Consider the following 235,008-nt stretch of genomic DNA (forward strand, 5'->3'; position numbering starts at 1 on the left):
TGGAATGGGTGAATTTAACTCAGATGACCATTATATCTATTACTGCGGGCAAGAATCCCTTAGAAGAAATGGAGTAGCCATCATAGTCAACAAAAGAGTCAGAAATGCAGTACTTGGATGCAATCTAAAAAATGACAGAATGATCTCTGTTCGTCTCCAAGGCAAACCATTCAATATGCAGAGTACATCATGCAAAATGGTGGGCTGGATGAAGCACAAGCTGGAATCATTGCCAGGAGAAATATCAATAACCTCAGATATGCAGATGACACCACCCTTATGGCAGAAAGTGAACAAGAACTAAAGAGCCTCTTGATGAAAGTGAAAGAGGAGCATGAAAAAGCTGGGTTAAAACTCAACATTCAGAAAAACAAAGATCATGGCATCTGGTCCCATCACTTCATGGCAAATAGATGGGGAAACAGTGGGAGTAGTGACAGACTTTATTTTCTTGGGCTCCAAAATCATTGCAGATGGTGACTGTAGCCATGAAATCAAAAGATGCTTGCTCCTTGGAAGAAAAGCTATAACAAACCTAGAAACCATATTAAAAAGCACAGACATTATTTTGCTGACAAAGGTCTGTCTAGTCAAAGCTATGGTTTTTCTAGTAGTCCTATATGGATATGAGAGTTGTACTATAAAGAAAGCTGAGTGCTGAAGAATTGACGCTTTTGAACTGTGGTTTTGGAGAACACTCTTGAGAGTCCCTTGGACTGCAAGGAGATCCAACCAGTCCATCCTAAAGGAAATCAGTCCTGAATATTCACTGGAAGGACGGATGTTGAAGCTGAAACTCCAATACTTTGGCCACTTGATACGAACAACTGACTCATTTGAAAAGACCCTGATGCTGGGAAAGATTGAAGGTGGGAGGAGAAGGGGACGACAGAGGATGAGATGGTTGGATGGCATCACCGACTCGATGCACATGAGTTTGGGTGAACTCCGGGAGTTGGTGATGGACAGGGAAGCCTGGCATGCTACAGTCCGTGGAGTCGCAAAGAGTCAGACAGAACTGAGCTACTGAACTCAAGTGATATATATATGTGTGTATATATATATATGCACACACACACACACACACACACACACACACGACTAAGTTGATTCAGTCATGTCTGACTCTTTGCAACCCTATGGAGCCCTCCCGCAAGCCTCCTCTGTCCATGCAATTCTCCAGGCAAGAATACTGGAGTAGATTGCCATGTCCTTCTCCAGAGAATCTTCCTGACTCAGGGATCAAACCTTTGTCTCCTACCTGTGTCACTGACAGGCAGGCTCTTTACCAGTAGCGCCACCTGGGAAAGTGAAAGTAAAGTCGCTCAGTCATGTCTGACTCTGCAACCCCATGGACTGCAGCCCACCAGGCTCCTCCGTTCCTGGGATTTTTCCAGGCAAGAGTACTGAAGTGGGTTGCCATTTCCTTCTCCACCTGGGAAGTGCTATATATATATACTTACACACTTTTTCAGATTCTTTTCCCATATCAGTTCAGTTCAGTCGCTCAGTCATGTCCGACTCTTTGCGACCCCATGAATTGCAGCACGCTAGGCCTCCCTATCCATCACCAACTCTCGGAGTTCACCCAAACTCATGTGCCTCAAGTCGGTGATGCCATCCAGCCATCTCATCCTCTGTCGTCCCCTTCTCCTCCTGCCCTCAATCTTTCCCAGCATCAGAGTCTTTTCCAATGAGTCAACTCTTTGCATGAGGTGGCCAAAGTATTGGAGTTTCAGCTTTAGCATCATTCCTTCCAATGAACACCCAGGACTGATCTCCTTTAGAATGGACTTCTTGGATCTCCTTGCAGTCCAAGGGACTCTCAAGAGTCTTCTCCAACATCACAGTTCAAAAGCACCAATTCTTCAGTGCTCAGCTTTCTACAGAGTCCAACTTTCACATCCATACATGACCACTGGAAAAACCATAGCCTTGACTAGATGGACCTTTGTTGGCAAAGTAATGTCTCTGCTTTTGAATATGCTATCTAGGTCAGTCATAACTTCCCTTCCAAGGAGTAAGCATCTTTTAATTTCATGGCTGCAGTCACCATCTGCAGTGATTTTGGAGGCCAATACAGCGGGTGTTCTTATAGAAAAGGGGAGTTTGCACAGTGAAGATACATACTTGCAGGAGGTGATGACTGACGTAGAGACACGGGTGCACATGACACTGTTTCCCCATCTATTTCCCATGAAGTGATGGGACCGGATGCCATGATCTTCGTTTTCTGAATGTTGAGCTTTAAACCAACTTTTTCACTCTCCTCTTTCACTTTCATCAAGAGGCTTTTTAGTTCCTCTTCACTTTCTGCCATAAGGGTGGTGTCATCTGCACCACTTTTCCCATATAGATTATTACAAAACATTGAGTATAGTTCCCTGTGCTATGCAGTAGGTCCTTGCTCATAATCTGTTTTTTATATAGTATTGTGTATATGCTAATCCAAACGTCCTAATTTATCCTCCCCCTCCTTTCCCCTTTGGTGACCATTAGCTTGCTTTCTATGTTTGTGGGTCTGTTTCTCTTTTGTTCATAATCCCACTTGTTTCATAGTTTAGATTTCATGTATAAGTGATATCATATGGTATTTGTCTTTCTTTTTCTCTCACTTCACTGACTATGATGGTCCCTCAGGATGGTCCTGATCTGGGAGAGAGCTGGCTCCATGCGCCTTCCGAAACGCGCAGTATCCGTGGCTCCTGGCGGAACGTCGAGCCCAGGTAGGGGGGAAGAGGCACCACATGGTCCACACAAAGGATAGAGGGGAGACAGTGCCTGGAGGGACCCTGCCAGGAGAAACAGGTGACGAGAACATCACGCCTGTGTGACTGGCTGTGGGTTTAGGCCAGATGAATTTCCCTCCCCAGCTTGAGGCCATCTGGACGGACCTGACACAGTGGTCCTAAAACTGCACCTGAAGGTCCCAGCACCCAGCCACCTTCCCAGCGAGTGAAGCCCTAGCCTCAAGAACCTCAGGATGTGACCTTGTTGGAGACAGGGTCACTGCACCCAAGATGTAGTGTAATGCAGAAGTAATTAGTTCAGCTGAGGTCACGGGGGTGGGCCCTGGGCCCTGGGGCCAATACAGCAGGTGTTCTTATAGAAAAGGGGAGTTTGGACAGTGAAGATACATACTCTCAGGAGGTGATGACCGACGTAGAGACACGGGTGCACATGGCATCTACACGCCAAGGAGAGAGGCCTCGGAGGGAACCAGCCTTGCAGACACGTTGATCTCAGATTTCCAACCTCTAGAACGGGAGAAAATACATGTCTTGTTTTAGTCACTTGGTCTGCAGTACTTTGTTATGGCAGCCTTGGCAAACTCAGATAGTCATCCTCAGAAGAAAAAAGAAAATGCTCCTTTTCCTCTGTCTCCTCTTTTCCTCAGATTCGCAAATGTTGGGTCAGAGACAGCACGTCGATTTTAAACAAATATGTATTTTTCATGGAGGCTTGAAGACTGTGTGTCCTATACAATCACATTTGTTCAGGGTTAAAATAATCGCCTAAATTAGGAGTTCAATGCCTTTTACAAAAGACAGGATTGAAGACTGTCATGTGCATCGCTTTCACACTTTAACAGTAATTTTACTGGATTTCAGTTTCCCTGGTGAGGAGCTTTTGCTAATCCTCAGCATCACTGCTGTGCGGAGGGGGCAGAAGGAGATGGTCGTGGTGTGGACTGAGGATTCTGTGCATGGGTCGACTTGTCGCCTGGAGGCAAGGGTATTAGTTGAGACAAAAGTTTGCCAATCTAGCAGAATCTGAAAGACCTGAGGATAGGGAGCTTCCTTTTAGACACATCTTTGATGTCCTGAGAACAATGTGGTCACTTTCCTGAACGGGCTGGAGAAGCTTGGTCACCCTCACACAGCCGAGCCTCAGAAGCTGTGCAGAGGGCATTAAGCGTGGCCCGGCTGGGCTGTGGGAGAGAGCTTTTCCTAAGCAGATTATTAACAGGAAATTTTTTGTCTGAGGTCCTGAATGGTCTTCACTGCCAGACCACAAAAATTCCATGTTTTTAAATAAACAATTATGGGCAGAAATGACTGGGAAACTCAGAAAGTGTGGTCCACAAGGTCTGATTCTAGAACCTCCGTGACAAATGGCTGTGCTCTGGGGACAAGAGTGTCCACCCGTGGTTGACCATGGGGTCTGGACAGGGAGCCCTAGCGTTAGGTCAGCACTCGGAGGGCTCACAGGGTATATCAGTTTGAGAGCTACCCAGTGGATTTGGGTGCAGCGAATCCACACACTTGTGAGAGGTGTGGCTGTGTGGCTGAGACAGGTCTGCACACTTTGTAACGGCCCTGTAAACTTGGCAAAGCTCCCACGTCCTCCGGTTTCAGCTTTTAAGGGTCCTCCAACTTTGAGAAGATCAATGCTGAAGGCTTCCTAGCATCACGGTGACAAAAATGAGCATGGGCTCTGGTCCTGTGTTTCCAGCACTTCACCCAGGGGCCCACATCCAGCTTCCTGGTGTCTCTGAGCCTTGGGCTCCTCTTTGATAAAACTAGGAACACAGAACTGGGCTTAGGATTTCTGTGAGAAATTCATTCTCTAACAGGGAAAATGTCTTACTGGGAAGAGTTATAGAATGTGGTGAGTAATAACGATCTGGAAATAAGACCTCTTTTAAATCCAGTTTAAGTATTATTATGGCTCAGATGGTAAAGAATCTGCCTGCACTGCAGAAGACTTGGGTTCAATCCTTGGGTCGGGAAGATCCCCAGGAGAAAGAAATGGCAACTCACTCTGGTATTCTTGCCTGGAGAATTCCTTGTACAGAGGAGCCTCGCAGGCTATAGTCCATGGGGTAGCAAAGAGTCAGACACAACTGAGTGACTAACATTTAAGTATTATTATCGAGGAGGAATGATAAATGATCATAATACCATCAAGAAATAAAATTAAGTTTTATCAAGAAGTGTGTGTACTCTCAGACCAGAGCTTAGAATTTCGTGCGCCTTGTCAGTGCAGGTCTAAGAAACCAGCAACTAAATGCCACTTTTTTTTTTTAAACCAATGTGAAAATCATTTTATTTTATTTTTGGTGCCATTATGTTTGTTTAAAAATTTTTACTCTTTTGTTATTTATTTATTTAAAATATAGTTGATGTACAATATTTTATACATTTCAGATATGCAACATAATGACTCACAGTTTTTAAAGTTGCTATTCCATTTATAGTTATCGTACAGTATTGGGTATATTCCCTGTGTTGTGTGATATATCCTCGTAGTTTATTTTATTACCTAGTAGTCTGTGTCTCTTAATCCCCTGCCCCTCTTTTGCCCTCCCCTCTCCCCTCTCCCCACTGTAAAGGCCATATTTTATACAGTCTGACACCCTGCGTAGAATCTGCCTGCCTGTGACTGTGCGCTGTTGAAATTTTACTTTGTTCCCCTTGAACCTGATCAGGGTCCAGAGGTGATCAGGAAGGTATTCCTATATAGTATTGACAAAATAAAAGCATATAAACCAGCTTTTAAGATTTCGGGACACTGGCTTCTAACCACCAGAACTATAAAAATAAACTCCAGCCCTCTGTAAAGGTAAACCATTCTACCAAGAGTTGACTGCTCTGAATTTTCCGGGTTCTAGCACTGCTTAGCTATGTCACTTAGAGCAATTTGCTTTATTCATGTATCTCTACTTGCTCCAAAATCTGTAACCACAAGGTATAGACCACCTTTAAGGCCCTTTCCGATTCTAATAACCTATGGCTGCAAATGCCATAAGGTAAATCCATTTGCTTCTGTTTTCACATGTATATTTGTAGGGGTAAATGGTCCTTCAATTCTGTGTTTGGTAAACACGAGCCTAGTAGTATAGATTAGAGTTAGTTTATATTCAAACCATTGTTACCTTGCTGGATTCAGGGAAGATCAAGAGCTCTGATAGACATGGAGATGCTCAGATGATCAATCCATACTTTGTTTTCTCTGCAGGAAGAGAGGATATTTTCAAATTATAAAAGGCTCATTGATGTCGGAAAGTGAAACTAGCGATTCAAATATAGGGTTTTCATCTTCAAAGGCCTTTATAAGCAGGAGATTTGGTGGGACCTGGGGTGAGAGGTTCTGGAATCCAAACAAATAGGGTCAGATGTCAAAGCAGGACTCCTTGGATCCAGAGCCACCGTCTCTCTGCCGAGGTCAAATGTGCTTGTTCAGAAGTCTGGTTTCATGTGTGTTTCTGTCTGTGCGTAGGTCCTTCTGAAATAGCTTTCCATAGTTTATTAGGCATTCAGGATCAAAGTCAAGCCAGGGATTGTTCATGCTTCACCTAAGTTAAAGAGCCCAGAATTAATATGGTGAGGGGAGTGGGCTCATGAAATCTGGGCTGCTTTTCTAACTTCTTTTCTCATGAGTACGTGGCTTCTCTGAGGGCTCTCTGCCACATTTTAAACATTACAATCACTGAAGTGTCTCTCTTTGGCATGATCTTGACGAGGACTAGTAAGAATTAGCATTTTAAAAGTTAACTTATTAAGTGTTCTGAGGCACTCTAATGAAGGTCACTTTTTAATATTAGGCCAATGCTTTTGAATCTCCCAACCACTTCCTGCTTCCCTGTACATTCTAGTCACCCTCTCCTCCTGAACAGGTCACAGGATTGCACAAGCCCACACTCCCTTCTATACCTGTCAAATCGTACTCATTTTTCAAATCCTTACTTGACTTCTCCAGCTGGACTAATTCTTCTCTCCTTTGTGGTCCACAAATACTTTGCCTGTTCCTCTGCTATAGAGCTTCTCAATATAACGTGACTGAGGCGGACAGTGTCTGCAGGAATATGAAGTCTGCGTGAGGGGGTGTCTGCATCCTGTTTGTCCTTGCAGCCCCAGTGCCCTGTACCCAGAAGGAATTTAATGGGTCTTTGTTACATAGTAAGAAATAGGACAACTGATAACCATCGTTGCCTTTTATATCAGTAACCGTGAAGCCTCAGATGAGTAAGAACAACAGACCCAGGTGTACCATGAAGTGATTGTTTTTTTTTCCCGAATTCATCACTTCGAGGCCGATAATGTGCTGTTTCAGGGCACACTAACCACCACTTTGGGCAAGTCTGGTGTTTTCCTTTTTTTCAAAACTGCTACTTAACTTGGGCTGACCTATGGGGTGTTGAGTCTTCATGGAGCTGTTTATCCCTAGGCTCAGACATCTCGGAGGAACCTTGTAGAAGCAACAGTCTAGAAACAACAGTCTCGAAACAGTGCGTCCAGGAATGAGCTCAACATGACGTAGAAACAGATGCCCCAGCTTGTGTGATTATAAAAAATATACCAGGCAGCTTTCTTCCTCATCTCTTCATTATTCACTAAAACAACCCAGCAAGTTTTGTTTTGTTGCTAATTACGCTTTGCAGTCCTAGTGTTAGTGCGACTTTGGACAGTGTTAATCATTTGTAGGGAACATAGTTTTGGTTGGTTGGTTGGTTTTTTAGCCTTTACAGTAAATAATTTTAGGCTTACAAAAGTGTTATAAAAGTAGGAGAGAGCCTCTATATCTCGTTCACCAGCTTCCCCTGATGTTGTCATCTGACACGACCACAGTGCTGTGATCCGAAGAGGTTGTTAACTCTGACACAATTCCTATCTCTTTACTCACTGTTTCTCCCACAAATGCCCTTGTCTGGTTCAGGATCCAACCTGGGAGAGCCCCACTACATTCTGTTGGCCAACCGAACTGCTTCCTCGCACTGTTGTGGTTCTTGGGTCCCCTTGCCTTTCGTGATTTTGACCGTTTCACAACATCCCCCCCAGTTACTCCTTCCCTTTGAAGTTGCCTGATGTTTTCTTGTTTTAGACGGAGGCTATGCATTTGGGGGAGAAATACCATGGAAGAGATATTGCACCATTCTCAGTATATGGAAAACATTTCGAACTTGCCCCTTGAAAGATAGTTGCTCTTTTTATTATTATTATTTTATAATCTCTGGATTCTTAGGAATTTTGTAGATCACTCAGTGACTTAGAATTTGGAATTATGATTCACAGACCAAGATTCCTTTAGGAGACCATTTTGTTCCCTGCCTCTGGGGAACCTGAGACAAGTCGGGGCTGGGGTTCCTGCTCTGTGTCCTGTGAGCAGAGACTCATCACCAGCCAGCAGCCTCTCCTCCTGCCCAAGCAGTTCTCAGTCCACGACACCCAGCCCCCTAGCCCTCCTGTACTGAGGCCACATTGCTCTGGGCTTGGGTACATCTGGAAGACACTACCTCCCCCACCAGGGGACCATGATGTGGGTCTAGGTCCTGCGAGGGGAGCTGGGGCAGCACCAGCAAGAGGGCAGGCAGGGGGGCAGGAGGGACGGAGACTGGGTGCTCAGTCTGCAGCCCCTCATCCACCCACTGCCATGTGGCCAGGGCTACTCCAGGACCCTTGCTGGCTTCCTTATCTGTGAGATGGGAATAATTACGCCCACCTCACATGGGTGCCCTAAATGAAATAAGGTCGCATCACGTCAGGGAGAAGTGCCTCATCCAGGACCAGGCCCCTAGCACATGGGGTGGGGGGTGACCACTCACTGAACCTCAGAACTTGTGTTTCCACAGACCGTGCATGCCCTATCCCAGGCCACCCAAATGCTGGCCTGCTGAGATCTTGTTATTCTTACTTGGCCGAGTAGAAACTCAGTTCCCAAAGAAGCCAAGCCCCTGCCTCTAGTCACACGACTGTAAGTGGTTGAGTTAGGATTTGAACCCAGGTCTGTCTGGTTCCTGTGAAGAAAACTGAGCGCCGAAGAATTGATGCTTTTGAACTGTGGTGTTGGAGAAGACTCTTGAGAGTCCCTTGGACTGCAAGGAGATCCAACCAGTCCATTCTGAAGGAGATCAGCCCTGGGATTTCTTTGGAAGGAATGATGCTAAAGCTGAAACTCCAGTACTTTGGCCACCTCATGCAAAGAGTTGACTCATTGGAAAAGACTCTGATGCTGGGAGAGATTGGGGGCAGGAGGAGAAGGGGACAACAGAAGATGAGATGGCTGGATGGCATCACAGACTCGATGGACGTGAGTTTGAGTGAACTCCGGGAGTTGTGATGGACAGGGAGGCCTGGTGTGCTGCGATTCATGTAGTCACAAAGAGTCGGACACGACTGAGCGACTGAACTGAACTGAACTGTCTGGTTCCATGATCTACTGTACCCCACACTTCACGGAAACATCACAAGCATCACACCTTGGTCAATCTGTGGACACAGAGGACTTCAAATGAAATGTTCGCAGATGTAATGAAAATAATCGAAAGCCTTGTAGGAAGAGTCAGAGGGTGGAGGCCAGCATTTATGTAGCTAGATTTGAGCTAGGAGAGCAAGGAAAGACAAGTAAATGCTTCTTCCAATTCCCAGCTTACAGATGGGAGAATGAAGGTATTTGTCTGAAATCAGCTTTGTTAGGCTTTGGGGCAGGGGGCACTTGGCGAAAGTGCCAGTGCACGCTATGGAGAAACAGTTCTGACACACGAACTTTTAATGACCGACAAGGTGTGGCTTTGCATGTTGTGTGACACATACACAAGAAGCAAAAGGGAACAAACTTAACAGGATGAGAGGTGATGCAGACGACTCAATCCATGTTTGAGAAGCTCTCTGTCCAATGCAGGAAGTTCATTTCCGTTCAGTCGCTCAGTCGTGCCTGACTCTTTGCAATTACATGGACTGTGGCACGCCAGGCTTCCCTGTCCATCACCAACTCCTGGAGCTTGCTCAAACTCATGTCCATCAAGTCGGTGATGCTATCCAACCATCTCCTCCGTCATCCCCTTCTCCTCCTGCCTTCAATCTTTCCCAGCATCAGGGTCTTTTCCAAGCAGTCAGTTCTTCCCATCAGGTGGCCAAACTATTGGAGCTTCAGCTTCAGCATCAGTCCTCCCAGTGAATATTCAGTGTTGATTTCCTTTAGGATAGACTGGTTGGATCTCCTTGCTGTCCAGGGGACTCTCAAGAGTGTTCTCCAACACCAGAGTTCAAAATCATCAGTTCTTCACCTCTCAGCTTTCTTTATGGTCCAGCTCTCACATCCATACATGACTGCTGGAAAAACCCATAGCTTTGACTACAGACCTTTGTCGACAAAGGAATGCAGGAAGGCTCCACTGTAATCCAGGAAGAGAGAAAGGTGCATGAACTAAAAACAGGGTTGGTGGTGCTGGCTAGGTGTGTGAGCAAGACAGAGGAGAGAATTCAACTTGGTGGATGAGAGAACCTCAGCTGGCTGTTGAGGGAAAAAAAAGCTGAGGGGATGGGGAAAGAGGAAGGAGATGGCCAAGCACCTGTGCCCACCAAATTGCATGGGTGCAATGTGAGGCCTGGTCTGCCTGTAGCTGAGTAGAGGCAGTGGAGACACTTGGGGTGAGAGGTGGTGTGGGGTTCCTTTCTGAAGAGCACTGGAAGCAGAGGAGGAGAAAACAGCTTTGGGCATCTTGGCTGACTGGAGGAGGGTGTGCCTGGGGACACGGCAACTGTCCACACTCTGCACACGATGTAGGGACCCTCAGGCAATGGGCCTCGGGCATCCTGGTCCCACTGACAAAGCCCGTCCCAATTCAGAAATGATCATGAGGGACGATGGCCAATTCAGCGGGCGTCTTCCAGCCCCAGCAGAAAGGCGGTTCCTGCCTTGGAAGGGAGCATTAGTCTCTCCAAACCTGACATGACAGTCCTCCAGTTCAGCCAGCCCCCTGCCCCCATGCACAGAGCATCCTTGAGACTCTGAGTGGCTTCCATGAGGGTGGGTCAACAGAAAAAAATTGATGGTTTTAATTTAAAGATAAGTAAGTAAGTGAAGTCGATCAGTTGTGTCTGGCTCTTTGCGACCCCGTGGACTGTAGCCTACCAGGCCTCTCCATCCATGGAATTCTCCAGGCAAGAATACTGGAGTGGGTTACCATTTCCTTCTCCAGGGGATCTTCCTGACCCAGGGATTGGACCCGGGTCTCCTGCATTGGAGGCAGACGCTTTAACCTCTGAGCCACCAGGGAAGATAGGAATGGATAAATAAAATTGCTGCTAAGGAGACACATACCTAAGTAGGCTACAGTCTTATCTTGTTTGTTGTTTTTTTGTTGTTTAGGTACTGAGTTGTGTCTGACTCTTTCCACCCTATCAACTGGAGCCCGGCAGGCTCCTCTGTCCATGGGATTCTCCAGGCAAGAATACTGGAGTGGGTTGCCATTTCCTCCTCCAGGGGATCTTCCCAACTTGGGGATCAAAATCCTGCATTACAGGCAGATTCTTTACTGCTGAGCCATTGGGGAAGCCCACTGGATAGTCACAGTGGCAGTAATAACAGGAATATTGATCATTTGCAACCAGTTTCTTTAACTGACTTGGTAAGAGTATGACTTCATCACTACTTTCTTACACCTCTAAGAATATGATCCTGTTATAATCCATTTTTCTGCCACGTTCGTTTATTCCTCCTACCTCACTACCCAGGTCTAGAGGCTTACGTGAATATTCCTTAGTGAATATGGATCTGTAATACAACCCAGTTTTTCAGATATACTACACTGTCTCCCTAATGTGTTCATTACTTAAAGGTTACTTATAAGTAAACAATGAATCATTCTGTTTTCTCCCATCTGTTCTCCAGTACTTTTGAAGTTGATGGGGAAAAAAAGGATTAACTTGGATTTTAAAATAAAAGAGATTGGTCAGAGTTGAAATTCAAGACTGGTCATACGATTCCTTTCAAATTAGAGTTGTGGGCTGCGATGGTTATTAGGAGTTTGCTTAGAATTTTGGAGTTGAAAAGAATGATTGTTTTAATAGGACTTACAAAAATCAGCCAAAAGGGCTGGCAGCAGGCCTAGACAGTGAGAGCCCTGATTTTAGGAACTGTTTTTGTTTTTTTTTAAATAATTCCATCTCATATTTGTAATAGACTTTAAAGCACATGATAATAACTAATGCTGTATTATTATTATTGTCACTTACTGCTTTATTGAATACCTGGTGCCTACTCTGTACCTAGGCTTCCCTGGTAAAGATCCCACCTGCAATGTGGGAGACCTGGGTTTGATCCCTAGATTGGGAAGATCCCCTGGAGGAGGACATGGCAACCCACTCCAGTATTCTTGCCTGGAGAATTCCCATGAACAGAGGAGCCTGGCAGGCTGCAGTCCATGCGGCCACAAAGAATAAGACATGACTGAGCAACTAAGCACAGCACAGCACTCTGTACCTAGTATTGTGGGAGATCTCAAAGTAAATAAAGGAGAAGGAAAAAAATTGGTGCCCTTACAGAGGTCTCTTTGATCTGTGCTAACACAAATGCACATCTGAGGTCTTAGAGTGCCATCAAATGTAAAGTCATTCATGCTCCCTAAGGTTATACAGTGTACGACTCCAACTGTAAAACATTCTGAAAAAGCAAAACTATGGAGATGCTGGAAAGACCAGTAGGTGCCAGGGATTAGAGGGGAAGGAGGGATAAACCGGTAGAGCACAGGGGATTGTGCTTAAAATATTTATTTTTTTATTTGGCTGCACCAGGGCTTAGTTACAGCATGAAGGATTTTTAGTTGTGGCATGTGGGATCTAGTTCCATGAACAGGGGTCAAACCTGGGGCCTCTGCATTGGGAGCATGGAGTCGTAGCCACTGGACCACCAAGGGATTCCTGAGCATGGGGGGGCGGGCGGCCGGGAGTGGGGGGTGGAGGGGTGGGGGCATGGGGGGGGATCTTTAGGGCAATGAAGCTCTCCTGTGATGGATACATGGTATCTGCATCCATCAAAATCCACAGAACTGAATAACATCAAGAGCGAGCCTAGGTATGAGCTGTGGGCTTGTGTTAGCAGGGGTCTGTTAATATTGGCTCAGCAGTTGTAGCACATGTGCTACACTGATGGAGATGTTAATAATAGCGGAAGCTGTTGGGAGGGGTGAGGCGAGTTATGTGGGGACTCTTTAGTTTTTTTTTTTACTTGAAATATGGTTGATTTACAATGTTGTGTTAGTTACAGGTATTTAGCAAAGTGGTTCAGAGAAGGCAATGGCACCCCACTCCAGTACTCTTGCCTGGAAAATCCCATGGACAGAGGAGCCTGGTGGGCTGCAGTCCATGGGGTCACTAAGAGTTGGACACGATTGAGCGACTTCACTTTCACTTTTCCCTTTCATGCATTGGAGAAGGAAATGGCAACCCACTCCAGTGTTCTTGCCTGGAGAATCCCAGGGACGGGGGAGCCTGGTGGGCTGCCCGTCTCTGGGGTCGCACAGAGTCGGACACGACTGAAATGACTTAGCAGCAGCAGCAGCAAAGTGGTTCAGTTATGCATGTGTGCTAAGTCACTTCAGTTGTGTCTGACTCTTTGCAACTCTATGGACTGTATGTAGCTGGCCAGGTTCCTCTGTCCACGGAGTTCTCCCGGCAAGAATACTGGAGTGGGTTGCCATGCCCTCCTCTGGGGGATCTTCCCTACCTCAGGTCTCGAACCTGCATCTCTTATGTCTCCTGCATTGATAGGCAGGTTCTTTACCACTAGCACCACCAGGAAGGCCCGATTCTGAGCAACAGGAAAGAGCTGAGAAAGCTATTTCCGTTCCTTCTCCTCTTCCCTTTCTCCTCATCTCAGGGTGGCCCTACCCATCAGATTCCCTCCAGACCCAGGTGTGAGAGCAGTCCTTTAGCTGAGCACCGGAGGAGGGCACTGCAATAGATACTGGACTGGAGTCCCAGTGTGTCTACCTCCCACCCCTGCCAAGTGCCCTCCAGCCCTGTGGGCTCCATACCCCATTCTCGAGCAAAGAGCAAGGTAAACTCTCCCTCTTTCCCACCTAATAGATACTTATGTGCCAACATAATTTGATGAATACCAAACAGTATTTTTTCATTCTAGGATACTTAGATATCTGGTCTAATACACTGTAGAACAGAAGACAGTGAATCCTGCTTGTCCATTCTAATTGATAAAAAAAGTCTCCATTTACTGAGATTTTACCAGTTTACTCAGGTTTTACCATTTTACTCAGGCTTTGACCTGGGACATTTTCACAGTTGATTTCCACCCCAGTGTTCACAGATAAGGAAGACTCCTGGGAATGTTAAGTTATCTTCCTGAAGCCCCAGGGCTGGAGTGGAGACCTGGATCTTACCTCTTGATCTTACCCACCCTCCTTGATCCCCTTCCGCCTCTACAAGCAATGAAGAAACAGGGCACTGGAGACTGACAGATGAAGATAAAAATGTAGTGATATCGTCAATCAAATCAATTGTAGATTGTGACTTTAGGTCTGAGAAAAGTTCTCATTAATATCCTCTTAGTGCCCCCTGCCCCCCAGCCAGGCATAGAACATAGTCACCCCCACCACCACCCTGCAGGTGGCAGTCCCTGACTCCAGATTGCTCTCTGATGACATCTGGGTAGAGAGGTTAGATAAGAGTGACTCCTCTGTGTTTCTAAAGAATTACTGTCAAACTACTAATAAATTAGGTCTATCCTATCAAGGTAGCAGCTTCCCAGGTAGCTCAAATGTTAAAGAATCCATCTGCAACTCAGGAGACCTGGGTTGGGAAGATCCCCTGGAGAAGGGCATGGCAACCCCCTCCAGTATTCTGGCCTGGAGAATCCCGATGGATGGAGGCTACAAGTCTATGGGGTCACAAAGAGTCAGTCACAATTGAGCAATTTTCACTTTCACTTTATCAAGGTAGGTGGACCAATGGGTTCCTCCCACCTGTCACCAATTCCTTCTTTGGTACAGAGGGTGGGGCCTGAGGCCAGAAGGGTTACTTTGTGGAAGTTCCTCAAAAAGAAAAATCTGAAATGAGAAGGGAGTTTCCTTACAGTATTAGTCAGCTCAGGCTGCAATGAAAAGTACCACAGCCTGGGGGCTTAAACAGTAGGAATTTATTTCTCATTACTCTGGTGTCCGAGATGAAGGCACCAGCGGATTTGGTGAATGGGGGGAACCCATTTCTTGGTGTATAGTCTCTTCCTGGTGGGGAAAGAAAGAGACAGAGAGGGGGGCTGTGGTCTCTCTTCCTCTTCTTATAAGGGCACTAATCTCATCCAAGGGCCCCATCCTCATGACTTCATATAAACCTACTTATCTGAACATCTTCACCTCCTAAAACCATCTCATTGGGTGTTAGCCTTCAACATAAGGATTTAGGGGCACAAACATTCAGGGTATAACTCTTCCCTCCCCTGTCCTGTCTCCTGAGAAACCAGACGAACAGGAACTTTGAGCAGACTGAATGCAGCAATGCTCCTTCAGAACTCTGGGCACTCACAGCCCTGCTTTCTACATAGTGTTTAAAAGCAGGTACGTGAAATTCAGTCACAACTCCATCATTCACTAGCTGTGTGACTGTAGGTGACTCTTTCAACTTTACTGAGCTTTGTTTTCTCCATCATAAACAACAAAAGATAATGGTATACCAAGCACTGCTTTGAATCTTTCAGTGGAGTGAGTGTGAAGGACATAGCATGGGAAGTGCTCAGGAAATATTAACAGAGGGATACATAATTTCAGGGAGGTTATCATGTGAAAAAAAAAGTGCACTGTTGACTTGGTAAGAGCTGGTGGTTTGTATCAGTGCCAGTGGTGGTTCCTTCTCTCTTTGGTGGAAACTTTGAACTGACTTCCTAATAGAATTAGAGTTTAAGCTGCTGGTCAGAGCTGGGCAGCAGCATATTACTAGGATGGGAAAAAGACCAAAGAAACCTTTGGAAGTTCCCATTGGTGGGGAAGGTGGAATGCAGATGTCAGCTTTGTTTGCAGGGCTGTGAGTGATGGCGGTTCCTGTGGGCAGAGAATGGTCACTATGGGAGATTTAGGGCATTTGTCCTCAGAAGTCACAGTGAGACTCCCAGTGGAATGATGGGAGCTGAAGGAAACTTCGAGATGACTGGTCCATGTCACTCCTTTAACAGATTAGGGAAGTGAGAGCTGGAGAAGTCTGGTGATTCATACCCTCGAAGCCTGTTAACTAGTGCTGGCCCTGGTGTACAACACCCAGCCTCTCCATGTCAATCAGTGGTTTCTCTCTTTAACCATCCTGTTTTGTCAAATAAGTTAATAATCTAAAACCAGATGTATCTTTTATCTCAGGAGCTCAATAATCCCACTAAAATTTTTTTAAAGTATGTTTTAAAGGGCAGGAACTATTAACTATTAAGCACCCACATGTACTAAGATATCAGGAGTCCTACATGGGCTAAAGTTTGGTATTTTTGCTCGAAAATCACTGCAGACAGTGACTGCAGCCATGAAATTAGTATCTGTGCTGCCTAAGCGAGCACTGCAGCCATTAAATTAAAAGACTTGCTCTTTGGAAGAAAAGCTATGACAAACCTAGACAGCATATTAAAAAGCAGAGACATCACTTTGTTGACAAAGGTCCATATAGTCAAAACTGTGGTTTTTCTAGTAGTCATGTATGGATGTGAGAGTTGGACCATAAAGAAGGCTGAACATGGAAGAATTGATGCCTTTGAACTGTGGTGCTGGAGAAGATTCTTGAGAGTCCCTTGATCAGCCATGAGATCAAACCAGTCAATCCTAAAGGAAATCAGTCCTGAATATTAATTGTAAGGACTGATGCTGAAGCTCCAATCCATTGGCCACCTGATGCAAAGAGTCGACTTATTGGAAAAAGCCTGATGCTGGGAGATTGAAGACAGGAGGAGAAGGGGACAGCAGAGTATGGGATGATTGGATAGCATCACTGACTCAATGTACATGAGTTTGAGCAAACTCTGGGAGATGGTAAAGGACAGGGAAGCCTGGCTTGCTACAGTCCATGGGGTCCTAAAGAGTCAGATAGGACTGAGCAACTGAACAACAAGAGAGGGTGTTTCCCTTTTCACTGAAGAAACTGAAACCCAGAAAGGTCAAGGGCTAGATCACAGGGACAAGATGCCTTGAGGCCAAGTCTTTACAGCTCTAGAGAAATCTGTTTATCTGAGGGCCAGTGTTCATGTGTTCATGTAAATATTTGTGACAATTTCCAAGCAGGCAGAGATGATCCTTTGAGATATTGATTTTTTCAAAATTTTTTCCTCTGATTTTTGCTAATTCTAAAGAGCTAATTTAAAAACTCAATTCAGTCCTTGATATGCTTTTTTTAAACAATATTGAAATTGATGTCATTTTTAACAATTTTGAGAGCTTCTTGCAGGTTTTGTTAAAGTTATATAAAGTAGAAATAAAATATGGAAAAGGAAATGGCAACCCACTCTAGTATTCTTGCCAGGAAAACCCCATGGACAGAGGAGCCGAGTGGACTACAGTCCATGGTGTCGCAAAGGGTCAGACATGACGTAGAGACTAAACAAAACAACTGTATAGCACATGAAACTATATTTAATATTCTGTGATAAACCATAACGGAAAGGAATATTAAAAAGAGGATAATATATATGCATGTATTGGAATCACTTTTCTGTATAGCAGAAATTAACACATTATAAATCAACTATATTTCAATAAAATCTAAAAAGGAAATAAAATGAAATATTTGATATTAGCCTTTCATGAGAGCTCTCTAAAATTTTCTATTGCCTGTTTATATGTTTCTGCTTTAAAAAATGTGTTCATTGTTGGAAATTTGGAGAATTTCAATAAATTTCCAACCAATAGCAAAGATTTGCTCATATTCCCACCACCCAGAGAAAATGACCATTAATATTTTGGTGTGTGTGCTTTAATTGACAAGCTGTGTCGCTCAATTGTGTCCGACTCTTTGTGACCCCATGGACTGCAGCCCGCCATGCTCCTCTGTCCATGGGGATTCTCCAGGCAAGAAGGAGAGGGTTGCCATGCTCTTCTCCAGGGGCCCAGGGATTGAACCTAGGTCTCCCGCATTGCAAGCAGATTCTTTACCATCTGAGCCACCAGGGAAGCTCATGAATACTGGAGTGGGTAGTGTATCCCTTCTCCAGGGGATTTTCCTGACCGAGAAGTTGAACTGCAGTCTCCTGCATTGTAGTCCGATGCTTTACCAGCTGAGCTACCAGGGAAGCCTGTGCTTTAATTAATGGGCTATTTTTTTTAGTTTACAGAAAGAATGAGAGGAAAGGAGAGTTGGCATGGATTCCCTCAGCTCCTCCCCTCGAGTTTCTCCTGTTACCCACATTTTGCCTCAGTGTGGCACATTGGTTGTGATTGATAAGCCAATATTGATAGATTATGATGAAAGAGTTTACATAAGGGTTCACTCTTTGTGTTGTATATTCTCTGGGTTTTGACTAATGCATAAGGACATGTAGCCACCATTTGAGTATCACACAGAATAGTTTTTCACTCTTCAAGAAAGCATACATAGAATTAATTTTGACAGTAAAGAATCCACCTGCAATGTGGGAAACCTGGGTTGCATCCCTGGGTCCGGAAGATCCCCTGGAGGAGGGCATGGCAACCCACTCCAGTATTCTTGACTGGAGAATCCTCATGGATAAAAGAGCCTGGCAGGCTACAGTCCATGGGGTTGCAAAGAGTCAGACACCACCGAGTGACGAAGAACAACACACACATTCGAAATTTAATATTTTTATATATTCTTTAGTTTTTTAATAGAGGTGGTTGTTCTTTGATTATAAAAGTAACACATGTTTATAATAATAGTGCTGGCACACAGAACCACTGAAATGAATCATCTAAAAGATGGCAGTTTTTAAAAGAACATGTTTATTTTATGAATTCTATTAGGTGCACATCAGGAAACAATCATGGAAGTTTTAAGGCCCAGATCTTAGCGCTGGAGGGCTGCCTTTGCTTCTGTGGTTTTCGCGTGAATTAGTGATTAAGCCTTGAGCCATCAGGGAGGTGAAACCTGAATGGTTCACCCACAGAGCCCACGGAAGACCTGCTGTGCGTCCTGGAGGGTGGGTAGGTTTAAAAGTCTTCATTCTGGGTTTTCTCCCCAACACCCGCCCCTCGAAAAGGGCATCCAGGGCGCCTTGGCCTACAGAGATGGGGCCAGGGGGCTGCGGGGCGCAGTGGTCCTGGTGGGGAGGAGCAAATTCTCCTAGCTCCTCCGGCCCCAGGCGAGGCTGGGGAGTTCTTGGGGTGGGGGTGGGGCCGAGCTTAGGGGGGCCGGGCTGGGGGTGCTGGTATGGGGGGAGTCGTTGGCTGCGGATGGAAGGGAGCCGGGCTGAGGCATGTAGCTGAGGAGAAGAGGAGCTAGGGTCTGGGGGCAGTGTAGCAGGGCCGCCGACGCGGTGGGGGGATATCCTCGTGGTAGATGGGGGTTGGGTTGGGAATGGTTGGGAGAATGGTGGGGGTAGCGGGGCTGCTGCCAAGGTGGCCTGGGATAGGGGTGGGGCTGGGGTGGGTGTCTAGGGGCCAAACTGGAGGTGTGGCCTGAAGCAAGAAGCAGAGCCGAGCCTAGGCAGTGGCCAGGGGACAGGCGTGGCGTGGCTTGGGAGAGGTGGAAGGAGAGCCGGACTAGGGGCGGGGCGTGGGCATGGGCGTGGCCAGTGAAGGGCGTGGCGTGGCCCAGGGGCGGAAGGAGAGCCCTGCCGGGGGGGCGTGGCCGTTAGGGGGCGTGGCCAGAGAACGGGCGTGGCCTGGCCTGGGGGCGGAAGAAGAGTCCTGCCGGGGGCGTGGCCCGGGCGGGGGCGTGGCCTGGGCAGGGAGGTGGAGGCTGGTGTGCTCCGCGCAGCGCTCCTCGCGCCGCATCCGAGCCCGCCAGCCCAAAGTCGGTTCGCCAGAGCTGAGGCTTCTCCGCGACTCCGGCGTGCTCAGAGCTTCGCGGGGCCAGGCAGGGCCGATCCTAAGTCGCCGGGACCTCTAGGATCGGCCGACTTCGGAGGCTCCTGCAGCGGGGCCGCTGTAGGTGAGGCTGCACCGGGGCACGGGGCGCTGGGCCGGCGGTCTGCAGCGTCGGTGCCCGGGTGTCCACAGGGAGCCCGAGTCCGGGAGCGGAGGTACCCCAAAGCCGGCCCTGCAGCCTGGGCGTGAGGTTCGCTCAGTGCGTTTGCTGCGCGGCCGGGCGGCCCCGGACCGTGGGACTCCAGCCCCACGCGCCCGGGGACCCTCAGGACTTGACCCGCCGCGGGCTGGGGAAGGGACAAAGGCGCGGGGCGCCCGCGCCGCCCAGGGGATGCGCTGGAGAACTTCGCTCCCTGCTGCCCCGGGCCTCATCTCCAGAGAGAGACGGCGGGATCCAGAGCTGGAGGGTGGGCTCCAGGGCCGTTTTCCTTCCACTTGCGGTCGGCGTGGTGGGGGTTGTCGGCACCCCAGGCCCCGGGGTTACAGACCAGTGCTGCGCCCACGTTTGGGGAACTCGGGTGACCTGAGCGGACGGCCACCATCTGGCTGTACTGTCTCAGAGCCCGAGCAATGCCCTCCCCCAACCCCTCCAGGTGCGGAAAAAGAGCCAAACCAGCCAAGCAGACAAACAAAACTCTCAAAACTCTTTCGGTCAGTTGCTTCCCAGCACTGGACAGTCTTGTCGATGAGTAGAGTAACTTGAGTTTATTTAGCACTTGTTACCAAGGCCGTCTAAATTCGTGTATCCCGCCGTGCTCCCGCGTCTCACCTCGTTTTCCGTGCTTGGTGTTTTCTACCCTGTTATCCCTGCCAAGTCCCCAGGTTCTGTGCGCGCCTTCTCTAGCAGGCACAGAAACGTTACCTGTTTTATCCCCACCCCGCCCCCCCCAACCTCCTAACGAACGTTACTTTTCTGTGTCCGCCTTGTACCAGGCTTCCTCAATGCAGTGTCCCGGGGACCTGTTGTCTGTGCCTCCCTGTTCTGAACCTTGCCCTCTGCCCCGCCCCCACCCTTTAGAGTTTTATGTGACTGTTTCTTACCCAGCATTCTCATCTTCACCCACCTGCCTTGGTCCCTAGATCAGCCATTCACCTCCCACCAGGCTGCCGGTCTGTCTTTCTGCTTAAGCTCCTGTGTCTTTTACCTACCTTTTACCTGTTTCTCCCTGTGGTTTTCCCGCCTCCAGTGCACACCTTGTTTCTGTTCTTCTGGTTGCTGAGTTTTCTCCTGCATTGCCATCCCTCTGTCCATTTCTTCTCTTCCAGTTGGTCCCCCATCACCTGGCAGACGTCTTTATTTTAGAATGTCGGAAAGTGTCAGGAGGAGGCGGCAGCTTCCCCAGGACTGCTGTGGATTCAAGAATCTCCTTGTCTCTCCTGGTTGTGTGTGTATTCTTGCTGAAGTAGTACCATCCATAGACAAGTTCTCTGGCTGTGTTGATACTCATATTGATATGAATGTTAGGTAGCAGTTATCGAGCACTTACAAGGAGCCAGGCATCCTTCTGAGGAACGTACATGCAGTAATAACTCACGAATCCTCCTCGCATCCCTGTAACATCGATGCATTCCTAGCCCCATTTTACAGATGGATAAAGGGAGGCTTGGAGAAGTGAAATACCAGGCCCAGAGCCCCTCTTCTTGCCACACCAACTTTTGAACTCAGAAATGGGTTGAGATTTGGCTTTGGGAATGAGGTCATTATTTGTGTGTTTTATTTAGTCTGCATTTTATAGCAGTGGAGGGCATAATAGCTGTACCTGTAGAGCTGCGTGTGGGTAAAAGCTGTTGTCTCCCGTCCTTCAGAAAGACGGGGACACTGCCTGGACTGGCCTCCAGCTGGCTTTCCTGCAGGGAGTGCTGGCCCCCTTGGCTACAGGAGAGCTTGGGAAAGCTTCATGCCAAGACCATTGCCAGCTGCTCCGCCCCTACAGTGAGAGGTCAGTTTCACTTTAGCTGGCCAGAGCTTCAGGGTCCTTGAGCGCCCTGTGATGCTGTGAGTCAGTTTGTTTCCGTTTCATTGTACAATTTAAAGCCTTGTTCGGATATCTCCTTCACCTTCCTGTGAGTTGTAGGAAAGTATTTGTTCTTTTGCAGATGCTGAAGCAGAGTCTTGGGAAAGTTTTCTGCTTCGATGGCTAGAAGGGACCTTATATTCCACAGATGAGGAAACCGTGGCCCAGAGAAATAAAATGACATGTCCAAGGGAGGCAGCTGGACGGTAGGGCTGGCCCTAGATGCCCAACCTGCTGGCTGCTGGGCCAGGACTCTCCATGCCTGGCTCTACAGCCTGGCGGGGCGGCCCCTCAGAGACTGCTGTGCAGAGCAGTGAGCGCTGCCCCCCCACCCCCTCTTTCCTGAGCTCAGAGGCAGCAGGAGGATTCATTGAGGATGGAATTGTCCGTGGGCTCTTTTTTTTTGGTCTGAAAGCTAAATATTCTAAGAATATTTGCTTCTGAGATACGTAATGGTATACATGGGATCATAAAAACACAGAAGTATAAATTCAAGTGTTTTAGAAAGAAGTACTTTTTGTTTTCCAGAACATCAGGCAGGAACACCAGGCAGGAACCTCTGCTTTCTAGACGCATGTTGTACAATCCATGGCAGTTTCAGAATCAGTAACTGGAATGTTGGATTGCGTTTTCCACTCGCAGAGAGAGAGGCATTAGTACTCACGTGGTTCCCTTCATCTCTGCGTCTCAGATGAAACAGGGGTGACGGGAAGCCTGTCTCTGTTGCCCTTGCCCTGCCTACCGGTCTCTCCTACTGACCTGGGACTCCCATCCGTGCCCCCCAGTTCGCAGCTTCGCTCCCTGCTGTCTGGTTCACCTCTTTCTCCAGGAGGCCTCGGGGAACCTGGAGGGTGCTGCCTCCCGACAGTTGCTCAACCATTCCATACCTGCCGTTCTTGACAGAATCCAGGCCCGATGCCCTCAGGTGTATGTTGCATGTAATTAACTTCTCTCTGATGTTCCCGAATGAGATGGGTGGGTCTGTGCGTCCCTGGGAGAACTGATGAGACGTGTCTGTGTCCTGTGGTTTGGATGAGGACTGTGTAACTGAAGAGCAGGTTAGGTTCACAGCTCCCTTGCATAGGTGAAGGCGTCAAGGTTCATGGCTGTAGCCCCATAGGACGAGTCAAAGCTGAGGTTTGAACATGGGGCTGCCTGGATCAAGAGATCCACACGCATGCATTTCCAGCCTGTCTCTTCTGAAGCTTGTAACTCCCTCCACAGCAGTGTCCTCAGGGCTTTTTACGAGCTAGAAGTTTCCTGGTGCTGAGCCGAGGTGAGGATATGAAGGGGTGCGTGGGGCCTTAGGGGGTTTCCGGTCACCCTCGTTCATCTCCCTCCTGGACCAGGGGTACGCTTGCTGACTGGGGGAAGCCAGGAGCTGCGGCAAGCCCCAGATGGACAGGTGTAGTCCAAACGTGGTTGTGGCCATGTGCTGTGGTCGGCATGTCAACGCTTGTGGTCATGGGTAATGCCCCGTGCCTCAGCCTGTGCTCGTGATCTTCAGGTGTCCTAGACAGAGGACTGTTCCATCCCCTCTCTAGGACCTTCGAGGACCTGATTACTTGGCCAGAAATAGCCTCCGCCTGTTTCCATGTCACCATGGAAGCGTTGCAAGCTCAGCGCTGTTATTTCAGGGACCGGGTGCCTGACTTGGGACATTTTCTCTGGCCAGATCTGAGTGGGCCCCCATTCTGTCTTGGGGTTTAGCCATGGAGTTGAGGAGCTCTAAGAGGACCTCTGTCCATCTGGGGCTTGCCGCAGATGGCTAATCTGGGAGAGGGAGGGACCAGCTTTTTCCCTCCCCGATTAGCTCCGTTACAGAGATTGGCAGGCTGTCCTTGGAGAAAATAGCACACAGGTCTGAAATGACTAGCCTGGAAGGTGGCCATGGCGGGAGGCAGCCCACAGGAAGCCAGGGTCTTTGCTTGGCAGCCCGGGCAGGTGCAGGGGACGGAACCCTGATTTTACTCTCAGAGCAGAGGGGTCGGGAGACCAGGGAGGAGGTATGCTCCTGGTAGCAGAACCGGGATCACAGGCTTTCAGGGAAATTGCTGTTCATATAACAGGAGCAGTAAGCAGTCTTGTCATGGAGTATCAAAGTTATACCTCAGTTACATTAAACAGGGTCAGGCCCTGGTCAGTCACCACCACGTACAAGGTATAAAGAGAGAGAGTAGGTCGGAGTACTAAAACCACTGACCTGTGGGTGTAGAAACCTGTCCACTTGGGGTGTTGGGACTCTGTGGCTTCAAGAGTTTCTATGCTGGATGCTAGGAACATCCCTACCCTCAGGGAGGCTCACACACCTTCCTGGGGGAGAGGCTGCTGTGTGAAAGTCTGGGGACCCATAGCAGGTGAGGGGTCAATTTGCAGGGAGTGGTTAGGGGAGTCCATGAGAGGACGGATCCAGGAAGCCTTCCTGGAGGAGGCACTGACCACAGCCTGGGCTGAACAGGAGTGCTCAGGTTGGAGAAGGGGCTGACAGAGGGAGACATTCCAGCCTCTGGGGACAGAATAAGAGGTGGGGAGACAGATCCCAGTTTGGTGATGAGGGACCGTTAGACAATTCTGAGTGGCCCCCATAATTGAGGGGCCCTTCGTTCATTACTGTCACCGTGTGCCCAGAGCAGTGGTTCTGAGTCACTATTTCCCGGGTATTTGTTAGAAAAGCAAATTCTAGGACTTTCCCCCTGGAAGCCCCCAGACTTAGAGACTCGGGGGTGTGGTCTGTATTTTAACACCTTCCAGGTGAGTTTCTTGCATGCTAGCTTGAGAACCAGCGCTCTAGAATGTATGAAAAACAGCAGCTCTTCATTGCTCCGTCAAAGATCCGGGACCACATTCCTGCCTGGTCAGACCTGCCTCTGGGATCCGCCGCCCACCGCCCTTGTGTTTCTGTACTGTGTACACTCGCACAACTGCCTCGCCCACCCTGCTTCATTTCATCCCCACTAGTGATGTAGACTATTTCTACAACACTGCTCCCTGGCATGATTTCTTAGTGTTTCAAGGTCATCAGATAAATGGATCAGGTCCCAACTCTGCTGCTTGCCCGCTGTGTGACTTTGGGGTGGCCCTGACCTGTCTTCCTCAGTTGCCTTTCTGACAATGTAGATGGTGGTACTCATCTCTTCACTGAGTGGTTCAAACTTTCTCGGGTGTTGGAATTACCTGGGGGTCTTTCGGAAAGATTGATGCCTTCTCCCACCCCCAAATAGAGTTAGATTGTTCAGGGGCAGTGAAGTTGGGAACCACAGTCACAGGTTGCCGTGAGGGTGGGAGAGTCCATTCTTACAGGGTGCTCATAAGACGTCCTGGCACTTGTCAGCTGGGGGAGGGGAGGCTCTGATGGTTTTGTGATGGGATGGGGAGAAAGTGGAGCCATTGTCGTTTGCTCCATGAATACTTGCTAGGTGTTGAGGGCCTGTTGGTTTGGGGCTCTCCTGGTGGTTCCATCTTATTCTGAGTGCATCTCCAGGTCTGACTCTGAGCATCCTCCTGGCAGGACTGCACAGGTCTTGCATGAGCAGAGCACACAGGCCCCCACCCCCGGCCTGCCTTCCCAGCACCGACACCGTCTTCCATCCTCTATACAGAAGAACTTGACTTCTTGGAATATAACTAGATTCTAAACTCATGAAGGAGCAGTGCTTTCCAGTAAGAATGCTCCCCCCCGACCCCGGGGTTCTGACCCTGCCCTAATCTGTCATTTGTACCTAGACACCTGTTTTCAGACACACCAAACACCTCCAGACTTGGTCTTTACACCTGAACACACCAAACATCTCCATCTCTGTCTTTACACATGAACTGTCTTCTCTGATCTAAATGTCATATTATAAATTGTGTATTTCTGGCAGTTACTTAAATAACATATGACTGTTCTGCATACTGTGCCCCATCACACATATTCTTTCAACCTTCATTCATTGTTAATTCAATAACTGTTGATGGGCGTCTGCTTTGCATCGAGCCTGAGCTGCTGGTTTTATCCCCTCTTTCCTGTGGAAGAACAAGCATACCTATCACCATGTAGAAGGCGTTTCTTTAGGTTTTGGTTTATAGCTGCAGCCTGCTCTATACCTTTTGGTGATGTAATCACCCCACTTGTAATAATAGAACATCTGAAGGACATTTTTCATGTTGACTCCACGGGCCTTCTTTGAACCCTGCTGAGATTAATTAAATCAAACCCCATGCAGCAATTATCCTAAAATATCCCCACCAGTTATTAAAATCCAGTTTGCCTGGGGCTGGAGACCATAGTTAGTACTCTCAGGATGAAATCCACCATCCAGTGTAAGGTCTGGGGTTTCTCGTTTCTTTTAGTCTAAAGTCCGTCCTGGTGGTTTGGTCAAATCAATGAAAGAAACAAGAAATAGGAGAATTCATATCTCAGGTTTATGATTTGTTCTGTCTCTGTGGAAAAGTTAGATTCTGTTTTTGGTTTTGTTTTTTGCTGTGCAGGATATATAGGGAGCTGATGTTTACTCTTTCGATTGGCCGGAGTACATTTAAATCTGTGTTGAAAATAGAGATAATTGATTCACTCTATTTGTTCCGCTGCCGGAGGACTAAGTGAAAATCTACCACTAGGGAAACTTTTGTGTGGCCGGCACACAAGTGGCTCAGTATTATGGTAAAGACTAGCCTCCATTGTGTGGCCTTAACATTATCACTGGTGTTACCCATGGGCTGAATAGCCTTTAGAAATACAGGCCTTCACAGGAATTGCCCTGGCTTAAATGCTCCATGGATCCTTCTGAAATAACATCCCCCAACCCCTCATTTGAAACAATAAAGGAGGAGGGAATATATGAATATCTACAGCTTCAGTTATATTCAAAATGATTAGATTTTTTAAATGAGAAAAGTTAAAACTGTGTTTTAATTTTAAAAATGTGAGGTTAAGAAATAACCCAGAATACACCGGGAAAAGTCAACAGTGTTCCTTAAAATGGTCTGTTCTAAGATCTCCCAGGCCTGTTTTCTCTCCCTTTGACTTTTCTGAAACAAACCTAAACTCCCCAGAGTGGATTGAGTGGCCCCGTCTTACTGAAGAGCCTGCTTGTTTTATAGAGTCGAGTCCAGCTCTGGCGTTAGATCTCCCCTCTGCGTCCTCAGGCCTCTCTGCCAGGACCATGGTGTCCCGAACTTCCCAGAAAAGCATGGGGGACTTCACCGTTATGGCCCAGCTCCAGTTCTTGGCGGTGACCTCTGGGGTGTGTGTGTGTGTGTGTGTGTGTGTGTGTGTCTAGGGTGGGGCCCACACATGTCCTGTGCTGAGTCAGTGTATCCCTGAACCAAAGTCAGATTGAGACGCCTGGCATCCCTGAGAAATGAAGCTGTGGAATTCTGAATAAGGAAAGTGGCAGCTTCTTCTGAAGATTCACTTTTTGATGAAAAGCCATGGCAAGGTGTGAGGAAGAAGACTGACTCGTAAACTTGCAGCTTGTGGAATCTGGATGACTGGTGGGATTCTGTTCGTATTTTTTCTTCATTTTTTAACCTCAAGGCATGTGCAATCCTAGCTCCCTGACCAGGGCTTAAACCTATGCCCCCCTGCAGTGGAAGTGCAGAGCCTTAACCACTGGGCCACCAGGGAAGTCAGTTTGTATTTTCAGTAGTTGTCCTCACCCACCAGCATCGGGATCAACCATTCTGCTCAGGATTGAGCCGCCTGTGTCCAGATGCAGCTCTTGAAAGGCCATGTGCCCAGCAGAGTGTCTTGTGCTCATGGATGATGATGGTGCTCATTGAGATGGAAGGACGGGCCATTCCTAAACGCAGCCATGGTTCCAGCCAAGGGGAGGCCCTTCTCAGTCTCCACTAATCCTTCCCTGCAGCCTCACCGTCCCTCCTAGATCTCTGTGCTGGGTGGGAGGGCAGCGATGTAGGGTGACCTTCTCCGGGCTCTCTTTCAGGCTAGGCTCTTCTGCCACCGGGGATGGGGAGCCCTGGAGAAGGGTACAGATGCTCTATCTGTCTATGCTGTCCTCCCCTGCTGTGGGTCGGGGCTTCCTGTGGCTCGACTGAAAATTAGGAGAAAATATTCAGGCTTAGAGAACACGGTAGACCTTCTTTCCTATCACCTTGTAGGAGGAAGCAGGGTTTCTCTCTGCTTTTCCTGGTCTGTTCCTACTCTGACCCTCATCCAAGGTGCTCACCCTGAGTGGGTGCTCACCCGAAGCCTTCACACAAGACAGGGATGCCCGCATGTCCTGGCATTTCAAGGCTGGCAGTGGGTGGGTTAGAGCGCACAGCACCCCTGCCGCCGCCTGAAGATGTCAGTCTGTGGCACCCTGACATACACCAGCACGGGGTTTATCTCACTGACTTCCTGGGGGCTGTTTCCAAACTTGCTGTGATTAATTAAATCAAACCCCATGCAACAATTATTCTGAAGCAAAATGGCTTATTAAATTCTGGTGCATGCTGGATTACTGAATTTGTATTGTCCCAGTAGACAATTACAGTTTTGCTTGTTTTCTCCTCTAGGACTTTAATACCCTGTTTTTATTTTTGTGGGTGAATATAGCCAATCTCTCCTGGCTTTTCTTTCCTGCTGGGATGAGTTGTCTCTAAGGAAGGAGGAAATGCCATTGTCAGCAGACAGCACTGTTTCTAGGCTTTCCTGGAAAGTCGATTCCGTAGAAGCAGGTCTTACTCTCCACACAGTGCATCCGTTTTTCTCTGGCTGGGAATTTTTTAAGAAGTCTTTGTGTCAGTTGGAACACTCATCTTCTGAGATGAAGATAGTGGCTATCTGTGCAGATCAGTCCAGGAGAAACAGAAGGTTGGCTCAGCAGCAGGGTTTCTGGTCCCTTGTCACCTGGACCCGGGGCAGCCAATTCTCTGTGTGTGCTTACAGGTCAGCTGAAGAGACCTGGGAAGCACTTGGGTTTGCATTATTGAGAGAGGTTTGAAAAAACAACAAAAAAAACACTGGTTTCACGAGTGTTATGGTTCTTTATGTATGTCGCTTCCCTAGTGGCTCAGTGGTAGAGAATCCAACTAACGATGCAGAGGATGCGGGTTTGATCCCTGGGTTGGGAAGATCCCCTGGAGAAGGAAATGGGAACCCACTCCTGTATTCTTGCCTGGAGATTCCCATGGACAGAGGAGCCTCACGGTCTACAGTCCATGGGGTGACAAAGAGTCAGACACGACTGAGCACCTGAGCACGCAGGCATGCACACACGTTTCTTTCAAACAGCAGAGTTTCTTTTATGTGATTGTTTCTAGAGATGACTAGCCATGCATATTCCACATGCCTGGTCAGTGAATCTTTCTTTTCCTTGTACAGACTCACGGCTGCAGTTAGCTTGGACCACATTTCTCATGGTCTTTTAGATGGAAAGGTGTTTTCCCCATTGGGAGGAGCCTATAGCTTTCACCTCAGAAGAGAGGGAACTTCAGACCCACATCAGGATCCGTTTGCTAAGGGCTCAGGAGGTGATCTGCATGGTTGCTGGTCTCAGGACAGAGGTTCTGTTGCTTTCGGAGTGCAGAGACCCTTGTGTACTCAGTGCTGCCTCGGCCAGAGGCGGAGGGAGATGGGGAAGTGGTGGTCTTGGTCTCAGAACCTCTGCTTCCCTGTGGAGGTGGCCACACCCATCTGCTGGTGTCTACACAGGAACTCAGACACGTCTGGCACCTGTCCTGGGCTGTACCTGCCTCCATCAGTCACAAGATTTGCACAGTCAGGAAGGTCTCTGTAAAATACCCAGATCCTGGTGCCTGATTGTATGGAAGACTCAGCTGTGGTGTGTAGATGGTTTTCTTTAGCTGGAGTGACTTTGGTAAGAGTCAACATCTGACACACAAAAGGCAAGAGTTGGCAGAAAAGAGTGGGGATTTGAGAGTTCAGTCAATATGGAATTGTATTCATTGGGAGTTTTACATTCTTGTTAATCTTTAAGATTTTTTTAAAAAGCTGAAACTATTGTAGATTCACATGCATGGTATAATGCAGTGATATTTATGTGATGTGTACAACATCATGGCTGGGATATTGACATTGATGTGCGTGCGTGCATGCTCAGTTGCTTCAGTCGTGTTTCATTCTTTGTGACCCTATGGACTCTACCCTGTCAGGCTGCTCTGTCTGTGGAATTCTCCAGACAAGAATATTGGAGTGGGTTGCCATGCCCTTCTCCAAGGGATCTTCCCAACCCAAGGATCGAATCCATGTCTCTTACGTCTTCTGCATTGGCAGGCAGATTCTTTACCCACTGAGCCACGTGGCAAGCCCGTTGACCTTGCTACGTGAAGATAAATAGCTTTTCCATCACCAAGAAGGTTCTTTGTGTTGTCCTTCTATATCCACACCCACTTCCTCCTGCCCCTACTCCTTCTTTCGCCTCTAGCTACCACTAATTTTTCCTACATATAATTTTATTTCAAAAATATTATAAAATTGGAATCATACGGTATGTTAGGCTTGGCTTTTCTTACTCAACACACTTCTCTGAAGATGATACTACTCCTTCATTAGATATGTGTGGCTTGCAAATATGTTCTAAGTTTGATGAAGTCTAACTTATTGATTGTTTTTCCTATTTTATGGATTATGCTTTTGGTGTCAAGTCTAAGAACTCTTTGCCTAGCCCTAAATCTTGAAGGTTTTCTTCTACTGTTTTTTAAGTTTTATAGTTTTACATTTAAGTCAATGACTCATTTGAGTTGGCTTTCGTATAAGGTGTGAGATGTAGGTTGTGTTTTTTTGTGAGATTTTTGTTTGTTTGTGGTTTTTGCCTAATTGTTCTAGCCCCCTTTTTTGTTAGAAAGGCTATGCCTTTTCTATTCAGTGACTTTTGCATTTTTATCAAAAATTAGTTGGGCATATTTGTGTTGGTCTGTTTCTAAGGTCTCCTTTCGTTGCATTGAGCTATGTGTCTCAGCCAACATCACAGTCTTGATTACTGTAGCTTTGAGTCTTGAAATTGGGTGGACCAATTCATCCCAGCTTATTCTTTTTCAACATTGTTTTAGCTATTATAGTTCCTTTTGCTTTCATATAAATTTTTGAATAATCTTCTCATATATGCTAGAATTTGGGGAGAACTGGCATCTTTACTATTTTGAATCTTCCAGTCTTCCATTTTTTTCATCAGTATTGTGCAGTTTTAAGCATATAATTTCTGTTCATGTTTGCATAGATTTCACTTTTGAACACTCATAAATGGTATTGTATTTTTGATTTCAATGCCCATGTGTTCATTGCTATGTAGAAATACAGTAAAAAAAATTTGTGTGTGTGTTTGACTTGTATTCTATAACCTTGTAGAGCTCATTGATTAGTTCTAGGGTTTTTTGTGGATTCCTTAGGACTTTCTATGTGGATAATTGTGTCATCTGGAAATAGGGATGGTTTAATTTCTTTCTTTCTAAACTGTACGCCTTTCATTTATTTTTCTTGCCTTACTGAACTGGTTAGAACTTCTTGCACTACGTTGAATAAGAGTGTGAGAGCAAATGTCCTTGCCTCTTTCTGATCTTAGAGGGCATCCTGTCTTTTCACAATTAAGTATAATGTTAGCTGTAGGTTGCTGACAGATGTGCCTTATCAAGTTATCTTTTTTTTTTAAATGATGACTGAATTTTATCAAGTGTTTTCTCCATCAATTGAGATGATTATGATTTTTTAGCCTGTTAATATAATGAATTATATTGATTAATTTTTCAAATATTGAACCAGTGGATTCCTGGAATAAACCCAAATGGAACCCACTTGATTATGTGCGTAATTGTTTTTATATATTGCTATCCCTGGAGAAGGAAATGGCAACCCACTCCAGTATTTCTGCCTGGAAAATCCCATGGATGGAGGAGCCTGGTGGGCTACCATCCATGGGGCTGCAAAGAGTCAGACACAACTGAGCAACTTCACTCACTCCACTCACTCGTATTCTCTTAGGTTTTATTAAGCGTTCTTATGTCTATATTCATGAGAGATCTTGGTCTGTAGTTGGGTTTTTGTTTGTTTGGCTTTGTTAGTGTTGTAGGGTACTATCTTTATCTGATTTTGGTATCAGGGTAATACTAGCTTCATACAATGAACAGAAAATGCCTCTCATTTCCTGGGTGACAAAGGATGGAATTAGTGTTAATTCTTTTTTAAACATTTGGTAAAATTCTTCAGTGAGATTTCTTCTTAGTTTTGAAATGACAAATTCAGTTTCCATAATGGTTAATGTCTGTTGAAGTTATCTATTTCGTACTGTATTAGATGTGGTAGTTTTTGTTTTTTGAGCATGTGATCCATTTTCTCTAAGTTGTCCAATTTTTGTGTGTGTAGAGTTGTTCATAGTACTCTCTTACTATCTTTTTGATGTCTGCAGGGAGGGTAGTGTTATCTCATCTCATTCCTAATATTGGTATATTGTTTCTTTTGTCTTTTTTTTTCCCTTGGTCAATCTTGTTAGGAACTTTGTTGACTTTATTAATCTTTTAAAAGAACTAGCTCTTAGTTTTACTGATTTTTGCTATTTATCTGCTTTCTTTTATATCTGCTCTTACCTTTGTTACTGATATTTCTTTCCTTTTGCTTGCTTTGGGTTTATTTTGTTTTTTTCCTAGATTCTTGAAGTGGGAATTTAGACTACTGATTTGAGTTCTTTCTTATTTTCTTATGTATTTATTTAATGCTATAATTTTTCCTCAGAGCACTGCTTTTGCTCTGTCCTGTAAATTTTGATATGTCACATTTAATTTTTATTTTCATTCAGTTAAATGTCTTTCTAAAATTCCTCTCTAGACTTCCTCTTTGACCTGTGGGTTATTTTTAATTAATTAATTTATTTATTTTACTTTACAATATTGTATTGGTTTTGCCATACATTGACTTGAATCTGCCATGAGTGTACATGTGTTCCCCATCCTGAACCCCCCTCCCACCTCCCTCCCCATCCCATCCCTCTGGGTCATCCCAGTGCACCAGCCCTGAGCACCCTGTATCATACATCAAACCTGGACTGGTGATTCATTTCACATATGATATTTTACATGTTTCAATGCCATTCTCCCAAATCATCCCACCCTCACCCTCTCCTACAGAGTCCAAAAGACTGTTCATTATATCTGTGTCTCTTTTGCTGTCTCGCATACAGGATTATCGTTACCTTCTTTCTAAATTCCATATATATGTGTTTGTATACTGTATTGATGTTTTTCTTTCTGGCTTACTTCACTCTGTATAATAGGCTCCAGTTTCATCCACCTCATTAGAACGGATTCAAATGTATTCTTTTTAATGGCTGAGTAATATTCCATTGTGTATATGTATGACCTGTGGGTTATTTAAAAGTATGTTTAGTTTCCAGATGTTTGGAAAATTTCCTCACATCTGTTATTGATTTTTAGTTTATTCCCTTATGGTTGGAGAATGCATTCTGTATGATTTCAGTTAAGCGTTTTTGAAGTTGGTTTTATAGCCTGGGATATTGTCTGTCTTGATCTATGTTCCGTGTGTGTATGAGAAGAATATATTCTGCTGTTGTAGGGTGGACTGTACTATGCCTTTCTAATCCTGTTGGTTAATGCTTTTAAACCTGAAATGGAGTATTTTGTTTTAAATCATATTTTTTGGTAAAAATAAGGAGACTGAAAATCTATAACAATCCATATTGTTAATTTAGGGCAACTTTGACAACCATCCAAGGGGAGGATAGAGTTTATATTCTCTATTGGAAATGTGGGTACCAGAGGGCCATTTCATTACACTGTTGTGTTAGGATTAGAAAGTCTGACAAGAACCATCCTAGATCTCAATCAAAATTAGAGGTCAGATAGCTGGAGTTGCTGACCAGGACTGGAGGTATTTCAAGATTGGTTAGGTTTCTTCTTGTTGATTAGTATTTATTAGTTAACTAACTCACTGCTTACTAAGTATTCAGTCTTTAATTAGATCTAGAGCAGAGTGGTGGGTTATTGATATAAAGCTGTATTTTTAATCTATTCTGAAAAGCATGTTGAGTAATTCCTGTTCCAGACATGGTGCTAGTTCTTGAGAATATAAAAATTAACTAGAGAGACATGGACTCAAGTATTTTTTATTCTCCCACAGAAGAAAACCTAGAAATCTCAATGGCTTCCATAAAGACTGATTACTGGGAAACCGAAGAGTAAATTTTGAAGATTGTTTTAGTTTCAGATGACACGACTTAAATTTGAGAAACAATATTAAGTATACCATGCAGAGAAACTATTTTTATTACATGGTTGTAGAGTCACATTCAGTTAAAAACCTGGCATTTCTTGCAGGTCTCCCGAGTGCCACGCACTGAAGTAGGTGCAGGGAGTCTGGATTTGCTCAGCCCCGGCTGTACTTTTTCTTTCTTCAGTCTGATTGTTAAAAAATAGAGGCCAAGTATAAATTTCATACTTTATATCCATTTTTATGTGTTGCTTCTTAAGAAATAGAAGCTTCCATGTATAGTAAAAAAATAGAAGCTCCCATGTATAGTTATAGTAACATAACTATATAAAGAATATCTACATAAGTGCTGTTGGATTTAAGTAGAAACAGATCTGGTATCAGTGTCAATACTGACGTTACCTCACGTCATTGTGTAAACACACCGTTAGTTTAACCTGTTTAACCAGGTACGGTTACAGAAGGGCAGCAAAGACCTTACTCTATTACATGTAACACAACAAGAAGTGAGAAAATGCAGTTAAATATATCACAATGTTTGCTCTCCTTTTCCCTGTGACATCATAGTTTCCCTCTAGCATCTCTTTTTCAGATCACAAAAGCACATTATTTCCCAGAAAACCCCTTGCTTTGATTAATGGGGCCAGGCTAGTCCAAGGACAGAGTAAGCACACGGGAACCTGGCTTGATCCCTGGAGAAGGTCCTGTCTTCTTTCTCTCTCCTTGTAGCTCTTTAATTTCATTACCATGTTTCCTGGTAAGTCTCTAAGGAAGCTCCATGTATCTAAATAAATGGTAGGTGATTCATTGATGAGCTATTAATGGTTGAAAATAATAGGCTCAAACTTCATTTTTTATCATTTCATTAAGGAACATCCTCTTTCTTCCTAGTATAAAAAGAAGTGGGAAATGCTCTATTCGACTGCTTTTATTCTTCCTCTGTTAATCACAGCCTTGCGGGATGGACTCTGCTTTGCTTTCCTGGTTCACTGTTACTTTTAACTGTGACATCAAGTTCTTAGAGATATTTGGAAGAAAGACATCAAATGCCCTTACGACAGCTTGGGCATGCATCCATTGGCCTGGCTGACATGGTGAGCCTTAGACAAATCAGCTGACTTCTTGGAGCCTCGTTGTCCTCCTGTCTGTGCAGTGAATCTGGGCGGTGATAAGGGACTCCCTCCTCCCTACTTAGTTACAGATGTTTCCGTTGTCATCTGTGGTCTGCGAGCTCCAGGGGAGCAAGAGCTGTTGAGCTGTTGGGCAGAAATAGAGACACAGACGCAGAAAATGGACTTGTGGACCCAGCAGGGGAAGGAGAGGGAGGGATGAATGGACAGAGTAGCACTGACGTACATACACTCCCACATGTAAAACAGATAGGCAGTGGGAAGCTGCTGTGTAGCATAGGAAGCCCAGCTTGGTGCTCCGTGATAACCTAGAGGGGTGGGATGGGGAGGAGGTGGGGGGAGGAGGTTCAAGAGGGAGGGGACATGTGTATACTTATGACTGACTCATGTTGTTGTATGGCAGATACCAACACAATATTGTAAAGCAATTATCCTCTGATTAAAAATAAAAAGAAAAAAAAAAACAAAAAAAAAAAAATAAAAAGAGAATGAATCGACCGTACACCTGAAACTAACACAACACTGTTAATCCATCATAATCCACATAAAATAAAAATTAAACAAAGGAATGAGTTAACACCACAGCAAAGCCAGCAGCTCACTTGCTTCTTTTGAAAACGGCTTTGTGAAGTATACTTGGCACATATACAGTTGTCATCATCCAGGGTCACTGTACAGACGGGACCGTGAGGCTCCGGGAAGTCACCTGCTTTATCTAAGACATACCGTGTATACACACACCATACACACACCACTATGTATAAAATCGATAACCAACAAGGACCTCCTGTGTAGCACACAGAACAATACTCAATATTTTGTAATAACCTATAAGGGAAAAGACTCTGAAAAAGAGTAGGTATATGTGTGTATCATGGAATCACTTTGCTCTGCACTTGAAATGAACACAACTGTTGCTGTTCAGTTGCTCCGTCATGTCCGACTCTTTGCTGTGACCTCATGGACTGCAGCATGCCAGGCTTCCCTGTCCTTCACTGTCTCCCACATTTTGCTCCATTGAGTCGATGATGCCATCCAACCATCTCATCCGCTGTTGTCCCCTTCTCCTCCTGCCTTCAGTCTTTCCCAACATCAGGGTCTTTTCCAGTGAGTCGGCTCATCGCATCAGGTGGCCCAAGTATTGGAGCTTCAGTCCAGCATCAGTCCTTCCAATGAATGTTCAGGGTTGATTTCCCTTAGGATTGACTGGTTTGATCAACATGATTATACGTCAATTAAAAAATATATATATATATAATTGACATACCTTACCTCTCATCCATTTAAAGTGAGGAATTGTTTTTAGTATATTTAGAATCATGCCAGTCATCACTGCGGTCAATTTTAGAACACAAGAAAAAATCCTCATGTCCACTAACAGTCACTCCTCTTTTCCCCCCAAACCCCCAATAGTTTGTGCTATTAGCACCACTAAATAATGACTTCTATCTGATGGCTTAAGCTCCTAAGAGGAGAGTGAAAAAGTTGGCTTAAAGCTCAACATTCAGAAAACTATGATCATGGCATCTGGTCCCATCACTTCATGGCAAATAGATGGGGAAACAGTGGAAACAATGGCTGACTTTATTTTTCTGGGCTCCAAAATCACTGCAGATGGTGATTGCAGCCATGAAATTAAAAGACACTTACTCCTTGGAAGGAATGTTATGACCAACCTAGAAAGCATATTAAAATGCACAGATATTACTTTGCTAACAAAGGTCCATCTAGTCAAGGCTATGGTTTTTCCAGTGGTCATGTATGGATGTGAGAGTTGGACTATAAAGAAAGCCAAGCACTGAAGAATTGATGCTTTTGAACTGTGGTGTTAGAGAAGACTCTTAAGAGTCCCTTGGACTGCAAGGAGATCCAGCCAGTCCATCCTAAAGGAGATCAGTCCTGGGTGTTCATTGGAAGGACTGATGTTGAAGCTGAAACTCCAATACTTTGGCCACCTGATGCGAAGAGCTGACTCATTGGAAAAGACCCTGATGCTGGGAAAGATTGAGGGCAGGAGGAGAAGGGGATGACAGAGGATAAGATGACTGGATGGCATCACTGACTCGATGGACATGGGTTTGGGTAGACTCTGGAAGTTGGTGATGGACAGGGAGGCCTGGCGTGCTGCAATTCATGGGGTCACAAAGAGTCGGACACGACTGAGCGACTGAACTGGGCTAAGCTCCCTTTAGAGAATGAAGCTGATATTAGTCATATTTAATATACACATTTAATATTTCTCTAATACATTAACCATGTTCTAATAAGTATTTGAAATAATAGATGATTTCGTTCATTATCTTAATTTTAATGGCTGATTAGCTGAAATTTTTCCTTATTAAATTCTCTGACAAAGGAGCATTCTTTTTTTTTTTCCCCTAATAATTCCTTGAAATATCTCTGGAAGGTCTTATAGAAGACTTTCAATTTCCCTTGAGGAAATGCCAGAGGTCGTGGGCTGCAGAATCAGCCAGTCTGGGCCCGAGTCCCCCTGCTTCCTCACCTGCTGCCCAGGATGGGGACCTGCTTCCTTGGACTCTTCTGAGAATTCGGAGAGGTTCTGCAGAAGAGTGCGTAGCACAGCTGCTGGCGTTTAGGAGGAGCTGAAGGCTCCGGGATGGTGCGCTCATATTCCTCATGAGTACCTTGTGTAGCCTGGCAGCCAGTAAATGCCTGAGTGAAAGGCTGTGTTGAAATTATTCACCTACTTGTGGAAAACTCCTCTGTGGGTTTTTCTTCCCTGTAGGAGGAGTCCTGCCTTGTGAAGGAGTCCAGGCTGGGTGACGTGCCATGTGTCTCTAGGATCCTGCCTGAAGCTCTTAGAGGCAGGCAGTTTCCTCCCCTGCCCTCAATGGGAATATGAGTTTAGTGCGGCTTCAGTGCTGTGATTTGATGGACCTGTCTGTATCCTGTCTGTATCCCTTACTTTGTCAAAACCTTCATTTCTAGTTATCTGGGGTGCTACTAATGGGGTTAAATCTAGTTTGCTGTGCAGGTTTGATCTGTATTAGAAAACTCACTGTGCTGTTGTGCTTTGCTACACAGGCCCATTACATAAGGCCTAGTCCATCCAAACGAGGCTGATGAGCCCTCCGGGGGTGGGCGGGTGCCTTGGTGCCTGTCCAGGCACTGTTCTCTGTGCTGGCAGGGTGGTGGAGGTGGTCAGGGGTTTTGGAGTGGAGCAGGGAGGAGGGTGGGGGCTCACAGAGCAGGTGTTACTGTATTGCTACATTTGAGATTAGGGTGTGTGGAGCTTCTCAAGAAAGACATCTACCCACATAGGTTTCCTACTCATGGTAACTGCCAGCAAAGGTAGAGAAGGAGTTCTACGTGCACGCACGACTTCCTAGCGATAAGGTTAAAGCCTTTTTCTGAGTTTCTATTTCCGGTATCCTGTAAGGCTCTCTCTGTCTTACTAGATCTAAATCTCTTCATCTCAGTTTCTGTTATGTGCACATTGAGGTTGTTTTAGCAGAGGGCTGAGTGTTTCAAAAACCAGATAAACTGAACATACATTTTCAACTATAAATCAACTATAATGAATATGGATTTTCTTCAGGGCAGACATGATTCTTCTCTGTGGAAAATGCCACCAAAGCAAATTGGGATGAAGGCAGAACTAGGAAAAACGGACCGAGAGTCCTCGCTCTGTAAACGTAGTGCTCAGAACTCTTTCTACATGGAAAGTTTTCAGAGATCAAATCAAGGCTTTTATTACTTTGTCATGTTCTCCACTGGCTGGTGGTGGCCTTACCTTTGGTGCACCTGGACTGAGGAAGGAAGAGAGGGGACCCACATTTCCTCTCCACACTGGGGCTGGGAATTTGGGGCATTTGTTCAAATCCTGGTTTTGCCCTGAGTTTGTGTAATTTTTAAAATGATCATGTGTGTGTCCTCTGAAATGGGGCTACCTGGGTTTTGCATGTCTTGGTTCACTCCCTACATAAAGCAGTGAGCAGACATTAGCACTCCCACTCTGTGAAGGAGACTAACTTGGGGAGGTTAGGTAACTTGTTAAAAGTCACCCAGAAAAGCTAATTTCCTTCACAGGACTATCATGAGAAGTTACACAGAGTGCTAAGTGAAGAGTCACTGGCAACTTTTTTTTTTTAAATATTACAAATCATTCAGATTTTTTTTTTTAAGCCATAACATGTGGCATGTGGGATCTTATTTCCGTGACTAGGGTTCAAACCTGTACCCCCCACGTTGGAAGGCAGAATCCTAACCACTGGTCCACCTGAGTGGTCCTCATCCAATTTTATTAATTAACATATATCAAGTTCCCACATAGCCTAAATAAACCTTTAACAGTCCACCTATGAGTCTCTGACAAAGATTATAGGATTTCAGAAAGATTCTTTTTCTTCTGATGGAATGATGTGAGACATGTGATTTATATGGTTTACAAAATGGAGACTACTTATTTAGTAAACACAGATGTACATTAATTTAAATTTATTTTTTTCAAACTAGCCGATCAACAAACAATGCTGTGATAGTTTCAGGTGAACAGGTAAGGGACTCAGTCATACATACACATGTATCTGTTCTCCCCCAAACTCCCCTCCCATCCAGGCTGCCACATAGCGTCGAGCAGTTTCCTGTGCTGTACAGTAGGTACTTGTTGGTTGTGTGTGTGTGATCAGTGCTTGGTTGTCACCGACTCCTTCTGACCCCATGGACTGTAGCCCGCCAGCATCCTCAGTCCATGCAGTTTTCCAGGCAAGAATACTGGAGTGGGTTACAGTTTCCTTCTCCAGAGGATTTTTCTGACCCAGGGATCAAACCCGTGTATTGAGTCTCCTGCATTGGCAGGTGGATTTTTTACCACTGCACTACGTACTGCTGCTGCTGCCGCTAAGTCGCGTCACTCATGTCCGACTCTGTGCGACCCCATAGACGGCAGCCCACCAGGCTCTGCCGTCCGTGGGATTCTCCAGGCAAGAACACTGGAGTGGGTTGCCATTTCCTTCTCCAATGCATGAAAGTGAAAAGTGAAAGTGAAGTCAGTCCTGTCTGACTCTTCACGGCCCCATGGACTGTAGCCTACTAGGCTCCTCTGTCCATGGGATTTTCCAGGCAAGAGTACTGGAGTGGGGTGCCATTGCCTTCTCCAGCACTACCTAAGAAAGCTCCAAAAGAAAGAAAGGCATGTAGTAATTTTGAGAGTTGAATTATATTCATTATTTTTTTCAAATCATCTCAAATAATGAGTAGCTGCTTCTTTATTCATGGCAAGTACTGACAGCCTGTATGAGTGGCTGATTTTGAATAGGTATCTGGGCTCTGTGCTCACTGAGAATGACTCATTTTGAGAAATCAGAGTTAAACTCATTTGGGTGTTGAAATTCCATACAGAAAATCCTCTGGGAGGAATTTTTGGTTCTACCTGAACCCAAGTAATCAGACTGCTTTTGTTCTGAAGCCCAAGCCACGCAGCTGGACAGAACCCAGCCCTGTTGACTGGGTCAGAGGTGGGTCCAGCCGTCAGCAGCCACACGCCCGCCGCCTGGTCCCAAGCAAGCGCCCGACACAGCGGGAAAGCGGGGAAAATGCCGCACTGCCAGGACTACCACTTTCTTGCTGTTGTTGTCAGTTTGGGTTTTTCTGAAGTATATATTTAACTTGTTGATTTTTTTTCTCTCTGATGTGTAATTGTTGTTACACATTAACTTAATGCCAGGCTGCAGCACAAACCTACAAATCACACTGGTGGGTTTTTGTGTTCTGCACAGGACAAAGTTCAAAGCTCTGATAATTTCATGGTCTGAGCTCTCCTGTGGAGCCACCGGGACCTAGAATAAATTCATCCCTACTGTGTGTGGTGCAACCCTGGTGGTGGCCTTTTGAAGACCTGGGAAGGTACGATGGGCCCCAACTGCCATTTTTTTTTTTATGCAATAGCTCTTTTGTTATCTTAATGGAGATTGGAGTTAAAGGAAAACCCATTATTTTCGTTCTGAGTTTAAGGTCAAGTGGTGGCATGTACCAAAAGTGAGGGATGCTTTACTGCTACAGGATTTGAGTGGACGTATGAGTTGTTCCCTGGAGAAGGGCATGGCTACTGGCTCCAGTATTCTTGCCTGGAGAATTCCACAAACAGAGGAACCTGGAGGGGTACAGTCCATGGGATTGCAAAGAATCAGACATGGCTTAGCAATCACTTTTTTTTTTATGAGTTGTTCCACCAGGAAGAGCTCATAATTTTCACGGCAGGCGCTGGGAGTCGGTCTTTTGAAAAGTGCATTCGTTTTACATCGTATTTTGCTTCTCCGGGGACCTACTCTGTAATTGTGTTCATTATCAATCTGGGCATGCTCCCCGTTTATGTAACATAATATACGCCTTTCCTAACAGTGTGGACCAGGGCACCTCACTGTGGTGTGTGTTTGTGGCACTAAGTAGGTGCTAGTTTGTGTGACCAAAGATTGTACCAGAAATGCCTTTGTTTGTAGCTGTTCCCAGAGTGCCTGATAGGCACTAAATAGTAAAATTTTATTGCTTTGCTTTATGAAAGATTTTTTTCATAAGGGATTTTATTTATTGGCAACGTTCTGTTGTGTGTATGATTTTTCTAGGGGCCTGTAATTTAGATTTTTCTGACTCAAGGCTATAATTTATTCTAAAGCTACTTGAAAATCCATTCTGTAAGAAATAAACCAGTGCAGAGAATGGAAAGACTGAGATTTGAAAGAACCAAATTTCAGTTAGCGCTTGGATTTTACCTCTGAAAGGAGCTCCTTCTTTAATTTTGAGTCCACTAGCAGCCTATCATTTTTGACATCGTGATTATTGACAGTTCTGCATATCTAGTCTTTGAATATGCTCTCATTTTGGAAATCTGCTCCTTAAAAGAAAAGCCATGACAAACCTAGACAGTGTATTAAAAAGCAGAGATATCACTTTGCTGACAAAGGTCTGTCTAGTCAAAGCTATGGTTTTTCCAGTAGTCATGTATGGATGCGAGAGTTGGACTGTAAAGAAAGCTAAGCACTGAAGAATTGATGCTTTTGAACTGTGGTGTTGGAGAAGACTCTTGATAATCCCTTGGACTGCAAGGAGATCAAACCAGTCAATCCTAAAGGAAATCAACCCTGAATATTCATTGGAAGGACTGATGCAGAAGCTGAAGCTCTCATACTTTGGCCACCTGATGTGAAGAGCCAGCTCATTGGAAAAGACCCTGAAGCTGGGGAAGATTGAGGGCAAGAGGAGAAGGAGGCGACAGAGAATGAGATGGTTGGATGGCATTAGCAACACAATGGACATGAGTGTGAGCAAGCTCTGGGAGATAGTGAAGGTCAGGGAAGCCTGACCTGCTGCCGTCCATGGAGTGGCGAAGAGTCAGACACGACTGAGCAACTGAACAGCAACAACAAAGCAAGTCATTTGTCTTAACACACAAAGCATTGCATTTTAACGATTGCTTGAGGCATTTTGTTGAAGGTCTTTAATTACTGAAATTTAACAGTTTCTTCCAAAGAAGCAGACCTGATACGAGAGAGAGAGAGAGAGACAAAGGAGATGCTTGGTTTTAGAGAATCATCTCATGTGGGGCTGGCAAGAGCACAGTCTGTAGGCGGCTGGCCAGGCTGGAGATTCCAGCCAGAGTCAATGTCACATTCTTGCACCAAAGGCAGTCTGGAGGCTGGATCCCTTCCTGCTTGGGGGACCTCAATCTTGTAAGGCCATCTACTGATTGCACAAGGCCCACCTACATTATGGAGGGTCATCTGCTTGCCTCAGAGTCTCCTGATTTCACTGTTAATCACATTAAAATGTGCCTTCACAGCAACATCTAGACTAGTGCTTGACCAAATAACTAACACCGTGGCCCAGTGAAGTGGACACATGACGTAACCATCACCACCTCTCAATGGGGAGAGAGTTGGGTTCTCAGTTTCCCTGTGTGGACACTAAAAAGCCCTCTTTCCTCCACCTGCTCACATGAAGAAGAATTAACTTCAAGGTAAAAGTAGAAAATTAGGAAGCTGGGGAGTGACTAGGAAAATGTGATGCCTCACCAGTGATTGGAAATTAGTGGTGCAACTAAGGACAGGAGTTGAGAGCATGTCAAGGATATGCCAAGGTCACGTACTGGGAGTGTAGGGGCTGAAAGTGACCTTCAGATGGCGAGGGGTATGGGGGGTGGAACAGCAGCAGCAACAGCCCAGCAAAACTGATGTGCAGAGCCTACAGGTGGCTGGACCGCTCAGCAACGTGGCCCCTGGACCCTTGGGAGCCATGGGGACCTCCATGAACCCTGGGCCCGGTCCCCCGAGATCTGCACGCAGACAGAACCTCAGCAATGCCTCCGACTGAGGACTGCAGTTGACATGACTTTCTGTTGGCATCAGGGTCTGAGTCGGGCCTCTATGCTCAGCCCCCTCACTGGAGACAAGTTACCTACTAGGATTCCACAGCGTTGGGTTTCAGGAAGCGACAGCAAAGCCTGGTGATGGAGTGGGCACGTTTGTCTTCTGTGTGGAAAATACAGGTTTTCCAGAAGTCCTCCTTGGGGCAGCTTGTTTGAAATGGGCGACAGAACTATTGGGAAAAAATCCATCTTGAAATGGAGGAAAAAAAGAAAGCAATTCCAAGAGGTAGGGTAGGAAACCGTATGCATTGGGTGCTTGTGTGTCCTCAGGAAATTCGAATCGGCTAATTTATCAAGGAGGTGATTCTGTCACACTTGATTTGCTGTTCAGTTAAAAGGGCCTTCGTGTGGGTCAGACGGGTAGGAGCTGGTTTGTGCAAACGGGCGGGATCAACAAAGAGCCTTTTATTAATCCTTTCCTTCGGGAGGCCATTCCGGCAGGCGCCGGGCTCTCTGTTGAGACATTGGCAGGAAACTACTTTTTTCAAGGCAGCGTCACCTGTGCTGTCCCTGGTCACGTGCTTCCAGGCTTTCAGACCCAGGAATCCTTCCACTGTCCCAGGAAAGAGGAGGGTAGCAGGCAAACCCAGACCTCTTCTCTGAGGCCTCAGATTACACGGGGGCCGTTTCCAGGGTTCACGGAGGCCCTCGAGGGCCCAGGGGCTGCCTTGCCAAGTGGCTCAGTCTGCTGCCTGGTCCTCTGCAGCCTCCTCTTCCAGAAGTTTGGCAGAAGTGTGGAGGGCAGCCACCCACGCAGCCTCGTCCTCGCAGAGTTTCCAAGCATCGCGGTGAGATAGTCATCAGGGGATGGTGGTCCATGGGAGAAGTCCAGAGGGGACCACAGAGGCCCCTCTTCCCGTTTGTGGGTCCACATTTAGGTCAGCAGCGGGGTCCCCCGCAGTGCCTCCTGGTCTTTACTGCCTCCAGTTACATGGACTCTGCAGCCCCCGCTGCACACCAAGAGGGGCCCCGAAGGGCACATTCTGGAGTAATGAGACCCGGTTGTACGTGGAGCTGACATGCAATTGTGTCAGGCGAGTGCCCACATGTGCAGTGGTTTAAATGTGCATTTCTCAGTGCCCTCAACCTCTGTCATTCAAAACAGGATTTTTTTTTTAAAGAAAGGAAAGTCCACATAACTAAAATCATCCTGAGATTTCCCTTTCCCTCGTGGCCTGCAGGAGCAGGGCAGGACCTGGACAGGAGGGGTCCGGGCCCTTTGCGGGAGGTGGGATGTGGCCAGTGGGTGGCATGGGCTCCCAATATTGCTGCAGTTGGTTCCTGTGGATGTTCGAGTCATTCACGGGCTGTGGGAAGGGACTGCTGATTTTTCATCCTGCTTCCCCCTCACGTGACTTTATAAAGGACGGTTATTTCACATCTTCTAAACCTGAACTGTGGTCCTGATGATGACTGCATAGGTGTTCAGACTAAGCTGGCCGCTGGGCCAAGCTGAAAGGACAGGGACTTCCCCTTCCTGGCACCTAAGTATCTTCTGTGGCTGACTCACTTGTGCACTGTTTAAAAATTCCACCTGCTTAACGCATGTGGAGTCTTCACCTGCTGGGCATGAATCAATGATTTCCTCTGTCCTCCCCAAGGTCAGTTGCAGGCTGTTCGTTTGTTGTCATAGGAGGTGAAACAGTGCCTCTTGTGAAGATGAATTATTGCTAAATTCATGGGAAGTGAGCAGTTGTTCAGTCACTAAGTCGTGTCCAACTCTGCAACTCCATGAACTGCAGCACGCCGGGCTGCCCTGTCCTTCACCATAAGTTTCCCCAGCCTCTCCCCACTGCACCGGCCCCACACCCCACCCCCAGCCTCTGACAACCGCTGGTCTGCTTTTAGTCCGCATGGATTTGCCTGTTCTTAGCATTTTGTATAAATGGAATTGCATAATATGTTGCCTGTTGCGACCAGCTCCTTTCACTTAGGACAATATTTTCAGTGTTCATCTATGTGTAGTAGGTATTAGTGCTTCTTTTTATGGCCAAGGAATATTCAGATCTGTGGGTACGTTATATTTGGCTTATTCCTCCTCCACCAGTGGATGGATATGTGGTTTGTTTCCACTTTTTAACTGTTAGGAATAATGTTGCTGCAAACACTCATGTATGAGTTTTTGTGTGGACTTGTTTGCAGTTCTCTTGGGTGGACATCTAGCAGGGGAATTGCTGAGTCATATAACTTTCTATTTCATATATTTTTTTTAGAAACTGCCCAACTGCTTTATGAGGTGGCTGCTCCGTTTTGCATTCTCATTAGTTGTGTAAGAGGGCTCTGGTTTCCCCATGTCTTTGTCAACACTTGTTATTGTCCAGAACCACACAGTATTCTAGAAAACTCCTAATTATGCAGGACCCGATTTTCTGTGGGGTAAGATTTTCTAGGATTTTGGTTTCTTTTTCTTTGTCTTCCAGGCAACTGACCTATTGGCTTCACTTTAACAATATCTAGTTTCACTTCCCTGGGGACGAGAGGGACGCTGGGAGAAGTTAAACGGGTTAATGTAGGTACATATTAACACCTGTTAACAAGTTGGCCAAGAAGAAAAGGCTGGCTGCATTAGCTCAAGTGGTGTTTTAGATTAATGGCAGGTAGCTCTCTGCAGGACTGGGGCTGTGTTCTTGGGTACTATGGTCATTTGTAAACTTCGTGTCTTCTTTAATATACATATTGAAAGTCAATTAACCATTTTCTGTATTATCTGAATGACCACTCTATAGGGAAAACCGCAGCTCAATTTTATCGCCTCAGTTTGCATTTGAACAAGAAATTAAAGTGGCACCATTTAATTTCATGCAGAGTTTTCAAAACATCTTAAGGAGTCTGGGGTGCTATTTCCAAGGGCTTTCACCGTTGCTGAAATGTGGTGAGAGGTGTGCTGGTGAGTACTTTTCTGGGTTTTCTCTGGACCCCTGTCACCCTGGTGAGAAGGAAGATATGCTGCCGTAGAGTGAAGGCTTGGTGTCAAGAGGCTGGCCACTGTGAGGTGTCAGCTCCAGTCTTTAACAGTCATGTGAATTTGCATTCTGTCTTGTGACATTCACATAGTAGCTATCTAACATTTATCTTACTGTAAAACAGTCTTAAAGAACAGTTAAAAATAGCTGCACCTTGAGAATTCCCTGGCAGTGCAGTGGTTAAGACCGTGCTTTCATAGCTGAGGGTGTGGGTTCAATCCCTGTTTGGTGAACTGAGACCCCACAAGCCGTGTGGTACAGCCAAAAGCAGCAACAAGAAGACAGCCGGGAGATGTTCTGATTTATGGAGAACAGCTTTCTACCGTCCTTTCTAAACCATCCGTTTATTTAGTAAATGTTTACTGGTCCCTGAACTAGGGATAAAAAAGTGTAGAGATGTTATCCGTGTATTTTTTTGTATGAAGGAATTCTTTTATTTTTAATATGGATTTTCTTTGTTTGTTTTAAATTGATGTATAGTTAATTCACAGCGCTGTGTTAGTTTCAGGTGTACAGCAAAGCGGTTCTATTTTGTGTGTGTGTGTGTTCTTCTTCAGATCCTTTACCTTCCTGGTTATTATAAGATATTGCGTGTATTTGCCTGTGTTATACAGTATTTCCTTGTTGGTTATCACTGTCTATATGGTGGTGTGTGTATGTCACTCCCCAAAGAGCCTACAAAGGTGCTCGAGGAAGCAGCACTGGCGCCTGATAGAGCAGATCGAGCATGAGGCGAAATGAACAAGACCAGAGACGCCTCAGAGGAGACTGGGGGCCAGGGCGCTGAAGTGTTCATTGAAGGTGACCGTTTACAGCTGGAAGGACCTGAGGTTGCTCTGACTTGGGTCACGTGGCCTACTCTTTCTAAGCATCCCTTTGCTCCCCCCAAGGGGGTCAGGCATGGTCAAGTTCTTAGGAATTTCTGGAGCTGGGGCTGTGCTGAGAGGGTGTGGGGAAGAGGTCAGACTGGTCTCCCAGTGGTGCCCAGCCCGGGCCTCCTCCTGCGAGTCCTACACCCTGCTGTGCCCGGGTCCTCAGGTGAGAAGAGGGTTGTTAGAGCTGTGTGTGGGGCAGAGACAGGAGTGACCAGACCACAGATCCTTCACCCGTGGGAGCGTCTGATCTGGGTCAGAGGGAGAGTGGAGCAGAGGAGATTTTCAAAAGCTCCAGAAGCTAAGTAGGTCCAAGTAGCATACTGCAATTTAACGTCTGTAATAATAATACAGATGAACAGGAGACAGCGAAGAGTGAAAGCAGTTAGAGGGTAGAGGATTTTGAGAAGCATCCTGGGGGTTGGGGTTGTAGAGAGCCAAGTAAAGATGACCGCAGTTCTGGTTTCCTCTTTGCCTCTTTGTTCAAACATGTCTGCTATGGAATGTGTCACTTAATGTTCAGTAAAGGTTATTTGCGGTCTAAAGAAATCAGCACATTAGTAGAAAGTTGTGTATTTTAAGAGACAATAGCAGGCATGATTTCTAAATTAAGTTGGAGTATTTAAAGAGAACCAATTTGAGAAGGAGCCCAGTTTGAAGTTGCTCTTTATTTCTGCTGTCTAAATCTATAACATTTGTATAAGATAGTTAAGAGTGTATGAGGATAATGACAAAAACTGTTACATAACACAGACTCAGTAGAAAATTATAGAGGAAAAGAGTAATGGGACCATGGTGATTGAATATAGATTAAATGTTTCAAATGGGCAATTTTCACAATGTTAAAACATGGTGCAAATCTCTGGTGAGCGTGTGTCAGAGACTGATTTACCCCATGTGTGAGGGTAGGGGGCTGGGATGCTGAGGACAGGGGACTCAGGGCACTGGGGGTAGGGGTCCGATACTCAGGAAAGGCTGAGAGCTTTGCTGAGTGGGAGACAAAACTGGCTAACGCCCCACAGGCAGTAAAACCGTGACCTCTGTGGTTATCTTTTCTGAAAGGCAGAAATGATCTGCATCGCTACAGGACACAAATAATCTACAAATTAACCTGTGACTCACCTAATCAGCAGGAAATAGCAAGTCAAAATTAGGCATGTTCTCTGGAGAATAAGATTGTCTCTGGGGAGTCCTATGGGACCCGCTCTGATGTGGTATTGAAAGCGCCACCCTTTTCTGGGTTTCCGTTTCTGGTTGCTGTTTTAAATGTGTGTAAGGATTAGAGAGGGACCACTAACATGACTGAAGTTACCAGATGCCTGGGGCTCAGCACACAGGGTGTGACAGACGTTCGGTTTCCCGGAAGCAGAGCCTTGTTCTTCCAGCGCCTCCTCCCCTCCTCTCTGCATCTACACTTGTTTTGTTTCTAAAGTGACTGTGCTCCATGTCAGGTCCTCCCCGCCTCCCCGCTCCGTACCAGCATGGACGCGGAAATCAGGCAGCAAGCTTATGTCAGGGACAGATGGCTTTGCTGGGTGTTCCAGAAACAGGAAAAATTGCCAAGAGGTCTCTGAAACCCTTCGCCACGAAATCCTTTAGACTCAGGTGACAAGGTCTGTGGGCGTCTCCCATGTGGGGCCTGGGTAAGTGCGATTGTACGCTTGGTTAGGTCTGGTTGGACGCCTGGTTCAGTGTGCTCTGGGGTCACCGTGAAGCATTGTTCTTGGGGTGGCTTAGTTCACGACAGTTTCCTAAGTAAGTGTTGCAGGGACTTAAAACTGGACGTCCAGTTCAGCAAGTGAGCGGTGCATTTTGTTCCACTCTGCTCTTGCCCCAGATGTTGTGTGGGCCTGTCCCACATGTACTCATGAGGGTGTGGACCCTGACAGGCGTCTGGGACTCAGCAGGGTTAGGAGAGCTGTAAGTAGCAATGACTGCAGGGCATCCGAGCTGGGCAGTGCCCTTCCTAAGGGCCCTTTCTGCTGTTTCTGAAAGGATTGCATTTTTAGGAGATGCGGTTTGTTTGTTCAGGATCATAAAACCTACGGTGGAGGAACCTCAGAGGTGATGCATCCAGGCCCCAAGCCCCTCGGTGGCCGCTGAACCGTCCTGAACTGCTAGATGCCTGATGCTTCATGAACTCTTTGTCCCAGAACTAAAAGGACTGCATTCTATGCACTGATTCTCCCAGAAGATGCACGTCTGAGTAAATCTGTGCTCCTTCTATAGGAAAATTCCTAAATTTTGTGTTAAAAGCTGAGCATCCCAGGATCCTTCTATTGTCTGTGAAAGGACATGGGTGCCAGACCATTGTCTAGGCCGATTTGCAGTGACTCTGTTCTCTAACATGTGGTACTTAGGACTGCGTGTGTCATCTCAGATTAATTGGCTGGAGAACAGGTTAGGGGAGGGCTGGGAAAGACTGTTGCCTCTTTGATCGAGCTCGGCTCCTATCGTTTTTTGTAGAATTGAATGTATTGGAATTTCTGAGAGTCACGTGACAATGTTGATCACACCGGCCAGTTGGTTCTCTACCTTTGGGTTCTTTTTGAAATAAATTGCTTTTGTGTCAAGTATTCCCATGTTAGCGATGTATAGGTGATTTTTAACCTAATTGTTTAAGCCACCTAATGTTTATGATAGTAAGCAACACTATTAATAATAATATAAGGGTTTTATCAGAGAGGAAGACTAGCCTGATGGCCAGGAGCCTAGCGCTGGAGTCAGACTGTCCATGGGTTCAAATTCCTATCTCCTTTGTTTATTACTATATGACCTGGAAATAATCCAGTGGGACTGTGCCCGTAGGGTTCCCATGGCTTCTGGCACGTGGTCAGTGGTCCGAATGGGATCTGTTCCTCTTTCCCAGATGCCTCTGAGCTCTTCAACAGGCAAGTTACTATTTAACCCAATTCCAGCTGAGGATACTACTATGTCCCCCCTTTTCCAGATGTGGGAGCTGTGTCACTTGTTTAGGGTTAAATGGCTGCTAAATCTGCAGTGGGAATTTGAACACAGGTCTCTCTGATGCCAAGTGATCAGTCCACCCACTTGCCTGCGTTCATGTGTGCCAAGTCACTTCAGTCGTGTCTGACTCTTGGGAACTCTGTGGACTGCAGCCTGCCAGGCTCCGCTGTCCATGGGGCTTCTCCAGGCAAGAATACTGGAGTGGGTTGCCATTCCCTTCCCATGGGATCTTCCTGACCCAGAGATTGAACCCAGGTCTCTTATGTCTCCTGCATAGGCAGCTGGGTTCTTTACCACCAGCGCCCCCTGGGAAGCCCCTCACCTGCTTAGTTATGGTACATTATTTATATTAGTGTTTTCTGCCTTATCTTTCTAACACTCATGTATCTTCTTAAAATGAGTTTATTAAACACTTAGTTTGTACAAAGAACATATGTAACATGTGTAAGTTTGACAACCCCTCCTGAGAGGTAACCGTCACTCTGAATTTTGGGCTTATCAGTCCTTGAAAAAAAGTGAAAATGTTAATTGCTCTGTTGTGTCCGACTCTTTGTGACCTCATGGACTGTAACCTGCCAGGCTCCTCTGTCCATGGGATTCTCCAGGCAAGAATACTGGAGTGGGTTGCCATTTCCTCCCCCAAGGGATCTTCCCAAGCCCGGGATCGAACCCAAATCTCCTACTTTGCTGGCCAATCCTTTATTGTCTGAGCCACCAGGGAAGCCCTGTCACTCCCTAAGTTTTCTTTTTTGATTTTCCTCCTAGAAACACATCCCTCAACATTTCTTTCCCGTACGTAATCTCCTAGTTGAATAAGCATGACGTCTGGGGTGTGACTGTAGAGCAGCTTTGTTTTTCTGCTCCTGGGGGACCCGTGAATTAGTTCTGTGCTGCATTCCTCCCCAGCCTCCATGGAAACCCGGGCAGGTCCCCTGACTCCCAGGCCACTTGTGGGTCATAAAAATCTCACATTCACATCCGCTTAAACAAACTACTCACTAATGCAATTAAAATGCTCGATTTCATGTAAAAATCCAACTTTAACCTTGTGTTAATAGAGGCTTTTGACTTGGCACCTGTCTCTCCCTGCCTGTCACCCCAACACCACCCCCCCCCCCCAGAATATTGCTGATTCCCCAACCCTTGTTCTTTCACGTGAACCTGAAAATCCGCTGGTGGGGATGACACACTCATAGAGTTGGATTTTGATGGAAAGTGTTCTTGAGTCTCGGTGATGCAATGGTGCTGGTTCTCCCTTCATAGACCTTGGTCAGGTGGTCACTGACTCAAGGGGTGGGTTTCTGGGTGCTCACCTGGATGAGCAGAGACCCTCTGCTGTGGACAAAGCTCTCAAGTAGTGAAGGTCAGTGCCACTGGCTTGACCGTCCTGTTCACTCAGCAGCTCTTTGTTTACTTATATTTTAAATCTATACTCTTTTTAAGAGTAGTTTTCAGTTTACAGAAAAATTAATCAGAAGGTACAGTGTTCTCTAATACCTGTCTGCCTGGCATACAGTTTTCCTCTGCTTGTAACTTCTCACATCTGCCTGGCACCATTGTACCAGTCCATGAGCCAATATTGACTGCCACCTTGTCATCCCCTGGAACTGTGGCTCACTTTGGGGCTCACTCTTGGGGTTGTGCTGTCCATCCTGAGTTGGCACAAATGCATGGTGGTGAGTGCCCATCTGGACAGCGTCTCACTGGGTGGTCTCACTGCTTGAGAATCCTCTGTGCCCCCCCCTTCACCCTCCCTCCTTGTAACACCTGGCAACCACCCATCTGTTCACTGTCTCTAAGGCTCTGCCTCTTCCAGAATGTCGGATAGCGAGAGCTATCCAGTATATGGCTTCTTTGGATTGTCTTCCACTTAGTGTTATGCTTGAAGGCATCCCACTCCAGTGTTCTTGCCTGGAGAATCCCGGGGACGGGGGAGCCCGGTGGGCTGCTGTCTCTGGGGTCGCACAGAGTCGGACACGACTGAAGCGACTTAGAAACTTAGGTTTCTCCATTTGTTTTCAAATGGCTGATAGCTTAGCTCTTTTTTGCATCGAATACTATTGCACCGTCTGGATGCACCGCAGTTTATTTGTCTAGTCACCTCCCCTGAAGGTCATCATGCCTGTTTCCAAATGTTGGCAACTATGAATAAAGCTGCTGTAAACATGTCAGCTCTTTTGCTTTGCTCTCTTGGCTTCTCATTGGTAAAATGAGACATTGAACAGAAGTCTGTATCGTTTCTAACCCTTGGAAATCCAATCTGTGAAGACAGCCGAGTATTAGGACCAAGACCAGGACCAGGAGAGTGGGCGACATCTCAGTCCCCGGGAGGAGACCGGAGAGGAAGATGAGGGGAGGCCGGGGGCTGGACAGAGCCGAGAGCATGAGGATGAAGCCTTTTCAAACAGAAAACAAAACCCAGAGCAGCAAGCCCAGGGGCTGCTTGGTTTACAGGACTAGTTTTTCAGCCTGTAACCAATGTCGAATGTGAAACTGGCCAGGAAGGACTTGCATGTGGGCAGGTGCGAATGTGGGTGAGTGTGCCTGCCTAGCTGGCCAGGGCTTCACACCAGCTGAAATGTGGCAGCCCCGCTCTCTGGGCACAGGCGCCCACGTGGGCAGCCCCTCGAGATGCCCAGGGAGGTGGTCCAGCCTGCATCTGCATTGGAGCCTGGCTTTCAGCAGAGACACCTCCCCACCTTTGGCTCATGCCCAGTTTTGAGAGCTCCTGGTTGCTTTACTGTGAAGCCTCTGGCATGGACCATGAGTCGCCCGTCACAGGAAGGGGGTTGCTCTCCTGCAAATCCAAACAGGCAAAAGCTGAGCCATAAAGATCTTCATTGTAAAGTCCCTGAAAAAAAGTGATGGAAAAACCATTAGGAGAAAAGACTTTTGACTTTTCCTGAGGTCGCTAGTGATGAAGATGGGAACCTTGTGACATTTCTGAGGTGGGGACCTGGTGGCTTTTTTGACTGAAGTTCATTTCTCGGATACTTAGATGCTTTATGTTGAATTATGTTTCTAAATCCCCAGAATGTTTATCAGATGATTCACAAGGCCATCATGCTTAATATCGTCAATTTTGTGCTTTAACAGCTTTAGTCATATAATCTACATACCATAAAATCCACTCTCTTCAATTGTACAAGTCAGTTGTTTTTAGTGAATTTTACAGAGTTGTGCAACCATGGTCCCCAGAAGAACCCTCATGGCCTTTTATGGTCACCACTTGTTTCCTCCCCAGCCCCCAGCCTCCACTTCCTGTGTCTGTAGAGTCGCCCTTCCTGGACACCTTGGAGTTGCTAGAAACCAGCAGCGTGTGAGCTGCTGGGTTTTTTTGGCTGTGCCACGCAGCATGTGGGACCTTAGTTTGCTGGCCAGGGATCAAACCCACGCCGCCTGCATTAGAAGTACAGAGTCTTAACCACTGGCCCTCCAGGGAAGCCCCTCCATGTCTGTCTTCTTGTACTGTGTCCTTTAAGGCTTCGTTTAGCTTTTGGAGTCTGTCCATGTTGTCATAAATGTATTTTTATACAATGACAACGAGTAACTCTGTAATACTTGATCCCTATATTCTTTGCTACATCGGAGTGTATTCTTGCTCTTAAAAGATAATAAGTAAGGATATCACTTTGTCGTGTGTTTGCAAGTTTGTTTTCTAGTTCTCCTAGGATTCAAGTTCAGAAGGACTGGGTAGGGGCATTCAGCCAGCAGAATCGATGGACTCTAGCACTGCCTCCATCGGAGACCTGAGTTCCTATTTTTCAGTCTCACCTGTACTTTGAGCTACAATATTAGTATCCTCCTATGACTTTTTGTGTATGTGTGCAAATTGGGGAAGAAAATTAAAATTGAGGTTTAATACTTGAAGGGCGTAGGAGGCAAAATCATGCAGAATAACAGATAATAGACCCACTGTTCCTGCTCGGAAGATGCAGGTGGAGACGGTGACAGGTCTCGTCACATGGGCTTTGTCTTCTGTTCTGTGTCTCCGCTTGCCTCTCTAATGATGTGCGATCAGAAGTCTGCACTGAGCGCAGGGGACAGAGCCCCCACAGGAGATGAGAACAGAGTAGGGACTGCCGCTGGGTCTGTGAGCTGAAGCATCCTGGTGCTTGTCCAGTCTGGTGGTGGGGTGGTTGAGAGGGGAGCAGAGGGTTGATTCCATGAGGGGAGCATATTAGGAGTCGCCTCATTGCAAGCCTCTCCTCCCACCCCAAGTGCGGCAGACCCTTCTGTGGAGGATGCAGACTGGTTCCTGGGGGCATCCCCGTCCCTTGGCAGGAAAGGAAGTCATGCCCTAAGGCTGCTTTTCCCTCTTTCTCTTAATTCCTCACAGAGACACGAACTTCCTTTCATGAAATCTGTTTTAATGAGTAGCCAGGTGTCCAATCCAGCAAAGAGGGGACTCCTGGCCCTTCGTCCTCATGGTTTCCTTGAACTCCACCATTGAGGACGTGCCATGGGGCCCGCGTCTCCGTGTGTGACACGTGGTGAAAGTCACGTGTGTGTTGGGAGAGCCTGACCACGATGACATTGGGCCTTCCCTTCAGGGCCGGGTCTTGAAAGTGAGAATTGAGGTACAGAATTTTTTGTGGCTTAAATTCAGTGGCTCCTCAAAGTCTCAGACTTATTTCTCATTTTTCTTGGTGGAGAGGTGGGAAAGGAGACAGAAAGACTCTTTTTTGGATCTTACAATGCACAGTTAGTTCCGGAGAGAAGCTGGCAGTCCCTCCTACAGGTGGGTGGGGTTACTTTGTAGGCATGCAGACTCAGTGTTCACAAGGAGTCCCTGAACGTTTCATCAAATATTTATTGAGCTGCTAACAGCTGCCAGACAGTCTGGGTACACGTGGTAGCCGATGGTGACATGGACAGGCCTGTCCTGAACACGTGCACATTTCTGAGCAAGCTGCTCCTAGTCGGTCATGAATCAGGCCTTGTGGAAGAAACTACGTTCCAGGCTGGTCTTTGCTGCAAGTTGGGTTCAACCCTGGCCCAGAAGGTCCCAAACTTCCCAGTTCATGAGCCCTGGCTTCTCAGCAAGTCTCTCATGCAGCCCCTCAGTCAAAAGAAACACTTAATAATTCCATTATTAAGCAGTTGTTTAACTAGCTGTCCAAAACAGGCTGTTGCTAAGTGTAGAAAGAGAAGCAAATTAAGAAAAGCTTAGCCTTTTGCAGAAATTTATGTGCTTGGTTTAGTTTGAGGGCAAGCAGAAGTCTTGACATGTATGCTGTCTTTTTGTTGGATGTAGGGATTTTTTTAACCTAAATTTTTACAAAATTATGCAGAAAACACAAAATTCCCAGAAAATGGGAATCTCACTTTCACTTTTCACTTTCATGCACTGGAGAAGGAAATGGCAACCCACTCCAGTGTTCTTGCCTGGAGAATCCCAGGGATGGGGGAGCCTGGTGGGCTGCCGTCTATGGGGTCGCACAGAGTCGGACACGACTGAAGCGACTTAGCAGCTGCAGTGATGTTTTTGTTGTTTTCTGGACAAGACTGTAATCTCCTGAAGAACAGGCCCATGTTGACCTCAGTGTCAGTACTGGAGAGCCCTCAGGGGACACAGTATAATAGCGATAAACACAGCAAGAAATGTCCCAACCCCAATCGAGACAGTCAAGGGCTGTGCTTAGGACCCGGGCGATTTTAGGAATTCAGCTGGAAAATGCAGTCGTCACAAAACATCAACAGTAACTGTTGAAAAAGCCTGTTCTGTTTCTTTGTTAAACCTCAGTAGGTATAAGGCTTTAACTTCATTTAGTTCTTAATTTTAGAAGATCGGTGTTGAAACCAGATTGTCACATTTAAGGTGTGGGGCGAGGGAATGAAAGACAGTTCTTGTCGAAGGTGAGTCAATAAATGAGGATCTTTGCAGGTGCCCCCACCTTCCTCCCCTGCAGTCCTGGCCCTGATGTCACTTCCTGAGGGAGCCCGTCGGGGTGTCATAACCACGCAGACTTCCTTACAGTCTCTTGTTTAATCATGTGTCTCCCAGCTGGCTGAGACAGTGTCCACTGTCCCCACTCTTGTCCTCTGTCTGTCCCAACACCAGTGGTGGAACGAATGGATGAACAGATGAAGCCTCAAGTGAGGTTTTCTGTCTGATTCTTTGCGACCCCGTGGACTGTAGCCTGCCAGGCTCCTCCGTCCATGGGATTCTCCAGGCAAGAATAGTGGAGTGGATTACCATTTCCTTCTCCAGGGGATCTTCCCGACCCGGATCGAACCCTGATCTCCCGCATTGGAGGCAGACGCTTTAAGCTCTGAGCCACCAGAGAAGCCCCTTGTTACAAGATGAAGTCTCACAACAAGCCGCAGATGATCTGTTCAGTTGGAAGCCGTCGGTGCTTCTTTCTGGTTTGCCTACTCGGGTCACCTGCACATGGTCCTGAGCTGCTCGTGTCACCGCTGCAAGGCAGGGAGGAGACGTTTCTGCTGAGACGCAGCCTCGCATCAGAGCCCTCGTCCTAGGAGGGACAGTGGGGACCCAGGGAGATGCTGTGTCATTACGGTTCTGAAGTGGTCGTGAGCCAGGGACACGAACCAGCAGACTTGGGCAGGCTTTCCTGACTCTCTGAGGCTGGTCTCACCAAGGGTCTCGCCGGGCCCTGTCTGCAGTCGCTGGGTCCTTTGCAGCCCCTGGTGGCTCGTGGTTTAGGAGGGGAAACAGACCTAGTCCTTTCTTGGTTGCCTGGTGCTCACTTTCCTGGGCCTCCAGGGAGACCCGGCCCCTCCCCTCCCACTCTGATTTTTTTAGGTTCAAGACACTTCCATCATTGTTATTCTTTAGTGTTTTTTTTTTTTTTAAAGCACCTAAATTGGTTTTGAGCTCTTCACAAAAGACAGAATGTAGTGCTCATTTCACATCAGGCCCTCTGAGCAGCCTACATATTCAGAATGTCGTGGAGCCCTGTGTCACGGGGGTGGGGCCCTGGTGTTCCTGAGTCTCACATGTGTCCCTGCCACATTCCCTTGGGCTTCCAGAAGCTTCCAACCTGTGAGAGCCAGCAGCATCGCATCAGGCAAATGGAGCTGGGGGATGGTCCGGCTGGTGGCTTGTCTCCCCATGGGCAAAGCTGGATGTTGCATGAGGTTGGGGAGTCCGGAAGGACAGGCTGGGGAGAGGGTAAGGACTGAAGCTGGGAGGAGAGAACAGTGCTCGTGGGCTGTGTTTAGAGAGAAAGAAGAAACCTGTCCGGTCTCCCACACTCGCTCCCCCTGCAGGGAGTGGTGGGCTAGTAGACAGAGTGGACAGTGGCAGGGCTGTGTCCACAGAAGGCGTGTCATCTTTGCCGTCCAGAAGACTTCAGTGTGCACAACCCCAGGGGCGGCCACCTGCCTACAGCAGCAGCCCTGGGCAAGAAGCCGGATGATGGAGCAGCTGACAGTCCCATGGGAGCTTCTGGCACAAGTTTCTGTTGTAGAAAGAATAGTAACCCCCCAAAAGAAGCCACTGAGGGGCTCTCCTGAGTTGCCCGCTAGTCCTTTTTTGAAGGACAAACGTGAGCTGAGGAGTTGGCACTGAGTGAGGGCCTGAGACATGTGTGGTCTTTCCCTCCGTCCGGTTTTCCTTGCACTCGGAGCTGTCGGCTTTTCTGAGCCTCTGGAGTGAGGCTGGGGCCCCTCATTAGAGGAGGTTTCCTTCGCAGAGACCAGGGTCCTCGGTCCTCGGCCGCAGAGGGACACACGATGTCCCCGGGGAGGGCTCATCACCACAGCCCCCTCCTCTATCCAAGCAGCCTGCCCCCCTCCACCCCGCTGAGCTCCTACCGGGCCCCCTGAGGTGGGGGTATGACTGGGGGCCTCTGCTCAGGGACAGTGGCCGGTAACCACGGCTCTGGTCTCGTTGGTACCTATGGGTACCAGGGCATCTCCTGAAGGAGGATATCCGTGAACCAACAGCCACGTGTCAGTTCAGTGAAGCAGGCAGTTTAAATCAGACAAACGAGGCATTCCAGCAACTGTTTTCCTATGAAAATCAGCGTGAGCACACGGGCCACCAAGTGAATGAGCAGGAGAAGGTGGTCTCTGCTCCTCTGTCCTCAGGGCTGGCAGCACAGCTGCTCCCACACCCGCTAAACTGAGGCAGAACTGGATGGAAATGGGGTGGTAGGCTGATCTTGTCCTCTCCAAAATGCAGTGTTGTGAACTGGGGATCTATGTCCAGAGACGCACTTTATGCAAAGAACAAAACCAAAGGACTTGGGCAGTAAAATAAGTGCACGCAGCACATATATATATATATATACACACACACTCTTGTAAACGTTTTTACCAAGCGCTGGGTATACAAGCTGTGTTGAGGGGACTTCCGTGCAGCCTGCAGGGTGAGCCCGGTCACTACGGCTCTGGATTCTGCTAAATCGCCTCTTGGGAGCAGAAACGCTGCTTTTGCTCCAGTGACCTTCAAAGTGCCTTCTAGATCAGAGCTGCCCGTCTGGAAAACCTTCCTTGCTCTGAATAGTCAGTGCCGTTACTGGGAGGTCCTGTTGCCGTAGTGACATCTTTTTCGGGGGTGGCTGCAGGCACGAGGTAGTCCTCACCGTGAACTTGGGAGCTTGCTGCTGCAGACTTACTCACTGAGAGAGAAAGGTGGGGGCCGGGGAGGAGGTGGGAGAACCAGGAAGGCCGTATGCAGCTCGTTCCTTGGCGGTGCCCCTCCTGAAGTCTTCCAAGGCCTTTCAACCCCAGGTTTAGAGTGGGGTGCGGGAGCGGGGTTCAGAGGCTGGCATTTTGCTGAATGTCAGGATCACGGCCAGGAAGCCCAAGTGCAGACGCAGACCTACCTAGCACACCTGGTTAGACCCACCAACCCCCAACTTCAGAGACCATAGGAAGGTTTTCCTCTCTTTGGCCTAAGGCCTGCCTTGGCAAACCCTTGGAATTGACAAAGCAAACTTCCATCCTCACTGGGAAACCCCATTCTCACCCGCAGGAATGCGATTTAGCCTAGTGACCCAGATAAGGCCAGCCAGTCAGTCACACCTTGTACAGAATCCACACCCTTCCCAAAGATGCAGTGATCCAGTCTCGTCCAGCTACAGTTTTGTTTATACTTTCGGTTTTTAGACAGTTACACGATTGGGCATTTATTTATTTATTTAAATTGGAGGCTAATTACAATATTGTAGTGGTTTTTGCCATACATTGACATGAATCAGCCATGGGTGTACATGTGGGTATTTAAATGAAGCCAGAGCTCCACTCTGCTGAAGCATCTTCCTGCATCTTCTCCTGGAAAGACGCTGAGGATGCCAGGTCCCCGGGGAGGGACAGGCTTCTTTTGACATGTGCACATGGGGGTTGGGAAGAACAGAGAGAGGGTCTTGTGTTCAGGACTGATGGGCAGTGGGGGAGGACCTTCATCTTTGAAACTAGAACCCACCGTTGAATCTTGGGTGCATAGGAAATGTTATAAATTATGGTTAAATTCACTATATTATCAGCTAAATGTGGTTTGCTGGACAGAGTCTATGAGAAAATAGATCACCTGTAAGTAACTCTTGGGCTTCCCTGGTGGCTCGGACGGTGAAGAATCTGCCTGCAATGCGGGAGACCTGGATTCGATCCCTGGGTTGGGAAGATCCCCTGGAGGAGGAAATAATAACCTACTCTAGTATTCTTGCCTGGAGATGTCCATGGATGGCAGGTCCATGTGGTTGCAAAGAGTCGTTAGAACACAACCTGTTCATAAGGTGAGGGACTGGAGTTTGAGCTCCCAGTTAGAGTCTCGATTTCAGCAAGGCTCTGGGAAAGATGTTGGAATGAACGAGAGAAGAAAAGGACCTTACAGGGATGGGGAGCGGAGAGTGAGATGGACAAGCTCAGCGAAAGGCAGTGCTGACCGTTGGCCAGTGCACGGCCAGCCTCACAGCTGACGACGGTCTGGCTCAGTGGGCCCCTCTTCCAGTCAGTCACTGGCTGGATGCAGAGGACACAGTTCAGTAAGACCTGGTTTCTGCCTCTCAACTTCGACAGAGTGTCGTGGAACGAGCAGACAGGGACCAGAGCTGCAGAGTAGCGTGGCGAGGGCTGAAACGGTGGTGCACATGGGGTTCCCCTGAGGACTAGGGGGCGTCTGAGTTGGGAGGAAGGAGACCGTGCCTCCCAAGAAAGAACTGATTTGAGTTAAAGATAGTTAGGCAGAGCGCATGTCTGTTAGGAAAGGAGAAGCATCTTCAGGTATTCCAAAAAGAGAAGCTAATAGAAGGATCCTCTTACTCGGCTGAGAAATGAGAGAAGCCAGAAGAGCTCAGGCAGACAGTAGCGGGAAGGTGCTGCCTCCCAAGGCTGGAGGGAAATGGGGGGCCACCTGGCCCCTCTGTATAGGACTGAGGCCCTGGGAAGGGGGCTCAGACAGGCGGGGACCCCAGCAAGAGTGGGAGCTAAGGAGGGGGTGCTGAACAAGTCTTGGCTGAGACCTGAGCAGAGGGGAAACCCTGCCTCTCCCTTTACCCCCCACTCAGTGTCTCCCAAGGGCCCACCCACTGGCCAACATGGCCGGAAGCCATTGGTCAGGAGAGCATGGGGACCGTGGTTTCCCAACACAGACAAGAATGGCTGCGAATGGCTCCGAGAGCCAGCAAGGAAGTGGCCGAGAGCATCACAGCATGAGGAGGGGTCGCTGTGAGTGTCAACATTCGTAGAGGGAAGGTGTGGCGGGCTGGGCTGAGACGCGACTCTTTCTGAGGTCCAGGGGCAGCCAGGGACACTCGATGCAGTGGTGCCTGTCCGTTTGCACACAGGAAGTACACTGTGGCCGGAGGGGGGAGTGAGTCAGACCGTAGGACGGGAGACTGGTCAGGGTAGCTAGCCATCCCGGTGGAGGTATTGGAGCTGGGGCAAGGCCAGGACTGTTGAAACGCTCCAAACTTCAGGCCAAACCAGAGAGATGGGAAGGGAAAGGAAGAGGGCTGGGATGACCCTGGGGTTTGGCCAGCATGCGGCAGTGCTGGGGCTGGAGCTGGGTTCCCTGCTGCCAGGGCTGCCGCTTCACTGTCATGGCTGCACGGCGGGTCCTGGTCTCTGTGCTGTGCTGTGACTCAGGACTCTGTGCACTCACCCCTGAGCATCCAGATTTCTGGGTTGTCTTCCAGTGTCGCCTTTTCTATAATTTACCCTAATGTGTTACAAAAACCTCCTTATTTGTACGTGAGCCTGTTATATGTTCCTGAATTTCAAATTCGAGTACAAATTCTTATTTAAAAATTACTGATCATGGTTGTTTTCAGAGAATTCTCATTACGAATGAAAAGAAATGTTCCCTTCTGAAGTTCATACGGTCCAGAATCCAGCTGGTAGACAATGGATTTCACAATATTCCCATCTAAAATTCTTTCTTGTAGCTCTCTTCATAAATATCTCTGGCTGAGCTCCCGTAATTTACAAGACTGGCTACAAAACCACTGATTGAATTGCAGCCCTTGTTACTGAATAGAGGTCAAAGTATTAGTTCTAAATAATGCAAGTTGGTATGTTACTCGGAAATTCCAGGAAAAGCTTTTTTCCGTGATTTTCAGTTTCGTTCCAAGCAACAGACAACAATCACGTTGTTCATAGAATACTAAGTCACTGGTCTTTTAAGAAGCGTGTTGCCCCAATTAGAAACTCAGATACACATGTGTTTTACTGGATCCTGAAACTTACATAAAGCTTTAAGCGCACGCTTTTTAGTGTTGTAAAAATTTGAACATATTCTTGTTGGAATAACATGGTGGTATGTAATGATGAGTTGTTGGTACAGATATTATAGTAAGGCAGGATGACGGATACAAAATTCACATCCATATAAACTTGAATAATTGTGCAAATCACAGTTCTTACTCCCAGAGTTAAGCAGTCTTGTTCTGAAGGCAGCCACATGAACCTGTTCAAATAATAAATATAAATATATGGCATTAGAATACGCTTTGGTAAAGCCATTTGGTGAGCTGCCTGGGCTTCCCGGGTGGCTCAGTGGTAGAGAACCTGCCTGCCAATGTAGGAGGCGAGCCTGGCGGCCTACAGTCCATGGGGTCACAAAGAGTTGGACACGACTGAGCGACCGAACAACAGCAACTGGAACCCATAGAGTAAGGGGTTTAATTCACCTTAGGGAATTCGCAATGGCTTCTCAAAGGCGACACCTGCAGATACTCTTACAGTGTTAGACCAAGGAAGGTTTAGGCTTTTCTAAAGCTGTTTTTACCGAGTTTCCACTATTATATCGAGCCATCCTTCCAACCATATTGTTCTTAATGTAGGGTCAACTGTCATCTTGGCTTGCAAAGAACTTTACGGTTTCACCTCAGAGAGTCCCACAGGCTGGAGGACCCCCCCATCTGTGGGCCAACGGACAGCTTCCTCTACCTGTGCTAGACCACCCCCTAGAACGGGCCATTGCCATGTCACCACCTTGAGTTTATCATGGATCCTGCCCATCTCCCAGAGGCCAACAGAGATACACACACATGTCCACATCTCTTATTTTCTAGATGGTGCTGAAGCACGGATGACAGAAATGGCTTTACTCAAGATTCAGGTGACAGTTTAGATCTAGACCTGGCCCCTGGTTCTCTATGGAACATTCTCAAACCACCCAACATGAAAGCAAGGCTTCCTTGCACCCCTCGAGCCCTTAGGATCAGTTTCACCCCGGGTCCTTGGTTACAGAAGGTCTCATAGCGCCCTCTGGCTGTGGTGTCAAGACACTGTCTTCATCCAGCCAGAGTACAAGGGTCCGGGATACTGTCTGCTCTTCTGCAGCTCGTAACAGGACCTTTGTTATTACCTACTGTGCGGTCAGTGCCTATGAATGGACATGGAAATAGGCATAAGCTGTCTGCTTCATTTCAAGATTGTGAGAAGCAGCAACAGCCACAATGCCTGTCCCTACCAGAATAGGTGAGTAGGCGATGCTGGGTGTTAGGTTCATTCTGCGGCTGGTGTTAGATTTTGAATCCAACCTTGGTGCCGGGGTGAGTCAGGATGTTGCTGATACGGTTGATTCAGATGCAGCCCCCGGCTCTTCAGGCCCCTCACCTTTCTGAACAGTAGACCTCAGAAGGCATCTTCTGATGAAGGGAGCTGGGTAAGTGGACCTCAGAGAGGCTCCCGGGTCTGCATCTGTGGAGCCTCCCTGGCCCCAGATGGAATCAACTCTTTAACTATGATTCTCCCTGGGAATCCCCCTCAGTGGGCACAAGCTAGGGGCAAAAGAAGACAAACCTGTCAGAATCTGGAGTGGAGGAGCAGAGGAGATCTCTGCATAAGGTAGGATTTTTTTCTGCATGTTAGAGGATTTTGCCAGATTGGGACCCTACCTCAAGGTCTGTATACTTACCTTGCTCCTTCTCTTCTATCTTTAATGTTGTCTTCAGAATATTTTTGCAACCCTGGACTATACAGTCCATGGAATTCTCCAGGCCAGAATACTGGAGTGGGTAGCTTTTCCCTTCTCCAGCGGATCTTTCCAACCCAGGGCTTGAACCCAGGTTTCCCACATTGTAGGCAGATTCTGTACCAGCTGAGCCAAAAGGGAAGCCCCTCAGAATATCCGTCTTGACTTGTGTCATGAAGACTTCCAGGACCTGACTTAAGTCAGGGTTATCTGGACAATGACTGCAGCCATAAAATCAAGACGCTTGCTCCTTGGAAGAAAAGTTACGACAAACCAAGATAACATTTTAAAAAGCAGAAACATCACTTTGCCGACAAAGGCTCATATAGTCAAGGCTACGGTTTTTCCAGTGGTCATATACGGATGTGAGAGCTGGACCATAAAGAAAGCTGAGCACCAAAGAAGATGCTTTTGAACTGTGGTATTGGAGAGGACTCTGAGAGTCCCTTGGACTGCAAGGAGATCCAACCAGTCCATCCTAAAGGAGATCAGTCCTGAATATTCATTGGAAGGACTGATGCTGAAGCTGAAACTGCAATACTTTGGCCGCCTGATGCGAAGAACCGACTCATTGGAAAATGACTCATTGGAAAAGACCCTGATGCTGGGAAAGATTGAGGGTGGGAGGAGAAGGGGACGATAGAGGATGAAGTGGTTGGATGGCATCACTGACTCAATGGACATGAGTTTGAGTAAGCTCTGGGAGATGGTGAAGGACAGGGAAGCCTGGCATGCTGCAGTCTATGAGATTGCAAAGAGTTGGACACGACTGAGTGAGTGAACAACAGCAACAATTGACGGACCATTCTCGGATCTCAGGGCTGGCTCTGGGATGGGCAAGCTTTGGGCCTGGGTTGTGACAGAATGTGAGGGAGGTGCTTAGGGTTGTCTGCGCCTCTTAAGTCATCCTGGAAAGAGAGCCACTTACTTCTGCACAGGCTGCCACTGGCTCTGTCCCAGGAGTAAGCTCCAGGAGATGGTGAAGGACAGGGAAGCCTGGGTGCTGCAGTCCATGGGGTCGCCAAGAGTCGGACACAACTGAGCGACTGAACGATGTCTTGGAGCATTGAGCTTGGAGTTGGATGCCTGTGTTCAAATCCTAGTTTGAAGCAGTGGAGAAGAGCATAGCCTTTGGGGTAGGAGAGCTGTGGGACCCTCAGGTGACTTCCCTAACCTGCCCAGGCGTCCATCTGATGGTGCATAAAACAGGGATAGTCCTGTTGGCCTCGTAGGGTTGCCAGTGCCATCTTGTTTCTGAAGCGCCTCGTGCTGGGGTCTGACATGCATGCACCTGGTAAACGATGATGAGCACCCTCCCTGATTCCATCTCTGATCCTTCACTGAGAGCAGGGGAGCCATGCTCCCTTGCCGGGAAGGCCGGGCTGACCTGATGGGCAGAGGCCATGGAGCTGCACGTTCACTGGGGGAGAGCACAGACACTGTGCGGTGGGCTTCTGGGCCGAGGGAGGAAGGACGAATGTGCACTATTGGTTTCATATGAATTTGTGTCCGGATTTCTCATAGTTCAGTACTACCCTCAACTCTCTGGGGTCCCCCAGCCAGTTAGCATCTTTGGTCCGAGGCCCCTCTAATGTGGTTTCCTTCCCAGAGCCTGACCTCAGGTCAAGTCAGCTTGGTCCCTCCTGCTCTGGTGGCCCCCGGGGGTGTTTTGCATCTTTGTCTTTAGAGTTTGGGGTATTTTGTAGACAATACGCAGCTCATTGTCTTGACATCACAACTCCTTGCTTGACGCCTCCTGTGTACTTAGCACTCGCCTCCTATGAGCTGTGTTAAATTGAACCTGGTTCAAATTTCTCTGTGATATTTTGGAATATTGTTGGAGTGTGTGTGTGTGAGAGAGAGATAATTGATGATGTCTTCTGTTTTGAATAACACAATCTCGAACCATGCCTTGGCTTTTTCATTCTAGCAGTTTTTCAAAAGTTTTCTTGAAACAAGTGCGGGTGGATTTCAGAGTTTACCATCATAAGGAATGCACAACCCATAGGCAAAATTTGCATTCTTCCCTTTTCATTTATGAATTACAGGAAAAAACATTTTATTAATAGTAATTGAATAGTAATTGCAAAGAGTTTTTATGTGATCGGCAGGCCTGGTTTTCTGTTAGCAACTCCTAAACAAAATAGCTAAGCCTCCGCTGATGGAGGTTCTTCTTGGCATGACGGGGCTAACTCCCTGCTTTGTTTCTGCTGCAGGCGGTGACTGCGGAGCCCAATGTGCACGGCGGGCGGGAAGGCCAGGCCGGAGGCCCCCAGGAAGAAGGCCTGCACGTGGGGCCGGGGGACATCGAGGCGCGCGTGGGTCTGAGCCGCTCTGACCTGCGCCCGCGGGCCCCCGGCCCCGAGAACATGACCACGGCGCAGAACGGCCACGGGCGTGGACCTGCGGTACCTGGTTCCATCTCTGACCCCAAGGACCCCGGCATGGGGACCCACCCGGCGTGCCGCAACGGCGGCTGCAGCGGCGGCGGCGCAGGCGCCCGGGAGGCGCGGCTCAGCCCGGCCCGCATCCTGCGCCTCTTCTCTGCCGGCCCTGGCAGGACGCGCGCCGACCGCGAGCGGCCCCGGCCCGCCGGCCTCGTGGGCAGCTCGTCCACGTGGAACGCCCTGGCCTCCTTCCGGAAAATGGGCTCTTTCAAAAAACTCAAGTCCTCGGTCCTCCAGGGCATTCAGAACCGGGAGGGGTGGGATACGGCGAAGGAGGGAACCTCGGACCGCGATCTGGGCAAGTCCGTCCCCAACGGCGAGGCGGCCGGGGCCCTTGCGGGCAGGTGTGCCCCTGGGCCCGGCTTTGCCTCCGACGGCTCGGACCCCGAGGAACCGGAAGACGGCTTCGCGCGTAATGCCCTCCGGTCGCGGAGCCTCCGACGTGCCTACGGCCTGGGGCGCATCCGCCTCCTCGACCCGGAGCCCCCCGGGCCGGCGGCGTGCGAGGCGCCGGAGCCCCCAGCGCGCGAGCCCGAGCGGAACGGTGTCTGCCGGCGCAGCAAGAGCACCGACAGCCTGACCTTCCTCGGGAAAAGCTCCTTCCGAAGGAAGTCCGCCTCGCACTTGGCCGAGCTGCGGGCCGCGCAGGAGGGCCGGGGCCCCCGCAGGACGCTGAGCGGCTCGTCGGCTGACTCCGACGGCTCGAGCGGGGCCCCCACGAGGCCCAGGCGCTGGAGGAGCCCGCTGCGGGTGCCGGACCTGGCTCGCGTGCTCCGGCTCGCAGGGGGTGGCACGGCCGGCCGGACTGGGGACTCCGGGAATGCAGCGTCCGGGCCGCGGCCGCTCAGCCGGCTGCACGATGACTATTCACGCCGCGCGGCTGCTGCCCCCGAGGGGTGCGGACGGGGGCCTGCGGAGCCCCGAGACCAGGGCCAGGTGGGTGCAGGAGGACCGCCCAGGGCAGCGGTCCCAGAAGGTGCCGCTCCTCGCGCCCAGGGCTCTCCGTCCAGCCCACTGGCCCGGGAGATGTTGGACAGAGACTCCGACGAACCGGGACCTGGCGACCGGTTTCCCTCGGAGCCTGAGCATCCTCTAGGGCCTCTGAGGCCCACCACGCCCAAGCCCCCCAGCCCTCGGAGCCCCGATGCAGCGAGTGCCAAGTGTCCCAGCAGTGTCAGCGCGCTGTCCCTGAGCTCAGCGGACAGCGAGGAAAGGGCCGAGGGGCCCGCGCAGAGGGAGCAAGGTCTCGGGTCCTCCCAGGAGGCCTTGCCAGCCACCTGTCACCAGGGCAGGGAGGACAGCGGCGCCAGCAGCCACGCTCAGCCCAGCCATGGGGGGGCGGACGGTCCAGAAGACAAGACAGAAGAGGTAAGGATCCTTGGTGGCCTGCCAAGCATGACAGGTGCCTGTTAGCACCACCCTCCTCCCCCTGAGATGGGCACAGGTGGTCCCTTCACCTGCCTGGAGGTAGTGCTCTGAGCTGTGTTGCCCTCAGGAGTCTTCTTGTAAGGTTGCTGTTTCTCAGGTTAAGAAGTGACCTCTCTCTTTGTTGTGAAATGTACCGCTGTTGTGTGAAGCTGCTGGAGGTGGCATTTATACCACACAGTTCCTCCAGGAGAGATGAGCCCAGCTCTGAGCTAGATTTGGGGGAAAAGTTGAAGGCATCTCTCTTGTACTCCATGCAGCTAATTGGGGCTCTCAAAATTCTAATCTTTGAGACATGATTATTATTATGACTTTCCTTCTCCTTCTGCTTTAAACTGTTTCCATGCCCTTTCCAACAGAGTTCGTGTGAATGAGATTCTTTGTTAAGAGACCATTACATGTTCTAAATCGGCTTCATTTCCCAAGAGTGAATTAGAAACGTGCACTGTTATACCTGTCAACCCTGAGTGATGATAGCTCAGAGAAACTTTTATGATGGTTATTGTACTTATTTTTAGAGTAGAACACAAGCACCTCATGAATCAAATTCACTAATAACTGTCAAGGCTCCGGGAGCAATGTTCTTTTCATTTCCTGTCAAGGATCCAGGCAGCCTTACTGTGTAATTTCTACTCTATAAATGCATTCAGTAACGTTCCCTTACAGAGCTGAGAGCAGAAGAGATGCATGCTTCTGTCTGTATTGCAAAGGATTCTTCCCATAAGCTCCTAGACTGTGTGGTTTTTGTTTAGTTACTCAGTTGTGTCCAACTCTTTGCGACCCCATGGACTGTAGCCCACCAGGCTCCTCTGTTCATGGGAGTCTCCAGGCAAAAATACTGGAGTGGGCTGACATTTCCTTCTCCGAAGGATCTTCCCTATCCAGGAATTGAACCTGTGCCTCCTGTATTGGCAGGCAGATTCTTTACCACTGAGCCACCAGGGAAGCTAGACTATATCACAGGTATAAATTGTGCCAGCAGCGATTCCTTCCCGTTGGCCCCCAAAGAGGACCTCAGTTTTGCCTTCATGCCTGCAGAGAGCATGATGATGCAGCAAACTCGGAAGCCAGGGCAGCCTCTGAACTATTTTGTAACCTCTGCATTATAGGGAGCCTTAGAAAGGGGGCCTACCACAGATCACTTTCAGGAGATCTAAGTCCACCTCACCCATCCCTGGGTAGCCAGAGAGTGAGACTGCCTCACTTTTTCTGGATCCAGGCTTGAATGGAGACCTCGGGGCCAATCTGTCTTCCAGAGGTCCTGTTTGTTGATGACCACTTGCTCATTTGCATATTCCTAAAAGGAGTCCGTGTAGCAGTTGTAAGGAAATGGGACTCAGTGCCAGCCAAGGGAAGAGTCCTGCCTCTGCTATGGGTTGTGTTATCCATCAAGGCCTGAGCCAGTCTGGGCTTCACTTCTGCTTGGATGATGAGATGACCAGTAATTCCTTACACCAAGCACCCCGTTCTGCCATACCGATAGTTTAGGACACCCCCCTCCTCCTCAAAAGAGGGATTTTCTGGGGTCAAGAGGGTTCTTTGTGTTAAAGGTGGGGACTTCATTTTCTGTTTAACAAAATTAGTAATAATTTTTAAAAAGCCATTAAAGTATTTTATTCCTGAGCACATATTAATTAAATATATTCAGGAGTTAGTTTCTGACTTATTTACTTCCCAGGGTAATTTTTGACCATTATACAATTTCACGTTTATATTTGCTGTTCTTAGTTTATGGCACTTAGTTTCTACCCACAAGGGATCACTGAAGAGAGAAAGCAGGACACAAGTAGTTAATAGTGCGTGCATGTGGATAATGCTACAGATTTTCTTTAAGATGTTTATTACATTTTTAGGTTGCATTCATTTCTGCAAAATTCTCATGTAACACGTCAAGCTTCCTCTTATACGTGCTTGTTAAAGTAAATGACGAACAGAGAAAAGACTGATTTTGCCCAATTTACGCTGTGTATGCTAGTAATCTTCAGCATATCTTCTCTGTTACTTGCAGAGAAGTACTTGTAAAATATAACATGAAACCTTCTCTTTTATTTTGTCATTTAGAAGCAAAGTACAAGCAAAATGAAGCAAACAAAACAAACCAGAGAGCACCTTGCTTTAAAATGCAGCAATTCCACTCTTTCTAGGTTAGAAGCAGTATTTGTCAATCTTATATAGCCACAATAAAACTAAGTATCAGCCTTTACTATATTTTAATGTACCCTGTGTTATTTTCTTAGTTTATTGACAGTATGGTTCCACTTGTGGGCTTCTCAGGTGGAGCTAGTAGTCAAGAACCTGCCTGCCAATGCAGGAGACACAAGAGATGTGGGTTCAATCCCTGGGTCCAGAAGATCCCCTGGAGGAGGGTATGGCAACCCACTCGAGTATTCTTGCCTGGAAAATCTCATGGACAGAGGAGCCTGGAGGGCTACAGTCCGTGGGGTCACCAAGAGTTGGACATGACTGAAGCAGCTTAGTACGTAGTATGTATGATTCCACTTACATGTTTAAAGCTAGCTTGAGCTATGGGTATTGTTGAATTTTAAAAGATTGAAAGCTGTACATTTTATGATATTTAACATGCTTATTATCATGCAGTTTTAAATAAAGGAGAATAACTTTTTAACTTAGAATCATTTAGAAATGAAAGTGACAATCTTTGAAAAACTGCCCACAGTGGAACAAGACTGTGTCCCAAGATCACGTCCACAGCGTTGTACTCCTGCCACCTAGTGGTAACGTTGTTGTAACAATGACGACCTGGGGAATGAAACTGAAATTGTTACTTGGTTGAAAAATGCGGCTGAGCGTTTATACCTGTTCCCTTATGAGGGAGCAGGCACAGGGTGTAGTGTGGTTGCTGGTGTCCCTGCAGAGTCACCCAGTAGCTCACTGGCTGAATTTGGGGCCCTGTCCTTGGTCCTGCAGAAAGGATGCCCTCGTTCCCGGTGGTGCTGAGTGTGCCACAGATGAACTCTTTCATGTGATGAGAATCCATTGTAACTCCTTTACGGGGAGCTTCAGGCTTTTAGTTTGCCATTTGAAAGATGCCCAGCATTGGGCAGACCCTTAAACACCTTAAGGGTAGAGCACGGGAGAGCTCCCTCTATCTTGGAGGTCTGTAAGAACCAAGGAAATTACGTGCTAAACGCTCGGCCCAGTGCCTCCCAGCAGCTGTCACGGTCTGCTGTTCACTCTCCTTTTGTGATTTCTCCATCCTAGATTGACCTGACTCCTTCAAACAGGGGTCAGGTAAGGTCAGTGTTTTCTAGAACTGATTTTGACACCCACCGTGTTACACCCTTATGGATCAAATTGTCGAGTCCCCCATCCGGACACTCAGATGTAGCTCTGAGGAACAGTGGGCGATGTTGGGGAGACAATCGACGACCTAAGATGTATCTAAGTCATAGTAGAATACGCCGAGTGAATTAAACCCCACAACAGGGGTAAAACCGTGATGCTGAGGGATTTCACAAGGGTTGTAGTTCTTACCCACGCACCAAATCCAGGCAGGCTTAATAGGGGTGATCAAATCTGGTTTGAAGAAGGTGAGATTTCTGCTGGTAGTTATGGAGTGGAAGTGGAGCAGTTCAGCGATCAGAGGCACAGAGGTTTTACGTGATTTCACAGAACAGGACACAACAGTTTGATTTGGTGTCGGGGAACCATCCCGGTCAAGCTGAAATCATTAGGTTCAGACTGTGGATTCTTGGATTCCACATAAAGAATGTGTATGTTACTTGATAAGCATTGAGGGATCAGCGATGTCTTTGAATAGAGAAGGGCCAAGCTCAGAACTGTTTGTTTGAGAAGTTAATCCATTGTCTCTAAAAAAGAGAACTGGGAAGAAAGATGACCAGAGAGAAAGCTATTGGAATTTATTGCCGCAGAGATCTCAGAGGTAACAGGGCTCTGAAGCGTTGGGAGGAGATCCAGGACATGAGGAAGGACAGAGAGTGAAACAACAGACGCAATGACAAAGACCCAGCGTGGCCAAACATAACCAAACACATAAATATTCTTTCAAAAGATACCACAGTGCCTGAAATACACTCATAGTACCTTAAGATTGCTTAGCTTAATATCTTTATTATTAATATCATTAGCATATATTGTTTTATATTTTAAACATATATGGTTTTAATATTAGTATCATTAGCATATAGCATTTATATGTATTATACATTAGAAATAAAATTTTGTTTTATTTTGTCATATTATTTACCATATAATTAAAACTATAGTATTATTTAGTATTGATATTATTACTACTAATAACAAAGCATAAATGTTAGCTGTTATCAGATTCATTGTTAGTTAAAATTGCCACCTTCAGTCAGGCTCTTCAGTACATACCAGTTAAACTCTGCAAATCACTTTCCACCTTCCAGCCAGAGTTTCTCTGAGTCTGGAATGGGTCCAGCCAGGCTCTACATCTACAGTAAGGGCACAGACCCAGGCTGCACAGTAAGGGTACAGACCCAGGCTGTACAGTAAGGGCCCAGCCAGGCTGCACAGTAAGGGCACAGCGCCTCAGCTGGAGCTCGTGCCTCAGAGCTGTGACCTGGACCTGGAAAAGGGCCCGCAGGGGAATAGCTCAGGCACTGAGGGTAGACACCTGCTGTCTCAGCCAGGCTTGTCGCGGTCCTGATGTCCTGTAGGTTAGGTTTGGGCGTTTTTCTTCCAGCTCTGTCGAGCTAACTCCTGGTTCAGGAAGGAGAAGCGTTAACTCCTGAAAGAGTTAAGCATGACTTATAACCCTGGTGTTTCCACTGGACTCTGTTATTAACTGGACATGAACCTCTGTAGAGTACAAACACCAGTTCCCAGAAATGGCTTTAAAACCTTTCAAGCCAGAAGGAACGGTGGTATAAAGCATTTGGTCTAAAATATGTTGACCGTCAATGGCTACTCCCCCTTTGAGGGGTGGGGGTGGTGGCTGGAATTTTACCAGCTCACATTGGAACTCTTAAAATGTCATTGACTCATCCAACTAAAATATGCATAGCAACCTCTGTTTATCTGATTTGTTCAGTTAATAAAGGTCCTTCTCAGCCGCCCTCTCAAGGTCAGCATTCTGGGGTTTGCTTTAGACACGAAAACTGAGGCCTGGAGAGGGTACCGTCCCCTCCCAAGCCCCGTGGCTGGGCCTGGAGCTGGGCCTCCAGGGGGATCGGAGCCTGGGGAGCCTCTGCTGGGACCCGCATACAAACACATTCTGACCATTTCTGGTTTCCCAGTCTTTGGTGCAATCCTTTCATCTTCCTTATCTGTAAAACAGAATTTAAAGTATCCACTGCATGGCTTTTAGGATTAAATGAGATGGAATCAGTGAAGGCCAGTTTTGAGATGCTGGCGTCATCGCCGTCTGCACGCTTCCTCACCGTTTTCTCTTGTCCCCACATCCCGCATTCTTGCCATGGAGTGTGGACCACCTCCTACCTCCGCGGGTCCTTGCCCAGAGCAGAGTCCTTCCTCTTGATTTTCTGGGTGGAGTTGGCAGCTTGGGGTGGGCCGGGCCAATCACTGAGGACCTTCATTCCATCCCTCTCCTGGCAGTTTGGGTGCGTCACTCGATGGCACAGGAGAGGAAGCTGTGTGGACTGTGGTGGGCCTGTGGCTCAGAGGCCAGAGCCCCGCTGTGTCCGGAAGGTCAGAGCCTCGGGTGTGGTGGGCAGCCCTTGGACACAGTGTGTGACTGATCCACTCCCTGATATACGACATAAAAGTGTCACTTACAGCATGGTTCCACTGCACATCTGGATTTGTTCTTTCTGAGGCATAAATTATTCATCTGAAATACTTATACTGCAAGTTTTGAATTAAGCACACTGGAAATCTTTGGCAGCATCCACGTTAGATTCTCTGGAAACACCAGGTGCTCCTGGTCATGCCTTCCCTCCCGGGGTCCCTGTACCCATAGCCCCAGACTCTTACCCAGGGTGTTCTTGGTGAACAGCCGTCTCATCAGGCTCGGGTTTACTTGACCAGTCAAGTTCACTGGCTGGACTGTTGTCCCTTTAAAGGAGGGGTGACCGGTCTAGTCATCATCAGTGAGAGCTGCCGAAAAGAAAGAATCCCGGTAAAGTCGCGTCCTTCTTTTTCTGACACCCCGCCTTCCCGAGTTCTTTTTATAAAGTCATGCCTGGGTGTAGGGTGAGAACTGCTCCCTTGAAACCCAGAACTGCTCACTTACTTGCTCCTTTATCCCCATTCATCCCTCAACCGTTCATGAAGGTTTCTAACTACTGATTTCCCAGGCTGCAGACTCTGGGGATGTGATGATAGCATCAGATCATTTGGAAAGAATGTAAGTAGCTGCTTTCATGAGACACCCAGATAAATAAATCAAGCCTATAAAAATATAGCAGTGATTTTAACAAAGACACAGAAAACAGAACTTAGAGCCCAGGGGAATTTATGAGGTTTTCTTGCAGGAAGTGATACTTCAATTGAATGTTAAAGGATGAAATGTCCAGGTGGACAGGGGCAAAAAGGTATAGTGGAGGGAGCAGCCGTTCTCTCGTTTCCAATTGCATCAGAGAACGTGTGGCAGACAGTGAGTTGTTTGGTGTGGCTGGTGAAGCTGGAGCTGGCAAGGCACATAGGATGAGGTTTTGAACCGCGAGCCATGATCTGATGTGTGTCTTAGAACAACAGAGAGTTGGACATGACTGAGCAGCAACAAAAATGTTCCAAAATCAAGAACCGTTTTAGAGCTGAATATGACAGAAGCCTATTGTTCTTCTAAACCTTCTTGGACAGGAGACCTTGTTGATGCCATCTGAGCTCCTCTCTATAGAGAAGGAGAGGAATCAGGATGCAGGGAAGGAGGCAGGGAGGCAGGGCTCGGCTGACTCTCTGGGGAGGGTGAGGAAGGATGGTGTCTGTGTTCCCAGCATCAGTGTACTTCAAGCCACAGTTAGCGGTACAGTCATGCCACTCAACAGCCCCGAATGCCTGTAGAATCCAGGAAACCAAGGTTTTCTGGATTAGAACACAGAACACCACCTTCATAAACATGCCTGCCTCTGTGTTTCAGCTGAGGAGTCTTAGCCACTCTCCTCTTAGGATGGAGAGTGGATTAGAGACACGGAAGAGAGTTACTGCTTCTACAAGAGCCGTAGACAGATTCCTTCTGAGACTGAATGATGGAAGAATGTAGTCATCATGTGGGTGGAGGTGGCTGAGAGGGAGGGGGAGGAGTTAGGGGTGCCTGAGATCTCCTCAGCTGAAACACAGAGGCAGGCATGTTTATGAAGGTGGTGTTCTGTGTTCTAATCCAGAAAACCTTGGTTTCCTGGATTCTACAGGCATTCGGGGCTGTTGAGTGGCATGACTGTACCGCTAACTGTGGCTTGAAGTACACTGATGCTGGGAACACAGACACCATCCTTCCTCACCCTCCCCAGAGAGTCAGCTGAGCCCTGCCTCCCTGCCTCCTTCCCTGCATCCTGATTCCTCTCCTTCTCTATAGAGAGGAGCTCAGATGGCATCAACAAGGTCTCCTGTCCAAGAAGGTTTAGAAGAACAATAGGCTTCTGTCATATTCAGCTCTAAAATGGTTCTTGATTTTGGAACATTTTTGTTGTTGCTCAGTCATGTCCAACTCTCTGTCGTTCATTTTGTTGTTGTTTTTGTTGTTTAGTCACTCAGTTGTGTCCAACTCTTTTGACCCCATGGACTGCAGCACACCAGGCTTCCCTGGAGTTTGCTCAGACTCACGTCCATTGAGTCAGTGATGCCATCCAACCATCTCATCCTCTGTCGCGCTCTTCTCCTCCAGCCCTCAGTCTTTCCCAGCATCAGGGCCTTTTCCAGTGAGTCAGCTCTTGCATTGTGCTGCTGTTGATTCTGAGATGGTAGGACAGTCGGGGGTGGGGTGGGGTGTTAAGTCCCCCAAATGGAATTCCTCTGAATGATTATTATGAAGGCAGGGGAGGGGAGACCTCAAGAGTCCAGATTTCTCATAGTTATCAGTAAGGGTCTTTTTATGCTCAGAGAACTGTGTGATCGGTAGTAAATTGTGTCCGCGTGAACGTTAATATTTGCATTTTTAATGAATTACCTATTCTGCCCATCAAACAAGTTACAAAGGCCATAGGCTCATAGACTCTTTTCAGCACATTTAATCATCAGTTTTACACCTGTCAGGACAACTGAAGTCTGTAACACCAGCGCTGCACTCTCCAGGGAGAGAGCAAGCATTAATTGCTCTTGTGTTTCTCTTTTGAGGGCTTCCCAAGTGGCTCAGTGGTATAGAACCCACCTGCCAATGCAGGAGATGCAGGTTTGATTCCTGGGTGGGGAAGATTGCCAGGAGAAGGAAATGGCAACCCACTCCAGAGTTCTTGCCATGGACAGAAGAGCCTGGCAGGTGCAGTCCGTGGGGTCGCAGAGAGTCGGACACGACGGAGCACACACACACAGAGCCAGCAGTTTTTCTCTTTTGATTCCATATCCAGCTTTCTTCCCACAGCTGAGGGAAAGCACTTAAAGCTGTGCCGGGAAGCAAGGGTTAACGAGGCCACACACACGTCTGTGTACAGACGTTGATGACGGGTGTGAATTGGCAGGTCTAGGTCAGGCTTTCTGAGCCCTGGGTGGTTCTGCGCTGAGCTGCTGGACTGTGAGAAGGTAGACCAGGTGGGGCTCCAGCCCGGCCACCTACACTCAAAGAGAGTGTTTCTAAAGCAAGGGAACACTCTTGGAGAACATGGATGTGGTTACCTGCTGTTCTTCAGAGCACCTGGGGGCTACTGCCTGCGGCAGAGTTGGGGTAGGTCTTGGCTCGCTGGTGTCTGTAGTTCTAGGAAGAGTCGCAATCAAAGCTGTGTCCCCTGGATGGCCGTACTTCAGAAGCACGTGAAGTTTGCTCAATGATTCAGTTTTAGAATTTGCGGGACACTTCACATGTCTTGCAAGGAATATGTCTTCTGGCAAAGCCTCGCTGTTCAGATGTGAGCTTCAGTCTGAGGGGTTTTCCCCCATCTGTCCCTCTCTCCCTCTGGACTTCTGCTTTGAGTAAAGTGTACATTTTGGTTTTATGTATTACAATTCTGCTCCACCCAGAAAGCGAGCTCTCTTCTTTCCTGTCTCTGGCGAGGCTGCACGGTGTCAAAGCATAGCCACAGCTGGTTCTCCCCAAGCTGCCCCGTGGGCATGAGCTTAAAGGAGCCAGCGTCTCATTTCCTGCCTCTGCACACCTTCCTTTCACCCGCCCCCATCATTTCCTGGAGCATGTTTGCTCTCTGAAGGATTTGTTACCTGATCATCTAAGACAGCCGCTGATTTTCCTAAACCCATCTGTCTGTCTCTGTTTTTTTCTTTTCTGTATCAATGAGGAAAGCAGGTTGCGTAAGTGAAAAACAAACAAACAAACAAACAAACAAAAACCCCAACAACTGCATGTTGATTTGTGAGCAGTTTATTATCTGCAATTTTTTTGTACTTCTATTTTTGCTAGCATGCTGTTTCTGAACCTTTTTATCACAGGATGATGATAGAAATGAGTTTATTCTCACCGTGTGCTTAAGTTGTCTGTGCTGTTTGATTTAGTAAATGAATTAAACAACCCATAATAGCCTGTTTTTTATATGTATATACTGCAAAAAAAATAACAATAATACAAACTTTTCCCCAGTTATTTTCATATTTTCCCATGGTGTCAGAGGAAAATGTTTTAATACACCCTCTTATGTTTTTTTTTTTTTGGTATGCAAATTAAACTGACAAAAGTTGACTTTTGTTCATGTGAGTAAGTGGGAGTTCACAGAAAACTGACTGCGGGAAGTGGTTAGGGCATCTTAACAAGGGAAAGAGGTAGGAAAAGCCACTTGTGGAAAATGAGTGACTTTTAGGAAAGATGAGGCCCTGTAGAACAGGTGGGAGGCAGGCTAGTTTTGTGCCAGTGTCCGTTCAGCTGAGGGCTTCTCCTCTCAGTGATAGGAGTCAGTCTTCCCTGGTTGGAAGGAAAAGAATGCCTTTTTCTTGCAAGGAAGAGAAGGGAATTATGACAACTGAGTTCTCCTGCTTTCAGGTAAAAGGAAAGCCTGTTCTTACAGCTTTTGAGTTACAGCTTTTTTTTTTTGAGTTTGCAGCTCAAAGTGGTGTTTATTCGCCATGGTGCGTTCTGGACCCTGTCCATGGTGACTTGAATTGGACATAGACGTCCGGGCTGCAAAAATCGAACTGGCAGGTCAGAAGGGAGTGGAGTTTGCTAGAGCCCACTGACTTCTGAGCAGAGGTGACTTGGTATATCTGGAGAAAGAAATGGCAGCCCACTCCAGTATTCTTGCCTGGGAAATCCCATGGACAAAGGAGCCTGGTGGGCTACCGTCCATGGGGTCGCAAAGAGTCAGACACAACTGAGGGACTAAAAAATAATGACTTGGCATATGGGCGCCTCATGGCGTAGTGGGGACAGGTTACAAGGCCCACACCTGGTGTCTGTTACTGCTGACTGGCTGTGTGGCCCTGAGCAAGTCACCAGACTTCCCTGGGTCTCAGATTAAAAGCACATGACCTGCATTTCAGGTCTCAGTTGCCACTGATTGGCGAGAGGCGGGGCTCGTTGGGCCAGTCCTCAGGGCAGGGCTCTGGGGGTTTGGGGGTGGGGAGACAACCAGAGTGGCCACTCGGCCTGCCCTGCCATCTCATGACTTGCCTGGTTGTTCCAGCCCTCCCTGGGTGGGGTTCTGTTTTATTTTCAAGTCGTTGTTACACAGTGTCTCGGGATGGAGGGGCGAAGACACCAGGCTCCTAGGGACCGCTGCTTGCTCTGAGCCCAGACGTGGAAGGTCTGTGGGCTGAGCCCGCGTGGTTGTTCTTCTGAGCGGCTCTTTGAGAGCAGCGACTCACCAGGGCTTAGGTGGGCGGGCACCCTGATCCCCACGGTTGCACTTTGTCCTCCCAGGACCCAGACGGGAACAGTGGCTGAAGCCTGGGGCCATGAGCCAACCCTGGGCCAGGCGGACTAGACAGAAGTCTGCCCACTCCCACACCTTCGGGGTTCTCCTAGTACAGGCATTGCCTCTGAAACTTGAGAACTTGGGAAGTGTCGTCGAATTCCGGGCGGCAGACTCTCCACCTGTGGGGTTGTCTGGTCTGGAATCTGAGATCCTGAGAGGTTAGTGGTGACTCGTTCAGGCACACCAGCTGGTTAGTAGGCTGATCTGGTTTAGTGCTTGCCCCATCAGACCAAGTCCCTGAGTGCTGGGCCAAGCAACAGCTCAGACTCAGTCCCCTTAAGACACATTGTCTGTGAACCTGCTTAGAGAGGGAGCCTTGGATAGCAAATGCAGCCTCCGGGCCATTTCTCCTGCAGGCCTGCGTTACCTGAGCTTTATTATTTATCTATTTTATATATAGTAGTGTATATATGGGCTTCCCTGGTGGCTCAGTGGTAAAGACTTCTGCCTGCAATACAGGAGACCCGGGTTCCATCTCTGAGTCGGGAAGATCCCCTGGAGGAGGGCATGGCAACTCACTCCAGTATTCTTGCCTGGAGAATCTCATGGACAGAGGAGCCTGGCAGGCTGCAGTCCATGGGGTCACACAGAATTGGACACGACTGAAGTGACTGACGTGAGCCTGAGTGAACTCCGGGAGTTGGTGATGGACAGGGAGGCCTGGCATGCTGCGATTCATGGGGTTGCAAAGAGTCGGACATGACTGAGAGACTGAACTGAACTGAAGTGACTAAGCAGCAGCAGCGGCAGTGTATATCTGTCAGTCACAATCTCCCGATTTATCCCTCTCTCCCCTTATCTCCTGGTAACCATAAGTTTGTTTTCTACATCTGTCACTCTTATTTCTCTTTTGTAGGTAACTTCACTTGTACCCTTTTTTCAAATTCCACATATAAGTGATATCGTATGATACTTGTCTTTCTGTGTTTGACTGACTTCACTTATGATAATCTCTAGGTCCATCCATGTTGCTGCAAATGGCATTATTTCATTCTTTTTAAGGCTAAGTAATCCTCCGTTGTATTAATGTATATGTACTACATCTTCTTTATCCATTCCTCTGTTGATGGACATTTGGGTTGTTTCCATGTCTTGGCTATAGTAAATAGTGCTTCAGTGAATATTGGGGAGAAAGTATCTTTTTGAATTATAGTTTTGTCTGGATATATGCTCAGGAGTGGGATTGCTGGATCATATGGCAGCCCTGTTTTTAGTTTATTAAGGAACCTCCATACTGTTCTGCATAGTGACTTCACCAAGTTACATTCCCACCAACAGTGTAGGAAGGTTCCTTTTTCTCTACACCTTCTCCGGCATTCATTGTTTGTATATTTCTTGATGCTAGGAATTCTGATTGGTATGAGGTGATACCTCATTTTCGCTTTGGTTTGCATTTCTCTAATAGTGAGTGATGTGGAGCATCCTTTCATGTGCTTTTGGTCTGTCTGTATGTCTTCTTTAAAGAAATGTTTATTTCGCTTTCACCCATTTTTGATTGGGTTTTTTTGCATTGAGCTGAATGAGCTGTTTGTATATTTTGGAGATTAACTCCTCAGTTGCCTCTTTTGCAAATATTTTCTCCCATTCTGAGGGTTGTCTTTTCATTTTCTTTATGGTTTCCTCTGTTGTGTAAGAGTATGCTACAAAGCGACCGTAATCAAAGCAGTATGGTACTGACACAACGCCAGAAATGTCAATCAACGGAACAGGTTAGAAAGTCCAGAAATAAACCCACATGTCCATGGTCAATTAATCTATGACAAAGGAGGCAAAAACATACACTGGAGAAAAGACCATTTCTTGAATAAGTGGTACTGGGGAAACTGGACAACTACATGTAAAACAATGAAATTAGAACAATCCCTAACATCACACACAAAAATAAACGCAAAATGGATTAAAGACTTCAACGTTAGGCCGGATATTATAAACCTCTTAGAGGAAAACACAGGCAGAATACTCTTAGACATAAATTGCAGGAACTCCTTTTTTGATCCACCTCGCTAGACTAATGAAAACAGAAACAAAAATAAACAAATGGGTGCTGATTTTCTTAGTATCTTTTATGATGGTTCATCATGTGTCACAAACATCACTACTGAGATTAGGGTTTTAATTAAGCCTCCCATTAAAGACAGGTTTGCTTCTTCCCATCCATGTTTCAGTCACGTCTTTCTGGCACATGGTCAACTTGGTGGGGAGGGGCGGGGGCTTGTTTTCTTTACTTTCCTGGATATCACCCTTACCTAACTTGTTCGCATTTGAAAAGGTTGTGACCGAGGGGTCCTGGAGGCAGGCTCCCCCACCGGAGGAAGAAAGGACGGAGGCTCAGAGGATCCCCAGGAGGAGACTGGGGTCTGGGAGGAGGTCGAGGCCCCGACCACTCTCTGACTATGGCCAGCTGGTCGCCCGAAGTCTGTCTATCCCAGAAGACTCGATTGCCGTGGACCCCCAGAAAGAGGATGCTGCGGACAGTGACCACCAGCCCAGCGTGGCCCCCACAGACCCTGCAGACCAGACTCCTGCTGGGGGCTGTCCCCAGGGGGGCCCAAGAAGACGCCCCATCTCCGTGATCGGTGGGGTCGGCTTCTATGGGAGCAGCCAGACGGAAGAGGGGGAAGCCCTCCTGCCCCAAGTAAGACCAGCCGTGCTGCCCCCAGAGCCTCCTGGCCTCTGTCCTCTTGCTGCAGACTTCCCAGACACGTTTTCCTTTCTTCTCTCTGCCTCGGGGATGGTGTCATCCACTCACAGCCTTTCTTCCTGACTCTGAAAACATGCATGAATTAGAACTAACCCACTGACATTTGGATGGCTCTGACTAATCTTCTGTCTTTCTGGGATCTCAGATAATATGTGAAACTGGTTTGCTGTTTGTTCTGAATCATCTGGGGAAAGTAGCCGTGCATATTTAGTGAGCTTCCTCGAAGAAGAAATCTGGAAAGAAAATGCCACTTATCCCTAAAATGGAAGGACAAGAAGAAAATTGATTTTTTTCTAAATGAGAAAGTAATTTTTTCTGCCATTTTATCACTCTTTACATGTCAGTTGCAGCTTTGTAACTGTTTTGACAGTAGATTAAAATCTTAATATTATTTCCTTAGTGCATTTTAGCAATTCAACAAATACTTACAATTACTCAGAAAGCCCTTTGAGAATACAAACATTTAAATAAAGGCCCCCATTCAGAAGGAATTTATATTTGGTGAGGTCTTATCCCAGCCATGGTCAAGTGTTCGCATGAGTAAGTGTGGGCTTCATTTTTCTTTTTTTTAACTTGCTAGTTGATATCATAAATAACTCAGGAAGAAAGTGAAAATGTTAGTAGTCATGTCCTACTCTTTGTGACCCAGTGGGCTGTAGCTCACCAGGCTCCTCTGTCCATGGGATTTTCCAGGCAAGAATACTGGAGTGGGTTGCCATTCCCTTCTCCAGTAGATCTTCCCAACTCAGGGATCAAACCCAGGACTCCTGCATTGCAGGCAGATTCTTTACCACCTGAGCCACCAGGAAACCCCTAAATAACCCATACATTTTCTTGAAAGGGCAGTAACATATTGGTATTGGATTTTCTGTTTCCATTCTCCCTATAACCCCGGCATAGTGCTTATTTATAGCAAATACCCCCTAAATCTCTTGCTTAATTGAACTAATTTGAATTCAGTTAAGGTGAAAGCAGATTATGTTGAAAAATACTGCAGACTTTTTGTTGTGTTGAGATGCTCTACATGCGAGGAAATAATTCTGAAGGTGGCTGTCCTCACCATGGTATCACAGGAAATGATTCTGAATGGAAGCAAATCTCTTCTAATGTGAAACACAGTCTGGGGGCGATCTAAGCACTTAAGACAGTTTTTCACTTCAGAGCATCCAAAAGGAGCATAGTAAGATAACTTTCTGCCCCCTAAGCTTGTTTAGGGAACTGGGTAGAGAAATACTGAGAAAGCCTATGGAAGGCATGGACCAAAGTGGCCTTCAGTGTCGTTTTAGGGACGACTCATATGGAAGATATCAGGGGCTATAGATGGTTCTAAATTGGTGGAAAACCACCAACTCCCCTTTTAGACAAAGCTCACTGCCCAGTTAGTTACGGTGAACAAGAACTGTGTTCCACAGATGCTGGTCCCTGCCTGCGGGTGGGTGTGTGTGTGTGTTGTGTGTTGGGGGGAGGTGTGGGAAGGAGCTGTCACGGGCCTCAGTCACTGGCACCACCTCGGCTTCCCTGGGGGTGCTGCTGGACGCGTGTGGGTGGGGGCCGTCACTTCCTCCACAGTGGTCATTCCTGAGTGTCCCCGCACGTGTGTCCTGACAGGTGGCTGAAAACCTGACACCCTGGGGGTCTGAACTGGGTTTCCGCGTTGGAGGAAGGTTGCCCTTGAGCCTGTGCAGCCGTGACCTGGGGCTTCGAGGCTCCCAGCCCCACTTCCTGCCTCTCCTCACCACCCCTCCTTTCCTCTGCAGCCCGCCGCCCGGCCGCCCGTGCCCGCACACCAGGTGCCACCCTACAGGGCGGTGTCAGCCCGGCTGCGTCCCTGCGCCTTCTCCCAGAGCACCCCCATCGGGCTGGACCGTGTGGGACGCCGGCGACACCTGAGAGCGTCCAACGGTGAGTCTCACAGTCCCCCCTGGGCAGGTCCGTCTCCAGGAGGTGGGTGTGGGATCGTTGCTCAATCTGGGAACCCAATCTGTTGCGCCCGTCTGGCCTGCCCTGGGCCCAGGGTGGGGAGGGCCCACTGGGTGTCAGAGCCACCCTTGCAGGGGTAGGCCTGGCACCCCTGTCCAGAGAAGGTGCCCTACGGACTCTGCGTCGTCCCAGTGACCTTGACCTTGAGAAGTCTGGGTCCCAGGTTCCTGCTGTGGTGATTTGACCATGAATGGGCTCCTGGGAATCTGTCTTACCCCTCTGAAAGCTCTTCCTGAGAGTTTGAGATTCACCCATACTGTTTATCTAATAGATGGTATATGCATGGAAGACTTTATCTAATAGAGCCACGCCTATGCCAGCTGGGACTTACCCAGTGAACACTTGCCGACCTGACTTTAGGTTCCTGAGCATGGACACAGATGTTTGAGCCAGCCCGCTGGTTGGACAGTGGCCTGGCTGGCTCACGGGCAGGGATAGGACGGGCAATTTTGTGGGGCAGACGCCCTCCCGTGTGCTCTGAGGATTAATTCATCTGATCTCAACTCTGTGCTGGGCGGATGCTCTTGTAATCCTCGCTTTACAGATCAGAAACCCCAAGTGTAAATAGATAAACCACCCAGGAAGTGGCAGAGAAGGGACTTGAATCTACAATCGGGTAGAATTTTCACTGCGGGCCCATGTTTTTAACCACTGAGCTGTGCTGACTCTAAATAGAGACAGTGGACGGCTAGCCACCGGAGAGCTTCAGTGCTGACTTTTTCTGTCTTGGCTTTGAGGACGAGCCTCGCACGTGAGCGTGAGTGAGGGACGGGGCTCTCGGGGCCTCGCCAGCTGGTGGGTACGCCCTCCATGTGACAGTGGTGACCGGAGCCACAAGAAGGGACAGGATTTAAAGAGTGTTGTTTCTGGAGACTTGAAGGAGGGTATTGCTCGGTGTCACTTAGATTTCAGGGAGTGGGAGGAGGAGGGACCAGGGCTCATGAAGAAGTGACCCAGAAATGGTTGTCCTGGGAGTGTGTCCTGGGAGGTCTCTGCCTGGGGCTGAGCAATTGGCCTGAACATATGGCTGAGGAATTGTCCCCTCCTTTCCCACCATCGGGTGGCCTGGTTTCTACCCCAGGAGGAACCCAGTCTGAACTCTCATCAGACAGGGAGACAAGAAAGAGGAATTGGAGGGCGGCTGGGGGCCGAGGAAGTTTTCAAGCATCTCTTGATTTGTGTCCTCTCGGACGAGCAGGTGGGGCCCTGGGATTGCGCCCCAACCCTTATCCCAGGGCCCCTGCCTCTCCTCGGGCCAGGCTTCCATCCACACTGGTTCTGAGCACCTATTCTTGTTCAGTTCTTGCTGCTGTTTCCCTGTGAACTTCCCCGTGGTTACTGGAATAAAGTCCCAGCTTCGTAAGGAGTTCGCAGGCTCTGCTGCCTGCCTACCTGCCGTCTGCGCCTCTCCTGTCTCCCACCCGCTCTCCTACCCACCACCTGGCTCGCACCCTTACTCTGCCCAGAACCTCCTTCCTTCCCTTTACACATGGCAGCGTTTGTTCTGCCCAGAACTCAAACCCACTGCCCTGGGGACCCCGGTGACAAATGCATCGTCAGTCATCCGTCTGCTCAGCAGCCCCTTCTGTCCTACCCAGTCGTCAGCATCTGGTGATATATCTCAGGAAAGTTGTTACAAGGAGAGAAAAGGCTCTGAGTGCACGATGTCCTTCCCAGCGTTACTTGTGATGGAAAGAAGTTGAAGCAAGTGTCCACTTTCGGTAGAATAGTGAGCCCAGCATCTAAGGGTGACCACTTCAAAACAGCTTATAGCATTGTCAGGAAAGTCTGTAACGATGAGGAAAGTGACCACTGTAATGTGAGAAAAGTGAGGAAAAAAAGGAAATAAAGTCACACATATATTGTTTTATTTACTAGGGCTGCCGTCACAGAGTACCACAAACTGGGTCCCTTCAGCAACAGGACAGAATTGTCTCCATTCTGGAGGCTGGAAGCAGGGTGTTTTCCTTCCGAGGCCTGAGGTGGGGACCCTCTGCCATTTCTTGGCTCCTGGCAGCCTCGGGTCCTCTGAGCTCAGCGTCTGGCTGTATCTCCCTGGTCTCTGCCTTCATCTTTATGTGGTGCCCTAAAGAATTAAGGCACCATCCTAATGCCCACGTGTCAGCTTGATCATTTACGAAGAGCTTGTTTCCAAATAAGGACACACCCTCGCTGGTACGAGGGGTTAGAATTTCAGCATCTTTTGGGGGGTGCACATTCAGCCCATAACAAACCATGACTGCAGCCCTATGCAGCATGCTCACATGCGGCCAAAGAAAATATGGTAGTTAGGCGGGTAGGAATGTGGACGGTTTCTCCTCCAGCCCTGTACTTACATGAACAGCTTATTTCTGTGCTTTCTGGAATCGTGTTTTGTTTTGTTTTGAGTTTAGTGTTCTTTTGTTGAGAAGTAGCAAAAACTCACCCTGCCTAGCTGGAGCAAAAAGAGACTGTCTTGGGAGGGTGTCAGCGTCCCCAAAATTGATGGGGGTGGCTGGAAATGCATCTAGGAAACACCGGGCAGTCGGTGGCCCCTGGGAGCCGGGGAGCCATGTGGAGGGAGCCGAGGAAGACACTGTCCATTTGCCCTTGAGTCACTCACTCAGGAGTCAGAGTCCCGGGAGGGGGGTTCAGCCCCCCAGCTCAGGTGATGGCTCCGCCAGCTCGGGGCACGGGCACCAGGAGTAGGATGGGTCCTCCAGGGATGAGGCGGTGAGTGTGTGGATTCCCCGACCACGCTGGAGGAAGGTCGTTCCTCCAGGGAAATCATTCATTCATTCATTCATTCATTCATTGTCTGCCAAGCGCCTGCCATGTGCCGGGAGCACAGCGAAGCCCCTTTCATCTCACAGGTCCTTGTGCGGGGACCATGAGTTAACAAGGAGCTGTAACACCGAGGGGGCACCGTGAAGAAAGGTGAAGCAGGGGGAGGGTGTTGTTTGTGGGGAGGAGGTGGCGCATGTAACTTGCAGGATCTTAGTTCCCTGACCAGGGACTGAACCCAGGCCCTCAGCACTGTAAGTGCCAAGTCCTAACCACTGGACCGCTGGGGAATTCCCAGGCATTCATTTTTTAAAAGGACATGGCACACCAATCCCATGTCTAACGAGAACCCTCTCAGTCTTTCCCTGGAAGCAGCCCAGAGGCTCATCAGTCACTGCTGGTGTCTCCATGTCCAGGGCCTCCGACCAGGTGCCTCCCTCCTGCAGGCCCACCGCTGTTTGTGCCCAGAAGTAAATTTAAGCAACACACGCATCTCACAGTGGAAAGATGTGGGAGGAGAGGAGATAGAAAACACGAAGACATCACACGTGCACATACCTGATACCAGGAAAGGGCGTACCTCCCCTCTGCGGCTGGCTGTGGGGCACACGTGCTGTCTCTCCTTCTGCAAGTCTGGTCCCCGCACACTCCAGACCCCCTGCTCCTCACAGCACCTGGTGCTTATCTCTGCCCGCTAAGGTGCTCCAAGCCTGTTCTCCAAGATTCTGAGCTTGCTTCCAGTCATCACGGTCTCCTTTATTCCCCCTCTTAGTTGAAAACCTGTCAGTCTACAAAAAAAGAAAGAAAATATGTGGAGCGTCCGCTCTGAGCCAGGCACCACTGTCTCTGTTGGGGTAAAGCAGAGAGTAAAGCATCGCAAAGCATGTATGTTCCCGCATTTAAACAGAAGCAGTGAGTGGATACGCAGGGCTCCCTTGGGCACTAGCAAGCCTTCTGGGGAAGGGGAAGGTGGGAGTGGGAGAGGGCGACCTCGTGTCTCTGAGGAGGTGACCTTGGAGCCGAGACTTGGAAGATGAGCAGGGAGCAAAGATCTGAGGGAGCAGAGGTTCCAGTCAAAGGAGCATCGAATGCCCAGGTCAGGCAGGAGCTCAGTGTGTCCGAGGTTCAGCGAGAGGCCGGATGCCTGGAGCTCGGGAGTCCGGGGCAGGGGAGGCCGGGGCAGCCCGGAGGCTGGAGAAAGTCTGCACAGAAAGGGCATCGCAGGTTTCGAGGAGTCAGGGTTGTTCCAAGTGAAGCGGAAGCTGTTGGCAGCTGGGCTTCAGAGAGCAAGGCAGTTGGGGAGTGAGGCCAGAGGAAGGAGGCTGATTGGAGGTTGCTGCATTTGTCCAATGGGGAAATGCTGGTGGCAGGGACCTCAGAGGACACCACGTTCTCCCCGGGTGCTCGTTCCTCATGCACGAGGAGGCTCAGCAGCCCGGCCAGGGCTCGGAACCAGTGGCACCAGGGCTGGGATGCTGCTAGGAGCCCCTCCTGAGAGGGGAGGAGATTCAGCTTTGACAGAGCAGAGTTACTGGGTGGAAAGAAAACTCTTTGCAAGTGTATTATTAAGTGATCATTGAACCCCTGTGTTGACCCCTTCGTTTCTGTACTGTGGTGAACAGCACCCACTCCAGGGAGATTCCAGCAGGACTCTGATAGGCAAGACAAACAAATCCAAATCTAGAATAAGTGTCTCTTCCAGGAAGGACAAACCACCTATTGTGAAAAAGGTCCACTGTAATCAGCTCCCCACAAGAAGCCGTCTGGGTCCTTCAAGGCACCGTATCATTAACTTTGTTGAGGGGACACCCGTGGTTTAGCCCAGGCTTGGCATCCGTTTCTGCCACCAGGGCCGTTTTATTTTTTGAACCCGCTGAGTCAGCATCAAGATGACCAGGAACAAAGATGGGCATTTGCGGGGTGTACATAATGTCACACGGTTGTTAAACAGCCTCGTTTGCAGTGGATTTCCATGGGACGGGTGGTTTCCTGTGCTGGGGTGTGTTCTGATATGTCCAGTCACATCCTCCCCAGAGCAGTCCAGTAACCCACAGTGTCCTTCCCAAGCTCTTCCAGGGGCTCCTTGGCCAAGCCATTCGCTCTGGTCCACATGTGTAACCCATACTGAGGCCATCTCCTCTCAGTCAGAAATTTCTGGCAGAGCATCGCTTAGGTGCTGGGTGACCTCCCTTTCCTGGGGGCTCCATCACCAAGGAATTCACAGGAAGGAAGGGTTGTAGAAATGGGACCCCCCCCACCCCATGGTCATCTGGCTTCTGCCTCAGGAGGAGGCTCTGAGTCGGAACCAGTTTAGATCTGGGCGTGGGGTGAGATCCCCGGATCCCCTGTGGCTCACGTGTGCCTTCTGCCCACTGACTTGGGGATTTCCTGCCCCACGAATCAAGCAGCACCTTCATGGAGTCACTCGTCAGTTTTGTCCCTAGGGACCCTGTGATAAGTTTAGCACAGCCAGAGGTCCGGTGGGAGGGACCATCCCAGTGACCAAGCTGGCCCAGCTGCCCAGGACAGAAATGACATTTGCTCTCCCATGTGGACCTCCCACCACCACGGGAGTCCTGGATCCCTTGGCCCCTGGCCCACTAACATAAGCTGCCATGTCCATCATGTGGTTTGGGAAGCCTGGGGTATGGTGAGAATCTGACAGGCCAGCTCCAGCATTCCTGTCTCCCAGACCCCTTCTTCTCCATCTGCCAGGAGCTGGCCCCTCAGCTGCCTCAGGAATGGGCAGCCTGGGGGCCCAGTTCCCCTCCCACTGACATGCTGGAATGCAGCCAGCTCAGGAGTTGTGTGTTGCATGCACAATCCCTGGTAGATGCCACCCAAATGGACAGATCTGGTTTGATCTGAATTGTGTTTGGTAAATGTAGTGTGTGGACTTGTTTGGATTCTGATACCAACCAACCAGCTATAAAAAGGTCATTTTGAGATGAGGAGGGACATTTTCACATGGACTCAGTATTCAGAGAAGGAATTACTGTCAATTTCGTTCATTATCATGATGATAGTGTAGTTATTTTTCAGTCCTTATTCATTTGGGTGCATACTAAATATTTGTTGCGTGAAATGATATATTCAAGATTTGCTTTAAAATATCCAAAAAGACCTAGTTGGAAAAGATTGATAAAATATTGATCCTTATGGGTTCATCATATAATTTTTCTACTTCTGAGTTTGTTTGTAATTTCCTAGAATAAAACCTTTTAAAAATAGTGAACAGTATATTTCCTCCTCCCTGGTCAGGTACTCTCAAAAATCTTCAAATCAAGATGTGCCCGGCAAGTAACAATTTCTCAAAATGTAGAGATTTGAACGTAGCAATTTAATTTTTTTGAGAAGTGAAGACCTAATCCTTTTAGGTGAAAGTGAACTCATCCTGCGTTCCCTTCCAGAACATTCCCTTCTCTCTCCCTTTGCTTAGAGCGTCTCATCTCCTTCCTGGCTCCTGTGTGACATGGAGCAGACCTGGGTCATGTTTGCCCACTGCTCAGGTGTGGCCTTGGGTAATAGAATTCCACCGTGAGTCACCGTGGTGCTTTTGTCAAGTTCACGGCTGGGAGGCGGCTGGCCAAACCCTGTGGCTTTACTGGCGATGGGGGCTATGCCCCTTGGTCATCCTTGGGTCTGAGCAGCCGTGCCTGTGCATGCTCACTTTTTCTTAGGGGACTGTCTTCACTGCCATCTGTGTTTTTCCTTTATGATATTTTTCTCTTACATCCAACGCAGCTTATTCCGCGGCAGCCTGAGTTTCCCAAACTTACTTCTGTTGCTGCCATTCTCCCTTCAGTAACTGCTCCACCTGTTCTGGGCAGAAGTCCAGTTTGATCATCCTTCAGAATTCTTATTCTCGTGTCTACGCATGCTTCTTTTTCTACCCACCCTGCCTGTCGAGTTCAGATGCACTTTCTCCTGTGAGGCAAACCAAGTGATGTCTGAACTGTTCCCCAGGAAGAGAACAACAGAGGAGAGAAAATGGCCAGGCTAGGTACAATGATAACTGATTATAAAAAGTGGGGAAAAGCATGAGTTGACTTGATTGGACTTTCTATGGCTTTTTAAAATATTTTGAAATTTATTCAAATTATTGCTTGATTTGATTTAATTTGATCTTCATACCTTAATTTCTTATGAATGTAATATGGTCACTTCACAAGGTAAGAAAGATCAGATCAGATCAGATCAGTCGCTCAGTCATGTCTGACTCTTTTCGACCCCATGAATTGCAGCACGCCAGGCCTCCCTGTCCATCACCAACTCCCGGAGTTCACTCAGACTCACGTCCATCGAGTCAGTGATGCCATCCAGCCATCTCTCCCTCTGTTGTCCCCTTCTCCTCTTGCCCCCAATCCTTCCCAGCATCAGAGTCTTTTCCAATGAGTCAACTCTTCGCATGAGGTGGCCAAAGTACTGGAGTTTCAGCTTTAGCATCATTCCTTCCAATGAACACCCAGGACTGATCTCCTTTAGAATGGACTGGTTGGATCTCCTTGCAGTCCAAGGGCCTCTCAAGAGTCTTCTCCAACACCACAGTTCAAAAGCATCAATTCTTCGGCGCTCAGCCTTCTTCACAGTCCAACTCTCACATCCATACATGGCCACAGGAAAAACCATAGCCTTGACTAGACGAACCTTTGTTGGCAAAGTAATGTCTCTGCTTTTGAATATGCTGTCTAGGTTGGTCATAACTTTCCTTTCAAGGAGTAAACGTCTTTTAATTTCATGGCTGCAGTCACCATCTGTAGTGATTTTGGAGCCCAGAAAAATAAAGTCTGACACTGTTTCTACTGTTTCCCCATCTATTTCCCATGAAGTGATGGGACCGGATGCCATGATGTGACATTAAATCAGGGTAGCTATCCATTGAGCTGGGCCAAAATCCATCTTCAGTAGAATGATGTCATCATTTAAGCTGTTAACAAGGGAGTCCTGAAGTTCAAACTCATAACCACCCATGTACATTTTTCATGTGGAAAAAACCAAAGAATCCAGTCCTTAAAAGCTTGATATATAGAGTGATATGTATATATATATATATATATATATATATATATATATATATATATTTATATAAAACATCGTGTTCTATAAAAGAATAACCCAAATTATGCAACAGGCCACGTATCTGTGAAGCACATCAGAGCTAGCCAGGGGTTGGTGAGGGAGGAGCTATTTTGAAAAACGTACTCTGAGGTTTTAAAAATTCACAGTTCCGCTGTCAGTAAGAAAGCAAGAAAAAATACTACAGACCGCAGGGCAATTGATCAGGGCCTACAGCAAGAATATAAATCTAGAGATAAGAGTGCGGATTAAGAATTTACAAAGTAAGGTACTTGGTGGTGAGAAGTCCAAGATACTCCATTTTTCCTTCTGTGGAGAACACGCAGAGAGGCCCTTCGTAGAGCGGAGTTCAACTCCGAAGGGGTGTGGCCTGGACCTCCCCCAGGGGTCCCACCCCCACAGCAGGGTTGCACTTGTGCTCTGTGGGGTCCGCGGAGGAGGGCGCACAGAGGCTGGTCCAACTCACCCCGCCCTGAGACCAGGGTGCTCTGCGGGGCGGGCTCGCGGCCCTGACAACCTGCCCCGCTTTCCGCAAACCCGCGAGACCTCCGGGGGAAGCCGCCGGAGAACCGGGGATCCTACCAAACCGCAGCCGCGCACCCCCTGTCCTGGTGCGCGGCGCTGGAGGGCCTGCAGGCCTGCGCAGAATGCTGGTGTTGCTCTGCGGTCCCGCGCGCGCGGGATGCTGGTGTTGCCCTGCGGTCCTGCGCGGGATGCTGCACGGCCGGCGGGGAGGGAAGGGCCGCGTGCGCTCCCCCAACCGTCGCCCCCTCCCCGCCAGGCTTTCCTCGGGTGAACGTTCCCCCACAGTTTCAAGGCTGGTGTGTCCACTGGGAGAGGCGTGTGTCCAGAGGCCCCCACCCCCGAAGCCCAGCACTTTCAAGGAGCGGCTGGGGTGACCCCCTTGGGGACATTGTTCCCTCCACAACTTCCCGTTCTCCCAGCTGATTTTGGGCCGGGGTGCACTGATAGCTCAGACCCGGAGATCTTGTGTGGGTGCTCGTTTTCTTTTCCCCACTTAGGAACTAGTGTCGGTTCTAGAAGCCAGCTTACCTAGCCCCCTTATGAAGTCGATGAGCTTAATATTATCCGGAAATGACGCAGGACATGCCACTAGGAGATAAAGAGTGGCTTTTCAGGATGTGAGCAGGATGCCTGAAACCTTTTCGAGCTGAGTTTTCACTTCGCCTTTGGGTTAGGAGACACCTCGTTTGTATGGATGCATAGAGCACAGTTACATGCTGTCCTGCATAACATGTGTGTGTACACAGGTCCCCTGTGATAAGAGGGGCCCTGGGGTGCAGGCTGGCGGGTTCCAGGAAGCCAGACGCCGAGCTCACAGAACCCCCCGGCGGGTGTTCAGGCCCGGAAAGCCACGGCTGTGCCCAAGGAGGTGAGTGTAACCGCAGGGCAGCAGATCCCATCCAGGGAGTCCCAGGCTTTCCCGGGAAAGCCACAGCAAAGCTGAGATTGAAGGCTGAGCGGGACTTAGGTGGAGTCTGTTGCTGGAGAAGGTGTGTTTGTTCTAGGCCAGGAAGCAGCCAGTACAGAGGGTGGGGGCGGAAGGAGGAGAGCCTGCTTGAGAAGCCCAGGGTCAGGTCGCCCCTCAGAAGCTTTCTTAACCCAACCACGTGCTTAACCCAACCAAAGGGAAGTGTCCTCGGTGCAGGTGGTGCCCGCTCCTGCCCCGGGCTCACTTGGGATGGCTGGGGGGTGGGGGGATGACACAGCACCCACCACTGCTCTCATGGGTGGGTCGTGTCCTCACCCGGACTCAGGGGCATGGCTGCAGCCTGGCTCTGGCAGCTATGGTCATTACTGCGGTCATGGAGCTTGTCTAGCTCCATAAGCAAATGAAATGTAAATGTGAGACTCAGAAGAGACTCACATTTAAGAAAACTGAACTCTTGATAAAGATGAATTGCTAAAAAATTATTTCAGTCAGATAAGAATTGAGAGTGTAAAATGTGGAAAAACCGGGAACTCTGAGCTCAGAATGCTTCTGGTTATCACTTAAGAGCATCCAGAACTGGCCATCACAGTTGATAAATCGTGGTCTCACATGCGGAATCCCCGTCCCGTGATGACATGTGAGAGAGACCTCTGGTCCTTGGGGATGACACTGATGAGGCAGCCGCACCTTTGTATGTAGAAGTTGAAGGGTTCGGGGCGTGATGCGGATGTACTGTGTCTGACGTGGGTCTTTCAGGCAGCTTGACCAGTGGCTGTAGCACGGTGAGCTGCGGGTCTGTACCAGGGATCAGACCACTCCAGGTGGGAGGGAACAGCCTGCTCAGGGCCTTCCTCAGGGCCTATCCTGGAAGAGCCAGGAGCCACAGGAGGGTTTTAAGTGGTTCACTTTGCATTCGGTGACTTTCTAGCTAAATTGTGGACCTGCTTGGGGACAGAGCAGACAACCAGTGGACAGAGCCCTTAACAAGGAACATGATGGTTCTCTTGGAAAAGCAAAGACCTGAAAGTCCAGCCATTGTCTGGATGTTTGGGGGGCAGACCCTCCCTACACCTGGGTGAAGGGGAGTATAGGAGAAAAGCACACGAGTGCGGGGCTCGGGACCGTTCCAGGCCTTGGAGCTGGAGGCACTGGTGGGACAGCTGGGTGGAGATCTCATCACCCGGCCTGCAGTGTGTGGTCTGATGAGGACGGAGGCCCAGGCTCTAGGGGAGTTCGGGGAGGAGTGGTCCACACATGGCTGGCTGTTCTCCAGGCCAGTGAAGGAAAGGTACCAGCAGGGTGTGTGTGGAGTGAGAAGAGGGGGCAGCACCGGGGCGCCCGTGAAGGAAAAGAAATCCACAGTGAAGATAGAAATGGAATGTCCAGTTGTCCAAAGATGCTGAGCCCTGGGAGGCAGTGCTTACCATGTCACCTGTGGCAGGGGTCAAGTTGAGTGCTCTGAGCCATTTCCATGGATCCAGCGGCAATTAGGAACTTGCTGGGGTTTTTTTTTTTTTGGTTGTGCTAGGTCTTCGTTGCTGTGCAGGCTTTACTTACGATGCATGGGCTTCTCATTGCTGTGGCTTTTCTTGTTGCAGCTCCCAGGCTCTAGAGCACAGGCTCAATAGTTGTGGCACTCAGGCTTAGTTGCTCCATGGCGTGTGGGATCTTCCAGGATCAGGGATTGAACTCATGTCTCCTGCATTGGCAGGTGGGTTCTTTACCACTGAGCCACCAGGGAAGCCCACAGACTTGGTGGTTTTGAGAAAAACAGTTTTGGTTCAGTGGGAAGGCAGAGCCAGGATGCACAGAGGGTGTCTGCAAGGTTGTGGGGAAAAGTCCACACCTTGTGTATGAGTGTGGAGGGGTTCTATCTGTTTGATTTATCCGTGTTGGTTTTCTGATTTGATAGCTGAATATTTCCTCTAAGTGTTAGGACTAGTTAAAAACTGTTTCACTACCATATTAAAAATTATCTTGGCTTTATGTTACCATATGTGAAAGTTCATTAATAGGACCATATCAATGTTTATTAAATATTTTTGAAATGGTCACGTTAAGTATACACCAGAAAGTTCCATTACTTGGTTTAGAGTTCTGATGTAATGCCCCAGCATTAAGAAAGTGGGGGCAATTTAGTCATTAGTTGCTCAGTCGTGTCCAACTCTATGCGATCCCATGGCCTATAGCCTCACAGGTCTCTCTCTCCATGGGATTCTCCAGACAAAAATACTGGAGTGGGTAGCCATTCCCTTTTCCAGGGGATCTTCCCAACCTAGGGATCGAACTGGAGTTCTCTTGCATTGCAGGCAGATTCTTGACCGTCTAAACCACAAGGGAAGTTCTGATTTTTTTTTTTAATCAAATAAATTTTAAGAAATTACTGGCTCAGCAGTAAAGAATCTGCCTGCAATGCAGGAGACATGGGTTTGATCTCTGGGTCTCAAAGATCCCCTGGAGAAGACAATGGCAACCCACTCCACTGTTGTTGCCTGGGAAATCCCATGGACAGAGGAGTCTGGTGGCTGACAGTCCATGGGATTGCAAAAAGTTGGACAGGACTCAGCAACTGAACAACAGCAATAAGAAATTACCAAGTCATATTTTTTGAAAAGTCTTGTTGTGAAGTTAATAAATTTGTTAAGACTCTTTAGATTAATTTTTTACGTGGTCAGAACAAAAAAGAAATAGGTTTTTTTCATTTTGCCTTAGTTTTTTGTTGTTGATGATCCTACTTATAATCTATTATTCTGGCTTTGTTCTATTCTAGTGATTGTTATGAAAGTTGATTTTCTTATGAACCGGCATTTGGGTCAACAAAACAGAGTTGAGTCCCAGTCCCTCATTGACCTTGGCAAGTCATTTCACACCCCAGTCTTAAAGTTCTCGTCTATCAGTAGGAAATATTACTGTTGTCCACAGATGTGTGAGAACGATCTGGTACTATATAAGTGTGCAGTAAAGAGAAGCAGTCATAATTCTGGTGACAAGGTAGTGATGGGTTGTGTTTGCAGCCAGAGTTCTGAGTTACTAACTCAACCTCAGTAACCAGCAGTTTAACTGTTGACAGGTCATTTACTCTAATGTGTACAGACAGCCCTAGGAGTTACCCAAGAGTCCATGTGTGAGAGTGTTCTGTTTAATTATTATCCAAATGTTAGTTAAATCCATCTAAAGGGCAGACACTCAGGTTATTAGGGGGGAAAGAAAGGTAACTCAACTGAATGTTTTCTTTTGACTCTCTTGACCCCAAATTTCAGGCCTCATCAGAGATTTCCCAAAGTATGTCCTGCTGCTGCTAAGTTGCATCAGTCGTGTCCGACTCTGTGCGACCCCATAGATGGAAGCCCACCAGGCTCCCCTGTCCCTGGGATTCTCCAGGCAAGAACACTGGAGTGGGTTGCCATTTCCTTTTCCAAGGCATGAAAGTGAAAAGTGAAAGTGAAGTCGCTCAGTCGTGTCCGACTCTTAGCGACCCCATGGATTGCAGCCTACCAGGCTCCTCCGCCCATGGGATTTTCCAGGCAAGAGTACTGGAGTGGGGTGCCATTGCCTTCTCCGAAAGTATGTCCTAGAAATGCCTAAACTTTTTGTTAAAAGGAAAGAAGAAAAGAAAAGCAATAGCAGGTGCTGAGGGGTGCCTTGAGATTACTTTAGCCGCACCAGAAAACCTTGTCTGATCTCTTATCCTCTGGATAACCTCTGTCTGCATCTGCTTTCCTAAAGTTTTCTCTCAATGAGGAATCAGAGAGAAAATACAAAGTCGTCTGGTCCTTGCTCAGTACCTTTGGAGTGGGTGATTATAGCAGAGCTCTTGGGAGGCTGGTTGAAGGGTGGGGATGGTGGAGCCCTGATGGTCAGGTGTGGACAGGGCCAGGTCTGGCTCTCTGCTGTCCCTATCCCATTTCAGGCTCTTGCCTGGGGTCATGGGCACTGGGTGTTTTTATTTGTGAATCAAGATGATTCTGTTCTTTTTGTCTGAAGACACTGACACTGTCCTGGCTGAAGTCTCTCCCTGCTGACTGCACTGTGAGAACATGTGGACGTCTGGATTTAGAACCAGGACAGCGTGCCACCTGTAGGAGCTGATCCTGCAGATGTAGACGTCAGGCCCTTAGACCACAGGCCTGCAAGTCTGAGACAGGTGTCAGCTCCAGCAGCCTTGGCTGCTGTCTCAGCCTTATCGTTGCCCAGAATCAAGAGTTTTTTTTTTTCTTTTTTGAAAAGAAAGAGAGTGCTCTTCCTGTCTCAGAAAAACATCATGAAGTGTTTCTTTTTAAATGTTTTTCCATCAAACTCTTGAAATTCTCATCTTTCTAACCTTTAAAACATTCTCAGTTCTAACACATATATTTGTTCCAATCGTTCTAAAGTACAGAGTTTAAAAAGTTTTCAAAATACCATGCATCTAATGCCAAGTCTCAGAAACTGGATTTTAAAAAGAAAAGCATAGGGAACTATATTCAATACCCTATAATAAATGGTAATGGAAAAGAATATGAAAAAGAATATATTTATTTGTATGTGTATAAGTAATCACTTTGCCATATGCCTGAGGCTGACACAACATTGTAAGTCAACTGTACATCTATAAAAAACTTTTTTTAAAAGAGAAGGAAAAGAAAGAATATTAAAAGTCAAGAGGAAGAGCACAAAAGAGATCAACGTGAAGCAAACCACCACCAAGCCAAGTGCCTGGCCTGCATGCCGGTCCCTGTCTTGTGGATGAGGAATCTGAGGCTTGAAAACTTCAAGGCCGTGCTTTTTCTCGCTTAGCTAAGAGTGACTTAAGTCATAAGACAGTGAAGCCGGCGATCAGAGCAGATCAGACAGACCCCAAAGCCCACGTTGCTCCATTCCACTCACTGTCTCCCATGTGCTACGCTTTTCCAGCATGGAACACAAAGTTATTTTGTTTATGTGCACAGAAGTTCACCCATGTGTCAGTTTTTAAGGCCATGCCTAATAATTGCCTTTTATTAAACAAAGACAAAAGTGAAGTTCATCCATTTTCTGTTTTGCTCTTGTTATGTTTGAAATGTGTCCCAGGCCTTGAAGGATGAAAACCCCACGTGGCTGTTCACAGAAGATGGGACAGACAGGCCTCGGTCGTCACGTTGAGACGGCACCTTTTCTTTTAAAGGAGAATTTTGGATCTGTTTCTGAATTAGCCTAAAAGTTGTAGTCGGAGCCCAGGAGGACCAGTGTCTTTGGGGTGTGTTTGGAGCGGGGTGGCGTTCATAAGACATTGAGAGTGCACCTCCTGTCCGTTAGGGTGGGCGGGCCCTTGGCACCTCCAGTGGAAAAGCAGCAACTTTGAAGACCCATGGCTTGTCCTCTGCCTTCAGTTCCCACTGCTCCTTGTTGTCACCTGCGCTGTTCCCTGTGTGTTGGAGTGAAGGGCCTGCCCTCTGTGCTCAGGAGTCTGGCTGCTGAGCAGTGTTTCAGGAAGACCTGCGTGGGGTCTGCCTTGCCCTCTGCCAGCAGGCAGCTGACCAAAACGGGGTCTGTGGTGGGTTGTGTGACTGTGTTGCCTAGAAAACGTTATGTGTTGTTTTGAGGGTCTCTGTTCTGTGTTCTTCTGCTTCTCTCAAAAATGGTGTAACTATAGTCTGTATGATTAGTGCTGATGTCTGTCTGTAATCCATTCAGAATATAGGGACCCCTCTGGACACTCCATTATTTATGTTAATAGACAAGGGTACTGTGGGTCTGAGTTGTTTAGTCGCTCAGTCGTGTCCGACTCTTTTTGACCCCATGGACTGTAGCCTGCTAGGCTCCTCTGTCCATGGGATTCTCCAGGCAGGAATACTAGAGTGGGTTGCCATGCCCTCCTTCAGGAGATCCTCCCGCCCCAGGATTGAACCTGGTTCTCCTGGGTCTCCTGCACTGGCAGGAGTGTTCTTTACCGCTGAGCCACAAGGAAGCCCGTGAGTCTGAGTAACTCATAGTAGGTGAAGCTGATCACTTCCTCCTCAGAAATCACCCCCATCCCAGCTTTAGGGCATCAGCCTCGAGGGCAGCGACTGGGTGGACTCAGAGCCCTTGCTGTGTTCCTCGTGACTCTGGGTGCTCACCGGGGGTCTGGGCTGGGGCTCAGTCCAGTGGGGGCAGGAGCCGCCTCAGTTCTGACATGTCCCAGCCTCCAGCTCACTCTCTGAGGCTGGTGGTAGTTCTGGTCGGGACACAGCATGCCTGTCCTTGGCCTCCTACCACCCTGTGGCTGTCCTATAGGTCTTGGTGGTGGGGTGGTACCCAATCCTGGGGTGGAGAATGTTCTAGAATATTCCCAGGTTAAGGGAGTCTCTACGCCGTGCAGGGAGCTGCAGCTTTGGTGAAGCAGCAGCTGGGAATGTCGGTTGCTGAGCAGATGGCCAATGCTGGTGACCTTTCCGCCCCAAATCCTAAGGCGGCCATGTAAGAAGACCTGAACCATTTTGTACTTAAGGAGATTCCAGTAACTCGGAGCTAAGTGCAGCCTTAACGACCACCTGGTCATCTCGAGCCGGTCCTGGAGGGTAAAGGGATGAGTGCTGGTTTAGTCAGAGGCACCACCACTGACCTACTCCCTCCTTTTCCAGATGTGTGGGTGTAACTGTGTGTGGGTCGTAGGGCCACTGCCAAAAATAGCCTTAGTTCCTTGTATATCTGTAGAGTAAACGTGATCATAACATCCTGTGTGCTCCCAACGTTTATTTTATCCTCTCTGACTTCCAAATATTTGATATTAATGTACAGTTGGGGTTTTTCTGCTCTCCAGTGGGACTCAATCCTTTTCTTAATTCTTCCTACCAGTAGTCAAGGTTGGTGACATCCTAGTCCCAACCCTGTAGCAGTGTCTTATCCAAGGAGAATAGACTATTCCCAGGGGTGGGGGTTGGGGGTAGAGCTTGGAGGAGATCAAGACTTCCTTCAGCTGTGCTTAAGGTCTTTGTTGCAATATTCTTATTGATCTGGTTAATATAGGCTCTAATCACTAAAGAATTTTTTAAATCTTAAAGTCAAACTGCCTCTGTAGGTTCTTCCAAAAATATCTTAGAAGTGTTGTTGGTTCATCTTCCTTTGAGGAAATGCCTCATTTAAATGTAGTTTTTGTTTATTTACTTTTTTTCCTCCTTTTTATCTTTATGTTTGTTTCGAGTGTGTGCTCAGTACAGTAAGTTTACTCAGCGAATGCCTTTGGTTTAAAATCCTAAGATCCCAAGGACCTTACTCTCCCTGACCCCATTTCTGGATTTAGAAAAAGTCCTTGGGAAAGAAGCTGCCCAGGGAGAGTGAAAGTGAGCTGTGGACCCGAGTTAAGACAGTGCCAAGGAAATGCGGCCAAGAGAGGTTTTTTGTTTTTTTTTAAACTTGCAATTTTAACAACAACAACAAAAAAACAACATTTTTTTTAAGAAAATGAAAGCACTCTGGATTTCCTTTGCCTCCTGGTGGATTTCAGTCTCGCTTAGAAAGTGTGCTCATCAGAATGAGTTCCCGCATTTCTCTGCTTTGCGTCTCAGCATTCAGCATTTCACTTCTTCGTTAAAACCAGGTCCACCCTTGCGTTCCATAGGCTTCACTCATTTCTGAATTAACACTTCTCAGACCTGAATCAGGCTCTGAATCCACGGGCCGGGATGGGGCCCCAAGGGTTCACGTCCCACCAGCTCCCCGGTCACCCTGTGCTGCTTGCTGGTCCCTGGACCACAGCCTTTGGGGTGGTAGTACATGTTACTGTGAAAAGAGGGGTTTGTGGCCTTATGGGACATTCTGTGTTAAACAAGGTGACATGGGTGTCGTGATCTGGACTTGGAGCCTATGGGAAGCAACCTTACCTCATAGACAGTGAGCTGCACTCAGAAGCAACCTCGAGGAGTCTTCTGAGTTCCTCCTGCAATGAAGCACTGCCTTAATTAAGGACACATACGCTCCTAGTGAATGACTGTCTTTTCATCGTTTTTAAAATTTTTACTCTTTTAATTCATTTTTAAAATATATTTGCAAGGGGGGACTTCCCTAGTGGTCCAGTGGCTAAGACTCCAAGCTCCCAATACAGGGGGCTGGGGTTCAATCCCTGGTCAGGGAACCAGATCCCACATATAGACCAGACCTGGCACAGACAAATAAAAACATATTAAAATATATATATATATATTTGCATGGGATAGATTTGAAACCAGTCTAGTTTTGTGAGTGTAGTGTGTGTGCGTGTATGTGTGTGTTCATATGTGTGCAAGTTTTGCCTCTTTGTAGTTTACTGAAGCCTTAGCTGGATTTAAGAGTGGGATGCCCTGAGTCAGTAGAAACAGCCACAGATAATTAAGGATAAGAAAAGCCTCCAGGGAAGCACGTGGTCGGGCTGGGTGTCTCAGCTGACGTTGCAGCTCTGCCCATTGACCCCTCGTGCTGTGAAGCCTGGGAACCAGCCAGTGATTACGGACTCGGGTTGTGAGAGCAGCTGCGGTCCTGTTTATTAATCCCCACACGTTCTCAAGAACCTGGGAGCGTTGTGGGAGGCTGGCTGTCCCCACTGTATAGACCAGACACGAGCCCCTGAAGGTCTGAGCTGGTGGAGTGAGACGAGGGGTCTGTCACCCCAGAGCCTGCACACGTGGGCTCAGTTTTCAGCCATTTATGGGGGGACGAGCACAGGATCACTACTCAGCGTGTGTCTCCTTGCTCCTGAAGGAAAAAGTTAGCGTCCTGAGGAAATGGAAGGAAGCTGTTTGTTAGTAGGTGTCATTTCACAATAGGACCTGCTCACTGTAGACAACTGGGAGAAAAACAAAAATGAGAGAGGAAATAAATGACCTGCATCATCTAGAGAGAGCCTCTTCAAAGAACAATTTTCTGCATTATAGAGAACAGACAATTTATACAGTAAAAGATATGCATATGCTTTTAATATAGAAGGCACGCATATTCACACATATACATTTTTTAAGCAAAATCTCTCTTAAAGTGAGTTCACAGATTTGCAGTTAATGTAAATGTGATGTCAAAGCTGAAGGTTTTGGCACACCAGAGCATGGAATCCCAACTACAGTTTGAACCTAGTGACCTCTGTGCTTCTTCCTTGGTGAAATAGGTCCTTTTTTTTTTTTTTCTGAGCCCTTTTATTTCTTTTTTATTTGGAGTATTGTTGATTTATAATGTTGTGTTAATTTCTGCTGTACAGGAAAGTGACTCAGTTGTATGTTTACTATATACATTCTTTTTCATACTCTGCCACTGTGGTCTGTCACAGGATGCTGAATGTAGCTCCCCATGCTCTGCAGTGGGACTTGCTGTCTAGCTGTCCTGTGTGTGATAGCTCACATCTTGCAAACTCTCTGGGGGGTCAGGCTTCTGGGTTATAATGAAAAGCAGCAGGCGCCTTGCCTTGCTGTCACTGGCATGGGAGGCTCCGGGGGCTCCTGATAGGTTTCTGGCCGGCCGTCTGGCCTGCGTTTAGACTTCCCTCCCCGCCGTCCTGTCTGGGCTGCAAGCTCAGCCGCCTGCGGGTGCTGCGAGCTGTGAGGCTCTGGCCAGGCGGGCAGAGGCGTCAGCAGTGAATAAGCGCTTTCTGCGTTTCCGCAGCCAGAGCCTGTGTGATCCTCTGCGATGCTCAGTCACCCCACAGCCCCGCTTTGAACGCGGCTGTTTCCCGAACACGAGGATGGTGGCAAGGGGGGAAATGGCAAGATTCTGGAGTCTGGAGAGCCTTCACACAGGTATGTGTGCAGACTGACCTTGTTGCTGAGTCCTCTCTCTGTTCTCGCAAGTTGCAGGGCTCTGTCTGCTGCCTCTTGTCAGGTTGTGTGTGTGTGTGTGTGTGTGTGTGAGTGAGTCTTTTGTCTGGACCTGGGGTCCTGAGGGCAGTTGTAGCTGTTGTTCTTCAGTCACTCAGTGGTGTCTGACTTTTTGTGACCCCATGGACTGCAGCACGCCAGGCTTCCCTTTCCTTCACTATCTCCCAGAGTTTATTCAAACTCATTTCAAAAGTTCTAGCTGTGGACACAGTAAATCAGAGGCTGGCTTGAGTTATGCAGCCATTGGTATGAAATAGGAAATAGCAAGAGTCAAGCGTGGATTGTTCTTTATGAGTTATGGATCTGGTTCTTGTTGTGCTAGGCTTTGCTTCTGTTACATGAAACTTCTTTATTCAGGGGATTGTTGTTGGGGTCCATAACGGTGTTCCTTGCTAATTTGGGGTGTGTGAGATTTAACAGTATGAATTGATTTTGGAAAAATAGTCAACTGTTTCCAAAAAGTGTTACTACCCAGGACTTGGTTATTGTTTGGGGCTTTACTCCATCGTTGCTTTTCAGTGTTTTTGTCAATGTTGTCATAGACTAGTTCCTAGGTGAACTAGAAAGGTGGATCTCTCCCACTGGGAGGTTATCACCTGGAACCCGTGTATTCTTTTAAAGGAGTAAATGCTTCATGGAAAGCATTCTGGCTGACTGCTGCACATCATGCAATGGGATGCTTAAAAAAGAAGAGTCCCGTCTTAGTTTTTGTCTTAAATGAATTCCAGTCGCTCACCCTGGAATGAATGGGAATTACAGGTGAGAGCCAGAGGGCAGCGTGGGCCTCCCCGCAGTGCACTGAGTACTCTGTGCTTCTTGCTGGCCTTCCCTGTTTTGATTGGCTCCCTGTGCTGGCCGAGCACAGAAAGGGGTGCGGTGAAGCCTTCACTGACGCAAATTCAGAATAAAAAAAACACAAGTGGCCCAGTGGTTTCTGCGTTCAGGGCTCAGGCCTCCCTGCCGAGTGGCTGTGCCTGTCACTGAGTGGCTGGTGACCCCAGGTCCTACGTGGAGGACAGCTGGCTGCCTGCCGGCCTCCTGGGCTGGGGGTGCGCCTGTGTTTACCCCAGGGCAGCCGGCTGATAGAGCCCGCCCCCCGCATTCCTCCACCCCGGGCGGGCACAGTGCCCGGTCCTCCCTCCCACGTGTGTGTGTGGAGGCCAAGAGAAGCCGGGTTCAGCCCCTGTGCTGAGCCCGACACTCTGGGAGGCACAGCTGGCCAGGCCTCCTGCGAGGGGTCTGCGCCCTCCCTCCCCAAGTGCCCTCGGGTTCCAGGCTCCAGCCCTGCCCGCCTTTGAGCCTGGCTGCCAAGAGAAGGAAGGCGCGGGCTCTCCTGGGGTCATCTCTGTTCCTGATGGTTCTGTGTGTTCCCAGCACTGTCTCTCATGTACCCGCTGTGCTAAGTGTATATGTGTGTAAACGTGATAGAAATGACCGCAGATGCAACAGCGGAGAATCAAGTGGAAAGCTTGCTTATTGGGGGGATTCTGCCTCAGATGAGAGCCCTGAGTGGGCAGGGGACCCCGAGGGACAGCCTGGCGGCCCTCCAGAGAAAGATCTGGCAGGAGCGGGTGGGGAGGGTGGGTGGTCAGCAGTCCTGCCCTGTGGCTGTGGTCAGCGAGGCCGAGGCCCCAGGCAGGTGCCCAGCAGGCTTGCTTTGGAGCCAGACAGACCAGGACTTGAATTCCAGCCCCAGGACTGGGGAGCAGTTCCTTCACCTCTCGGAGCCATAGTTTGCTCTTGTGTTGACAGACGGTGATGGTTCCAGGACACTTCCAGCGTGGGGCCTGGTACACACGGAGTTTATCCCAGGGATGTGGTGAAAGCAGCCAGGTTCCTTCCCAGGGTGGTGCAGCCCACCTGCAAGGCACTGCCAGGAGCCGAGAGGGGTGCAGTGGGCACGAGCTGCCAGAGTGCCCATTGAGAAGCGGGGCGCGGGCAGAGGCCTGGGCAGCCACCATCAGAGCTGAGCCTGAGGAGTAGCAGCAGCTTGCTGAGGGGGGACAGATGCCAAGGGATCAGCCCAGGGGAGAACCCAGGGCCTAAACCCAGGTCTGCACCGGGGGCTGAGACTGTCCCGCCTCTAGGCCCCCCAAGAGCACAGAGGCCCAACCCCAGCCTGCCCATCTCAGGACTCTGAGGGCCCCTCCCCAGAGGGTACAGAGCATGGAGGATGCACAGGGCACGGCTTGCCTTTAAATTGAGAAGTAAAAATACTCACACGTGGTTTGAGCCAAAGCTTTCTAAACAAACCCTTTATAGGAACAGGGCACCTGGGGGTTTGGTATCAGTTCAGTTCAGCCGCTTAATCGTGTCCGACTCTTTGCAACCCCATGGACTGCAGCACGCCAGGCTTCCCTGTCCATCACCAACTCCCAACTCATCAGAGTCTTTTCTAAGGAGTCAGTTCTAAGCGGGGACTGGTATAAATGGGGAGGTTCTGGGGCTTTGGTATAAATGAAGCTCTATCTTGGTCTGACCCTTGTCACTGCTCAGGCATCAAGGGTAGCAAGGCCCCAAGTCTAATCCAGACATGAAGTTCTGTCCTGGGAGGGGCATTTCCAGGAGACCCATGGGCATCATGAAGGGTTATCAGTGGAGGGCAGCGCATCCAAGTCAACTGCCCTTTTTGACTGTATTGTCATCGACGTGTTTAGAAGACTCACAGAGCTCTGCCCTGTGTGTGGAATGGTTTGAAAGTCTAGGTGAGGCATAAGGGGACCATCCTGATGGTGTCAGGTTGAGCCCTGAACAGGAAGGGTGTCTCCTGTAACTAGGTGTGAGCTGACACTGACCAGCACGGGCTTCCTGGTCCCTTGAGGTCAGCGCTGGGGCAGGAGGGGTGGATATGAGAGACTCAGAACAGCTCAGGAGGGTGTTACAGTGAAGCTGCTGAAATATAAGGACAGTGTAAATACGGTGAGCATTTTAAAGTGAGTAAATCTAATAGGCTTCTAGGACATGAGAGGCAGAGACTGTTCCTGCCACCTGGGGCTTGGCCAGTGGCGGCGGGGCAGTGGGGAATGTAGGCAGGAGCGCGAAGTCCCAACCTCACCCGTCACCAGGGAGTGAGAGCTCGGTGCCCGGAAGGAGGAGGGGGAGTTTATGGGCTTTCTGGGTGGGGTGTCGCTCCAGGTGGAGTGGTCAGCGTGGACTGAAGGACTGTGTCCTTTTTTGCTGAGAGCAGGGAACACTCGCTGGCACACAGTGGCTGAAGCCAAGGCATTGAAGCAGCCAGATCCGAACCCACTGCCCTCCAGCTTGTCTTGCTGTGGAGAGGAGTCTCACAGCACGCCTCCCAGGGCAGGTCCCTGCACTGGGGTTGAGGAAGTCGAGCTTGGGCGCCCATGGTTCTAGAATGCAGCCAGGCGTCAGAATCGCTTGGAAAGAGAGCTCTGGAAAGAGATTCTTGGCAAACATCCCCTCCTGCTCCTCCCCCTGCCCCCGCCCCCTGGAGGACCTGGCTCTCTGGCCCAGTGCCAGAGTCTGTGTTTTTCTGAACCCTCCCCACCCTCACCCCCACCCCAAGCCCAGGATGGGAAGCGATGGACCCTGGGTGTTTGGGGACCACTGAAGGGGAGTGGCCCTGAGGTCAGGGGGAGGGTGGTTCTGACATCGAGGCCCCCTGTGTCCATGCTTGCACCCTCTCTGGCATCTCAGGGCTCAGGGGCCGCCCTGGGTGCAGGGACGTGGCCGGTGGTCCAGCCCCCTGCAGCAGCAGCACCCTGTCAAGTCCACCCTGGGCTCTGAGCACAGGCTACCTGCCCACCCGCCCAGGTTTGCTGTTTTGCTCTTCAGATGGGAAAGATGGGAAATGAGAACAGTTTATCTCCAACCCGAGGAAGCCTGAGGGGTCAGCAGGTTTCCCAAAATGTGCATTTTTAATGGATTATTCCAAGTGCAGGAAGTTTCCTGAAGTGACCTGTGTTTTAGTGGGAACCCCACCCTCACCACCCGCCCCCGGCCACCACCATCACCCCGCCCCCCCCTGCCACCATCATCCCGGCCCCCCCGCCCCCCTACCCCCACACTGGGCCCGTAGAGTGCTCTGCCTGTCGGGTGCTGAGTGTCCACACCCGTGTGGCCTGCATGGCAGGTGCCCGGTTATGACTCCCGCTGTGTCAGCTGTTACCTTCCTCTCGCCTGTCACCTGCCCTCCCCAACCCCGTGTGACAGGTAAGAGAAAGGCAGTCTCGGGGAAGCTCGGGCCAGGGCCTGGCTGGGACCCCAGCAAGCTCTTGTGCTTTTGAAATTCTGTCACTCTGAGCAAAAGCCCTTAAATCTGCAAAATTAGGCCAGATGGGAAAAACTCCCCCTGGGACAGGGACTGGGGGCCTGTGTGCTGTGAGGGGGACTTGGGGTCCTGTGGGAGGGCCTTGTCCTTGGCGCGTATTACAGTCCAGGGTTCTCCATCGGTGGTGGTATTGACATGTCCTGTCCTGAAAACTCGCCTGGAGGGCCCATTGCCAGGTTTTGTTCCTCACAGACGTGAAATCCAGGTCTAGACAGAAGTTGTCACCCTCCCGAGGGGAGTGGACACTGCTCTTTGCTAGCGTTTGTTTATAAGCTCACATGGTCTCCACCAAGTTTGCAGCAGTCCTGACTATGAAGGCACGTCCACTTGGGCCACAGTGGTCTCTCCTGGATGTTCCTGAAGCTAAGCTGGGCCAGGGCTGGAAGGGTGGATGGGGTTTCCTCAGATTGGTGCATGCAGGAAGCAAGCAGAGCCTGGGGGAGGCAAGAATTCGGGTCTGAATCTTAGGATGAGACTGTGTGAGGGATGGGCAGGTGAGGGGGGAGGTGGTCCGCCTGGCGCAGCCCCTGGAGTCCTGGGATGCCTGCCTTTCCAGGGGACGTTGACATGACGATAAAGCAAGCACGGGTAGTTCACATTACACACGTGTAGAGTGTCTGCACACAATTGCTGCACTGTCCCAGAGTTGTCCCTGCAGGCGTGTGTGCTGTCATGAGTGTGCAGGTCTTTTAGACCCGAAGGACGTCCCCTCTGGGCATGGCCGCAGCTGTGAGGGTGCAGTGGACAGAGGAGCGAGCATGTCCTCTCTCAGATTCCTCTGTCTTAGGGGTCGAGGTTTCCGTTTCAGTTTGCAACAGTCTTTGCTCACCATTCACAAGATCCTTTTCAAACATAGCTTTCACACACCTACTTATTCAACAACCCTGAACATTCATTGGAAGGACTGATGCTGAAGCTGAAGCTCCAATGCTTTGGTCACCGGATGCAGAGAGCAGACTCACTGGAAAGACCCTGATGCTGGGAAAAATTGAAGACAGGAGGAGAAGAGGATGACAGAGGATGAGATGGTTAAGATGGCATCATCGACTCAATGGACACAAGTTTGAGCAAACTCAGGGAGATGGTGAAGGCAGGGAAACCTGCAGTCTGTGGGGTCGCAGAGGGTTGGACATGACTGAGCAACTGAACAAAAATAACTTATTCAGCAAAAGAAATGATGCTGCTGGCGAGGACCTGGAGACTTGGAAGCCCAAGTGCTCCCGGTGGGACATAGAGCAGCACGGCCACTGTGGGGAACAGCGTGCAGGGACCTCAGAAAGCTAAGTAGAATTTCCACACGACCTGGTCATCCCACCTTCGGACACACATCCAGGAGAATCCAGAGCAGGACTTGGAGGAGGTGTTCGCACAGCCATGTTCAAGAGGTGGAAGCGCCCCAAATGCACCTGGACGTTTGGATGGATGAAGAAAGCTCGGTATCAGGTGCAGTGGAAGGAAATCGGATACAGGCAACTACATGGGTGAACCTTGAGGACATTGTGCTGAAGGGAACAAATCCGCTACAAAATCACTGTGGGACTCCACTCAGTGAAGAGTGTGAAGTGTTCAGAGCCCAGAAACAAGGCGGAAGTCTTGTTGCCAGGAAACGGGGGTGTCAGTCTTCAGTGGGGCCAGAGTGTCAGTTTCGCAAGATGAGAAAGTTCTGGGGTTGGTCGCACAACCACGGAACGTAGTCAACACTGCTGAAGTGTACACTTACACATGGCCAGGATGGCCCATTCTACGTGTTTTTTACCACTAAAGGACGGAAGGAAGGAAGCTAATTAAGGTTCCTCTTTCATTATTAGAATGTATTAATCTGTCCTAATTTTGTGGAAGTGCATTTTGAGAGTCAGTAGTAGGTCCACATCATGCAAAACAGCCCTAAATAAAAAGTCACCGCTGAAAACCAGACAAGAAAGAGTGACACATAATAACCTCCAGGAAAGGCCCCGTGTGAACCTGGGTCTGCGGGTGACATACAGGCCTCGGTGAGAAGGCGACGCTGGTGAGCGGGCAGACTCGGGGAGGCCTGCCCAGCGGGGTGGGCTCTGCGGGGGAGGGGGGCATTTAACTGGAAGGGAATGGAGGTTCCCTGCAGAGGAATCTGCACTGAGGCAGTTGGTCGCTGCTCTGGGGTTCTCGTGCACACAAGGGAACCATGTTTCCAGAAGTCGGCCTTGGAGCCGCATAGGGTGTGTCTGGAGAGGGTGGTGGGGATGGTAGGCAGGGAGACCTGGGTGTGTACCCCACCTCCACCAACCCTTGTGCCCCCAGAGGAGGAGTTAAACTCCTGGGAGCCTGAGTTCCCTTACCAGCAGTCTGCCGTTCATTTATTGAGTGCCTTCTGCACACCAGGGGTTACACTGGGTGCTGGGGTACAAGAATAGACCCCGCCTGTTCCCTCAAGAAGTTCTGACCTCAGAAGGGAAACCCTCACAAAGGCAGGAGTGTGGGGTGACAGGAACCCTGCTCTGTGCAGACAGAGCATCAGAATCTGCCCCCACCCCTCCCATCCAGACACTGGAGAAACCCCACTCCCTGAAATACGTGTGAATCATAGTACAGGAGCACAGGGGGCCATCGACTTAGAAGGGGCTTTAAGATCCTGAAGGCAGTTAAGATCACGAGGGGAGAAGGACAAGGGGCTCCGACCGACTGGGGTGGCATGGTCCCCCCTCCCTAGTCAGCTGTGAACACCGCGCTGTGGTCCGGCAGCTCCCCGAGGGCTCCGTTAGAGACGGGCTGCAGACTCGTGTTGCCTCCCTGGTGTCTGATATGAGACTCATGTGCCTCGAGCAGGTGTGTCTGCCTCCTCCAGGTCCTCTCCCCAACCCCCAGACACACCCCCGGAAAGACCGCAGAGCACTGTGACACAGCACAGGGCAGGGGTGGCCGCACGGCACACACACATGCACACACACAGCAGGCACCCTGGGAGGTGTGCCCTGAGTGAGCGGCAGGGCTGGAGGGAAGGGCAGAGGAGAGCTGAGGCCTGGTGTGCAGAGCGGGGGCGCCGGGCCCTGGGTAGACAGGTGTCTGCAGGGCGCTTGCAACGTAGCCTGTCCAGAGGGATGGGCTGGGGACTGTAAGATGCACTTAGGTCACAAAGACTTGGTACAAAGTAAGGAACAGGAAATATCTCACTTTTAAAAAGTTAAAAATAATTTTCAAAAATCTCATTTTTAAAAACAGCTTCTTCAATTTAGAAATAGACCTGTCCCTGAGAGTGAAGTGACTGGAAATTCCAGCTGGTAGATCCTTGAAAGAATCATCAGGGCTCTCCCTCCGGCATCACCGTCCTGCCAGCCTTCCTCCTCCTGCCCCCACCGCAGCTCCTCCCCTGACTCCCTTTCCCATTAATTCTCCCAGTAACCTGGGATTTTCTGAACTGGGTAGACTTTATCCTCTCTGTTGCCCCCTCGTCACCTGGACCTGCATGTCCTTAAATATCACACCCCGTCCCCGCCCACCAGCCGTCTGTCTGAAGGAGAACCGTGGTGCCTTCTGCTTCAGTTGACCCACCTCCCACAACTGGTGGTCTGCCCACACCCCCTACCTGCTTCAAGCTGTGGCCAAGTTGCTCTTGTGCATCCCAGCACACCAACATGGATGTCCTCTCCTCAGTGACTACTGTTAGCGAGTCCCAACTAGAATCAAGGATGCTACGGACTTGACACACATTATCTCATCTAATTCTCCAAAAAGAAAGAGACTACTGTTTACAACAGAAGGATTGGAGCTCAGGGAGATGGGGTGCCTAGTTGGGCTCCCTGCCTGGAGAGGGACAGGCTTGAATTCAGACTCTTAACACCTGTTCTCTGTCTGCAGTGCCAGGGACCCATCACTCCCCTGCCCAGGCCCTTCCTTGCTCTCCAGTCCCTCTTTGTTCGAGGTCCTGGTGTCCAAGTGCAGCTACATGTGTCCACAGTCAGGAGCCAGGCCCCTCTCCCAGGAGACCCTGTCCTTCTCACAGGGACGTTTGGTGACAGATGAGCCTTGGCAAGGAGCCCACCATCGTGAAAGGAGATAGGAGTGGCCAGGTGGTCCATCCTGAACGCTGCCCCCATCCTCAGAAGGTGCTGGGTAACTCTTAATTGTGATATGTGAGCCCCGGCCTTTGCTGTGTGGACGAGTAGGAAACCCAGCTGCTTGGCTCCACTTAGGATACCCTCAGCACCTCCTGATTCAACAGCACACACTGTGCCTTGCAGGGAAACATGGCAACAGGCTTAAAAATATATATATATAAATTTTCAACTTTGTTTTCCTCCTCAAGCTTATTTAGAAACACTGCATCTTTTGCATCCACTTTGGAGCACAAATTTCCAAGTACATCACATGTTGTTTGCTCAGTATCCTGACTCAGGGAATAACCCTGCACGTCCCATCTGCAGTGGTCTCTGAAGTGTCCCCTTCCCACTGACTGGGACACGAAGCGCTAGCTCCTCCTAGCGTCAGCTGCTATCTTTGGATTATAATAGCTCAGTAGACATTTTCTAATGGTTTCTTACTCTGGGTAGGACAAAAAAATGACAACTTTCCCACGAGGGCGCATTCTCAGAGCTCACAGGTTTTATCCTTATATTTTTGCCATTAGCTGCATCCTTTAAACCACACCATTGCTCTCTCTCTCTCAGTTTCTTCCGATGGAGGTGCGGAGCCGTCTGCCCTAGTGGATGACAACGGCAGCGAGGAGGACTTCAGCTATGAGGACCTGTGTCGGGCCAACCCCCGATACCTGCAGCCGGGTGGGGAGCAGCTGGCCATCAACGAGGTACTGGGGTCCATTCCACACGGCGGTGGCCAGTGTGTCTGGGCCCAGAATCCACTCCTACTTGTCTCTCTGGTTATTTCTTAGTGAATGTATTCTAACACGGAGAACTCCAGTTAGGCATTTTCAAGGGCGATTTATGTGATTAAGTGTTGCAGACAACCGAAGCTGTCCCTCCCAGTCAGCAGACCGTCATGACGCCTGGAGAGGGCTTCTCGGTCCAGGCAGTGCCCTGCCTACCTTTATAAAGATCTCACAGCCCTTGTGGGCAGCGAGCGTTAGTTACTGCCCACGTTTTGGCAAACACTCGGAGACTAAGAGGCTGAGTGACCTACTAGGGTGACAGAGCGTAAGTGAAGCATGCCTTTCTCCGAGCTTCTTTCTGCTCCTCTGCATCGTTAGCCCTTTTTTACAGAAGTCTTTGCAGCAGCCCCTCTAGCCTTGGGAGCCTGTTTGGAGGCTCAGAAACCCCCTAGGTGGGTGAACAGTCCAGACAGTCTCACTTGTTGGGTGACTGACTTATGGCTTGAGTGGGCTCAGGGGTTCCTTTAAGAGCACGTGAGGGTGCCCCCCGGGTTCTTTCCCCCGTTGTGTCCTGTGACATCAGGTGCTTGAGCATCATCCATGTGGGCGCTTGGGGGCCGGAGAGCTCAGGGTCCCCCAGCTCGGTGCTGAGCGCCCACCTCTCCTTTCCAGCTGATCGGCGATGGCAGCGTGGTCTGCGCAGAGGCCCTGTGGGACCACGTGACCATGGACGAACAGGAGCTGGGCTTCAAGGCGGGGGACGTCATCCAGGTCCTGGAGGCTTCGCACAAGGACTGGTGGTGGGGTCGCAGCGCAGACAGGGAGGCATGGTTCCCAGCCAGCTTCGTTCGGGTGAGTGTCCTGTTTCCAGCGGCGGGGCGGGTCAGGGGCAGTGCCAGGGCCACTCTTTCCTTATCACCCATTGAACGAGACCTCTCTGCGGTCAGGGTGGGTGGTGGAGCAGTGTCCACGGGGGTCAGCTGGGCAGCTGGTGTCGCTGCTGCGTTTGCGATGCTAGGCTGGGTACCTGCGGGCTCAGGATCCCTGCCGCCCTCCTGACCGTCCTGGGGAGTGGAAACCAGGGGACCCAGGCCCGGTGCCGCCCCCACTGACCGTTCTCTGCGTGTGGCCACAGCTGCGCGTCAACCAGGAGGAGCTGTCAGAGGGCTCCAGCGGCAGCCCCAGCGAAGAGCAGGAGGAGGACACGGGTAGAGCCCGCCACAAGCACCCCGAGAGCAAGCAGCAGATGCGGGCCAACGTGGTCCAGGAGATCATGGACACGGAGCGCGTGTACATCAAGCACCTCCGGGACATCTGTGAGGTGGGCCTGGGCAACGCCCGTGCAGCGCGTCCCTGTCCCTGTCCCGCGGCCCGGCCCCTGTCCCGCGGCCCTTCCCCTGCCCCGCGGCCCCTCCCCTGCCCCGTGGCCCCTCCCCTTACTCGTGGCTCCTCACCTTACCCGCAGCCCCGCCCCTTACCCGCGGCTCCTCCCCTGTCCCGCGGCCCCTCCCCTTACCCGCGGCCCCTCCCTCCCGGCTCTGGTGTTTCCAGAGCCCCGCCCTCCCCCACCTCGCCCAGCACCCCGGGCAATGTGGACGGCTCGCCATCCTCAGGGTTCAGTGCCGCCACCCTGAGCCTCGGTCAGAGCGAGTGACCGTCCTGGGAGGCGCACCTTTGAGACCCTCCTGACCCCCTCTGAAGCCCCGCGGGGTCCGTCTCACCCAGACGCAGACAGGGACACAAGTATCCTCTGGTGACACCCCGACTCTTTCCTACGGTGTTCGGGATCCCGTTGGCAACAGTCTCCCCCCGCCCCCCGCCACCATGGTATTTCCCGTTTTTGTGGATTCTGTACAGCGGTGCGCTAGACTGTCCTGTGCCCACTCTGGTCACTCGAGCCTCCTGGCCATGAATGCGGACCCTGCACTTTGCGGTCAGCTGAGAGAGCCCAGCAGGAAGCAGGCCAAGTGCGCCACCCTCTGTGGGGTTGGCTTCACCCCCAGATAAGGACCCCCAGCCTTTGGCTTCTGTGTCTTGTTCCCTGGGAACCTGCGCTTGAGGGAGCAAAGCCTCATTTTAGGGGAACAGCCCCTGCTGATGACTGCTGAGCACGGCCATGCCCTTCGACCGGGGTAAGCTGACCTCACAGCACTCACGGCTGGTCCATGCGCCCGGAGGGCAGATGAGGAAGCCCAGGTGCCCACAAGTAAGCAGGTTTGGAATGTAAACCAGACCCGCCACCCTCCAGCCTGTGGTCTGTTCTGCCGTAGTCAGTTCAGTCTGTGCAATTACACGGTGCCCGCTTGGGGACAACTGTAGGTGTCCTTTCCATCCTAATGCCGTTCCTACCCGCGTGCATCCAGGGTGTAGAGAATTAGCGGTGCCGTCATCAGTGCAGCCTCGGATTGGAGATATCCAGGTTTGTGTTCTTCTCCAGAAAGCGGGTGCTGGTGGAGCCCCGGCTAAACCATCCTTGGCCCTGGACTGTGACAGGGAACAGTCATCGATGTGCTGGGCAGGCCTTTTTGGCTGTGACGTGGAGTTAAGGATGGGAGCCCGGGCATTTTAGGAGTTTAGAGAAAGTGTGGCAGGACCAATTTCTGAGCTCTAATGTTTGAAACCAAGCCACCTGTTTCATGAGTATAATCTGGAAGCTTTCTGTGGTTTCTTGAATTATAAATCCAACAACACTTATATTTTTTCTTTCCTTTTGTCTTTAACATATTTAGGGCACATCTTAGCTGTGGAAGTATAATTAGCCCATCAGGGACCCCCTCAGGTTAATATAATTTTCTCTAGTTAAAACTCACTCTAGGGCTTCCCTGGTGGCTCAGTGGTAAAGAATCCGCCTGTCAATGCAGGCGACATGGGTTCATTCCCTGGTCCGGGAAGATCCCACGTGCTTCGGAGCAACTTAGCCCCTGCACCTCGACTACTGAAGCCCACACACCTGGAGCCTGTGCTCTGCCATAAGAGAAGCCACTGCAACGAGAAGCCTGCACGCCACGACTAGCGAGTAGCCCCCACTCGCTGCAACTAGAGAAAAGCTTATATAGCAAAGACCCAGAACAGCCAAAACTAAAAACTAAATTGTATATATATATATATTTTTTTTTTTTTAAGCCCACTCTTAAGACCATGTCTCTGGGCCCCCAAAAGCAGTATTGTTGAAATAATTTCTGTGAATTCCTAGATTCATAAAAAAGAGTTTTCTTTCCTGTGTTGTAGGGCTACATTAGACAGTGTCGCAAGCACACGGCAATGTTCTCAGTTGCACAACTGGCCACCATTTTCGGAAACATTGAAGACATTTACAGATTCCAAAGAAAGTTCTTGAAAGACCTTGAGAAGCAGTACAATAAAGAGGAACCTCACCTGAGTGAAATAGGGTCCTGCTTCCTTCAGCACGTACGTCACCTTTTACTTCTTATTAATAACGTCACATTGAGTTAAGTAATTTAGAAATGTTTCCCTGCGAAGAAGAGGGGTCCCTTTCTATTTCTTTGTTTGATTAACTTCCCATAGGATGGAGGCGTCACTTGTAAATTAAGTTGATTAGTTTATATGGTTCATCTTGACCTAAATACCCCAGGTCTATATTTTTTTCAAAGTCTTCTCACTTCTCTGGGGTTTGGAGTTAGTGGAGTAACTACTTAGAGGTGGCTGGGAGGGGCCCCCAGGGAGTCCAGGTTGTGGGGCAGCGGGGAGGAGGTGGGCACGTGGACAGCAGGTTCAGCCCAGGAAGGAGGCCTGTGACCCTGAGGCAGGGCTCTGCGTCCCCCTGGTCACCGGGAGAAACTCACCAGAGGGCAGGAGGCAGCCAGGGCAGAAACCAACGCCTCCCCCTTGTCCCGGGTGACGTGGAGGGCGCCACCCCCCAGGGAGGACTGTGCCCCTGCCACACCCTGTGGGAGGTCCGTGGAAGGAGCCGGTTTGGGGGAGGGGGGATGCTGTGTTCTCTGCAGCCTCCCCCTCCACCCCTTCCCACACGGAGGAGTCGGCGCCACGGGCTCCCCTGTCCGGATGGGGGTGGGGGGACTGGTGTTTTCAGCGCGTGCGGAGCCCGGAGCTCCCGAGCTGACGAGGCTCCACGCCCTCCGCAGCAAGAGGGCTTCGCCATCTACTCAGAGTATTGCAACAACCACCCGGGCGCCTGCGCAGAGCTGGCGGGCCTGATGCAGCAGCGCCGCTACCGGCACTTCTTCGAGGCCTGCCGGTTGCTCCAGCAAATGATCGACATCGCGCTGGACGGCTTCCTGCTGACTCCCGTGCAGAAGATCTGCAAGTACCCGCTGCAGCTGGCCGAGCTGCTCAAGTACACCGCGCCGGAGCACAGGTGGGGGCAGAAACCCGGACGTGGAGGGCCGCCTGCGTCACACTGTTACTACCTAGTGGAATCAGAGTACCGTTATAGAGGGGGAGGACACACAGGACCCCTTAAGGAGCAGGCGGTTTCCAGAGCGTGTTGAGTAGGGGCCACGGCTTCCTGAGGTCCTGCTGGGCTCCCACCCCGCTCTGGTGCAGTGCAGTGCTTGCTCTGCCCACCCTGTCCCTCTGGCTCTGCGCACAGGGCTTCTGGTTGTGGTTACTGAACGCTCCACCTCCCTTTGGGGCTTATTTGTGAATTCTCCTGAAGGACCCCCCCCAAAATTATCCTTTGCTTACGAATAGCAGCTTGTCGTTTTCCAGAACCATGTACAGAACCATGTCTGATCTTGCTGTGATTGGATGTCAGCTGTCTTCCTTTCAGTCAGCTCTGGAACGTGGGTGAGGGTCTCCCCCATAGGCCTGGCTGCTTGGCACCCTTTGCTGACAGCAATTATGCCTCGATGAGTTTTCAGCAGCCTACAGCTGGGGGCCAGTGGGGACGCGGCTGTCGTCCAGCAGTATTTTAGGATAACACTTCTGTGTTTATGAAAACCAAACCTTGTCCCTGACATCCATGTCACAGCACAAGGCCTTCTCTCCGTCTGCCGCCCTCGGAAGGACAGGGGTCCATTGGGAAGAGGGAGCCGGGAGAGGACAGTGCCTGGAGGAATTTGCTGTAGCAGACCACCAACTCTGCTTAACATCTGTCTATTGCCCTGAGAGCAGTCAGATTCTCCAGGCAGCGCCCACCCTGCAGGGTGTGGGGGACGGGTCATTCTGTCCTCAGCCGCTGGACTCCTGTGGAGAGACGGGCCTGGGAAACGGGGCTTTTCACAATTAGATGAAAGGTAGAAGGGAAGAGCAGGGTCGCTTAACGACCTGCCCAGACAATGATGTTAGTTTAAAGAATCAAGATGAAAGGACTAAGAGAAAGGAGTTTGTTGAAAAAAATTAAAAAGAAGCTGTTATTTTTTTTTCTTTTTCTGATGGGAAAATCAGAAAACTTCAATTAAAAAAAAATACCAAAGTCAGGCAAGTCACAAATTTGAAGAAATCTGTTTGAAGAGAATAAAAAGACGTCATGATGAGGAACCAGAAAAAATAAAAATGCAACTTAAGAAGCAGAACATCTTGAAAGATGGGAAGGCTATACCAGGGGTGCACTCATCACCCTTCAGCACTTAATATTTCTCTTTTTAAGGGCATTTTTCACTATGAAGCATTTGCATACTTTGTTTCACCAAAAAAAAAAAATCATTTTAAAAGGAAATGACAAAAGGCCATTTCCTCATCTGAAGTAAAACAAACCAAAATATTTTAAAAGACCATTACATTCTGCCTCTTTTCTGGAATTGTACAGAAAACATTTGTAGAAAAACAGTAATTTTGCATACTTTTCCTTATTGCTGGAGCCCTCTCTGGGGGTTTGCTCCCGTTATTTTGGCAACCCCCGTGTGCCACTTGGTTCTTCTTTTCTGCTCTGCTTCTGTCTGAAGACAGTGGGGTCTGATCTGCCTGGAGATGGGGGTGGAGTTGTTGTTCATTTGCTAAGCCATGTCTGACTCTGCGAACAGAGGAACTGCAGCATGCCAGGTTCCTCTGTCCTCCACTATTTCCAGGAGTTTGCTTGAATTCTTGTCCATTGTTGGTGATGCCATCCAACCGTGTCATTCTCTGCCGCCCCCTTCTCCTTTTGCTTTTAATCTTTCCCAGCATCAGGGTCTTTTCCAGTGAGTCAGCTCTTTGCATCAGGTGACCAAAGTATTGGAGCTTCAGTGGGGTGGGGAGTGTTTAGTAAACAGCAGAGTCTGCTCCCAATGCTTTTTCCCTGTTGTGAAGGACTGCAGTCCAGTCTACCCAAGACCCTGGGGCTGTGTCTGTCCTGGAAGACACAGGAAAGTGCTGGGGGAAAGACTTAGCTCTTAGCCGGGCAACTGCTTTCCACATCTCCGAGGTGTTGGTGATGGGCAGGGAGGCCTGGCGTGCTGCAGTCCATGGGGTCACAAAGAGTCGGACAGGACTGAGTGACTGAACTGAACTGGAAGTGTTAATGCAGAACGAGACCTGCATGTAAACCTTTCTGGCCCCAGGCAGGCTCTCCTGCAGCCTGTGTGCAGACCAGAGCCTCTGTTTTCCTGGTGTCTCCAGGGTCTGAGGGGCTGCTGGGCAGGGGGATGTGGCAGTTTTGTTGACTGCAGTGTGGAAAGCACCAGAAATGAAGGTGCTCGGACACAGGAACTGTCGGTCAGCGTTTACACAACTCACTCGTGTCCTCCCATGTAAGACGAGGCTCAGCCAATCACTCCTGGAATGAGTGCTGACCGTCACAGAACTTTACAGGGAAAACTAGCTCTGTGTGGACCAGAGCCAAAACAGAGGCCTGTCCCTTCTTTGTTAATGAAAATCACCCCTCATCACTGTGACTAAAACTTATTTCTTGTGGCCTTTGCTTTCATTCACTGTGGTTTCTGGGAAACGATTGATGACATTCTTATTCCAGAAAACTCCGCTGGCATTTGGTCGGCTCCCTTAGCCTAGGCGGACTGTAGCCTACTCATGGAGGAACAATGGCTGTTGTTTAGAGGCTGTCTTGTCTAGGCTGTCAGTATACAATCAAGGGTGGAGCGTGTTGCTTCATGTGTCCTCGTTTGCCTGTCGCCTGTTACGTGGTTAAAAGTAACCCCTTACTTTGCAGTGATTACGACAACATAAAGGCAGCGTATGAGGCCATGAAGAATGTCGCCTGCCTGATCAATGAGCGGAAACGCAAGCTGGAAAGCATAGACAAGATCGCGCGGTGGCAGGTGTCCATCGTGGGCTGGGAGGCAAGTTGGAGCCCATGGCCCTCAGCACTGAATGCCCCTTCACCCCCTACCTGTGGTCCCCTGGTGCGATGACGCACTTCACAACCTGTGATAGGTTCCCTCTGCTCTTGGCTTCCGTGGTGTGATGTTTTGATTCACACTGTTGAAATTAGCAGTGAGATGCTTGACCCTCCACCTCCACTGGGAAGTACTCTGAAGAGCGTCTTCAGAGTACCCAATAATCAGTTTATTGGGTACATCCTTTTTCCCTCCTGCCTGATGGTGGGCTCCATGAGGGCAGCTGGAGCGTGCTCACAGAGCAGCAGGTTGTGTGGAAGTGGGAGTCCGTGTCCCCTGTGACCTGGGCGAGAGGGATGCTCCATCTGTAAGGCGGGGGGCAGGCAGGAGAGGAGTTTCCTGCAGGGCTGGTGAGGACCGTGTGAGGCGGTGCAGGGCAGCACTGACACACAGCCTGAGTGGTGGTCCAGCGTGCACACACACACACATGCACACACACACACATGCACACACACACACATACACGCACACTTTTATTTATAAAAACAACAGTGACAGCAGCTAGAGCTTGTACTTGTACTGGATTCACACATGCTAAGCCTCTCAACAGTCCTAGGGAGTAGGAACTATTATTACTCCATTTAACAGACGGGGAAACTGAGGCACAGAAAGGTGAGGGAGCAGAATGGGCCCCTGGCCATCACCAAGGACAAGCCCATGACGTGCAGATGACTATGAGATCCAGCAGGGGGCGTCCTGCCTCTGATCAGCTGTCAGAACTCGCTGGCCCCAAGCAGTGAGGAAGTGGAACTTTTTTAACTAAAGCGGGTGAGAGCAGTGAGCACTGGAGAGAAATACTGTTTCAAGGTGCTCACATGCCCTGGGTCTCAGCCTCCTGTTCTGTGAGTGAGGAAGCTGGGGCACAGAATCCCTGCAGGCTAGTATTTCACAGTCAGGATCCTTTGCCTCCAAAAATACTGTATAACTGGGATCAAGGGAGAATAAAATGTTAAAGGCCAGTATCATAGCAAATAGCATAAAGTTATGTTGGGTTAGATCCAACTTAAATACTACAAAAGTGTGTTTTTCCTCCTGCCCTTGCACTCTGACGTCTCGGGGATCGTTTGTTGTCCGAAGCTTACCAGTTTCTTGCTGGCATCGTGCCATCTGGCCTTTTGTCTCCGGGGCCCTGAGCTGGTTATGCAGGGAGCTGCTGCCTGACTCAGAAGCTCCCTGCCTGCAGCCTAAGCGCCCAGCCGCAGGGGGCCCCCACGCTCTCAGGGTCCATCTAGGCCTGCTGCCCTTTCGGCTCCTGGTGGGGTCCCTCCACCCAGCATTTTTCACCAGGTCTCTCTGATAGAGGGACCCCTTAGGTAATACACGGGCTCGCTCATATTTTCTCATGGAGTCTAAAAGATAAGAAATTCCCCACCTGAGGAGGCTGTCAGCGAGATCTGACCGGCCTTTGGGGGCTTGCCCCACACGTGGGCCCCATGTGCCTGGCCGCCTGCGGAGGGTTCCTGCCAGGGTCCCCCTGTACCCCCAGCACCTGGAGGAGACCTCCCCTCGGGTGACCTCGGATGTGCTTGCACCCCTGCCTCCAGGGCCAGGACCTCCTGGAGCGCAGCTCGGAGCTGATCCACTCCGGGGAGCTGACCAGTGTCACGCGGCAGGGCAAGAGCCAGCAGCGCACCTTCTTCCTGTTCGACCACCAGCTGGTGTTCTGCAAGAAGGACCTGCTGCGCAGGGACGTGCTGTACTACCGCGGCCGCGCCGACACGGACGCCATGGAGCTGGTGGACCTGGAAGATGGCCGCGATGGCGCCCGCGGGCCGGGCCTCAGGAACGCCTTCAGGCTGGCCAGCCGCACAGGCGACGAGGTGCACCTGTTCTGCGCCAGGAAGCCCGAAGACAAGGCACGGTGGCTGCAGGCCTTCAGGGACGAGCGCCGGCGGGTGCAGGAGGACCGGGCACTGGGTGAGCCTGGGGCCCTGCTCACCCCCACGGGGAGGAGGCCGGGGAGCCACCCGCAGGTCCTCATGTTCCCGAACCTACTGACGGGACCGACCAGGCAAGGTGCTGTGGGTCCAGTGGTTGTTTCACAGATGAGTAAACTGAGGCCCAGGGCCCCACCCACTCTTGGCTTAGAGCACGGCTGGTGGAGTTTTTAACACACACCGCCACCTCCCCCCCCACCACAGGGAGCCTGACGTCTGCTCTCCAGCTCTGCTCTGCACATCACACACGGTGCATCCACCTCACTGCCCTGTCTGTCCAGGCCCAGCAGCCCCCTCCCTGCCCCAGAGCTCAGGGCCACCTGGGCAGCCTTGCTTCCTGCCCAGCCCTCTCCTGTCTTTCAGCTCCCACTCCCCCAGGCTGGAGCTGCCAGGCCTAGTATTTACTGCACCCCAGCCCCCTCCACCCAGGTCTCCAAGCCCAGCCCAGAGCCACCCCCGGGCATGGCAGGGGTCTGAGCACAGACAGCCATATGGAGACAAGGCCTGGGCTCCGGAGACGGTGGGGTGTAGGGTGGCATCTGCATCCCACGGACCTCAGACCTCAGGGGCTGAGGTTGGCTCTGCTGTGAGGGGAGCTTGCCTGGAAACCAGGAGGGGCTTCAGCGGCCTCCCCTGACTCACACAAGTCCACCACGGAGACTCTCACCCATGGGAGGCCTCCCAGGTCTCACCAGTCAGACAGAGCAGTGACTGCTTCTCAGGTCTGCCCCAGACGGGCCTGACCGTACCCCTCTTGGCACAGCCATGCTTCCCTGTAGCTGGGGCTTGGGCGACAGGGAAGGGCGGACAAGTAGATGAGGGGGAGGAGCGAATGTGTCCTCCAGGGGCCGGCAGGCCTGTGGCCCGGGCACGTGTGGGGTGAGATAGGCACCCCAGCCTTGCCTAGCCTGTCGTGTGTGTCCGGTGTATCCTGCTTGGACGCATCCTGGCATAGTGAACCAGGCAGGTGTGGAGAGCGGGAAGGAGGTGGAGGGCTGGGCAGGTCTGGGGTCCGGAGCCTGGAGGGGACCCTAGGGCCTGTCAGGACAGGGGTCAGGTGTGTTGAGGGGCCAAGGCCCAGGACATTCTACCTTTGCACAAGGTAGAGGGGGTCCTGGCAGTGGGTCCAGGCCGGCCAGCTGCACAGGCAGAGCCCAGGTCTCTGGCTTCAGGGTGGAGGGCCTGCCCAGAAAAACACAGCCACTCGGCCCAGCTCAGTCTTGCCCTTGGCCCTTGTCCACGTGGTCTGCAGTAGGGGTGCAGGAGCCAGCACCCCTGGCTCAGATGTTACCTCTGCTTGGGGTGAAGCCAAGCTTTCAGAGGGCCTGTGGCTTGGCCTCCCCCAGCACCCTCCTTGTGGGGGGACAGTGAGGGAGGCCCCATGTGTCTGTCATCTGGGTTTACACAAGTGGTTGCTCTGCACGTGGTCCCGGTGTGGGAAATGGTGGTGTGGCCGTCCAGGTGATACCCCTCCTCCTGTCCGTCCTCTTCGGCCCCTTCTGCCTCCTTAACAGTTGAGGCTCTCTGCTTTGGTTGTAGAGAGGACCTCAGGGTTAACGTGGGTTTGGTGCAAGTTTTATCCTGAAATGTCTTCATGGGTTTTGAATACACACCACATTTGTGTCTAAATCCAGGAATGGAAATTTCAGAAAATCAGAAGAAACTCGCCATGTTAAACGCTCAAAAGGCAGCACACGGAAAGTCAAAAGGTGAGTTTCGCAGATGGTTTCATCTCCTCAGTGTGTGTCAGCGTTGGAATTAAAATGGGGAGAAATGCCCGAGGTTGTGACGTGTGACCCACTCTGAGTGGAGTTAAGTGGAGACAAGTGTGAGTTAAAAAGAATGACAGATGAAAGCAACGAACGGTTTAAAACCACCCGCGTTTGGTTTTGAACGGACTTCAGTGCGTGCTCCCGGGTGCAGAGGCGTCTGTAAGATGGTTTAACTTGGGGCGGGGGGCTTGTAGGCCCCCAGGTCTGCCCCCTGAGCCTGCAGGGACATGGGTGGCAAGAGAGGGATTCTCCACAGGGAAGCCAGCTGGGAGGAGCGCTAAGGTTTCCCAGGTCGCCCAGCTTGCCCCTTCCCTGATTTCCCTCGTGTCACTCACTGTCTCCTGCCGGGGGACAAGGGAGGCCTGTGGCCAGAGCCCGTCTTCCAGAACCTGCTCTGTCCTCCTCTCGTGCTGACCATCACAGTCAGCTTGTGGTCTTGTAGCTGATTTATTACATCTCAGCTCAGTTGGTAAAGAATCTGCCTGCAAGGCAGGAGACCCCGGTTAGATTCCTGGGTGGGGAAGATCCTCTGGAGAAGGGATAGGCTACCCACTCCAGTGTTCTTGGGCTTCCCTTGTGGCTCAGCTGGTAAAGAATCCGCCTACAGTGTGGGCAACCTGGGTTCAAACCCTGGGTTGGGAAGATCTCCTGGAGAAGGGAACGGCCACCCACTCCATTATTCAGGCCTGGAGAATTCCATGGATTGTATCGTCCATGGGGTCGCAAAGAGTTGGACACGACTGAGCAACTTTGACTTCACTTCACTTCCGACCACCGGTGTGCAGGTTTAAAATTCCGGCTCTAAAGAAACAGTTCTGGTTATTTTGATGAGGCATCCGTGTCACCGATTCTAAGCACGTTACTTGCATTCACCCAACTCTCATAACCCCCCCGGTGGGCACTGTACCCCCTGTCTCCGAAACTGGAAAACCGAGCCACAGAGAAACCCAGTAACTCCTCCAGCTGGTGGTGAGCCGACAATGCTGGGCTCTCACCGAGCGCGCCTCCCTGCCACTCCCCCCACGCAGCGTCCACTTCCTGCCCCGCCAGTGCCTGGCTTCTGGCTCCTTCCCAGCCTCAGGGCCTCCTGGGCCGGCCGGGGACGGGGTTTAGGTGAGGCCTCGGGGAGGCCATCTGTGTCCAGCACGCAGCATCTGAGTGGGTTTGTTGGGCGGCTGTTGGAGTCCTCCTGGGAAATGTGACTGGAGGTCGGCCGGGGAGCGCGGGGGACTCTTCCCTTTGGGCTGGCCTGTGACCTGAGTGGCTGTCCCTCTGCACCCCTGCCCCAGGCTACGGCGGCTGCCCTGCGGCCCCCCCGCTCCAGAGCCTGCGGCCCATCCACCAGCGCCACATCACCGTGCCCAGCAGCCTGCCGCAGCAGCAGGTGTTCGCCCTGGCTGAGCCCAAGAGGAAGCCGTCGCTCTTCTGGCACACCTTCAACAAGCTCGCCCCCTTCAGGAAGTGACGGGGCCGGGGCCCAGGCACCCGGTGCTGAGAGGCCTCCCCGGGGCTCCGTTCCAGCCGAGGACAGGACCTGGCCCCGCCTGGGGAAGCAGAGGCCTGGCTGCCCCCTCGGGCTCCAAAGTAACGCTGGGCGGGGCCCCAGGAGCATCGCTGATGTCCAGCTGGTCCAGGCTTGGGGCTGGGCCAAGGGTGCTGTGCTCCCCGAGGAGCAGGAGGAGGAGGGTTGGGTCACTGCCCTTCCCGTCTTGAAGGGGCGGGCAGTGCCGGGGCTGTCCCTCTCCTCTAGTGTTGGGGAAGGGGTGCTGCAGCCTCGCAGGGGTCCCAGGGTGCCCGGCGTCTTCGGAATCCACCTTTTCCATGTTTGGTGGTGGGGAGACCAGTGTGGTGTCTGCATGCAGTCCAGGGTCCGAGGTGCATAGAGACCTGTGTGCCCCAGAGACACTGAGGCTTTCAGGGAGGGGGACCCGCTGCTCCCTGTGTACACAAGTCCCCTCCTATGTGCCACCGCCTGGGCAGAACCCACGAACCTGCTCACACACATATATCTGCAACAGAAAACCCGTTCCCCTTAGTTTGACGATAAAGTGAACGTGCAGGCGCAGCAGCTCAAAAAGCACCCAGTTCCTGTCCGTCTGTCCTTCCTGATCCAGCAACAGTGACACAGACGGGCCTTCTGCTACTGCGAATGCAGGGGACTCCAGGGTCTCGCTTCCCCCACGTTCCTCCGTTTGTCACATGAACCCAAGCAGTAGTGCCAGCCGTGTGGTGATGCACATGTCGACAGGTTTCTGAAGATGTGTTTCTTATGAAAGAGACCTGACAAAACAGATCCAGGTCCAGAGAGAGCAGTCTTCTCCAGCGAGGGCCACATGGCGGACACCTGTTGGTGGTCATCCCCCTGCCTTTGTCTCATCATAAATTTTGATAAAAATACTTGTAAAGGTGCCGGGAGAAGAGCTGCCCGTCCTCCTCCAGGTGGGGGTCCAGTCAGGCCCTGGCGTTGTCTGCTTGAGAATCTCTCTGTGATGTTGAAAGCACGGAAGTCCCTCTTTTCTACCAGGCCCCTGCTTGAGCATCAACACACTTGTGCTGTCCTAACAGGGGATACTTGAGCCCCCAGGTGTGGTCCCAGAGCCGACCCCCCAGGGAGGTGCTCCCTCTGGGCATCTCGGGCCCCGGATCCCGAATGAAGGCCCCTTCTGTGAGGGGGTTCCCAGGAGGTGCTGTGGCTCCTCGTGTGTGTTTCCTTTTTGAATAGACGTCTCCATTCTAGTTGCATTTATATAACTGACCTTTTTTTTACTAACAAGGCATAATATATTCTTCTCGTGGGGCCCGCCAACGGAAACTGTAGGCGCTCTGTGCTAAACAGAGTTGTGTGTGTATATGGCAGTTGTGGACGGTTGGGTTGCTTGATTGGTTGGTTGTTTTTTTAGTAAAAGAGAATTACTTTGAGGAAGTAAGGCAAATCAGTTGCTCATGTTACATTTCCAGTGAGGACTTGGCTCCAGTGCAGAAGCATCCAGCGGGCCCTCATCTCCCCTGACCTCCCCCGGTTCCCCCAGCTCCCCATCCCTAGAGCATGGGGACCAAGGGTTGGAGGTGCTGTTGGCAGCCCTGGTCTGTCTCCCGGCCGATCCCCGACTCCCTGCTCCCCTCTCTTCTTTCCCCTGGGGCTTCCCAATGAAGGAGCTGTGTAGGAGCCCCAGGCTGCTCACCCCCCACCCCCCAGCCTCTCTGTACAAGCAGCGGTCGCTTGGTCAGATGTCCATCCCGGATGACTCCTGCTTGGGTTTCCAGGTGATCTGAAAAATCACTAAAATACGTTTAAAAGGATTTAGCATCCTTTGACCTCTTTAAATCTGTGTGTCTGCCTTGGGTTTATTAGCAGATGCCTGCAGAATAGATGGGCCGTGGTACTGTTTTCACATTTGCCGAACTTCCTTCTTGATTCCTTGTGTCTCCCACTTGGAGAGAAAGGGAGTCAAAACAAACAGCCTCTTGTCCAGATTGTGTATGGACTTCTCTGGAAATCTCACTCTCTCTGTCCTGCCTTTTTTTTCTTTTTAACCCTACACTGCATAATATGGGTGGACCTGCCTCCCAGAAAGATAAAAGAACATTGTGATAAATTTCACTTACTCTGTTACTCAAGTTAAGGTCTCTGCTAACCTTGTTGAGAGACCTGGGAAATGGCCTCAGGTCCGAAGCAGCATTCTCAGTTTTGATGAAGCCTAAAATGTAGAATAGTCTTGCAGTAGGTTGTGAGCTATCATAAAGCGGGATATCGCTAAAGCCCTGGAGAAGTACCATCCTTGTCTTTGGCTTGCAAGCTGGAAGAAGCGGGCGTGATTTGCCAGCCTCTTCCTGGGACTCGTGTGTTTGTTCTCAGCTGATCTGATCTTCACCCCACTCCCCGTCCAGTGGATGTGATGTTGTTGGAAACATCTCCGTCATCATCCCCCATCTGCCCACCCCCACCCCACTTCTGAGTATCGCCGTGCCTTTTTATTCATACTACAGAGGCTGAGCTCCATGCCTGTTAGAAAATCTCCCAGATCCTACATCGTTGCTGTCTAGACACAGAGCAAAAGTGCATTTAATCCAAAACCTGTTTCACAACAGAAATGTTCGGTAGAAGCCACAACCCAACACTTTATCAGTTGGGAATCTCTACAAGCCCGGACTGCTGGTTCTCGACGCAGATCAACTCGGTTACCCAGCTGGGACACAGCAGCCCAACCACCTGAGCCAGGGAAGAAACCAGAGTGTGTAATGTTTGTCTGGGAGAAGAGAAACAAACATGTCCCTCACCACTGAGTGCCAACAAGTGTGGATCCATGTGGCTTGCTGGCCAGGGATGCTGGGCACATGACAAGCTCAGACTGCCCCAAAGTTGTCCCCATAATAATCTTAACCTACAAATTGTCTTCCTATTAAGATGTCACCTGGCTAATGCTGTTCTCAGGATGTATGCAACAAAGGTGGAATCCAAGAGACTCTGAAAATAACATGTAGAAAACATCTGATCTCGGAAAAAACCCGGAACTTAAAACACTGGACGCACATTTAGTGACAACAAACTTAACATTACCTTCTTTGTTGTTTATTAGGTATCCAGCACGAATTTATAAGATACTGTAACTGTGATTTAACAATTGGTCTATTTGTTTTTTTTTGTAAATATCAACATCCGTCATGTTTGACTTACTTACTTTTCAAGTCTTTCCAGGCCCTGTTCCTTCAATTCTGACTCGTCAACATCAAGACGATGTTATCTGTCAAGGTCAAGGGACAGCTTCCAAACTGATGACATAGCTGTTGTCAGCCGACATTTGTTGTATAAGATTATTTGTATGACACGTATGTACTTTCTCTGAAGTTTTTGTAAAAAAAATTTTATTTACAATGTTATTTGAATGATTTCTTGTAAATGCTGTGAATCTATATTTGTTGTTTTGTATCTGTATATTAAAGTTAATTTGTCAAACTGACTGTAGTAAAATGCATTTGAGTATGTGTGTGTTGCCTGGTGTGTGTGTGGGTTGTGGGTGTATTATATATGTATGTATGGTGTATAGGTGAGTGTATGTGGGTGTGTAGAGTATGTGTGTGTAGTGTGAATGTATATGAGTGTGCATAGTGTGTGGGTATGTGTGTAGGAGGTGTGGGTGTGGGTGGTAGGGGTGTGTAGTGTGTGTGTGTATGCATGTGTGTGTAGTGTATGAGTGTGCATGTAGTGTGAGTGTATGAGTGGGTGTGTAGTGTTTGGGTGTGTGTAGTGTATGGGGTGGGTGTGGGTGATGTGTGTGTGTTTGTGTGTGTATGCGTGTGTGAGTGTAGCATATTTTAAGTGGAGAGTAAGTGTCTAGGAAGCTTTCTGGGGTTTACAACTCGTTCCCTGCCTGGATGCCAGTAGATTTCTTTTCAGCAAAAAGTCACCATTAATGACCTGGTCAAACTGCTGGGTGAGTGTGGAAGAGAGAGGTCTCTGAGGGAACAGAGGAGCCCCTCGGCTTGGAGAAAAGCCCCCAAGCATTGAAAAGAGACTGCAGAAGCCAAACCTGAGTGAGAAGGCCCGTTCTGGTTCCCAGGGGCAGGAGGCAGCTGCTGGCCCTTCCCCGGAGAGGCTCTGCCAGCCGTGTTCACTGAGCCAGGCCAATGGGGAAATTAGGGAATTTCCCTCCCTAACTAACAGCTCGGGAAAGTCAGCAAAGGCTCACCGTTACTGTGGCGGTCACCAGGAAGGGGTCCCCACAGAGGTTGCCGCTGACTCTTCATCTGAACAGCCACCTGCCCCCACCTCCTTTGGCTAGACTGAAAGAGGGACTTATGCTCATGGGCTGGGGGTGTGGATTCGGAGGGTGGCGCCAACGACACAGGAGGGCGCCCGTGGAGGGAGGAGCAGGCTGGGGGGCAGGGCTGTCCTCAGAGGGGACCTGGGGAGTCGCCCAGCAGGTGAATCACCCACCCACCCACTGGACACCAGAGAGGCAGCGAGACGGGTGCTTGTCCAGTGGGGCGTGTGGTCCAGAGCATCACTAGAATGCAGCACGTGTCCTGTGACATGGGAGCAAACGTCTTGAGTTCTGGGAGAATTTCAGGGACCACCCCTTTCCTGGGAGGTTGGGGCAGGAGGCAGGAGGCAGGGCCCCAGCAGACCCCAAAGGGGAGCCCTCAGACCTGTTCTCTGAGAAAGAACATTGGGGCATTTGTTCTCTTGATGTTACTTTTAAGTCAGAAATCAACGTTAATAGACTGACGGGAAAAGAGAGGATTCAGTGATTATATGGGATTGGAAAAAAGGTTTCACCATGTTGTTCTTGGGGCTTCCCATAGACAGAGGAGTCTGGTGGGCTACAGCCCATAGTGTTACACACTGAAGCGACTTAGCATGCACGCATGCATGTTGTTCTTAGTGAATGTGTGTGTGCGTGGGCGTGGTGAAGAAGTGTTAATTGCTCAGTCATGGCTGACTCTTTGTGACCCCATGGACTGTAGCCAGCCAGGCTCCTCTGTCCATGGGATTCTCCAGGCAAGAATACTGGAGTGAGTTGCCATGACCTCCTCCAGGGGATCTTCCTGACCCAGGGATCGAACCCAGGTCTCCCGCATTGCAGGCTGAGTCTTTACCACTGAGCCACCAGGGAAGCCCATGTGTTGGAAGAGGACAGGCGTTAAAGTCTTAGGCACACAAGCGCCCACACTGACAAGAACTACACGGAGTGGGGGACACCAAGATAAGCAATGTCACGTTGAAGGGTCCGGGGTCTGAACGAGGCCTAACGGTACCGTCTTCCGTTTGGTTCTGTTGGCTCATAATTGACCCAAGGTTGGCTCAGAGCCACACAAAGAAAGCAGAGGCACAAAAGTCTCTGTAAGGGGAGGAGGCTGCCGGGGACGCCTCCCTCCAGACCCACACAGAAACCGCCTCACCTTCTCTCAGTGAAAGGGGAGGAAAGAAGGAGCTCTATCAGCTGAAGTAAGTGGTGTTGGACAATGGCGGACTCGAGCATTGCCTCAGTTTTTGAAGTTCTTCCAAGAGGTCTTGTCCTCTTGTGTTCCCTCCCCTTCCTGCTGTTTTGCAGATCTATCCGCCAGGGGATTGCCTGGCAGGAAGGAGTGATTTTATTTAGCTTGCTTCTTATTCCTGGTTTGCAGAGCCCCTGGGTGCCGCCTGCAGCCCTGGGTGCAGGTAAGTGCCTTAAGACACAACTTCTTTGCATTCAATTTAAGGCGTCGGAGTCAGAAAGCAGCTCTGGTATCACTGGTGTGTGATGTGTGTGCTTAGTCGCTCAGTCATGTCTGACTCTTGCGACCCCATGGACTGCAGCCTGCCAGGCTCCTCTGTCCATGGAGTTCTCCAGGCAAGAATACTGGAGTGGGTTGCCATTTCCTTCTCCAGGGGATCTTCTCAACCCAGGGATTGAACCCACGTCTCTTGCACTGAAGGCGGATTCTTTACCCACTGAGCCATCGGGGAAGCCCACTTTTTGCAAAGTAGGTAGATGTCTACAGAGTTTGGGGTGAGAAAGGAGTAAGCCAGTTCCAAATACACTCTGAAGAGGCTACACAGGAGACAGAAGCAGATTTTGAAATCTTTCTGCTAGAACTCTGCAGACTATCTGGGAGGAGGATGAAACCCTAGAATAAATTGTGAGACCTGTCTAGGGAGCTTTCTAGAGAAGCTTGGATTACTTTACACAAATGTTAATGTGGACATTCTTAGGTTCCTGGCAGTACTAACTTACCCAGGGTAGTTTAAAACAAGGTCCTCAACATGCGTTGAAGAAGAAATACATATGTACAAAGTATAGGTAAAGTGAGGGAAATGTCTTCAGTGATGGCAAGCTGGAGGTTTAGGTTCTTGGGCAGTCATGTCTGGGGTGACTCTGGGCTCATGCACCCCTTGTGTTCTGTGCAGCCTTCAGAGGCTGGAGGTTTGGAGGCCCAGGGAAGATTGCTCTGCTGGGTTCTGGCCGATCTTCATTAAATCTTCCTGTTTGGAGAAGTAGGAACCTTGAAAAGTGGAAACCCCTTAACCTTGGCTGTGGACCAGGGACATCATGTCCTTGGAGAATAGTAATCAGGGTGTGCCCTGAGTCACCTTTTGTAAAGCAGTTCAGTAGTGAAGGAGAATACAGATCAAGCATAGGAGAAACTACCCAGAAACAAGAAGAACCAATTTTCCTTGGGTCTAAAAGACAGTAACTTCAAAAGCGTTTGCAGTCTGCAACCCTTTGTCCCTAGCTGTTTCTGTATATTAGGGTTAGGGGCTCATGGGGCTTCCCAGGGGCCCTCCTCCCCCATGAACTTGACATTCAGCAGGAGGACTGTGTCCACTCCCTGTGTGTCCACGCTGGCAGTATTGATACTCTGCTGTCCCCGCTGTCAGAGGCTTATTGTATCACCTGGAGGGTTTCCGAACCAGTGTATCCTTAGCAGCTTTGTGGGCTCAATTACTACAAGCGTCGAGCCCTACTCACTTCGGATGGGCACCCATATCTTTGACAGTGGAAGCCTTGCATGACTTATGACATAGGCTTGGGCGCGGGTAAGAGACCCCACATAACAGGCTCCGGCGAGTGAGCAGAACATGCGGGTCTCACCCATGTCACCAACAGGCCGGGAGGGCAGGGTGGCCTGCGCTGTCATCAGAGACCAGGATTTCTCGTCCCCAGGGCGCTGCCCTCCTTCAGCGGGCCCACGACGGCTCACGAGGGAGGGGGCACCCCTTCCCGGGAAGGCCGTGGTCCACACGGTGCCTGTGTTGGTTTCGCCCACTTCCCAGCAGCCACGGTCTAGTTTCACGGTGGACCTAGGCTGCGAGGAAGCTGGGTCATGAGTCTGTCGTGGGCTGCCACATGCTAGCTAGAATTTCTGTCACCATTGGCGACGGGGAGCAGGGACGTTAGAGAGACTAGAGCCTCCACTGAAAGCATCCACAAGGATTAGACTCAACATCCAGCTGCCTACCTGTGAAGATTCACACATAGTTAGAACCAGGATAATATACATTCATTCAACCACACAGCAAATACTGGACTACGATATGCTGAAAATAAGAAAGCGTGATGATGCAGCTGCTGTCTTCAGTATGCTGTTCCGTTCAAGTGCTGCCGGTCCAGAGGCCGTGTGGAGAATGGGTAGGGGAGGGGAGACAGCCAGAGAAGACAAGAGGGGGAAGGGGGAGTGGAGGAGGGAAGCCACCAGGGGTCCTAGCTCCAGCACCTTCTACCCAAACATGGGACGCTGGAGTTAAACTTTGCAACTGAGGAGCCAGCCCAAGTCTTTGTGAGAAACACCTGTGTAACTTTTTATTTAGAAAAATAACCCACAAATATGATCTCTCCTCTATGCCTTGGGCAAACCCTCCTGTCCGTCTTCTAAACATTTTTTCTTTAGAGACGGTGCCGCCCCTTATCTCGCTGCTCATCTGGGGGCAAAGGTGTTCCTTTATTCACAACTGGCACTTCTGCCCACGTCAGGTGTGCAAGAGCCCAGAAGAGACTCCCGGAAGGGTGCACATTTGCTTTCATCTCAGCTCCTCTCTGGCCGGGGACCAACATGCAGTTTATCCCAACTTGACACTTCATTAGCTCATGATCTGTTTTATTATTGGAATAATTGTAACGCACATTTTGAAAAAAATTAAAAGGGAGAAATATAGACCCCTACAGAGGCTGGTGTGTGCAGTTTAGATTTGACTGGAACCAGCCACTTCTGAGTTAAACAGAAGAGGAAGGTGTAGATTATTTATGGAAATTGGCTCTGAGAAAACCCAGCTGGATTTCCTGAAAGGGCGTAAGTTTGTGACTTCAGAGGGAAACATCCGCCTTTCCTTTTCCGAAAATACTTTTCTTCGCATCAAACTGGGCCCTGAGACACATAGCGGCTTCCATCAGGTGGCGACGTAATCCTTTGTGTCATAGTCTGGCTGGGTTTAGAAAATGTATCTCTGCTGCTGCTGCTGCTACTAAGTCGCTTCAGTCCTGTCCGACCCTCAGCGACCCCGTGGACTGCAGCCTTCCAGGCTCCTCCATCCATGGGATTTTCCAGGCAAGAGTACAGGAGTAGGGTGCCATTGCCTTCTCCGAAATGTATCTCTAGAAACAGTTTTATAGACACTGTAAAAAAGTCTTTTTTAAAAAGAGAAGCTCTCATAACTGCCCCCCCCCCAACCCCACTCCAAAGCAGCCATGTGCATTTGGATATATCTGCTTCTAATTTGTGTTACTACACACACAGGCACACGCTGTTTCATTGTGCTTCACAGATACCCCATTCTGTAACACATTAAAGGTTTGGGGGAACCCTGCATTGAGCATCAGCTCCTTTGGTGTCCCATTTTGGTACTTCTCACAATATTTCAAATGTCTTCATCACTATTTGTTATGATGATCTATGATCAGTGATCTTTGATGTTACTACTGCTACTTGCTGAAGGCTCAGGTGATGGTTAGCATTTTTCTGCAATTGGTGGGGAGGGCACTTCCCTGGTGGTTCAGAGGGTAAAGAATCTGCCTGCAGTGCAGGAGACCCAGGTTTGATCTCTGGGTTGGGAAGATCCCCTGGAGAAGGGAATGGCAACCCACTCCAGTATTCTTGCCTGGAGAATCCCATGGACAGAGGAGCCTGGTGGGCTGCAGTCCACGAGGTCACAAAGAGTCAGACATACCTGAGCGACTCACTCTTTCACTTTGACTGAAAATTAACCTATGTACACTTAATAGACCTCAGTATAGTGTAAACATAACTTCTATATGTACTGGGAGCCAAGACATTTGTGTGACTCAGTTTTTTTGTGATATCCACTTTATTGCAGTGGTTCTAGAGCCAGCCTTTCTCCTGTCTCTGAACTTGACTCTTCCCAGTACCTCCCGTAAGTGGAACCAAACAGTGTCTGCCATGTGTTGACTGGCTAAGGTCACTGAGCACGGTGTCCTCAAGGTTCATCACTGTTGTAACATGTCTCAGAGTTTCTCTCCTTTTTAAGGCTGAATCGTGTCTACTGTCTGCATGGACCGCATTTTGTTCATGTGTCAGTGGACACTTGGGATGTTTCCACTTTTGGTGATTGTGGACCACGCTGCTGTGAATGTGGGTACAGAAATATCTGGGAGAGCCTCTGCTGTTGCCTCTTTTGTGTACCCCCGGAAGTGGGGCTGCTGAGCAGAGGCTTATTCCATGTTTGCTTCACCAGTCAACACATGGTTTCACATGTGTTGGTCTCACATGGTTTCACAGCGTGATCTTCTTTTTCGCAGCAGCCCCAAAAGGCAAGCATTTATCTCTTCTCTGGCTCCAAAAAGGGATTTGCCCAAAGCAAAACAGTCAACTGGAGTGTCTGCCCGAAGGGACTTGGTCAGTGGGGGTTTCCTAACCTGGGATGTGGCTCTCTCCTTGACTGCTCACCAGTAAGAGCTGCCCCGACCTGCCACATCCCTTCAAGGCTGTGTCCTTCTATTGTGGGTGGCTGGTCTTCTCCCGGCTCCCACCCTGACCTGTCCTGACCCTTCTGTCCAAGCCTGACCACTGTGCAGAGCAGAGGCTGTGTCCGTGGCCATGGTGACAAAAGCCTCTCCCTCTTTCCGCTCAGCCCTGTCACCCGAGCCATGAGGATCTGGTGGCTCTTGCTTGCCTCTGGAGTCTGCATGGGGACGGTGAGCTCACAGGACACCTGCAAGCAGGGACACCCTGGCGTCCCCGGGAACCCCGGTCACAACGGACTGCCTGGGAGAGATGGACGAGACGGAGCAAAGGGCGACAAGGGAGATGCAGGTACCCACCAGCTGCGCCTGCAGCTGCCCTCCGCTCCTTCCCACTCCCTCTCGCCTCCTCCATTCATTCATCACCTGTGCGCTCAGGGCCTACCCGCTCGCTCCTCTCCATCCATACATACATACCTCTCTCCATCGCCTAGAAGACTCTGACAGAGAGCCTGCCCCGGCCAGACCCAGGCTGGGTGTGGGGTACAGGGCAGCACAGGCCATCAGGACCCTGTCCTCGTGGGCTTTCCTACTGGGTGGGGCTGCCTGTCTGCCCGCCAGCATCTCCTGTACTGTGGGGCCATTTTCATGAGCAAGTGATGTCATGGATCTTTCTGCCTCCGGTGGCAGGTATGAGGGGTCTTTGGCACCAGGGCCTGGAGATCTGACGGCTGGGTCTCTGGCAGGGAGCACCCAGAGTGGTGCTAACCTCATGGCCTCCTGTCCCAGTGGTCTGCACAGCACATTGACCACCACTCTAAGGCACTGGAGAGGTCCTTCCAGAACCCGCTCTTCCGTCCCCAGTAGTGTGGTGTGAGCATGGTCCTCTGTGCTTTCATAGGAGGCTAGTAGACCCAGTCCACTCCCCACAGAGTGATGGAAAAGGGGCACAGGTGAGAAAGCCCCCTCACCCCCACCCAGGTCCTTGTCACGTGAGAAGCACACGATGGTCATCATCAGCTGCATGCCTGGGAAGCCCACCCGTCCACTTCCAGCCCGCTGCTCTGCCCACTCAGCATCCTTGCTGCTCGCCCCAAATGCCCTCGCTCACCGCCGCCCACACCATGTGTCGTGTGTGAGGAGGTCGGGCTGGGGCTCCCTGGGACCCTCTATCGCTGACCCACACTCCGGAAACTGGAGCTGGAATTTTAACTCCTGCCTGTTTTCTCACGTTTCACCAGGAGAACCAGGACATCCCGGTGGCCCTGGGAAGGATGGGATGACCGGGGAGAAAGGAGAACCAGGTCAGACACGGCTTCCCACTTGGCCGCCTGCATCCTAAGCGGTCAGTGATGTGGCGAGAAGCGTTAAGTGCTAACCAAGGACAAGTCCCTTACGGGGCTCTGAGAGTGACCCACAGGAAAGGCCACGCGGGTCTTCTCTCCGGAAGCTCGCAGTTCAGTGCAGGGATGGGCAGACTTTCTGTAAAGGGCCACAGCGTCCCAGTCATGATCGCTCAGCTCTTCCATCATAGGGGAAAGCAGAGAAGGGGAGGCCTCAGCATGCAGGGCTGTGTCCCGTGAAACCTGAATTGTACATGATTGTCACGAATCTCAGAACATGACTGGTGACCATTTAAAAACGCCCAGCATTCCTAACTTGTGGGCTGTTCAAAAACAGTCTGGAGGGTGGAAGTGGCCCTTGGTCCATGGTTTGCTGAAGCCTGATTTCGCACTAGGGCCTGAGGAGGATGCAGAATTCTGACTCTGCGGCCCTGTAGGCGGGAGGGTGCTGATGGGGGCTGGGGAGGGTGCTGATGGGGGGGGAAGGGTGGTGAGCACAGCGTCAGTGCCACCCTAGGTGATTCTAGTGCCTTCCATGTGCTGACCTAACACAACAGCCTATACAGGAGGCAGTTTATTAACCCAGGTTACAGGTGAGGAAACGGGTGCAGGTGGGCGTCAGCTTGTGTAGAAGTGGTGGAGGCCGGCTGGATCCTGGCGTCTGACTCCAGAGCCGTGCTTGCACCGCTGCTGCCCAGTCGGGCTCGGGTGCGGGAAGAGGGGGCAGCCAGGCTGCGGGGTGGGGACAGGGGGAACCAGGACAGCGCGATGCACCTGTCAGAGCAGAGCTCGAGTGAGGAGCTTCTCCCGTGTCAGGTCATCAGGTCATCAGTGCTGCGAGTGACCTCTGCTGGCGGCCTGGTGAACCTGCCATCTGCGTTCTTCCCGCTTCCAAAGGAGCTCCCTGGGGGATGGGCAGAAAGCTGTCATTTCTTTTTGGGGCTGGCCATGCCCTGTGGCATGCGGGATCTTGGTTCTCCCGACCAGGGGGACCAGGGATTGCACCCTCGCCCCTTGCAGTGGAAGCGGGGAGTCTTAACCACTGGACCGCCAGGGAAGACCCCCAAAGAAGAACTGTCATTTTAACATGAGCCCCAACGCTGATTTAGTTGATATTACCTGAGTTAGTGTTCTGGGCGCACTTGAACGTGCGCGTGCATGTGCGTGCGTGTGTGTGTGTATCTGCACAACTGAGGAGTAAGTTACCTTTCACATCCTGACCTCATACTAAGTCTGGGTGCTGCTTTACTTCATTCATGTTCTCAATAAGGTCTTCACAAGACAGAGCTTCACGAATCATCTCTTCCTCTATTCTTTCTCTTCCTTCTCAGGGGCAGATGGACATGTGGAAGCGAAGGGTGTCAAAGGTGACCAGGGCTCGAGAGGACCCCCAGGGAAGCACGGGCCAAAGGGACTCGTGGGCCCCCCGGGGGAGAAAGGCCTCACGGGAGAGACGGGGCCCCAGGGGCAGAAGGGGGAGAAGGGCGATGTGGGGCCCGTGGGTCCAGAAGGGCCCGAGGGCAGCACCGGACCTTCAGGCCCAACTGGACTGCTCGGGCCCACGGGCCCCATTGGAAAGCCGGGTCCCAAGGGAGACGCTGGCCCCCTGGGGCCCCAGGGCGAGCCTGGAGTCCGCGGCCCAAGAGGCTGGAAAGGGGAGCGAGGAGAAAAGGGGAAAATCGGTGAGACGCCCGCCTTGCCCAAAAGCGCCTTCACGGTGGGGCTCACGGTGCTGAGCAAGTTCCCTCCATCAGACACTCCCATCAAGTTCGACAGGATCCTGTACAACGAGTTTGGTCACTACGACGTGGCCACAGGCAAGTTCATCTGCCACGTGGCCGGCGTCTATTACTTCACCTACCACATCACCGTCTTCTCCAGGAACATCCAGGTGTCTCTGGTCAAAAACGGGGCCAAAGTCCTGCACACCAAGGACGGTTACACAGGCTCCGAGGACCAGGCCTCGGGTGGCATCGTCCTGCCCCTGAAGCTTGGGGACGAGGTGTGGCTGCAGGTGACCGGAGGGGAGAGGTTCAACGGCTTGTTCGCTGACGAGGACGACGACACGATATTCACGGGCTTCCTGCTGTTCAGCAGCTCCTGACGGGTGTGGGAAGGGCAACCTTCCCCCATCCACCGGGGTCAGCTTGGTGAAGACGTTACCTGATGATTTTACACTATTAACTATGTCATTACTGTCATAACCATAAAAGGCAAAAAGAGGAAGGTTCTCCCTAAAACTGATTCTACAAAACTCGGCATCCCTCCAAGAGTAAATCTAAAAATACCTGCCATGTTTATTACAGTTTATTTAATATTTTTCCTCATTCCCACAGTCTGGAGAATCCTCTGCTTGTGTGTTCCTTGTGGGAAGCATTTTGATATCATTTTAGTGCTCGAAGGAGCCACAAGACTCCTTCAAGATTCAGGTGTGAATCACCCTGGGGCAAAATTCTTCTCACCTGGGAACCTGAGGAAGCAGATAAGAAATCTTGTACAGCAGTGGGCAGGGCCCGGGACAGCGGGTCCCATCCACGAGGGAGAAACGGGAAAGACAAGAAGGGTCCTGGGACCCAGCCAAGCCAAACCCAGCAGGGCAAATTTTGTTAGTTTCTTTACTGTTTACCTTCTAAAAGCTTTGAAAGAAGGAAGCAGAAGGAAAAGTTGCTGAACAGGGACATCAGGCAGAGAGTTGGAAATGGAGGGTGGTGATGTATGTTCTAGTTAGTGCATGATGGGTAAAAGGGAAACCAGCCCTCCAGGCCATAATGGACATTTCCTGTTCAGACAGGTACTGTCCACGTCCCTTCCTGCTGGTAAACGTATCCTGATATCTGTGCTCAGGCCCGCTCTTTCCAGCAGTGTAGCAACGCTGGGGTCTGGGGTGCACAGGAGGTACGGGCCTAGCAGCTCAGAACATTGTCTTCCTCGGTCCATGGTGACTACTTCCAAGATGACGCTCAACCCAGCTAGAGCCAATGAGACACAATCTGCCATGCTGAAAGACTTGTGGAAAAACAGAAAAGGTCTCTTCCTGCTGAAGCCTGAGCTTTAGGTGGCAGCTGTCTTCTAATTCTTAGAGCCTGAGAACAAAGCCAGAACTGGAGGTAACCCCGTCCTGACGACAAGGTTTAGGCCCGTAAGCCCAGCTGTCCTGAGAGCAGAAGTACCCCTGGATGGTCTCAGTGTGTGAGTCAACAAACTCTGTTTGCTTAAACCAATTTGAGGCAGGTTGTGTTACTACTGCTGTTGTCTGAAAGAATCTCAAGTGGTCTCTGGTCCAAGGAGAGGGGGTGGCAGGATCATAGTGGAAACAACCCAAGACCAAGAATCGAGGCATTGTTTCAGCCACAACAGAGGAGTTAGACTTGGGTGAGTTTTCAGCCCTTTTGTGATTCTGTCTCTGATCGTGCAATAGTGGTTGAACTGAATAATTGTGCACGGTCCCAGTACCTTTCTAAAAGGTTTAAATATACCTACATTAAATCCAAGCATTTATTGCTCTCTATTAGATGAGAGCAACTAATAAGCAAGAGATGGGCTTCCCAGGTGGCATTACCACCTGCCAATGCAAGAGACATGAGAGGCAGGTTTGATCCCTGGGTCGGGAGGATCCCCTGGAGGGGGTCATGGGAACCCACTCCAGTATTCTTGCCTGGAGAATCCCATGGATGGAGGAGCCTAGAGGGCTACAGTCCATGGGATCGCAAAGAGTCAGACAAGACTGAAACAACTTAGCACACACAACAAGCAAGAGGGCGTAGGCCTGATGCATATTTGAGCAACAGCACCTTCCAAACCCCAGCCTGGGGCGTCATTAGTTCTCTGAGGAACTTACAGCCACTCCTGCCACATGCCAACCAAGCCAGTATGGTTGTGACTGTGTCTTCATTCCTTGGGAAAATGGGAATTTTCTGAATTATCATTATAAGCAGGCAGCACTGCTATAGATGAATTATTGAAAAATTGCTTGGTGGTTTTGGAAAACTTTGGAAGTATACAGAAATCATTTCCATTTTGTTGTTATAACCCCATGGACTGCATCGTGCCAGGCTTCCTTGTCCTTCATTATCTCCCAGAGTTTGCTCAGATTCATGTCCATTGAGTGGATGATGCCGTCCAACCATGTCATCCTGTCGTCCCCTTCTAATCCTGCCCTCAGTCTTTCCCAGCATCAGGGTCTTTTCCAATGAGTCAGCTCTTCAAATCAGGTGGCCAAAGCATTGGGGCTTCAGCTGTGGATCTCTGTAGTTTTTACAAGTCTAACTACGCCAGGTTCTCTGAGACACAACACACTTTGTAAATGCAGCACAAGTCATCCTTCTCTGAGGGTGTTTGCAGGCTTCAGTGTTTGCATTTAAAATAGTTTGTTACCTTTGTATAAAAACCATTCTGGACTCAAAAAAGGTTCTCAGACTTGAAACTCCTTTTAAAAATTATGATAAAATAAGTACTTTTGTCAAAATATAGATAAATTTTTTTACATGACACATTTGACATGTGTGTAAGGTCCTGCCATGCAGACCTGCAATGTGGCCGCCCCAAGGACCAACCAGTCACAGACAGTGCAGTATTAATCACCATGGAGTAAGGACTTTGAGTTCAGTTCAGTTGCTCAGTTGTGTCCAACTCTTTTCGACCCCATGAACCGCAGCACGCCAGGCCTCCCTGTCCATCACCAACTCCCGGAGTTCACTTAGACTCACGTCCATCGAATCAGTGATGCCATCCAGCCATCTCATCCTCTGTCGTCCCCTTCTCCTCCTGCCCCCAATCCCTCCCAGCATCAGAGTCTTTTCCAATGAGTCAACTCTTCACATGAGGTGGCCAAAGTACTGGAGTTTCAGCTTTAGCATCATTCCCTCCAAAGAAATCCCAGGGCTGATCTTCAGAATGGACTGGTTGTATCTCCTTGCAGTCCAAGGGCCTCTCAAGAGTCTTCTCCAACACCACAGTTCAAAAGCATCAATTCTTCAGCGCTCAGCTTTCTTCACAGTCCAACTCTCACATCCATACATGACACTGGAAAAACCATAGCCTTGACTAGACGGACCTTTGTTGGCAAAGTAATGTCTCTGCTTTTCAATATGCTATCTAGGTTGGTCATAACTTTTCTTCCAAGGAGTAAGCGTCTTATAATTTCAAGGCTGCAGTCACAATCTGCAGTGATTTTGGAGCCCAAAAAAATAAAGTCTGACACTGTTTCCACTGTTTCGGCACTTGCCTTAAGTAAATTTAAAATATCTCATCATTTTGATCACTAGGGCTTTTTCTCCCGACCAGCCTAAATTAAAACCAATCTCTGTTTAACACTAAGGCGTTGTTAGGATGGAATTTGGCCCTAGATTCTGGAACTTCAGAGAACGTTCTGGGGCTGCTCACAGCCCACAGGTGTTGGCAGGGGCGGACTCTACTGCCACTGCACTCAGGTGAGACACGATGCCCCTCGGCCTGGTCCTCGGCACGAGGCATCCTTCGGGCCTGATGGAGCTGGTCTGGGAGTCCGGTTCTGCGCGAAGCCCAGGCGAGGCCGCAGCAGCAGGCTTGGGGCTGCCCTTGGGCAGGGTCATCCTCGTGGGCCGTCCAGGTGAGGCTCCCATTCTTCCATGGCCTCCGCCCCCCGCGGACACCTGGAGGGACCCTTTCGGCCCCAGCCCTCGCCCTCTCTGCCGCTGCCCTCCCGGCCCAGATCTCCGTCCGTCGGTTTGTCGTCGATCTCCGTGAGTTCACGGTCAGTGGACCGAAGTCAGCTGACAGCTCTGGCCGCAGGGCTCGTACGTGGAGTGCAGCGCACGTGCAGCGCTCCTTCCTGGAGCGGAGGCCGACGGGGGGCGACGGGTCTCGGTCCAGTGTGAGGGCCCGCGCCGTGCCAGCCCCTCTCGCGGGCTCCTGGCCGTCGCCCGGCCTCGTAGCAGGGCGGCGCGTCCTGCGGTGCCCACTCCCGGCGCGCGGTGGCGCTCCAAGCGGAGGACGTCGGCGGGCGACGCTCTGGCTGCGCGGCCCCGGCCCTCCCGGAAGCGCGAGGTCACGTGGAGCGCGGGCGCTGCCCAGGAAACGCGGCGCGATGTTGTGCGCCCGGAGGCTGGGCGGCCTGCGGGCCGGGCTCCGAGTGCGGCGGGTCAGCACCGGCTGGTCCCCGGTGGGCGCCGCCTTCACCGTGCAGCCCCAGGGCCGCCGCCTGGATTGGTTCGGCGAGCGCGGGGTGAGCGGAGTCTGGGGGTGCGGGCGTCGGGGATCGCCTGTCCGCAGTAACCTTGGGGTCCCTGCTCTGAGAGGCTGGTGCCGGGGGCGGCCCCGCGTGCGGGTCCTGCTCCTGCCCGCGCGGACCCCTGCCCATCCGGCCTGCCCGGGTGAGGCGGGCCCGCCTGTGGTGTCACTACTCCGGGACGGGCCTCGGTGGTCAGTGTCGCTAGTCTCCCCCTGATCCCCGAGACGCCCTCGTCAGTTCTGTTCAAAGCTCTGGCCTCTTCTTTTCCTGTAAAACGCGGGACTGGCCTCCGAGGCGGCGCTGCCCACCGTGGAGACCCTCCCCGTCGCAGGTCGCCGCCTCTTGGTTGTCCCGGCGGTCTGTCCGTCCGCACGCACGCGGGGTCTGGCGAGCCGTAGACACTCGTGATTGGGTCCTCCTCTCTCCAAGCTCACTTTGTCGCAGTCTGGTTGATGCACAGTGCGATGTTAGTCTCCGCTGCACACTACAGTTGCTCAGCTCCTTTTTCACGTTCTCTTCCATTGTGCTTGTCGCAGGATGTTGAATGTGGCTCCCTGGGCTCTACAGTAGGACTTGCTGCTTGTCCATCACTTCTGTAACAGTCCGCAATCACTGCTGGTCCCAACCAACCTCCCTCCCCGCCCTACCACCCGCTCCTGACACTCATTGAGTTAATGACTGGATTGAGGGCGGAAGGAAGGGAAGCTTGGAAGGGACTCACCTGTGCCTGCTTTACTTTGCATTTAGGGATTTTGCTCAGTTTACATTGTTACTCTTGTTTTTGTCTCTCTCTTTTTTTTTTTTCATGATTATTTGTTGCTTCTCTTGGAAAGATGAATCAGGGATGTGGTTACAGTGGGCCTCATAATTGAGTTTTTCATATTTACCCCCCCGCCCAGTTTTTTTTTGTTTTAAAACTACGTTTGAATGAAATTTGCTGCCCAAGCTTCCTTGGGGGTAAATAACGCTGGTATTGACGTAATGGGTGTGAGAATCGGCAGGACCCCTGGGTACTGAGCAGAAAGGCATGAAGGGTTATGAAATAGAACTTCATCCACATGAAAGGTGGATGAAATAGAACTCTCTTTAGCTTTATTCATTTTTCTTTTATACATCGTGATTTTAGGTGCTGATAGCAGATTTTCAAATATGTGAGTTGGCTTTTATTTCAAAAAAGAAACCTTAAGGCGTATATAGGTTTTCAACATGGCCATAACTGGTAGGCTGAGGTTCAGAATTGCTGAGAGGAGTGTGGGGCAGTGTGCTGAGAGGTGACAACAATCAGTCTGTAATTGAATCAGATTAGATCACTGTAAAGACCAGGGAAGGTTTTGGCCCTGATTCTGCTTTGCCCTTGTCTTTATTTTCTCCAACTCAATGTATTTTGAACAGAAGTTAACAGTTTCTTGCATCTAGTCCTGCAGAAACTGTGGGGCTGACAGGCCTCAGTTTCACCTCTTCGTATTCCCTGCCGTTGGCAAGCATCTACATATCTGATATGCACAGCTAAGCATTTGGCCTGTTAGTTTGCCTCATTCCTGAGTTCCCACCTATGTCAGGCTCTGTGTTGGGTTGCTGGTTAAATTGATGGAAGAGCAGGGTTTCTAGTCCTGGTGCTGGGCTTCTGCAAAGAGACTTTCCATTGCAAGCTGCAGTCCACGTGCAGAGAAACCGTAGGCTTTAGGGGTGCTTGGAGCACGTTCAAGTCCCGTCTCTTGCACTTGTGACCTAGTGACCGCAGACCTGTTCAACTTCTGAGAGTGTTTCCTTATCTGTAAAAGGAGGGTGATAGTTTGTGCCCTACGAGAGCCCCTGAAAGTCCATGGTGCACGTTCGGCACGCACTACATATGTATGAAGTGCTTGTGGGTTCTGAGTGATAGAACACTGCCTTCCCGAGTGTTGCAGCAAGTGTGATTGAACCAGTGCAAGAAGACGGTCCTTCCCATTAGATTAGTGATTTTTATCTTTGTCAAGGTGTTGGAATGCTTTGGCAAGTATAGCATTTGCTGCCAGTTTCAGCCTGTGACTTGGTTTGGCATGTTTATTAGATCTTTAAAAGATATGTATGTTCCCAGTAGTCAACTTGTGGTCCCTGTTGTGTTGTTTGTGGAGTGCTGGGTGTTGTGCCCAGGACCTCACTCAGTGCCCGGCAGGGTCCTGAGAACGGAGTCCCTTGGTTCCTGGGTCCGAGCATCTATTAACCCCCTGGGTCCCATGAAGACATTAGGCCAAGGAGGGGTGAGAACTTGACCAGGGTCACACAGCAAATAGTGGTTACAGCTGCCACATGTTAAATAAATGCTTTCTGTGTGCCAGGCACTGCTAAAATATTTTTTTAAAATGTGTGCCATGTAATCCTGGCTGTTCTGTGGTAGTGACAGAGCTGGATTTTGAATGTGTATCATTCTATTTTTGTTTTTTTATAAAATAAGAATTGAAGAAAAATTCCATTCCAGTGTCGTGTACGTGGAACATCTCGGGGAATGTGAGAGGGATACCTGTGATGACAGGTGTCGTGATGATAAGAAAGCTGAGATTTTCTGTATGAGATTTTCTGTACGAGAAAAGTGTTTGTCTGTAATACCCCCAGATCACGTGCTCTGTTCTCAGTGGGAGCTGTTTTTTGGGTTCCAGGGTCTCTTTGGCGTTCCTGAGCTCAGTGCCCCAGAAGGATTCCGCGTGGCCCAGGAGAAGGCCCTGAGGAAGACGGAGCAGCTGGTGCAGCGTGTGTGCGCCACGCCGCCCGGGCCGCAGACCGTGCTCATCTTCGACGAGCTCTCGGACTCCTTGTGCAGGGTGGCCGACCTGGTGAGTGAGGTGCCGGGCCGGGGCTGAAGGCCGCCTCTCCCACTGTTACAGTTTCAGTCCAGGTTATGAGTTTAGTAGTGGACTGCAAGGTGAACGTCTGAACTGTTTGAGAGCTGTTGGCCATCATTTGCTATTGTGAAGTGAGCTATTGAATGGAAAGAATGTACAGGGAAAGGTCACAATTAGAACTTAAACTTGAGTATGTGTATGTAATCAAACAGCTGTGTAACTGATTTGATGCAATGAAAGAGGGATTACTCACATGGGGAAGAGTCTTCATGTGACAAAGGTTCTTCATTTATGAGAACTACTGAAATTCTAGTAGAATACTTATCTGTGCATTTATAATAAAATTCTTATAAAATAGATTTTATAAACCTGTTCAGGGATATCTTCTAGTTCAAAATAAGGTATTTACATCAAACGATTGTATAAAAGCGTCTTTCCCCCACACTTGAAGTTGAGATGGAAGTGTGTGCAGGTCTCCGCCAGTTGAGTTGGGAGCCTGACTCCTCTTGGCCAGGGGCCGCATCTCTAGCGGTCCTAGGGGTGAAGACGTTGTCGGGTGTAGGGATCTGCAGGCCGCAACCCTTCCTGTCTGTACAGCTGTTCCTCCATGTTCATTCTCCATGGGGCCCCCAGCCAGAGCCAGGCACCAGGAACACAGCCACATGAGGCAGACGCAGACTCCGAGTGTGTGGGGCTTGTGCTCTGGTGTGGACTGCTCATAGCTTTTACACCCGACCCTGGCGAGGGCTGTACCTGGATGGGCTGATTTAACCTCCTTGCACAACCAGCTTCCAACAAGGAAAGAGGCACTCAGAGGATAAGTCCCCTGGCCTGTGAGCCATGGATCTGGGCCTGAGTCCAGACAGTCTGACCACAGAGGCCACGCTCTCACCATTCCAGGGGCTGGCTGCCACCTCGGCCAGACAGAATCTTCACTGGAATGACAGGCAGGTCACCTGCCCATCTTGTGAGACGTCGTATAGTAAAATCAGCTCCTTGCAGGGTCTGGTGCCATTCTTTGTTGACCCTCTGTGCGTGTAGCCACCCCCATGATCAGGACACGTGCCTCTTCCATCACCCGAAAACAGTCCCAGAAGGTCACACCCACCTCACCGCTCACCTGGCGATGTCTGACCTGTTCTCCATTCCTATAGTTTGTCATTTCTAAAGTGTCAGGTAAATGGAATCATATTTATCTTTTGAGATTGACTTTTTACCCAGCATCAGTTCAGTTCAGTTCAGTCGCTCAGTCGTGTCGGACTCTTTGCGACCCCATGAATCACAGCACACCAGGCCTCCCTGTCCATTACCAACTCCCGGAGTTCACTCAGACTCAGGTCCATTGAATCAGTGATGCCATCCAGCCATCTCATCCTCTGTCATCCCCTTCTCCTCCTGCCCCCAATCCCTCCCAGCATCAGAGTCTTTTCCAATGAGTCAATTCTTCACATGAGGTGGCCAAAGTACTGGAGTTTCAGCTTTAGCATCATTCCTTCCAAAGAAATCCCAGGGCTGATCTCCTTCAGAATGGACTGGTTGGATCTCCTTGCAGTCCAAGGGCCTCTCAAGAGTCTTCTCCAATACCACAGTTTAAAAGCATCAATTCTTCGGCGCTTAGCCTTCTTCACAGTCCAACTCTCACATCCATACATGACCACAGGAAAAACCATAGCCTTGACCAGACGGACCTTGGTTGGCAAAGTAATGTCTCTGCTTTTCAATATGCTATCTAGGTTGGTCATAACTTTTCTTCCAAGGAGAAAGCGTCTTTTAATTTCATGGAATCACCATCTGCAGTGATTTTGGAGCCCCCAAAAATAAAGTCTGACACTGTTTCCACTGTTTCCCCATCTATTTCCCATGAAGTGATGGGACCAGATGCCATGATCTTTGTTTTCTGAATCTTGAGCTTTAAGCCAACTTTTTCACTCTCCACTTGCACTTTCATCAAGAGGCTTTTTAGTTCCTCTTCACTTTCTGCCATAAGGGTGGTGTCATCTGCATATCTGAGGTTATTGATGTATCTCCCGGCAATCTTGATTCCAGTTTGTGCTTCTTCCAGCCCAGTGTTTCTCATGATGTACTCTGCATATGAGTTAAATAAACAGGGTGACAATATATAGCCTTGACGTACTCCTTTTCCTATTTGAAACAGGTCTTTTGTTCCATGTCCAGTTCTAACTGTTGCTTCCTGACCTGCATACAGATTTCTCAAGAGGCAGGTCAGGTGGTCTGGTATTCCCATCTCTTTCAGAATTTTCCACGGTTTATTGTGATCCACACAGTCAAAGGCTTTGGCATAGTCAATAAAGCAGAAATAGATGTTTTTCTGGAACTCTCTTGCTTTTTCTGTGATGCAACAGATGTTGGCAATTTGATCTCTGGTTCCTCTGCCTTTTCTAAAACCAGCTTGAACATCTGGAAGTTCATGGTTCGCGTATTGCTGAAGCCTGGCTTGGAGAATTTTGAGCATTACTTTACTAGTGTGCGAGATGAGTGCACTTGTGAGGTAGTTTGAGCATTCTTTGGCATTGCCTTTCTTTGGGATTGGAATGAAAACTGACCTTTTCCAGTCCTGTGGCCACTACTGAGTTTTCCAGATTTGCTGGCATATTGAGTACAGCACTTTCACAGCATCATCTTTCAGGATTTAAAATAGCTCAACTGGAATTCCATCAACTCCACTAGCTTTGTTCATAGTGATGCTTTCTAAGGCCCATTTGACTTCACATTCCAGGATGTCTAGCTCCAGGTGAGGGATCACACCATCGTGATTATCTTGGTCGTGAAGATCTTTTTTGTATAGTTCTTCTGTGTATTCTTGCCACCTCTTCTTAATATCTTCTGCTTCTGTTAGGTCCATGCCATTTCTGTCCTTTATCGAGCCCATCTTTGCATGAAATGTTCCTTTGGTATCTCTAATTTTCTTGAAGAGATCTCTAGTCTTTCCCATTCTGTTGTTTTCCTCTGTTTCTTTGCATTGATCGCTGAGGAAGGCTTTCTTATCTCTTCTTGCTATTGTTTGGAACTCTGCATTCAGATGCTTATATCTTTCCTTTTCTCCTTTGCTTTTCGCTTCTCTTCTTTTCACAGCTATTTGTTATGCTTTCCCCAGCATAACAGTCCCCATCTCTTTTTTTTTCTTTTCTGGGAAGTTTCCTCCCTCCTGCTCTGGGTAGTCATACTTCTGATTATTGATCACCACACAGTCCCCACTGCAGGCATCCCACTTGTAAGGAAATGGACAGGATATTCCTCCTGAGGGCTTTTCCTGGGAGTCAGGTGAGCTGTGCTTCCGGCTCCTTCAGTTGCTTCCTGGCTGCTCTGGGTTTGGGTTCTGTCCCTCCAGGATGCAGTTGTCCCAAGGGAGTGTGACAGACGTGCTGTCAGAACCTTCTCTGCTTGGTCGTGTCACGGAACCTGAAAGGCAGATGCTGTCAGTAGGTTTCACTTTCCTGAAAGCAGGTGTCGGCTTTGTGCTCAGAAATCCCAGAACTTTCAGTGTTTGTCTTTCTGGCTGCACTTTAATTCCAGTGTTCCATCATTTGTTCCACATTTTTACTTCTGCTTTTCCCTAGAAGATTTTAGCTTCTCTGCCCTGTAGCCTGTTCTATTTTTGAAGTTTTGTGTTTATGAAGTTTGATGCTATTTAATTCAAAAAAGCTAGGATGTGACTTATACATGTACAGTTCAGTTCAGTCACTCAGTCATGTCCGACTCTTTGCGACCCCATGGACTGCAGCACACCAGGCTTCCCTGTCCATCACCAACTCTTGGAGCTTACCCAGACTCATATCCATCGAGTCAGTGATGCCATCCAACCATCTCATCCTGTCGTCCTCTCCCCCTCCTGCCTTCAGTCTTTCCCAGCATCTTTTCCAATGAATCTTTTCCAGTGAGTCTGCTCTTTGCATCAGATGGCCAAAGTATTGGAGTTTCAGCTTCAGCATCAGTCCTTCCAATGAATATTCAGGACTGATTTCCTTTAGGATTGACTGGTTTGATCTTGCAGTCCGAAGGACTCTTAAGAATCTTCATCTTTGGGTAAAAAAATTCAGAGAACATTATATTTGAATTTTTAAGGTTTTGTCTGCTAATAAGATCAGTAACATATTATAAGGCATAGATTTTATAAACTACATTTTCCACCAACTGGTCCTTTGTTTTCTTTTTCTTAACTCAGTCCCTGTGTAACAGTATTGCTTACCTCATCGCTATCAAAAATGAGTTTTAAAATGGTGTTTTGAATGCTAATGTTGTTTGTAAATCCTGCAGCGTGGAGACAAGTGATTTATAGAACTTGTTGTAAGCTTTACGCAGCTCACTTCTCAGGTGCGGTTCTACTAAAGCTGTCCTACTGTTGCGTCAGATGTCGTCTCAGGCTATGGTTTAAATGTTTCTATGTTGAAAACTATTTGATAATAAAATCAGGAAATTTTACTTCGTGGTGATTTATTTCCTGTTATGCACATGTTGTTTTCATGAGAATGAAGAACACATGTAGTACTTTTCAGTTTCCCTGCATTTTCCCCTGTGGTTAACATGAAGTATAAAATCTAGTTTTGCACATTTGAAAAAGAGGATTCTGGCTTAGTTAAATTCTAAGGTCAGAATAGCGGCCCTAGTCTTGTGCCAGGCAGGCTGCCCCTGGGAATTCATGTTGATTTAAAGGCAGCTGAGAACGTACCTTTGTCTTCTGCACAAAGGCTGGAGTGCAGTTCACTCAGCCTGGAAACCGCACCAGGCATCTGTTCAAACAGGAAGAGCCTACCAGAGAGGCTCCCTGGAGCCAGGTCAGTGTCCTTGTGTGAGAACCATGGTGTGAACGCTAGAAAGTTCTGGATTATTTGAAACCAGAGTGTGCTGTTTTGAACAATACAATGAGGAAGAATCTACTTCATGTTTAAAAGTTGGTAAAAGTTTTCTTTGGAATGAAACGGACTTGGTTCCCAGGAATGACGGGATTCATGAACATGCAGTGAGAAGGAGAATTCCAGGAATGGAAATGCCCGGGTGAAGCCAGACGGCACATTTTCATTTTCGCCCTCAGACCCTGGGAGCAGGCTTCCTGTAAATGTCCTTTTGGTTTTGTGTCTCCTTTAGGCCGATTTTGTGAAGATTGCTCACCCTGAGGCGGCATTCAGGGAGGCCGCGGAGGAGGCTTGTCGGAGCATCGGCACCATGGTGGAGAAGTGGGTGTGCGCTCCCCGGGGGTGCTGGCCAGGGCGGGGTGGGGACGGGGTGCCCACCGCGGGACTCTGGGCTGCTTCCCTGCCGTCCCGTCACTTGGTCCTCGTCCTGTTGAGGGCTGGCACGGTGATCTGCTCTTGGGGTTGCTGTGAGAAGGGGAGACGGTGACTAAAATGCCTGTGATGGGGCGGGAGCGGCGGTCGGGCACAGCGGGTGCCCAGGACCCTCCTCCTGCTGGGTTACGGGCCCTTTAGCATCTCGGGCAGGTGGTGATTAAAGCACTGTCGCCCCGATGCTGGGTCCGCGGGGCGAGGGCAGCGGCTCACCTCCATGTGGTGGCCTTGCGGCCCCCGGGGCTGGCCCTGGGGAGACCATAAAGGTGACGTGGGTGCCGCAGCAGGCCGGGCCAGGGTGGAGTCTGTCGTTTTAAAGTGATTCTGAAGTAAACTAAGTGTGCTTGTTACGGTAACAGGGAGGGGGCAGGATGCCCTCCAGGAAGGGTGTCAGGCTCCCCAGCTGAGACATCAGGGCCTGCGTCTCTGAGACCAGAGGCGGCTGGGAGAGGGGGGCTCCTCTCCCCATGGGGGCTCCTGGCGGGGTGTGCTGGCTGCCGTGCTGTCCCCCACCAGCAGCTCTCGCTCTCTTGGGGATGGTGGCTGTGAAAACTGGCTCCTCGATGGGTGAACTGGTCGCTGCAAGCTGGGACCCCGGTGTGGTGACAGGGCGGGAGCAGGGGCTCGCCGGAGATGAGTGGGAGCCCCGGGCGCCGGTCTGGACTCTTGTCTGCCAGGCTCTGGGCACAACCTGCACTATGGGCCCTGTGCTCCTGGCTCCGGGTCGGACGGCCGGAGCCGCAGCCTGTTGAGAGGTGTTGTCGGGAGTGTCGGCCCAAGTGTCTTTGCTTGACCCCATGAGGCTGGCTCTTGATGGGGGTGGGCTCAGGCCTTATCTGCTCTTCTGGCCTCAGCTGTTGCATGTGGCTTTAGGTTTACACTTTTACCTCCTGGGACACGTTGTTCTCACATGATGCCTTCCCTGTACTAACAAGTGGTTGTGCTTTTCTGATCGGAAGGAAGAAATGAAACAATGGCCCAAGCCTTTGGCCTCTGGCCAGGTGTGCGCTAGAACTTGACACTGTTCTCTTGATGTAAAGCCAAACCAGACGGTACTAGAAAATCATTTAATTTTTTTCATTTGTAATTTTTCTAGGTTGAACACAAATGTGGAATTATATCAAAGTTTGCAGAGGTTACTAGCTGATAAGAAACTTGTGGATTCCCTTGATCCGGAAACCAGGTACTGCTTCCTTTGTGTTCATTGTGCTTGTGACTTTGGACGTGAGCTTGGCAGCCGCCCCGGGTGTCTCTGCCCTCAGAGCCTGTCCAGGTGGTTTCTCCCGGGTGATGGACACTGCTCAGATGGCGTCCCTGCTCTGAGAGCTCTGTGCCGTCTCACCCTGTCCTCCTGCTTCTCTTGGTCCTGTCGCTCCAGCAGCCTCTCCTCTGCCGGTGGGTCCGGTCAGCATCTCCCAGCCGCTGGATGGGAGGCTCCACGAGGGCGGGGCCACGTCTGACCTGCTCCCCACGCATCTCAGCATCTCCCCCAGCCGTGGCCTGGAGGAGGTGCTGCAAGGCTGACCGTTCTATTCAGCTGCGTTCCTAAAGTTCCATCACGGATACAGCAGAAGATACAAGCAAATTGGATTCATTTACTACTGGTGGATGTCCAGATCCTTGAGATGGTCGGCTTTGATTCATACCATTTATTAGTTGAAAAGACCTCTTTTGTAGCTCAATATACAAATATATTTGATATAGAATTTTGGATATTATATTTCTTTGCTCAGATGTATTATAAAATATCATAGTTTGTCATTAACTCATCTATGTATCATGTGTATCAAGGCACAGAGATTAATTTTTTGTGTGAGCCTATTTGTACGTGTATATTTTTTTATTTATGAGACACTTGCTTGGTTCTTCCTGCTTCTATTCTCCTGTCTCCACCCATGCCTGTGACCCCGAGTGAACCCTGTCCCCGGGCGTCCTGTGTTGATCTGGTGTGTGGGTGACGTGCTGGCCAAGAGGCAGGGAGGGGCTTTTCACCTGTCTGCCTGTGGACAGGTGTCTGCAGTCCTGGCGCGCTTCAGCGATCCTGGCGCTCACGGCACAGGTGACGCGGGCTGCACCAGCACAGTAACCTGTCTTGATCGTGATTCTACTGTTACTACTTTTGTTAGCGAGGTGATTTGAAGTTGAATGCCTGCTATTTGTGCCGATTTTACTCAGCTGCTACTGACTTTGAGTAACGACTGGTTATTCATAATCTGACTTTACTAAAGGTTTGCTTTCTTGTATTTAATGTATAGAAGTGGAAGTGGACTGGTGGGCCATTTGAGGTACAGAGGACTTGTGCTAATTGGACATGGACCACGTGTCTATTACATTTCTTTTGTATTTGTTTTTGGCTGCCCTGGGTCTACATTGCTGCTCGCGGGCTTTCTCTAGTTGTGGCGAGCAGGAGCTACTCTCTGGTTGTCTGTGGGCTTCGCAGTGCAGTGGCTTCTCTTGTTGTGGAGCACAGGTTCTGGGACACACGGGCTCAGTAGTTGCAGTTCCCGGGCTCTAGAAACGGGCTCAGTAGTTGTTATGCACGGGCTTAGTTGCCCCGTGGCACGTGGGATCCTTCCAGATCAGGGATTGAACCCATGTCTCCTGCATTCGCAGGCGGATTCTTCACCACTGAACCACCTGGGAAGCGCACATTTCTCAATGTTACTAAAATGCCAATAGGATTTTTAAAATAACAGAATGATAAACACATTGAGAAAAATAAGCTGGGTAGAAGATCTGTATTCTAGAAAAGAAGGATGCCTTGTGAGTGGGTGGAAACAAGACTTGGAAGTGATGATTACTGGGCTGTCACGGCGCTTGTCCATCACTGGGAGTGTTGGCCAGCACCCAGGAGGTACCTCGAGAGAGACAGAGGAGCCTACAGTGGCTGAGATAGAGCATTAGAGACTCAATATCCATCATGATAAGGTCCTGTGTAGGAGAAATGGTACCATCTTATCATTAGTGCCTTCCTTGAAACACTAGTTCTGTGAGGTATCAGAGTATTGCCAGAAGGGACCCATTGATCAGTATGTTTGGAAATCACGCATATTAATACATTTTCCCCTCTTGGAAAATCTCAGTACATCAGAGGCTCAGAGAAGCCCAGCCATAAAGAAACCTGTTTCACTTGGGGTTGTCTAGAACCATCAAGAGCTTCCTTGTTTGCAGAGAATATAATAAGCACACTCTCCAGAAAACAGAATGGAGGGCAAGTCCTAGAGTCATGAGAGCCACAAAAGCTGTGAGGCAGCATGGAGTACACTCTGGAGGGCAGGCTGCAAGCCTGCATGCACACACGTATGCATCCATCCTGGGAGGCATGAAAGATGTTTAAATGGAGAAACATGCTGTATTCTTGATAAGGAGAAGAAATGTCAGCGTTCTCTTCTGGTCTCTAAGTTTGATAGTATCCAACTTATATCTAAAGATGATTTTTATTGTTATTTAAAATGATTTTGAAGTCATAAAAAATATGCCAGGACAAGCAGGAAAAATCTAATAGAGAAAAATGCTACAGAGAGGACTTGCACTGGTAATGAGACACATAAAGATACTATATTTAAAATAGCGTTATACTTACACCTGAAGAGTCTGTTAGTTCAGTGAGAGAATAGAGAACAGTCTGACCAGACACAAATGCATAGGACTGTATTTAATACATGATAGAACTGTCACTTCATATCTGGAAGGAAAAGCTTGGTTTTCAGTAAGTGATATTGCTGCTGCTAGGTCGCTTCAGTCGTGTCCGACTCTGTGCGACCCCATTGACAGCAGCCCACGAGGCACCCCCGTCCCTGGGATTCTCCAGGCAAGAACACTGGAGTGGGTTGCCATTTCCTTCTCCAATGCATGGAAGTGAAAAGTGAAAGTGAAGTCGCTCAGTCGTGTCCGACTCTTTGCGACCCCATGGACTGCAGCCTACCAGGCTCCTCCGTCCTTGGGATTTTCCAGGCAAGAGTACTGGAGTGGGGTGCCATTGCCTTCTCTGAAGTGATGTTAGGCCAATAGAAAAGTAAATTAAGATTTAAATATTAAAAAAAAAACCCCAAAGTGTTGATAACTTGGAATGTGGAAGATCCTTCTTTACATGCTACCAAAACCAGACCGCAAAAGGGAAGATTGATTTGACTGTATAAAAATTGCAAGCTTTGGTGTAGCAAAGCCTTTCCAAATTTAAGAGTCAGGATAAACGATAGGGCAGGTGTTTGTTGTTTTTGTTGTTTAGTCGTTCAGTTGTGTTTGACTCTTTGTGACGCCATGGACTGTAGCCCACCAGGCTCCTTTCTCCATGGAATTCTCCAGGCAAGAATACTGGAGTGGGTTGCCATTTCCTTCTCCAGGGGATCATCCCAACCTCGGGATCGAACCCAGGTCTCCTGCATTGGCAGGTGGATTCTGTACCACCGAGCCACCTGGGAAGCTCAGGACAGGTGTTACTTACATGCTGAAGGATTAATATAGTTACTGTGTTTTGATGCCTTACACGTTACCTAAAAAGAAAAAAGTGAACTGTCTTACAGAAAAATGGGTATTCTTTTCCTGAAACCCTTATCCACAAAATAGGGAATAGCAGCAGATGGCTGTTAACCGTGGAGCAGTGTGCAGTAAGTGTACACTGGCAATAGTTCTGTTCATTCAGTGTATCAGCACGGTCATCAGCAAGAATGTCCCTATTGTGAAAAGTCAAGGAAAGCAGCAGAGTAGATCAAATACTTGGATAACTTAATCCAGAAAAAAGTAGTTTAAAAAAAAAAAAATACTACTGACAGAAAGACGTGTTCCAGTTGAGCTCAGCTCCCACTGTGTAGCAGGATTAAGAAGGAAGCAAACCATCCTCCTGAGCCCATGGAGTCTGTTTCTACCATGGCATCAAAGAGTGATGCTCTGAGTAGCTGCCACTGGCTGGACGAGAAACTGAGACTCTGATGCAGAAAGCCTTTGAAAAACTGTCCAAGCATAAACCATTTTATCTTTTTAATGATTGGGATTTAGATGGAGTTGAAATAAGTAATTATCACAGTGGTGTTCACAGGTCTGTGCTCTGAATAAAGGAGTAAGCTCCTACATGAAAAGCTAATCATAACTGTTTTTCATGTTCTGCAGTACACATGATGGACTTATTTCAGCATAGCAGTCTTTGCCCAGGAGCAGCGTGGAGTAGAGTTCTGTTCAGTACACGTGCTGAGTAGGAGGCGTGGCACAGGTCCGCGTGCACACGTTCATGCCAGCAGGCGTGCGTGTGTGTGTGGTCCACAGTGCTTGTTTGGTGCTCGAGTGTAGTGTGCAACAGATACTGTAGAGGATAGACAGTTGAAAAGATGTCCGTTTCCTCTAGGGAAAAAAATGCAGAAAATACAGCCTTCTTGGAGTGATTCATTCGTTTCACTCAGTCTAAGGCCTGTACAGTCTGCATGATGTATGTGATACCGTATCATGCACAGGGGGGCGTAACTCCTGGCCAGCCAGCTGTTTTTCCTGATTCCTGAGATGTTAAGCTCCTGGTTTCAGAAAAATCGTGTGTATGTGTGTTGAAACATCTGGCATTTTGGCAGTAAAGTTGAAAAGGACGGATTCATTTTGCAAAAAACTGATTTTGTTTAATTATCATTACCTGTTCTGACCTGGCACTTATTTTATTTATAGGCGAGTGGCCGAACTGTTTATGTTTGATTTTGAAATCAGTGGAATCCATCTAGACCGAGAAAAGGTAACTTCGTGTTTCAGCTCCTGTTGTTTCACTGGTACTTGGTGGGTGTGTTGTCGATACCATTCCTGAATGTTGAGTGCTCTATGAAAGCTGGCCTGTCACCTTGGTAATTCAGAATCAAGGAATGACTCGAGACAGCGGGGTGTTTCAGGTGTCGTGGAGGTGGGGTGAGATGGGCCATGTCAGGAAGGACCGCGAGTGAGGAGGAAACCTGAAGATGAGTGTCTCCACGCGGACGCACAGAAGCGTCATTGAGACGCAGCGCAGGTGTGTCATCACGTGATCCCTGCTCTGGACACACCTTCGAGATCCTTTCTGGTCACTTCCCTGTCTCTTCTCTGGGGGCTGCTCTCGGACAGGGCACGGGGGACGTGGCACACTTTTTAAGAGAACTCAACATAAAGCTGCCAACATAACCTGTAAGCCACGAAGGCCTGTGTTCTTACTATATTCTTTCCAGGTTATTCCTTACTTACATTTTAAGGTCTCGTGAATATAATTAAAAAGTTTAAATTCGAGGAAGTGTGTCGTTAAGCGGTCATATAATAAATATAACAGTTTCAAAGCGTTCACAGAGCTCCAAGTACTGTGTGTTTGCATGTTTAATTCTCCTTGAAGGATGAAATGACATGCTTAGCAGACTGTTGGCGAAGTCAGGAAACAGTTTTTATTTTTCCAGGGGTTGTAACAGGTGATCAATTCTTTGAAATAGCTAATTTTATCACTTTTTTTGTTTTAAGTAGTAAAGGCTTTGAGGAAAAATCTTGAAACTAGAGTGTAATTTCCAGCTATCTTCATTGTCTTGTTTTGCCCCTGGTCACCAGTAGGTGGTGACAGATGACCATGTCCGAAACAAAACAGGCAAAGAGTAATCCTCTGAGAAGTCATTTCCCCATGAAGTTTGATTTTTCTATATTGAAATTTTTTGTTACTAAGATACAGTTCATTTTTTCCAGTGTCTTATCAAGGGTACACCTGCTCTGTTCATATTTATATTTATCTTTTAAGAAATACGCTTGGTCATCCTTCAGCGTCAGAGTACAGTTTAGAATCTGTCCATAGCCGTTGCCCCTTCCCCGGGAAGACTTGCCTGTGGTGTCACCTGAAGCCCGTCGTGAGTCCGGGGCCTGTTTGGCCGTCTTGTGATGAGCAACTGAAGATTCCTCCTTGTCCCCAGGAGACCTAACCGGTTATATGGGCGATGGTTTTTAAGTTTGATCCCAAACATGGGGTGCCCCGGTGACAGCACAGGTTGGCTCAGGAGGCTGTGTCCTAGGGGTGACCAAGGAGAAGATCCGCCCCGCTCTGTCCGTCGTGACTGGCACAGACTGGAAACTGCCAGATGCACGGCTGGGGGCTGTGGTCTCCCACCCGCCCCCCGAAGCGGGTCCAGCCCAGCCCCCCTTGCCTCTGGGCTGCTGCCCTCCTGTGGCCGCTCCAGCAAGCCTGGCCAAGCTTTGCCAGTGCCCTTCACCACACTTCACTGAAGAGCTGCGTTAATTGCACCTTCCTTCCCTTGCCCTTGTATCTCATCTCTTAAGGCTGAGTCTGGTTTCTAATCTGTGCCTCAGATACTGTCGTACCAGACAGATTCATCCAGCCCACTGCTCCCTTCCTCTCTTAACTAGGGTGTTTTAGGAGCCAGGGAAGGACTGTACCTCCCATTGTTCATTTCACAGACATGTTGTATGACCTAGACATGAACTAGAACTCCAGGAGTTACACACATCTGAAAGTACAGAAGCGCTGTGGAACCATTAGGATACTTCCTGGTGAGGATATGAAATACCTGCCAAAAGCAGAGAGTCAGCATTTGTAGACAGTTATTGTGTATTAAACATTATGATGCAGTATTTGGTATTCATTTTATCACTTAGTTAATACCTTATTAAAGTAAAATTCAACTTTATATGTTGACTGGTGTCTTTATAGAGAACCGATTTGTTGTGAAATGTTACTTTAAATAACTTGACTACCCCCACATACAGCGTAAAAGAGCTGTGGACCTGAACGTTAAAATCTTGGATCTGAGCAGCGCATTTCTCATGGGAACCCACTTGCCCAACACGATTGAGAAGCGCCTTCTGCCCGAAGGCATCCGGCATCACTTTGAGCTGGCCGGGGACCACGCGGTGGTGGACAGTCTGCGCGCAGAAGCGCCCGACGACTTGGTGCGTGGGTTCCGTCCTCTGTGTAGTTCCAGCCTCGTCTGGGGCCGTGGCTTGTGACCCCAAAATTCGGGGATCACATGATCACACCTTTAAAAATACATTAATGTTTACTAAGCACTAAAATTGACTAGGGATGATTAATTCTGTGAAAAACTGAAAGTGAAAGTCGCTCAGTTGTGTCCGACTCTCTGCAACCCCATGGACTGTACAGTCCATGGAATTCTCTGGGCCAGAACACTGGAGTGGGTAGCCTTTCCCTTCTCCAGGGGATCTTCCCAACCCAGGGATCCAACTGGGGTCTCCTGCATTGCAGGCAGATTCTTTACCAACTGAACTATCAGGGAAATGGTTTGAATAATGAAAATGGTTTGATTATTCCTGTTCTAAAGAGTTCCTCATTTTCAAAGTATGGTGAGCGACACCAGCGCTGGCCATTCCGGGGACTCATGCTCTAATGCACGTAGTCTCACGTCACCTGGCTGATGGTGTCTCACGTGTGCCAGGTACAACCTCGGCCCGCCTGGCCCTCTGCCCGTAGTGGAGAACTCAGGCCAACTGCGGTGTGTCTCCCAGACTCGGTGATGAGCCCAGAAGCTTCATCCAGCCTGTGTAAGGCCTTGTGTTTAAGCTTTGCTTACCCGCAGAGTAAAGTGGTGGGAGGTAGCATGTGTTATTATCATATAGGACTTTGTATCTTGGTATGTGTGTCTTTTACCATCCACTTTTTAAACATAGGTGCGAGAAGCTGCTTATAAAATTTTTCTTTATCCCAATGCTGGTCAATTGAAACGTCTAGAAGAGTTGCTCAGCAGCAGAGACCTCCTGGCAAAGTTGGTAGGATATCCTACCTACTCCCACAGGGCCCTCCAGGGAACAATCGCCCAAAGTCCAGGTGAGCCTGTTTACCCAACTCTTAAGGACAAAACAGGGCTTTTATGAAGCTGAACTTCTGACTCTAAATAGCTAAAGTTACTGTGCTATTTTTAATATACTTGGAGACCAGTTACTAAGATACTTTGTTTTGTTATTAGGAATGATTTTTAAACAGACCTAATCATTTGGAATATATTTGTACAACTAGTGTACTTTATGTGCACTTTGAGTAAGTCATTGAGTTAGACAAGGCTGTGGTCCATGTGATCAAATTGGCTAGTTTTCTGTAATTGTGGTTTCAGTCTGTCTGCCCTCTAATGCCCTCTCTCAGTACCTACCATCTTACTTGGGTTTCTCTTACCTTTGATGTGGGGTATCTCTTCACGGCTGCTCCAGCAAAGCGCAACCACTTCTCCTTACCTTGGACGTGGGGTATCTTCTCACGGCCACCCCTCCTGACCTTGGACGTTGGGTGTCTCCTCGTGGCCAGTGGTCCTGACCTTGGACGTGGGGTAGCCCCTCATGGCCACCAATCCTGACCTTGGACGTGGGATAGCTCCTGCGCTGCGCAGCTGCCGCTGTTTGTCTAATTCAGTGAAACTAAGCCATGCTGTGTGGGGCCACCCAAGACAGATGGGTCATGGTGGAGAGGTCTGACAGAATGTAGTCCACTGGAGAAGGGAATGGCAAACGACTTCAGTATTCTGGCCTTGAGAACCCCATGAATAGTATGAAAAGGCAAAAAGATAGGACACTGAAAGATGAACTCCCCAGTTCGGTAGGTGCCCAATATGCTACTGGAGATCAGTGGAGGAATAATTCCAGAAAGAATGAATAGACAGAGCCAAAGCAAAAACAACACCCAGTTGTGGATGTGACCGGTGTTGGAAGCAAGGTCCAATGCTGTAAAGAGCAATATTGCATAGGAACCTGGAATGTTAGGTCCATGAATCAAGGCAAATTGTAAGTAGTCAACAGGAGATGGCAAGAGTGAACGTCGACATTCTAGGAATCAGCGAACTAAAATAGACTGGAATGGGTGAATTTAACTCAGATGACTATTATATCTACTACTGTGGGCAAGAATCCCTTAGAAGAAATGGAGTAGCCATCATAGTCAACAAGAGTCTGAAATGCAGTACTTGGATGCAGTCTCAAAAACGACAGAATGATCTCTGTTCGTATCCAAGGCAAAGCATTCAGTATCGCAATAATTCAAGTCTATGCCCTGACCAGTAATGCTGAAGAAGTTGAAGTTGAATGGTTCTATGAAGACTTACAAGACCTTGTAGAACCCCCCAAAAATGTCCTTTTTATTATAGGGGACTGGAATGCAAAAGTAGGAAGTCAAGAAATACCTGGAGTAACAGGCAAATTTGGCCTTGGAGTACAGAATGAAGCAGGGCAAAGGCTAATAGAGTTTTGCCAAGAGAACGCACTGGTCATAGCAAACACCCTCTTTCAACAGCCCAAGAGAAGACTCTACACATGGACATCACCAGGTGGTCAGTACTGAAATCAGATTGATTATATTCTTTGCAGCCAAAGATGGAGAAGCTCTATAGTCAGAAAAACAAGATCAGGAGTTGACTGTGGCTCAGATTATGAACTCCTTATTGCCAAATGCAGACTGAAATTGCAGGAAGTGGGGAAAACCACTAGACCATTCTGGTATGACCTAAATCAAATCTCTTATGATTATACAGTAGAAGTGAGAAATAGATTTAAGGGACTAGATCTGTAGACAGAGTACCTGATGAACTATGGACAGGGATTCGTGGTGTTATACAGGAGTCAGGAATCAAGACCATCCCCAAGAAAAAAAAATCCAAAAAAGCAAAATGGCTATCTGAGGAGGCCTTACAAATAGCTGTGAAAAGAAGACAAGGGAAAAGCAAAAGCGAAAAGGAAAGATATACCCATTTGAATGCAGAGTTCCAAAGAATAGCAAGGAGAGATAAGAAAGCCTTCCTCAGTGATCAATGCAAAGAAATAGAGGAAAATAATAGAATGGGAAAGACTAGAGATCTCTTCAAGAAAACTACAGATACCACATGAACATTTCATGCAAAGATGGGCTCAATAAAGGACAGAAATGGTATGGACCCAACAGAAGCAGAAGATATTAGAAAGAGGTGGCAAGAATACACAGAAGAACTATACAAAAAAGATCTTCATGACCAAGATAATCACGATAGTGTGATCCCTCACCTAGAGCCAGACATCCTGGAATGTGAAGTCAAATGGGCCTTAGGAAGCATCACTACGAACAAAACTAGTGGAGGTGATGGAATTCCAGTGGAGCTATTTCAACTCCTAAAAGATGATGCTGTGAAAGTGCTGCACTCAATATGCCAGCAAATCTGGAAAACTCAGTAGTGGCCACAGGACTGGAAAAGGTCAGTTTTCATTCCAATCCCAAAGAAAGGCAATGCCAAAGAATGCTCAAACTACCTCACATTGCACTCATCTCACGCTAGTAAAGTAATGCTCAAAATTCTCCAAGCCAGGCTTCAACAGTACGTGAACTGTGAAATTCCAAATGTTCAAGCTGGATTTACAAAAGGCAGAGGAACCAGAGATCAAATTGCCAACATCTGCTGGATCATGGAAAAAGCAAGAGAGTTCCAAAGAAACATCAATTTTCTGCTTTATTGACTATGCCAAAGCCTTTGACTGTGTGGATCACAATAAACTGGAAAATTCTGAAAGAGATGGAAATACCAGACCACCTGACCTGCCTCTTGAGAAACCTGTATGCAGATCAGGAAACAACAGTTAGAACTGGACATGGAACAACAGACTGGTTCCAAATAGGAAAAGGAGTATGTCAAGGCTGTATATTGGTCACCCTGCTTATTTAACTTATATGCAGAGTACATCATGAGAAACCCTGGGCTCGATGAAGCACAAGCTGGAATCAAGATTGCCAGAATAAATATCAATAACCTCAGATATGCAGATGACACCACCCTTATGGCAGAAAGTGAAGAACAACTAAAGAGCTTCTTGATGAAAGTGAAAGTGGAGAGTGAAAAAGTTGGCTTAAAGCTCAACATTCAGAAAACTAAGATCATGGCATCTGGTCCTATCACTTCATGGGAAATAGAAGGGGAAACATTGGAAACAGTGGCTGACTTTGTATTTTTGGGCTCCAAAATCACTGCATATGGTGACTGCAGCCGTGAAATTAATAGACGCTTACTCCTTGGAAAGAAAGTTATGACCAACCTAGACAGCATATTAAAAAGCAGAGACATTACTTTGTCAACAAAGATCCATCTAGTCAAGGCTATGGTTTTTCCAGTAGTCGTGTATGGGTGTGAGAGTTGGACTATAAAGAAAGCTGAGCACCGAAGAATCGATGCTTTTGAACTGTGGTGTTGGAGAAGACTCTTGAAAGTCCCTTGGACTGCAAGAAGATCCAACCAGTCCATCCTAAAGGAGATCAGTCCTGGGTGTTCATTGGAAGGACTGATATTGAAGCTGAAACTCCAATACTTTGGCCACCTGATGCGAAGAGCTGACTCATTTGAAAAGATCGTGATGCTGGGAAAGATTGACGGCGGGAGGAGAAGGGGACAAGACGAAAGAGGATGAGATGATTGAATGGCATCACAGACTCAATGGACACGAGTTTGGGTAAACTCCGGGAGTTGGTGATGGACAGGGAGGCTTCGTGTGCTGCAGTTCATGGGGTTGCAAAGTGTCAGACACGACTGAGCAACTGAACTGAACTGAGTAAGTCATACTTTTTATTTCATTGATGAATCATTGATGATGATTTGCATTATTTTTGTTTTAACTCAGCTCGTTTCTGTGCTCAGCCTAACCACACTGGTTAGGATTAGTGGGAGTGGATGGGTGATCAGTGCTCCTGCTGGAGGCAAGGTTGAGTGTAGCCCAGGTCATATAAGATCCCTGCTTTCAGAGAGAAGAGGGCTGCTTCTCAAGGTTGGGGGTGGGGAGCGTCTCTGGGGGGGTTTGTGAAAAACTTACCTTGTCGTTTGTTGAGTTCTTTATGATTCATCACGTATAAGAGAAAATGTATCACAATGAAAACAGTGTAATTTTCAAAGGCATTGATTAAATTACAGTTACACTTTAGACCCAAGTCCTCAATAGGGTGGCCGTGTCAGGGGGTTGTTCAGACTCGCTGTATTTTCAGGGTTGAATCCACACGACTTGGTGTCGGGCTGAGTGGGAGGAGATGGCAGTGGACACCATGGGTTTCCGTCCGTGCATCTGGATAGAATTGTGGGGTCACTGGGAAAGGCCCTGCAGGGGAGGGTCACACTTGCTGCAGGCTCCATGCTATCTCTCTCCATCTGGTGTCCAGCCCTTCTTTCTCTGTGGGGCCCATAGCTTCTTCCAGGTTTTCTTGAAGCCACCTTGCCTTGTTTCTTTCTCTCTAATGTGTGTCTTTGGGGTCCAGACGGGGTTCCCACATTTGAGGAGGAGCACGGAGGAGAGTGGGAAGGAGTGGGCACAAGTGGAGAAGGTTTGTGCTCGGGGAGTTAGGTTTGAGCAGGGCTGTCGCTGGTCGGCGGCAGGGGGCACCATGAGGGGTGCAGAGAGCAGCTGCAGGAGACGGGGCGGGAGGGCACGTTTGCCGTCAGGAGGCTGCAGGGCTCCAGGCTGCTGGTGGCTGCGCACATGGTGAGACGTCACATTCAGGCACCTGAAGGGAGAGCCAGGCTTGCGACTGAGCCACTGGGAAGACAGGGAGTCCTGCCGATGGGGTTGGGGCAGGGAGCACGGTGGTCCAAGTTCATGAGATGCTGGTCGGTGTGCAGGTGGCAACCAGGGTGGGCGATGGATGGGACATGCTGGGACGAGCGCTGGGGGCAGCTGGGGCTGACACAGGCGCCCAAGCGGCAGCCAGCAAGTCCACAGCTCACGGGGTGGTCCGTGGGAAGGTGTCTTGGAGCTGGACTCTGCACACACGGTTGTGTACGGTGTGACCTGTGTGCTTGGGGGCTGCAGCGTTTAGTTGGGGAGCTTGGACAGGGCCATGTGAGGATAAATCTTAGTCCTGGTCAGTGTCCTTTAGTGCTGAACGCACTGACCAGGCACCACAGGGCCCTAGGGTTTTAGGAGCTCAGGAGGTTTACAGACGCTTGGGTGGCTGTGGAAAGTTCCATGAGGAAAGTGAAACTGGAGGTGGGCAGTAGGGGCCAGTGGGCAGAGGGCAGGGAGGTGGGGCGAGGGCTGGCAGGCCACGGCAGGCGCCCCGGGACCAGCGCTTCAGGGGCCTGTCTTCCAGGAGCCGTGCGACTGCCTTCAGGCGGTTCAGACTCGCTGCTCTTCACAGGACAGTGTTCCAGGTAGGTAATCGAGGTAGATGTTTCCTGTTCAAGAGAGCTAGAGAAACAAAATGGGTGAACGTCAGTACAAAATTATTTTCAAATAAAAAGCACACACAGATAAATATTTGAAAACAGTACCCTGTGCCCACTGGTTTGACATCCTGAAATAAGGTTTTATTTTGAGCTAAATAACAGTTTTTTCCTAAAAGTCTCAGCACCATCTAACACTATACACCAAGCCGTGTTTACGGGTGGGATCTCTGTTGATGGTGACTAGAGACCATGGCTTCCTGTAGCAGGTCCATTCCTTCCTCAGCCTTTTATTTACTCAGAAACGAGATAAACTGAAGAGGGCAAGAAATTAAAACCATGTAAAAGATCATCTGAAAACATAAAAACAGCGTTTGTAGCTTACTCTAAAATATGTATGAAAAGCTCTATACACGTGAATCAGCGCCTAAAAGTGCTAAATTCAAAAATTCTCATGAAAAATTTCCTGTTACGGGAAATAATCGTAATTCCACTGCATTGCTTTTATGGGTTTCTGCAATATAATGACTTATGGCTGAAGTATTTTAAGTAGTTAAAAAAAATTCTGACAGCCTAAATTTTTTAATACTTGAGTACAGTCAGTTAACAGTATTGTGATAGTTTCAGATGAACAGTGAAGGGACTCAGCCACGTATATACATGTATCCATCGTCCCCCAAACTCTGCTCCCATCCAGGGCTGCCACATGACATTGAGCAGAGTTCTCCATGTTTTACAGTAGATACTTGTTGATTATGCATTTTAACTATAGCAGTGTGTACATGTCCATTCCAAACTCCCTAACTGTCACCCCCGCCCCTCCATCTGGGGCAGTAGTTAGTTCTGTAAGCTTGTCTCTTTCTGTTTTCTAAGTTCATTTGTATTTCTTTCTAGATTCTACATTAATGGATGTCATACAATATTTCTCCTTGTCTGTCTGTCTTCACTCAGTAAGACGCTCTCTAGGTCCATCCATGTTGCTAAATATGGCATTATTTCATTCTTTTTAATGGCTGAGTAATGTTCTGTTGCATACATATACCACATCTGTATCCGTTCCTCTGCTTGGACACTTAGGTTGCTTCCACGTCTTGGCTGTTGTAAACAGTGCTGCAGTGAACACTGGAGTGCATGTATCCTTTCAGATCATGTTTTTCTCCGGATATATGCCCAGGAGTGGGACTGCAGGGGCGTGTGGGAGCTCCGTTTTTAGTTTTTTAAGGAACCTGCGTACTGCTCACCACAGTGGCTTCACCAGTTTACATTCCCAACTGCGATGTTGTAGGGAGGAGAATCTAAAGTTCTAATGTTCTAATTTTGCTACATTTTCTTCCAATATAGATCCTGAACAGATTATATTCTGCTGTGTATTTAAAAAGAAAAACATTTACTCAGAAAAACATTGATTTTTAAAACCTGATGTTTCTAAATTGTGCAGACTTTTATGAACAAATCAGTCTAGCTATCAAAAAAACTGAGAAACTTTTTTCCTTTATACATATAGATATAGAAAACATATAAATAGATACAGAAATAGATTGAGATTTTGGATGATTTTCTTTTGCTTCCTCTTAGCTCTTTTTTTTAGGGGGAGAGTATCATCTAAGGCTCTGGAGTTTATGGTGTCAGCTTTGATGAACTTTAATTTAGAAGTGTCGAGTATTAGGAGCCCTGCTTTCCTTTGAGATTCCATCACTTTAAAGACACTGTATAGTATGGATTTATGGTCACAACATTGTAATTTTAACATGTGTGTTCATTTTATTTCATGTAAAGATATTTTCTTTGGGATTTTCATTTTAGAGACTGTCATGGAGTTCCTTGAGAAACTGTCTGACAAACTCTCCGAAAGGTTTGTTTTTTTTTTTTTTAATTCCGCTTTTTAGAGTACACATGATTTAGCTTTTTTTTTTTTTTTTTGAAGACTTTTAAAGATTTATTAAAAGCATTAGGAAGTGGCCCATGAAGAATATAGGTGTTGAATATCGGGTCGGATCTTACACTGACAGTGAGCTGCACTTGGAAAGCTCACAGCCCTCCTCTGGGGGTGACTGTCCCGAACGCTTGGGCCGTCCTCTGTAACTAACTCACCAGTCGTCTTCAGCAACTCATTACTGAGGTGGACTGTTTAAAATCTCCCAAACCTTTTTTGAAACTATGTATTTTAGCTTGTAATGAGCCGGTCACCTAGTCTTGCTCTTCTTTGGGCATAAATAACGGGTGGCTCACGTCTGCTGTGTTGTGTGTTAGAGTGCCCAGTGTTTGTAACTCAAGGCTCTCTGCTCTTGGTGGTCCCTCTGCCACAGTGCCGGCCTTCCCCCTGCCCAGCCCCCCTGGCCTGGTCCTCGCCAGTCTGGTCGTGCTTCTCTGCGGGCCGAGCCCCCAGGAGCCTTCAGACCCCCAGCACGAGGCCTCCAGCACGAGGCTCGGCAGGGTCTTGGAGGACCGCAGTCTTGGCTCTCCTGTGGAGCTGTCTAACCCCTGTTCGCTCCTTGACTGCACCCCCATGTTAAATTTTAGCTCCAATTTTCAGTTTGCGTTATAACTACTGCCTTAGAACCCAGTCCTCTCTACTTTGCATTATATTTATTAGTTCTGAAATGATCTTTCTTATTCTTAATGCAGTGAACTGTTGTGGCTTTGATAGAATGAAGTAGTGTCAATTATGCAGTTATTGGAGAATTTATTCTACTTTCCTCTGCTAGTTAAGCTTTATTTGTTCTTTTTTCACTTGTTTGTAGCTATAGATATTTTAAGCAAACATTATCTTCAGATTTTTTTAGTGAAGATTTTTAAATTACATTTAGTGAACTATATTTTTTAATTATATTAATTCTAACAAAAACTTCATATTCTGTAAATATTAAGTGCATGTGTGATTACAGCCCAGCTAGTTTTTTGATAGGGGAAAATGATAAGTGGTAATCTTAAGTAAAATCTTCTTTTAGAGAAATTAAATTGTTAGCCTCTTTTTTAAAGTATAGCAAAAAGTAGTGATTTGAAGCTTACTGATGAATACTTTGCATATTCTTTAACACTTAAATTTTCCAAATTTTAGTACTTTAAGACAAATATCTGCTTTTTAAGGTAAAAATTACAGAAGTTTACTGATGTATGTATCACTGTCTCTTCTAACACATGGAAAATTTGGATTAATGCTAGTTTACATTTTTACTACAAATTACTACTACTATCATGATTACTGGAAAGTAGCAGAAGCAAACTCGTCTTTTATAATCTACTTGTGAAAATTTTGTCCTCGCAACTAATGGTAAACCTGTTTTACAGAACTATGAAAGATTTTGAGATGATTCGAGGGATGAAAATGAAACTAAACCCTCAAAATTCTGTAAGTGGCCATGCTGAGTTTCTTTTCCTTTTACTATTTATTTGTCTCCCTGGGTGTTAGTCGTGGCACGGGGGGCCCTTGGGGCGGGCTCTGCAGTTGTGGCTCGCGGGCTTAGTTGCTCTGTGCCGTGTGGGATCTTCGTTACCCAGCCAGGGATCGAACCCACATCCCCTGCCTTGGCAGGCGGATTCTCCACCATTGGATCACCAGGGAAGTCCAGAGGTATTTCTATTATAAACAGTCTGTTGGCTGAGGGCTCTGTCTTTTGGCGCTGGGAACCACTCCCCGCTCTGCGCTGTCACTGTGGCCCTGGCCGCGGTCGTCTCTCTTCTCCCGGGTGACGCGTGTGCCTGAGGAGCTGGTTTTCTGGCCCGTGTCCTGCTCCCTTCTTGTATCCCAACTGCTTTCCTGGTGCCGCGGCTCTGAGTTAGATGCTGGAAGGCCTCCGGGCTCCTCCGGAGGGAATTTTCTGATGGGCCTTGCCCGCCCCCCCCGCCCCCCCCTTTGTTTAACGTTTTCAGAGAGTTCTCAGGCTGTCTTCCCATTTCCTAGCTTTCCCCCCACACCCTCCTTGACCTGTGGGCCCTTTCTATTCCACTGCCCTGGGGCCCCAGCCACTGTCTTCTGCCCCCACCAAGGCCTGCAGTGCCCCTGTGCTCCTCTCACTCACTTACTGCTTTGCTTTCCCTTCATTTATTTTATATTTATTTTTTACTGAAGTGTAGCTGATTTACAGAAATGGCAACCCACTCCAGTGTTCTTGCCTGGAGAATCCCAGGGACAGGGGAGCCTGGTGGGCTTCCATCTATGGGGTCGCATAGAGTCGGACACGACTGAAGCGACTTAGCAGAAGCAGCAGCTGGTTTACAGTGTTGTTCTTTACTTTTAAACTGTGGCTGACATCTGTGGCTATAATACTTTGGCCACCTGATCCGAAGAGCTGACTTATTTGAAAAGGCCCTGATGCTGGGAAAGATTGAGGGCGGGAGGAGAAGGGGACAAGATGACAGAGGATGAGATGGTTGGATGGCATCACCGACTCGATGGACATGAGTTTGAGTAGGCTCCGGGAGTTGGTGATGGACAGGGAGGCTTGGCGTGCTGCAGTCCATGGGATCACAAAGAGTCGGACATGACTGAGCGACTGAACTGACTGACTGACATCTGTGGGCCAGCAGATGCTATGCGTCTGGGTCAGGAGAGGAGACGGTGTCTAAACTGAACCTTTCGGACCCCGTTCGTAAGAATGGACTCCCTGTTCATAGAGCTCTGCTCAGAGCCTGGAGTTGTGTTTCTAAGCAGTATACTTTCCAGGAGGTGCTGTTGAGTGACTCAGAGGACAGCTCATGAGGGACTGCTGCACAGCAGGCAGAGCTCGGGGCCGGGACACTGTAGGAAAAGGGAAACACAGCCTGCCCTCCCGAAGCTTACACCTGGGGTGGAGCGAGAGTGAAGACAGGAAGAGTCAGCCTGCACAGTCCTGCCGGGTGGGGGCTCGAGAGGGAATAGTGCAGGCAGGCGGGTGGAGGGGCCATCTCGTAAGGCCTGGGCAGTGATGACCCCTCCAGGGAGATGGCACAGAGCAGCCCTGGGAGAAGCGAGAGGCCCGCGACAGCCAGGGACGAAGCCCAGGCAGAGAGGAGCACGAGAGGCCGGCACAGGCCAGACCTGGCTCTCAGAGGCTGGGCTCAGGGGTGTGTGAGGGTAGGTGGAAGGTGGGGACGCACTGGGGGCCAGCACACGTGGACTGTGCACCTGAGCCAGGCTGACTGTGTCTGGCCCGGCTGCTGCCCTCTGTCACCTGCCAGCCTGCCCCCCGGGGGATGGTGGCCCCTGCAGGGTTCCCAGCTCTGTTACCGCTCTGCAGCCGGCATCAGGAACGATTGTTCAAGTGCTTCTTGATGACGCGTTTTCTTTGCCAAGTTCAGGGTTAATTCTGCTGCAGCTCTGTCTGAACTGCTGCTTTCATTCCTGGGATCCATGCTAAGCTTCCTGCGTAGGTCCAGAAAGGGCCCTAGTCATGCCTTTAGTTCCCCGACCCCCCTGCACTGTCCTATGGATTAACATATGGGCCATATCTGGGGTAGATTTCAACGTGGCTAATTTCATCTATTAATGTTGACTTTTAGAAGTTCACATTTTAGAATGACATTTGTCTGCCTTTTCCCCCAGTTCTGCAAGTATAGCTGATTTCTGCCTCTCAGCTCATTGATTACAGGAAAGGCAGAGTAGAGAATAAGGAATGAAACTCTTGCCAGATGATGAGTTACTAGGGTTTTTATAAAACTTTCCTGATACAGTAACAGGTTACATTTTATAAACTGGCTGCATTATTGATGAAAACTGAAATCATCCCAGCTTTCCTAACGGTGAGCTTCTCTGCTACAGGAATTGATGCCCTGGGACCCCCCGTACTACAGTGGACTAATTCGGGCTGAGAGGTGTGTGTCTGAAGAAGTGCTCCCGTGTGAGAAGGCAGGATCGATGTGTCTTGAGCATCTGCCCACTAACTGGGTAGTTGTGCTTTCACTTGGCGCCCACGTGGCCAGTGCCTGCCCGGCGGTCACTCCTGGTCCGGAAGCTGCGCTCTTGGGCCTGTCCCCCGCAGCCTGTCCCTGGGCTTCTGTGGTTTCCCTCTGTAGACCCCGTGAGTGTCTCCCCGTCTGCCTCTACCCCTGGTGTCTCCCTCACTACCATAGTAATCAGTCTGCTGCTCTTCTGAAGAAAAACAGGCCTGAAAACCCTCTTCCAGAGTAGAGACCCACTTCATGATTCAATCCTTCCTTGACTCCTGGTTTATAAATAAAGAGTGAGCTTCACTCCCCTCTAGAAGCTGAAGCTCACAGAAATGCGGCTGCTTCTCCTCGGCAGGTTCAACATCGAGCCCAGTCTCTACTGCCCGTTCTTCTCCCTGGGCGCCTGCATGGAGGGCCTGAGCCTCCTGTTCAACAGGCTGCTGGGGGTCTCGCTGTACGGGGAGCAGCCCGTGAAGGGCGAGGTGTGGAGTGAGGACGTCCGCAAACTGGTGAGTGCCCGGGGCAGAGTGCACTCCCATCTGCGGGGCCTGGGACCCTGTCCACAGTGCTTTAATCCAGACTGCTGCTCTGGTTCAGGACACTGTGAAAACACTGTTCTCTAGAATCCACTGTTGCAGGAAAGTAGGGTAAACACGTAGCAGCAGAGTTCTTTCTCTGAGAGAAAATACTTTTCTGAGGAGTTGGATAGAAGGTTGAGCCCATGTGTGCACCGGCGGCTGGGCGGTGGCCCGTGTGCTGGTGTGAGTCCTGGACGGTCACTCCGAGCCTGGGGCCCTCCCATTGGGGCCCACTTCATGTGAGCTGCTGGTGTTGCTTTTCCTGGTGGGGTTTGAGGGTTTGCGGCCCTCAGGCTTAGTGCTCTGGCTTAGCGCACCGTACTCTGATCACTGTTCTCTAATAAGCGTGGACTGTCTCCTCGTTGCCTGACTGTGTTTGATGATTGTAGATTAAGCTTAGTTACCGAGCAGCCAGCAGTCTCCTGTGCATCACACAGGTGGATAGCCTGCAGCTATGCCACGAAGGGAGAGAGCGTAACAGGAGAGTGCCAGGACCCAGTGCAGGCGATGGAGGGGCTCGTTCAGGAGGGAGCCCCCTGCATGGGCAGCTTTCCCCAGTGCCTTGAGCAGTTCCTGGCACCAAGTGGATGCTTCATGGAGGCTTGCTGGAGTCCCCAATAGTTGAGGTTCTGTCCGGTAGAGGCCCCGCTTATGCAGAGGTGGATGGAGACCCTCTCTCCTTGAGCTGTGCCTCACGGGGCTGACCCAGGAGGAGGCTTCGCTCCCTGCTCTTCGGCTGAAGCCTATGCCACTGTGGTTGGTGTGCGGGCGTCCTCACCTCCTGGGCTGCAGGAGGGGTCGCTGTGCTGCCGTCCTGGGCTGGCTCAGGCCCAGGGAAGAGCCATGGCATGGGGGCTGCGGTCAGGACCCAGGGCTTGTTGGGAGGGTTCCTCTCCCGTCAGAGTTCACCAGTCACCCCAGAGACACAGCAGAAGAGGCTGAAGGTACGGTGGACCCACCTTGAGGTGACCTTGGAAGCAGAAAGCCATAAAATGTCTGCATTGGTGGCTGTTGGTGTTCTGAGTGCAGGTTCTGGTGTTTGGAATGTGTTTCTACCTTTGGAAGTTCTGATGGCTTCATTCACCAGTAAATCAACCTTTTTTTCCTAGGCCGTGGTTCATGAATCAGAAGGACTGCTGGGGTACATTTACTGTGACTTTTTTCAGCGAGCAGACAAACCACACCAGGTGATGCTTTATTTACAAACCAGTCTCTCTAGAGTGATCAGTAGCTAATGTGTATTAATGTTAACTTTAGCTCTCATTTTTGTAGTTACTAATGTTTAAAAGACATTAACAGTGGTGACTAAATATGTATGTTTGAAATTGGGTAGAATTTAAAGACGGCAGAAGTTACGAGGTAGTTACAGAAATGTGTATCTGCTGTTTTCATCTGGGTCGCGGTAGCAATGATTGTAGTGATGAGTGCTGTTTTAGGAGCCTGTCTGTGTGCCTGCCAGTGCCTGAGCCCTTCTCATGCACCGCTTTGAAAGTTTCCCTCAGCCTTTTGAACTCAGTCCTGATGAGATGAGGACACTGAGGCCAGAGAGCTGAGGTTACTTGCCTAGAGTCACACAGTCAGAGGTGCGGGGGTTGGAGCTGTCCGTACGCGGCATGGGCCTGCTCTAACACTGCACAAGGTGTGTCTCTGAGGAACCTTGTCAACCACCAGTTGCTCCTTGTGTGAAACCACAGGCCAGGTTTCCAGATCAGTCAGCTTCAGCAGTTCTGAGCAGTTGGACTGGAACTGTCAAGAATTCAGATTATAAAGTTATAACAGAAATAATGGTACCTTGTATTTAATAGTGATCCACAGTTTCCACAGCGGTTATAACAGACTAGTTAATGCTCTGGCATTTGACACGGTGGAGGGGAGGCTGGTGGAGGTAACCAGTTCTCAGGAGACGTGGCCAGCAGGTCTGCACGGCAGGACCCGAGTCAGGGCCATTGGCCGCTGCATCCTCTGTTCCTTCACTGTGCTTGAAAGGCTGGAGAGTCCAGGTTTGTGACCTGGGTTCAGGTTTGAGGTGCCACAGCCCTAGCTGTGTGTCCCTGGACACATGACTTAGTATTTCCAAGACTTGATTTGTTTTCTCATTTGGGAAATGAAATACCTGCCTCGTAGGTTTATGTGAGAAGAAATGATCAACTTTTGTATGTGGACTGAGAAAGTGACTCAGGTTCCGTGCTTTGTGACAGTTGAGAGCTCGTCACTTCGGGCGATGGAGACGGTGGTGGGGTGTGTGGCCTGTCTCATCGCTGGCCACAGAAGGGGCTGTTAACACCAGTGTCCCTCCCCCCGTGGCTGCCTTTCTCCCTGCCCTGAGCATCTCGAGCGTCTGAGCTCAGTGGTGACCGTGTCTTCAGCTCCTGGAACGTCAGCTCAGCATGTCTTTGGAGTGAATGAATGAGTGTCAACATGAGCTCAGAGTATTATTGGTGTTTTTAAGAAAGTAACATTTCAGCAAAGGAGAAAGTGTTGGGAAAAAAGTATAAATAAAAGAACAGAATTAAGGTAACACTTGTACTCATTCATTTTGATAGAACTTTGCATTCATTAAGACTTGCTTACCTTTTAGCTTCTGATCGTTTCTTCACTGGTCTTGTTTTCTTAAAGGATTGCCACTTCACCATCCGAGGAGGTCGTTTAAAGGAAGATGGGGACTACCAGCTCCCCGTGGTGGTCCTCATGCTGAACCTGCCCCATTCCTCAAGAAACCTGCCCACACTATTGACTCCTGGGATGATGGAGAACCTTTTCCATGAGATGGGACATGCCATGCACTCGATGCTGGGACGGACTCGATACCAGCATGTCACTGGTGAGCAGGAGCTCACTCAGTAGGACTTCGTTTATTGCAGTTCTTTAAATACACGCTTTTCATCTTAGTTGGAAAAAAGCCTTTTGTTTAGAAAACCTGTGGTCATTGATCAGGTGGCTTCTTCTTGTCCTTCCACCTGTGATCCGACCCAACCCTCATACATTTTTTCCGTCCATGACAACAGTTCTCACCAAGGCTGTCTGAGTGCCTGTCTCTCCAGTTTGTACCATTTTACATTCTGCTGTGTTTCACGTGGAATTTACGTCAGTGGCTGTGTGTGTGAACAAGCACGCCTTCTCAGCTCCAGCACAGGCTTAGCAAGTGAACAAGTGAATGTACACGGCCTCTTTTTATCCAAAACCAGTCAGAAAACTTCAGGGCATGTTAAAAGGCATGGCCAGGCCCTTACTGTCTCTCTTCTGCGTCCCCTGCATAAAGCCGTGGTTTTCCTGCTGATGACAGCCCCCCTCGTCATCCTCTCTAAGCTTGCCATCAGACGGGTCAGCCCTGCACCACCTGGGCAGGTGTGGTTCTTAGTATTCAGCAGCTAACTTTACACACACAGTATTTGGGGGAGGAGGAGATATTTTGAAAAGACTGCAGATGGTCTGGACAGAATCATAAAGTGCCGCCAACACGTTCTTATAGGATTTGTTAAAGTAATTTTGAGTTTGAAATGTTGCCTTTCTATATTGAGGGTTGACTTTGTTCCAGAAATAGTAGATAAAATACCTTTAAAAGGAATGAGGGATACTGGCTTTTGGTGATGGAATTCAGTGCGTTCAATTAGAATGCGTTCATTGTAAGAGTGTTGTAATTCGTGTGCCAGGTGTAGCCTGGCGGAGCTGAAGACGGTTTTGTTTGTAGAGGGTGTGAGCCGTTGCTTTACAAGTGCTTTACCCAGCTGTGCAAATATTTTGTTTTGCTTCTGATACATGGGAAAATGTATGAGATGAGTACAAACTTTCCTGCAAATATGTGCAATAATTTTATAGAAGTAAAATATTGATTTAATGAATTAAAGACTATCGTAGTTCACCAGAAGTACAAATAAAAGTGTAAACGAGCGCCTGTGGTGACGCTGACATACTGCCACGATTCCTGCCGACCTCTCCTCTCGCCCCTTCCAGGGACCAGGTGCCCCACGGACTTCGCCGAGGTCCCGTCTATCCTGATGGAGTATTTTGCCAACGATTACCGGGTGGTTCACCAGTTTGCCCGACACTATCAGACAGGCCAGGTAGGGCTGATGCGTGCGTGTCCTTGGGTGTGGTAGGGGCGGCTCTTGGGACCCACCGGCCGGCACCGAACGCTTGCTGCCTCTTCAGGCTCTTCTCCAAACCAGACTCCTCCTCCTGATTCCTGACTCGCTCCCTCCATTTGTCGCTGTTGTGCCGTGAGGGGGACAGGCAGCTGCCCTTGTCGTGCACCGGCGGTGCTGTGTCTGGTCCACACACCATCCCCCTCGGAAGCACTGCGTCCTGTCTCCAGAGGCGACAGGCCGTCCACGGAGCCTCAGTGCTACCTCGGGGAACTTCTGCTCTTCCTGCCCTTTCTGCTTCTGAACATTTGTTTCTCTGTCTGAATCTGTTGTTTCATAAACTGTGATGTCATATTTCCCTAATACGTTTAGTTAGCATCTGTATGAGGCCAAGTCTGAAAATCCCTTAGGTTCTAGTTGTTGTCGTCTAGTCGCTCAGTCGTGTCCAACTCTTGCGACCCCCCTGGACTGTAGCCCACCAGACTCCTCTGTCCATGGGATTCTCCAGGCAAGAATACTGGAGTGGGTTGCCGTTTCCTTCTCCAGGGGATCTTCCCCACCCAGGGATTGAACTTGCCTTTCCTGCATCTCCTGCGTTGGCAGGTGGATTGCTTCCCACCAAGCTACCAGGCACAGGTTTAACTAGCACCTTGTCGTGTTAGAGATTTTACTTCCGTAGAGGAGGGTTAAGGGAACCATGCTCTGCAGCGAGTTAGCTCTGAGCTGGCGGTTAGCATCACGTGTTTCCTGTCCGCGCGCCCCCGTCCTCTCGGGGCTTTGATGGCGTGCTGCTTCATTAGGTATGTGTCCCCTCAGTCTGCACCTCCCTGAGTGCCTGGATATAGTCGCGTTCATCTTTGAATCCTCAGCATTTATTTACTTAACTTTTTAAAATATATCTGTTGCATTTTATATATTATGTAACAGGCAGTGCAGTTAAAGCAATGAAATGAATTAGGAAAAGAGATGATAAGTCCATTGGATTTGGAACTCAGTTGTTTGTAGGAAATCTTTACATAGCAAAACTAAGCATCTATGCTCACAGGCTGCTGCTGCTGCTAAGTCGCTTCAGTCGTGTCCGACTCTGTGCGACCCCATAGACGGTAGCCCACCAGGCTCCCCCGTCCCTGGGATTCTCCAGGCAAGAACACTGGAGTGGGTTGTCATTTCCTTCTCCAAAGCATGAAAGTGAAAAGTGAAAGTGAAGTTGCTCAGTCATGTCCAACTCTAGCAACCCCATGGACTGCAGCCCACCAGGCTCCTCCGTCCATGGGATTTTCTAGGCAAAAGTACTGGAGTGGGGTGCCATTGCCCTCTCCGTGCTCACAGGAGAGCCTATCAAATCCTAATTTGTTTTTTTTTTTTAATTTAAAATTTATTATAGGTCTTTATTTGTAGAATTGTCAGCATTTAGAATTGTGCCAAACACAAAAGAAATTGAAGAACTGGGCAGAATCAGTAAAAGGGTCCAAGCCACCTTTGTGACTTCTCTTTCCAGTTGTATCTCTGGATGCATGATGTGAGTTGGCCGTGTCTATTCTTTGGACTTTGTTGTGTCTGTTATTGTCAGTGTAGGGTAATGGTTGAGTTCTGGAGAGCTCTCTATCGTACTCTATTTGAGTTTGTAGAAAGGACAAAATAGAAGGATTAGTAATCCAGTCAGCTACCTGTTCATCAGCCTGCAGAGAGTTGCGCTGGGGATTATGTAAACTCAGCCAAGAATACAGACGCACGTAGCCCCTCGCCTGGCAGCATGTCCACCGCGGCTCCACACTGGGGGCTGGGAATGGGGAGGAGACCTGACTGCGCTCCTCCTTGAAGCCTGAATCGGTGGACACTGAGGGACAGTGGTGTGGGGGTGGCCGGCGAAGGGTGGGGAGACTAGAGGTGGCCCCTGAGAGCCGTGCAGAGGTGTCTAAGAAACCAAGGGCAGCAGGAAAGGAGCTGTCTGAGGAGCTTAGGCTTGTAAGAGGCCTGGACACACGCACGAAGGGCAACTGCAGCTGAGCAGCGTAGACCCTTCAGAGTAAGGCTGAAATTCACCACAGATAATGAGTTTACAATTACTGTTGTCCCTTTCCAGAACAGTCAGGAAAACAAAGAAGGGCTAGAACCCCTGCTTGGAGGGTGATGTACCATCTCTGAAAAGTTCCTATTTTAATCCTGAATTCTTCAGTCAGAAGAACCATTTTTGAATAAGATCGCTTCAAGAAAAGAGTATGAAGTGAAGTCCACAACTCCTCTTCAGAGATGAGACCGGAGGAAAGCAGCAAGCTGCTCTGGATTAATTCCAGGCTCAGACTCAGGAGGGACACCCAGCGGGCTGAGGGGTCACAGACACAGCCTCCACAGCAGGAAACCATCCTGTGATTCCATGGAGACTGGCGAGCCCGCCAGAGGCACGGGGCACAGGTGCACGGGGGGCTTGCTCTTCCCGTCGCTGATTAAACGCCAAGTGGCTGGATATTTTCATTCCAAGGGCAGGTCTCGCCCAAGGGCAAGAGTTCATTCCTCCAAATCTAGGCCTCTGTAGATAAATAACATGAAGGCCCGGAAGAGCACTTGTGGGTGCATCTTTGTGCTTCGTTTCCTGCCCCGCTGGTCTCCCTGCTGGCCGCCTGGTGCATCCAGAGGCTCTCAGAGTCAGGGTTACGTCTCCGTGACTTATTAACCCCTCCCAGTCTTTTATCTGAACTCAGCATCCCAGAGCCAGCAGGTTCCTGTGGTCGAGGAATTAGAAGTATGCCTCTCAGGTCCACAGGTGGCTCACAGCTGCCAGAGGAAGCAAACCCCAGGGCTGCTCATTCAAGGTTCAGACTGTCTTGACAGTGTCAGGGCTGCAGCAGGGCTTGTTGCAAATTAATCTTAAAACCAATAGTGCAGAAATACAGATTTGGTGGCAGCTCATATGAAAGGGTCCAGGTTTTTAGACGTGATGAACCCACTGCGGCTCGGCAATCGGGAGGAAGCTCCTTCGATCTTGGTGCCCGTGGGCTGTGTTGCGGGGCCTGTGGTGTCTGAGGAGCTGGGGTGTCTTCCTTTTCTGTGCTTGTAGGCTGTGGCCTGCAGCCTGACCCCTTCCAGATGCTGCTGTCTAGCGCAAGGTTATCTGTGAATGGCCTGCTTGTCTGGAAGCACGGCTCTGTCCTCCCTTAGACATCTCCACACACAGGTCCTTTCCATCCTAGCAAAATGCACAGGAGGTAAAACACGCCAGGTTAACTGCGTGTCAGCGATGTTTTGGGGTCAGTGCGCCCAGGAGCCATGCTCCCCTCTCGCCACCAACCACCACCCCCACCAGACACTGTCCATCCTGCAGAGCTGGGGCTGTGCGCATCAGACACTGAGTCTCTTCTCCCTTCCCCAGCCCTGTCAGCCGCCAGTCTGCTCTGTCTCCAGGAGTCCGACTCTTCTGTGGACCTCACTGAAGTGGATCATGCAGCATTTGTCTCTTGTAGTTTATCTCATTTAGCACAGTGCCTGCAAGGTTCATCCCAGCGGTGGCCTGTGTCAGAACAGCTTTCCTTTTAAGGCTGGGTTGCCATCTTTGTGTGGGTGGACCACACCAAGATGGTCAGCCTTTCTTCTGCTGATGGACACCTGTGTTGCTTCCATATTTTGGCTGCGGTTGGTTCGGCTGCTCCGCAGCTCAGAGACAAGTGCTGGTGGGAGTGGAAGGTTGCTTTAATCAGGAGGCAGCAGCCTGGGGGAAGGCGGACTCCTGTCCCAGAACCCCCTCCAGAGAGTCTGCTCAGCTGTGAGGGTTTCTGAAGGGAGGGAGGGGAGTGATCTCAGTTAATCTTTGAGGTAGGGGTCAGAGTCAGAGCCAGCCCTGCTTCCGCCCCCGTGTGCAGACTGGTGGACTCCTCTCAGTCTCTCTTTAGACTGTTTACACAGTCTTTGCTCACAAGGCTCCTGAAGGGAAAGTGATCTAGTCGTCTGTCTATTCCTTGTTCTTCATTTCCCCTTCTTAAGGAAAGAAGCAGCAGGTTATGGGAGGCATTGCGTAATCCAAAGATGGGAAAGGTGCTCTGGGGCTGGAGGTGAGCTATAGGGTCGCTTTGCTGCGGGGACAGGGCGTGAGGTCCCTGCGGAGAGCCCTGCTAAAGGGCTGCCTGCAGGGAACTACCTGCAGGCCCCTGTGCGCCGGCGTTGTTTCTGCGGGATCAGGGCCGGGGTCCGTCCTCCATAACGTCTCACACTGATCCAGGGCGCCGTCCTCTCGGAGTGGAGATGGGGCTGGAGCTTCTTACTGACAGTGTTAGTCTTCTGCTCACACGCAGGCAGAACAAGCTGTAGTTACTCTGATTCCCTGACTGGTAGGAGAAGCGGGGCTCCTCCTGCTCTTGAGGCGGGTCTTGGAATAATCGTGAAGCCAGAGGTCAGTGCTAGTCAGGCTGGAGCCGCTGGTGTCATGGCTGCAGTCTGGTCGTCGTGAGCATAGCCTCGCTGCCCCGCGGGTGAAGGGGCTCGTTCTGAGTCCCTGATGCCCACTCACTCCCCTCGGTAGTCCCCAGGGTTTACACGCTCTGTGCCAGGAGCCGGAGTGAGGGCAGCTGGGTCCTTGTCCCTGCAGCCCGGCAGCGCACCGCCCCTCTGCAGGCCTGCCCTTCCCTGACCCCTCTGTCTGGTCCCTCTCCCCCCAGCACCCCTCAGTGCATCTCAGGCTATGGGGGCTCTTCTGTTCCTCGTGGGGTGACAGGAACATAGGTGACTTAGAAAGCACCCTGAGAAGAGGCTGCCACTTCGTGTAAAATTGAGAACTTTCCTCTTAGGAATGATGTAAGAATCAGGTTTTAGACCAGAAGAAGAAGCTGCAGTCTGTCCTACAATATTTGAAGGACACCATGTAGAGGAACAGGATAGAACTGCCCTGTGTCGTCTCAGAAAAAGTATGACCTGGAGCAGTAGAGGGAAAACAAAGCTGATTTCAGTTCAGTGGATTCTTCTCGGAAAGGATCGGAAAGGAGATGCCTCTGAAAGTTTTTGTTTTTTTGCTTTGCTTTTCCTGGTGGAACCCTTTTTAACAAATAATTTTGTTTGCTTATTTTTGGCTGTGCTGGGTTTTCGTTGCTGTGCGGGCTTTTCTGTGGTTGTGGCGAGGGGGGCTCCGCTCCTCTCTAGTTGCGGTGTTGGGGCTTCTCACTGCGGTGTCTTCTCTTGCTGTGGAGCTCGGGCTCCAGGCGCGTGGGCTCGGAGTTGTGGTTCCTGGGCTCTGGAGCACAGGCTCAATAGCTGTGGCCCGCAGGCTTATTTGCTCCGTGGCATGCGGGATCTTCCTGGATCAGGGCTCGAACCTGCATCTCCTGCCTTGGCAGGTGGGTTCTCTACCACCGAGCCACGAGGGAAGCCCAAGAGTTACTGCATTTTTCTGCATCTTTTGAGGTAATTGGGTGGTTCTTTTCTGTTTATCTAGGTATGTCATGAATGTTGGTATTAATGCTAGGCCCCCTTCACATGCCAGGACTGGGCGACATTGGTCCTAGCTTATTTTTTGTAACACACATGCCAGGACTGGATGACGCCGGTTCTAACTTACTGTTATTTGTTTCTTGTAACACAGCACTGGCTTTGGTTTGCTCATATTTTGGGTCTGGAGGATCTTCTGCATCTGGGCTGGTGAGGTATTGGCTGTGGTTTTCTGGGTCCTCTCACTCTCATGGTGTGGGCATTAAGTAGATCCCGTTTCATAAGATGGGCTGCAGAGCTCCTCCTCCTCCTTACGGGCACTTTTATGAAATAGTAATAATCTGTTTTGCGAAACTTGGTCAGAATTCATCTATAAAACCGTTCAGGGTCTGTCATTTTCTCTGTGGGAAGATTTCTTAAATGACTGATTTCCTTCATAGTCACAGGACTCTTTGGCCTTCTTTAATTCTGAAGTAAACTTTGCTAACTTGTAATTTTCCAGAAATGTATCTGTCAACCCAAGTTTTCGAGTTTATTGGCATAAAGGTATTTACAGCCTCTTTCATGCTTCAGGTCCTGCGCTTCTGTCTGCCTCATTCCTAATACTCTCCTCTCGTTTTCTTCTCTGCTAATCTTGCAGAAGCTTGGTGTCATTGTTAGTATCAGGAGTCGTTGCCGAGAGCTCAACAGACGCCTTGTTTACGCTCCCTGTCTTGTTTGTTTCAGTTACTGTTTCTGTTTTTATGATTATTCTCTGCCTTCTTCCCTCACTTTCTTAAGGTGGACACTTAGCTGACTAGGTTTCGATTTTATCTGACACGCGTTTACACTTTAATGCTGTAAATTTAAACTATGTGACGAGATGGCTGGATGGCATCACTGACTCGATAGACGTGAGTCTGAGTGAACTCCGGGAGTTGGTGATGGACAGGCAGGCCTGGCGTGCTGCGATTCATGGGGTCGCAAAGAGTCGGACACGTCTGAGCCACTGAACTGAACTGAACTGACGCAGTATTTTAGCTGCATGCCATGATTTTCATACAAAATATTTCTAATGTTGCTTATTTCCACTGTAATTTCCTCTTTGGGTTGTTTCAAAGTGTAGTTTAAATTTTTTAAATCTTTGCAGAGGAGTTTTTTTTTTTTTTTGTCACTGTGTCTGTGCTCAGTTTTGTCCGACTCTTTGTGACCCCACGGACTGTAGCATGCCAGGCTCCTCTGTCTGGGATTCTCCAGGCAGGAATACTGGAGTGGGCTGGCATTTCCTTCTCCAGGGGATCTTCCCGACCCAGGGATCAAACCCACATCTTTGTGTCTTCTGCATTGGCAGGCAAGTTCTTCACCACTGAGCTACCTGGGAAGCCCAGTCTTTTTATTATTGATGTCCAATTAGTGCAACTGGTATTGCTTTTTGCATTTTATTGATACTTACTTTATGGCCCAGTGTGTTATCAGTTTCTGAAATGTTTTGCTTGTGCTTGAGGACACTGTGTATTTTCTAACTGTTGAGCTTGGGGTTTCGTGCCCTTCTGTTAAGTTCTCCTTTCAGTTGTGTTGTTTAGATTTTTGACAGCTAACTTCTGTGACCTAGCAAAAGACTGAGAGATGGAAAGAAGGCTTCCACTAGGACACAGCTTATATCATTTTTCCTCTTAGTTTTGTCTCTTTTATTTTTAATTGTTGAGACTTCATTTAAAGCAATTTTAGGTTCACGGCAAAATTGAGGGGAAAGTATACAGACTTGCCACCCCTGTCCCCACTCACGCACAGCCTCCTCATCGTGGTCAGCATCCCCATGGGGTAAGGGGCGTGGAGAGGCGGGATGAACTTACCCAGGCGCGTCACTGTCTCCCCGAGTCCACAGTGTCTGTTCTGTGGGTCTGGAGAAATGTATAATGACGTGTGTCCGGCGTTACGGTGTACACAGAGTAATGTCAGTGCCCTACAAGTAATTTAATTGACTTTTGCTCTATTTGGGAATATTTTGTTGGATTCATAGAGTTGAGCCATTCCTTTCTTCCTCAGGTGTTAGCCTCTTGATCTTCATACTGCTTCTTGTCTTAGAAGAGTGTCTTCTTTTTTTTCTGGTGGCTTTGTAACCTCTAGCCATATTACTGATCACCAGAGATGTTGTCAATTCAAGAGAAGCTACACTTTTCCCATAATTTTGTCTGTTAGCCGTACTGAAACGTTTCTTGCTCTAGTTATCTTTCTTAGAAAATATTTATCAAGCAGTAAATAATAGAAATTAACGTTATTTTGTGGTTTTTTCTTATTTAATTTGTCCAGCAATGGGTGAAGTAGGTGGCACATAATTTATCCATACTTTGTAGAAACTGAGGTTAAGTAATTTGTCAGAGGTCACCCAGTAATACTCAAGCCAGTATGATAACATTGTGGGTGTTTTCTTTTTCCAGTTTTCCCTAGTTAAAAGTCTCTTCATGTCGTAGGAAACGGTTTGTGCTTCTTACACAGCATGTTTCACAAATTGAGACCCTTGCATTGTGTTTCTGAGTGCAGGTACAGCACGCTTCACAAATCCAGGCCCTCGAGTTGTGTTGCTCAGAGTGCAGGTCCGTTGTTGCATTGTGGCCTGTTGAGTGTTGCGTCATCACGAGCCTGAGCCTGTTGCCTTCGTTTGTGAGTCAGCCCGAGGCTAAAACTGCCTCAGATCTGTTTCCAGGGAGTCACACCGCCTTGTAATAAATCTTCTCTTGTCATCCTCCCAGGAGAAGTGAACACGGACTGAAGGTAAAAATTATAGAGCAGTCAGAACTGAATTCCTTTTGGCAAGTTAAGTTGTTTTGAAATGTTTCTTCTTTTCAGCTTTAATGCTTCTCAGGTATGTCTAGACAAGACCATTGAACCGGAGGGCGGAGACGGGTCTGACCCCAGCCCCACCGCCATGCACAGGTGGCCTAGGTCAGCCAGCGCTCATCTGAGACTTGTCTGCTCTTTTATATAAAGTAAACAGAAACTAAAAACTAATAGCTCCCTACTCACATCAGAAGTTCTAGTCAAATTTAGTAATATATGCAAACTGAAAACAAAGTATCATTGGAATTTTTTTTAGAAAAAATGGAAGCTAGACTCTTGCACGTCACAGTGTTGTTCCATGTTGACTCGCAGACTTTGTGAGAGCCACGTGGCTGCAGTGGGTGTTCCTCTGGGCCTTTGCTGACGCTGTGTAAGCATTTCTAAAGGTCCTCTCCTCGTGTATCATCTCAGTTTGTCAGAAAACACCAGTGAATTCAAGTAAGAGGCGATGCCCTTTGCTCTGGGTTTGGAGCTGAGACTCGGTCTCTTTGGGCCCCGGCAGTGTAGCAAAGCGGGCAGCTTGAGACGCCGCATCAGCTTGTTTCCCAGCCGTAGACACATGCCAAGGTCCTGGCGCAGAGCTGGGACCCGGCTGCGCGTGGAGGCTGCTGACTCTGGGCGGCGCCCTCGGTGTCCGGCCGGCCGGCCGCCTGAAGGCCTGTTGCTGTTGGGAGTGCCCGTGCCTCAACACGCCTGCATTTTTAGACCCAGCGTGTTCCCAGGGGTCATCGGTGGTAGGAAAACAAGGGTTTGTGCAGAGGACATCTTCACTTTGAATATTATACAGCTTCTATCATAATATGTTTTCTGAATGCTCATAAATAAGCCAGATACTTAATCGCAATGACTTGGCTCTGTAAGAATTTGATGCCAGAACTTGTAATGTGACGGACCGGTGAGCTGTCAAGTGAGCGAAGATACCTGGCAGATTTATGAGGTTTCGTGCTTACAAGGCAGGCTCACGGGGGACCATCAAGAGGACACAAGTCAGGCCAAGTCTGCCAGCACGCTTGCACTTCTGACAATAGTTCAGAATCTTACCCCAAAATGTGCTTTCTGAATGTAATGGGAAATCTAGTATTATTTTCATGTTTCTGTTCCCTTGTGCGGGCGCAGATGGTGCAGCTCTGTTCATTCCCAGAGTGCAAGTGAGCAGCCTCTTCCCTCGCTGGGGCCCACAGGCTCTGTGCAGCTGGGATGCTGTCGTCCAGTCCTGGACACTGAAGAGGGAAGAGGGGGCCATCCCCCTGAGGCCGCCAGGCCTGCCTGTCTGGTCCCCTTTGGCAGTGTTTAGAAGACACCCGAGCTGCCTGGGGGGAATGAGTTTCTTCCAGTTAGTCTACACTTTTACTCAGTTGAATAGCTGTTACCTCACTGAATCATTGGGCTTCCCTGATAGCTCATTTGGTAAAGAGTCCGCCTGCAATGAGGGAGACCTGGGTTCGATCCCTGGGTTGGGAAGATCCCCTGGAGAAGGGAAAGGCTACCCGCGTCAGTATTCTGGTCTGGAGAATCCCAGGGTCTAGTCCATGAGGTCGCAGAGAGTCGGACACGACTGAGCGACTTTCACTTTTCACTCACTGAATCTTTAGTCATTTTTTGCGGTGGTTTTCTTTTTTTTTTTAATCCTGATCTTACAAGTGAGAAAGCAGGACACCCAGAGCTGTGCCTGCCGTCGGAAACAAACACGCAGCCACGGAAAACACCGGCCCCAGTGCGGCCGCCCCTGCCTCACCCCAGGCTCTGCCTTCCCACGGTGGTTCAGCTCGTGAGGTCCAGACGGTTTCATTTTGCTCACCTTCACCTTGGTTTGTCCAAGGGCATCTCACGCTGTAATATGCATGAAATACCTGCGATCTGGTTAAAACACAGCTTCTGACGCGGGTGTGGATGTGTTTGCAAGAACCGACCCATCACTGTCTGTGATGGCTGAGTGCCCTGCGGTCACCCTGGGGCTCCAGAACGTACGTCTGAGCCAGGCATTTGGAGGAAGTTGTTACCTGAACGGAACTCGGCCCCTGTGGGCCGTGGGGTCTCGGTGAACACCCCAGCCTTGGCGCTGACCGCCAGCAGGCTGCATCGACACTGCTGGAGTCACGCAGAGCTGGATCTCGGTTCTTCCGGATCTCAGCACTAGTATTTTTAAATCACAAAGGACAAAGATAATTGTCGAGGGATTCATATTGAATTATTGAAACAAATGAGGGTTGCCCTAACCCCAGCCTCGCGTCCGCCTCTCGCCTGTTTGTGTCGCAGGTCCCACTCTGCCCTGTGTCCCTTCAGGCTGTTCCACGTGAGGGCTGTGAGCCCTGTGCTTGGTTTCCTTCCTGGAGCCCATGCGGCTCCAGCTGTTTCTGGTCCACAAACAGGGGTGGTCTGCTGGGACTCCACACACACCCTCCCCTCCACCACACACACACTTTCTGTCCCTCAGGCTGGAAGCTGCGCTTGCCCGCAGGAGTTTCCATTGTTTGTTGATGAATGAGAAAATGCCGTCCTTCCTCATGGACTGTTTTTTTAATATGAAAATAAGACCATTAAAGCTTTGTGAATCTGGAGAAACCCAAGTACAGCAGCCATCCTGTCCACGTGATATAAAGGAAGGTTTAAGAGACAAGAGCTTCCCGATGCAAGCCACTCGCGTGTCTGACGTCACTAAACCTCAACATCTTAAGATGCTGTTGGAGGAAACTCTTGGCTTAGGTTGGGAAAACCCAGGACCTTACCTAGCACCGAAGTTACACACTTAAGCTTCCCCCAGGCTTCGTCTTCACTCCTGAAAATTGCATTTTTCGGCTGGTTTGCTGTTCTTGTGGCCAAGTGGAAAGAGAAGAGAGTGGCCTGGCTGGCTGAGCCTTCACCCCACACTGCAGCAGTCATGGCTGTACTCGTGTTTGTTCACCTGTCCTGAGGTGTGTCCTGAGTGTCTGCTGTGGGCCAGTCCTGCCCTGGGCCCTGAAGAGACACCTATATGGATGTAGAGATACAGTGTGCACACACATGCACACACGCAGGGCGGGGCCTGCTCCCCTGCCAGCAGACAGATCACATTACCACTCATGGGTGGTTCGTCTCTACAGCCACAGTGCAGAGTCACCTGCCACAAGTCTCTTACATGATTTGTTTTTCTTTAGAAGGGCTTTTAATTTAGATTATAAATAGAGTTGTATAAAATGGCAGCTGTCTTCAATAAGCACCAGTATTGGTGATTTTAAAGTAGACTAGTTGACCAAACTACTTCTTCAACTATTACTTGTTTATTTCTACGAGAATATGCAATGTTCTACCATTAGGCCTAACTAGGCCCCAAGAGGATGCCCTAAATTGTGTAGGGACGTTAATTATACTGAGTTTCCAAGCCCTGGAATTCTTGCAGGTTGGAAAATAAAAAAAGACGCAGTTCATTATTGTGGTTATTTGTTGGGCTGTCAGTTCAGCTCCAGTACTGGCAAGCTCCACAGACTAGGACTTATCCCTTGGCTCTGTCATCTTTGATTCCTGTTGTCAGTCATTCAGATCAGTTCAGTTCAGTCACTTAGTCGTGTCTGACTCTTTGCAACCCCATAGACTGCAGCACACCAGGCTTCCCTGTCCATCACCAACTCCCAGAGTTTACTCCAACTCATGTCCATTGAGTCGATGATGCCATCCAACCATCTCATCCTCTGTCGTCCCCTTCTCCTCCTGCCTTCAGTCTTTCCCAGCATCGGGGTCTTTTCCAATGAGTCAGTTCTTCACATCAGGTGGTCAAAGTATTGGAGCTTCAGCTTCAGCATCAGTCCTTCCAATGAATATTCAGGACTGATTTTCTTTAGGATGGACTGGTTGGATGTCCTTGCAGTCCAAGGGACTCTCAAGAGTCTTCTCCATATGCTCTTAAAGGTCAACGGAGCACTTGAGTGGGCTTTCATTGCTAACACAGGAATGGAAAAAGCAGTAACTTTTCCTAAGGTTTTAACTAGATTTTTAAAGATCAGTGCCAATGTCTTATTTCCCTACAATTGTATATTTTCATGTACAAATATCTGTTTGACAGTTACGATTTTTTGAAATTCAGTGGAGTGTATTCATCTTTTATCTTGTCCACAAAAATATTTCAAAGTTGTTATTTTTAAACCATAATGAAGTTGATTTTTTTAATTTGATGTTACTCTTAACTTTCCTGCCTCAGAAGTTCATACTTCATAGTGTAATGACTTATTACGCAATTTACTCATGTGCACATATTCTTTTGTTTTTTCAGTCGCTGCCCAGAAATATGGTGTCTCGGCTTTGTGAATCTAAAAAGGTCTGTGCCGCAGCCGACATGCAGCTTCAGGTGGGTGTGTGCCTTTGTTCTGAAGTTTTCCAGGGTCATTATTCAAAATAAACGTACGACTTGAAATTCTTGCCAGTGCTACCCATTTATTATAATAATTATGCTTCCAAAAGATCTTTCATCTGAGTTCAAAGAACTTGACTGACCTTGACTCATTTGGTCCTCCAACCGTCCTTAGGAAGTGGTAGTCAAATAAGGTTATTTCCCAATTTCAGTGGAAAATCAAAGCATGGAAAAGTTACGTGACTTCTCCTGAATGGTGCATTTCAGCAAACCAAGTTAGATCTCTCTGTTCACTCTATCTCTTTTTACTGTGATTTATCGATTTTTGTTGGCTATACCATGCAGCTTGCGGGATCTAGGTTCCCTGACCAGGAATTGAACCCAAGCCCATGGCTCTGAAAGTACAGAGCCCTACTGGACTGCCATAAATTCCCTCACTTTGTGTTTTTCTCAAAAATGTGTGTTTTTAGATGAGAAGTTTCAACAGTAAGAGGTGTTAGTTTTTTTTATAAAATTTGAAGCCAGTGTTGCAAGTTTCCTAAACCATTTGGACGTCAGGTCTGCATGATCCCAGATGCCTTGGGTGTTTGTGATTTTTGAGATTGTTTATAGAATTCTCCCTCTTCATCAAATCTTGAGAGTTGTGTGAACACAACCAAAATGCCCTTCTTTCATCTCAGGCAGTATTCACTTTATAATGATCCAGTACCTACTTAAAAGTGTCGTCACTATAAATTGCTTTATAGTTTTGTCAAATCCAGTCCCTAGAAAGTAATGAATGAGCTTTGTTTTTTTGGACCTTAAAACATACATTTCAGTGAAGATGCTGTTGCTATAGATGAAACCATGGATTTACATTATTCAGTGTCTCTTTGTATCATATCTATTTGGAAAAAGATTTCTGAATTATTTGAAAGGTTTACATTACTTGGCAACAGTCTTTTGATTTACATGTGTGTGTCATGGGCATCCAACCTTTTAAAAGGCAGTGTCCTGGCCTCCTTTGCAACACTTGTTCCAGTGATTTTCTTTTAAAAGAGAAAACCAACATTTTGTACAATCTCCCATCCTCCAGAAAGAACAAGAAGAGAGAGGAAGAGGAGGGGTGCTGAGGGCTGGAGGAGGAGGAGGGGAGGAAGTCCCCGCCCTGAGGGTCTCCCCCTGCTCTCCTGTCCCGTCTGTCCCTGAGCAGCGGGGACAGGCCCCCGCCGACCCTGAGCAGCAGGACAGCCCAGGGAAGAGGACACGAACTGTCTCAGGGCTCTAAGCGAGTAGCTTATAGTGCTTTTTAAGTTGTGCTTTTCTTTCTGTGCATTACTTTTAACAACAGCCCCAGTTTTGGGGGGCTCTGAGGTTCTTGGTCCCAGGTACACAGGATCCCCTGGCGGGCTCATAGCTCAGCCTTGTTTGCTTCATCAGCAAATGAGTGTGAAACATATGCACACTAAATTTATTTTGCTGTTTTTACAGTTTTTAAAAAACATCATTCCATGCTTATGTCTTTCGTTTATGAAAGGCATAATTGAAAAAACAAAACTTTTGAATTCCAATTTGTTTGTAGATTGGGCCAGAAAAACCCACTACAGTTGAAGTTAGAATTTAAGAATCTCAATTTCTAATGGTTTATTCTGTTGGAATATGAATGTGGATCAGTAATGTGGGCCCCTCTGAGTCTCTCTGTGCATTGTTACTCTTCATAGAATATGGAATGGAAAGAGCTGTATTTAGTATATGTTTAAGTTGCCAGTTAGAGCAAAGCAATATTTATCTTTAAGAAATGTCTGTGTTTTTCCAGGGAAGGTTTAAACTTGACTTTATAATTTAGAGCCATAATTCTATATCTAGATGAAGCCAGAAGTTAGAGGTCATTTAACTTTTTTCTTTTATCCAAACTGATCCTCACTGCTTTTAGGTCAACAGCTGCACATTCTCTGCAGATTCCAATTTTGAATCAGAAAGATACATATCAGAAGCATAATTGCATGACAGGATTTTTTTCCTTTGAAAATAAAACATTTTCTACTTGTTTCCTTCAGGTAAACTTCCATCAGTGTTTAATATTCAAGTTAAATGTTGCAGAGAAAAAGCACTTTCAATTTTTTGTACAAAATTCAGTTTTCAGAACTTGGTAAATAAGCAGCAGTTTGGCTTTGTTCTCCTATCGGGTTTCAGTGGCCTCTGTCCTCTCCTGGTGGGAAGCGAGCCTTCCCTACTGGTCACCTTGTTAAGCCAGGGTGGCCCCGCCCGGCAGCTGCGTCCTATGTGCCCGGACCCCTGGGTGGGGTCGGCCTGGTCCTGGCCCCAGACACTCCTGCAGCTGCTCCTCCATCCTTTGTGACAGCCGCTTCCTCCTCCCTCACCCGCCCCGCTACCTCTTGTCACCAAAATAGGTCCTCACCCTGTCATTTCTCTCACTTAATTATATCAGGATTCCAGGAAGAAGCCAAAGAGAACTTTTCATGTTTCCAACTATAAATGTTTCCAAAACTATGTAGAGTTTTGTGGTCACAAATTTAATTTGCTATACTATACAAAAAGTACCTTATAGACAGGGTTCAGGATTTTTTGATATTCTTAATCGTGAGGAGGTTGAGAGCTTCCCTTTTCATCACTGATGTGGTATGACATGCAGAATAGCCTCAGTCCACGACACTGATGAGCGCGTGCCCCACTGCGGCCCCTGGCTGTTGTGCTGCGCGCCCCTCAAAGCTCGGCTGCCACGCGGCGGATGCGCGCGGTGCCCAGACTGAACGGCACCTACGCCCCTCAGGTCTTCTATGCCGCCCTGGACCAGATCTACCACGGGAAGCATCCGCTCCAGAGCTCGACCACAGACATCCTCAGGGACACCCAGGAGCGCTTCTACGGCCTGTCCTACGTCCCCAACACTGTGAGTCTGGTGTGAGCCCTGTGTATGCCATTGGGTGGGCACAGGTATCAAGTTGGGGGCTGTGAACCTGAACGGCTCTGCTTGGCGTGGAGGCTTCCTGCGGGGCGGGTGCCGGGAATGCCTGGTCGCTTCCGGCCCCCAGCTGTCCTTGACATGTGCTCATTGTCCTCCTGCCAGCAGCGTTCCTCCTGGGAAGGTGGGGGTGAAAAAGGCCACTGGAGTTCGTCTCTGGGTTTTTTTTTCGTTATTTTTCTATGATAAGAAAACTACTGGTGTAAGATGACGGCAGTGCTTGCTCCCCAACCATTGTCACTGCAGAGAATCCGAGCTGGTGGCAGGAGTTGGAGGGGCGTGGTTCGTGCTCTGTCTCGTGGAGAGCAGGCACGTCGCTCCTGTTCACTGAGGACTGGGTGCCAGACTCCGTCCAGCTGCTTGGCACACAACTCCCGACTCTCCCAGCAGCCCCGTGAATGGGATGGCTTTCCCACCTTTGGGGGCACACCTGAGGCTCATGCACGTGACCTGTCTTGTCTGAGAGCATGTCGGGGTGAGCGATGCTGCTGGGGCGCAGACCCAGCCCGGCAGCCTTGTGTTCTCATCTCCCGGGTTCCTTAGGAAGCTGGGGTGGGGAGGAGTGCCCAGGGCCCTGGCATGAGACTGGAGTGTTCGTACCAGTCTGGGCCTCAGGGCACATGGGAGCCCGACTCCTAGTGGCTTCAGCAGAAGGAGTGTGTGTCAAGTCCCACACTGCAAGGTGCAGGGGTCGGTCGGCCTGGTTGCCAGTTAGCCGAGTTGAGTGAGTTTCTGCATGGTGGTTTTAGAAGGTTTCTCCTTTCGTATCTCATTTCTTTTCTCCGGAGTTGTCTCGTTCTTAGGCAGACAGCCCTGTCCAGGTGACGTGGTGACCACCAGAAGGTCCAGCTTTGCCTTCTTAGAGAGAGCTCATTGGAAGGTGCTCTATAAACTGGAAAATGCCAAACAAATGTGGTTTCATTTGTTACAGGGTTGAGTGCCAGCATGCGTTGCTCTGAGAGTTTGCGTTAGTCAGGAAACTGTGACCATCCGCCAGATCACCATGTCCTCACGCTCAAACTGGGGGGGTGGGGGGTGCTCATCTTTACCAGACAAGCAGAGTCACCGGAGGTTTCGTCTTCATGAGACTCCCATCTGCAGCATTTGATTGGCTTAGAACCTTCATGACATGTCCGAGGCACATAGTGCTGGTCACGGTACTGTGTGTGTGTGTACACACATATATATAATGTACTGTTTCAGTGTATGTGTGTGTACACATACATATAAAATTTATTGTTCCAGTGCTGTGTACTATTATGTACTTGGATAACAAAAGTTAGCATCTTTTTTGGATAAGTAATATATAAAAATTTAACCCATCTCTGTTTACCACCAACAGACCAAAACACTGTAAATATGGTATTACAGCAAAAAAAAGTAGAAGGTACCTATCAAAACTGGTCTGTCTAGTTTTGATTTTTTAATTTTTTTTTAATATTTATTTGATATTTACAGAAGGAAAGATCACCTCCTCTTTTTTGGAGGGGTGCTGGGTCTTTGTTGCTGTGGGCTCTTCTCTGGTTGCAGTGCACGGGCTTCTCACTGCGGTGTCTTCTCTTGTGAACACGGGCTCTAGGGCGCGTGGGCCCAGTAGTTGTGGCTCCCGGGCTCCAGGGTGCAGGCGCGGTAGTTGTGGGGCGTGGGCTCAGCTGCTGCGTGGCACGTAGGATCTTCCCGCATCCAGGGTCGGCCTGCGTCTCCTGCACTGGCAGGTGTACTCTTCACCACCGAGCCCACCAGGGACGCCCCCAAAGCACCTTGTTCAAAAAATATGTTGTGTTTAATTTCAGTGTCCTAAGTAAATGAAGGGCTGAACCATATTTACAGAAGGAAAGATCTGATATAAAAATACCGATTTTTCTCCAATCTGTACACTTAATGTAATGTCCTTACTTGTTGGCTTGACCCTAATGGGCTGACTGTGATCTCCTGTGGAAGCTGATGGCTCAAGAACAGCGGCAGAAGGGTGGGCTTGTCCGGTCAGGACCACTACCCAGGAAGCTGGAGGATTTAGGACCGGGTAGCGATGCTGTGGGGGTACAGGGGGCACAGAATGGTGGAGCCAAGCCCAGCGCTGCAGCCAGGCTCGGTGTGTTTACAGCTTCCTGACCATCAGCCAACAGCCCTGCAGCTGTGAGGGCCGAGAAGGGACTGCTCAGTTTCAGTGGTGCTGTCCCGATAGATCATCCACTGGGAAGAGATGAAACCTGGATCTGTCCCCTTCTGCACACTAAAGTAAAGTGGGTTAAAGACCCAGATATGAGGAGCAGAGGCTTAAATTTGGGAGAGAGAGTCTATCTGAGTGTTCCTTTTTGTTCCTGTTTGGACTCTGGTGTCGTGCATACGGCACGGAAGACTGTGTCCACTGCATGAGGACCTGAGTCTTCTGTTCAAGAACCAGGTGAAAACAAGTAAGAAGCTACAGGTTGGCATAGAGGTTTTCAGCATTGTAACTGGAAAAAGAATTTTTTGCTTTCTAAATTGTCATTATGGTTTTAAAAAAACAGGTGACATAAAATGTACCATTTGGAAAAGAAATATTTTTTAAAGTGCCGTGAATGTGCGAGAGGCCAGACATGTGCTGTGCCCCCTAGAGTGACCTTGGGGTTGACGGAGGTGAGGAGCAGAGCGAGTCCAGAGCCGGCTCACTCTCACCCATCGGGCACATATGAACAACAGGTGTTGTCTGTGCTTCTCGGTGTTCACCACTGCCCGGTGTTGACTGGGGTGTGGCCTTGTCTGTGAGGATGGTGCCTGGTTTGTTGACTGTGGTGTGGCATCGTCTGTGAGGACGGTGCCTGGCGTTGACTGCGGTGTGATGTCTGTGAAAGTGATCCAGAGGCTGAACTCCTTTATGGACCTCAGAGAAGCATGGTCTCAGGTCCCATGTGCCGAGACCAGTAGAACGATAAAGAGAAGTAAATAGTGAGCCCCAAATTCAGGTAGTCTTATCCCCGGTGCAAGGAGAGGCGCACCGAAGTCTTAGGAATGCTTTCTCACTTAAACTGATCAGCAGCCATGCAGTTAGTAAACAAGTCACTCAACAGAATATGGAAGGGCGTTCTTTGTGTGCAGCCCGTGCCTCGAAGTGGGAACAGGCTGTTTCAGCTGCAGTGTGTGAGGTGAAGAATGGGCTTGGGCGACCCACAGGGAAGTCGTTTCCCCGTGGGGACCACACTGCTAGTGGGCAGAGGGAGCGGGCGGGCTGAGGACCAGCGTGGAAGGTGCCTGTGACCTGGGGGTGGACTGGGCATACAGACCCCACTGGGCGCTGGTGCTGTGTAAGCTTGGAGGGGCAGTCCCCGTGTTGGAAGGGCCACTGGGAGGAGGGGTGCGGTGTGGGGACGAGTGCAGGGGCCAGTTCAGGCTGAGCGGACGATGCCTGTGAGCAGATGTGGGACCTGAGGCTGCAGGCCAGGAGGCAGGGCTGGGGAGCCGCGTAGGAGAGGGAGGCGCACACCCACACAGAGGATGCTGTGAGCGGAGAGCCTGCTGGGTGAGATGAGGAAGGTGTGGGATGGCCCACCCTGTTGGCCTGTCTTCTCGTTGAAACAGCTATTTTCAAGTACCAGCAAAAACTGAGATTTTGAATGTGTTTTCTGCCCCATTTCTACTACTAGAGAGTAGCCCCTACTCTGTTTTTAGGATTAGGTAGCTGGGAGCATTGCTTGTAGGACATCTACCATAGATTTGTGTTCATAGTAGATATACTCTCAGCAGACGAATCACATGGGACCTGAGGGCTTCCTGTCCATTAGCTGCTCAAGTTTCGAGCAGATTCTTAACCTGTGTCACTGCCATTGCGATTCTAAGTGCAAAGGAGCAGGGCCGCCGATCCACAGGTCAGGGTGGCGCACGGCCAGCTGTGAGCCAGCCTTCATCCAGTGTGCTCTCCCCGGCCAGCTTTCCTTCAGGCCGCCTGACCACACAGAGCCGGGGCCAGCGGCAGCGGGCGGCGAGTGGAGGGGGTGGGCGCACCGGGCTTGTGTGCTCGCAAGCAGTGTTGTGCTCTGGTTGGTTTTCTAGTTTCAGAAGGGAGGTCACAGGCACACCTGCATGGGGAAGATGCCCCTGCTCCCGTTGGTGGGGCTGTGTTTTCATTAGAGCTTGTTTGCTGTCTTGTTCACTTGATAACACTTTTGAAGAACTTCTTTCTCCAAAACAGATATGTGAATGTGTACAGAAATCCTTCTCCATCAGAGGGCAGACAGACTGAAAACCACAGTCACAGAAAACTAACCAATCTGATCACATGGACCACAGCTTTGTCTAATTCAATGAAACTATGAGCCATGCCCTGTAGGGCCCCCCAAGATGGATGGGTCATGGTGGAGAGTTCTGACAAAACGTGGTCCACTGGAGAAGGGAATGGCAAACCACTTCAGTATTCTTTCCTTGAGAATCTCATGAATAGCATGAAAAGACAAAAAGGTATGACACTGAAAGATGAACTCCCCAGGTCAGTAGGTGCCCAATATGCTACTGGAGATCAGTAGAGAAATAACTCCAGAAAGAATGAAGAGATGGAGCCAAAGCAAAAACAGTACCCAGTTGTGGATGTGGTGATGGAAGTAAAGTCTGATGCTATAAAGAGCAATATTGCATAGGAACCTGGAATGTTAGGTCCATGAATCAAAGCAAATTGGAAGTGGTCAACAGGAGATGGCAAGAGTGAACAACAACATTTTAGGAATCAGCGAACTAAAATGGACTGGAATGGGTGAATTTAACTCAGATGACCATTATATCTACTACTGTGGGCAAGAATCCCTTAGAAGAAATGGAGTGCCATCATGGTCAACAAAAGAGTCCAAAATGCAGTACTTGGATGCAGTCTCAAAAACGACAGAATGATCTCTGTTCGTATCCAAGGCAAACCATTCAATATCGCAGTAATTCAAGTCTATGCCCTGACCAGTAATGCTGAAGAAGCTAAAGTTGAACAGTTCTATGAAGACCTATAAGACCTTCTAGAACTAATACCTAAAAAAGATGTCCTTTTCATTATAGGGGACTGGAATGCAAAAGTAGGAAGTAAATACCTGGAATAACAGGCAGATTTGGCCTTGGAGTACAGAATGAAGTAGGGCAAAGGCTAATAGAGTTTTGCCAAGAGAACACACTGGTCATAGCAAACACCCTCTTCCAACAGCACAAGAGAAGACTACACATGGACATCACCAGGTGGTCAATACTGAAATCAGATTGATTATATTCTTTGCAGCCAAAGATGGAGAAGCTCTATACAGTCATCAAAAAAAGACCAGGAGCTGACTGTAGCTCAGATTATAAACTCCTTATTGCCAAATTCAGACATAAATTGAAATGGGCTAGTGAAACCACTATTACCGCACAATTGCACTCATCTCACACGCTAGTAAAGTAATGCTCAAAATTCTCCAAGCCAGGCTTCAGCAATATGTGAACTGTGAACGTCCTGATGTTCAAGCTGGTTTTAGAAAAGAGGAACCAGAGATCAAATTGCCAGCATCTGCTGGATCATGGAAAAAGCAAGAGAGTTCCAGAAAAACATCTATTTCTGCTTTATTGACTATGCCAAAGCCTTACACTGTGCAGATCACAATAAACTGTGGAAAATTCTGAAAGAGATGGGAATACCAGACCACCTGACCTGCCTCTTGAGAAATCTGTATGCAGGTCAGGAAGCAACAGTTAGAACTGGACATGGAACAACAGACTGGTTCCAAATAGGAAAAGGAGTACGTCAAGGCTGTATCTTGTCACCCTGCTTATTTAACTTGAATGCAGAGTACATCATGAGAAACGCTGGACTGGTAAAAACACAAGCTGGAATCAAGATTTCTGGGAGAAATATCAATAACTTCAGATATGCAGATGACACCACCCTTATGGCAGAAAGTGAAGAGGAACTCAAAAGCCTCTTGATAAAAGTGAAAGTGGAGAGTGAAAAAGTTGGCTTAAAGCTCAACATTCAGAAAACGAAGATCATGGCATCCAGTTCCATCACTTCATGGGAAATAGATGGGGAAACAGTGGAAACAGTGTCAGACTTTATTTTTTGGGGCTCCAAAATCACTGCAGATTGTGACTGCAGCCTTGAAATTATAAGACGCTTACTCCTTGGAAGGAAAGTTATGACCAGCCTAGATAGCATATTCAAAAGCAGAGACATTACTTTGCCAACAAAGATTCGTCTAGTCAAAGCTATGGTTTTTCCTGTGGTCATGTATGGATGTGAGAGTTGGACTGTGAAGAAGGCTGAGCGCTGAAGAATTGATACTTTTGAACTGTGGTGTTGGAGAAGACTCTTGAGAGTCCCTTGAACTGCAAGGAGATCCAACCAGTCCATTCTGAAGGAGATCAGCCCTGGGATTTCTTTGGCAGGAATGATGCTAAAGCTGAAACTCCAGTACTTTGGCCACCTCATGCGAAGAGTTGACTCATTGGAAAAGACTCTGATGCTGGGAGTGATTGGGGGCAGGAGGAGAAGGGGACGACAGAGGATGAGATGGCTGGATGGCATCACTGACTCGATGGACGTGAGTCTGAGTGAACTCCGGGAGTTGGTGATGGACAGGGAGGCCTGGCGTGCTGCGATTCACGGGGTCACAAAGAGTCGGACACGACTGAGCGACTGAACTGAACTGAGGGAAACCACTAGACCATTCAGATATGACTGAAATCAAATCCCTTATGATTATACAGTGAAAGTGAGAAATCGATTCAAGGGATTAGATATGATAGAGTGCCTAAAGAACTGTGGACGGAGGTTCGTGACATTGTATAGAAGGCAGTGATCAAGACCATCCCCAAGGAAAAAAAATGCAAAAATGCAAAATGGTTGTTTGGGGAGGCCTTACAAATAGCTGTGAAAACAAGAGAATTGAAAGGCAAAGGAGAAAAGGAAAGATCTACCCATTTGAATGCAGAGTTCCAAAGAATAGCAAGGAGAGATAAGAAAGCCTTCCTCCGTGATCAGTGCAAAGAAATAGAGGAAAACAATAGAATGGGAAAGACTAGAGATCACTTCAAGAAAATTAGAGATACCACGGGAACCTTTCATGCAAAGATGGGCTCAATAAAGGACATAAATGGTATGGACCTAACAGAAGCAGAAGATACCAATAGACCTAACAGAAGCAGAAGATATCAAAAAGAGGTGGCAAGAATACACAGAAGAACTATATGAAAAAGATCTTCATGACCCAGATAATCACAGTGGTGTGATCACTCACTTAGAGGCAGACATCCTGGAATGTGAAGTCAAGTGGGCCTTAGGAAGCATCACTACGAACAGAGCTAGTGGAGGTGATGGAATTCCAGTTGAGCTATTTCAAATCCTAAAAGATGATGCTGTGAAAGTGCTGCATTCAATATTTCAGCAAATTTGGAAAACTCAGCAGTGGCCACAGGACTGGAAAAGGTCAGTTTTCATTCCAATGCCAAAGAAAGGCAATGCCAAAGAATGGTCAAACTATCACACAATTGCACTCATCTCACACGCTAACAAATTAATGCTCAAAATTCTCCAAGCCAGGCTTCAACAGTACATGAACTGTGAAATTCCAGATGTTCAAGCTGTATTTAGAAAAGGTAGAGGAACCAGAGATCAAATTGCCAACATCTGTTGGATCATGGAAAAAGCAAGAGAGTTCCAGAAAAACATCTACTTCTGTTTTATTGGTCATACCAAAGCCTTTGACTGTGTGGATCACAATAAACTGTGGTAAATTCTGAAAGAGATGGGAATACCAGACCACCTGACCTGCCTCTTGAGAAACCTGTATGCAGGTCAAGAAGCAACACTTAGAACTGGACATGGAACAACAGACTGGTTCCAAATCAGGAAAGGAGTACAAGGCTGTATATTGTCACCCTGCTTATTTAACTTATATGCAGAGTGCATCATGAAAAATGCTGGACTGGATGAAGCATAAGCTGGAATCAAGATTGCTGGGAGAAATATTAATAACCTCAGATATGCAGATGACACCACACTAATGGCAGAAAGGGAAGAAGAACTAAAGAGCCTCTTGATGAAAGTGAAAGAAGAGAGTTAAAAAGTTGGCTTAAAACTCAGCATTCAGAAGACTAAGATCATGGCATCTGGTCCCATCACTTCATGGCAAATAGTTGGGGAAACAGTGTAAACAGAGAGAGAGTTTATTTTGGGGGAGGGCTCCAAAATCACTGCAGATGATGACTGCAGCCATGAAATTAAAAGATGCTTGCTCCTTGGAAGAAAGGTTATGACCAAGCTTGACAGCGTATTAAAAAGCAGAGACATTACTTTGCCAACAAAGTCCATCTAGTCAAAGCTATAGCTTTTCCAGTAGTTATGTGTGGATGTGAGAGTTGAACTATAAAGAAAGCTGAGTGCCGAAGAATTGATGCTTTTGAACTGTGTTGTTGGAGAAGACTCTTGAGAGTCCCTTGGACTGCAAGGAGATCCAACCAGTCCATCCTAAAGGAAATCAGTCCTGAATAGTCATTGGAAGGACTGATGTTGAAGCTGAAATTCCCAATACTTTGGCCACCTGATGCAAAGAACTGGCTTGTTGGAAAGACCCTGATGCTGGGAAAGATTGAAGGCAAGAGGAGAAGGGGACGTCAGAGGATGAGATGGTTGGATGGCATCACCACCTGAGGGACATGAGTTTGAGTAAACTCCAGGAGTTGTTGATGGACAGAGAGTCCTGCTGTGTCGCATTCCATGGAGTTGCAGAGTCAGAAGTGACTGAGTGACTGATCTGAACTGAACTGAAGTATAGAAATCCATATAGATATGTGACATTTGTGCATTCAAGCAGATGAAGAATTAGGTCTTTCAGAGGTTTTCATCGGAGATAACACAAGTTTAGTTCACTTTGTATAAAATTGTATCATAGCTTACTGACTTTATGTGCTGTCCAGCATTGATGGTTTTATTTGAAAAGGTCTAAGTTTAAATTAACTGATAAAACACTAAGATAAGGAAATGTGTCTATTAAATGATTTCTACCATCTAAATTAAAATGGCAGGTATTTCCCGATCTGTTATTTTTAAAGGAAGCCTGGTGAGAGAGCTTGATCATTTGAGAGCTTTTATATATAGATCTGAGGTCTGCTTCTGACCTTGGCTCTTCTTCTTCCCTCACACTCAGATGTTGGCTCAGGGAATGGCATAAAGGTTTCTTTCTTTCAGTGTGTTAAAAAAAAAAAAATACTGTCTATTAAAACAGTAGAACTAGACCCAGGGTGGTTCAAAGTTCATCAGTCCCCTTCCAGAGACTCTAGCTTCAGCTGTTTGCTAGAAATCCTCCTTTCTCCTGTTTAGTTTCTTCCGTGGGGAAGTAGTCATGTTTCCTCCTATTCTTACGCCTTGGCTCTTGAACAAATGAGAACAGTCTCCTGGGAGGTGAAGGCATGCCCAGGTGGCATAGTTTGGCGTACTTGACGTTGCTAAGCACATGTTAGATTAAACAGAACAATATTTATTTTTTTTTTCTCTTAAATACAAAGACCATATGGTGCCTATCTAGAAAAACCTAAGTGGTTAATTGCATGTTAAATTCCTTTCCTCTTTTGTTGCATAAACAACTGAGAAAATATTTACCTTCTCTGTCATGCTAGATTTATTTATGACTTTGTAACTAAAACACAGAAGTGTTATAAATTGAAACTTTAATCTCCAGATTGACTCATTTGCTAAAAATTTATATGGTTTCAGTTTGTGGGGCAGCTGCAGCTCTAGAGTTCGCTGATCTAAAACATGAGGAGTCATGACTTACCCGGTGGTTTTTATAACGTAGGCCTTGGAGCCAAGTCACCAACTTTCATTCTCATCTTGGTTTTCATGAACAGTACTATGCTTTAAAAAAAAAAATTTTTTTTTTTGACTGCAGATTCACAAAGGCTAGGTCAAGTGAAATAAAAACCCAGGATACTCATTTCTTCTTCACCAGATAGACTCTGTTTAAACGATACACGTGTCTTTTAGATTTGAGGATGTTTATGTTTCCAGAAGCTTCTGCCCTGGTGATTGTCCAAGTGGATTCTCCTCCACAGTGAACGTGGGCAGGATGCAGGGAGCTTGGGGTCCCAAGGGCTGTTCCCGGTGGCCTTCTACCTGTGCCCTGAGGTCGTGGGGGCAGCACCAGCCCTGTAAGAACCCTCTGGCTGAGTTAGGTTAGTTGATGCTAATCTTGCATTTTAACTACATTTGAGGATGTCATAAGTGCATGTACTGCTACTGCTAAGTCGCTTCAGTCGTGTCCGACTCTGCGACCCCATAGATGGCAGCCCACCAGGCTCCCCCGTCCCTGGGATTCTCCAAGCAAGAACACTGGAGTGGGTTGCCATTTCCTCCTCCTGCTGCTGCTGCTGCTGAGTCGCTCCAGTCGTGTCCGACTCTGTGCGACCCCATAGATGGCAGCCCACCAGGCTCCCCCATCCCTGGGATTCTCCAGGCAAGAACACTGGAGTGGGTTGCCATTTCCTTCTCCAGTGCATGAAAGTGAAAAGTGAAAGGGAAGTCGCTCAGTCGTATCCGACTCTTAGCGACCCCATAGACTGCAGCCCACCAGGCTCCCCCGTCCCTGGGGGGACAAGAACACTGGAGTGGGTTGCCATTTCCTTCTCCAATGCATGTAACCAGAAATCAAAAGGTGCGGAGGGTTTGCAGGTGGTCTCCCCTGCTCTGGGCCTGTCCGGGGGAGTACGTAGTTCTCCCCCTCTCGCTGGAGGATGGAACCTCTTTCCACAGGTGTAGAGGCACTTCTCACCCGTGGTCCTCCACGTATTTCCTTCTAGCACTTCTGTGTCTTGTTTGTTACTTTTATATCTTTGTCTGTTTAAGTTTCCGGTGGTGTAAGTCACCAGATTTGGAACCAACTTTACTTTTTCTAACTGGTTTTTTAAAAACCCACTTCCTCCTCTGATTTGAAAAGGTCTCCTTTGTGAGATGCTAAGATTTGTGTCTGAGTTTCCTTTTCAGGGCTCCTGCCAAGGCTGGATAATCATTTGTGAGGGTTTTTGTCTTTTGTGGTTTATTGGATTGTTTTTTTCTGTTTTTATACATAGGTGCCTTGCTCCACTTTTCCTTCGTGGATCTGCCTGTTCTTGTCACACCGTCTTTGTTTATGGTCTTCCTCTCAGAAGCACCTCATGTATCTTGTTAATGTCCTCCTGTTGTTGTACGGGCTTTTTTCTTGCTCTGGTGAGGGGCTCTCTTACTGCGCCTTCCCCCCTTTTCTAGCTCTCTATCATCGGCACACAGAAAGTTATTTTTACTTCAGCGTGTTGATGTTGTGGCCGACATTCTTAATGAACGTCCTTCTGTCCTTGATGCATGTTTACGGGATCGTAATGGTTTCTAGATACCACTCTATGTATAAATGCATACTTACACACATGTATGAAACCTCACAACATATGTAAGTAATATTTTTGCTGCCCCTTTTCAACATTTCTGTGACCCTTGTGTCCTTCACTGGTCCAGTGGCTTGAACTTTTTTTTTATTTTGTACTGGGGTAGAGCCAGTCAATGTTGTCAGTAGTTTCAGGTGGACCGCAAAGGGACTTAGCCGTACACATACGTGTATCCATTTCCCCCATACGTCTCTCCCAACCAGGCTGCCACATAATGTTGAGCAGAGTTCCGTGTGCTGTACAGGAGGTCTTTGTTGATTATTCACTTTCCATGTAGCAGTGTGTACATGACCTTTCCAACTATCCCTTCCTCTTCCCATCCTTCCCTGCAACTGTAAGTTGGTTCTCTAAGTCTGTGAGTCTATTTTAGTTTTGTAAGTAAGTTCATTTGTATCATTCTTTTTAGATTCCATATATAAGGGATGTCATGTGCTGGTTCTCCTCTGACTTCACTCAGTATGATGATCTCTGGGTCCATCCATGTTGCTGCAAATGGCATTATTTCACTCTCTTTAATGGCTGAGTGGTATTCCATTGCATACATATACCACATTTTTATCCATTCCTCTGCTGATGGACATTTAGGTTGCTTCCACGTCTTGGCTATTGTAAACAGTGCCGCAGTGAACACTGGAGTGCACGTATCCTTTTGGATTGTGATTTTCTCCAGATGTATGCCCAGGAGTGGGACTGCGGGGGCGTGTGGGGCTGTTGTTAGTTTTTTACGGAACCTCCGTACTGCTGTCTCCAGGGCCTGCACCAGTTTACGTTCCCTCCAGCAGTGCAGGGTGTTCGCCTGTCTCCACGCCGTCTCCAGCATTTGTAGTTTGTGCATGTTTTGATGATGGCCATTCTGGCTGGTGTAAGGCAATATCTCATAGTTTTTATTTGCATTTCTCTAGTAATCATTGATGTCGAACATCTTTTCATGTGCCTCTTGGTCATTTGTGTGTCTTCTTAGGAGAAATGTCTGTTTAGGACTTGTGCTTTTTTTTTTTTTTTGATTGGGTTGTTTGTTTTTGATGCTGTTAAGTGTCTTGAGCTATTTGTAAATTTTGGAGAATAATCCCTTATTGGTCACATAAATTGGCAAATATTTTCTCCCAATTTGTGGGTTGTCTTTTTTGTTTTGTTTATTGTTTCCTTTACTGTGCAAATCTTTTGAGTTTGAGTAGGTCCCATTTATTTTTGTTTTTATTTCCACTATTCTGGGAGATGGATCAAAAAAAGATGTTGCTCTTATTTTATGTCAGAGTATTCTTTCTGTGTTTTCCTCTAGGAGTTTTATAGTGTCCACTCTTGTGTTTAGGTCTTTAATCTGTTTTGAGCTTATTCTTGTGTATGGAGTGAAGCAATGATCTCATTTCGTTTTTTTACATGTGGCTGTCCAGTTTTCCCAGTACTATTTGTTGAAGAGACTGTCTTTCCAACATCATGTAGTCTTGCCTCCTTGGTCATGGATTAATTGACCGTTGGTGCTTGGGATTGTTTCCGGGTCCTTCTGTCCTGTTCCATTGATCTATATTTCTGTTTTTGTACCAGCTGATGACTATAGCTTTGTAGTATAGTCTGAAGTCAGGAAATCTGATTCCTCCACGTCTGTTTTTCTTTTTCCAGATTGCTTTGGCTATTCAGTGTCTTTTGTGTGTCCTTAACAAATTTTGATTTTTTTTTTTAGTTCTGTGAAAAAAGCCACTGGTAATTTGACAGGAATTGCACTGAATTTGTAGATTGAGTGGCTTGAACTTATAAAATCACACCAAATAACACTGGAGATGTTGAACACCCTGGTTGTGTCCACGGTTTCAGTGGAATATTTCTGGCTGGATTTGAGAGCAAGCCTGTATGTGTGTTTGAGAGGCTGTTCCCGGGTCAGGAGGCATGTATTCCGACCATGAAGGCAGGAGTGAGGAGTGAGGTGTGGACCCAGGCAGGGCAGCTGGAGTTCGGGGGACGGGGCAGGCGAGGTCACCCCATGTGGTGGTGATACAGCAGATGCTCGATACTTGGACAGTCCTCTGTAACGTGAGCACTGACTGGAGTGGCCATCATGAGGACCAAGTGAGATCATGCATGTGGAAGCATGCAGCCCAGTGCCTGGCACCTGGTGAGAACACAGCAAGTGTTAAGCAGTAGTGTTCTCATCAGTGTTTAACACATGGTTACCGAAGGGGGATTTCATCATTGCATGTGGGGCAGCTGCAGCAGGAGAATCAGGTTCACACATTAAAGGAGATGACCCCTGACCAGAAGGATGGCTGTGGGCCCAGCCTCCCGCGTCCCGTGACAGCACCCACAGCCACATGCTCCAGCACTGTGATGGCGGGGCTGTGCCTGAGAACCTGTGTCCCCAACCAGGTTATTGTGTATGGAGGAGTTTACCATGGAGTTGCTTATTCTCGGTTTGTAGTGAGTACAGTTAGTAATTGTGGAATTGACCACCCTGCTGCATGCTCTATTTAATACACTCGCCCTTCAGGTCCTTCTCTTCACGTGTGTGTGTGTTTTCAGAGTCTCAGGGAAGCTTTGAAATGCTTGCTGATTTATGGAGAGTGAAAGTGAACCAGACTTTCTCAGAACATTTAGAAAAACTCAGACACTTAAAAGCTAAAAAGCATAAAATCAAACTATTTGAAATGATTTACACAATTTCAGCAATAACATTTTTCCACTTAAGCCAGCATGCAGTCTAAACAGCCCTTCATGCGGCTCAGTCCTTTACATGAGCACAGTGGAGGTCTATAAATCAGATGGTAGTTTACATTTATCTCACACTTTTTCTAACTCATTTTCCTTCTTAAAACTTAGTGTATCCTTCAAAAAGTCAAACCAGTTCTGTACAGAATAAGTTAAAGTGAATAAATAAATACATAAGATTCTGGAGAATAATATCTGGCCATGGCTGAGTTTAGAAAAGAGATTTAGAAAGAAAAAAGAGGGCATCAGTTCTTTTCAGCCTTCAACAAGCCATGGCTCACACCCGACCTTCGGGAGATCACAGCTTGACCTTCAAACCCTGGAGAACTGAGAAGAAGCCTCCCAGGGCTCCTGTTGTTACTACCCTGTGAAGTGATGTTACCTGAGTACTTTTATGTAAAAAGTTCCAATAATGCTTAGGTGCTGACTTTTTATCCAACACTTGTTTTGAGTTGCAGTAATAGGCACTGTTGGGCATTGCCCAGGGTTTCCATATGTTTCAAGCATAAATACAGCAGGATTTTTTTGGTAAGAAATTGCTAAAAGCTGTTACATCAGGAATGTTGGAGATTGTTCAGACGAGATCATCGGGGAAGAATGATGACAGGGCGATTGAAAGCAGGCAGCCTTTGTAGTTTCAGAGGCTCAGTCACGTGTTACGTGTCAGTTACTCTGTACAGAATGAATGAAGGGACCGGCCTGCAGGTGATGTGGCATCGTGAGCCCTGTGCTGCACTTCCGGTACGGGCCCCCTCGGGGTGGGGGTGGGGACCCCCAGTTGTGCATGGCAGAACGGGGATGGGGAGGGTGTTCTCACCTCTTTGTAGAAATCAAGTCTCATCTCATCACCCTTAATGAGACACATATCCACAGCAGCCCACTGCGATCTACAAATGAAGTTATAGCAGGCACTTTTAATATGATCCGAAGGGATTGTTCACTGTGCGAATTAAATAAGTTTGCAAAGCAGCAATTATTCACACCAAGGCCATTGGGTACAGATCATGTAAAATTAGTGGTCTGATAGGCAGGAGCCAGTTAAGTGAAGAGTTTCCTGTGTGGACACCAGATTTCACAGGTTTCAGGGACAGCACATGACTGAGAATTAACTACTCTGAGTCACCCATGCACCTCAGCCTGATCCCACGAAAAGTTAATGAAAATTAGTAACATTTTCCATTTTGTGTTTTCACTTCAGAAATTCAGACAGTGTGTGTGTAGTCAGTACATTAATCAGTCATTTTTACCTGTTTGTTGCCATCTTTATAATTTTAGGGATTCACCTAAGTTATCTCAATTAATTAGATCACCATTATGTTTCCATGTTTCATCTGGTAAGAGCATTTCCATCTGAATCGGTTAAATCTTTGTTCTGCTTATGGAGTTGGTTCTGACAGACGCATACTGGTATTTTCATGGAGTTTTACTCTTTTTTTTGCAGATCCTTTTCCCCCACTATTTATATGTAAATAGAATTGACAATGGAATTATTATTTTGGTTAGGTAGTTTGGAGTACTTCTTTTTTAGAAGACTGGGTCCAGTCTCCTTAAAATGAGCCATAAGTGTACCATTAGCAGAGAAAATGGTTTCTAGTTGTCGTTAAGAACTTTATAAAGTTCTCATACTGGTACTGTGGACATCATTCAGACTTCTATGGTAATATGGAGAGGGGTTTGTTTTTGTATACCGGAGAGTAGTGTCAACATCTAGCTCGCTGCTCCACTTGGGGTAGGGTCCTTGTGCGTCAGCTTCTCCCAGCTCTAGGCGGCCGCCCGCCGCCCCGCCGGGGGCCAGCAGCATCAGCACCCTGGCATGCTCGTAGTGTAATGCTCTGACGTCAGCCTGCACAGGGGCTCTCCTTTTTAGCTGTGAAAATAGCTGAGTGGTATGCTTTGATATGTGTTGAAGCCGACAGGATAGAAATTAATTTACGAGTTGTAGGGTCTAGTCTGAACTCAGGAATATGGCATGGGGCTCTGTTTGAGGATCCGTGGGATTTGAAGTCCAGGCGGCTGTAACCTTCACCTGTGTTGGGAACACAGAAGGTCCCATAGTTAGAAATGCGGAGTGGGCAGTACGGAGGAACGGGGTGTTGGGGGGTGGGTGGGGAGCTTGGATTAGGACCCCGGGCTCTGCATCCTGTGTGCTGTCAGTTGGAGTCCAGGTGAAGTTGCTCCGACAAAGCCCCCAGAAACAGCGACTTATCTACTTTCTGACCAGAGTCTTCCAGTGTTCATTTAAATAACAGATCGTGGGCCACAGCCATTAGTTTCTGCAAAAGCCCCTAGGTCAGTAACGTGTTAAGTGAGATAACCCAGCAAGGCAGAGGCAAGAAGGTCGCATCAGGGGCTCCTCCGCTTGTGGCTTCCCTGAGTCCCAGATGTGGGTCTGGTTCCTGCTTCTTCCAGGGGAGCAGGAAGGGAAAGAGGCTGCGGGAGGTGAGCCACTGTCTCCTGAAGCACCTGGTCTGCACTTACACCCACTGCTGGCGCCCGGCCGCCCTGAGTCACCGGAGACCCGGGGCAGTGGTGCAGGCCAGGGCCAGCGGGGATGCTGGGCAGGCCCTGCCCACGGCCTTGACCCGCTTATGCTTTTGAGTCTACTATAAAATAGAAACTGTTAAAAATAATAATTATTAAAAATTATAAAATATTTGTAAAAATAACCTTCCTCGAAAAATTCTCATGAAGACATAGGGATATACTTTAATAAGTATTATTGGTATCCATTCTTAATCTTCAGTTTGTTTCTCCTGTTAATACTTCTGAGCACAGCTCTAATTTTTTTTTCTTTTTCTGATAATTGTCTTTATTTACGGCCACACTGTCGTGGTTGCTGTATGTGGGCTTTGTCTAGTTGTGGTGAGCAGGGGCTCCTGTAGTTGAGAAGCTCGGGCCTCTCACTGCAGAGCACAGGCCCTCAGGCTCACGGTTGCGGCTCCCGGGCTCTAGAGCACAGGCTCGCTATTTCTGTGCTTGGGCTTTGTTGCTCCGAGGCACGCGGGATCTTCCCGGATCAGGGATTGAACCCGTGTCCCCTACGTTGGCAGGTAGATTCTTTACCACTAAGCCAGCAGGGAAACCCAGCCCTCTGTTCTCAAATAGATATCTGTGTGTGTCTTCTCCTGACATGCAACATGTCACCATGCACTCGTGGCTAAGCCAGCTCACGGCTCCTGTGGGTGGGGTGGCAGTCAGGGTGTCGGCCGGGCCGAGGTTTCACCCGGGGCTTGCTTGCTCCACCCGGGTTCTTGGCAGAATTCTCATGTTTGCAAGACTGAGGGGGCTGACTTCTTGCTTGCTGTCAGCTGTTGGACCGCCGAGTCCTGATGGTCAGACCTGCCCGCACTCACGGGGTGGAGGCCCATGCAAGCATCCACAGAGGACGGGGCCTGCAGGGGGCATCCACCACGGTGGCTGGGTTTCTCCTAAAATCGCCTTATTCCAGACAGAATCCCTGTGTGTTTGGTACTGCTGTTTCATGGGTTTTGGTAAAATGTCAGTGGGGACTTTTTATTAGAAATACTTGTCTGTGTGATCTCATGGAAAACATGTACACACATTGATAAGAGAATATTCACCTGAGAAGGCAGGTGTGGCGGGGGTCCCCTGGTCCCCGCATGGTCGGGTGGATGCTCTGGACACCCAGGGCTGGGCCTCCCGCGACATAACCCCAGCAGAGTGCTGCTCGTGCAGGGGGCGGGCAGCCCAGAGGGAGGGCTGCGCACAGGGCTGGTGCATGAGCGCTCGCAGTCTTGCTGTCCTTCAGCCCTGCGCACGGCGGGGGCACGGGGCACGCCGGCCTCCACCAGCCTGCGCGGTCCTGCTGGCCCCTGGCTTGTTGAGTCTGCGAGGCTTGATGGAGAGTGAATCGCACACGAGGAAACACCACGTAGATGCTGTACACAGTCCAAACCTGGCCTCTGGTGCCAAAGCCAGCCTCCAGAGTCTTATAACAACTGTCATGAAGTATAGTCAAGGAATTCTTTAGGAAGAAAAACACCAGCTGTGTTTAAGAATCAGCCTGAGGTCCTGATGTGTTCTTAGTGCCGGGACGCCCTCTTGCTTGTGGGGCGGGTGTTGTTCCTGGGCGCCGGCCTCCTGGTCTCGGTCCAGAGTCCAGCCTGTGAGGAACCACTGTGACACAGCTGTGAGGTGTCCGTCCTCTGTCCACCTGTCCTTCCACCCCGCCGTTCACAGACAGCGGTGAGTGCCTCGTGTGCCCCTGGACCTTGTTCTTAGGGAAATTTCAGTTCTGCGTGTGACCCAAACCAGGCCAGCTGTGGCGGTGCTCGCGGGCAGCGCTCAGGGCCCCGTGCCACGGGGAAGGCGGGGTGTCCTCAGGTCGGCCACACCACTGTCACCAAGGAGCTGTTCGTTTGTTGTTTGCAGCTTAGTCGACTAAGGAGAAGTTGTTTATCTAGTTAAACGTTTATTGTGATGGTGAAGCTTCATACTTTATTTTCCAGGGTGTGAAAGGATTTATTAGACACTGATTACCTTAGTTTAGAAACATAGGCTTCAATTTTTTTTTTTTTTTCCTGCCAAACAACTTTCCTGTCAGCTGAAGCATCCATGAAGAGACAGTAGGATTACGCCTGCAGGTCAGGTTTGTTTCAGAGAAGCTTCTTCTGAGGACGGGCTCCGGTAGTAGCGGCTCCGTGCACGCCGGGAGGCTGCCCCTCAGAGCGAGCCCGCTTCCTGCCAGGCAGCCGTGGCGGCTTGTTTTCAGCTCCCGTCCACAGACAGCACGTGCAGGGAGTTCTCCGGGGGAGGCTCTTCCCTGGGAACGCACGTGGCCTTTCTGATGGTGACAGCGTCACTGTGGTCACTGCGGGCCTCTCAGACGGGATCGTGGACGTGTCCAGCTCGTGACTGACGCTCCTAGGCTGGGCCTCCTCTCTCTGTGTCTGTCCGACCCGAGTCCAGCGGCGGTGAGCTTGTATAGGGCAGTCAGGGTCAGGGCGGCTCTCCTGAGGCCTGTGCTGGGCTCGTGGCAGTCGCCTTCCTGCCCTGTCCTCCCCGGTCTCCCAGTCTTGTACGATCCATGTAACCCAGCCCTATTGGCCTTGGGCCGCCCCAGCAACCTCATTTCAGAGGCCCATCTCCACGGATGGTCTCACTCCGGGGTCCTGGGGGCCGAGCCCCAGCCTGCTGGCTGGTGGGGACTTGCGCTCTGGCTTAGAGTGTGACGACGTGGAGGGTGCTGGCGTGAGGGCCACCCTGTCGGGGGAGACGGAGGAACACGTGTGCAGGCTCACCCTCCTTGTGTCTCTTCTGTCCGGCAGGCCTGGCAGCTGCGCTTCAGCCACCTGGTTGGTTATGGTGCCAAGTACTACTCCTACCTGATGTCCAGGGCCGTGGCGTCCATGGTCTGGAGAGAGTGCTTCCGGCAAGACCCTTTCAACAGGTAACAGACCTGGGGGGTTTCACAGCCTGCACCCCTGCATCCAAGGCCAGGTGCCCAGAGCTCACCTGGACCCTGCAGGAAACTGGGCCACTGTGAGCTGGGCGTCCTCCCCCGGGGGCCAGAGAGGCCAGCTCCAGTTCATGAGTCCCGAGAAGGCGTGTCCTTTGAAAGCAGAGCAGTAATTCCCATCTGGGCTTGCAGTCTCTCAGGGCGTCCTTTCCCCTCGCCACACAGATGATGGGGCTAAGGCGGGGGCCTCAGACGCCCCTGGCAGGTACACGTCAGTCCCACATCCGGGGCACAGAGTGTTCTCAGAGGGGAGACAGAGGCTCAGAGGGGGCCTGCGATTGTTCAAGGCATCACAGTGAACAAACCAGACCAAGGTGAAGTCTGCTAATCCCTAGTCCTTCACCCCCCCCAACCCCACCCCCCTCAGCTCTTCATGTCATTTGGCAAAGGCTTGAGTTTTCTCAGCAGTTAATAGTTATTCTCAGTTGAAGCTGATGTGATAGAGTCTCTAAGTGTTTTACAGCCCGGTGCCCACATGCTATTTCATCTCCCACCGTCTGCACCTCCATGAACATTTGGGCTGCTGTGTAGATTTTATTACTTTCAAAGGCTCTAAAGCCTAAATTGAATACCATGAATCAACTTTGGGGATTATAGTTCTTTACTGAAGATTTATATAAAATACGCAAAATACTCTCTTGTTTAAAGGAATCACACTTTACTAGAAAACCACATATCCTTAAGTACATGTGTTCCCCAGCATTTGTACCTTGTTTATGTACGCATTCTCGCCTAGACATGCAGTTGCTATAATTTTATGGACATGTAAAAGTAAGCTAGTAAAAATACTCATTGGACTAGAAAACGTCTAAGCTCTATCAAAAGATCCTTTTTGGTCCCGGTTCTGAAAAGTCTCCAGGCTGGAAGCCAGGCAGCAGAGCCAAGGCTGGCCGGGGCAGCCGTGGGCAGGCGGGCCTCTCGCTGCCTGTCCCTGGCCTCCGCCCATGGTCCTGTCTGGGGCACACGCCACCCCAGCACTCCCTTTAGGACGGAGCCAGGATTAGCATCTGATGTCACCCTGTTTTTGATGCTGAAATGCTAGCAACATTCCAGGTTAGAGACCACAGTCACAAAATCGCCCACATAAAGAGCTTCCAGAAATAGTGGAATGAAAGCATTATTTACTTAACTTTACTTATTTTGCATTAAAGGAGTTGCATTTTCTGTTTTAAAAAGTAGGCTTACCTGGTGTTCAGATGGTAAAAGCGTCTGCCTGCAATGCAGGAGACCCGGGTTCGATCCCTGGGTCGGGAAGATCCCCTGGAGAAGGATATGGCCACCCACTCCAGTACTCTTGCCTGGAAAATTCCATGGACGGAGGAGCCTGATAGGCTATAGTCCATGGGGTCGCAAAGAGTCGAACACAACTGAGCAACTTCACTTTCACTTTCAGCACTAAATAACTTGTTTTCAGGTGTCACTAGTTTGGAGAATTTCTGTCTGTAAGAACGCCTCCAGTCTGCCTATTTTGCTGTCCCCTCGGTCTCTGACCGTGCCAAGGCCTCTCCTGGACGTTTTTTGCCTTCACTTTTGCGTCACTGTTATCCTTCTGTTTGCTGGGTGTCATCTCCAATTCTTTGCTGAGAGAATGGCATAAATGATTTCAAATCTCTCCTCTTCACTGAAGTAATCCTAAAGATGATGGAAGAGGAGATGTGTAACACACAATCCTTTCTACAAAGCGCACGCTTGTTACAAACAAAGTGAAAACTAGAGTTGTCCTCTTAGAGTGAACGTATCACTGCTGGTCTCTGTAGAGTAAGGTGAAGATAGGAATCGGATGTTTAGAAACCAGAAGATGATGGAGGGTGTCTTCATCTGGGGGTTCAGGTATGTGGAGGGTGTCTGAAGGTGTGCTAACAACCCCGTCTCTACAGGGCGGCGGGGGAGCGCTATCGCCGGGAGATGCTGGCCCACGGCGGGGGCAGGGAGCCCATGCTTATGGTGCAAGGTGAGCCGAAGTGAGACACGCGCTAAGGTTTTTGAGCTGTATGTGTGTTTGTTTTGCATCATCTGTGATGAAAGCTGTTCATATTTTGTTTTTTCTTTTAAAGAGAGGATACTTCAGCCTTGCACGTGGCTGTGAGGGTGTCTCACTGTGTCCCCAGATGACAAGTCAGTGACTGACTGACTTAGATGAGGGAAATATTTCAGGCTTTAGCTCTCAAAATGTTACTAACACGCTAATCGGAAACTTGTTGCAAATTCTCAGAAAATTTGCCTTAGCTTTTGATGAACGGTTACAGTGGGTAGCCTAAAGAACTCATTTCTTATCTCTCATGAAAGCCCAGCTATATACACTTAGAAATTCCATGGCATCAGTGTGGGGTTTTTTTACTTGTTTAAAAATTAGAACCTACTTAAGTCTGCTCTGTGACATAGCACAGTGCTTGTTTTCCTGTGCGTTTTAGACGAAAATCTAATTGTGAATGGGAGAGACTGTCACGGTATTTCAAGGAGAGGTGGGTGGTGCTGGTGTCTCGGGGTGTGGGCATCACCATGGCGGGTCCTCTGACGGTGCAGCAGGAGGAGACCCTGAGTGGGGCGGCGCTGTTTTCAGGCTGAGCCCCGCGGTCCTGCTAGTGAGGGGTGAGGTGATGTCTGCTGCCCGGGTCTGTACTGCTGTCCTCGTGGGAAGGGCTGCATCCATCCCAGCCCCGTGGCTGAGAGCTGCTGCCTGGGTCTGCACGACTGTCCTCACGGGAAGGGCCGTGTCCATTCCGGCCCTGCGGCTGAGAGCTGCTGCCGTGCCTGGCGCTGGAGGCAACCCTGAGTGTACAGCCCTCCTGGGAGGGTACACACATCCAGGCTCAGTTTACCCGACGCCGCGGCAAGCGTGTACGTGGGTCAGCCAGCCCAGCCCTGCCATGCTTCGGGGTGAGCCCTGGCCTCCCCTCAGGATCACCTCGGGGCACCCTCGTGATGAGGCACTGACGGCTGACTCTCCCAAGTAGCCCCCTGAGGAGGCTGTTCCTTCTGCCCTCCCGCTGGTGGGGTCAGCTCAGAGCCAGCCTGCACGTGGCAGGGAGCAGCAGAGCCAGGCTCAACCCTGTGCCTTTGGAGCCCAGGACAGCCGGCTACACATTCCGTGTGGACTCAGGTAAACGTGCGCGCACTTGGCTGGCGGGCCGTGGAGACGGGCAGCCCGCTGTGACGGGGGTCCTGGGCGAGTGCTCCCAGCGGCGGCACTCAGTGCGCCCCTCCCGATGCCACGTCTGCACGCTCACGCATGTAAACATGAGCCCACGTACAGCCCCAGCCAGAGGAGAATACCAAATCCTTTTCAGAGTTTCCTCTTTCGGTGTATTTTTTTCCTCTGCTTCTAAGATTGCTGTGTCATCTCTCCAGCAAGTCTGTTCTTCATATGAAACATTTTTGTGTCAGGAACCTTAGTATTTTTCCACGCTGAAACTCATACTCACAAGAGAAAAGCAAGCCTGTGGTTCAGACTAGAGAAGATAGAGCATCCAGATCGCAGTTGGCTCTGCTCACGGGCACTAGCATCTTCCTGATACCAACTCCCAAGACCCACTCCTCCACACGCTTAGTTACCTGGCAGATGAACAGAGGGTGTGACGCCTGCTGTCACCCCACAGGGTGGGATTTGTAGGACAAGACCATCGGGGGCATCCCCTCGTCTGTGTGCGTGCGGCCAGCCTGAGCCCCAAAGCAGGACTGTCCTGGACTGTGGCTCAGAGCCTTGGGCAGTGATGGACAAGTCAGAGTTGGAGGGACAGCTCAATCTAGCTGGTCTTACTCTTCTATGAAAACGTAGGTGCTTCGTCTATTCTAACTACTTACTAGGGACACATCAAGGTTTCTCTTAACTAGTGGGAGGTAAAGAAACAGAGCCCTTACTCTTAAGTTGAGTGCCTCTGTGACCAAATAACAACTGATTAACCTCCTGACTGAGCTAAGAGTGAGCATTTGAGAGGAGCCTCAAGCCACTCGTCAGTCAGGACTCGCTGCGTCATGCTTGGGATCTGAGTGACGAACACGGCACAGGTGAGCTTTAAGGTTACTCACTCAGCGGGCAGGGTCTGCACAGATCTCCACACACGCGGGCTTCTCTCCTAACTCTGCCCAGGAGCCTTGGGATAAATCCACAGAATCCCTCTCAAAACTCTAAATGCCACTTGAAGAAAACAAAATCGTAGTTAAAAAGCATTTCCTTCCTCAAAGGGGTTGGGGGGAAATCCTTACACAGTAAAACAGAAGTGGATCTGCAGGTAGCAGCTCTGGCGCTTTACTAAATTACTCCAGATAGTCAGTTTCCCTAAGGGAGACAAAGTGTGGTTTATTTGCAGGGCAGGAAATGAACACACAGACTTAGAGAGTGGGCTTGTGAACTTGGTGGGGGAAGGCGAGGGGGACGAATCCAGAGAGTACCATTGACACACATACACGCCCCATATGAGACAGCTCGCTAGTGGGGAGCTGCTGTGTAACACGGGGAGCTTAGTCCGCTGCTGTGTGATGACCCAGAGGGCTGGGATGGGAGGGTCGGAGGGAGCCTTAAGAGGGAGGGGATATATGTGTACTTACAGCTGATTGACATTGTTGTACAGCAGAAGCTAACACAACATTGTAAAGCAATTATCCTCCAATTAAAAAGAAAAAGGGTGGGTTATCTATGAAGCCCATGACAGAGTATCATAGTTATCAGATGCTTTGTTGATGCTATCAAATATTTGCTGACGGAGAAGGCAATGGCACCCCACTCCAGTACTCTTGCCTGGAATATCCATGGACGGAGGAGCCTGGTGGGCTGCAGTCCACGAGGTCGCTAGGAGTCGGACTCAACTGAGCAACTTCACTTTCACTTTTCACTTTCATGCACTGGTGAAGGAAATGGCAACCCACTCCAGTGTTGTTGCCTGGAGAATCCCAGGGACAGGGGAGCCTGGTGGGCTGCCATCTATGGGGTCACACAGAGTTGGACACAACTGAAGTGACATAGCAGCAGTAGCAAGGCATGTATTAGCACTTTTGGAGTCCCAGGAAGCTCTCTCTGAATATTATTGCCATGACATGAGTTACGCCTTTTGCCTATACTCAGTTTCTCCCTTTAAATTACAATCTAAAACATTGGCACAGCTGTAATAAAATGATGCTATATGCAGGGGGGAAAAAAAAAACCACTTCTTTCTAATCTTCAAGTTGAAATTATGTCCTTATCTTGTTTTAAACACATCCATAGCACATATAAGGAGGACGTTTTAAGCAGAATATTTAGTTAATCCTGCACTAAACACAAGATGGCAACACCTGACCAAATGCAAGAATTCTGGGGTAAGTTGCAATCTTTGCACATTCCATACCCCGCAGTGTTCTCTGGTTTAAGCATCACATTTCTTGGTAAAAAGAGAACTTACTTTTTGCTTAAAATAAAACCATGACGATATATGCTATATTCATTTTGTCATTTTCAAAAGCATACTAGAAAACTTTAGGTGTGCTGTGGTGAACAGTTTCTCTCACAAGCTCTTCAGAAATGGAATGGTTCTCCAGGAAGAAGATAAGCATGCAAGTGAGGTGGTACCTGGTGCCCCCGAGCAGGCTGGTGGGATCGGAGAGGTACTGTCTCACAGTCTGAGGAGAGAGGTGAACTCCTCACAGGAGGGTCTGTCGTCCCTTGCAGACCACTCTTTCTTCCATGTTATCCAAAGTTCTTGAGTAAGTGGCCCTTGTTTTGTTCCTAGGTTCAGATTTTATGTTTAAATGACTAGAAAAACCCAACGTGTTGAAAAACCTTCCCTTCTCATGCCTCCTGCCCTGCTGCTCTCTGAACCCTGTGACCCCGGTCCTGCCCCCCATCCCCACGGACCCCAAGGCTCACGCCCCTCACACGTCTTCCTCAGCTCAGCTGTAACGTCTGACTTGAGTCTGGGTGGGTCTTAGACTTGTGAGGATGTCAGGGGCCTGAACCTGGAGGCCTCAGTGATTCCCCAAAGTCTGTGTTGTGTTTAATACCACATCCTAACTCTTCCCATTGGCAAGCCCTGTCTGACACCCCTGACCAGCAGTGAACTTCTCTGTCCCGTGTATTTTCGTGAGCTCCTTGACTCCGTGGCGGATCCATCCCCTTCGTGTGCGGGCATGCTCCAGCATGCTGGCCCCTGGATGAGGCTGACCGAAGCCACGTATGCACCCTGCCCGCTGGGTCTCACGTTTCTACCGCTAGTTGTAGGTCCCGGTGCCCGCTGCAGCCTCTGCACAGAGTTCTGTGGGGACAGGAAAGGGCAAAGCCCAAGAGTTTAGTCTTTCAAGTGGTTATTTTTAAAAGTTAAACAGCTTTATTCCTGTTCCCCTTTCCAGAAAAGAAACTCGTAGCTTTATGACTTCTGGCCAAAAGCAGTGTGCCCATAGACAGAGAATGTTCTAACTTGACAGAGTTTTAAAAAGCACCAAACATCAGATAAGATGAAAAGAAATGTAGATAAATGAGTCAGTTCTCAGTGAAACTCCCTTCAGTTTTTCTGTGTTGCCAGACTGACTCATGGAACCCGAGTCTAGAAGCCCACAGGGCCTCTCCGTAAGCTGATTAAAATCATAATACCTTACATTTTTGCCGAGCTCTGTGGTTTTCAAAACACATTCGTTTTTGCCCTAATTATCCTATATCATCTCTTCTAACTTGTTGCATATTATTTTTATTCAAGAAACAAGTCAGAATTTGTGGTTTGTATATTCCATAGGGCTACCCTTGTCCCTGTGTGTAAAGAGAACTTTGCTTTCCCATAGAAGCCTCCTTGGTCCGGGAGCACTCAAGCTTGTTCCAACACCTTCCTCTAGGGGAGAAGGTCTGACGCCCTCCCTGCTGGAGGGTCAGGGCTGGCCGGGGGTCCCCGCCTGGGAGAGGACCATGTGCTCAGGAGCACGCATGGTCTGGTGTGTGTGTGTGTCAGGGGAGCCCGGCTCCCGATAAATGAACGCACAGTGGCCAGAACGTCAACAATTTGAGCAAAAAAGTAAATAAGAGTCCCTTGGACTGCAAGGAGATCCACCCAGTCCATTCTAAAGGAGACCAGTCCTGGGTGTTCTTTGGAAGGAATGATGCTGAAGCTGAAACTCCAGTACTTTGGCCACCTCATGCAAAGAGTTGACTCATTGGAAAAGACTCTGCTGCTGGGAGGGATTGGGGGCAGGAGGAGAAGGGGATGACAGAGGATGAGATGGCTGGATGGCATCACCGACTAGATAGACATGAGTCCTGCGATTCACGGGGTCGCAGAGTCGGACACGACTGAGCAACTGAACTGAACTGAAGGCAGCGTTGGAACATCACACAGAGTAGACAGCATGAGTGCACCCTGACAGGAGTGACTGAATAAACAAACGGTATGGACATCTCATGCGGGCGAACTCGGGTGTGTGCTGCAGGAATGCCCCCCCTCGAGGCACTGGGCACTGTGTCCCCTGAGTGTGGGCCACATGGTGACCCCTTTTTCCATCCTGTGCTCTGGAAGGAAGGGAGGAACACTGCCTGCCTGGTGTTCACGGTCAGCACCAGCGAGTCGTGTTGATCCCGACCCCTGGGGCGACGTGAGGTGATGGACGCCCCTCCTGGGTCCTCGTTCCCAGGTGGTCACAGTCAGGGCCCTGAGCAGAGTGTCGACTCTCAGAGGAGGTGGCGGATGGGCCCCACTGTGCCAGCCCCGCAGAGGGGCCGCCTGCAGGCTCTATTAGGCGAACGCACTTACGTGTTTACCTAGAAGGCCAGATGTTTCTCAGGCCATTAAAAACGTGATTATGGGGGGTCCAACAAGATGGTGAAGTAGAGGAGGGCGTGGGACTCACCTTCCCCAAGAATGCATCAGAAATCCATGCACACGTGCAGTGATTCCCACTGGAACCTGGAGACTGGCGGCAGGACTCGTGCGCGGGCAGCTGAGGGAGTGGGCACAGAGCTCAGGCCTGCACCCTGGGACCCCTCCCAGGGACTCAGGGAGGCAGAGACCATGCACTGGGGAGCGGGCCCCGCCTTCTAGGGCACAGGAAGCCACACAGCACAGCCCCACGACAGCGCGGGGACAGGCTGTGAGGGACAGAGGGGCCTGTGCCCGAGGCCGTGTCAGCCAAGGGCAGTGCCTGCGGGTACCCCGGCTCCAGCCCCGGCCTCCGTGGCAAGTCCCGTGCAGGAAGAAGGGGAAGCACCCCAGAGCAGAGAGGGCCCGGGCCTGATCTCGGGGCTCCTCTCCAGCATCCTGGGGTCAGACCCCACCCCCCAGTAGGGCAGTGATGGCCACCGAGCAGAAAGGAAGCCTTACTTCACGCCTGCCTCCAGTCCCACCACAGCAACAGCTTCCAGCTCACCTGAGCAAACGCACAACGCCTGTCCAGGTCAGAGCCAGCTCTCCCCACAAAGGCATCAGACTCGCACGGTCTGTACAGGAACGCACCCTCGTAACAACAGCCCTTCAACAGGTCCTGTTTCACCTGAAGTCACAGAGGCAGAGGACGTGCTCTCAGTTAAAAAGCAAGAAAAAACCCTGAAAAATAAACAACAAATTACAAATGTATCAGATAAAGAGAGTTGAAAATGTTGGTAATAAAAATGTTAACTGAAATAGAGAAAAGAATACACGAGCACAGTGAGAATTTTAATAAGGAACTAGAAAATGTGAAAAATACCCAAGCAGAAATGAAGAAATTGAGTAACTGAAATTAAAAGACACTGGAAGGAATGAGTAGCAGACGGAGTGATACAGAGGAGTGATACAGAGGAGCGCAGAGGGATCTGGGAGAGAAGACGACGGGCATCACGTGGTCACCACAACAGACACAGGTAACAGAAGAGTTAGAGAGACCTGAGCCTGCAGGACAGGCCTCCTGTCGAGGGGTAAGGAGGCTCTGGATGTACCCCTCCCATTCGTGGGTATCAGACCCGAGTCTGCCGCCACATCCCCCCCACCGCCCCGCCCTGCCCCGTCATCTGTCTTGGAGGCAGGCAGCATTCTGTACAGCACCTCCTTCCAAGAGCTCATCACATTCTCTGCTTATAAACAGCATGGGTCAAACCTTCAGTGAACAGAGGTGCAAAGACCTAAAAGTGAAGACAAGGTCAGTGTTTCCAATACAGGATAACCAAGAAGAGAAGTTACCCTCCCGGAAACAGTGCAGCTTTTCGTTTTTCTAAACAAACGGGTTGTGGGATCCCAGGAATTGTTGACAAAGCAGTCAGATAACCGCAGACACAGGCCAGAAACGGATGGGTGTTTCCTAGAGCTGGGGTGTGGGTGACAGTTTTGCCCGGGTAGGAGGAGTCGCTTTCCCAGGAAGGGACAGGTCTTTCTGTCTGTAAATGTGGCCCCGGAGCCTTCATGGTCCTTGCATTTTCCTGCTGTTGATGTTGTCAGTGTTCCAGTGAATAATTTCAACCAACATACGTTTTGCTAGCAATGAAAAAAAGCCCCTGGGGAAGGTAACTTGTGAGCAGAATTTAACTTGTACTGTGTTGACCGCACTTTGCGTTGCACACTGCATGTGTTCAAGTCCCAGCGAGTGGCCGTGTCCACTGCACGCTCCCTGCGGCTACGGTCCAGCCCCTCTTCTCCCCCAGGCAGCCCGGGCTCCTACCCCACAGCTCCGGGTGAGCTGCTTGGTCACAGTCGCAGCATGGCAGCACAGCACAAGGAGTCGCTCTCAGGACAGGTTGGGGGCGGTGACAGGGTGACCAGCCCCTAACAGGCCGGCGTTTGCACTGGGAGGTGTGACCGCCTTCACAAAAGTAAGGCCGAGGCCCTTCCCCTCGCCCCCTAGGATGCAGAGCCCTCAGCGACCTGCAGGGCGAGGGCCGCGAGCCTCAGGCATCCCAGGGAGGAGCCCTGCTCAGCTTCCAGTGGAGGGATGGAGACACATTTGCTAACCAGCTCTTGAGATGTCCAGAGAGCACAGAGAAGGGATGTTTCTCTGGGTTTAACCAGGTTAGCTCCCAAAACGTCATTTGCAAGGTGTCTCCTAGTGACTGAGTCTTTCCGACCGTCTCTAAAGAAACCCTCTCCTTGCGACTCTGTACGTAACGTCAGTAATAACGAAACTAGATTAAGGATGACTGTACCTAAACCTGATTTTCTCATTTAGTAGTTCATCTTTACATTAAAGTCGGTAAGACAGGACAGCCCTCCCTTAATGTCCAAGTCTGCATGTCTCAAATACTCTACCCCATCACGTAAGTTGGGGTACGTCAAGTAAGCCCTCTCCTTTCGGCACTGCGTGTGTTTAGCGGCAGGCTCGGGACAACAGCTGAACTCCACTCACATCCTCCCTTCAATCAGTTTAAACAAAACAGAGCTTTAATTTTAAAGATTTTTGAAAGGTTAAATCACACCCTCAAAATAACTGTATAATTTCAGCCCTACATTTTTGTCTTCTTCCTGCACTTTCTTTTCCCTTCAGGATGAGCATTTTATTAAAATGTTGCAGTAGCCTTGTACCCCAGTTTTCCTAAAATACTTGACATTGGATATTAGCCATTAAGACTGACTTCTGCTGCTTTTGTATCTAGAGTTGAATGGACAGGAGGGGGAAAGCTGCTGGCAAGAGAAGCACAGTGAGAGCCACACTGACCCCGGGGCCGGGGCCGCCCATGCTGAGCGCGCTGCGTGTGTCCCCTCGTGTCTGTGGTCCCAGGGTGCTCGGGTGACCCTGTGGAGACGGGACTAGAAGAGTTGAAGCCCAGGCGCTCCCCACCCCCGCGTTGTGTGGACTGCTAATGTCTCGGTCTTCTCCGGTAGACCAGGGCGCGCTCCTGTTGGGCACAGTTGTGTGCGTGTCGGTGCCGCACCTGCTGGCCACTCTGTCACCACGGTCGGCAGCTGAGTCGCCTCGTACCCTGATGCTCAGATGACAGTCTCGGTGCCCCGGGCAGGATGTCCCAGGGATGGAGGTGATGGTGTCTCTGTCTTCCACACAGCAGTGGTTTCACAGCAGTGAGATCTCATTCAGTGAGGACACACGTGTGCGCGCTCACAGGCAGACCGCGGTCCTGACCACACACTGGCCAGCAGAACCTCCTCTTCTTGCGCAGAGAACAGGAATGAGGGAGCAAAGCGTGTCGGGAGAGCAGATGCAGGATGCAGCGGCTCGGGGCGACCACAGTGTCAGTAACGGGTGAATGGCAACCAGAGTCACAGCCGTGTGAACAGAACCTCAGTTCCCCGGAAGGAGCACCGGGGTGCTCCAGGCTGTAGCCTCCCTTTCGTAAAAGCACTGAAAGGCTTTTTTTTTTTTTCAGAGGGCGTGGATGTGTTTGATGTGTGGGTGTGTTTGTTTAAGGAAGATGTGGAGCTTCAAAAGGCAAAATGTTTTTTAACCCAGAAAGGTACTTAGTAAATGGAATTGTTAAATCCGACGATGAAACTGGGATAAACTAATGAGGAACAGGGCACGTCCGCAGCTCCACTTCCCACGTCCGCTCCCACCTGGCTGGACATGAGGGGCCCGGCCGCCCACAGGCAGGGCCTGGGGCAGAACCCAGCTCCGAACAGCACAGGTACTGCCCGGCCGAGGGGCTGGGGAGGTTTTCAGTTCAAAGGAGGAACGGAGTTTCCCTTCTGGCTGATGTCCTCATTTTCCCGGGACCAACAGTAGGTAGTGGAACCACCTTTAGAGAAGAGCGTGGGCAGCCCAGTGTGGAACCCAGGAAACTTCGGAACAAGAGAGAGAGAGGAGCCAGGCATCTGAGCCCCAGGAGAGCTGGTCCTCGGGTGAGCTCTGACCTCAGAAAGCTCACTTCACACAGCCAGGCCAACTCGGGCTACAGTTCCCATCTATCTGGCTGAGTTTGGCACATAAAGTTATCTCAGCATGAAAAGTGGCCGAGAACTGTTGGGATGGGTGTTCAGAGCTGGTCCTCAGGTGAGCTCTGACCTCAGAAAGCTCACTTCACAAAGCCAGGCCAACTCGGGCTACAGTTCCCATCTATCTGGCCAAGTTTGGCACATAAAGTTATCTCAGCATGAAAAGTGGCTGAGAACTGTTGGGATGGGTGTTCAGACCCGAGGGCAGTCCGCAGTCCGTATGGATGACCTTCAGTTTGGCACATCCCATGAACTATTGGGATGGTTGTTTAGACCTGAGGGCAGTCTACGGTCTGCGTAGATGATCCGTGGTCCAGCGCATCCCATGAACTCTTGGGATAGGTGCTCAAATCCGAGGGCAGTCCACGGTCTGCGTGGATGACCCATGGTCCAGCACACCCCATGAACTGTTGGGATGAATGTTTAGGTCCAAGGGTGGTCCACGGTCTGCGTGGATAACCCATGGTCCGGCGCATCCCATGAACTGTTGGGATGGGTGTTCAGGCCCAAGGGTGGTTCGTGTGGATGACCCACAGTCCGGCGCATCCCATGTTGCTGGAGCCACGGCAGCTGAGTGTGTGGGCCAGTCATAGGCCATCTCAGTGCTTCTGGTCCCTTCTTGTTTAAGTTGTGGTAAAGTGTGTATGACCCAAAATGTCCCATTCTTACCGCTGTGAACGTGCAGTTCAGTGCGCCTCAGCCCCGTGTGGCCATCGCCACTGTTCATCCCCAGGACTCCTCCCCATCCCCATGTTCTCTTCAGTAAACCTTGTATCACAGCTGCTAACAGGTAGAAAATGGGTTGATTTTAGTTACCACGTTTGTTTCCTTCTTTCCCAAGATAAAGTTGTGTCATCAAAAGCAGATGGAAAAGCCAGAGAATACAAAGCAAGCTGTGATTCATTAGCTGGATAATCAGCTTGGGATTGTGTCCGATGATAAAACCCTAAATACTTGATCACAGACAGCATTTTGAAATTCAACTTGTGCAGAAAAGAAGCAACCTCATCCTTCAGCCCTTGAACTTTCACTCTGATGGTTCTTGTTACCAGTTACAGGGCCTTTCCCACGTGTTCAGTGCACATTATTCAATTCTTACAGAAGTCAAGCTGTGTAGACGACACTCTGCTGGTTTTCTGGTCTTTAGACACACACCTCACTCACCAGTCGGCCTCCGCTCAGGCTGCCTCTTGCGGGAGTGAGTCTCGGAAGTCCAGTCTGGGCTGAAGGCCTTGAACCGGGTGCTTGACCAGGGTTACTCACCAAGCTCTGGCTGTAACCACCAGTGCCCCCTTTAGAGGCACCTTCAGTCTTGTTCAGGAAAGGAGGAATTTATCTTTCTGCTGTATTCCTCCTTGCTAACCCTTCAGAAGGAGACTTGGGGACAGTCAGCAGAGAGAACAGCCAGAAATTTGAGGTTGTAAGATGCTGGGCTAAGCCAAGGAATGTTCCCTTCGGCCTGAAAGCCCAGTGTGCCTGGCGCTGGCCCCCACGGCAGCTCCCCTGGGGTGTTCAGAGCTGGGCTGTGGTCCCTAAACAGATGACGCCTGTAGGCCTTAACTCTCATAGAAACCTGGCTGACGTACCTTCATTTGAGCCAAGTACCGGCACTGTGCCTGAAATGTAGGAGTATGCTTGGCTTTTATCTCTGATTTAGAAAGAACTGGGGGGTGACCCACCCTGGCCGCCTCAGGTGTTGCAGGCCTGGCCTCGTGGGTGTAGGGGCCACACCCGCCCCTCTCATGGGCTCCGGGACACACACGCAGCCCTTGAGCGCCTGCCACACCATGAGGCCCATAGACAGAAGGGCAGATCCTTCCAGTTCCACCAGGAAAGAAGCAATTTCAGGAGGAACCACGCACTCGAGAGAGCATCCCCGTCTTCTTGCCCTACCCCCAGCACACCCCCCACCACAGCAGGTGGGGCTGGGGGCAGAGACGGACTCTCCCCTGTCTCAGGCCAAGACAGCTCTCACTGCCCGCCAGTGACCTTAGAGAAGAGATCTGATAGTAAAGCTTGCCTGTATGTCACCTGTTTCTGATATCTGTGGAAAGATGTGGTTATTTAAATGAGAAAAGAAAGAGCAGAAAGCACTTGCTTTTACTCCAAACCCTGGGTCTAGAAAGTTGGTCCTCAAACAAAAATATCAGTGTCCCCCGGGTGTCATTAAATTCTCTTTAATAACTTGTGAACTAATCTCTGTATCAGGTGGGAATATTTTTGAAAGAAACCACCAACTCAGGCTGACCAAACAGAAAGGAATTTGGGGGAACAGTGCAGAGGCGGCCGCAGAGTCGGGGTGAAGCAAAAGCCAGCTGAGAAAGCAGCTTCTGGGCTCCATGTCGGGGTAGGCGAGCCACTCGGGCGCCTGTACCACCTCACTGCCCTGGTGTCCACAGGCCTCCCATCATTGTGACCGGGAGTGGGTCCCTGGGGGGCACAGGGCTGGCACCAAGCTGGGTTAGGAAGGCAGGAGGCCCCGTACCTGGGGCCCAGCTGCCCCCCAGATGCCCCAGTGTGGTGGCCAGGATGGCGTCCCCTGCGGGCACACACATAACCCGCAGCTGGCAGCCCCTGAGTGGCAGGCTACGGCGCTGCACACAGGCCAGCACCCAGCTCGGGTGGGGCCCCCAGAGCCCACCCCGGAACCCCTAGAGACCCTAGTTCACTGCCGTCAGGCCTGGAACAGCCTCCCAGTCCTCCAGGGTCGTGAACACACTGGTTTAGCAGAGCAGTCGAGACAGGAACGTTCGGGCTTGCCCCAGGTTTTATCAGCTCGTTCGCCTCTCGGGGAAAAGGAGGAGGAAAATAAATGAAATCGTCATCGTAACTGCTTTACAGGCTATTCCCTGTGGGCCTGTGGAGGGCGGGCAGGTGGGACTCTTCTTCCCTGAGGGTTCCCTGCAGCCGGTCTGTCTTACACCGCCACCCACGTGTCCCTTTGAGGGGGAAAGTTACCCTCGGTTTTGTTTTACAGTCTCAGCTCCCCGCGCCCCCCACCCCTGCCCTCCAGAGAATGCGTGTCAACTCCACTCACTCTGGACTTGGCCCTCCAGCAGGTTCTGGGGGTGCCTACAAAACTGCTCATCTCATCACCACCCTTTTAAGACTTAAGACTTGACACAGAGACCATCTTCACCAGCTTTATAAAAAAAATCCACGTGTTGCTGGAATCTTTACCATCTACGTATGTAAATGCTAAATTCAGTTTTTCTTATTTGTGGAACTGCCTGAAAACATTTTGTTTTTAATTCCCTGTGTAGAAGTTGTTAGTTCATGTTGACACTTGCAAACACTAGACCTAACTAAAGCGAGGACACTGCAGCCGTGTGGCAGGAGCATTCCTGCCCTGGTAAGTGGTGCATCCTCTCTAAACCTTCATCTTCACTGGTCGCAGCACACACACCACGGGCCAACCACTCCTCTTGGGCCAGGTTTTAGTTAAAACTCCCCCGAGCGTGTGTGCATTTCTCTGCTTGCCCCACGGCGGCCGTCCTCTGAGACGCAGAAGTGGCTGCAGGTGGCCCTGGAGTGGGTGTGGCCCCGAGGTGGTGGGTCCTGTGTCCGTGGACAGCTGGTGGTGGTAACAGGAACACTTCAAGGGACTGGCGGCCGCGCTCCACTGCACAGGTCAGCCCCACCTTCTGACAGTTCTAACCATTTAATTAGAAGCAGTTTGTAATTACAGGATGTTTCAAATGTTACAAGGAAGGGAATGGTGAAACAGGATTACACATCTGACCAAAAGTCATGTTTCAGTGTTTGCCCCACAACTATTCTTTGTATAAGAACCCTGGCCCGTAGGAAATGCGCAAACGGGGTTTACTGCTCTGCTTACGTGAAAGCCTGCGTCTCAAAGACGCGGAGTGGAAGGCGCTGCCTGGCCATCGTCAGAGCCGTCACATCCCATGACCATTTGACTGTAAAAAAAAAATTGCTTTGAACTTTAGTTTTGCAATTAAAGACACAGCAACAAAATTCTCTTCGAATAGCCGTCGTTATTCCTCAGATGGTCCCTGTGATGGAGATGTGAGGACCTGGATTTGAATGCAGACGAAAGTGTGTTGGGCTGTGGTGAGAACATGACGGCATCCGTATTGTTCCTGAGCACATGGGGTCTCGTGAGGGGCTGTCAAGGACGTGTTGGCCCTGCTGCTCTGTGTCCACTGTACAATCCAGGCCTTGGCCAGCCCCTGTGGCCGTGTTCCCCAGTGAGGGTGACCGTGTCTGTGGGTCCAGCCCTAGGCCTGCCCGAAGCTCTCTATGTTCCACTGCAGATGGTGGCCTGGGTGGGAGCACCCCCGGCCCCCAAACGTGGTTCCTTGCACTCCTGGTCAAGTGGGCTCCAAGGGTATAGTAATATCTCCAAAACATATTTGAGTCTAAATCTCTAAGCTAAGCGTTGGTGAGATAGTATAAAAAAGGCAGTAAAACAAGAAACCGCTCAGAGCCCAGGCACTGCCTGGACACTCTGAAACAGCCTTGTTCCCAGCTCACGGCTCCCGAGGCTGAGCGTCCCCGACCGTGTGGACGTGCTGTCCGTCTCTGTCGCTCTGTGCTGTCCCTGAGCGAGCTGGCTGACCGTCTGTCTCTCCGTTGGCAGGTATGCTTCAGAAGCGTCCTTCTATCGACGACTTCGTAAACACCCTCGTTTCCGACCTGGACCTAGACTTCGAGACGTTCCTCATGGATTCTACGTGAGGGAGACACCTGAGTCCTTTAGATCAGGGTCATGGTGACGCTGATTCTGTCATAAGTGCTGCAGCTACAAACACTTGTTTCTGAGTTCCGTATTCACTTCTGTGATAACGTCAAAAGCCTCAAATCCGTGGATCTTGGAATAAATAATTTTTTTTTTAAATTATGCTGGCTTTTAGCTTGTTTGGCAGATTCTGCATGATTTCTTAAGACAACTGTATAGGTGGCTGAAAGTGGAGCAGTCAGTTACGGCGGTGGAGAAACCACGTGTGGTCTCCACAGTGCGTGTGAGCGGCTGCCCTGTCTCCTCCCGCGAGGTCAGGGATGGACCGCACAGGCGCACCTCTGACCTGACGAGGAATACACGGAACTGCAGCGCAGCAAGGGAGTCGTGTGTCAAGTTCAGCCTCCGACGAATCTGGAACCAGATGCAGACGCTGTCTCTGTCCTAAACATCACTGCATACTGTATCGCCATGTGTTAATTACAGGAAGGACTTTTTTTTTTAGGTCAAGGTGAGTTTATTGTCCAAACAGCATAATCTAATTGCATCCAGAACCATTTTCAAGTCCACCTAATTTAAGCTAGTCACAAAAAAACAGGTTATTATTTTTAAAAATCACTTAACACTGAATAGGCCCTCTGAAGAGGCAGCTTGGCCGTACCACATCAGCATCATAGGCAGGACAGCACTGTCTCTTGCGCTTCCTAGAAACTTTCCGTGTGTACTGACCATACCACTTCAGCACTGGCTCGCACGCCCACCACACACACACACACACACACCTCTTATAGAGCACATGGTGAGAGGAACGTTGACTCGCTGTCGTATCACACTTGTTTTAAAGCAAAGAAATTATAATAAAAGAAAGTCCAAGACGAGAAGCTAAGAGCAAGCGAGCGGAGGTACGTGCTACAAGGGTAATGAACATAATGAAAGAAATCCAACTGCCCCATGAACGCTGGGGATTTCAAAGTCGACCAACAGCAAGAAACTGAACTGATTTAAGAAAACCACAAGGTTTTTTTAAAGGACAGGCATCTGTCAAAATACACTGGCTGTGGTAACAGTTACAGTCAGTGAGGGATGTTCCGCAAAGTCCCAAGCAAAGGGAGGAGCGCGGCAGCTGCGGCACATGGAGATGTGTTTGCTGACGGCTTCTGGAGACCTAAGCCAAGAAGCAGGTCTGACAGCCCGGCCAAGTCTAGAAGCAGAGACCCGGGGATGTGGAGCCGGGCTTCTGGCTGAAGGGACTGTAGGACAGTTCAGATCAATTGCTCAGTTGTGTCCGACTCCTTGCGACCCCATGAATCGCAGCACACCAGGCCTCCCTGTCCATCACCAACTCCTGGAGCTTACGCAAACTCATGTCCATCAAGTTGGTGATGCCATCCAGCCATCTCATCCTCTGTCGTCCCCTTCTCCTCCTGCCCCCAATCCCTCCCAGCATCAGGGTCTTTTCCAATGAGTCAACCCTTCGCATGAGGTGGCCAAAGTTTTGGAGTTTCCGCTTTAGCATCAGTCTTTCCGATGAACACCCAGGACTGATCTCCTTTAGGATGGACTGGTTGGATCTCCTTGCAGTCCAAGGGACTCTCAAGAGTCTGCTTCAACACCACAATTCAAAAGCATTAATTCTTCGGCGCTCAGCTTTCTTCACAGTCCAACTCTCACATCCATACGTGACCACTGGAAAAACCATAGTCTTGACAGTATTTAATAAGTTTTTCCTGACTTCAAAGTCAAGGATTTAATTACAGGCTTTAGTTTAAAATGACACCTGCTAGCAGCCTCTTCCAGCTTCCACTGAAAGACTAGTGACGAAGCAAAAAGGCAAGGTTAAAAATCCCCAAAACTAGGACACATGTCCAACCTTCTCCAGGCTAGAAACAGATGAGTCACATGGAGAAACGTCAGTGATCCCCCACACTGTGCGGGTCCACCTGGATGCCGGGGCAGGGAGCTCCTGAGGTGTCACACGGCTAACACACCTGAGGTCTCATGCGGCTAACACACTGCACTCCAGCCCGGAAGCTGTAAACAGCCTGTGGCCCTTCTACCTTCATCCTCTCCCAGCTCCTCCCCTGTTGAATTTCTCAGTCTGTGAACACGTGGAAACCCCAACGTCCAGAGGATCCTTGTGCAGGAAGGAGGGCAGGCCTGCAGCCATGCACCTGCCCCTCATCCCATGGGAGCTGAGGGGTGATGCAGGCCATGGGCAGAGCTGAGTACGCCCCGCTCCCTGCACATGGTCTCTGAGCTGGGGAAGGGATATACTTGCTGGACACAAATGCTGACTCTTGTCTGGGAAACGGACCTGGAGACACTGACACCAACCTGCTGTCAGTTACAGGTAAGTTTGAAGAGGAGCTTCGGCAGCTCCAGGTGTACCCGGCACCAAGCCCCTGGGCCTTTCTCCTCCCTTTTCAGTTGAGGGTGAGCGAGCGGCACAGGAAATCACAGGGAGCCTCAGAGAAAGGAAGGGAAAGTCACCTGAAAGATGCCGTAAGATCCCAACTTGGAACATTTCTTTGTTTTTAAATATTTTGTGTTGAGGTCTAGCCAACCAACAATGTGGTAGTTTCAGGTGATCAGCGAAGGGACCCAGCTATACATATACATGTATCTGCTCTCCCCCAGACTCCCCTGCATCCAGGCTGCCGTATGACATTGAGCAAAGGTCCCTGTTGCTCTAGAGTAGGTCCTTGTTGGTTACTCATTTTAAATATAGCAGTGCTGGACATTGTTTTTAAAGGAACTGAGGCACATTACAGAAAACATCTCAGCTATTCTTAGACTTGAGAAAACACGGTCTTTATGAAGCTGAAAGCCATCAAGAAAGAACAGGCAGAAATTTAAAAATAAGAGAAGCTAAAAAAAGAAGACAGAGTAAGAAGAAAAGTGGAGAAACTGATTACGGTGCAGTGATTTAAAGCATTATCAGAGCAGACAGGAGCAGAACTGCCAAGGAGAGATGAAGAGCGCTCTGAGCGTGGGTTAAGTGCAGACACGCTGTGAGAGCCGGGAGCCAGGGAGCAGCCAAGGGTTCCAGGTGGAGCCAGGATGGCTGGGACAGAAGCAGTCACCAAGCCCTAGTTCTCGTGTCCTCCTGTGTCCCCAGAGCTCAGGACAGTGACCAGCACATTGCGGGAGCTCTGCCGAAGACATGCCCTTCAGTAAATTTAAGGAAACTCTTCTAAGATTAAAAAAAAAAAAAAAAAGAATGTGTAATTTCAGAGGGAATCCTTTCTGGCCACCCAACAATGTAATGTGCTAAATGCCACTGAGCTATGCAATCAGAAATGGCTTAAACAGTAAAAGTTTTGTTGTGTATGCTTTTAAAGTTTGTTGTGTATGTTTTTAAAGTATGTTGTGTATGTATTTAAAGCTAAATAAATGCAAGCAGAGAGAGAAGTGAATCCTGCATTCCAGATCAAAACAAAACAGTGGAGAGAGACCCCAACGAGACAAAATCTGCCTTGTCTTTTGAGAACTTAAGTATAATCAAGATTATAAGCCAACTGACCTCCAGTGGGACATTTCCCAGGAGTTGTTAGTGTTCCACAAACTTGGAAGGGTCCTCTGTTCCATACATTTGGGAAATACAAGTGAGCTGTGAGTTTCACCGTCTCAGCGGCAGGCCCATCCACAACACGTTGCCTGAATGTGTGTGATGCCGGCTCCCACCTTTGTTGGAGGACCTACCAGTGATATTCTTCAGGACACTAGGGACTAGGTGCTAAAAACCATCCAGCGAGTAACAAGGGGCTTACGTGTAAAGGAACAAAACTCACGGTGTTCCCAGAAGTCAGTGGTTCATCACTGTGAAAACTTGAAGGACAGTGAAAAGTTTTGAGACGCGAAGGCTAAGATGCAGAATGGCATTCTCAGATACACACAGGCTCTGGAAACTTTCCAGCTTTGTACTTTTTCTTTAAAAATCACTGGAAGAATAAGTAATTTAGATCAAGAGTCAAAGCAGAGGAAACCCCAAGGAGCTCCTGAGAATGCTAGGGGTCACTGCCTGTCTTCTCTACTACAGCTGGATAGAGCATAATAGCAAGTTATTTTATTATGAATGTTTTCCTTGTGATGGGAATAAACCCATAACACAGCAGTTTCTCTGGGAAAAATTCTCTCCTATACTTAGGGCTTATCACCAGCTTCCAAAAATCCAATTTAAACTACTTGTGAAAATGTAAACAGGAAAAAAAAAAAATCCCGAGAAAGAACTGAAGAATAATGAATAAAATGTTACTGTGATTGTCTTTAATATTGAGATTTTGGCCTTTTTCTTCCCTTCTATTTCCAAATTAAAAAAGAATAGGCAATGTGTTAATTTAAAAGTAATTTAAAATTTACAAAAAGTTTAATCATGATATAGCCAAATGTAAAAGCATGTTTCCAGTTCTGAAGAAATATTAATACCTGGATGATGTAAGCAAGTTCAGAAAATGTCTCTGAGACATTCAGGCACAATCTGTATGGGCAGAAATTGCATGGATACCCAGGCTTCAGGCTGATTTCCTCTCAGTGGTTGAGATAAGTATGAACAGCAGTGCCTGACATTCATTTTCAGTTCATGAAGAACTTGATCACATGGTCATCCTGCCTGCGGCCTGCTGCCCAGGAGGTCACAGGGCAGGTGGTATCGGGACACTGTTGTGACTGTGGGGGGGGCAGGCCGGCCACGTGTCGGCTGCTGGGCCGGTCACGCTGATGTGGGGCGGGCAGGCCGGCCACATGTCGGCTGCTGGGCCGGTCACACTGATGTGGGGCGGGCAGGCCGGCCACGTGTCGGCTGCTGGGCCGGTCACGCTGATGTGGGGTGGGCAGGCCGGCCACGTGTCGGCTGCTGGGCCGGTCACGCTGATGTGGGGCGGGCAGGCCGGCCACGTGTCGGCTGCTGGGCTGGTCACGCTGATGCGGGACTCCTGGCCTGCGCCTGTCCCTGCACCCGCGTCTTCAGAGAGGATGCCGTCTTCTGCAGGCACCCACGTGCACGTTCAGACAGAGCGCTGAGTGCTCACACAACCCACCGGGCCACACGGCCTGAGGGCACTTATGGTCTTCCTGCCTGAAGAAGCCCATGCCCGTGGACAGACCACAGATGTGACACGTTACAGCATCAGACCAGGAGGAATGAGGTGGGAGGATGGGAAGAGGAGGCCACTTACAAAATTTACCTACAGAACTTGCTGTCTATGATTGGGGGTGGGTGGCACCTACGAGCTCATCTCAATTGTGACTCGACTTTGGAAAACCATGTGGGAAGCAGTGCCGGTACAAGCCTGTGGGGGCCACTGGGACCGTCCGTTGGGTTCATAAACAGCTTAACCCCTACCTCTCGAGTAAGACCATCAGCAGCGATGAGCTGCCTTCCAGGCCTGTCCCTGCACCTCACCTACACAGACCAGCAGGTGCTGGGTGCCCTTCTGCCCTCCAGACACCCTGCAGCCAGGGTGACTGCCCTCCACAGGCAGCTTACCTGTTCATTATTTCCTCCAACTTTCATTATGCCTTGGGTGAATGCTTAGCCTATTAATTTTCAGCCTATCTTCTTTTCTGAGATAGACATTTAAGTCTATCAACTTTCTCCTCCTCAGGGACCCTGGACTTCTTATCAACCTACCTAGGAATTGACTCATTTTCATTGCACTGTGGTCAGAATCCGTATTCTGTACTATTTGTCTTCTGTAGTTTACTGACACCAACCTTACAGCCCTGTGTACGGTCACTGCTGTAAACATGTTAGATGCAGTTGGGAAGAACTGTAAAACGTGTATTTTATAGTTGTTAGGTGCAAGATGCATTTTCTTTATCTATTGTCTGCTTAATCTTCTGTAATACAACTGAAAGATGTACTAAAACCCTCTTGCCATAACTGGGGATTTACCTATTTATCACCATAATTTCGGAGAAGGCAATGGCACCCCACTCCAGTACTCTTGCCTGGAAAATCCCATGGATGGAGGAGCCTGGTGGGCTGCAGTCCATGGGGTTGCAAAGAGTCAGACACGACTGAGTGACGTCACTTTTCACTTTTCACTTTCATGCATTGGAGAAGGAAATGGCAACCCACTCCAGTGTTGTTGCCTGGAGAGTCCCAGGAACGGGGGAGCCTGGTGGGCTGCCGTCTATGGGGTCGTACAGAGTCGGACACGACTGAAGCGACTTAGCAGCAGCAGCAGCAGCAGCACCATAATTTGGTCAATTTTTGCTTTTAGATTTGAGACCTCACTGCTAATTACAAACAAATTTAGGAATATTTTATCTTCCTGGTAAAATTTTAAATCATTATGATATGATCCTCTTTATCTCTAGTTATACTTTTTAGCTGAAAACTTATTTTGCCTAATTCATTATAACTACACGTATTTTCTTTTGTTTAAATTTGCATGATGTCTTTTTTGTTCCTTCACTACATCATTATATGTTTGGTGTGTCTTTACGTGCTATAGAGCATTTACAGTTTAGAGCATGTCTTTACTATTATAGAGCATGTCTATACATGCTGCTATATTGCTTCTCATTCTGATATTCTGTCTTCTAACTGGATCACTTAGTTCATTTATGTTTCGTGTAAAGCACTAGTGATTTTCTGGGCAACTCGGAACACTCAAAAAGTGGGCTGAAATCCTACAAGAGCTACTTTTCTGGTTCTCCTTACTCCTGTCAGCACCCGGTCCTTAAGCAGGGGAGCTACCCAAACATCTGGCTGACTCTCACTCCCTGGAATGGCCCTGCGGGGCTGTCAGAAGTGTGGTGCAGTCTCAGCACTGCCTTTTCCACACAGACATTTCCAGAGCAAAGACACCCTGAGTGCCGAAGCCCTCCTACTCTCCCCCTGGTCTCAACCAGGTCCCTGTTACACGGTTAGCCCATGTGCCTGGTCCACCGTGACAGCAACCTGCAATCCTGCCCCTCAGAGACCTAAACACACAATTACCACGTGACCCAGCCACTTCACTCCTAATTCCATACCCGATGTTACTGAAAGCACCAGCGCTCACAGCAGCGTTACTCACAACAGCCGAAAGGTGGGAGCGACCTGAATGCCTACACCAGCTGAACAGGTTCACAATACATGATACGTCCGTGTAACGGAACATCGTTTCACCGTAAGGAGGAATGAAGTGCTGACCCCTGCCACAACACGGATGAATCTCAAAAAGTCATGCTCAGTAGAAGAAGCCAGACACAAGAGGACAAATACTGGATGATTTTACTTAAAAGAGGCAAACTCATAGAGACAAAAATTAAAACAGAGGTTTCCATAGGTAATGGGGGAATTATGCTTGGAGTCACACAGAGAATGGTGATGGCTGCCCAACAATATAAATGTAATGAATGTACACTTAATTAAGTGTCTAAGATGGAAAATGTTGTGTTGTGAACACTTAATCACGATGTTAAATAGTTATGCAATATACCAAAAACCCCTGAAGTGTATACTTTAAATGAGTAAATGTTACAGTATATGAATTATATCTTAATAAAGCTATTTAAGAAATAAATCTCTAGGACTTCCCTGGTGACTCTGGTAAAGAATCCACCTGCCAATGCAGGGGACAGGGGTTTGATCCCTGGTCTCAGGACATCTCCTCGGCTCCACGTGCCATGGAGCAACTAAGCCCGTGCTCCACAACAAAAGATGCCACCACAATGAGAAGCCCACGCACCACAATTAGAGAAAAGCCTATGCAGCAATGAAGACCCAGCACAGCCAAAAATAATATATAAAAATGTTTAGAAGAGAATCTATAATTATACTTCATCAGTATTTATCTCCTCACTACACTATGAATGGACTGAGGCCAGATGCATACCCGTTCATGTTCATTCAGGGAATAACAGAGTGTCTGGTACGGCAGCCCATCTGGCTGCATCGTCACCAAGGCTCCAATGATGATCAGCAGATTCTTGCTAAATGGTCTTCTGCCTTAACAGATTCTTCCTAACACAACAGTTTTCTTCCTGAAACTGGTAGATATTTTTACTTCCTTTCCTTACTCTGTGGGTGACAAGCTCTAAAACATAATGTTTGATTGGAAGTGTGGCTGTTTCTGCATATGATGAAACAATTCCATTTTGTTACAAAATTGTAACTTCCCGAAAGTACCTAGTACACATTAATGCTCATAATTCTTATTTCTCTCTCCCTTTCAAGGCATATAAACACTTTTTATTTAGTTTTAACACCTTCAGAAATAGATGAAATGTCACATAAAGTTAGAATGAAGATGGGTTTTCTCTTGCTATGCAAACTGTCAATTTATCTTCTTCCTACAAGGTTTTTAGAAACATGAACACTTTGTTGACTCTCTTGATTGCAAATGACAGGATGCAGAGTAACCTGAATAAAGTAGACAATTTCTTACAAAAATACTGTTAGAATGTCTCACAGCCACCCAAGGACAGTCAGCAGGAGTTAGGATGCTGTGGCTTCAAGTAAGATAGTTCTACAATCAACCGCAAGGGAAAGAAAGCACTGTCATGCCACATGGTTATGGATGACCAGGGGAAAACAGCCCTAAAAAGCTTCACATGTTGCGAAATTGGCCACTTCAGCGCTCACCATTGAAGAGCTACTGGCAGGACATCCAGAGCCGCACCTGCTTGCTCTGCTTATGAAAGGGTCCTGGGCCCCAGCTCTTAAAAGGGCTGTTTTCTAGAAGTCGACATTTCTCTTTTGTAGTTGACTGATACATTCCCAAGTATCATATATCAAAAGGGCCTGGAAAAAGAGTCAGAAACTCCAAGTTAGGAAACCGAGTCAGTTCCGCCTCTCTAAGGAGAAGATGCTGAGCCAGGAGATCACTGGGGGAAACGCCTGAAGGAGACACGGGAGGTGGCAGAGGCGGCAGGTAGACACCGATGCGGGTCTGATACCTGTGAAAGGAGGGCCTGGAGGAAGAATCTCAGGCAGGAGGAGTCTAGACTCAGCCCAGGCCAATGTGGAACCCCCACGTCAGAACTCCCAGCAGAGGGGTCTGCAGCCCTCGGAAATTACCCAGCATCCATAGGGAAATGGACTCCAACCAACCAAAACCAGCTTGAGAAAGACCAAGGTGGAGAACTCGCACTTCCCATGTCAAAACTGACCACAAAGTTACAGTAATCAAGACAGTATAGTACTGGAATTTGTCGTGTAGTGGTCGTGTCTGACTCTTTGCGACCCCATGGACTGTGTAGCCCACCAGGCTCCTCTGTCCATGGGATTCTCCAGGCAAGAATACTGGAGCGGGTTGCTATTTCCTTCTCCAGGAGATCTTCCCAACTCAGGGATCAAACCTACATCTCCTGCATAGAGAGGCAGGTTTTTTACCATTGAGCCACCAGGGACAGACACACAGACAGAACAAACTAAGAGTCCAGAAATAATGCTTTGCATTTATGGCCAACGGACTTTTGACAGGGTGCTAAAACAATTCAACAGAGAAAAGATTACTCTTTTCAAAAAATCGGAACAGCTGGAT

At 49.1% G+C, this 235,008-nt stretch overlaps 3 protein-coding genes across 7 annotated transcripts; all 3 read left to right on the top strand.

The window, feature by feature from the left end:
* Positions 1-19,549: 19,549 nt before the first annotated feature.
* On the top strand, positions 19,550-127,221 carry SPATA13 (spermatogenesis associated 13). Of its 2 annotated transcripts, XM_055542532.1 has the most exons (13): positions 19,550-19,808; positions 65,838-67,436; positions 80,736-81,101; positions 82,925-83,069; positions 111,150-111,286; positions 111,980-112,159; positions 112,443-112,628; positions 114,536-114,715; positions 115,411-115,643; positions 118,371-118,500; positions 120,102-120,474; positions 122,129-122,203; positions 123,556-127,221. In XM_055542532.1, the coding sequence occupies exons 2-13, from the start codon at positions 65,991-65,993 to the stop codon at positions 123,729-123,731; spliced, it is 3,627 nt and encodes a 1,208-aa protein (XP_055398507.1). In that variant the 5' UTR covers positions 19,550-19,808; positions 65,838-65,990; the 3' UTR covers positions 123,732-127,221. The 2 variants fall into 2 exon arrangements, with proteins under 2 accessions (XP_055398507.1, XP_055398508.1); XM_055542533.1 differs by lacking the exons at positions 19,550-19,808; positions 65,838-67,436; positions 80,736-81,101; positions 82,925-83,069 and adding an exon at positions 101,798-102,137.
* A 1,890-nt stretch (positions 127,222-129,111) lies between these two features.
* Positions 129,112-140,477, top strand: C1QTNF9 (C1q and TNF related 9). 4 transcript variants are annotated; one of them, XM_055542536.1, is made up of 5 exons: positions 129,188-129,212; positions 129,392-129,425; positions 133,830-134,011; positions 134,901-134,963; positions 136,334-140,477. In XM_055542536.1, exons 3-5 carry the CDS (start codon positions 133,846-133,848, stop codon positions 137,104-137,106), a joined length of 1,002 nt encoding a protein of 333 aa, XP_055398511.1. In that variant the 5' UTR covers positions 129,188-129,212; positions 129,392-129,425; positions 133,830-133,845; the 3' UTR covers positions 137,107-140,477. The 4 variants fall into 4 exon arrangements, with proteins under 4 accessions (XP_055398512.1, XP_055398511.1, XP_055398514.1 ...); XM_055542537.1 differs by lacking the exon at positions 129,392-129,425 and having other exon boundaries at positions 129,112-129,212; XM_055542535.1 differs by lacking the exon at positions 129,188-129,212 and having other exon boundaries at positions 129,241-129,425.
* An 18-nt stretch (positions 140,478-140,495) lies between these two features.
* Positions 140,496-225,692, top strand: MIPEP (mitochondrial intermediate peptidase). Its single transcript, XM_055542534.1, has 19 exons — positions 140,496-141,204; positions 143,847-144,020; positions 149,133-149,221; positions 150,429-150,515; positions 154,979-155,042; positions 157,031-157,213; positions 157,949-158,105; positions 165,229-165,277; positions 166,714-166,774; positions 169,163-169,215; positions 169,646-169,799; positions 170,978-171,055; positions 172,485-172,689; positions 173,820-173,929; positions 186,420-186,494; positions 189,268-189,387; positions 208,839-208,960; positions 210,907-210,980; positions 225,434-225,692. Exons 1-19 carry the CDS (start codon positions 141,067-141,069, stop codon positions 225,529-225,531), a joined length of 2,091 nt encoding a protein of 696 aa, XP_055398509.1. The 5' UTR covers positions 140,496-141,066; the 3' UTR covers positions 225,532-225,692.
* The last annotated feature ends 9,316 nt before the right edge of the window (positions 225,693-235,008 follow it).

Source organism: Bubalus kerabau, chromosome 12 (genome assembly GCF_029407905.1).
Source record: "Bubalus kerabau isolate K-KA32 ecotype Philippines breed swamp buffalo chromosome 12, PCC_UOA_SB_1v2, whole genome shotgun sequence".
Classification (NCBI taxonomy): Eukaryota; Metazoa; Chordata; class Mammalia; order Artiodactyla; family Bovidae; genus Bubalus; species Bubalus kerabau.

What these genes read in the sequence shown, in the direction of transcription:
- C1QTNF9 (XM_055542537.1), top strand. Translation starts at nt 133,846, where the DNA reads ATGAGGATCTGGTGGCTCTTGCTTGCCTCTGGAGTCTGCATGGGGACG. An exon ending in GGGCGACAAGGGAGATGCAG is followed by an intron (nt 134,012 to 134,900) that starts GTACCCACCAGC and finishes ACGTTTCACCAG; the next exon opens with GAGAACCAGGACATCCCGGT. An exon ending in CGGGGAGAAAGGAGAACCAG is followed by an intron (nt 134,964 to 136,333) that starts GTCAGACACGGC and finishes CTTCCTTCTCAG; the next exon opens with GGGCAGATGGACATGTGGAA.
- MIPEP (XM_055542534.1), top strand. Translation starts at nt 141,067, where the DNA reads ATGTTGTGCGCCCGGAGGCTGGGCGGCCTGCGGGCCGGGCTCCGAGTG. An exon ending in CAGAAGCGCCCGACGACTTG is followed by an intron (nt 157,214 to 157,948) that starts GTGCGTGGGTTC and finishes TTTTAAACATAG; the next exon opens with GTGCGAGAAGCTGCTTATAA. An exon ending in GGACTAATTCGGGCTGAGAG is followed by an intron (nt 169,216 to 169,645) that starts GTGTGTGTCTGA and finishes TCTCCTCGGCAG; the next exon opens with GTTCAACATCGAGCCCAGTC.
- SPATA13 (XM_055542532.1), top strand. Translation starts at nt 65,991, where the DNA reads ATGACCACGGCGCAGAACGGCCACGGGCGTGGACCTGCGGTACCTGGT. An exon ending in ACCTCCGGGACATCTGTGAG is followed by an intron (nt 112,629 to 114,535) that starts GTGGGCCTGGGC and finishes CCTGTGTTGTAG; the next exon opens with GGCTACATTAGACAGTGTCG. An exon ending in GCAGGAGGACCGGGCACTGG is followed by an intron (nt 120,475 to 122,128) that starts GTGAGCCTGGGG and finishes GTCTAAATCCAG; the next exon opens with GAATGGAAATTTCAGAAAAT.